Genomic DNA, 255,607 nt, shown 5'->3' on the forward strand with positions numbered 1-255,607 from the left:
TTTCGTCTGACTTGGATCTTTGGAAATAAGTTTTGAAATGGGGCATCCTCACTCTTCTTTTCCAATTATATACTTAGAGTGCCTTGTAAATTAGGCCCAATTTAGTCTTCAGATCAGCGTGAGGGAAAAAAAAACAAAGCTTTCAAATTATGGAAGGAACATGGGCAAATATGGGTAACATGTTGGTGTGGGGTTTTATTATTCGGTCAATTTAGACTTCCATAGGATACAAAGGAAAAGTTTATATTAAACATGACCCAACAATGAGGTTCAAAAATCATTCCCTCAGTTTATATATAAATGAACTGGAAAAATAAAGAAAAAAAAGCATATTTTTAAATTTATGTTTCAAGTAAATGCTCTTCACAAAAGGATCATGAGTTTCGTTCATTCAGCAAATTTGGATGCACTCTATGTTCTAGGCTTTATGCTAAGCACCTAGGATACAGCTGTGAACAAGCTGGACATGGGACCTGCTCTCAAGCAGCTTATATTCTAATGGGGCTGACAGACCAGAAACTAGTAAACAAACAGGTATATATGTAAAGTTCTAAGAAAGACTAGCAAACAAGGGACTGAGAGAGAATGACAGGGGCACTCACATGAGTTAGGGTGGGAGTCCTGTCTCTTTTCCTTAAACTGAGACCTAAAGGATGAAAAGACTCAAGCCATCCTAAGAATTAAGGGAAGAGAATTTATACTCCTACGAATAGTAGTTATTCTTATGAATTTAATTGTCTTTCGCTACCTTAAGCCTTGAAAAAAAACCACTCTGGTACATTTGAACTGAATGTAATTACATCAAATTGGAAAAACTATTGAATTCAGAACAGAAACTAAGTCTTATCCACCACGAAACACTGTATGTCCAACACCTGGCTTTCATCATCATGTCTCGCTGTTTACACAAAAATGCCTTAGTAGTTAAGAACAGTATTTCCGTAGGAAAAAATTAAAAATAATTTTACCTACCACTCCAATTCTATCTGTTTGGAAGATAGCACCCCAATCTTAAAGAACCAGTAGGAACAGTTGTCTGAATTTCTATATATCAACAAAAAAATATTCCAAGCAGGTACCCAGAGATAGATACCTTTTTGTTTAAATTACAGCTTCCCAACAGCAAGAAAAAAAATCAATTCAAAATAGGTAACAGATCTGCTTGAGGTGTTTATTCCTTCCAAGTAGCAGGGTAGGGCTTAGGGCACCCACAACCCCTAGGCATGGATAACCATACCCTTTTCTGTGATAACATGTGCTATAAAAATACCATCACATGGGAAGCATTGGCATAAAGGTCCAGCCAGAAATACGAATGATCTCCCTCACAGAAGATACTTTAAAAGGACCCTACCTTACTCTCAAGCTTCCTTGATAAACCCAATCAGTCAGCTTGACCTGGACAAGTCGAAAATTCAGAGAGGGAGAGGGAAGGTTGCAGCCTGGAGGAACTTTCTTAGAATTTTGGAGCCTTTGTAACTGTAAGAGCCCCAAGTTAGGGGAAAGATAGTTAGGGGCACCTAGTAAATATTGTCTCACTTCATCATTATTTCGGGAGAGAGGAGTTCCAAAGTACAAATTAAGTTAAGTGGTAGCAGAGTTGAGAGGAAAAGGAGAATAAAGAGGCCCCAGGATTTAGGTAAGGAGAAAACGGAGAATGCATATGGGAACTTGGCCCAAATTGGAGAAATGACTCTGGGAACTTAAAAATGAGCTACCCAGGTAAGCATCTCCCCAGTCAGAAAAATCAGTCCTGTTATTTAGACTGCTCTTGGATTGAGACATCTGAAGAAGGAATTGAAGTCACATAACGAAGAGGTAAAAGGGTTTTTAGAATTATCCTAATAAAAGAAGATATACAATGGCTCAGAATAAGTAAAATAATCTGCATGAACAATTAAGTCTTGATTTATTCACACTAATGAATGTAGATACACTTAACGAAAAAAGGTAATAAGAAAATTGGCTGTATTTGATTTTCAAATGTTTCAATTTTTTTTACATGAATTTTTATTCCTCAAATGTATTTCACTGAACTGATAAAGTGAAGTGCTCCAGGAATATGCTCAATATTTAGTGAAACAATATAGTCATGACATTAAAAATTATCTTAATGCACAAAAAAATAGGATGCATTTCAGATAATTGAGATTACTTTCATACAAGCATTTCTTTAATACTTATTGTTTTATAATTAATAGACTAACTCTACTGTCAAATTTGCTGATACTTTCAGCCCCTGTGCTGCCATTTATTTTTAGAATACATTGGGAAGGCATAGACCAAGCCTGTCTGCTCGTAATTGGGCTCAGAGCAAAACCCCTCAGGTCATATCTTTCAAAATATTTCCACTCACTGTCTCCATGGCATATGATGAGTCATTTTGAGTTGTAGCTTCCACAGATGTCAAGACTATAAGGAGAAGAGCATACATCTCTCTATATAATCATTATTTCAGGCAAGAACAAATCACCTTTCCCAATTATCCATAAAAGACTTTATTTTCAATACTCCAGAAGATTTCATTCAAAGTAGACAATAATAGCCTATCTGGGGCATTTCCATCTCTTCTTACAGTATCAAACATAGAATGAATTAAGGAGGAGCTAAATCAATTATATTTGGGAGTTTAATGTTATAGGGAAGTATTGCTTTTTTAAAAAAATTAGTCTCTATGTGAAATTCTCTGCTATCTTAACTCCCTGTGAAAAATGCACAGGTTTGGAGTTCCCAGTTCTTCCACCTACAGCATGATACTGGACAGGTCACTTCTGTATTTCATTTGCCTTCCTGAAAAACAGCTGGCCTATCTAAAAGGCTATTAGAAATAATAAGATGTTTAATTATTTATTTAGCATTTATCATGCACAGCCACTGTGCTAAGTGATTATTTTATATTACATTCTTTATGATTGTCCCAATTTTAACAGGTAAAATGTGTCAAACACATGGGATGTTATAAATTACTAAACGAGGATAAGATTTGTACCTAATAATCTAATAAGGAGAAAAATATATACTTTAAGACTAGAAATGGTCCAAAGTACTGGAGAGTGCAGTCTACCCTTGGTAAATTTTCTGGCCATAATTTAGAGATCAAATGATTTTTTTCCCATTTAGCATGTTCTCTGACCTTGTGCATGATGTGCAGTTACTCTGCCTTTAGTAAAAGAATATAACAACTGTTCTTTAACTACTTCACAATGTATAGAGGATGATAATATACCAATTTCTCTATAAATTGTTCCCTAATTTCTCTATGAATGGGCGTGGTAGGCAGAATAATTTCACCCTCACACAGATGACCACCTCCCAATCCTCAGAACCTGTGAATATGATAGGTTACATGGCAAAGTGGAATTAAGGTTCCAGATGGAATTAAGGTGGTTAACCAGGTGACCTTAAAATACAGATATTAACCTGGACTATCTGAATGAGCCCAGTATAATCACAAATATCCTTAAATGGGGAAGAGTGAGCCTGAAGAGTCATAATCAGAGAGATAGCATCTTGAGAAAGACTCAACCAGCCATTGCTGGCTTTGAAGATGGAGCAGGTCATGAGCCAAGGAGTGTGGGTGGCCTCTAGAATACGGAAAAGACAAGGAAGCAGATTCTCCCCTAGAGCCTCCAGAATGAACACAGCCCTACTAACACCTTAACTGTAGCCAAGGGAGGCTCATTTGGGACATCTGACATCCAAAACTGTAAGATAGTAAATTTGTGTTTTAAGCCATTAAGTTTGTAATAATTTGTTAAAACAGCAATAGGAAACTAATACAATGTTTTTCTTCCATTTAACATTTATGGTGAATGAGGAAATGTGCACTAAAATATTGATGTTATTAAATATATTACAAACTACTGTCCTAATATATATTAAACTAACCTAACAATTACATTTATTATACATTTTCTTTAAAAGAAAAATAATAGCATAATATTATAGTGCAGTTCTGTAGACACTATGATTTTAGCCTTCCAGCCTCCAGATTTGTGAGAGAATAAAGTTCTGTTGTGTTAAGCCACCAGGTTTGTGGTAATTTATTACAGCAACCATAGGAACTAATACAGATGCCAAGATAATGGAGAAAGGATTGTTTTGGAACAGCTAAATATCCATGTTTTTAAAAATGAACTTTGAGGGCTGGCCCCGTGGCTTGGTGGTTAAGTGCGCGTGCTCCGCTACTGGTGGCCCGGGTTTGGATCCCGGGCGCGCACCAACGCATCGCTTCTCTGGCCATGCTGAGGCCACGTCCCACATGCAGCGGCTAGAAGGATGTGCAGCTATGACATACAACTATCTACTGGGGCTTTGGGGGAAAAAAATAAATAAAATTATAAAAAATTATTTAAAAAAATGAACTTTGACCTTTTCCTCATATATGCACAAAAGTTAACTTGAAATAGATTGTAGACCTAAATGTAAAAAGTAAAACTATAAAACTTCTGCAAAAAAACAAATAGGAGAAAATCTTCATGACCTCAAGATAAGCAAATATTTCTTAGAGATGACACAAATAACAAGAAGCATAAAAGAAAAACTGATAAATGGGATTTCATTAAAATTAAAAACTCTGCTCTTCAAAGATATTGTTAAAAAATGAAGAGCAAAGCCATAGTCTGAGAGACAACATATGAACTTATAAAACATGAAAACAAAGAACTTGTATCCAGATTATAAAGAACTCTTTACGACTGAATAATAAGGCAAACAACTCTATTAACAAAAATGGACAAAAGATTTAAAGACACTTGAAATGATGATATATGAGTGGCCAATAAATACGTGAAAAGTTGCTCTCCATCATTAATCATCATGGAAAAGCAAATTAAAGCCACACTGAGAAACCACTACCTACCCACTAACATGGCTAAAATTAAAAACAGTGACATCATCAAGTTTTGGGGAGTATGTAGAACAACTGGAATACTCATACATTGCTAGTGGGAATGTAAAATGATACAACCAATCTGGAAAACAACTAGTGATCATTATAAAGTTAAACATACACTTATATGACCCAGCAAATGCACTCTTGGGTATTTACCCTTTACTCAAAAGAAATGAAAATGTATTGCCCACACAAAGACTTGTACGTGAGTATTCATAGCACGTTTGATAAAAATAGTGTAAAGTTGGAAACAACCCAAATATTCAACACAGGTGAATGGATAAATATATTTTTATACATTCATACAACAGAATACCGCTCAGAAAAAAAGGACTGAGCCATTTATATATGCCACAAAATGGATGAATCTCAAAAGCATTAGGCTGCATAAAAGGCGTCAGAAACAAAAGAGTACATACTGTTGATTCCATTTATATAAAAATCTATATAAGCCAAAATGAATTTATATTGTTAGAGTGACAGAAAGTAGATCTATGGTTGACTGGGGATGGGGATGTGAGGCGGGTGACTACAAAGGAGCACAAGAGAACTTTTGGGGACGATGAAAATGTCCTATATTTTTATTGTGGTCATGGTTACATGGTTGTATACATTCGTAAAAACTCATCGTACTATACACAATTTAACTATTAATTAAAATACTTTCTAAGGAAAAAAGTGTTGTAATTTTTATTGGTATTCTATTGAATATCCAGATCAATGTGAGCTGTCCAGTTCATGAATCTGATATATATCTTCCCTTACTTAGAGCTTCTTTAGGTTCTTCCAATAATATTTTAGGCTTTTCTGTGTAGAGGTCTATATGTATTTCCTGGAAATATACTATCATACATGATATCTTTTTTATTTCACATTCTAATTACTTGTTTCTGTTTATATAAATACAGTTGATATGTTTGATATCAATCTTGTGTCCATCAACCTCCCTAAATTCACTTACTAACTCTAGTAATTTATCTGTAATTTATTTTGGACCCTTTATATGTACACAATTAGGTCATCTAATACAATTTTCAAGTCTTCCTTTCCAGTACTTAAAGTTTTTATTTTTTTTTTCTTGTCTTTTACTGCTTAAAAGGAACTCCAGTACAAAACTGAATAGAAGTGAGATAGTAGGCACTCTCATGTCTGTTGCTGATCTCAAATGAAAAAAGTTCCAACATCTAACCATCACGTATGAGGTCTTCTGGAAATTTCTTGTAGAGCCCCTTAGCAGATTAAGGCAATTTCTTCCTATTCTCAGATCATGAATCAATAAGATTGTATAAGATGGTGAATTTTCTTAAATGCTTTTCTGCATTTATGGAGGTAAATTTTTTCCCTCTATTTCATAAGTCAGCAAACTTTTTCTATGAAGGACTAGTTAGTAAATATGTTAGGTTTTGCAAGCCATCTAGGCTCTGTTGCAATTATGCAACTCTGTCATTTTAGCAGGAAAGTAGTGATAGACAATACAGAAAAGAATGGGCAAAGCTGTGTTCCAATAAAACTTTATTTACAAAAACAAGCATAACAGTGGGCCAGATTGGGTCCCAGGACAGTAGTTTGACAACTCCTGCTTTATTCTGTGAATGCGGTGAATTGCATTGATTGCTTCTGAGAACAAACGCAACTTGGTTGTGATGTGCATGTGATTTTTTTTTTGAACATTGTTTCTCTTTATTAATATTTTGCTTAGGATTTTTGCATACATGTTCATGAGTGAAATTGGCCTGTAATTTTCCTTTCTTATAGTATCCTCAGGTTTTGTTATTAAGGTTATGCTGCTTCATAAAACAAGTATGGAAGCAATCTCTCTTTTTCTATTTTCATGATGAGTTTATGTAAGATTGGCGTTCTTTCTTTCTTAAATGTTTCATAGGATTCACAAGTGATGATAACACTTGTTGATGTTGCTAGGCCAAGCGTTTTCTTTGTGGCAACGTTTTATTTATGGATTTAATTTCTGTAACAGATTTGGGACCATTGAGACATTTCTCTTTTTTCTTGTGTCAGTTTTATTATGTTTGTCCAAGAATTTGCCCATTTAATCTAAATTTTCCAATTTGTTGGTATGAAATTACCCATAACTTTTTAATGTCATTATGATCTGTAACAAGGTCTTCTTTTTATTCCTAATATTGTCTTCTTTTTTTCTTGATTACTCTTGCCTATGATTTATCAATTTTATTTGCCTTTTTTTGTGTGTGTGTGAGAAAGATCAGCCCTGAGCTAACATCTGCCAGTCCTCCTCTTTTTGCTGAGGAAGACTGGCCCTGGGCTAACATCTGGGCCCATCTTCCTCCACTTTATATGGTACACCGCCCCAGCATGGCTTAACAAGCGGTGCGTGGGTGCGTGCCCAGGATCCCAACCCCAGGTCCCCGCAGCGGAGCGTGCACACTTAACCACTACGCCACCCGGCGGGCCCTTTATTTGCCTTCTCAATGATTCAACTCTCAGCTTTCCTTACATTCTCTACTGTATATTTCCTATTTCATTGATTTCTACCCTTTATTATTTCCTTCCTTCCACTTTCCTTGGGTTTAATAAGCTGTTTTTTAATGTAACATCTTGACATTGATGCTTAGGTAATTAATTTTTAGCCTTTCTCCTTTTCTAATGTCTTCATTTAATGCTATAATTTCCGCCTTAGGCACTGCTTTGGCTGCATCATGCATGTTTTAATACATTATATTTTTGTTATGATTCAGTTCAAAATATTTTCTAATTTCCACTGTGAATTCTTTTTGACCCATGTTATTTAGAAATACATTTCTTAATTTTCAAATACATGAATGTTTTCTAATTATCTTGTTGTTACTGATTTCTGCTTTAATTCTCTGGGGTTAAAGAATATATTCTGTATGCTTTTAATCCTTTGAAATTTGTAAAACTAGCTTCATGGCCTACTATATTGTCAATTTTTGTAAATGTTCCATGTTTGCTCAAAATGTATGTGTAGTCTACAGTTGTTTGGTATAGTGTTTATAATATATGTAGTTACACATTTTCATATGATTCTCTTAGTGGTTTCCCCAGAAATTACAATATGCATTCTGGATCGATTCAAGTCTAATATAAATTAGAAATTTTACTGCTTTCTGCAACAATGAAGGGAAGTTAAAACACTTTAACTTCATTTCCCCTGCTACCCAAATTATATATTATTTCTCATGTATTTTAATACTATACATATATATAAACTCATAAGGGATTATGATTGTTTTATTCAGTTAATATTTATTTGAATTTTTTTTTTTTATTTTTTTTAAAGATTTTATTTATTTTATCTTTTCCCCCCAAAGCCCCAGTGGACAGTTGTGTGTCGTAGCTGCACATCCTTCTAGTTGCTGCACGTGGGACTCGGCCTCAGGATGAACGGAGAAGTGGTGCCTTGATGCGCACCCGGGATCCGAACCCGGGCCGCCAGCATCGCAGCGCGCGCACTTAACCACCAAGCCACAGGGCCGGCCCATATTTATTTGAATTTATGTATGTATTTACCCCTGATGCTCTTTATTTATTCCTATATGTCCAAAATTCCATCTGTGATCATTTTCTTCTGTCTGAAAAACATTCTTTAATATTTTCTTTAGTAAGTGTCTGCTGGTAATTAATCCTTTCTGTTTTTGTTTGTGTGAAAAATACTTTAGTTTTGCCTTCAATTTTGAAGGATATTTTTCAATAGATATATATCAGCTTTGCATTTATTTTATCGTATTGAGGGTAGCCACTCCATATGTCAGTAAGAAGTCAGCTGACAGTCTCATTATTCTTCTTTTTGGTAATATGCCTATCTTTTTTCTTTAGGTAGCTTTAAGATTTTCTCAATGTCCTTGTTTTACAGCAGGTTTATTGTGGTTTTTCTTTTTTTTTTTTTTTTTTTTTTTTTAAAGATTTTATTTATTTATTTTCCCCCCAAAGCCCCAGTAGATAGTTGTATGTCATAGCTGCACATCCTTCCAGTTGCTGTATGTGGGACGCGGCCCCAGCATGGCCGGAGAAGCGGTGGGCGCCGGGGATCCGAACCCGGGCTGCCAGCAGCGGAGCGCGTGCACTTAACCGCTAAGCCATGGGGCCGGCCCTATTGTGGTTTTTCTAAGTGTGATTTTCTTTTATTTATCCTGCTTGTTTTTAATAGTTTTTCCTGAGTTGACTGCTTAATTCTTTTGTCAGTTTTGAAAATTTCTAAACAAAATATCTTTATATCTTGTTTCTGCCATATTTTCCTATCTTCTATTGTTCTGATACTCCAAATATAATACATTAGGTTTTTTGACATATCCAATATTTTTTAAATTCCTTTTCAGTATTCTCTATCCTTTTATCTCTCTCTGCTTTGATATGGAGACTATACACAATTTTCTTTTAAAAAACTATCTTTTAGTTCCCCCACTTCTCTCTTCAATTAGGTCTAACCTGATTTTAAATCCATTTATTGAGCTCTTAATCTCAATTAATGTAGTTTTTATTTCTACAGTTTCCAATAGGAACTTTATTGATAGTTCTAGTCTCTGCTGACAATCTGGATCTTGTCTTTAATCCCTTGACTATAATTATCTTGTTTGTTTTAAAAATCAGCATCTGATACTTCATTATCTGCATCTTATATTAGCCTGTTGTCTGTTGTTTCTCTTGTAATTTGGTCACACCATTTCTTTTGTGTGCGTGGTTATTTTTGATTGAGCACAGGATATTACATATGAGAAACTGCAACAATTATTTGGTTCTGCATGATATTATCCTCCTCTACAGAGAATTTATTTTTGCTTCTGGAAGGCAACTAATCATCTAGGGGCACCAGCAATGCTTTATCCCAGTGCTTCCAAATTTTTGGCCTTAGGAACACTTTACCCTCCTAAAAATTACTGAAGACCTCAAAGAGCTTTTGTTTATGTGCGTTGTATCTATCAATATTTATCATATTAGAAATTAAGAGTAAAACACTTTACTTAATGCATTTTAAAAATAAACTCATTACATACTGACACATTTCATATATTTCTATTTAAAAACCTACATTTTCCAAAATTTAAAAAAATTAGTAAGAATGAGATTGTAAATCTCTTTAATGTCTCACTTAATAGAATACAGCTGGATTTCCATATCTGCTTCTACATTCAAACTGCTACAATATGTTATTTTGGTTGAAATACTGGGGGGAAAAACCTTACAAGATTTGTATTGGAAAATGGAGGAGTATTTTTATAGCCTTTTTAGATCACTTCAGATCAATCATTTAGTGATTTCAATCATTGGATATTCTCTGTTACTAGACCAATACTCAAACGGTGGTAGTTTCTTAACGTTAGTTGAAAATCATATCAATGAACATTTAGTACTGCTACATTAAAATCCATTGTCTATGTAGCAATTTGAATCTCTTTTATTTATGCATGATTGTGTATCATGCTTTAGTCACTGGAAAATGCTGGTTCACTGAGTTATGCATATCTTCCAAAAAATCACATTTTAATATCACCACCAATCTCATCAGTAAAATCTTTAATTATGGAGCTTTCAAGATCATGGTAAGGATACAAGTCTTCCAAAATTCTAATTTTTCCTTAAAAGCTCGAATTTTATCTTTGGAAACACATACTGTCTGTTGTTTTTCTTGAAGTGACAGGCTCATTTTGTTCATTTTCAAGAAATGTCTGCCCAAATATCTAACTCTGAATAACCACAGTGTGTCAGTCATTCTTTCAAGTATAAATCATGTTCCATGAGAAAGGGGCTGGTTCAGCCAGCAACTCAAAGATTTACAAAAGTGCTTTTTCTCAAGCTATCTTACTTTGAAGGCAGCCAAAGTACCTTATGTGTACTTTCCATTTTGTCATTCTGAATATTAAAAAGATAAGTACTCAAGAGTCAAGATTTAATAAAACTAATAATTTACTGCTTATTCAATGACATTCTAAAATGAAACTGGCATTTGTTTTCATGGGTGCTTAGTGGTAAGGAACACAATGTGTACTAGTACAGTTTGGTGCTACTGCCTTGATTCATGCTCAGGCTCCAGCAGTTGTACCCATTTCTTTGGCACTGTCAATGTAAATATCTATACAGTGAAAGGGCAAATACTGTTTTAATATTATCACTATAGTTTTGACATGTGAATCCATTGAAATGTTTTTGGGTACCTCCAAAGATCTGTGGACCACAGTTTGAGAAACACTGCTTTATTCCAATCATGGATTGAGGTGATTCAATACTTGGCGTTAGTCCCTGTGAGAACAGGTCTATTTTTGGTTCACTCTTACTTCTGGGTTGTGGCCCACTGGGTCCCAAACAAAAGCCTAGATGTCTACTGTGACCCATGTACCTTGATAGGCTTTGAACTCCAATTTTTCTCTATCAGTGGTCTGCTTCACTTCTCATCTAGGCATTGGAAATAGGCAAATACCTCAAAGGGAAAATGCTAGGCTTACCCCTACAAGTTTTCCTCCTCTTCTGTATCACGGCACCACAAATCCTCTTCCCTGTTGGCTATTTGGAGTCAGCATATATAGATATATTTTTAAATATTTTATCCAGTATTTCTAGTTGTTCTCAATAGGAGATTTGGCTCAACCATCAAGACTGTCATTGCTGGGAGCCCCTAGGCATTAAACTGTTTCTTGATGTTGTTTTTATTAAGTATAAAGACAAACTATGCTTGCTGTAAAAATTTTTAAATAATATAAAAAAAATTAAATAATATAGATGTAAAGTTTAAAACAGTAACTTTTCTCTCCTTACCATGTCTCCCTATTCTCTTTCCAATCTCTGGCCTCCTGCAAAGAGAATCACTTTTGTCAACTTGGTGTATGTCCTTTCACTCTACTTTCTCTACAGATTTAGAAACATATATTTGTACATATATACATTTAAAAATATATAAATGGGTTCATGCTACATTTTTACTCTTCTTAATTTCTCTTACAGACTAATCAACTTTTTAGTTAACTCAATGATTGATAACAACAGTTACCACTTTTCAAGTGCTTATCTGTGTCAAACACTGCCCTATGTGCACTAATACTTTATTTCATTTGCCCTTCACAATAACCTTGTGAAGTAGTTATTATTATTCTCATTTTACAGGTCAGGAAACTGGGGTTTAGTGAAGTGAAATATACCTACCCAAAGCCACACTGTTAAGTTATAGTGAATCTTGAATGTGTTAATTAATCCTTGTCAACATTTTAATGCTATCATATTTCTGAAGTATATGCTATAATACATCATAACACTTTTAAAGTGCTTTTCAATCAAAGCTATACACATATTTTCTACCACTGTCAATTTCCTGGTTCTGACACTGTACTATAGTTATATAAGATGTAACACATCGGGTAAACTCTGTGAAGGATATGGGGACCACTGTACTATCATTGTAACTTCCTGTGAATCTATAATTATTTTAAAATAAAAAGTTACATACTGAATGCTTCCATTTATATAAACATTTTTAAATGACAAAATTATAGAGATGGAGAACAGGTTAGTGGTCTCTGGGGGTTGGGAGGGGAGGAGAGATGGGTATGACTATAAGTGAGCAGCACCAGGGATCTTTGTGGTCATGGAACAGTTCTGTATCTTGATTGTAGGAGTGGGTATACTAATCTATACATGATAACTTGCACAGAACTAGACACATGTACCCAAATGAGTACATGTAAAACTGGTAAAATCTGAACAAGCTCTGTGGATTGTACCAATGTCATTTTCCTAGTTTTGCTACTGTACTATAGCTATGTAAGACATTACCATTGAGGGAAACTGGGTGAAGGGTACAGGGGACCTCTCTGCACTATTTTTGAAATTTCCTGTGATGTATAATTATTTCAAAAGAGAAAGGAAAAAATGATGATTATTTAACAAGAACAATAAAACACTTCTTAAATAACAGCTTCTTGCAAATGTTGGTTTATCATAACATTGTAAAATTTCAGAAACTTGGAAAGTTAGAGAGAGTTGTTTGGGTTAGGAATTACTGTTTTTCTCAATAGAACCAAACTTTTCAAGAGTTTCTAATATTAAAGAAAAAAGATGACAGCTAAACACAAATTGCTTTTAGCAGTCAACTAAAATTTGGAATTAAGTATTTGGAATTGAGGGTATTGAGTTTTCCTATTTGTGGGTAATTATTCTTTTTTCTTTTTTTAGTTAAGGTTTTTTCATCAGGCTCAAGATCCTCCTCAATGGAAAACAACATATATTAAAAAATACATGGAAGATAGTAATAGTTTAAACTTAGCTGGGTAGTGCTACCCCCTAGGCACCATTTTAAGTTATTTATGCCTATAAACACATTTAAACCTCAGAACAACACTTTCCTACAGATTTTTTTTTTTTTAAGATTTTATTTTATTTATTATCCCCCCCAAAGCCCCAGTAGATAGTTGTATGTCATAGCTGCACATCCTTCTAGTTGCTGTATGTGGGACTCGGCCTCAGGATGGACGGAGAAGTAGTGCCTCGGTGCGCACCCGGGATCCGAACCCGGGCCACCAGCATCAGAGCGCACGCACTTAACTACCAAGCCACGGGGCCGGCCCCCTACCGATTTTTAAATAGTCCCACTTTACTGATGAGGACAAAGAGACAAGAGTTGTTTCACAGGTATTAATGTTGTACCAGGTTATATAAACTTTCTACTATAGTTAAATTTGCAGATTTCTTTCTTTCTTTCTTTTGCTGAGGAAGATTGGCCTGAGCTAACATCTGTTGCCAATCTTCCTCTTTTTGCTTGAGGAAGATGGTCCCTGAGCTAACACCTGTGCCAGTATGCGTCTACTTTGTATGTGGGACACTGCCACAGGATGGCTTGATGAGCAGGTATAGGTCTGCGGGGGATCTGAACCATGGGTGAACCCATGAACCCCTGCCACCCAAGCAGAGCGGGAAACTTAACCACTACACTACCTGGCCCGCACCTCCAGATTTCTTTTAAGCTGCATACTTTGGGCTTTTAAAAAATTTCTTTGATTAAAATAGTTTTATCTTAATCCCTCCCATTAGCATTAGCTTGATGGACTTTGCTCTATTTAATGGACTATTTGCTCATTTGCTCTCTTTTGGTCACAAGGCAGAAACTGGAAGAAATAACACTATTTTCAAAATTATACATTCTTTTCATGAGTTAAAATGACATGAGAGAGAGAGAGAGAATTCACATATTGAATCCAAAAGGAAGAGATGGAAATTTCACTTACCACTGGTTCTCTAACAGGTTTGTGAAAACAAAAATATCTGACCGTTTTAGTGCTCACTGTTAAGCCCTAATCTTTAATATAATTTTTATAACTGGAGTGATCTGACCCGACCCCTGCGGCAACACCGTGGTGGGAAAATTAGCACACATGCGCCAGGCACTAAAGGTAGCAGAAGAACTCATATGCACAGCCTGGCACAGGCGGGCGGGCGACGCAAGGACTTCCGAGCTGGGCAGCGTCTGGAGACGCGTGCGCTAGCACTTCCGGGCGGCATCTCGAGGAACGTGCGCAAACACTTCCGGGGAGCATGTGGTGCCAGGAGGAGCACTTCCGGGGAGCACGTGGTGGCAGAAGGGACGCCTCAGACGGCATCCGCTGCGGCAGCGTTGGACACACAGCGGGAATTGCCGTAGCCTTGCGCCATGGCGTCTCGGTATGACCGGGCAATCACTGTGTTCTCCCCAGACGGACACCTTTTTCAAGTGGAATATGCCCAGGAAGCGGTGAAGAAAGGATCCACGGCGGTGAGCGAGCCACTTCTTGACCACCGCCCCCTGCTCGGTGTCAGGCCTTCCTTACCCCGCCACCCCAGCCCAGTGGGGCAGCTCAGTGTAGGGGGCTCTGTGTAGGGGGACAGGAAACGAGAGTCTCCCACTTGTGAAAATCGCTTCGTTACATTTATTGCAGGAGATGCTGTTTCTGACATTTGGGCTGGAAGTGGCGGAATAAAAATTGGTGGATTTCATAGGGTTCTGTTGTGCAACTGCCTTTGCTTATCGATAGCGACAGATGCAGATCTAGTGTGTGTGGGTGTGTGTGTTGTAACCTTGACTCTAGAAGAGATACTAATGCTGTGTTTGACAATAAGGAAAGAATAGATTTCTTTTAGCCTGTAACAGTTGACCTGAATGCACACAGCCCACTTCCTCAGGAATTCACAAACGCGTAGAAAAGTAACAGTTCCTTCATGTGGGGAGCTGTTTTTTAATAATAATTACAATAAAATTAAAAATTGACCATGACTGCCTCTGAAATATGAACTAAATCAATGTAAAATTAAATCGCTGTGGAGGAAACGGTTAAAAACGCTAATCCACTTAAACGCTTTCACCTGTTAAAAATAATTGTCCTAAAATTTGCACACGAATATTTGGCGGCCTTTTAGAGGCTCTAAACCCTAAGAATCTCCAGTCTTTTGCCACTTTTTTTGGTTTGTTTTTAAAATAATACTGGAATTCCTTGAGAGATTATACTCTACTTTAAATTTACATACCCACATTTCTGAAAAACTTTTAAATACTCAGGGTAGCAGTAATACTCCTGTCAAGTTTTAATTATATTTAATAATCTTAGTGATTTATAAGAAGTAAAAAGGACAAAAGTGCCCTGGTGACCAAAGATCTATTACCCCAGATCTTCCAAGTCCTAGACTGTGAATTCAGAAGGATCTGACTTTTTTTCATCTCTCAAATTTCATGAGCATGTTTGTTGTGTATTTTGGAAATTGAGGCACTAGCTATGAGAAAACACAGTGCATTTCTGAGTCTAGCAGTGTCTGTTTTTTCTCTCACTTTCCATACCAACTTAGTTATGGAAGGATATAATTCACTTTTATTATAAATCTATCAAACGTAAAGTGGTAAAAAAAAAAATAACACTAGAAAGAATCTTATCATTTTTAAAGTATTTTTCTATTTAATTGGGCCCACTAGTTTTGCTTCTGTTTTATAAGTAATTTTTTTAGAATTGTAAATTTAGAAAAAGCCTGATGTAGCTTAAACCAAAAGGGTACCATTTTGATAAAAACAAAAAGTTATATAATCCCCAGCATGGCATGAAGCATATGGTTCGACAATAATGCCCCAGTTTTAGAGCCTGAAATAAAGGGAGTAATGGGAGAAGACTGGGGTGTAATAAGAAACCACATTGGCTCATTTAAAATGTTTTAAGAATGCTATAGAACTGATTGATAGTTCCTTTGTAATGAGCTGTAAAAGGGTAAGGATATAAAAATACCTATAGTGGGCATTTTTAAAGATACATTGGAAGGATGAGACAGTTTTGTCTTAGGATTATGAAATTATAATTTGCATCTTTGTATGGAGTTCTTCACTGTGTTTCCTTGAGAGTGCTTGACCTTATACATGGGGTCAAGTTTATAATGGCACTTGTTTATTAAAATATGTCATCAAATATTCTGTCCATAAACAACAGTTGATATGATGAGTTATAAATAAGCCAAGGTTGACCGGTTTTGACCAGTATGTAGATGCGATATTATTTAGTAAAACAAAAAGTTTTATGGGCCGCAATTAGAGGCCTTGGGTACTGCTTCTTTCTTGATGATTATTTTACAGCATGAAGAGAGGCAAAAGGCCTGTTTTCTTTTTGCTTTAGTTTCCTTTTATATAAATTAAAAATATGTTTGAATAACATTTTGGAGAGGCAATACTTTTCTTCTTAGGAAAAAAAAATGAATCCATAATATTCTCATGAAAAAGATAAGATTTATTATCAATCCTCATTCTGTCCTTTCCCTGACCCCAAACTGTTATTAGCTCCATACTTCCCACTTTATCAAATCTCAGCTCCACAATCTGGCCATCAAAGTCTTCCATAATCCACATCCACCCTCTTTAATTAAGGGGACAGCTTCATGATTTTACTAATATATGCTTCTGCGCTTGTAGGTGGGGAGAGGAGAAATCGCCTTTCTGTCACTCTCCATCTTAACTTACCTCTAAGAATCTCTTCACATTTCTCTTCCTTCGTGAAGCCTTCTCTTATCCACTCCAGTTATCATGCATCTTCTTCTGAATTTATAATCTGTACCACAGAGCTGTATATAGTATTTAGTGTTTGGTCTCATATTCTCTTTAATTTCAGTTATATTTAATAGTCTTCTCACACCAACTGGATAGTAAGATCTTTGAGAATCTAGATGGTGTAATTCCTTTTGTATTTCTGGTACACAATATTCCGTAGAGGGGCTAGGAAGGAAGTAAACTAACATTTAATACTAATTTTTTACCAAGTATTTTGTGTACATTATCTAACATTAAGGACAGTATTTAATCCCCATTTTATATATGTGGAAACTATGATTCAGCAGCTTGCTGAAGGTACCCAGATAGAAAGTGATGAGCCTATATTCACACTTAAGTTTTTCTAGTTCCAAAGCCTCTGCTCTTTGCACTGTACTATGCAATTTACTCAATAAATATTTGTATATTAATTATCTATCATTATCATGAATGCTGAAGCCAGATATGTATCATGTGAGACAATTAAGTTTTCTAAGCTTCTGTTTCTTTAATAATAAAATAAGCATCAAAATAGCGCCTGCTTCATAGGGTTGATGTACGAGTTGAATCAGGTAACAATACTTGTTAAGCATCTTGCACAATGTCTGGTTCACAGCAAGTACTTAATAAATGGTAGCTATTAATATTTACTATCCCTTTGTTTTCTCTTTTTCCTTCAATTTTGTCTATGGTTCTTCCAGCACATTTATTTATTATCTTAAGTCATTTTTGTTGAACACTTACAAATGCCAAATGTGCTGTTGGGCCCTAGGGTTTCACAATGAACAAGGCAGACTCAGTCCCTGTCCTCAGAGAGCTTACTATATAGCAGGAACATCAGATGATTAAGTAAATAGTCCTAACAAGGCCTAACTGAGTATTATAATGGAGAGAGTATGGGACGTTATGGGAACTCTAGGTCTTAGGGAGGTCCCCCTGAGGAAGTAACATTTAGGTAGATACCTGAAAGACAAAGGGTAGCCAAGTGAAAAAGTGGAAGGGGAAAGAGGGAAGAGTATTTTAGACAAAGGAAATAATATGTGGGAAGACCAAGCAGCAAAAAACAACTATGTTCTATCAACTGGAAGGCATTCAAGGATAGCTGAAGCAATGGAAAAATGGGAAGAGATGAAGCTAGAAGCAGGGGACTGATCACGATTGCCTTTAAGGGAATAAAAGGTCTTGAAGAGTTTTGATGTGGCAGTTGTCATTCTCCAGATTTTTGCTCTTCTGTCCTTCTAGTAACAGACTGCATTTGTCCAACCACAGAGGTACTCACATGACCTGGGTAGAATTATTTGTAGTTTCTATCCTCCTGGCCACAGTGATGAACATGTGACTCAAATCTAGCCAATATAAGTCCATCCTTAGGGCTTTTCTAACTAGAGATAGTGGCAGCTTTTTTTCTCTGGAAGAACTGTTGGGATGTAAGTCCAAGGTTGCCCATGGCCGTCTTATTTTGTACAGAGAAAGCCTCTCAGCATTAAGATTAAATATTATGGTCCAGGCCGGCCCCATGGCTTAGCAGTTAAGTGCTCGCGCTCCGATGCTGGCAGCCAGGGTTCAGATCCCGGGCACGCACCGACGCACTGCTTCTCCGGCCATGCTGAGGCCGCATCCCACGTACAGCAACTAGAAGGATGTGCAGCTATGACATACAACTATCTACTGGGGCTTTGGGGGAAATAAATAAATAAATAAATAATGTAAAAAAAAAAAGGTTTAAAAAAAATATATATTATAGTCCCTAGATCCTTTTATCCCAAGTCCAGCTCTGTGCTGTCCTGGTTTGCTTACTGAGAAATGGCGCCTACTAATACAAGTTTTAAGTAGAGGAGTGCGACATTTGGATTTTCCTTTTTTTTTTCCTCTTCGTTTTTTTTTTCCTCAGACTGCAGTGTGGTTAGTGGATTCAATGAAGTCAAGACTGGAAGTGAGGAGACCACATGGGAGTCTATGGAAGTAGTCCAATGAAAGATGATAGTTTTTGCTAGGGTTGGGGCAGAAATTGAAATAAGGCAGATTCCAGAGAAACTTTAGCAATATAGTTGGTACAATTTGATGATTATTTGGATGGTATTGGGGGGCAGGGGATGGAGAGAAGGAGATACTGAAGTAGGAGGGCAGGGGATGGAGAGAAGGAGATACTGAAGTAGGAGAAGTCAAAGATGGTGCCTCCGTTTCTGGATTTAGCTCTTAGTAAATGGCACTGCCATTTTCTTAGGCAATAGGAAATACTAAGTTTGAGGGGAAGATAACTGCGATTTGGACTTGCTGAGATTGAGGTGCTTATAGGAACTATAGTAGGCAGCCTCTAAAATGGCCTCCAATGATCCCTACCTTCTGGTGTTTGTGCCCTTGTGTAATCCTCTCCCCTAGGGTGTGGGCTGAACCTAGTGATTCGCTTCTAAGGAATGGGTGGCAAAAGTGATGGGATGTCACTTCAGAGATTAGGTTACAAAGAGATGGTGTCTTCCATCTTGTTCATCCTCACTCACTCTCTTGCCTGCTGACTCTGGTGGAACCCAGCTGCCATGTTGTGAGTTGCCTTGTGTGGCAGAGAACTGAGGGAAGCTTCTGTTCAGAACCAAGTATGGCACTGGGGTCCTTAGTCCAAGAATCCATGAGGAACTGAATCTTGCTAACAACCATGTGAGTGAGCCCGGAAATGGATTCTCCCCCATAAGCCTTTAGATGAATGCAGCCCTAGGGGACAACTTGATTGCAGCCTTGTGAGAAACCCTGAGCCTAAGGACTTGGCTAAATTGTGTCCGATTCCTGATCCACAGAGACTGAGAGGCAGCTGAATACACATGTTTGGAACTCAGGAGATTGATCTGGGGTGGAGATAGTAATTTTGAAGTGTATCCTTTCTCTCCCCTGCCTAAAACCTATGTTGAAGGTCGAGTAAATGAGTATTCTTGAGTATTCTTCTTCACTTGAGAAGACGAAATATGGTTTATAGACTAGTAGACTATGTAGAGGATAAGCCTACAACCGTGTGGGACTTTAATGACCTGTGTATAGTTTACCTTGGCTAAACTGTGGGAGGAGTGGGGGTAGAAACCATGTTCTTGTGAGCTGAGGGATGATGACAATATTTGGCTTTGAAGGAGTTGAGAGAAAGAAGATTGAAGTGAAATGATCTTGAAGATTTTGTTTAAGAGAGACTTTAGCATATATTTAAATTGTTAGTGAGAAAAGCACAGTAGAGAAAGTTGAGGTTTATTTGTTTTTAGGTTTCTTTGATTTATTTTTAACTTTTTATTATGAAATATTTTAAACACACAAAGATATAAAGGGAATAGTATAATAAATCTCCATTTGCCTGTTACCCAGCTCCAACAGTTATCATTTTACCAGTCTGTTTTATCTTTCCACAACTTTTCCCTCTTTCCAATGGAGTAATTTTAATTGAAATTTTTATTGAGATAATTGTAGATTCACATGCAGTAAGAAATAATACATAGGGATTCCTTGTATACTTTGCCCATTTTCTGCCAGTGGTAACATTTTGCAAAGCTATAGTGTAGTATCACAACCAGGATATTGATGTTGATACAAACCACCTAATTTATTTAATTTCTCCAGTTTTACTTGTACTCATATATATTAAGTTCTATCAAATTTTATTGCCTGTGTACATTTGAGTATTCACAGTCAAGATACTGAACAGTTCTAACTCCACAAGGATCCCTCATGTTCTGTTATATAACCACACCCATCTCCTTACCCTCCCTCAGACACTTTCCTATCCATAGCCCTCATCCCCAGCAGTACTCATCTGTCCTCCATTTCTAAAATTTTGTCATTTCAAAATATTATATAAATGGTATCATACTTTTGGGATTTGCTTTTTTCCCTTGAGATTCATCCAAGTTGTTGCATGTATCAACATTTTATTGTTGAGTAGTATTCCATGGTATGGATGTACCATAGTGTTTAACTATTTACCTGTTGAACATTTAGGTTGTTTCCAGTTTGGAGCTATGATGAATAGAGATGTTTTGAATATTTGTAGCAGGTTTTTGTGTAAATATTAGTTTTTATTTCTCTAGTATAAATCTCCAAAGTGTGCAGTTACTGAGTTGTATGGTAATTGCATGTTTAGTTTTAAAAGAAACTGCCAAATTGTTTCCCAGAGTGGCTGTGCCATTTTACATTCCCACCAATGATGTGATCAGTGATCCAGTTTCTACACGTCCTTGCCAGCATTTGGTGTTACTGTTTTTCATTTTAGCCATTCTGATAAGTGAGTAGCGATATCTCATTGTGGTTTTAATTAAATTAGCTGTTAATGGCTAATGATGTTGAACATGTTTTCATGTGCTTATGTGCCATCTGTCTGTCGTCTTCAGTGAAATGTCTCGGATGTAGTTTATCCATTTTCTAATTGGATTGGTTTTTTTGCTGTTGAGTTTTGATAGTTGTTCATATATTCTAGATTCTAGTCCTTTGTCAGATATGTGGTTTGCAAATATTTTCTCTCAGTTTGTAGTTTGTCTTTTCATCCTCTTCACATGGACTTTCACAGAGCAAAAGTTGTAATTTTGATGAGGTCTATTTTAACAATTTTTCCTCTTATGGTCATGCTTTTTGGTGCCAAGTCTAAGAACTCTGCCTAGATTCCAAAACTTTTCTCCTGTTTTTTCCCAAAACGTTTATAGTTTTACATTTTATATTTGTCTGTGATCCATTTTGAGTTAATTTTTGTATATGGTGTGAGGGTTAGGTTGAAATTCATTTTTCAATGGAGTATTTTAAAATAAATCCCAGATATCATATTTCACCTGTGAATATTTCAGTACAGTAGTCCCCTTATCCGTGGTTTCACTTTCCGCAGTTTCAGTTACCTGCAATCAACTTCGGTCTGAAAATATTAAATGGAAAATTCCAGAAATAAACAATGCATACGTTTTAAGTTGCTAGCTGTCCTGAGTAGCATGAGGAAATCTTGTGCTGTCCTGTGCCGTCCTGCTCCGTCCTACCCAGTCCTGCCCAGCACATGAATCATCCCTTTGTCTAGTGATCCACACTGTATATGCTGACCGCCTATCAGTCATTTAGTAGCGTCTCAGTTATCAGATTGACTGTTGCGGTGTCACAGTGCTTTGTTCCAGTAACCTTTATTTTACTTAATATTGGCCCCAAAGGTGAAGAGCAGTGATGCTGGCAATTCAGATATGCCAAAGAGAAGCCATAAAATGCTTCCTTGAAGTGAAAAGGTAAAAGTTCTCAACTTAATTAGGAAGGAAAGAAAATCATGCTGAGGTTGCTAACAGCTATGGTAACTTTTATTATAGTATATCGTTATAATTGTTCTTTTTTATTATTATTGTTGTTAATCTCTTACTGTGCCTAATTTATAAATTAAACTTTATCATAGGTATGTATATATGGGAAAAAACATAGTATATATAGAGTTTGCTACTATCTGCAGTTTCAGGCATCCACTGGGGCTCTTGGAATGTATCCCCTGTGGATAAGGGGGGACTACTGTAAGCATCTCTAAAAAATAAGGATGTTTGTTAAAACCATTATCACTCCCAATGAAATTTTTAAAAAACTCTTTAATATTTTGTAACAGTCTACATTCTAATTTTCTTTATTGCTCACAAAATATCTTTTTATTGTTTTGTTTGAGTTTGAATCTAAACTCAAGTTTTTTTTTTTTTTGCATGCCTTGGACTTCTTGAAAGGACCGTTGGGTAGAGTGTCCCACTTTCTAGATTTGTTTGATTGTTTCCATGCCCTCATAGAATTTACTATTGGGAGAGATAACTATAATTAATACATAAGTAATTGTACATGTGTTGATCGCAAGAATAGAACAGAGAATGTTTAGAGAATGAATGTTTAGAGAATGAATAACAGAACAGGACTCCTTGAGGTGAAATTTGAGACCTAAATAAGAGGAGAAGCATTCCAGGTAGAGAGAGTATCATGTGTGAATGCTTAGAGGAGGGAAGCAGAATTGTGTTTGAGAAAGTATTCAAAGAAGATAGTGTGGTTGGTGCTTAGTAAACAACAATGACATACTATTAGAGAAGTAGGCAGGGGCCAGATCATGCCCAGCTTTAAAGGTAAGACTAAGAAGTTTGAAAATATTTTCTAAGTGCAGTGGAATGCTGTGGAAGGATATTCAACTGGAGAGTAATCTGATCCTATTCATGTTTTTAAATGCTCACCCTGGCTGCTTTGTGGAGACTAGATGGGAGTGGGGTAGGGGAAAAGGGGATGTGGAGAGGTGGGGAGCAAGAGTAGAAACTGGAAAACTTATTAGGCTATGCAGTAGTACACAGTCCAGGCAAGAAATGATGGTTGCTTGTATTAGAGTGGTGCTAGGAAAAAATGGATGGCTTTTGCAGGTAAAATGGACAGAAACTTGGTAATTGCTTAGAAATAGATGGTGTGGGAGAGCGAGCAATAAAGTATGACAACCAGGTTTTTGGCTTGAACAGTTAAGTGGATGGTAATTCATTTTCTGAAATAATCCTGGCTGCTGGTTTGTGATACTTTTAACAAGTTATAAAATAGTCTACACAAATAGTCTTCTTCCTGCTTTTCTAGTGTTGCTTTTAAATTAGGTGTGGATGTTAATTTTTATCAAATGTCTTTGTAGCTTTTATCATTTACTTTTTATTTTTACTATTTAATTGTTTTAGTTAGGACTATTTCAGTTGTAAGTATCAGAAATCCAAATCAACCTAATTTTAACAAAAAAGTGTATCTATTGAATCAAGGACCTAAAAGGAGCAGGGATAAACCTTGCTTCTATGCTTAACTGTATGGCTTCTAGGGTCTTAAATGATGTCAGCAGAACTGGTGTGTGTCTCTTGTCTCTCTTTCTGCCTCATCGCCCCTCTCCATCTCTTGCTTCCTCTCCATATTACTTTCACTCTCAGACAAGACCTCCCTAAGTGGTAGCTCCTAAACAGCCCCAGGCTCCAGGCTCCCAACTCTAGGTACAGCAGAAAGAATTATCCTGTCTTCCAAACATTTCCAGTAAAACTTTGTGGAATTACTGTTTGGCTAGGCTAGGTCATGTTACAGCCCCACTAAAGACTCATTATTTCTCCAAGAACAATTGAAGTGCTGTTGTTACCTGAAGGGCAAAAATAACAGATCTCCACTATCCACTGTAACATTTATATTAAAAGATTTATTTATTTATTTTTTTGCAGGGAAAGATTCACCCTGAGTTAAAATCTGTTGCCAATCTTCCTCTTTTTTTTTCCCTCCCCAAAGCCCCAATGTGTGGTTGTATATCTAGTCATAAGTCGTTCTAATTCTGTGTGAGCTGCCGCCACAGCATGTCAACTGACAGACGGGTGGTGTGGTTCCAGAACAAGGAAACAAACCCGGGCCGCCAAAGCGGTGAACACTGAACTTGAACTACTAGGCATCAGGGCTGGCTCTAAAAGATTTACTTTTGTTGATGTTCCTAAAATTCCTGAAATGAACCATATTTGTTTATGGTGTATTATTATTTTTCTGTACTCTAGATTCTATTTGTGGATATCTTGTTTTGAACTTTTGGCATCAGCTTTCCTAAGTGAAAATCATTGGTACTTTTCTTTATTTAGAAAGTGTTATATTTGCCAGATTTTAACATTGTTACATAGCTTTCCTAAATAGAGTTAGGAACATTTCCATTTTGATCTGTACCACAGAATAATTTAAATAGCATAGGAATTACCCATAACAGAAGATTAGAAAGAATTCATCCATGAACCTTCTAGGCCTGACACCTGTTTTTGAGGGATAGTTCTTTTCTGAAATTATCCCATGTTTGTTAGTGAGACTGAGTTTTCTATCTTCTCTTGAGTCAGTACAAGCAGTTTTTTGTTTTTCTGGTCTTCATTCTTTTCAGTGAGGTTTTCAAATTTATTAACTTAGGGTTATAATTTTTAGATTCCTACTTTTTTACACTCATATATATATTTTATTCTTTCTCCTTGGCTAGATTAAATGACATATCTTTTAATTATTTCTTAAAAAAACTATCTTTTGGTATTATTTATCAATTTAGTTGTTTTCTCCCTAATCATTAATTTCTGCTTTTTCCTTATTTCTCCCCTTAAGCTTAGCGTAAATATTTTTTTCCTTTTTGAACTTCTTAATTTTTTGAATTTATAAAGTGAGATTATGAATTTTCTTCTGAGCATAATTTTGTCCACATCCAAAAGACATTGACATTAGGATTTTCATTGTAAATATTTTCTAGATAGTGTGTTGGCAGTTTTAATTTCTTTATTAAGTCAAAAATAATTTAGGTGAGAGTTATAAAAATTATTGTGTTGTCTTGCAATCAATTAATTTGATTTATTTCAATTTGGGGAAAATATTAAGATTTTCTTTGAATCCTAATATATGTTAAATTGTTATAATGTCCCATGGCTTGATAAGAATGCATATTCCCTATAGGATATAAAGTTCAACATGTGTCTATTAAATGAGGGTAGGGGACCGGTCTGGTGGTGTAGCAGTTAAATTTACGCGCTCCACTTTGGTGCCCTAGGGTTCACCGGTTCAGATCCCGGGTGTGGACCTATGCACCATTTATCAAAGCCATGCTGTAGTGGAATCCCATATAAAGTAGAGGAAGATGGGCACGGATGTTAGCCCAGGGCCAATCTTCCTTAGCAGAAGAGAGGAGGATTGGCAACAGATGTTAGCTCAGGGCTAATCTTCCCCCCAAAAAATGAGGATGGGATATGGAAGGAGGGTTGCTGATTTTAGATAGGATGGTTAAGGAAGGCCTATCAGATAAACTGACAGACTTGAATGAAAGGAGGGATCAACAAGAGTAAAAGCCTTGATAAATTGTTTTATTTAATTGAAAGATGTAATCTCAGGTCTAGTTCTATATTTAACATGTTGTGTATTTTTACTTCAATAATACTAACTCAGAGCACACATTTTTGCGTAGTTACATTGTATAAAACAGTACTGATATCATCACACTTGGCCACAAGGCAATCATAAACAAATATCTATATCAAAATATGTAGATTACCATTGTAATACAGAATTAAAATTCTCATAGATTACTCTTGAACCCCTGAGAATATGGCCACGTTTCCCCAGAAGTCCCTGTTTGAGAATGACTACCCTTGTACATTATTCTTTAGACTTTTTCCCACTTCCTTCCCAAGGGAAGAGATAGAGGGAGGAGCAATAGTGATTCTTCTTGTATTCGTGTTTGAATTGAGGCTTTGGTTTATCAGTGTTCTAAGGTGAGGGCATCTGGTCTTTCTCTTGGCTGCTTATGGCCACCAATCCTTATCCATCCAAATTGTGAGATACATGGGAAAGCTTTCAGAATTGTATCTACTTAACTTTCTATACTACTTCTACTACCACCAGTACTGGTACTGCCTGTTCTAATAAGGAATCCCATGGATTCCCAGCATCTTCTTTCATTTTGGTTAAAATTGTTCTATATTTAGATAGCACTTCTTTCAGTGTATTGTCTGAGATCAGGACACTCATGTAGTTTCAGCATTGGTGGTATATTCTTCCAGTTTCCATCTATTTGTCTTCTTTGCTTTGAGTTTGGGGAATGGACTTCCAGTAAGCCTGTACCTATGCATCTGTTTTCTAGAAGGCTACTTTTCTCATTTTTTGAATGTTTAAGGAAAAGCCTTTTCTTATAAGTCATGTGTTAGAATAATTTGATTTTAATGTTAAAACTGACAGTTAATTATGTTTTTTTAATGACTTGACAGGTTGGAATTCGAGGTGCTAATATAGTTGTGCTTGGGGTCGAGAAAAAGTCTGTTGCCAAGCTTCAAGATGAAAGAACTGTGAGGAAAATTTGTGCCCTTGATGACCATGTCTGCATGGCTTTTGCAGGTACTTATGGACCTACAGTAATGATACAGAGTACCTTAGTGTAGTAGGGTAACACAGTTGGTCCCACTACAGCTGTTGTGCTATATTTATACGTGTGGAGTTATACTCCATTTCTTATTAAATACAGTATTTCTTATCTTTTCTGGAAAATCACAACTCTGTAAACCAGGATTTCTGATAATGATCTTTAATAAAACATAAATGTTAAAAGATATATATTATATTACCTTAGTTATAACTTCAGTTAGCTGTTTCTTTTTAAACTTTTTACTTTGAAATAATTATAGATACTCAAGAAGTTCCAAAAAAACACAAGGAAGTCCCCTTTACCCAGTTTCCCCCAATGGTAACATCTTCAAAAACCAGTAAACTGACATAGGTACAAGCCACAGAGCTTATTCAGATCTCACCAGTTTTACATGCACTTATTTGCATGTGTAAGTGTGTAGTTTTATTAGACTTACCACGTGTAGATTCATGTAACTGTCTTTACAGTCAAGATACACAACTCTTCCATCACCACAAGGCTACCTCATGCTATTCCTCCTTCTTGTCTCTAACCTGTGGCAACCACTAATCTATTCTCCATTTCTATAATTTGTCATTTTGAGAATGTTATATGAGTAGAATCATATGGTATATAACTTTTTCATATTGGCTTTTCTTGTTCAGTGTAATTCCCTTGCAGTTCAGCCAAGTTGTTGGATATATCAATAGTCTGTGCTTTTTATTGCTGAATAGTATTCCACGGTATGGGATATACCATACTTTTTTATAACTCACCCATTGAAGGACATTTGGATTAATTCCAGATTTTGCCTATTACAAATAAAGCTGGTATGAACATTTATTTACAGGTTTTTGTGTGAACATATGTTTTTATTTTTCTGGGATAAATGCTCAAGAGTACAATTGCTGGGTCATATGGTAATGTATGCTTAGTTTTATAAAAAACTGCCAAATTGTTTTTCAGAGTGGCTGTACTGTTTTACATTCCCATTAGCAATGTATGAATGATTCATTTTCTCTGCATCCTAAGTAACATTTGGCATTGTTACTATTTTTTATTTTAAACAGTTGTATAGGTGTGCAGTGATAGCTCATTATGGGTTTAATTTGCATTGCCTTATGGCTGATGATGTTGAACATATTTTCATGTGTTTATTTGTCTCTGTATAGCAAACAAAACATGTTTCTTGTCTTTTTTTCTTTGCTCATTTTCTAATTGTGTTTTCTCAAAAACAGAATTTTATATTGAAGTTTAAAAACCTTATTGAGCAAAAAATAGCCTTTCTTACTGTCTTAGAAAAGGAATCATCTTGCCACAAAACAAGTCTTAATAAATTTTAAAAGACTAAAATTATTCAAAGTATCTTTTCTGATCAGAATGAAATAAAACTAGAAATCAACAGCAGAAGGAAAACTGAAAAATCCACAAATATGTGGAAATTAAATAATACTCCTAAAAACCCATGAGTCAAAGAAGAAATCACAAGAGAAATAGAAAATATCTTGAGACAAATGAAAATGGAAACACAACATACAAAACTTATGGGATGCAGCAAAAGCAGTGCTAAGAGGAAAATTTATAACTGTAAACACTTTATTTATTTATTTATTTATTTATTTATTGTGAGGAAGATCAGCCCTGTTGCTAACCTCTGCCAATACTCTTCTTTCTTTGTGGAGGAAGACTGGCCCTGGGCTAACATTCATGCCCATCTTCCTCCACTTTATATGGCACGCTGCCACAGCATGGCTTGCCGAGCAGTGCGTTGGTGTGCGCCCGGGATCCAAACCAGTGAACCCTGGGCTGCCTCAGTGGAGCGCGCGCACTTAACTGCTTGCGCCACTGGGCCGGCCCCCAAGTAAACACTTATATTTAAAAAGAAGAAAGATTTCAATTCAACAACCTAACTTTACATCTTAAAAACTACAAAAAGGGGCCAGCCCGGTGGCGTAGCAGTTAAGTTTGCGTGCTCTACTTCTGTGGCCCGGGGTTCACAGGTTCCGCTCCCAGGCACAGACCAATGCACCGCTTGTCATATAAAGTAGAGGAAGATGGGCACGGATGTTAGGCCAGGGCCAGTCTTTCTCAGCAAAAAGAGAAGGATTGGCAATGGATGTTAGCTCAGGGCTAATCTTCCTCACACACACACAAAAAAAACTAGAAAAAGAAGAACAAATTAAACCAAAAGCTGTCAGAAGGAAGGAAATAATAAAAATTAGAGCAGAGATAAAGTATAGAATATAATATAGAGAATAGAAAAACAATAGAGAAAAATCAGTGAACCCAAGAGTTGGTTCTTTGAAAAGATCAACAAAATTGACAAACCTTTATCTAGACGGACTAAGAATATAAGACGACTCAACTAAAATCAGAAAGGAAGAAGGGGACATTCCTAACAATTTTACAGAAATAAAAAGGATTACAAGAGAGCATTATGGACAATTACATGCCAACAAGTGAGATAACCAAGAAAAAATGGACAAGTTCCTTAAAACATACAAATTACCTAAAGTTACTCAAGAAGAAATAGAAAATCTCAACAAATGTATAATAAGTAAAGAGTGAATCAGTAACCAAAAACCTGCCAATAAAGAAAAATCCAGCACCAGATGTTTTCCCTGGTGAATTCTGCCAAACATTTAAAGAAGAATTAACACCAATCCTCAAACTCTTTTAAAAAATTGAAGAGGGAAGAACACTTCCAAACTCATTCTGTGAGGCCACGATTACCCTGATACCAAAACCCAACAAAGACAGTGTAAGAAAACTACAGACCAATATCCCTTATAAATATTGATATAAAATTCCTCAACAAAATACTAGCAAACCAACTTCAGTAATTCAGAAGTAAACTGGACTACCTCAAAATTCACAACTGTAATGCATCCAAGGATAGAGTCAACAGAGTGAAAAGGCAATCCATGGAATGGGAGACAATATTTGCAAAATCATACATCTGATAAGGGATTAATAGCCAAAATATATAAAGAACACTTAGAACACAACAAAAAAGCAAACAACCCAATTCAAAAATGAGATAAGAACTTAAATAGATATTTCTCCAAAGAAGATATACAAATGGCCAATAAGCACATGACAAAATGTTCAACATCACTAATCATTAGGGAAATGCAAATCAAAACCACAATGAAATATCACTTCACACCCATTAGGATGGCTATTGTCAAACAAACAAACAGAAAATAGCAAGTGTTGGCAAGAATGTGGAGAAATTTGAACCCTTAGGCACTGTTGGTGAGAATGTAAAATGGTACAGTTACTATTGAAAAAAATATGGTAGTTTCTCAAAAAAATTAAACATAGGGGGCCAGCCAAGTGAAGTAGTGGTTAAGTTCATGCGCTCTGCTTCCACAGCCCAGGGTTCATGGGTTTGGACCCTAGGTATGGACCTACAAACCACTCGTCAAGCTGTGCTGTGGTGGCATCCCATCTATAAACTAGAGGAAGATTGGCACAGATCTTACCTCGGGGGCAGTCTTCCTCACACACACACAAAAATTAAACATAAAATTACCAAATGATCCAGCAATTCCACTTCTGGGTATACACCCAGAAGAATTGAAAGCTGGGGCTCAAACAGATATTTGTACCTCCATCCATAGCAGCATTATTCACAATAGCCAAAAGGTGGAAACAACCCAAGTGTCTGTCAATGGATGAACAGAGAAACAAAATGTGGTGTATACATATAATAGAATATAATTCAGCCTTAAAAAGGAAAGAAATTCTGACACATGCTAGAACATGGATGAAGTTTGAAGACATCATGCTAAGTGAAATAAGCAGTCACAATAGGACAATTACTGTATGAGTCCACTTATATGAGATACCTAGAGTAGTCAAATTCATAGAGACAGAAAGTAGAATGGTGGTTGCCAGGGGCTGGGGGAGGGGGAATGGGAAGTTATTGTTTAATTGGTTTACAGTTTCAGTTTGAGAAGATAAAAAAGTACTAGAGATGGATGGTGATGATTGCCGAACAGTGTAAATGTACTTAATTTCACTGAACTGTACACTTAAAAATGGTTAAAATGGTAAATTTTATGTTATGTATATTTTACGACAATAAAAGTTTTTTTAAAAAGGAATCATCTTAATGTACATGATATGGAATGCTTTAACTTATGGTACACATGCCTTTCTAACTTTAATATAAAAACAATTTTAATATGTATATAACTTTTTAGCAGAGTAAAATAAGCATTTACTAATAATCTCCCTCACATGTTAATTGGTTTTGTAATTGGAAAATCCTAAATGTCTGTTATGGGGGAATTGGTATAATGAATCATGGTATATCCATGCAGTTGCTTAAAAGTATAGGCTCTGGAATCATACCAACTGGGTTCTAAGCCAGGCTCCATTGTCTACTACACCTGTGACTGTGAGCAAGGTACTTACCTGCTCCTTGCCTCAGTTTAATCATCTGTAACATGAGGTTAATGACAGAATCTACCTTATTGATTTGTTACAAGAATTAAGTAGTTAATAGATGAGAATTATGTAGAACAATATCTGGCAATGTGAGTGTTTAACAAATATTACTATTACTATTACCACTACTGTTACTACTACTACCATATTATCATTCTTATTACTATTTAGTGGCAGTTAAAAAAGGAGATGTGAGATCTGTATGTATTAACATGGGAAAGTATCCAAAATATATATTAAAAATAGGTTACAGAAGAATATGTGTAATATAGTTCTATTTATGAATTGTGGAATTATATGGTAGCTTTCATTCCCCCGTTGGAATATTTTACAACAAGCATGTATAAGAAAAAAATACAGTTCCATTTTGAAAAAAATCACATTCTTTTGTCAATGTTGTTGTATTGTGTTTTAATGTTTAGAAAAGAACTGTTAAGAAAAAAAATCAAAGAATTTGAAGAATTATTTCATGTAGCATGTGGAATTCCATTTAATAGTACAAATTTTATAATGGGATACTATCTTCAAGGTAAAGTTGTGTTATAAATTTAAAAGCACTAGACTGAGGACTCATTTCTTCTATAAATAGCTTATTTATAATCAAAATGAAATTGCAATTTTCAATGCTATCTTTAAATAGAATTTATTCTCTTTTTCCTAGCCATTTAGTATTAGTATAATTGCTACTTCTTATGTTAAAAACAGACACATACACATAACTATGTTATTCATGGTTTGGCAAATTTACCACTAATTTTTTTTCCTTGAGTCAATTATATTACTACTTTCTAAGTATGATACCTTGATGTTTCTATAGTTTTGGATCATATTTACATTATAAATATAAATACTTAGAAATCTCCTTTCTGATCATATTTTCTAATTGAGTGCAGCTTTTAATCCACAGGATAGGCTAAGTCAACCTCTTCCCATTTCTTTCTCTCCGATAACATTTGTAAAGAGAAGAGAATCAGTTTCTCTTCCTTTAACTATCTGATTATAATTTGCACCCTACCCAGGAGTGTTAGGGTGATTCTTAACAGCGGCATATTCTAACAGCTTCTTCATTGTTGACTACTATTAACTATCTTCAGGGACTGACATTCTTCCAGGTTTCTAGAAACATGACTTGAAAAGTTTCAGAAGGGGAACAAGAGTTTGTGACTGCAAAAGATTGATGGTTATGTGAGAAATGGCTGTTTCAGAGATTTTGTGAATGAATTTTGGGGGCAGTGTATTAAAAGAGTGGGGAGGGCCGGCCCTGTGGCTTGGTGGTTAAGTGCGCGCGCTGCGATGCTGGTGGCCCAGGTTCGGATCCCGGGTGCGCATCGAGGCACCACTTCTCCGTTCATCCTGAGGCCGAGTCCCGCATACAGCAACTAGAAGGATGTGCAGCTACGACATACAACTATCCACTGGGGCTTTGGGGGGAAAAATAAAATAAATAAAATCTTAAAAAAAAAAAAAAAAAAAGAGTGGGGAAAGAAACAAAATGACCTGGGAAAGGTCAAATGCCAAAGAAGTCTTTAATAAAAATGATTGTAGCCATTGCATCTGTTTAAGCTTTTGATTGGTTTATTTTTTTTAAATAGAAACACATTCTGTTTCCTTACAGAAGTGTTGAAAATTAATTACATGATGTTTTGGTATGGCAAAAGCAAAGAAGTGTTTTCTTTTTCTGTTTTAACTTTCTTGATTTTCGAACTCTTAATCTTAGACAAAAATCTGAGAAATATGTCACAATTATATTGAATGCAGTTTGAATTCAATAGATAGGTGTTTGATAATGAAGTAATTACTCATTGTTTTTATAAGAAGAAATCCAGCTTACTTCATGGTTTAGGTAAGAAGTATATTGGTCTCAGGATCAGGATAGACATCAACCTTTGAACAGTCTGCCATTGATATCTTCCAAAAAAAGTTTTAAAAAATATGAGTACATAAATTTTTAAAAAAATTTTAATTGGGGCTGGCCCAGTGGCGTAGTGGTTAAGTGCACGAGCTCCGCTGCTGGTGGCCCGGGTTCGGATCCTGAGCACACACCAATGCACCGCTTGTCAGGCCATGCTGTGGAGCGTCCCTTATAAAGTGGAGGAAGATGGGCATGGATGTTAGTCCAGGGCCAGTCTTCCTCAGCATGAAAAGAGGAAAACTGGCATGGATGTTAGCTCAGGGCTGATCTTCCTCACAATAAAAAAAAAAAAAATTTAATAAAACCTAATAACCAGCCCAACTATGGTGAATTAAATCATTTTGATCTTTGGGAAATAGTTTACTTAACATTAGTGTTTAATCATTATTCTTTAAAGCCATTTTCTTTAAAAAGTAAATAAGAATACATCAAATTAAGTCTTGAAGGAAATAAATCAGAATGTCGGACAAGTGATAACTCTATTTTACAAGTTCTTTATAATGGATATATATCGAGAAAAACAAAGGACATTATAAGAAAGATTTTATGGTGACTAAAACCTTTTTGACAAGGAAAAGAGTCATTCTTTTTTGTAAAGTATCGACTGCTTTTACAGGACTGACTGCTGACGCTAGAGTAGTAATAAACAGAGCCCGTGTGGAGTGCCAGAGTCATAAGCTTACAGTTGAGGACCCAGTCACCGTAGAATATATAACTCGCTTCATAGCAACCTTAAAGCAGGTAAGCCAGTATTCCAACAGATTTCTTCAGGTTTTCTCCGTTTCCATCATTATGGGTCCTATCATGAAAATACTAGAATCACTCCAATCATTTAGTCTATTAAATATACTAAATTCCTTATTCTTTCTCACACTTACTTCATACACTGTTACTCCAGTGGAGTGGATTGATTTGATCACTAGTAGTCTCAATCAGTATCAATTCTGGGAATTACATTAAAATTTAAAAGAACAATAAATCTAATCTTTTAAGGGAATTTCTACACTTCTGGAGATATAGTAATGAGAACCATTTTTTAAAGTTTACCAAAGAAGGGCCGGCCCCGTGGCTTAGCGGTTAAGTGCGTGCGCTCCGCTGCTGGCAGCCCTGGTTCGGATCCTGGGCATGCACCTATGCACCGCTTCTCCGGCCATGCTGAGGCCGCGTCCCACATACAGCAACTAAAAGGATGTGCAGCTATGACATACAACTATCTACTGGGACTTTGGGGGGAAAATAAATAAAATTAAAAAAAAATAAAGTTTACCAAAGAAATACCCATAAGTCTGAATCCATGCGTAGATACATGGTTTGATATTAAGTATAATCTTGATGTATATAAGTATTTTTTCACTTATTATCATTTTATGTGTCCTTTATATATTTCAACATAGTCCTTATATTCAGCATTCTTTCTAGCTATACAATAATAGTGTTTCTAGTTGCTATCTGGTAATTATTTAGGTTGTTTCCAGTTTCTTTCATTTTCTCTTTCTCTCTCTCTCTGTTTGCTACTTTAATAACATTACTCTATCTTTGTCACAGCCTATATTTTTCTTTTTTGACTTATATTGTTAAATTAATTTCCAGTATGGGATTACTAGATTAGAGATTGTAATTGGTTTTTAAGACTCTTGTTATACGTAGCTAAATTGCTTTCTAAAAAGATTGAACCAATTTTTATTGTGCAACCAGCAATGCATAAATGTATCCCTGAAGGATCATCAGCATTGGGTTTTTCATTTTTCTTTTATTTTGCAAATAAGTATAACATAGTACTGTAGTAGTTGTTTTCATTTGTATTTTATAATTAGTAGAGGTTGATTTTTTTCTACATGTTGGTCTGCTGTTTTCAGTTCTTCTAGCATCAACTGTCTTTCCTTTTGACAGGCACTTTAGTGGTTAAGAATGTGCCTCTAGGAGCCAGAATTTGGGGGTTTGAATCTTGGCTTTTCTACTTCCTAGTTAGTGCCTTGGGCAAACAATATTTAGCCTCTTTTACCTCAATTTTCTTATTTACAAAATGAGCATTACAATAATACCTACTTTGTTGAGTTGCATTATGGATTAAATGATTTAATACATTTAAAGCATTTAGAACACTTTCTGGCATGGATTTTACCATTTGTCCATGTAGAGATTTTTTAACGGACTACACATTCTAGGTCTTAAAGTTTTAAATTACATACTTATAAAAAATTTCCCTATTTTGTTTTTCTTTTTAATTTAATGCATGTTTCAGGAAAGTCCAACATTTTTATATTGTTTTACTTTTCTTTTTTATTTTCTTTGATTTTCCCAGTAGTTAAAAAGGTATCCACCAAAAAACAAGGTACACAAGATTCTGTATACAAGGTTCCCAATTGTGGCTTTTAGGTTTTCTTCTAGAAATATAAAAGCTCTGAATAGAACATTTATAGAAATATACATTGTAAATCTGTAACAGTGGAGTTGCCACTGGGGAGGAACCTGGGTTCTTGGACAAAAGAGAGATATCCTTTATGTACACCTTTTGTACTTATAAATTATTTTAACCTTGTGCATGTATTACTTTTTTCATTTAAAAAAAATGGCTGATTAAGCAATAAAGTAAAAGGGTCTCTCCTCTAAGGTATATTTACAAAGCATCTACTTCATACCTCAATGTTGAACTAGGAACATTAGAAAATACAAAGGAATTAAGACATAAACCCTATTCTTTAAAAATGTATTTATGTTTATAACCCAACTATTTGCATTCAAATTTTGAGGTGGCTTATAAAGATATACATATAATAAAATTCAAAAATAAAAGTAGATATGATACATAGACAAGTCCAAGAAGAAAGCTAGTATAAAGCTGTTTCAGCCACAAAGTTACATACAGTTCCTAAAGCTGTCTACAAATGTAGTCTTGAGCTTTCTGTCAGAACTGCCTCTTTGTACAACTTCTAGAGCATCAGTCTCAGAATTAGTGTGAATTCCACTCTCTGGAGCACAAATCCAAGAAGTTCCTGGCACAACAGTAAAAAGAAATATAATTGGTTTCCAGTGTCCCGTTGTTTGTGAGGAAAAAGCATGCTTTTTCTTCAAGAGAAACAAAGGTTTCCTTGTCTTGGGACTGAAAGAAATGTCTTAGTTGGGTTTTATGTAGAGATAACTTAGTATATAGTGAACAGAATATACTTGACAATAATAGTATCAAGTAAGAATACTTGATAATAATAGTAACAATTACAGTGTCTCTCAAAGTAAACCAAGGACGTGCTTCCAAAGCGCAGCTCACTGAAATCAGCTTTACTGGGAACCAAAATGGTGTGACATACACAGTTCTCTGCTATATTAAAAAGAGTACAATCTAGTTATGTTACCAAAGTGTTCATGAAACAACAGGAAAACAATTTTAAGACCATATGTAAGCAAACTTATGATTTTATTTTACAGACTAGGTACATTAATTTCTTAAAAATTTCATCATGGATTGGAGTTAGTCCAGAAAAAGTCAGGAAGAGGATCTTAAAGATATAAAAATAAGAATTGACAAAGAAGATCATTTTGGCAGGGATACTTTATTTACTATTAGAATTTGCTATTTGGTAAGTAATAGTGTTATCCTTTGTATGGTCTCATACAGAAAGTAGTTATGAAAACATTTTATTTTTCAGAAATACACTCAGAGCAATGGACGAAGACCTTTTGGTATTTCTGCCTTAATTGTAGGTTTTGATGATGATGGTATTCCAAGATTATATCAGACTGATCCCTCTGGTACTTACCATGCTTGGAAGGTGAGTCATGAATATGTTAATATATTTTAGAAGTTGATTAAATGTATTCACTGTAAATGCTTTATCGCTTTCAGGGACATGACAAAAAAAATTATATTGCATACCAAATTTGATAGTGATACAAACTTCATGTAACCATTTAGCTAGTCAGAAACAATGATGGTTTTTGATGGGTAAAGAAACACTTTGGTTTATTAATCACAGGATCTTTTCCTTACTTTTGAGAAGATGTGACAAACTTAAGTGTATACAGTCAGAGAAATATCCAGTTCCTATTCATCATTCATTCTTCCAAATTAGTATTGCATCATATAGATGCTTGCTTTGAGTAGAAATAGTCTTTCTGCTTTTAGTAAAGAATTAAGTGAGCATTTAAACTCCATACTGAAATATTTAATGCATCCTCCATTCTAGAAGAGTCAGAGCACCCCAAAGTATGAATCAGTTATACCTATATACCTCTGTGTCAGTATGCTGCAATTGTCTTCACATAATTCCTGGAATATAGTTTGTTTTCTGGGTAAATTGTTATTCTTGTTGTAGACCCAACTACTATATTTGTTTAATGGTGCACTCAAATCTAATACAGAAGTCTAGGGTCTCAGGAAACCAGTGGCAGTTTCTAGAAGTGAATTTTTGTATATTCTCATAAATAAGACTAGACCAAAGAATATAAATGATTTTGACTTCATTAAAAGATTAAATATATAGGCTTTAAACAATTTCATGAAGAGTTTATTTTACTATTAAGATGCAAATGAATTAATGGGAAAATATTGCCTTGGTCTTTATGCTTTTATTATCTATAAGATTTGATTTGAGCTAAACATAAGATACTGTTTTATAAACCAATTAACCAGGCCAGTAAAACAATGGATTATATTCTTGCCACAAAAATCTGAATACTTGTGTTAGCTGCACATGTTCTTTTAAGCTACCCGGACAATCTAATTGGTAATCAGAAGCTATGAATTTACCTGCTGCAAATACCATTCCTTTTTTTTTGTCAGTTAGAAATCTTTTACATGTACTAGGTTTCTTTTTTTTTTTTTTTTTCAGGCTAATATAAAAGATTTTTTTTTTTAATTTTTTGTTTATTGCAGTAACACTGGTTTATAACATTGTAAAAATTTCAGGTGTACATCATTGTACTTCTATTTCTGCATAGATTACGTACTACTAGGTTTCTTATGCCTTCCCAAATCTATGCCCTAAACAAAACAAGTTATTACACACAATCTTTCTCTAAATATTTTGAAGTCTGCCATCTTCTGTTTGCATTTATCATTACCTTACCCTTCATTTCAATATAGCACAACAATTTCCAAGTTTATATAATTTTCCATTTTAATTTGGTTGTTCCCTGGGGTCATACAGAAAAGCATTTTTATTTTATTTCAAAGTCAGTTTGGAAAATATTGGAATTTTTAAATTGTTGGGGATTTCATTGATCATCTAAGTCTGAAACTGCTCTGCTATGGTGTCCTAAGGCAGTTTTAAAAAAAATCATCTATAACAAAAAACATTTGAAAACATTTTTATTTTACATATTTGGTAAGTGATACTTTTTTTTTTTTTTAAGTTCACACCACTACTTAAGAGCAAAACTAGAATTAGAACTCAGGGTCTTCTGCTTATTAGTCCAAAATTCTTTCCACTACATCATGTTACCTCCCTTAGGCCAATAATTCTGTATGCATGTTATATAAATTCTGATGTAACGCCTTAAAAGGTAGAATAAAATCATCTGGTTTTATTTCTATTTGGTAGGGACTATAGCGCTTTAGCCACGAGATCAAGTTTTTTTGTTTGTTGTTGTTTGTTTCTGTGTTTTGTTTTTAAAATTTTATTTTATTTATTTTTTTCCCCCCAAAGCCCCAGTAGATAGTTGCATGTCATAGCTGTACATCCTTCTAGTTGCTGTATGTGGGACGCGGCCTCAGCATGGCCGGAGAAGCGGTGCGTCGGTGCGCGCCCGGGATCCGAACCCGGGCCGCCAGCAGCGGAGCGCGTGCACTTAACCGCTAAGCCATGGGGCGGGCCCTGTGTTTTGTTTTTTACTCTTACCTACTATACCAAGTATCCTGATAAAATGGTACAGTGGGCTGTTGAGGACACAGTTGTGGTACCATGTGTTGACAACACTTTGCAGTGCTAAGTTGTAGTCTTACAAGGTGCAGGTAGAGGACATGTGAAATAGAGAGTAGAAAAAGGAAGTTATACACTGTGGCCACGTGACCGGTTGCAGAAATGAGAATAGAAATAGCTGATATCAGCACTTTGGTTTGTTGGGGTTCTTTATTTGGCATGTGACACAAACTTCTTTTTTTGGAAGATTCTGGGCCATCAGTGATCCTGCCTTAATGGGTTATAGAGCCTTCCATTAACTATTTTAACTTTACATAGGAATACTAAGAGAGATCTCCTTATAATCCCGTGAGTTCTAGATATCTCTTTCCTGGTCTCATTGTATAATAGTAACTATTTCCCTTGATAAGCAGAATAAATCATACCATCCTTACAATAAACCCTTCTTTGCCTATTGGTTCAGTGGCATGAGGAGTCCAAAATGGCCAAGTGGCAGTCTCAGCTTCTAGTTCAGTGGAATTATTGTTATATCCCCTGGTAGAGCATTGCCTCTCCCTCTCACCTCCACTTGGGAACTAGGACTCTTAAACTAAGAACCCAGTGGTGACAGGAAGCAAAAATTTTACAAGTGCACCATTAGGGGTGTTAATGAGACATCTATCCCTTGCTTCCTAGATTTGTGACCATGGGAGAAATTAGTTAATAGTTCCTGTTTCAGGGCACATACAGGATCTCGTAGAACAGAAACATAGCCCCATAAGATGTCATCCAGCTGGTGCTATAACAGAGTCTTCAGTAAGCTATTCCTTACTTCTATCAGGCTAGCTACTTCAGGGTGATAGAGAACATGATAACACCAGTGAATCCCATGGGCATAAGCCTGTTCTCTCAGTTCCTCACAATCAGTTCCTTGGTCAGCAGCAATATTTTGTAGGATACCATGATGGTGAAGAAAGCATTCAGCAAGTCCACAGATGGTGGGGCTGACAGAAGCATTTGGTACAGGGAAGCTCACATCTAGAGTAAGTTTCTCTTCCAGTGAGGGCAAACTGCTGCCCCTTCCGTGACAGAAGAGGCCAACAAAATCAGACAGCCTGGCAGGCTGCATGTAGTTCTAGCAGTATCTAGGTCAGTTATGGTGAGGGAAACCCATTTTGAAGTATTTTTTTTTTCTTCTTTACACATTTTCATATTGCATAAAATATTTTTTACTTGGAGTAGCAGGTTCTGGGGTTTGGCAGATTACATTAAATTACCTTAACTAAAAATTCTCCTGCTGTAAACACCTAGGATGCTAAAATGATCATTAACATTTTTTTTATAATGCATAGCTGAACTCACAAGAAAGACAGAAAATCCTAAGGGGCCAAAAATGAAGAAGGACTTGAGTAGCAGAGCAGTAAGTATATGAGTTGATGATATCTCTGCACTTGGGGATATTATAGTGCAGGATTCCCAAAGATAATTCATCATCAAAAGTTACAAAATAAAATACAAAAACAGTCCCTCCTTTAACAAATATTCAGTCTATAAATATTGAATTCCAGTTACATGTCAAATACTGTTCTAAGTCTGAGGATAGAGAGGTGAACTCAACAGACAAATATATGATATATAAGTGCCATGAAAAAAAAAAAGGAAACATGTTTAGGGAGATAGACAGTGACTGGTAGGTAAGGTGGTCAGGGAAAGCACCTTTGAAAAGATGACATTTGAAGAGAGGCCTGAAGAAAGTGAAGGAGCAAGTCAGGTAGTTATTTCTATGGTATTCCAAACAGGAACCAATAAAGACAAAATCCCAAGGCAGCAGCATGTTCCATATGTATGAGAAATATCAAGGAGGCTATTATAGCTAGAGCTGTAGCTCTATGTGGGAGCATATGACTATGCTACAGCAAATCAGCAAGAAAGATACTGGTAAGGGGTGAAGTAACAGAGGTAGGAGGGGGCTAGATCTTGTAGGGGCTGAAGGCCATGGATAGGACTTGAGATATTAAAGTGATGGATAAAGCCATTTGAGATTTTTGCATATTAGAGTAACATGATCTGATTTGTCTTTTAAAAGTCTCTCTGGCTGTTGTATTGAGACTAGATTGTAGGGTAGGGTAGGGTAGATGCAGGCAGACAAGTTAGGAGGCTGTGTCCAAGAATAATTCAGGCAAGAACTGATTTAGATCGGGGCATTGGACCAGTGAAAGGTGGGGAAAGATCCAGCGTAGTCTGTGAAGGAGAAGACCCCAGAGGGAAGTGTTCTGGATCCCCAAACAAAAGAGTATTCCAAGAAGAGATGATCAGCTGAGTCAGTGCCACTGATGGGTCAAGTAAGAAGACTGTGAAATGATTAGATTTGGCAATGTGCAGGCCATTGGTGACCTTCACAAGAACAGCTTAGATGGATTGATGGTGATGAAAGCCAGATTGGAGTGGATTCAAAAGAAATAGGGAGGAAAGATAAAGAATCATCAAGGGATGCTAAAACTATCAGGTAAAAGATGGCTGAGGAAGAGGATGCTCACATGGTCCCACACATTATTTATTAATCACAAAGGGGAAAATGTACCTTTTCAGTGGAAAGATCTGGTGGACACCACGGTAACCATCAACTTATCATCACTTATAATGGGGTAAGTTGACATTATTTGCCTCCTGCTGTGATGTAATGGGAAAGAAATAACATCACCTTTGTAGTATTCTTGCCATTGTATTTAATCTGAGCAAGAGGGAACAATCATATAAATCCAGATTGTGGAACATTATACAAGACATTTCAAAAATATTCAGGTTATTGAAAGACAAAAAAGGCAGGGTGACTTTTTCTAGTTTAAAGACTAAAGAGACAAATGCAATCCATGGTCTTTGATTAGACCATGGATGGGGGAAAAACAGTCACAAAGGACATTTTGGGGACAACTGGAGATACTAAATATGGAGTGTATATTAGATAATAGTATTCTATCAGTTTGAAATTTCTTGGGGGTGATAATTACAGTATTATATAAGAGAACATACTTGTTTTAAGAGGATAGATGCTGAAGTATTTAGGGATGAATTGTTACGATATCTGCAACTTCAACATAAAAAAGTGTATATGTGTGTAAATAAGTGAGGTAAAACAAGTACCTCGAAATGTTAACAATTCATGAATCTAGATAAAGAGTATGTAGTTAGTTGTTCATTGTACTCTATCAACTTTTCATAGTTTTGAAAATTTTCAAAATAGAAAATTGAAGAAAACGGAGTAGTAAGGAAGGAAGTAAAGATAGTTCCTTTAAGAAGTTTAGCTATAAAGGGGAGCAGAGATATGGAACAGTAGCTAGAGGAGAATATGGCTTCAAGGGAGGGTTTTTTTTGTTTTTTAAGATTGGCCATACTATAGGATTCATTCATTCAGCAACAATATTAAGCTCTTACTATGTGCTAGGCATGCGTCTAGACACTGGGGATAGCAGTGACTAAACAAAATCTCTACCCTCAGAGAACTTAACAGTCTAGAGGTGACAGACAAGTAAATAGATAGTATGTTAGATGGTAATAGGTGCTACTCGAGGAGTGGGTCAGGAACAGCATCACCTGAGAGCTTATCAGAAAGACAGAATATCAGGTCCTCCCTCCAGGCCTCCTCGATTAGAATCTGTTTGAACAAGATCTCCATATAATTTTTATATTAAATACATTAAAATTTGAGAAGTACTTCTCTGGAGGAATATGAAGTCAGGTAAGGGGGATGGGGAGGGTGAAAGGGAGGAGGTGCGGTTTTATAGAGGGTAGTCAGGGAAGAAGAGTATTTGAGCAGAGACTGAAAGAAGTGATGGGAGCAAAGTATGAACATATCTGGGGGAGAGCGTTCTAGACAGACGGAACTAACTGCACATGCAGATACTCTGAAGTGCGGCTTCTTGGTGTGTTTTAGGGGTAGCAAGGGATGGAAGGAGCGGAGTGAGTGAGGGGGGCGATGGTAGGACATGAGGTTAGACAGGAGTCTATCGAGCAGAGAGAGGGAGTCGTAGAGGGCCGTGTGTGTGTGTGTGTGTGTGTGTGTCTTGGCGTGAGAGAAAGAGGGGGGGAGAGAGGGGGGGAGAGGGAGGAGGGGGAGAGAGAGGGGGAGAGAAAGGGGGAGAGAGAGGGGGAGAGATCAGCCCTGAGCTAACATCCATGCCAATCCTCCTCTTTTTGCTGAGGAACACCGGCCCTAGGCTAACATCTATTGCCAATCCTCCTCCTTTTTTTTTTTCCTTTTTCTCCCCAAAGCCCCAGTAGATAGTTGTATGTCATAGTTGTACACCCTTCTAGTTGCTGTATGTGGGACGCTACCTCAGCATGGCCGGAGAAGCAGTGTGCCGGTAGCGGAGCGCGCACACTTAACCGCTAAGCCACGCTAAGCCACGGGGCCGGCCCCAGAAGGCCTTTCTTATTCTCCATTGTAAGATTGTGAATTTTACTCTGAGCAAGACAGGAAGTCATTGGAAATGTTTTAGCAAAACAGAGACATGAAATGACTTTTTAAGAAGTCCTTCTGGCTGCTATGAGAAAATGTATGGAGGGGGCAAGGACGGATGGAGGGGGCAAGGACGGATGCAGGGAGACCAATAAAGAATATAATAAAAATCTAGTTGATTTGTGCCAGCTGGTAGTGCTGGAAGTGATGAGAAGTGGTTGGATTTTTATTTTATTTTTCCAGATGAGAAACAGTGTGAGGCTTTGCTGATAGATGTAGGGTATGAAAAAGAGGAGTAAGAATGACTGAAATGTTTTGTAATTTTTATAAATTTATGAAAAGAATACAGTGGAGAAAGAAAACTTGATGACCTAGAGGAAAGTGGAAATATTTATAAGAGAAAAGACCTTAAATAGTTGTAAGTGCATGGAACCCGGTGTGAAAATGCTACAAGCATGGACAGTTTTTTTTTTTTTTTTGTGAGGAGGACCAGCCCTGAGCTAACATCCAATGCCAATCCTCCTCTTTTTTGCTGAGGAAGACTGGCCCTGGGCTAACATCCGTGCCCATCTTCCTCTACTTTATATGGGACACCACCACAGCATGGCCTGACAAGCGGTGCGTTGGTGCGCGCCCGGGATCCGAACCAGCGAACCCCGGGCCGCCGCAGCGGAGCGCGCGCACCCAACTGCTTGCGCCACCAGGCCGGCCCCAAGCACGGACAGTTTTATGTTTAAAGGAAATAATTGTTTTTAATGGAACATTTCAAACACATACATAAGAATATAAAATAATATAAATATATGCATGTATTCACCAAGTGTAAGTAGATGTTAACGTTTTATCATATTTGCTTCAGATCACTTTTTTAAGTGAAATATTTTGGACTTCTGAAAATAATATTTAAAACACCTATGTAAACATCAGCCAGGTTGAATGTAATTGAAGCTTCCTGTGAATTCTTCTAATCTCATTCCCCTCCTACAACATCTCCTCCCACCTCCTCCAGGAAACCACTGTCCTAAATTTGATGTTTATCTTTTCAGTGCATAACTTGATACTTCTACCGCGCGTGAAAGTATCTATAAGTAATGGGGACTGTTTTGCATACTTTAAAATTTCATATAATTGGTATTATGTATATGATTCTACAACTTGCAATTTTCTTTGTTTAGTTTGACATTAAGTAGAGATAAATGCAATGATGAAACAAAGCTGCTGGATAATGCCCTAGAGCACAACAGGGAGCTGCTTTGGATTGTGTGTAGAGGGAACGTTTCTCTGAGGAAGTGATGTTTAAGCTGAGACTGAATGAAAAGAAGCTAGCCAAGTGGCTATGTTGGGATGAGGTTCTTCCTAGATGACTTTGTTGACCTGCCAGATTTGAAACCCATCATTTTAATTTAAAAAACTGCAATGTTGGAAGCTTTCAGGGATGTCTGTGTGGAATCCATCCTGTGTAGTAGTTTCGTGTCCTTATAAGTGTACAGGATGTAGCTAAATAGGATATATAGTATAAAGCAGCAAATCTCAAAATATAGTCTTCAGACTCCTGGTCCATGAAGTAAAAACTATTTTCATAATAATATTAAGACAATACTTGGCTTTTTAACTGTGTGGACATTTGTACAGATGGTGTAAAAGCAATGATGGATAAAACCACTGGTGCCCTAGCACCCAACTGTATTAGTACTCATTGTATTCTTTACCATCATGCATTTGCAGTAAATTAATAAATAAATTCAACTGCCACATAAGTTGTCTTTGATGAAACAGTACAAATGATTATTATTATTATTATTTTTTGATGAGGAAGATTGGCCCTGAGCTAACATCTGTTGCCAATCTTCCTCTTTTTGTGTGAGGAAGATTGGCCCTGAGCTAACATCTGTGCCAGTCTTCCTTTATTTTGTATGTGGGACCCCACCCCAGCATGGCTTGATGAGTGGTGTGTAGGTCCACACCTGGGATCCAAAACCATGAACCCCGGGCTGCCACCGAAGCAGAGTGTCCACTAAGCACCACCATGCCATGGGGCTGGCTCTTTTTTTTTTTTTCTGGTGAGGAAGATTAGCCTTCAGCTAACATCCATTGCCAATCCTCCTCGTCTCGGTGAGGAAGATTAGCCCTGAGCTAACATCTGTGCCCATCTTCCTCTGTTTTATGTGGGACACCTGCCACTCATGGCTTGATAAGCAGTGCATAGGTCCACGCCCGGGATCTGAACCTGTGAACCCCGGGCCACCAAAGCGGAGTGCATGAACTTAACCACTATACCACTGGGCTGGCCGGAAACAATACAAATTATTAATTTTATTAAATCTTGACTTTTTTCTCATCACGCACACAAAAAATTTGTAACTATGTGTGGTATGGAAGTTAACTAGACTTATTGTGGTGATCGTTTTGCAATATATACAAATATTAAATCATTATTTTGTACACCTGAAAGTAATATAATGTTATATATCAATTATATCTCAATTAAAAAATTATAAAAAATCTCAACTCTTGAGTATGCATCTTTTCAGATTCTGTATGATCAAATGGAAGTATGCTTAAAGCACATCTACTGCAGGTAACGTTGTTTTGAGGAAAAACAGTTATGTGATCGTTTGAGTTGTAAGCTGAAATAGGCTATTTTTTATGGAACTTCATTTTTACTTGACAGAACAACAGACAGAATAACTATGGTTGTTCAGACTTGGAAATCTGGCAGGAAATCTAAAGAATGAGTGATCCAAGCCTTTTACTTTAAGGAAACAATTGATAGTATTTGTTGCCAATGATAAAATTCAAGCTGTCAAGCAAAAATTAAAATTTTGGAAAACATATTTGCCACAGTGAGCTTGACAGTTTCTCAGTACTTAAAGACTTCTTGGATGAGGTTGGTGGTGAAATTAATGAGCATAATTATTTGATATTTTAGAAATAAAATAGGTCAACATTTGGAAGATCTGTATTAATTCAGTTAATGTAGTTAATTCATTAGTTAATGAATTTATTAATGTATGAATTAATGTAATTAATTCATTAATTCAGTTAAGTAGTGTTTTCCAGATGATCAAAGCATGATATTACAAAACTAACACCGTTAATGCTTTTGGGGGCATGTTCTGCTATTGTCAATAATGCTTCAAAACAGGAACAAAGTTAATATGTTGTGTACTTCAGGGCAATGTTTCTCAAAGTGTATTTCTTTTGATGTTAATAGATATAAACAAGCTTTGTAAGTAATTTTGGGTGATGTTTGTCTAAAGAAATTTAATAAGTTTTGCTGTGTTCTGGATCTTCTAAAAAGCATTGTAAATCTCCTAGAAGCAGTTAAAGGAGTCGTCCCCAAGATTACTTGAATTTAGAACGGTTTTATCATAGATCCTCTCTCCATTCTGGTATTCTTTGGAAAATACTGCCATAGAGAAATAGAATCTTAGGACTGAAAAGACGTTTAAAGGCTGTTTAACGATCATTTTTAGGAAGCGTATTATGAAGTGCTTTTGGGATCAGCATTTGTTGAAGGGAAGGGAACAGGATTAGGCAGAGGGAGAAGGTGGACTGCAGTGCAGTCTCAATAAAGGCCTCATCAACCCCCTGGGAAGCTCTGGATCTGGGGTGGCTCTTCAGACTTGTTCCAACTTGGGTTGAGGGGATTGGGCACTAACAGCTCTTCATCAGTAAGTCATTGGATATAGGCCACCCCTAGAAGAGTGCGTGACCTTTGCTGAGGCAGCTCTTGTTAACCAAGGCATCTCTCAAGCAAGTTAAGAGCCTGGGCTATCTGCCATTGGCACTCCATTGGCACACACTATAGGAATAAGGCTTTCATTTCTGAAGGGGGTGGGGCAGTGTGCCACAGGATGCATGCAGAGGTGTATCTGTGAGGTCTTGTTTTTGGCTCCTAACAACAGAGATGTGATGATTCTTAATACATAAGGATTTGCTTTTCTCACATAATGAGAAGTTTGAAGGTAGGCCCTTGCTGGCGTTTGTCTCTTTTATTATCTTAGTCTCGTCCCATGCTCTCAAGGTGGCTACTAGACATCCAACCAACATGTCTGCATTCCAGGCAGCAGAGATTCCTAGAAGTTCCACCCAGTTACTTCCACTTGTATATTCCTATTGGTAATGGAAGCTAGGAAATGAAACTTTTTCAGCAGGCACATTGCCCCGAGTTCTGTTGCAAAGGAAGAATGGATATTGGGGTTGGCAGCTCATATTCTTTGCCACAGAAAATCATCATTAATCTGGATAGGCAGGCAGGAAAAACATTGCAAAACCATCAGAGTCTGTTGAAGTGGCTGGGGTTGGTGATGGGGTTGGAGGGAGGGTGGGAATATGAGTGTGGCAAGAAGCAGGTAGATTTTAGGAAACCAATCAAGTAGATAAGAGTTAAAGAATTTTGACCTCGGCAATTGGAGGTACTGGGCAGGAAAGTCAGGGGTGACCTTTAAGGGCAAAGTGAGGGGGCTGGCCTGGTAGCAGAGCGGTTGAGTGCACGCTGCGCTTCGGCGGCCTGGGGTTTGCAGATTCAGATCCCAGGCGCGGACGATGGCACTGTTTGTCAAGCCATGCTGTGGTGAAGTCCCATATAAAGTAGAGGAAGATGGGCACGGATGTTAGCCCAGGGCCGGTCTTCCACGGCAGAAAGAGGAAGATTGACGACGGATGTTAGCTCAGGGCTAATCTTCCTAACAAAAAAAAAAAAAAGAGCTCAGTGAAATTTCTAGATAAACTACTACCTTATGTACTTGCTCTATGGGCAGCAACCAGTTAGTTACCCCCAAAAAACTAGTAGCTAATAAACTGCAAAGTCATACCAAGCTCAAGGCTTTACCTTTGATCTTAGTGAAATTTCAAGGCCACAAAATCTAATTTAAAATTTCATAGCTATTTATTTTAATCCTCTGAAATATAGAGACATAGAAAAAGTTCTGTGAAGTAGCAGAACAATATACTCTCATGTAGTACAAAAGGTGTGTTTTCATGCTCCCTTCCTAAAAATCTCCTTTGAGATCTCTTTCCTATGATCATATTACTAACCAGTTAGAACTGAGACATTCCCCATTTAATGCCAGGATCCTTCAGTAAAAGAATGGGCCCTTCTGCTGGTTCTTTCCACTCTCCAGAGCCATCATAGCAAAGGGGCATGTGGCAGCATAGTGTATAGAGGTCAAAGCTTAGACTGTCGATGCAGTCTATTTGTCAATATCTAGAGCTATGTTTGGTTGTTACAGCTGGGGTAGGCGGTGCTACTGGCATGTAGTAGATAGAGGTTGCTTAAACATCCTAAAATGCACAGGACAGCCCCCCACAGCAAAGAAATATCCAGCCCCAAAGGTCAATAGTGCTGAGAAAAAAGCTTGTTTTAACCTTTCCAGCCCTTCATTTCTTCACCCATAAATTGGAGTTAGTATTAGTACCTGTTTGTTTTTGTGATGATTACATGAGATAATCCATGTAAAATGCTTAACATAGTGCCTAGCACATAAGTGCTCTGTTAATGTAAATTACTATTAACATCATCATTATCATCACTAGTACTAGTTTGGATATTTAGACTGAATTAAAAGAACATGCCATATACTACCTGTAGCCATGCAGCCAGGGAAATCCATTTGCCTCTTTCCTTCGAAAATTTCTAAAGAGCAAAGGAAAATGGGGAATGGAACAGAAGAAGCCCTTCTTGCTTATAGTAAAAGAAGATAATGAATCAATAATTAGTATACTTTATTCTAAGTTCTATACTTTATTCTAAGTTCTAAGAAAATTATGTGCAATCCTATTCATGTAGACAGCTTTCTTCTTCAATGTGGATGTCTTTTTTCTTGTCTTTTCTTTCTTCCTTTTGCACCATATTGCAAAGTTACACGTCCTTTCCTTTCCACATCTTTTGGAGTTTCAACTCTTTCAGTCTCTTCTGGCTATCAAGGACTTGGGAGCCATTAAAGTAAAAGAAAGCATTGGCCAGGACAAAGCATTGGTATATCTGAAAATAAGTTTATTCATATTGAATTCATACTGAAAATAAAATTATTCATATAGTAACCAAATGAGCTGCTGAAATGTTTGCTAAGTTTTCAAACCTACAATTTTCATTTAGTAATTGTGGTAAGAAATACTGGAGTAAACTCTAAGTCTCTAAACTTCACTTAGTAACCATAAATTCATTCATATCACAGTGATCTTAATAATCTTCTATTTTTCAAGGCAAATGCAATAGGCCGAAGTGCTAAAACTGTCCGAGAATTTCTAGAAAAGAATTACACAGAAGATGCTATAGCAAACGACAATGAAGCTATCAAATTAGCAATAAGAGCTTTGCTAGAAGTAAGTGATCTAATAAAGCATATTCAGAAAGGCATGGGTTTTTTTTAATTCAATTGCTTATTAAAACACAATTTCCTGAAGTAATTCTAGTATTGCACTTATTCTACATTAGGTTGTCCAGTCTGGTGGAAAAAACATTGAACTTGCTATAATAAGAAGAAATCAACCTTTGAAGGTAAGTCATTAAGCAAAGAGGAAAAAATATCTGTAGTATAAAGTATTTTGACAAAAGTTAAAATGTTGTTGACACCCGTGAATCTTCATTATAAGCCTGAAACATCTGTTAGCTTCCATTGACACTACAATTTCCATTTTGTTTCTGTAGGCTAATAGTCACTAATTTGTATGTGCTTATTGCAAGTAGTTACCTATCCTTAACCCTTTGTGAAGACTTAGAGGCACTGAGATCTATATTTGGGCCTATCCCATTTAGTAGTTCTGTGTGCTTATAAGTAGAAACCCCTATTGAGTCAGGCCTATATGGGGTCAGTATAGCTATTCCCTATGGAGATTCATTCCTGGCACCATATAGAGACCCATCGTTTTAGATCTTCTGAAATCAGGATATGCTTCCAGCCAGTGTCATTCAACTATTTATACAATTGTTGGCCCTCCAGGCTTCTAACATAATGTTATCTTTCATTGTGTTAAAGCATCACCAATTCTTGATTGCCTACTGGCTTTTATCTCTTTTCTCTTCTTTTCACTTAAAAGTGCCTTGAGCCTCTGTCAGACTTAAATTTTAATACCTAGCGTGATAACTTTTCCATATGTCTTTGTGGCAAGTCTAGCATTATTATTTGTATACCTTTTGTCAGCTGTTATGGGTTAAAACTGCTGGACCACAAAATAAATTGTTCAGAACAAAGTGATAAATTGTTCAGATATTGTGATAGAGGACTCATGGGCTAAAGAGCACTTGAAATGCGGTTCACTATTGTTCATTAGGTAGAACTTTACATGTTAGTTTGTCAACTAGCTCTCTTTAGCCGAGAGTGTACAAAAGCACTTAAAGCATGGGAAACTATGTGAAAAAGGTGCTAAAAAGGATATGTTACATATACCTTTTGTTTTAAGCAAAATATTTCAAGGGGAAATAGTGTTAAAATCAGTGCTATGTGGAGCAGTGGGGTTTTTTGTTTTGGGGGGTTTTATTGTTGTTGTCATTGTTTTGACATCACATCCCCACCTTTTATTAGTTAATCAATGGATGGGGACACAGGATAGGGCAGCAGCAGAGTTTCAGTGAATAAGAGAAATGGGGACAGGGTAATAGGGTCCACCCTGGCATGGCCCCACATAAATAACCAGAGTGCTGAGCACAAAGTGTGGAGATGGGAACTGGGCCACACTGTCACCCGTTGTAAAGGGCAGGGGGACAGATGTGCCAACACCACAAGGACAGAGAACCACTGAGGCCAGAGTCACCTCTCCAGCCCCATCACATACAGACATACATATACACACCTGGAGAGACACACACACAGTTATACATATATTTTTATTTATGAGTGGTAGGATGGTATGTCTACAGACAGCAAAGTTATGCTCTCCTTCCACATAATATTTCAGGATAGGCTGTAGAAAAATAGTGCATGTGCTTTGGAATTGGATAGACATGGTTTAAGTTCAGAGTTGGCTAGACCTGGGTTTAAGTACCATCAGATCCATTTGTTTCACAGTATGACCTTGAGCAAGTTGCTCCCATCTTTTAAATAAAAGAAAACTGATTTAGATAAAATAAAAACTGTTTTTGCTTTGTACTTTGTGAGAGAATTATAAACAAAGCAGTGTAAATCATCTTTTCCCTACCTCTTTGGCTAGTCTATGAGCTGATAAAATAGTCAAACCCTATAAGAGTGGGGTAGGGGTAGGGAGAGTTCAGTAATGAGTTATTTGCTCATGAATAGAATAAGCCTTGCATTAAAATGTTTTCAGAGTTATATGCATATATAGGATATATAATGCAATATCACATTTTGCCCTGCTTTCTTTTATAGCACAATGATAGTGGAAATGTCATAGAGTTCTGGTTTTGTCCATCACTGTTACAAGTTGTGTTGCTTTTGAACCTTTTGAAATATTTCATTATATATTTGAAGTTATATAAAATATAAAGTTATAAATAGAAAATGTTAATTTATAAAATATAATTGGGTTCCTTCATACCATAAATATTTAGAAATTATTGGTATAATTGAAATTTGCTTTTTAAATTTTTTCTCTTTTCAGATGTTTAGTGCCAAAGAAATTGAATTACAAGTAACTGAAATAGAAAAGGAAAAGGAAGAAGCAGAGAAGAAAAAATCAAAGAAGATTGCCTAATTCTTAGGATGAGCGCTAGGAGTTTTTAATGTTTTGTTGTACTCCTTGGAATTATTTAGTGAAGTTTTAAAGGAAATAAGTTGATTTGTGGCATTACATTTAGTTGTTATGTGCTGTTTTGAGAATGCCACATTTGTGGCTGTCTTTAGTCTACTACATGGACAAATATACATTAGTAGGAAGATTTTCTTTGAAAAGAGATTTCAGTAATTGTTGAAAGCAGTCAATTCCACATAAGCCTGAGACTGTACTTTATGACTTGTTGTCCAGTATATTACTTTTCTTCATATATGCAAATTTAATTAAGAAAAAAATTTTAATTAAAAAATTAGTAATTTGATGACATTTGAGTATTGACCGTCAGGTAAAAAGATAGCTATTCCAAAATAAACTGAATATAATATTGAGTTCCTTTTTAGATGCATGATAAAAATATCCTTGCATTGGTGAATTGCCAAAATTTTGTCAGCTTTCTTCATTTTTAAGTATTTTGTCATATTTATTTTGCCTTTGTCATTTCATAAGTTGTAGTATATCATTTTGTTCATGGAACAAATTTTAAAAGCCTAATCCAAATAGGCAATTAAAATAAAGTGTGGTAGGAGCTTATAAGGACATCTGAATATATGAAAATAAGGAGAGAAATGAATACATTTAATTCATAGTTTCAATTTTAATTTTATCTTAAGTATGTCCAGTGTGTTAGGTTTGTTACATGTTCCAATCAGATATCTAAGTGCTTACTATGTGCTTGCATTGTGCTAGACTTATTGGGAATAATAAAAGAAATATAAAAAGTTAATCCAAATAGCCCACAGAAAGAATGTGTTTAATGCCTGTAATGAGGTTATATTTTTGAAAACAAAGGATATTAATAGGCATAAACACAAAAGCCTATATACCTTATTATTTTAGAGCTTTGCCTTTTTTTTTAATATTCTTTTTGAAAACAGGGAGGAGAGGTTGAGTTTTTGCAGAGGAATAAAAAGCTCAGGGGACATGGATCAGTTTGGGCAAGCGCTCATAAGATCTAAGCCGTTGGTGGTTGTAGTGCTCTGAAGAAAGGGCAAAGGAAAGAGCAGAGTCAGAATTTTAAGAGATATAAAGTCCTTACGAGGCCACCTCACTGGTATTCATCTTGGGCCAAATTCCTGTGGCCTCCTGCTGCTGCACTTAGGTTCCTCAGACAGAAAGACTACAGGGCATTTTCTAGGGCGGAATGTATGATCTGTATTCCACTCTGACTTATGTCGTGACTGCCTTTCTAGTTTTCATTGGAACCATGGAATTTTGTGGCTCCCTATACCTTTTTTCTTTAAAACTTAGAATCAAAGCCAAATAACCTGTTTTCTGTCACCTCCTGGCCCTGCTTAGCTTTCCAGAAGGAAAGGTGCTTCCCAAGTGGAAGGCTTACTAAACAAAATTTTAGCACTTGGGGAAAAAACTCCCACACCCTTGATAATCCATAATCAGCTCCTACTGAAGATATCTCCCTCAACATGCATGCACACACACACAACACACAGGAGGGACAGGATATTCGCATTATCCTACTGCACTGCAATGAACCCATTGTGAATCCTTGATACTCTGGATACATGGCTTAGCATCTTGCATATACCTGTTTCTTGGCACTTATTATACTATATTGAAATTATATGTTTGATCTACTTTTTGAACAAATATTGAGTCCTTCAAGTGGCAGACACTGTTAGATGCCAGGGATATAGTGGTAAAGAGTAGCTTAGTTTTTTGTCCTCATTACTGTGTAGTGAGAAGGCAGATATTAAACCCAAATAATTATTATATATAATAGGGATTAGTGCTCTGTGTCTATCTTCCCTACTAAACTAGAAGCTCTTCAGGAGGCAGGGCTGGGACCCATGCTTTTTTCGTCTTTGTTTCCACAGCTTCCCTATCATTAAGACTTAATACATGTTTGTCGACTTGCACATTGTTGCACATATCAGATATTAGGAGGAAGGGGGAGATGAATCATCTAGTCTAATCTCTCAGTGTAGAAATCAACTTCCTAATCTCTTTGGCCCTTGTTGAACATTATAGTAATGGGAAGTCACCACATTGTCAATGAATATATATTGCATGCAGGGCATGCAATATATATTCAGACCCTGGTTAAATAAAAATGGGGGGACTTCCAGAAAGAGAGGAATGTGTTGTTATGCAACATAGTATGGCCCTGGGAAATCTTCTGAAGGTGTAGTGATTTGAAGTGGCATTCAGCTACTCCTCATCCCTCACTGAACATTCTCCTTGTGCCAGGTACCAGAAATGAACCTGATAGGGTCCTTGTCTTGAAGAGATCATAGTACCAAATAACTGAGTCTATTCTTGCAAGTTATATGAATAATGGAAAGTATATTTCACGTATAATCTGTGAATTTAATATGGAACTTGTTTCTGGAGTAACATTTAAATCTTCCCTAGTAAATGCAGCACACAACACCAGATCTTTTATTTTTTTTTTTATAATTTTTTAAAAAATTTTATTTATTTTTTCCCCCGAAGCCCCAGTAGATAGCTGTATGTCACAGTTTCACATCCTTCTAGGTGCTGCATGTGGGACGCGGCCCCAGCATGGCCGGAGAAGCGGTACGTCGGTGCGCGCCCGGGACCCGAACCCGGGCCGCCAGCAGCGGAGCGCACGCACCCAACCGCTAAGCCACGGGGCCGGCCCAACACCAGATCTTTTAAAAAGGAAATGAGGGGCCAGCCCCGGCCACCTAACTTAATGGTTAAGTTCGGCACGCTCTACTTTGGTGGCCCGGGTTCAGTTCCTGGGCATGGACCTACACCACTCGTCTATCAGTGGCCATGCTGTGGCAGCAGCTCACATACAAAATAGAGGAAGATTGGCAACAGATGTTAGGGCCAATCTTCCTCAGCAAAAAAATAAAAAGGAAATGGGACCTATTTTTTGTGTTACTAAACAAAAGAAGGGGGTTGGTTATACCTCCCTGTCTCCCAATTTCTATCTCTGATACAAGGACAGGACATTCTACACCCCTGGATGGATTTGGCAATAAATAGATATAATGTTAATGACTCTCTTCTGAACATACCTCAGCTGTGTGGATCCCATGTTTCCTATCTGGGGGGAATAGGGACACGTCATCCAAATGATATGGTTGTAATTCCACTCCTTACTTTTATTAAACAGGTACCATATAGTGCTTACTACATGCCAGACAGTTTTGAGTTCTTTACAAACATTAACTCACTTAGTTCTCGTAACAACTCTCATGAGACACGTTATATAGTTTATGCCCAAGGTGCAGATGCTTATGGTGCTTTGCCTCCACAGCTGTCCATCAAAATCTCCCACATCGCCCTCAGAAGGCTGTTTCCTGAGAGGTGAGAGCTTTTCTATCTCATTGGCTTTATTCCTCCTGTAACCAGCATGAGGGTCTGATTATTTTTGGCTCAACTGCTTTCTTTTACTTTGGAAGGTATTATTTTGGCCAGGTTTCGCTGATCTACACAAAGCAATTTTTTTATTTAATGTGACGTTTTAGCCAAAACATACTCAAACATTATTGCTATTTAAAATGTCATTTTTACATCTTTTATTGAGAAAATTCCCTCAAATGCAAGCACTTTGTGCTTTTTCTCTCTTGTATCCTCAAGGTGAGATAATCACAAACATTTGGTTTTAGGAATCAGTTAAATAACTTTTCTCCCATCATGGGGTTTTGGTTAACAAGATAGTCTGAAAAAAAATCTCTCACTACAGGCATAGAAATGCTGGATAAAACCTAACGAACACCCTTTTAAATGCATAGCTGAGCTCACAGGAAGTAAGGGAAATCCCCAGAGGCGAAAAACAAAAAGGGATTTGAAAATCAGAGAAGGCATTTGAGCAGATGCTGGTGCTGCCTTGGAGGAGGTTGTATTGGCACAGGGAAGAAGCAAACTAAGAATGAGACAGAGAACCTAGAAATACACCCAGCTTTCCTGGAACACTTGGTTTATGGCAGCTAGCATTGCAGTATCAGTCAGTGGGTAAAGAATAAGCTCTTCAATAAATGGTGATAGGACAACTGGTTATCCATTTGGAAAGAAAGAAAACTGGACCTCTACTTCACACTATTAAAAAAAAATTCCAGATGAATTAAAGACCTAAACATAAAAGATAAAACGTTTAGAAGACTGTACAGGAAAATAGCTTTAAGACTTTGGGGGTAAGGATAGATTTCCTAAACAAGATACAAAAAGTGCTAACACTTCAGGAAAAGATTGATAATTCAACTACCTGAAAATATAAGCTTCCCTACGTCAAAAGATACCATAAAAAAAGTGAAAAGATGGGCCACAAATGGGAGAAGACATTTGTAACACATATCACTGATAAAAGGCATGTGTCTGGAATTTATGATTTTTATTCAAAGCAATAGAAAATAACAATGCAACAGAAAAATGGGTGGAACATTTAAACAAGCAGTTCACAGAAGAGGAAACCTGACTGCTTTTCTCTTTATGAAGAACTTCTGAAATGATGTTCTACCAGATTAATCCAGGAAATGCATAGTATAACTATGAGACACTATTTTACAACCATCAGATTGGCAAAAATTAAAAATGACTTTGTATAAAACGTTGGTGAGCATTTGGAGCCAAAAGAACTCATCTACTGGTGTTAGAACTGTAGACTAGGACAACTGCTTTTGGCAGCAAGTTAGTGAGATCTAGTAAAGTCAAATAGGCAGCAATTCCACTCCGAGGTATATAGCCTACAGAACCTCTAGCATACGTGCATAAAAATAATCACGTACAAAGGCATTGCTTGTGATAGCAAAAAAAAAAAAAAGTAACCTAATATTTATCAACAGAAGAATGAATGAATCAATTATGATTTATTCATACAGTAGCATACCATAGTAGGTAAAAAGAAGGCACTACAGCTACCTGATGTATCAACATGGATATGTCTCAAAAACATCATATTGAGCAAAAACAAAAGCCAGTCGTGAGGGCGTATACACAATGTGGTGTTTATAGAAAGCTTAAAGATCTACAAAGCTAAATATAGTATTTAAAAGATAAAATGAGGTAAAACTGAAGAAAAGCAAGGGAACGGTTGTTGCAAAATTCAGGAGAGTGAGTACTTCTGTCAGGAGCTGGGAAGAGGAATGCACAACTGGTAATGTAAAGCTGGGTGGTGAGCGTGTGCATGTTCACTTCATTATTCTCTACACTGTACAGGTAAGTTATCTGCACTTATTTATTATGTGTTTCACAATGGGCTTTGGGTTTTTCTTATTGATTTATAAGTGCTTTTAATATATTTGAGAAATTACTCTTTGCTTATGTATTAAGGCAATGTTAGCTACTATAATAGATGAATCCACACAGTAGTTTATTTCTCAATAATAAAACCCATTGCTGATAGAGATCGTTCCTCCAAGCAAAAATCTAGGAACCAAGACTCCTCCCATTTTATGGCTCTGCTGTGACCGGGAACCAGGCAAGGAAAGGGTTACTGAGAATGTGATCAATAACTAACACGGTCTGTCAAATGTTTTCCAGAGAAGGAGAAAACTAAATGTGCTATTTTTCAGAGGCTGATGTCCCCGTTTTTGCCGATGTTGCCATCCTACAGTGACATTTACACAGATGCAGCAAGACCCCTACAGTTTACTCCAGCTCTAAGTGTCCAAAAGTTACCATGGACCTGTTATGTAATGACATGTTCCTTGATCTCATAACGGCATGTTACATTGAGCCTGTTATGTAATGGTGCCTTGACCTCGTTACATAATGACATGTTGCTTGAACTTGTTATGAAATGGGCTGCACATGCACCCTGACTGGGCCCAATTGTTACACAGTTGTAACATATCCTCTGCACTCTGGCCTATAAAGTTTCCACTGGCACTAGGCTCAGGGGGACATTGCTTTGGAAGCTATCCCCAGTGTTCTCCAGTGCTTGTGCAAGCAATAATCCTTTTTCTTCTCCCACTTCAGCCTTGGTTGTGCTTTTTGGCTCTGCACTCACCAAGAGACAAACCCCTTGAGTTTGGTTACACTGCCATCTTCAACATGACGTTTTCAAATACTCTCAAGATTTCTGTGTCTATCTGGGTTAAGCTACCAAATGGGGAAAGAATTTGGAGGATCAACTATGATAAAAACACTCAGTAAACTAAAAATAGAAGGGAACTTGCTCAACATGATAAAGGACATTTTTGAAGAACCCAAAGCTAACATCATACTCAATGGTGAAAGCCTGAAAGCTTTCCCTCTAAGATCAGGAACAGACAAGGATGCCCACTTTCACCACTTCTATTCACCATAGTACTGGGAGTTCTAGGCAGAACAAGTAGTCAAGAAAAAGAAGTAAAAGGCATTCAAATTGGAAAGGAAGAAGTAAAATTATCTCTGTACACAGATGATATTTATTAGTTCTAATGATTTTTTTATGGAATCTTTAGAAAAGTTGCAGGATAAAAGATCAACACACAAAAATTGGTTGCATTTTATACACTAACAATGAACAATCCAAAAAGAAAATTAAGAAATTCTATTTACAGTAGCATCAAAAAGAATAAAATACTTAGGAATAAACTTAACCAAGGAGGCAAAAGACTTCTACACTGAAAACTACAAAATGTTGCTGAAAGAAATTAAAGAAGACACAAAAAAATTGACAGATATCCTGTGTTCATAGATTGGAAGACTTAATATTGTTAAGATGTCAATACTACCCCTAGCTATTTACAGATTCAATGCAATCCTTATCAAAATCCCAATGATGTTTTTTCAGAAATAGAAGAAAATCCATCCTCATCTGAAAATTAAAGTGCTAATTGTGGGTTCCTATTTCTCTGTGAAACAAAGTTAACTCACATTATCTAAACTAATGCTTCTCATACTTGAATGTATTCAAACCTCTGACGCTCTTGTTAAAATGCAGGTTCTGATTCAATAGGTCTGGGGTGGAGCCCAAGAATATCTTCTGTCAAGCTCCCAGGTGATGGATGCCTAGGAGGCACTGGCAGCACCTGGGAATTTGTTAGACCTTATTAGCTAAGTATCTGCATGTAGCCCCCTACTGTGGCCTATGTGATCTCCCTCCCCCGCCCCCATACACACACCTCTTTTGCTTCATCTCCTGCCATTCCTGCCATTCTGCCCTCCCTCATTCAGCTAAAGGCACACTGGCCTTCCTGCTGCTCCTCATATACACTAAGCAGGCTCCTGCCACAGGGCCTTGGCACTAACTGTGTCCTCTGCCCGCATCACTCTATCCCCATCTTATATGGGCATGGCTTGCTCTGTACTCCTTCCACTTGCTACACAAATGTCACCTTCTCAGAGAGGCTCTCTCTGAGCACCATATATAAAATAGAACTCCCACCCCCCAACACCTAACACCTGAAATGTGTGTTTGTATGTGTTTACTGACTGCCTCCTGCCATTAGAATTCTAAGTTCCATGTCTGTTTTATTCATTGGTATATGACCAGTGCCTAGAACAGTGCCGAGCATATAGTAGATACTTAATAAATACCTGGTGAATGAATAGTAGAGAGGCATTCATTTAAATGCTAAAAATCCAAAATCAGATGCCAGTTGTTTCCATGCGTCTTACTTAAAAGATACATGAAATTACTGGCTAAGATGAGATTTTTTTTTTTTGTGAGGAAGATCAGCCCTGTGCTAACATCCACCAATCCTCCTCTTTTTTTGCTGAGGAAGACTGGCCCTGGGCTAACATCCGTGCCCATGTTCCTCCACTTTATATGGGATGCCACCACAGCATGGCTTGCCAAGCGGTGCGTCAGTGTGCACCCGGGATCCAAACTGGCGAACCCTGGGCCGCCGCAGCGCAGCATGCACACTTAACTGCTTGCGCCACCGGGCCGGCTCCCGAGATATTTTTTTACTTATCTTATTCTAGCATAATGTTATATTTATTGATAATGGATAAAATAATAGGATAGAGGTTTTGAAAAGTTTTCCAAATTATATGTTTCTTTGGTGAATTAAAATTCTTTGAAATGCATACACTATGTGAGTGATCACGCATATGAGGCTGGCAAGGCTACACTAGGAACTCAGGGACAATTCAAGGCCACCTTTTTTCAGGCATGATACTTGTATTTTGCTAATAGTGTCATGCTTTCTCTATGCCCATTTCAGCTGAGATCTTTTGGTTAAAAGAAACAAAGATTCACTCAAGTAAGGATACAAGGAAATAAGGGCTCTCATGAGGAAATAGAAAATTGGGAACAATATCATCATTTTGCTTCCTAGGAACTGGCAGTGCTAGAGATGTCAACATCAAGAGCTTTTGGATCTTAACTCTAATGTTGCAGTAACAAGATCAGTTCTTTTCCACACATCTGTTCTGTTCTTCTCTCTTTACTGTCTAACTTTCTCAGCATCATCTCATTGCTTATACTAATTCATCATTTCTTTTCCCTTGTAACTCTAGCTTATACACGTGCATTATGGCCTCTCTAGCCTCTCTTTCAATTATAATAGCTTAACTCCACCTTCCATACTTAACTTCCCTTCTCTTTCCAAGGTTCCCAATTTCAATTCTGCAAAGAGTAAATGTGTTTGGACCAGCTGATATTTTTGCATCAGGCCAGTGCAAGGTCACTGTGGCCAGTCAAAGGATTGGCTGCCATTGGGCCAGCTTCCTGTTGCTTGTCCATCAGCGGTGGCCAGCAGCTTAGGGTCAAGTGGTTCCCCTAGGGGGTGCCCTTTGTGTCAGTAGAGCAGTTTTCTTGCAAGGGGCTGTGGACAGGGCAGGCATCATGACTGACTTGGGTAGCACACACATGCTTCCTCTCACAGAAACAACTTTTTTCCTCCTCCTTTTCATTGATTGAGCTGACTCTGGAAATTTCTTATGACTCACCACAGGCAGTTCTCTCCACAAAGACTTCCCTCAGACTTGATTAGAGGTCTGACATTCGTGTTTCCAGAGCTCTTTATTGTGACCTGTCTCATCCTGTCTAGTAATTGTTTCATACTTGTACTAGAGTGTGAGCATCTCTGGCTAAGAACTGTAACCTTATAGTTTGGGGCTTCAATTTATGATTATTAAATAAAAGCTTTAAAAAGGTTTTAACTTTATTGAAGTAGTAGGCAAAGTCTATATATTATTCAATCTCTGAAAAAGAAGACGGAATGATGGGGGTGCTTCTTTTTGACAGAAAAGGTATGCAGATTATTGGTTAGCAGTTCTCTCCTTAAAAACTGGTTCTGGTGGGAAATGCATGATATTGGGCAAAGGAACAACCTCAGCACAGTTTTCCAAAACTTATCCCACACGTGCTTCCTTTGTGCCAAGTTAATGGGTGTCACCTGATCAGACGGTTCCTGGTGGGGGGACTCGGTTAAACATTGGCTTCAATGAAATAAAGCAGTCTTCTTTACTGTGGTGGTTATCCAAATGTGTCTGTCTACTGCTGGGTATCTGAGACCATTTCACGAGGTACATGGGGGTCTTAATTATTTTCATATACTTCTAAAATGTTTGCTTTTTTCACTGTGTGGACATTTCTGCTGATGGTGCAAAAGCAGTGATGGGAAACCTGCTTAAGTTTTAGGACAAATGAGGACAGTGACACCAAACTACATTAGTTATTGTATTCTTTATGGCCATGCACTCACTTTTCTGTCTGTTGTTTTGTTTAAAGGCAGTTTCACTCAACAATGTTCTTGATGAAACAGTAAAAATTACTTGTCTTTTAAATATTCTGTATAATAAAGTGGGAAGTTCACATAAAGCACTTCTGCTACTTACCAAAGTAAGAAGATTGACTTGAAGACAAGCACTTGTGTGACTGTTTCAATTGCCAGCTGAACTAACCACTTTACTCATGGATTAATGGACCATCATTTCTTTCAAGTAAGAAACTATGTTTTCCAGACAAACTATGTCCTTTTGGACTTAGGTATTTGGCAACCCAAAAATGAAAATAGTAAACCTATGACTTCAAAGAAAACAACTGACAGTATTTATTGCCAATGACACAGTTCAACTTATTTTCTTTTCTTTTTTTTTTTTTTTTTTGGCTGAGGAAGATTTGCCCTGAGCTAACATCTGCTGCCAATCTTCTTCTTTTTGTATGTGAGCCAACACCACAGCATGGCCACTGACAGATGAGTGGTGTAGCTCCCCGCCCAAGAACCAAACCCGGCCCACTGAAGCGGAGTGCATTGAACTTAACTACTAGGCTACCAAAGCTCAACTTTCAAGCAAAAATTAGAATTTTGGAAGACTTGTATACACTACTGTGAGACTGACAGCTTCCCAATACACAAAGCTGATGAGATTGGTGGTGTTACTGAGAAATATGATTTTCGATATTGTATAATGAAATATGTCAACAATTGGAAGATCTGAATAACTCAGTGAACCAATGTTTTCCAAAGACATGCACAAAATCATGCATGGGTAAAACATCCATTCAATGTAACCAATGAATTCCAATGTAACAATGTATGAAAAGTTAATTGATATGATTTCAATTTCCACATTGCAACTAACCTTTAAGAAACTACGACTTGGGCTGGCCCCGTGGCTTAGCGGTTGAGTGCACGTGCTCCGTTACTGGTGGCCTGGGTTTGGATCCTGGGCACGCACCGACGCACCGCTTCTCCGGCCATGCTGAGGCCGTGTCCCACATACAGCAACTAGAAGGATGTGCAACTGTGACATACAACTATCTACTGGGGCTTTGGGGGAAAAAAAGGAGGAGGATTGGCAATAGATGTTAGCTCAGAGCTGGTCTTCCTCAGCAAAAAAAGAGGAGGATTAGCACGGATGTTAGCCCAGGGCTGATCTTCCTCAAAAAAAAAAAAAAAAAAACAAACTATGACTTGTTGAGCCAGACCTGATGGCCTAGTGGTTAAAGTTCAGCACGCTCTGCTTCAGTGGCCTGGGTTCAGTTCCCCAGGCATGGACCAACACCACTTGCCTGTCAGTGGCCATGCTGTGGTGGCAGCTCACATAGAACTAGAAGGATTTAGAACTAGAGTATACAACTATGTACTGGGGCTTTGGAGAGGGGAAAAAAAAAGAGAGAGGAAGATCGGCAACAGATGTCAGCTCAGGGCGAATCTTTCCCAGCAAAAAAAAAAAAAAGAAAGAAACTACGACTTGTCAAGTTTTGATGTAGCATCAAAGAAGAATATCCACAACAATCTGAAAAGGCTATTAAAATACTCTTCCCTTTTCCAACTACCTATCTGTGTGAGGCCAGATTTTCTTCATATACTTAAAACAAAATAACATATTGCAACAGAACGAATGCAGGAGCAGATATAAAATCCAGCTGTCTTCTATTAAATAGGAAATTAAAAATATTTGCAAAAATTTAAAACAATGCTATACTTTATGTTTTTTTAAAAACTGTAGTTATTTTTAATTTACAGTACTTATGAAATGTTATAAAATTTTTACAGTAATATGTGTGCTAGTTTTCAATTTCTTGTCTCTCAGCTACAAATCCACCCTTCTTTGCCCTCTTTGGTGACAATGGAGCTGGACCCTGAAAACATTTCTCCTTCGCCAGCTGGTGAAACACTAAACTTGATCAATAGAGGGCAATAAAGTGATATTGCAGAGCTATAGCAGCAGACAGATACTTGGCTTATGGATTCTGGTACTCCAGTATTATTATTATTCAGTGCAGATCAACTCCAGTTACACCCCCAGGCCATGCTTTCCCCACCTTCAGTGGCTTTATAGATCAAATGGCCCATTCCCTCTGGCAAGTTTCTTTATCACCGTCAGGCTGGGTGCTCCAGGCTCTGCTTGAGGAGGTCTGAACCTCAGCCGCACAGAATGTCCCTCTCCTAATCCCTGGTTCTTCTATTGTCTGCTCTCCCTCTAGCCAGAGCGAGTAGATGCTTTTTTTTTGCCCCTGCTACTTCTGGACACCTGAGAGTCCTCTTCTACCTCTTTTAGCAGTTAACCACCTTCTACTATCTAACAATTCTTTCTGTTAAATTTTCCCTCTTCAAATAACTAGTGTGCTATCTGTCCCCTGACTGGACTGTAGCTAATATAACATGTAATGAGGCTTTTACTGTTACTTTTAAATGGACTCATAATTTATAATGTTCTCATTTTAAATTTCTAACATGGTAAATATTGATAGATATAATCCACATAAACAAAAAATTTTGGGGGTCCTCAATAAGTTTTAAGAGTGTAAAAGTTTCCTGAGATGAAAAAGTTTGAGAATAGCTGCTTTACTGAAAGTCTTCTCAGTTTTCGATATACTAATACACATTGCAAATATGAATTTAAACCCAGATCTAACATATATAGATTTTATTTATTTATTTATTTCCCCCCCAAAGCCCCAGTAGATTGTTGTATGTCATAGCTGCACATCCTTCTAGTTGCTGTATGTGGGACACGGCCTCAGCATGGCCGGAGAAGCGGTGTGTCAGTGCGCGCCCGGGATCCGAACCCGGGCCGCCAGCAGCGGAGCGCGCGCACTTAACCGCTAAGCCACGGGGCCGGCCCCAGATCTAACATATATAAAGGACACAGCGAGGGTGACAATTTTTAAGTCATAAAAACGAAACCTTTTTTTCTCGTTCAGAAGTTCCTTAAAAAATAAAAAAATTAAAAAAAAGAAGAGGAGAGCACACCTTATCAGCTAACCATGTAATTAAGATGAAATGCATTAGCGGAATTACTTGGCAGTAAAGAGAAGATATAATGGAAAACTTGTTGAAATTTAGAGAATAAAGAAGATTCTCTGGGAGGAATACCTGGAAACAAACAGAGAGGTGACGGTAGGTGGGAAGTTTTGGCCCAGTTTTGCCTGGGACCTTGACCTCCTTCTTTCCTACCAAAAAATCTTATGATACTGTGTCAGAAACTGCAGGTTAAACAGTAAAATAACACAGATCCTTCTGAAAGGGACTTAGAGTGTACTGGGGAGACAGAGAAGTAAGGGATCTACCAGGAGGAAAACAGAAACACAATGGAGGGTATCTGTTGGGGAAGAGGTCAAAGAAGACTTCCTTGGGGAAAGCTCTTCCCTCACATCTTTGCCTGGCAAGAAGAGCATGGCATCATAAGGAGGTTAGCATGGGACAAGGGAGGTCGCCAGAAGTGATGCCAAGTAGGGGTCACATTATGACAGGACTTCTATTCTAAGTTTGGGTTTTACTCTTGAGGCATTGGGGGAGAGAAGGGGTATGTGGTGAGGGGAGCCATGGAAAGTGTTTAACCATGGAAGAAACCTCAAATATTTGTTTTAGAGAGGCAAGCATCAAACACTTAAACCACCTGAGAAAATATGATAGCAAGTATAAGACTAAAAAGCATATATTGTTATCATTCAACATTTTCCTGGAGATTATATCTAATCAATGCAATAATACTACAAAAACACATGATCTACAAACTCATTAATTTGGTGAACAAATATTTATTAAATACCTACTATGGGCCAGGCACTGTTCCGGGATAAAGGGATATGGCAATGAACAGGAACAAAAGATCCCTGTCTTCATAAAGCACCATTCTAGAAGAGAGAAAATTGAAATCTTATTTATTTATTTATTTTTTTTTTGTGAGGAGGACCAGCCCTGGGCTAACATCCAATGCCAATCCTCCCCTTTTTTCTTGAGGAAGAGTGGCCCTGAGCTAACATCCGTGCCCATCTTCCTCTACTTCATGTGGGACGCCGCCACAGCATGGCTTACCAAGTGGTGCTTCAGTGCGTGCCCGGGATCCGAACCTGCGAACCCCGGGCCTCCGAAGTGGAGCGCGTGCACTTAACCGCTTGCGCCACCAGGCCGGCCCCAAAATTGAAATCTTACTAACCTCTCAGAATTTCACCTAGTGAAACACTTTGATCTTGATTTCCTGACTTAACTTCTTTTGATTTTTTTTCACCTTGGCTTCCTGACTTAACCCTTTTTGATTGTTTTTACCTACCTTTCAAGCTTTTCCTACTTCTCTAATTCCCTTTATTGGCTTCTTTTTCTATGCTACCACTAAAGGCTGAGTTTTGATAGGGGTTCTTCTCTCTTTATAAATAAATAAATAAATAAATAAATAAATAAATAAATAAATAAATAAATAAATAAACAAACTGTGTCAGGAAGTACAAGTAGAAAGGTAATATAAAACCTAGACCAAGTTTCACTTTCAAGTTCCGTTTATCTTTCTTGAACTTGAACTCTTGATCTTTCTCATCAGAGCTGCTTCATCTCCAATCTTTCCCATCACTGTGAATGAAATCACCATCTAGCCAATTTCTTTCTTTCTTTCTTTTTTTGTGAGGAAGATCAGCCCTGAGCTAACATCTGTTGCCAATCCTCCTCTTTTTTGCTGAGGAAGATTGGCCCTGGGCTAACATCCGTGCCCATCTTCCTCTACTTTATATGGGACGCTGCCACAGCATAGCTTGACAAGCGGTGTGCCGGTCCGTGCCCGGGATCCTAACCTGCAAACCCCGGGCTGCTGAAGTGGAGGGCATGTGCTTAACCACTACGCCAACAGGCCAGCCCCTAGCCAATTTCTCAAACTAGAAATGTGAGAATCATCCTTAACACATTTCACGCCCTCAGCTACTTTATTCAATCTATCACTAAGATCCATAGATTTTTACCTCCAAAATATATTTTAAATCTGTCCACGACTACCACCCTATTTCTTTTATTTATTTATTTTGTTTATTGCAGTAACATTGGTTTATAACATTGTATAAATTTCAGGTGTACATCATTATACTTCTATTTCTGCATGGATTACATCATGTTCTCATGTTCACCACCCAAAAACTAATTACAATCCATCACCACACACATGTGCCTAATTATCCCTTTCGCCCTCCTCCCTCCCCACTTCCTCTCTGGTAACCACCAATCCAATCTCTGTCTCTATGTGTTTGTTTGTTGTTGTTATTATCTACTACCTAATGAGTGAGATCATATGGTATTTGACCTTCTCCCTCTGACTTATTTCACTTTGCATAATACCTTCAATGTCCATCCACGTTGTCACAAATGGCTGGATTTCATAGTTTCTTATGGCTGAGTAATATTCCATTGTGTATATATACCACATCTTCTTTACCCATTTGTCCCTTGATGGGCACTTAGGTTGCTTCCAAGTCTTGGCTATCGTGAATAACCCTGCAATGAACACAGGGGTGCATGTATCTTACCACCCTATTTCTATATCCACTGCCTCCACTCTATTTCAAGCCACCCTCATCTCTCACCTGGCCTGCTGTAAGAACTATCTAACTAGTTTCTTTGTTGCCTCTTTTGCCCTCCCCAAGTCCATTCTCCACATAATAACTAGAATGATCTTTTAAGAATGTAAGTTACTCAGAAAACGATGGGGATACATCAAAAGAATATAGGAGACAACTTAAAGGAGATCCTACTGTCCAAATATGAGACAACTGAGAATAAAAATAAATCATGATAATAGCTGATCATAACTTATTGAGTAAAAAAGAGTGCATGGATCCATATTGATACACATATAAGAGAAATGGGAAAACTACTTCTTCTAGTAGAATGTCAAACAATAATGTAAAAGAAATGATAATGTAGGAAAAAAATCACCATTATTAGCCATCATAGTAATAATTGATTCAGCCAAGAGTCATTAATGGATGCGAAAATTAATAGGTCAAAGCTTGATGAAGAACAGGATATTTACATAGTCTCAAACACTAGTCTCCCACACACTGCTTATTAATTACAGAGAGGAAAAACAGCAACCTTACAGTGAGAAACTTGGCAGGTTGCATCATAAACAAGTGATCAAATTCAATGTAAACAATAAGAACACAAACTTACCTCACGTGTCTCCTAATGTGATACAGAGGACATTGCATCACTCATGCAGTATCCCTATCAAAAAGCTTAACCTGAATCTAATCACAAGGAAACACCAGACAAACCCAAACTGAGGACATTCTACAAAATAAATGGCCTGTTCTCTTAAAAAATGGCAATATCTTGGGCTAGCCCTGGTGGCCTGGTGGTTAAGTTCAGCATGCTCTGCTTTGGCAGCCCGGGTTCAGTTCCCGGGCACAGACCTACACCACTCGTCAGTGGCCATGCTGTGGCAGCTGCCCACATACAAAATAGAGGAAGATTGGCAACAGATGTTAGCTCAGGGCAAATCTTCCTCAGCAAAAAAGAGGAAGATTAGCAACAGATGTTAGCTCAGGGTGACTCAGCCAAAAAAAAAAAAAAAAAAAAAAGGCATTACTTGAAAAACAAAGAAAGGCAGAGGAACCCATCTAGATTAAACGAGACTAAAGAGATATAAAACTATATGCAATGAATGGTTCTGGATTGGATCCTGGACTAAGAAAAAATCTGCTGTAAAGGACATTATTGGGACAATTGGCAAAAACTGAAAAAGATCTATTGATTTAAGATATGTTGACTAAATAATTGTATCAATGTTAAATTTCCTGATTTTGTTAATTGTACTGTGGTTACCTAAGATCATGTCCTTGTTTGTTGGAAATATACATGCAGTATTTGGATAAGGGGCATATCTGCAACTCACTTGCAAGTAGCTCAGGGAAAAAAGTGTATATACAGTCAATTTTCATTATCTATGGTAGTTACGTTCTACCAAGTTGCCAGGACACTGAATTAGCAAATGCTCAACCATCGCTCCTAGGGGAAATACAGGGTTAGGTTCCTATAGGCCTCTAATTATAACATTTTTTTCTGTCCATCAATACATAAGCTTGTTTTATGTGTGTCTCTGAAGACACCTTATTTAATATATATTGTTGATTCATTAACATTGAACTCACAACCAACAGCACAGTAACTCGTGCCTCAACAAAGCTTATCTAACACATACATTTTCTCCCTAAGGCATGTCACAGCTTTCTTGCACTTAGGAACACTAGACAGCACTTCAGCACTATGTCTGGGGGCCATTTTAAATAGCAAAATCATCAAGAAAAAGCACAAAAATATGAAAAATGTGCCACTAAATAGAATGCAAAAGGGACACGTCTAGTATGAGAGCTAAATCAAGAGAGCAGAGCACCACCTTGTTCCACTTCAGCTGGAAATGTACACGTTTGGTGACTCAAATTTTTCACTGCTCTGCACACATCTGCAAAAGACCTCAAAAGCACCGTAAGTATTGATTTTGGGGGTACAGATACATTTTAGCAAGTAGATGAATTTGCAAATATGGAATCTGCAAATAATGAGGACTGAATGTGTATATATTATATATGTATACATATACACACATACACAGAAAGAGAGAGCAAATGATAAAAGAAACAAATCAAAATGTTAAAATTGGTGAATCTGGATGAAGGGGAAATGGGAGCTGCAAGTACTATTTCCTGAAACTCTTCTCTAAGTTTGAAATCATTTCCAAATAAAATTTGAAAAATGTAAATAAATTCATTTCTTTCTCTGCTTAAAATATTCCAGTTGATTTCATTTGCAGAACACACAAGACTCTGAAGGAGGTCAGGCTCTTCTCTGCCTCTCCAACATCATTCTGGCCACTTTTCCTCTAGTTTCCTCTGTACCAGTCTCATGGGCATTCTTTTAATTCCTAGAGCTCCCTACCTAAAGTAGATCCTGTCCATTTTCCTCTTTCAAAGCACCTTGTGCTTTTCTCTCGCAGCACTTATAATTTGTAATTATACATGCAAACAATTATGTGTTCCTGTTTAATAAATATTATGCATAAAATGATAATTATGAGGACATTTTAGAAATATGAAATTATAAAAATGACCTGATTTAAATATTTAGGCATGGAAAATTATTTAGGTAAAGTTCTAAATTACTTACAGAATCATACAGACACTTCACCTAGTAGCAAGCATATAATGGACAAGGATTAACAAGTCATACACAAAAATGAGAATTCAGCCAGAATGATGGAATTATAAATAGTTAAAAATAGAAATTGTTTTCTTTTTAGGTTCCTTTTAGTAAGAAAGAAAAATAATCCTAAAACAAGAAATGATGATAATAATTACAATGTTAACATTCAAAGGAACATTTAAAAGAAAAATCTCTCTGATTCCAGACTAGAGAATAGAATAAAGGAGGAGCAAAGTTGGAGGCATGGAGGGAGACCAGTTAGCATAACTTAAGTGAGCACACTTTGGTCTGAACTAAAAGAGTGACAGTAGGAATGAGAGAAGTCGATGGATTCCAGAGATATTATAGATACGATGCCACAATTGACAGGACTTAATGACTGAAACAAGGGTGTAAAAGCAGGAAAATTCAAAGTCAATTCCTAATTTTACATCTTAGGCAACAGCAAGGAGGTCGATCAGCTCACTGCAATAGGGATCATTGGAGAAAAAGCTGGTTTGAAGATGTGATAATTACTTTTGAACCTGTGGGTCATCCAGATGGAGACAGTAGGCAGCTGTCTATATAGGTCTGGAGGCCAGGAGAGAAATCTGGGCCAAAGATAGTTGGATATGGAAGTCATAAAGATATAGATAGAAATTAAGCCATGAAAGTGAATATCACCCAAGGAAAGTATAGACAGAGAACAGAAAGCTAAAATATTAACCTTCTATTACATTACGGAGAATTGTACTAGACACTGGGGATACACAAATACGACAAAATTCTTGCCCCTAGGTGTCAGTTTAGAGGGTAGGAATGGGACAGGAGTAAGAGAAGCACTTTGTCAAGTACCTGATAAGTATTAGGTACTCTCTTCTGGTCCTGAGATGAACATAACACAGTCTCAGCTGTCAGAAAATTCACAGTTTAATGGGAGAGAATAGGCAAGAAAAACAACTCGAATACTACAATATAAGTAAAACGGCAAGGTGCTATGGGAGAAAAAAGAGAGACACCGAATTCATCCAGTGTAGGTTATTGCCCTTTGAAGGCCAAATAGGAATTGGCCAGATAGAGCATGACTTTCAGATGGGGAAGGTCTTTGAAGGGAGGTGAAACGATGTATGAAGTTGAGAGAGAGTTTGGGATGTTTGGGAAATTCCCGTAGTTATCTATGGTGCCAATGGAAGGTCCCTATGGGAACATGGCAGAGTGAGATTCCTTGGGCAACCTACGAGGTGCTAGATCATAATGGAACTTGTATGCCATGCTAGCTATTTGAGATTTTATCCTGTGGGTAACGGGAAGACATTAAAAAGTTGTAAATGAGAGAGTTACATAAGTAGATTTGCATTTTACAAAGACATCTAGAAAGAGTGAGGGACATGGATTGGAGGGAGGGAGAATGATTAGAAGAGAATTTTCACAAGTTCTCACCATCACAAATAACCACCTACCAGCATCTGTGGCCAAGAACTCCACCGTCCCTTCTGTTGCCATAGATGAATGGTCTATTGCTCTTATCAAAGCTCAATCCCTCCACTTGGTGCACTGGATTCCATCTCTTTTTGTCTACAAGGACATGGCTCCCAAGTCTCTCCTCTTCTTTCCTCTATCAATTTCCCTCCCTTCTGGATCATCGCCATCAGCATACAAGCATGCTATTATCATAAAGAAAATCTCTTTCTTGACCTTATCCCCTCCCACTACTGCCCCATTTTTCTGCCAAAACTTCACATAGTCTTTAAACCCTTTCCTCCCATTCTTTCCTGAATATACTCTGATCAGGCTTTCATTTCCACATTTCACAGAGACTTCTCTTGTCAAGCATACCAAATGACCTCCACGTTGTGTCGATGGACACTTGCCAGTCCTCATTTTACTTGATCTATCAGCTGCATTTGACACAGTTGATCACTCGCTTCATCTGCAACTTGGCCATTTGTTAGCTTTCAGGACTCCACACTTTCCTGACTTTCCTCTTATCAATGGAAATTCATTCTCCATCTCTTTTTGCTGAATGCTCCTTATCCACCTGACCTTTAACACTAGAGTACTGGGACTCTGGCCTCTTCTATTCTCCTTTATACTCCCTCCTTGATCACACTGAGTTCAATGGTACTAAAAATACCATCTGTATGCTCATGAATATATTTATATTCAGCCTGGACCTCTCCTTGAAGTCTGGGTTTGAATATCCAGTTGCCTATTCCATACTCTATTTGGATATATAATAAGCATTTCAAATTAAAATATCCCAAATTGAGCACCTGATTTCCCAACCCCCACTGTAGTCATCCCTATTCCAATTAACAGTAAGTCATACTTCCAGTTTGCTCTGGCCAGAAACCTTTGAGTCATCCTTAACTCCTCTCTCAAACCTCACACTCAATCCATCAGGAAAACCTGTTGGATCCACTATAAAAATATTCCCAGAATTTGACCACTTTTACCACTTCTACCGATATCACTTTAGTCTAAGCCACTATCATCTCTCACCTGGATTTTCCAGTAGCTTCCTTAAGTAGTCTCTCTACAATTATCCTTGTATTATTATTCTTGTATATTATCCCACAATTATCCTATCCAATTAGCCCTATTCACACAGCAGCCATAGTGAAGTTTTAAATAAACTAGTCTGATAATGTCACTTTGCTGCTCAAAATATCCCAATGTCTCTCCATTTCACTCAGGTTAAAAGCCAAAATCCTTACACAGGCTTACAAGGCCCAAGAGGACTTTGCTGCCTTCCCTTTCTTTCTTCCACACACCAACAGTACTTCCTATGCTCTTGTTTTATTTCCTTTTGCATGACATGATCACCATCTAATACACCGTATCATTTACTTTTTCATTGTGTCTCTTTCCATTGGAATGTATGCTTCATGGAGACAGAGATTTTTGTCTTTTCTTTTTTTCACTGATATATTCTTTAATGCCAAGCATACAGTAGGCATTCCATAAACATTTATTATGTGAATGAAAGACTGAAGGGAGGTGGGGAGGAGAGGCTTCTAAGAATATATAATTCAAGAAAATGGAAACTAAAATGGACAATGCAAGTAAAAAGTTCTGATTGCAAAATCTTCTAGAAAAATTGGGGCTGGCCCAGTGGCATAGTGGTTAAGCTTGCACACGCTACTTTGGCAGCCCAGGGTTCGTAGATTCGGATCCCGGGTGTGGACCTGTGCATAGCTTATCAAGCCATGCTATGGCTGGCGTCCCATATATAAAGTAGGGGAAGATGGGCATGGATGTTAGCCCAGGGCCAATGTTCCTCAGCAAAAAGAGGAGGATTGGCAACAGATGTTAGCTGAGGGCTAATCTTCCTCACCAAAAAAGAAAAGAAAAGAAAAGATTATTTCTGAGATTATAGCTTCTTAAGCAGTCATTACTTTTTCTACACTTCATATGAAACGAAAGGAAGTGAGCACTCACACTTTTACACAATGGCCCATCTTCCCAGGTTTAGGTAGTGTTTGTAATAAGCTTCTGCTTAGCATAGCCTGAGCGTGCTAATATACATGCCCAGCTTTATGAAGTTCAGTGAAGTTTCTTGGATGCTATGGGGAGGAGACCAGCGAGTACTGAGCTGTACTTACAGATTTCAACTGTCACTAAGAATACATATTTTAAGAAAATGCTTGTGTTAATTTTTGATTATGCAAATACTATTCATTCATTATTAAAACAATTAGAAAATTCAGAGAAATAAAAAGAAAATGATCACTAAGAATGTCTCCAAACAGAAATGTCCTTTGTGGGCCGGCCCTGTGGCTTGGAGGTTAACTGCACGCGCTCCACTGCTGGTGGCCCGGGTTCGGACCCCGGGCGCGCGCCGACGCACCGCTTCTCCGGCCATGCTGGGGCCGCGTCCCACATGCAGCAACTAGAAGGATGTGCGGCTGTGACATGCAACTATCTGCTGGGGCTTTGGGGGAAATAAATAAATAAACTCAAAATTAAAAAAAAAAAGAAATGTCCTTTGTTAAGTTTGGTGTATAATCTAGATGTTCTTCTGAGCATATGTCTATCTGCTTATTGTTTAAAAAAATTTTTTTTTAATATACGAAAAATGGGATCATACTTTACATACTTTATAACCTCCTTTCTTCATTTAACAATATGCCATGGCCATTTTTCCATAAATGTACCTCTACAAGTGCAAATTTTAATGGCTGATTAGTATTTCATACTGTGAATGGATCTCTTATGTTAGGATAGTTTGGTTATATCCACTTTTTCTAGGAGCATTCCTTTTAAATACCAAAAATTTTAAAAAGTGTCTCAGATTTCATTAAACCTTTAACGAAGGCATCAAAAACTGAAGTCACTAATGAAGCGAAAAACTTTTTAAGAGTTTAAGCTGCATTCCTTTAAGAGGAAAGGAATGACAGAGTGGGATTGGAGGGGTGTGTTCTGATGCAGGAAGTGTTTCAATGTTCTGATGCAAAAGCACAGATACGGGACCAGGTTCAAGGTATAGAACTTGAAGGCATTGGTTTCTGGCTCACTTTGAAGCTGAGGCCATAACTATCTTAGCTAAATAGTTACATCTCCTCAAGCAGATTTTTTAGCTGATCTCATTTCACAGATAAACAAGGCCTTCTGTTTAAATTCTATAGCGTAATAAACTTTTATTCACTTTCTTAAGAGACCATAGGCACTTAGAAAATCAAAAGGACAATAAGAATAATTGACATTGTCCACCCAACAACTGTATCCTTAGCTATTGGTTTTGCTCAAGGTAAACTGTATCCATGTGTGTGTAAAATAGGGAAACAGAAATTTTGTATTTGTTCACAGTTTTGTTTCATTACCTGAATTGATGAGCAGAATGTTTGGACAATTAATGACTTAGTCCCTCATTTAGAAGATGCTATGGTCTGTATGTCTGTGTCTCCCCAAAATTCATATGTTGAAAATCTAACTCCCAAAGGTGATGGTATTAGCAGGTGGGGTCTTTGGGAGATGCTTAAATCACGAGGGTGGAACTCTCATGAATGAGATTAGTACCTTATAAAAGAGGATCTAGAGAGATCCTCTGTCCCTTCCGGCCATGTGAGAAGTCTGCAATCTGGAAGAGTTCTCAGGGGACCATGCTGGCACCCTGATCCCAGACTTTCAACTTCTAAAACTGTGAGCAATACATTTCTACTGTTTTTAAGTCACCCAGTCTGTGGTATTTTGTTACAGCAGTCTGAACCGACCAAGACAAGGTAAATGACTAAGTATTTTTCAACATCTTTAATTTAAAAAATATTTTAACAGATAAACATAATAAAATCAAGGTATAATCTTTCCCCTGCAATTTGTCTTTTCTCACATAAATAGAGAGATAAAATACACTTTGCATCCCTATGTATCCTGTTTTATTATGTTTTTATAGGAAGGAAATGTAGTAAACATAATTACTACTCAACTCCAAATTCAGGATACTAGTTACCTGTGCTGGGTAAGCAGCAGTATATTCTTTGCAACTAGAAAATTAAAGCTCTCATAGTGAGACAAATTATAAACCAAACACAAACAATTATGAGAAAAATGTTCCAAGTTACCTTAAAGAGAAAGTATACTTCCTCAGCCAAGCCTCTTTGTAACTTGATTGAGGATATTTACATACCTAAACAAAGTATGTGAGTTGGGGGTGGGGCCTAATGGAAATTTAGAAAGGGAGAGTTCTCAAAGCAAACTTTGAGCCTTCCTTCCACAAGTATTTACTGAACTATACTATACCGAGAGGGAAAAACCAGGGGTAAACAATTGCCCAGCCAGTAAAGAGCAGATCTCAGACTCAAATCCACTAGACCAGTTTTGCTTCACTGAAAATGGTGCACGGCTCCATTTAATTCATTCACTTAGCCAATATTCATTAAACACCTCTTATGTGCAAGGCATTTTGCCAGGGGCTGTGTGGGATATATGATGAATCAGACATTTGTGGAGTAGTACAAAGAGATGTACTTTGGCATCAGACAGACCGGTTTAAATCCCAGCTTCTTGGATAAATGACTCTTTTAATGGCACTTTTTAAGTCAGTAAAACGAGGTGGTTGTTTAAAAAAAAAAGAAACAAGGAAATGTATTTCTTACTGACCAGCACACAAGAGGTGCTCCATAAATTGAGTTTTCTTCTCCCCAACTCCACTTTGAGTTTTCTAGAAGTGATCAGGTAAGTCTTCATGGAATGGGGACAGTTGCGACTGATTTGGGTCACGAGATGGGTTCTTGATTTGGACTGGGTGAGATGTGGGAAATGGCAAACGTAGTGAAATGTGAGGACTGAGTAGGTCCTCTCCATTGGAGCTTACAGGGAGGGAGAAAACTAGAAGCTGTAAACATCAGGTTGCCTGCCTACTTGCAAAATCTCCTTCAGTACAGTGTCAGTTCCTACAAACATAATTTGATGACAATAGCCTGAAATCAAGGCATCTTCTCTGACTAGATCTCTAAGGGGCAAGTTTTTCCATATTGGACTGTATTTATTGATTCATTCAACAAACACTTTTCACTTATTCAAAGAATATCCAGAATTGTACTTAAGATCTAAGTGCTAGTATCTGAGGATGTAAGAATCAAAAGACACTGTCCCAATTTTCAAGGAGATAAACAATTTAAATATGTTTAGAGGTGACAGAGACATATATAGCAGCACCGGAAGAAAAAGATTTTCTCTTGGGGGAGACCAACTCTAAAATTATATGAAAACAGCAACATTTTACAAACTATAAAATTATACATTTTTAAACATTTAAAAGAAAGAAATGGACATTAAAAAAATTTTTCAATATGTCAACTGTAATGCTCATTTTAGCGACGCTTTAGAGCAAAGCCCGCAGAAAAACACTGAGGAAGCGTAACTGAGTTCTTACTGAATTACGGTTCTCCGAAATCAGTCTTCCACATTTTTTCATTAAAAAGTAGAAGCCTGTGGAAAGCACAGTCCTGGCTTTTCAAGAAACACCCACCTGGGGATCCGAAGGAGAGGAACGCGGATGCCGCAGTTTTCCAAGTGCGGTTTGCCCCTCCCACGTGGTACATTTTTGGCAACTCGCCCCTCCTTCCTCGCGATTCTAAGGATAATTCTAACGCCCTCTGGAGTCGTCCCTAGTGACGTCACGAGCACGATTCTAGTCTGTGGCCAATCACACGGCCGGATTCCGGGGGAAGCCCGGGGCGGCAGCGGCAGCCTGTGCGCGTGCGCGAGGTCTCCGCGTGGCTATATAAACATGGCTGGCGTGGCCGCGCGGTGGGGCCGTGGCGAGCGCGCGTAGGGGGCTTTGAGGTGCTCTGGGTTTGTAGTTTTGAAATTTCTGGCGGGGGAACCGCGGCGCAGAGTTTTGCTGGGAGGTGGGAGCCGAAGTGACGCTCTTCCGGCAGCCGCGCAGCTGGGCTCTGCTGCAGCGGGACCCGAGGCTGAGGCGCCGGGCTGAGCCGGCGCACGTGTGAGCGCCGCTGAGGAAGCGGCGAGCGGCCGGGCAGGTGTTGCTGCCGCCGGGGCCGCGCGGACGCGAGGAAGGTCCAGGACGCGTGGGTCCCTCTGCCCAGCCCGCGCCCGTCACTGACTTGTGTGTCGCGGCCCCTGCACCTCTCCCTAGCGATGCTGTGGGGCCGGAACTGCACTGGAATCGGCTGCTGCTTGTCAAGCCTCCCCTCGCCTCTGCTCCCGGAAAGGCAGCGCCGCAGCTGCCGCTGATCCACCTGGGGGATGCCCGCGGGCCTCACCGAACCTGCCGGCGCCGCTCCCTCCGCGGGTGTGAGCGCCTCCGGGACCGTGACCATGGCCCCCGCCGCGGCTCTGCCCGTCCGGGTGGAGAGCGCTCCGGTGGCCTTGGGCGCCGTGACTAAGGCTCCCGTCAGTGTCTGCGTGGAGTCGACGGCGTCCCAGCCCCTACGGTCCCCCGTGGGGACGCTGGTGACCAAAGTGGCTCCTGTCACTTCTCTTCCTAAAGTCAGCAGCGGCCCTCGGCTGCCTGCTCCTCAGATAGTCGCGGTGAAAGCCCCCAACACCACAACCATCCAGTTGCCTGCTAATTTGCAGCTTCCTCCAGGTATGTCGATCACCTTTTCCAGATTATCCGGCGGTGACTCCGGAAACGTCACAGCCCCAGATTGCGCCTTCTTGCTGGTAGCTCTAAAAAACTGAGCCGAGAACCTTTCATAACGTTGACTTTGCAGGGCGGCGATTTGACTTTACAATTAATATAGCCTGTTTGAGTCCGTACTGCATAGTTTTTCTTTCCGTGTTTAACGAAAGAATCTTTTCATCTAAGTGACACAGGAGAAGCTGGAGCTTCTCCCATTGAGGAGGGCCTTTGAGGCACTGGCTCCTAGATGGGGGAAGAGAAGATAGCTCAAGTTTATTTTCATGTAGAGAAAGGACCGGTTTATATATCCACCAGCTTCGATTACGATGTAAGAAAAAGTGTATTTAAAAGGTTCTTGTGCGTTAAGACTGAAAGAGAAATTTAAGTTTAAGCAAGCCAAAATAAGTTTACTCCTTTCTAGTACCAGAAATGAATAATGCTGCTTCCTGCACAATCTTTAGATGTGTGATGATCGTGACTTTTAGTTAGAAGAATCCCTCTCACTGGGAGCGAGTGGCAGAGTTGAGAAATAGATCAGAGCCATGCGATTGTCATATTTGAAGCGAGTGTAATGCTACGGTTAATGAATCTGACTACTTTTTTTCCTAGGGTTTCCTCTGTTGGGCTGTTTTTCATGATTTAAGCAAGGGTTTTGCTTTCTGATCATTTACCTATTGTAAATATACTGAATGATATTTGAGTGTTCTACCTTCTTTCCTCAACTAGAAGTCTCTTGGAATTTCAGGGGGGGAAAAAACACTTTTCGCGTTCCTCTTTGGAGTGAGCTCTACTCATAATGTTATTGTCTTCCGTTTATTTTGCCTTAGCAGTAATTGGAAGTCTGTCCTGCAAAGACAGTAAAGAGTGGAACCGTTTGATTCAAAAGATTTCAGTATCCCCTAGCAAGGTGATAGGGGCTCTTTTGTAGCTGATGTGTTATTTGGTCATGAACATTGTGAAGAAGATTATGTTCTTCAAGTGAAATTCTGTTTCAGTTTTGTATGGTCCACAAGATCCATACACTTAAGGCTGTGTACACCACTGGATACATTTTCTGCCAGTTCTAAATTGTCATCCTGCATATACTCGTAACTCTTATAGTTATGAATGTGTTTGAATGAAATTACCCCTAATTTGTTAAAAACTAAATTCCTGTCTAGTCAATGAAGTTTGCTTAGAAGCAGTCAAACAAGTATTAAGATAGAAGAACTTTCAAGAGTGAAAACTTGCTGGTAAGTGGGAACTGATCACTTGTTGAGGCCGTGCTCTGCTAGGCACTTTCTATACATTGTGTATATTCTTTCTTTTTGTTGGTCATAACAGGTAGGTAGCAAATAAGGAAAGAGGTCTCTTTCTCCAATGCCAGACAACTCATAGGTGTCGGAGGGAATTTGCATCCAGGTCTGTTTAAATTAACTCTTTCCAAACACTGTGCTTACCACTTGGTGTGTGTGTACAGTATGCCTCATTGAGTATCAGTGCTAAAAAGTAATTTATAGAATTTTAGAGCCTAACCTTTTTATACACAAGGAAACCAAAACTGAAACTTGCCAGAGCTAAATGCAAACCAGGACCACAGCCTAAGTATGCATTACACTAAAACATTGTATGCTCTTGACTATGAAGAAACTCTCACAAAGAGAGGAGATTGCTTTTAGGAATTGTTAGTTACAGAGGAGGTGGAGAGGTGCTTTGAAGAGCAGCTTTTGGGAAATTCTGCTGATGTGTGGCAGAAAAGCATACTAACATTTGTGCTCTCGTTGGTGCACAATAATATAGCCAATAGTTGAAGAATGAATTGGAAACACTGATTAAAATAACATTTTAAAAGGGTTGAGTCTTGTACCATTTCTTTTATAAAGTACTGAGGATTAGCACTTGATTGCTGAAGGATGCTTAAATTTTATAGAAGTCAGCTCTTATTTTCCAAGGTAAGGAATACTTTAAGTATTTGATTTCTCTTTACGTCACAATTTCCTCTATGAACAGAACTGGTTTTAAAAAATATAAATATGCACCACAGGTTTTTCTAGGGAGCAGGAGCTGGAAATAAAGAAGAGGGAGGGGCATTGTGAAGAAATAAAGAAACTATAGCGAAGCTCTGAAAATTTTTCTTTTGTCAAATGTTTTTGGTAATCTCTTCAGTCGTCTTATTTGTGAACCTGTGGGATTTTAGGCCAGACTGTGGCTCTTTCTGTTTTTGTTGTTCTTTGTCTCTCCTATTACTTGTTTGAGAGCAATGAGCAAGGACTTGATGACTTCTTTTATGTCATTAACTGTGGTAAATTCTGCTTGACAGTCACACTGTACAGAAATGTGTGAGGGTTACTTGTGAAATGGCTGAGGTCCTTTTTCATCAACTCCTTCATGCTGAGACATGGCATAGAATTTGCATCTTCTTTCTCAAATTCTGGAACCAGTTCCTGGATAAAGCAGTTATTCTTGTTTCCACCTTGACTTTTTTCTTTCTTCTTCCTCTTCTTTTTTTTTTTTTTTTTTTGGTGAGGAAGATTAGCCCTGAGCTAACATCTGTTGCCAATCCTCCTCTTTTTGCTGAGGAAGATCGGCCCTGGGCTAACGTCCGTGCCCATCTTCCTCTACTTTATACGGGATGCCTGCCACAACTTGGCTTGATAAGCAGTGTGTAGGTGCACGCCCGGAATCTGAACCCGCGAACCCCAGGCCGCCGAAGTGGAGCATGCAAACTTAACCACTACGCCACCGGGCCAACCCCCTCCACCCTGGCTTTATCAAAGGGATATTACATTATCATCAGCATCCACATTTGTCACAGTGCTGCTGGACTTTATGAAGTGAGAGGCTCTTCTCTTCAGTGCTCACCATATGTGCCATCAGCTGTTTAGATTTCAAAGGCTATGGAGTCAGCTTAATCCCATAGTGTCAATGGCATTATTCCACCTATGGATAGTCATCCCTCAGTAGAAAGTGCTGGCACTCTTTTCGTGCTGCTCTTCTTCAAGGCTAGATTGGGTTCTCCTATTTTGTGTTCTTACTTGCACTCTGTACTTTTACCACCTTAGTACTTTCACACTTTATTATTGTTTCCTTTTTTGGTTATGAGTTCCACAAAGGTAGGGACTCTCTGTCACTGATTTTATTCTCCCCAGGGCCTAGTAAGTTGCATGGCACATAGAAGGCACTTAAGTTGTTTTTTTCTTTTTTAAATTAATTTTTTTATTGATGTCATAATAGTTTATAACATCGTGTGATTCCAGTTGTACATTATTATTTGTCAGTCACCATATAAATGCATCCCCACACCCCTTGTGCCCACACTCCCCTTTGCCCTGGTAACCACCAAGCTGTTCTCTCTATGTGTTAGTTTATATTCCACCTATGAATGAAGTCATACAGTGTTTATCTTTCTCTGTCTAGCTTATTTCACTTAACATAATACCCTCCAAGTCCATCCATGTTGTTGCAAATGGGACAGTTTTGTCTTTTTTTTATGGCTAAGTAGTATTCCATGGTATATATATATCACATCTTGTTTATCCATTCATCAGTCGAGGGACACTTCGGTTGCTTCCATGTCTTGGCTATAGTGAATAATGCTGTGATGAACATAGGGGTGCATAAGCCTCTTTGGATTGTTGATTTCAGGTTCGTTGGGTAGATATCCAGTAGTGGGATAGCTGGATCATAAGGTATTTCTATTTTTAATTTCTTGAGGAATCTCCATACTGTTTTCCATAGAGGCTGCACCAGTTTGCATTCCCACCAGCAGTGGATTAGGGTTCTCATTTTTCCACAGCCTCTCCAGCATTTGTTGCTTTTTGTCTTGGTGATTATACCCATTCTAACGAGTATAAGATGATATCTTAGTGTGGTTTTGATTTGCATTTCCCTGATGACTAGTGATGTTGAACATCTTTTCATGTGCCTATTGGCCATCTGTATATCTTAATTGGAGAAGTGTCTGTTCATTTCCTCTGCCCATTTTTTGATTGAGTTGTTTGTTTTTTTGTTATTCAGTGGTGTGAGTTCTTTATATATTATGGAGATTAATCCCTTGTCTGATATATGGTTTGCAAATATTTTTTCCCAGCTGGTGGGTTCCCTATTCATTTTGATCCTGGTTTCATTTGCCTTGTAGACTCTCTTTAATCTGATGAAGTCCCACTTGTTTATTTTTTCTTTTGTTTCCCTTGTCTGAGTACACATGGAATTCAAAAAAATCCCTTTATGGCTGATGATGAGTAGTGTACTACCTATATTTTCCTCCACGTCTCACCTTCAGGTCTTTGATCCATTTTGAGTTAATTTTTGTGTATGGTGAAAGAAGATGGTCTACTTTCATTCTTTTGCATGTGGCTGTCCAGTTTTCCCAGCACCATTTATTGAAGAGACTTTCCTTTCTCCATTCTAGGGTCTTAGCTCCTTTGCCAAAGATTAGCTGCGGCACTTAAGTTTTTGAATGCAAGCATGAGTATATGTGGAGAGTATAGGGGGCAATCTGCTGCAGCCCTGAAGGGATTCCAGGGGCCATCACACATATCAGTTTGTATTATTTTTATTTTCTTTGCTTATTCTGCTTACAAAACTGTTATATGTTAAAAAAGAATTAGTGAAATGTAATTCACTTTACCAGAGTATTATGATTAACAATTTGTTGTATCGTTTTCCTGTTAGTACCCATAAATCTTTCTCATTTTTTAAATTTCTTAGTAGTCCATTGTATTGATGTACCATCATTTTTGAACCATTTTCCTATCTATAGACATTGATAATGTTTGCACTACATTCTGCTATTACAAATGATGCTGTAATAAACATCTTGGTATATATATTTTTGTGTGGTTTTGTAAACATGTTTTTATAGGACAAATTGCCAGAAGTAGAATTGTTGGTTCAAATACATATTGCCAAATTTTACGCTCAAAAGATTGTTTAAATGAACAATCAACAAAGTTGAAACTTAATTTTAAAAAGCTACCCATGAAATCTAAGATGTCATTTTCCAGACTTACCTGTAATTAATGGAAGAGAAGATGAGCCTTATAACTGAGCGGAGAGAGGTAGACTTAGAATATAGAGAAATGTGGGCTGGATGATAATATTATATAGATTTGTTACTTACTGAATAACTATGCCTAAGAGGGCTGTTGTTAGCTTGAAGTTAAATAAGTATATGATATATAGTAGCTAAGAAAGCTTGGTTCAGAGCCACAGAGTAAGGACTAGGTGGTGTGCTAATCAAGTTTGTAGATAACAAGAGCCTTGAAGGGGGTTAGTCTTTGGGAGAAAGTAGGGGAGTGATGTAAGGCATGTAGTAATGTAAGGCAGAACATTGGCCTTGGGATCAACAGACCTGAGTTTGAATCCCAGCTCTGCCTCTTAATAGCTTTGTGATCTTGGACAAGTTTATTAACCTCATCTTCAACTTAAGTTTTCTTATGTCTAAAATGTGGATCATAACTTCTTCATAGAAGTATCATAAGGATTAAATAAAATAAGCATGCAGGCCTGCATGTCACAGAACTCTAGGGAACACCATTGTGTGGAATACACTGTTGTACAGCAGGAATGTCCTGAATATTTAAGGTACTTATACAGATAGCAACTGCCCTAGGTACTCTGTGGTTGCTATTTATCTAATATATATTGGCATCCACAAAATTCTCAATAGTTTAAAAGGATGGATTTTTAAATAACCTCAATGCCTACCCACCCCCATTAGTTTTAATTAGACAAATGGTGTATGTTGTAGAATATCTGGAAAACAGAAAAATTACCCCCAAATATTTTGAGTATTTTTTAATCTCTTTTTATTTTTTACTTTATTTTTTTTCTTTTTGGGGGTCTCTAAGCAGAGCTCACCCTTTCTTTCTTTTTTTTTTTTTTAATTTATTTTATTTTGTTTTTTTTGTGAGGAAGATCAGCCCTGAGCTAACATCCATGCCAATCCTCCTCTTTTTTGCTGAGGAAGACAGGCCCTGGGCTAACATCTGTGCCCATCTTCCTCCACTTTATATGGGACGCGGCCACAGCATGGCCTGACATGTGGTGCCTCCATGCGCGCCCAGGATCCGAACCCCGGCCGCCAGCAGCGGAGCGCGTGCACTTAACCGCTATGCCACGCGGCCAGCCCACTAATCTCTTTTCTAATGTTAACTTTATTGAGCTATAATTTTTGTTATTTAAAATAAAAAGGAACCCATTTACAGTGAATTTTGAGAAATTTGACAAAGATGTGGCCACCACTGCAATCAAAATATAGAACAGTTCACTCCCCAAAGCTTTTGGTCTCTTTGGGAAAAAATGTATACATACCTCCTATTTTTACATAATTGGGATTCTGTGATATATTTTTATAGCCTGCTTTTCCCTTACTATTATATAGTGACCATTTTGTATGTTATGAACTCAAAAGTTTCATTTTAATGGCTATATAATCCATTATTTAATCATTCCTCTTTCCATTAGGTTGCGTATGCTTTTTATTTAAAAAATTACTTAAAAGTAAACCTAATATTTTTGTATTTAGATTGTGATGTGCATCTTGATTATTTTCATGGGACACATAACAAGAATTGGAATTTCTGGATCAAGGAATATGAGTGTTTTCAAGTTATTGATATAATTTTTTATTTACTTATACATTTCAAATTAAATAGATTTCCAGAATTTCCTTATATTACTCTAGGCTTCCTTAGATTACCCTAGGCTTAATTTTTTTCCAACAATCTTATTATTTTTGTAAACTAACACATGCATATATAAAAACAACAACAAAAGAAGGAGGTAAAAATCATCTGAAATCTTATGGTCCTATTTTAAAAGATGAAACTTAATTGAGGTAAAGAAGCTCTGTTTTGACAAAACTACGTAAATGGAGGAAAGGGTAGATGTACCATAACTAATAGCAGAATCTGGGATAAAAACTTATTGATTTAATTTTTTTTGATTTACTCAGAATTATGGGATTGAGGGGAAGAGGGAAATTTAAGTGATTTTAAACTCAGTAGGGGAAACTACAATACTTGAAGAATTAAAAGAGTTGGGCCCATGGTGCCTGGTGAAGAAAACCACTTAGAATATGTCAGTTGCCTTTAAGTTTTTAAAGGACTGGCCTGTGGAAATGAAAGTAGGCTTATTTTGTATGGTTGCACAAGGAACCCCTGCATCTGTGAGTATTAATGGGAAGAACATTTTGGTTCCACATTAAGGAAGAACTTTGTACCTCTGGTCTGCTTGTGAAGGAGTGCCACTTGTACTCTCCACCGTCCTAACCCTGGACTTACTTGAGTAGAGACTAGAAGATCACCAGTCAGGCATTTATGTATAGCTATTAAATTGTAATAGATGAATTCTAAAGTCTTTCTGGCTCTGAGATTTGTATGGGTCTTGTCAACTTAAAAAGCAAATTTGCCTGTTATTTTACCCTAAAACCAAATTTCTTAAGGAATAGCCAAAAGAATTGCAGTTGAAGATGTGCATGCTATGGCAAACCATAGGCAAATCCAGAGAATAAAGGAGGGGAGCTTGCTTGTATAGAGAAAAAGGGGGAGTAGAGAGGAGCTATTCTAAAGGAACATCCACTGGGAGAAATGAACAGTTGGGGGAGGCAAGAGCTTCTCATTGGCTGAGCTGCGGCATTTCTCATTGGCTGGGCTGTTGCTCGGTGGGGAGAGAAATCTTCCTTCTGTAGTAAACTAGTTGTACCTCCTGGTGGAAATGCAAGCTTACAGTTTTGTACTGTTTGGAGTAATTGATGGTGTATGCTAGGGCTTGAGAGCTTGTGCTACAGGCTTTCCTGACTCCAAATTCCTTGAGGTTTCTCTTATTCATTTCACAGCCTGCTATCCTTTCAGGGAAAGTATTTACCAATGCTAGGAATATGGAGAAATCAGAGCCTCCATCCAGATCAGCTTGCCACCAAGACAAAGTAGGAGAGACATCTTGGGGGAAAAAGCAGTTCACTGGGCAGAAAAGTAGAGTATGTTAAGTTATGTACCGATAGAGAGTGGACACTGGATCACTTTACACTTTAATATCTTAATATTTTTACAGGAAAGCTACTCTGAAACCTAATGCATGATTACTTTCTTTTGACATGTAAGTAGAATAAATAGGCAAAGCTGGCTGTTGTTTTATGATTGGGAAAAGTGAATCTCAGATATTTATCAGGATTGGATTCAAAAAGACTTGGTAACTGGTCTTCAGAAAAAAGACTAATGTTCAGTTTCCGTTATATGTTTATAAGTGCATTTTACAGATTGTTGCCCAGTGGAATTGGGCCTTAAAGATAGATAAATACTTCAGCCAGAAGAGGATCCAGCGTTCAGATGAGCTAGTTTTTCTATTCTCAGTATTGTCTATCTGCAACTATTGTAATTTTACCTTCTAGTGATGTTTTGAGTACTTAGTTGAAGAAAAGTTTGGATTGTTGACCTTTTGGCATTAATAACAACTATTACTGTACAAAAGTCCTCTCAAATGTATTGTCTTATTTGATCCCTTTAACAATTCTGCAGGGTAGGTATTAAGTCTCTCAATTCATGAACATGGGATGTTTTTCCATTTATTTCAATCTTTACTATCTTTCAACAATATTTTGTAGTTTTCCACAGTATTAGTTTCATACTCACTTTAATTTATTCCTAAAGTATGTTATTCTTTTTGATGCTATTGTAAATGGAATTATTAATTTCATTTACAGTTATTCATTGCAAGTGTGTAAAAATACAGTTGACTTTTGTATATTGATCTTGTATCTTGCTGCCTAGCTGAACTCATTTACTAGTTTTAATAGCTTTTTTTGTTAATTTGTTAAGATTTCTATATACAAGATCATATTATCGGTGACTAGATAGTTTTACTTCTTTCTTCCTGATCTGGATGCCTTTTATTTCGTTTTCTTCCTTAATTGCCCTGGCTAGAAGTCTCAGTACAATGTTGAATTGAAGTGATGGCTGTAAGCATTTTTGTCTCATTTTTCATCTCAGATATCTGTGTATTGTTCCTGATCTTAGGGGGAAACCATTTAGTCTTCCACCATTAAGTATGATATTAGCTGTGGGTCTTTTGTAGATCCCCTTTATCAGGTTGTAGAAATTTCCTTTTATTCCTGTTTTGTTGAGTATTTTTATGGAATAAAGGGTGTCAGAGGTTGTCAAATGCTTTTTCTGCTTCTGTTGACATGATCTTGTGATTTTTGTCCTTTATTCTATTGATGGGGTGTTTTATACTAATTAATGTATGGATGTTAAACCAACCTTGCATACTGAGATAAATATCACTTTGTTATGGAGTATAATGCTTTTTATCTGATGCTGAATTCAGTTTGCTAGTACCTTGTTGAGAATTTTTGCATCTATATTCGTGTGGTATGTTGATTTCTAGTTTTCTTGTGATATCTTTGTCTCGTTTTTTGTCTCATTTTGGTATCAGGGTAATATTGACCTTACAGAATGAGTTGAGACGTGTTCCCTCCTCCTCTATGTTTTGAAAGTTTGTGAAGGATTAGCATTAATTTTTTCCTTAGATGTGTGGTAGAATTCACCAGTAAAGCCATCTGGACCTGGGCTTTTCTTGTGCATACTTTTTTGATTACCAGTTCAATCTCTTTATTTGTTAGTTGTCTATTCAGCTTGCCTATGTTTTTAAGTCAGTTTCAGTAGTTTGTGTGTTTCTAGGAATTTGTCCATTTCATGTAAGTATTGGTTTACAATTGTTCATAGTATTCCCTTATAATCATTCTTCTTTCTGTAAGATTAGTAGTATTGTCTCCTTTTTCATTCCTGATTTTAGTAATGTTGAACCTTCTCCCCTTATTTGTTAGTCAGTCCAGGTAAAGGTTTGTCAGTTTTGTTGATCTTTTCAAAGAATCAACTTTTGTTTTGATTTTTCTCAATTGTTTTTCTCTATTCTGTTTATCTTTGCTCAGACCTTTTAAATGTCCTTTCTTCTGCTTGCTTTATTTTGCTCTTTTTTCCCCAGTGTTTTAAGATGGAAGGTTAAGTTAGTGAATCTTCCTTCTTTTTAAATACAGGCATTTACAACTGTAAATTTCCCTCCAAACACTGCTTCGGCTGTATCCCATAAATCTAGGTATGTTGTGTCTTCATTTTCACTCATCTCAAAAGTATTTTCCAATTTTCCTTGAGATTTCTTCATTGACCAAGTGGCTATTTAGGAGTGTGTTGTTTAATTTCTACGTATTTGTGAGTTCCCCCGATTTCTTTTTGTTACTGTTTTCAAATTTCATTCCATTATAATTAGAGACCATACATTGTATGATTTCAATCCTTTTAATTTTGCTGAGACTTGTTTTATGTCTTACTATATGGTCTATCCTGAGAGTGTTCCATGCACATTTAAGAAGAATGCTATTGTTGTTGGGTGGAGTATTCTATAGATATGTTTTAGGTCTGGTTGGTTTATAGTATTGTTCAAGTATTTGATTTCCTTGTTGATCTTCTCTCTAGTTGTCTATCCTTTATTGAAAGTGGGGTATTGAATTCTCCCAAGTATTATTGTTGAATTGTTTATTTTTCCCTTCATTTATGTCAGCTTTTGCTTCATATATTTTGGTCTCTCTTGTTTGGTGCATGTATGTTTATAATTGTTACATCTTCCTGATCCACTGGCTGTTTTATCAATTATAAAATGCCCCTCTTTATCTCCAGTAACATTTTTTTGTTTTGGTCTATTTAGTTGGATACTAGCATGGCCATTCCAGCTTTCCTGTGGTTACTGTTGCATGCTGTATTTTTCCTGTCCTTTTACTTTCAACTTTTTTGTATCTTTGAGTCTAAAGTTTGTCTCCTGTAGGCAGCATATAGTTGGATTTTGTTTTCTTAATCGGTCTGACACTTTTTGCATTTCAATTGGATTATTTAATCCATTCACTTTTAATGTTACTGATATAGTTGGATTTAGGTTGCTATTTTCTTTTGTTTCTATATATTTTCTCTCTTTTTTGTTCCTTTCTTTCTTCTTCCCTGCTTTTCTTTGCATTAAGTGAATATTTTTTAGTGTAATATTTTAATTCCTTTATAAGTTTATATATATATGTGTGTGTGTTTTTAGTAGTTGCTCTAGGGCTTACAATATACGTCTTATTAGAATCTACTTCACATTTATGTTAACTAATTTCAATGAGATATAGAAACATTTTTCCTGTTTAGCTCATGTCCCTCTTTATTTTTATGCTGTTATTACTCTACATATTGCTTCTAAATATGTTACAAGCCCAACAATACCTTGTTATAATTATTACTTTATGTAATTTTATGTCTTTTAAAGAGGGTGGCAGAAGAAAAGAGAGCAAGGATATATTTGTAGCATTCGTGTTATTACCTTCTTATTTACTATTTCTGGTTTCCCTTGTTTGTTCCCATGGATTTGAGTTACCACCTGAAGTCATTTCCTTAATGCAATACTACTTTGCTCCCACCCACTTCCCTTTGTTTCATTATGCACAAATCAATTACATTTCTATATGTTATAGGTCCTACAATACAATTATATACATATTCTATACAATTGTTTTTTAAACAAATTAAGAGAAGAGAGCAGAAGTAGTATGCATTTATGGTATCAAATTACATAATTACCTTTACCAATGCCCTTTGTTTTTTCATGTGAGTTCAAATTACTGTCTGGAGTTACTTGTTTTCAGCCTGAAGAACTTAGTATTTCCTGCATAGTGTGTCTGCTAGCAACCAATCTTCTCAGTTTTTGTCTAGGTATATCTTCATTTTGCCTTCAGTTTTAAAAGATATTTTTGGTGGGTATCTGATTGTTGGTTGACAGTTTTCTTCCAGCAGGTGAAATATGTCATACCACTGCCTTCTGGCCTCCATTGTTTCTAATGAGAAGTCAGCTGTTACTCCTGTTGGGGCGAGTCCTTTGTACATAATGAGTCATTTTTCTCTTGCTGCTGTTAAGATTTTCTCTATGATATGTTTGGTGTGGATCTCTTTGCATTTATCCTACTTAGATTTTGCTGAGCTATTTGGGCATCTAGATTGTTTTTCATCAAATTTGGGAAATTTTCAGCCATTATTTCTTTGAATATTTTTTCTGCTCGTTTATATCTCTCTCTCCTCTCTTTTTGGTATTTTGCCTATGTTGGTGTGTTTATCAGTGTCCCACGTTTGTCTGAGGCTCTCTTCATTTTTCTTCATTCTTTTTTCTGTTTGTTCTTTGGATTGCATAATCTCTATTGATCTATCTTAAAGTTCTAATCTTTCTTTTTTCTGTTCCAGTCCAGGCCCTCGAGTGAATTTTTTATTTCAGTTATCATACTTTTTAACTACTGAATTTCTCTTTTTATCATATCTATCTCTCTAGTGATACTCTCTATTCGATGAGATCATCATACTTTCCTTTACTGCTTTGAGCATGGTTTCCTGTAGTCTTTTGAACATATTTAAAATGATTACTTTAAAGTCTTTGTTAAATCTGACAGCTAGTCCCTTGCAGAGGTGGTTTCTGTTGCCTGCCTTTTTTCCTGTGTGTCACACCTGTTTCTTTGCATGTCTGGTTGTTTGTTCAAAACTAATATATTTTTAGCAATTCTAGATACTGGTCCCTACTCCCTTGAGTGTGTTATTGTTGTTTGCTTGTTTATTTTATTATTATTTTCTTTTTGGTGAGGAACATCAGCCCTGAGCTAACATCTGTTGCCAATCCTCCTTTTTGCTGAGGAAGATTGGCCTGGGGCTAACCTCCATGTCCATCCTCCTCTACTTTATATGTGGGACGCCTGCCACAGCATGGCTTGATAAGCAGTGCGTAGGTCCACACCTGGGATCCAAACCTGTGAACCCTGGGCCGCCGAAGTAGAGCACGTGAACTTAACCACTATGCCGCCAGGCCAGCCCAGCCCAGCCCAGCCCCTGCTTGTTTATTTTTTTAATGTCTGGCAGGGTTATTTTAGTGAAGCCTATTTTCCCTGCAGTAGAAGCCTCTGATGTTGCTCCTTACAGGGCACAGTCTTGGGCATGAGCACAGCCACCCTGGGATGACAGTGGTTTTAGTAGGGCACTCTTTGGCTGTCTCTTTCTCTGATTACTTTGTTAAGCTGTATGCTTCTGCTGGTATCACACCCAGCTCTTTCATAGGCTCCACTCATTGCCAGCCAATTACCCCATTGTTTTCAACAATGCCTTAGGGCATAACTTTCTCCATAGTCTAATCCAATGAAATTTGGACTCCTTTACGGGGTAATTTTTGAGGTCATTGTGTGAGGTTTGTTCTGATCCCAGGAGGGCCCTTCTTAGTTGTCTCTTTGTCTGGTTCTCACTGGTAAACTAGAGCTAGGCCTATGGCTTAGCTTATATCTGTCATGAAGCTACCAGCTTTCTTCTAATTGTTCCATTGTGTTTGAGAGTGCTCTTAGCTGTGAGCTTCTCCAGACTCTGTTTGAAATAAAGTCAGTTTCTCTAGGGAGATATTTGGAGCAGGGACCAGCATTGTCACATGCTTCTCTCTGAGTGATAACCCTGCTTTAGGAGCAGGGTACTGGGCATGGATGGTAGCCTCTGGTCTTCTCTGCTTACCTCTCCCAGCATGGAACCTCCACCCCATGAAAGAACTGGGGTGAGAGTGATTTTGGGCCAGGTATTCTCATTCTGTCATCCCTGAGGTAGAGTCTTCCCATTTATGAGTGGGGATGGGTGAAAGAAGGCTGGAACCTGTTGGACACACTTGTCACAGATTTGTCCTCTGCAGTATGTAGCTTGGGGTGGGAGAGATGAGAAATGCTGGTGGCCTGCTCCTCCCAGGATGATACCATAGCCTTCAGGTGGGAGCTTGGGAGAGGGAGAGGCCCTGCATTGGCCACACTGCCTGGAGTGGAGTTTCTGTCATTCTGAGCCAAGGGAGAGGAAGGGAGTGGATCGTGGTTCAGATGCCACAGATTCTTGCTGTTCTTACTGAGTTTAGTAGATCATCTTTAATAATTACGTAGTCATTTTCTGTATGCCTTAGGGCAATTTCCAAAGACTTTAAATGGTTGTTTTTAAAAATAATTTTTACCAGTTCTGCTTGTTGGCTGGGAAATGGGTTTGTTGAGCTCTTCATACTGCCATTCTGGAAGTGGAACTCCAGCTATGAATATTCTTGTTTGTGCCTCCTACTGACATGGACAAGCATGTCTTTAGATAGAAATACTGGGTTAGAGGGTATGCAAATAGAAATCAGTTTGGCGTATTCATATAAAGTTGAACAAAGCAGTTGTACCAAATTATACTATCACCATCAAAATGTTAAGAGTTCCTGTTGCTACATGTCTCTCTAACAATATTGTCATCGGACTTCTTAATCTTTGCCTGTCTAGGTAGATAGAAAGTGATAGCTCACTGTGGCCTTTATTTACCTTTACCTGTCATTGGCATCTGTGTTTCTTTTGTGCATTTTGGGTATTTGTCCTTTGAATATATGTGAACTAAAATTATCTTCTGTTTTGTGGTTTGTCTTTTTACCTGGTCATTTCTTTTGCTCAACGAAAGTTCTTTTAATGAGGTTGAATGTATCAAATACTACTTAAGAAATTCTTCCCTATCCCAGTTCAGAAAGATAATTTTCTGCATTGTCTAAGACTTGAAAAGCTTTTGCTTTTTATGCTTGTATACTTAATGGTTTTAGTTTATGGTGTGAAATTTTTCATCTTTTCCATATAGATAACTTGTTTGCCCAGCCATATTTATTGAATAGTCTCTCATTTCCTCACTGATCTGCAGTGGCTCTTAGGAAAATTTTTTTTTTTTTTTAAAGATTTTATTTATTTATTTTTTTCACCCCAAAGCCCCAGTAGATAGTTGTATGTCATAGCTGCACATCCTTCTAGTTGCTGCATGTGGGACACGGCCTCAGCATGGCCGGAGAAGCGGTGCATCGGTGCGCGCCCGGGATCCGAACCCGGGCCGCCAGCAGTGGAGCGCGCGCACTTAACCCCTAAGCCACGGGGCCGGCCCTCTTAGGAAAATTTAATATGACATATCTGCATGAGTCTATTTTGGGGTTCTCTATTCTCTTCTATTCTATTCTATTGGTAAGCTTGTACAGTCTTGTGCCCTTACCATTATACTATCTTACTTATTGTAGCTTTATGAATAGTTTGATGTCATGAAAAGTGTTTTGCCTTCTTTAGAAGTATCGTGGCCATATGCTTAGACTTTAAGTATTTTAAATAGCTTTGAATGAAAACATTTTTCCCGTGTTATATATGATAATTAGTAGACATGGAATTTGGTATGTACTAATCACTTATTCAGAGCATTTTACAGTGTTGAAAGAAATGGGAGAAGAAAATATATGATGATTATGCTACGCTTATTAGCTAAGGTCACTTTTTTTTTCTTTTAACTATAGGAACAGTTTTGATCAAAAGTAACAGTGGTCAGTTGATGTTGGTATCTCCCCAGCAAGCTGTAACAAGAGCCGAGACCACAAGTAACATAACTTCAAGGCCACCTGTACCAGCGAATACTCAGACAGTCAAAATCTGTACCATGCCGGTAATATACCTTCAAGTTTTTTTTCATCTTTCTTAGTTTTCCAGCTATTATCTTCATATAAATGTGTATATTTTCCAGTAAAAATAATTGGACAGATGATTCTGCTCAACTTTTTGAATCACGCTACTTTCTTTTTGAATATGTTAATTTAATCAAGATGTTTGGTTTTGTCATTTGGTAATTGCTGAAATAATAAAAATTCAGTCTTCATACTCAAAGGTTTTGTAGTCCTCAAGGGAATGTTCAAAGGGCTGTTGGCATCTCCAAATGGAAAGGAAACCATTCTGCTTCGATTTTAATTTGTGTAAAATATTAAGACTACCGTTTATAGTATTTATTTTTATTCATATCTTACAGGAATTACCTTTAAGAAATTCAGAAATCTGTAATATTTCATTAATTTGGCATTATTAGAATATGATTTATTTTATATACATGATAATCTTTTTAGGTAAGTGAAGCTTATCTTCTATGCCAGAGTTAAAAAAATATTTTTATGGGCATCTTTCTTTGGTTAAACAGAAAATGCTGGGCCTGCCCAGTGGCTTAGTGGTTAAGTGCGTGTGCTCCGCTACTGGTGGCCCGGGTTTGGATCCCGGGCGCGCATCAACGCACCGCTTCTCCGGCCATGCTGAGGCCTCGTCCCACATACAGCAACTAGAAGGATGTGCAACTATGACATACAACTATCTACTGGGGCTTTGGGGAGAAAATGGGGGCAAAAAAAGGAGGAGGACTGGCAATAGATGTTAGCTCAGGGCCGGTCTTCCTCAGCAAAAAGAGGAGGATTAGCACGGATGTTAGCTCAGGGCTGATCTCCCTCACAAAAGAAAAAAAAATAAAATAAATAAAAATATTAAAAAAAAACAAAAACAAAAACAGAAAATGCTGATGATTTTCTTGAGTCAGGCTCATCCTAATGAAAGATTGCATTGTATTCTGTGGTAATACCATCTCTGCCAGAACTCCCCCTTTCCCTTCTGTTTCGTGCTCTCCTAATTTGATTCTAGGTTCTCAAGCAGTCATTCTCTCTAATACTGTATCTGTCAATGATAGCTCCTCCTTCCCTGTCTAGTTTGCTTTAACTGCTATGGGTTGAGAAGATAGGTTAGCAGATTTTTGTTTATAATTAGATATTAAATAAGAATCTGTATGTTTTCTGTATAAGCCAAAAAGTAAAGTTCAAGATTTTAATGCTGAAATATTGTGATATTTATTTTTTAAGTCAGTTGCCTCCTTAGGAATATGAAATGATGTCAACTGGCCAATTGACCAGTTAAGTTCATAGTAGTAGAGAATGTATATAAAATCCATAAGATTATAAAGCCAGTTATAGCAAAGAAGTTTGCTATAGTAAAGTGTTTTAATGTTTGCCATAGTACTGATTGATTTTAAATTACTAACATTGATGACTCTGTATTATCTTCCCCCACCCCAGAATTCCAGTTCACAGTTAATCAAGAAAGTGGCAGTGGCACCTGTTAAAAAAGTGGCACAAATAGCAACTACTGTGGTAACCACTGTTCCGAAGCCTTCCTCAGTACAAGTAAGTTGTGACTGACTTGTGGCCATGTGTGCACTGGTTTTATTCTCTCATCTGTCTATTATTTAGCTATTTCCTGCCAAATGTATAAGTTGCTGACTGTGACACTGAAGAGAGCAATTCAGTGATATATGATGACACTTATCAAACTGGGAACTGTTGGAGGTATGGGAAACAGATAAACATGGTGTATATTCTTGGGATATCAGTTTTACTTACATGTATTAAATTAATACAAATAGCCAGGTGTTGCAATGTCTAGAAGCAGGGGCTGGGACAGAATTTTGGTGTATGGGACATTTATTAGGGTTCAATACCTGTAGAAGGGAAGGAGAGTAAGTAAGAGTTAGCACTAGATGTAGGCCCAATAAAGCCTCAGCTGACCTGGTGGAGAACTTTAGAACAAATATGGTCTGTCAGAGTTGTCCCACTGTGTGCCAACATGGTCAATTGGGCCTTAATTCCCCCTCTGTGATCAGGCATTGGATGTGGACTCTCCGGGGAGAGCTGTGCTCTTGGGCAAGGTAATTCTCTGCGGCTGAGAAAACCCTGAAGGAACTGACAACTGAAGCCTATCTAAGAGTATTGCCAACAGTTAGGACAACACAGATCTCTCCTTGTATTGGTATATCACAGTCTCCTCCTTGTATCATTGGGATCTACTTCCTCATACGTGTTGGAGGCCAGCTGTTCTGAGATTCCGGTGGGTTTCCTCCTTGGGGAAACAGAAGAAGAGGTTAGTAGGATGAACTACAGTCTCCACTGCTGCAGCTGATACTCATCATCTTCCTCCTTCACGATCCATTCTAGATTCTTCTCACCCTCAACTACCAACTCTCCTGGTCTTGGTAGCTTAACTGGCATTATGACCAGACCTTCATCCCTGAGGGATCTGAGGTCCTAATCACCATGCCCTTTTGAGGCAAGAGTTGCTATACTTGTCCATTTATCATCACAGTTGGGCGAGGAAATACCAAGAGACACTTAAGTGGATCACCTGGATTCATCATATATACTCCTCTTGGCCTGTATTTTGTTATAGCAGCCTACCTTTCCAGATGTCAAGTCAATTACCTCTGTCTTGGTAATGACTCTTCTCTTTCCTGCTGGTCCCTGGACACAAGGAACTTGAAGTACCCAGGAGGCAGCCATAGCGTCTAGTTCATAGGGACTCTTGCTATGTCCTTTGGTGAAAGTGTGCCCCCTGTAGGCAGAAGCAGGAAGCACAGAGTCTGCCAGTAGGTCTTTGGGAGTCACGGTAAGTGGATTCATTTATCCCTTTACTCCTTGATTCCTTTATTCTTTGTATATTTGTCCTATTAGGGACATAGTACCATATAGAATTTTTTGCTTCAGTGAGTACACTGAGTCTTATAAAATGGGGGATGGAATTCCATCTTCATAGAGTATTGCTTCTGAGTTTGCACTTCCCTTGTGGCTTCTGCAGGCTGTTCTAATACTTTCTGGGCTGGCATCTTCTGGGTCATGCTGTATATGATACAGTCAGTGGACCTGATGGTCATGGGACCACTGTCACACTTCCTTTGCTGTAGAGAGGGTGCATCTTCTTAGAGCATGTTATGTGAAATCCCATTCTGGTAGATCAAACCTTCTCTGGTGTTTGAAAACTTATTTAACCACAATGCTCCTATTCTTTTCCTCTAACAGTGATAATGAGCGGTGAATATGATTTTAATAATAGAGTTTTTTTTTTTTTTAATTAATGGCTACCATTTATTGAGCACTTAATGTGCTTGATACTTTTTAGGGACTTTATATCTATCCTCTCATTTTCATTCTTGTGACTATAAGGAAGTATTATCTCCATTTTATATGTGTGAAAGTCAGTTTTGAAAGGTCAAGACTTGCATGATTTCTGGTATGTGTGGCAAAGGGGGATTTTGATCCAAGATTTCTGTCTGACTCTGGAAACTCTGTTCTTAATGACCTCTGTACTGATTATCTCAAACTCTAGTTGTTTTTTTTCCCCCTTAGGATAAATTCTAAGGAGATTATTGGGGCAAAGGGTAGGAATTTAGGGCTACTGATATCTACTGTTGTATTGTAAGAAATATTCCTTAAAATGGGGTTTTTTGATGATCAGTGAGATGTGGACACAGAATAATACCACAGAGAGGTGTATGAAAGTGAAAGATTTATTATACTCACCTATCCTAGAAGAGGGAAGTGTGGCACGCTATGCAGGGGGCCATATGGGAGAAGCACCCAGGGCATGGGCTCAATCACACAGATGGGGAGCTGAGAGAGAGAGTGATACCCTGGGGGCAAGTGCCTTTATTGGGGGTAAGTGTGGAATACACAAGCAGAAGGCGTGAGTGGATTTCATTGGTGTATTTGAATGTCACTAGGTCGTAGTCAGGGGAGGGCAGGAAGGAGAATTTATGGCAGGGACCAACCTTATCACACTGGTGCTGATGGTCACCTGGGCGGGGTGCTCACAGCCTGTTTGTGGGATGTTGAGGCATCAGGAAAACCTGAAGTTTTAAGAATTTACAATACGATTATATTATTTTATGAAAGGGTTTTAATCATTTTAGCAGTACTTTGAGTCTATCAATTTTTTCATTGTATCTATTTCTTAAAGATTTAGTACATACAGTTATTCTAAAATGGTATACTGGGTTGCTTAGTTCTTTTCCTTGGATTATTTTTCCATATAAATGACTACCATTGATATTTCCATGTGGATTGTTTATAACTTTTCCTCATTTAGATCAATGCACATTTTAAGCTGGTTTGCTCCCCAGTGATTGGCTAAGGCGGTAGAAATTATCAAACAATCATGTTAATAATATCTGTCCATTTTAAGGGGTAGAGCATCCTCAGTTTTAGGCATTTCTTGGAAATAAGGAGCTAGAACTTGGAAATGAGAGAAGATAGAATTCTTTGTATTTGACTATAAAGGCAAATGTTTGTGTTAAGAAATTTTGAAAGTACAACATGGTCTCTTCTAGTAAACATAACAGGAACTAGTTTGAAATCTTTGTTCAGTTTTATGTTATATTTGATGATGAAGGTATAGCTTGGCCCATTGTTAAGGTTGGAATCTAATGGGCAGTTGATTGGATGTAGAATTAGTGTTTCTAATTAAATATGAACAAACCCAAAGTGATTGCCCTTTGAGACAGGTATAGAACGTGACCCTCCAGGCCCGGTGGCATAGTGGTTAAGTTCGCATGCTCTGCTTGGGGCGGCCTGGGGTTCTCAGGTTTGGCTCCCAGGGGCAGATCTACGCACCACTTATCAAGCCATGCTGTGGCAGGCGTCCCACATATAAAGTAGAGGGAGATGGGCACAGATGTTAGCCGAGGGCCAATCTTCCTCAGCAAAAAGAGGAGGACTGGCAACAGATGTTAGCTCAGGGCTAATCTTCCTCACAAAAAGGAAAAAAAAGAAAAAGAAAACGACCCTCCTTGAAATACAGTTTAATTTGCTAAATATGCATACAACTCATTTTACTGGCTCTATGTATAACTGATTTTCACAGATACATTTCACACACACCCCAGCTCTTTCTATTCTGTCCCCCAGACATGCCTAATCAGTGCCATTGCAGCCTTGCAAAGCATGGAAGTACCACTGGCTAGTCTAGAATATTGAATCTAAGGCAGAGTTGTGATTGAGTTTAAGACGGTCCATCCATTACTACAGTGGGATTACGTAGATAAAGACGGGGTTATGTACCTCTCCATGCCTTTTAAGAGGTGGAATTGTCATGGAAGGTGCATGTATCTGCGAAGGTACAGATAGTAGATATATTAGAGTTTTGAAGGACAGATTTTGTACTAGAGACAGAATAAAATATTGACAAGGAAAGTAGAAATGTCATAAATGCTCCCTCTACTCCCAAAAATAGGATACTTTTCCTGAGCTCACATTTCACTGGGCCTTATTTTTTGCTTCATAAGAGAGAGAGACAATACTTCCCTGAGGAACTCTTTCTGTGAGTCCTGAAAGGTAATCAAAACCACCAGCCAAAGTTCCAGGTTACAGATTCTTAATATAGTACTACAAAGAGTTAATGGCTGAGTATAAAATAGACTCACTGAATAAAGAGTATTTGTTTACTGTACATAAGCCTAAAAAAGTTTATTAGAAAATCTCCAAAAGGATTCAGAGGAAACTGCACAGTAGTTGTCCTTGGAGAGCAGGACTAAGTGTAGGAATGGGAGGAGACTTCATTTCATTATTGCCTTTAAGACCTGTTTATATTTAATAAAATTGTAGTCATTTAGGTGCAATTTTTTATTTTACCTTTTTTGCTTAACATTTCATTATTAGTTCTAGTCTTCATCATTGATCAGTGTTTTTCATTTCATTCCCATTTTTACCTTCAAAACTTTCTTGTTTAACATAGTCCAGTCTTTCTAAAGTGGGAAATTTTGGTGCACGTTCAAATTCACCTGTCTTGACTGTTACAGAAGGAAATTTTCTTGAAGATGATAGCAACCTGAACTTTTTGTGTTGTAATGCCTATAGACACAAGCATTTAAATTAAAATGATGGCGCAATGTTCGGTTTTCTGCGTGAGTTGTAAATACTGTTCTCTCCCTCACTCCCAAATTTTACTCATGTCCTGTAACTTTGTGTTTGTCTTTAAAATAAGATTGGATAAAGACTGTTGCTTTATCTCAATATGGTTGTCTAAATTACTACCCACTTGTGATTTCTTGTATTAAACTTTTTATCCTGAAGGTGGTGCTATAATCACACCTTGTTTCAGTAGAGGGAGGAAGAAACAAACAAGATTCTTTTCAGCATGAAAATAAGATAACCGCATTTTGTAAAATTCATTATGCTTATTATAGTAGTCTACATAAAAGCAGTTTATCTGAATATAAGATAATCAGTAGATCTCTTTGCTTTGTACTTAAGAAAAAGCAGAAAATTACAGAATGGGAAATTATGTTTTCATATAAAGACTTGTTTTTTCAAATCCTTTTTGGAGAAGTGTTAATAATATTTTTTGAACATTCTGTGCTCGGCACTGTTTTTCACAAACAACCCTAGGTTAGTAGGTATCATTGCTATCCTTGTTTTTTACACACAGGAATCAGAGGGTTAGCAGGATTTAGTAACTTCCCTGAAGTCAACACTCAGTAGGTGTCAATGAAAAGTAGATGGGTAGGTGAGAATGAAATCCAGATCTGCTTGAGTCCAGAGCTCTTACAACTGTGTTACATTGCCTTAGACTAGAGGAGCATAACATAAAAACAAAGATGTCAGGAGCCATTTGTAGTCTGATAAGTGTTAGGTGAGGCACCAACTATGATATATATCATAGTAATACATATTTAAATGTATACTACTTTTAATTTCAGTCTGTGGCTGCACCAACCAACGTTGTCACAGTTACCCCTGTAAAGCCGTTGAATACTGTAACTACCCTGAAGCCTTCAAGTTTGGGAGCATCACCCGCCCCCTCAAAGGAGCCCAATCTTAAAGCAGAGAACTCAGCAGCTGCTCAGACTGATCTTTCTCCGGTAAGCTCTCACACCTTATATAAATACAGCTCTTTACAAATTTCTTGAATTCTGTTTTCTAGCTAACACTTGTGTTTGTTTTATTTCTGTATTTAGACGATGCTAGAAAATGTGAAGAAATGTAAGAACTTCCTTGCAATGTTAATAAAACTGGCATGTAGTGGATCACAGTCCCCAGAAATGGGGCAGAATGTGAAGAAGCTGGTGGAACAACTTTTGGTAAGTTAGTACTGTAACTTGCAAGTTCTGTAAGAATCTATAGAACATGTTTTAAGTGGGAAATAAATATTTTAAAATAATGTTTATTTTAAACCAATTTTTAAATAAAGTTTGCTTTTACTTCTGGAAGCTTTGTAATTATTATAAATCTTAGACAAGAAAATCTATTATGTATTATTTTCTGTATGCCAGTCCTGCTTCCCTTAGCTCAAAATGGGCCTTGGAGAGAATGTTGACTATTTGGTCAAATAAAAAGTTGTTATTAGAATTGCCAGTGACAGAAAGCCAGGCTGTCAACAAATAATGAAATTCAGTTCTCTATGTCCAAACAACAAACTTTGGGACCTGTGGAAGTAAGTTAACCTTCTTAGGTCTTAGTTTCCTTCTCTCTAAGACGAGAAGAGTGAAAGTGATGATCTTTGAGGTTTACCTAAGGGCCAAGATGCTGTGTCTTTTAGCTACCAAATTATACATCCTTGGTTTCTTATATCCTCTATCAGGTAAAATGCTTATGTACCTTAAAGTGGATGAAGGTGGAGATTAGCAAATATTGCATATTATATGCTTAAGAAATATGATGAGGATTTAACATGTAATTTTGGATTTTTGTAACTACCTAAATCTACAGATTTTTCTGACCATATAATTAGAATTTTGGGGTATTTTTCATATAAAAATGGTCACTTTTTCCCAACAGGAAATGAGTATATTTCAAATATTGTACAGGAAAACAAGCATAGTTTATAAATATTAAAATACCTTCTTTACTACTGTTTTTTATGCTACCTATAATTTGTTAGAAATAGGGCATATTTGAAATGGTTAGTTTTCCATTCAGGAAAACTATTTTAGATATTTAAAATTATAAGTCATATAAATAACTTTTGAGTTTCTCTTTTAAAGTAAACATTGAGCTTTTGATCTTCCATTTTTAAAGTATATTGGTTTTGAAAGGGGATCTTGTGGCTTGTTTCTCTTAGATGGAATACTCTATAGAGGCATGATGGAAAGAAACGTGTATCCAATAAAACTTTTTTAAATGGGTTGTATTTTATTTTATTTTAATTAATTTATTTATTTTTGTGAGGAAGATCAGCCCTGAGTTAACACCCATGCCAATCCTCCTCTTTTTTTTTGCTGAGGAAGACTGGCCCTGGGCTAAAATCTGTGCCCATCTTCCTCCACTTTATATGGGATGCCACCACAGTATGGCCTGACAAGCAGTGCATCGGTGTGCGCCAGGGATCTGAACCCAGGCTGCCAGCAGTGGAGTATGTGCACTTAACTGCTACGCCACGGGGCCGGCCCCCCAGTAAAACATTTAAAAATTTCTAAGTACAGAGAATTTGTGTGAATTTTGTGGACAGCTAGGAGCAGTCAAGAATTAATGAAATATTCTTTCTAGCTTAAGCTCTGTTTAGCTTAATAGCTATTAGCTAATAGCTAATTAACAGCAAATAGTAATTCTTAAACATTTTGGTCTTAGGATACCTTTGTATTGTTAAAAATTGAGGACTCCCAAAGAAATTTTGTTTTTGTGGAGTTGGGATTAAAATTGACATTTAAAATAAAAATTTTATTTATTAATTTATTTAAAAATAACAATAAAGCCTTTACATGTTGATATAAATAATATTTATGGTAGTCCCCCCTTATCTGAGGGGGATATGTTCTAAGACTCCTAGTGGATGCCTGAAACTGCGGATACTATTGAACCGTATATGTACTGTTTTTTCCTATACATAGATATTTGAGGTACAACAACAAAACTAGCATGAATTTTTTTTTCCTTCTACATTATTTTACAGACAGAAGATTTCATTCTTACCGTCAATCTTGGCAACCTCAGCATACAATTTTTTTCTTTCCTTATTAAGTTGAAAACTTACACCTTTTCACTCAATGGAAGCACTTTACGGCTTCTCTTTGGCATATCCTAATTGCCAGCATCACTGCTCTTGCGCTTTAGGACCATTATTAAATAAAATAAGGGTTACTTGAACACAAGCACTGTGATACTGTGACAGTCTATCTGATAACCCAGTCAACTACTAAGTGACTAATGGGGCGGATAGCGTACGCAGCGTGAATATGCTGGACAAAGGGATGATTCACGTCCCAAGTGGGACAGAGCAGGATGGTGTGAGATTTCATCATGGCTACCCAGAGCAGCATGCAATTTAAAACTTGTGAATTGTTTATTTCTGGAATTTTCCCTTTAATATTTTGGGACCACGGTTGATTGTGGGTAGCTGAAACCACAGAAAGCGAAACTGTGGATAAAGGGGGGACTACTGTAAATGATGAAAACTGTAGTTTCCAAAACAAAAAAATTGAGTGAGAAGAGTGGCATTGCTTTACGTTTTTGCAAATCCCTTTAACATCTGACTTAATAAAAGACAGCTAGATTCTCATATCTGCTTCTGCATTTAATCTGTTTTGTGATGTGTTATTTTGGTCGAAGTATTTGGAGAATATCTGCCCTCATGCAGAGAGGTAAATCCAAAAGTGAGTATTTTAGAGAGCTTGTCTCCAGATCATTGTGGATTTTCTTTAGAGTTCACTGGTTTATCTTGCACTCTGAATGGATCTTTTACCCATATATGATTTTGGTAACAGCATGTATTTGGTCATTTGGAAAATACTGGTTCACTGAGTGGTACAGATCTTCCAAATGTTGACGAATTTGTTATTTAAGATATCAGGGGCCGGCCCCGGGGCTTAGCGGTTAACTGCGTGTGCTCTGCTACTGGCGGCCCGGGTTCGGATCCCAGGCGCTCACCGACGCACGGCTTGTCCGGCCACGCTGAGGCAGCATCCCACATACAGCCACTAGAAGGATGTGCAACTATGACATACAACTATCTACTGGAGCTTTGGGGAGAAAAAGGGAAAAAAAGGAGGAGGATTGGCAATAGATGTTAGCTCAGGGCCGGTCTTCCTCAGCAAAAAGAGGAGGATTGGCATTGATGTTAGCTCAGGGCTCATCTTTCTCACATACACAAAAAAAAGATATCAAAAAAGCATACTTGTAGTCTCATCTACAGTGTCATCAAAAAATTCTTTAATTACTGGTAAGCTATCAAGCTCAGGATTGTGGTTACAAATTTTCTAATTTTAGTTTGAGAGCTCTAATTTTTATCATTACCAACAAATACCGTCAGTTGTTTTCCTTACAGAGACAGGCTTGGATTTTTGTTTTTTTGTTTTTTTTAGAGAAAATGTCTATCAAATACTCAAGTCTGAATAACCACAGTTGGTTTGATATTCTTTTCAATAAATGAAAAAAAGCAGCTAGATCAGCTAGCAACTCAATCACAAGGTGCTTTTCCTTGAGCCTCTTACTTTGGCCTGCAGCAGAAATGCTCTATGTGTGGTTCCCATTTTGTTACACATAATATTAAAAAGATGTCTACTGAAGGGTTGAGATTTAGTGAAACTAATTTTTACTGCTTCATTGAGGGCATTCTGATGTGAAACTGACTCTCTTTTTTGTCTTTTACCACAAGTGCACGGCGATGTAGAGTGTGATGACAACGATTTCAATTTGTTGCCACTGCCTTTCTTGCCAGCAGTTTGACCCACTGCTGCTTCAGTGCAAATCTCAGCACAGCGAAAAGGGCCAAAAAAATTAGTATTAATGTGAAAATAATTTAGACCTCATAAACTCCTGAAATGCTTAAGAGTGTAAGGATGTATGGAAGAGTTCCTGAGTCGTTTGGAACAATAGTATATCTGTTATTATGGCCTTGCAATAGCGTTCCAAAAATATAGTCTTACTTCGGTTAAGGTAATTTGAAAATTGGAAAAGCAAAACAAAAAAAACCCCAAGGCCCCCAAACCAAATAACCTCCTATTCCCTATCTTAAGAAGTTTAGGACTCCTGTGTCTTCACTTCCTTTTTTTTTTTTTTTATGAGGAAGATCAGCCCTGAGCTAACATCCATGCTAATCCTCCTCTTTTTGCTGAGAAAGACCAGCTCTGAGCTAACATCTATTGCCAATCCTCCTCTTTTTTCCCCCAAAACCCCAGTAGATAGTTGTATGTAATAGTTGCACATCCTTCTAGTTGCTGTATGTGGGATGCGGCCTCAGCATGGCGGGAGAAGCGGTGCGTCGGTGCGCACCTGGGATCCGAACCCGGGCCGCCAGTAGCGGAGTGCGTGCACTTAACCGCTAAGCCACGGGGCTGGCCTGTCTTCACTTCTTAATTAACAGACAGTACTACACCATCTATAGCCTTTTTCAGCCAGCCAGCTGTTCTCTCACTTTACTTACTGGGATGTTAAAAAAAATCATCCTTTCATTGTATTCTGTATGAACAAACATCTGTATTGTTTGTTTATTCATTTCACAAGTGACGTGAAAAAAAATGCGCCTGTTTAATGATGGACTTTATCACTGTTCAAAGCTTGCTATGTCTACAATCATGAATTATGCACGTTTCCTCTTTTAAAATATTTGTAGACCTAAAAGTGTTCTTCTTTCTCGCATTCCTCAGGATGCAAAAATTGAAGCAGAAGAATTTACTAGACAACTGTATGTTGAACTCAAGTCTTCACCTCAACCTCACCTAGTTCCTTTTCTTAAGGTAGGAGTTGTTACTTTGAAGAAATTGTTTGGATTAGATTACTTTAAAATAATTTAAAACTTGAATATTTCAATATGACAGCGATTTAATGTGAAGATACTAACGATGTAGGAGAAACCTCTCAGTGCTTTTGTAATCTATAAAGCACATTCATAGTCCATATCTTTTGGATTGGAACATGTTGGGAAAACAGAAGTAACATCTCATTCATGAACATGACTTGATTATATTATTTAATGCTTGTATTCTCAAAGATTCTTGACTTTTTTTTAAAAAAATAGGACCTTCTGCTTTGTCCTGATGACTCATGTTCTCTTAGAAATAGTAAACCACAAAGTGCCAAAGTTAGTAGGAAAGCTGTTATTTTTAAAAATTAATTTATGTTGTTAGGCATACTCTTCTATAGGATTTATTGAATTAAATAGAATTTTGGTGGAGAACAATAACTGATAACAAGTGCTTGGTTTGGCAGACTGAAAAAATGTATTCCTTTTAGATAATGAGAATCTGAAAAGGAATCAAATTGAAATTTATAATGTCATTAAAAACCTGGGTCTATAGTGAACTGAAGGCTCATCCCATAAATGTTGAAATAATGAGATGAGGAGTTGGCCTTTAAAAAAATTTAGCTTTGGGCTGGCCCCGTGGCTTAGTGGTTGGGTGCGCGCGCTCCGCTGCTGGCGGCCCGGGTTCCGATCCCGCGCACCGACGCACTGCTTCTCCGGCCATGGTGAGGCCACGTCCCACATGCAGCAGCTAGAGGGATGTGCAGCTATGACATACAGCTATCTACTGGGGCTTTGGGGGGAAAAATAAATAAATAAATAAAAATTATAAAAAAAAAAAAAATTTAGCTTAGTTGTCTAGGGGAGATGAAGGAGGCTTTGTAGTGGAAGACTCCCTTTGGTTGCCTCATGGAAGAAGAGTGGGAAGGGAGATGAGGCACCACATTTTCAGAACGATGTTAAAATAGTGGAAACTATCCCTAGGAGGGTGACCACGTTGATTAGGAGGGTGCTAATGACGTAATATGAAGTGTGGCTAAAGAAACTGAGAATGTTTGCACTTAATTTTCATATTAGTCTTTTGAGAATAGATGCTAGATAGTGTAGTATTTTCCATTTTGGTGATGAGAAAACCATTTAAATTGACTAACTTTTGATCAAACTCACAGGTCCAGAATTTAGCCTGTCTTTCTTTACTTGCTAGGTAATACTGCCTTTAAGTTGCCAAATATTGCTATGAAGTATATTTGCACTTTGTATCTGTTTTCTAAAGACCTGTTGAGCCTTATGCTTTTTTCTTGAGAGTTTTTTTTTTTCTCATCCTTAAGAGCATTTGGGGGTTGGATGTTGCATAGAGATGAGAGATTCAGCATTTAAGCTTAATTCTGGCTAGGTGATCAAGAGATAATTTACACATACATTTTTTTATCGTTGTCTCTTTAAGTCTGATTAACATTTCTTTCTAATTGTGTTTTTCTCAGGACCCCCTCATCTTAGATTTCTAGCTTAAATTTAATTAATCAAATCACTTCATTCATGTATTTCCAAAGCAGCTTGTTTTCTACCATTTTTAAAGTTTGGAAAAAGATTATGAGAGACTTTCTGCTTCTTATTTTCCTTTGTTTCTATTTATATGTATACTTGGAAAGCTCTTCAGATAAGAATTTTCTTAAATTTTTTTAAATAAAAAAAAGTAAAGGAAGTAACTAAAAGGAAAGGAAGAGGAGCAATAGTTCTCATTTGCTTCTTAAAAAAGGCAGTCTGACAGAATTTAAGTGTGAAAACAAGAAAATTTTCCAAAACAGCTTATGAACTCGCCAAAAAATAACCTATTATCTACTTTTCCAATTTTTTTTCGTACTCAAAAACAAAAACAACAAAAACCCCAGGGATGAAAAGGCAGAACCTTCTACTTTTTAGTTTGAACTGTCTTTATTCTTTCAGCAGGATACAAAGATAGATACCAACGTAAAAATCCAGTCAGAAAATATTCTAGCTCAGTGAAGGAAGTTGACCTTGTTTGTATTAGTTTTATTTTGCTGTAAAGACTATTTCTATTCAGAGTGTGCAAGTTATTTAACAAAAACTTTTTTTTTTAGATTCTGCTGTCATATAAACAACCTTAAAGATACTGAAGTTATTAGTGATCAATTATGGGATTTAGATGAATACAAACAAGTATGATACAGTGTTTTATTTTACCAAATTGATACTGAAGTATACAAAATAAGTTTAATACTGAGACATAATAATTTTGTATTGAAAAATAAAGCACTTTTGGACTTTAAATTGATTGTATCCTGAGTATTGACGGGATATATGTAAGTGGTATCAGATTTCCTCAACTGCAACACTTGATATACTTTTGACTTATTGTATGCTGTAAAGATGTGAAATACAAAGTAGTTCAGTTTTACTAGTAGCTAATTTGTTTAGTTATCAGTGTTTTTTTCCTCTCCTGTTTCTAGAAAAGTGTGATTGCCTTACGACAACTCATGCCTAACTCCCAGAGCTTTATCCAGCAGTGTGTTCAGCAGACTTCTAGCGAGATAGTCATTGCTACTTGTACCACAACAGTAACAACTTCTCCTGTGGTGACAACCACAGTTTCCTCAATCCAGTCTGAAAAACCTGTGGTTGTTTCTGGAGCAACACCACCCAAAACTGTGTCAGTGCAAACTCTGAATCCACTTGCTGTTCCGGGGGGAGCCAAAACTGGAGTTGTGACTCTTCATTCTGTGGGTCCAGCTGCTGGACCAGGAGGAACAACAGCTGGAACCGTTTTGCTTCAGACTCCAAAACCGCTTGTGACATCTATACAAAACACAGTTACAGCAGTCTCCCTTCAGCCTGAAAAGCCAGTTGTTTCGGGGGGGGCAGTAACACTGGCCCTTCCCTCAGTAACTTTTGGAGAAACTTCAGCAGCAGCTATTTGTCTTCCGTCCGTGAAACCTGTTGTTACTTCTGCTGGGACCACATCTGACAAGCCTGTCATTGGCGCTCCAGTCCAAATCAAACTTGCACAGCCGGGCCCCATCCTTTCACAGCCAGCTGGTCTTCCACAGGCAGTGAAAGTCAAACAACTAGTAAGTAACGCTTCCTTTCTTCCTCAGTTTCTTATTTTGAAAATTTCAAATATTGAGAAAACTGGCTGTGTACCTTTGACCGAGTTTGACCAGTTGTTACTGTTTTAACCGCATTTGCTTTGTCTCTCCGTCTCTCTGTTCACATACGCAAACACACACACACAATTTATTCCTGAACCGTTTCCGAGTTGGTTGCAGAAATCGTGATACTGCATGCCTAAGTACTATGTATCTTTTAAGGAAAAGTTTTTTTTTTTTTTAACATCCTTTTACCACAGCATACTTATCGCTCGTGGGAAGTTAATATTGGTAGAGTATTTCCCCAGTTGTCCCAACAATGTCCTTTATAGCTATTCTTTTTCTGATGTTGTTTCTAATAAAGAACTGCATATTACATTTACTTGTCATTTCTCTTTAGGCTCCTTTAATCTAGAACAGTTCCCCAGCCTTTTGTGGTTGCTCGTTATGGTGTAATATTTTAAGTGCCCAGGCTAGTTGTTTTGTAGGATGGCCTTTATTTTGTTTTGTCTGATTGTTTCCTCAAGATTAGATTTAGATTAAATATTTTTGGCAGGTTTGTTACATAGGTGATATTATGGTAACATTTCTTTTAAAAAATGTGCTGAGGGGAGAGGGAGACAGTGAAGAGAGTAGATGAGTAAGAAGTTTTTTTTTTCCTAAACTCGGTACGTTGGGAGGTTCTTGGGTGAAAGAAATCTTAGCTGTTTCTCTATCTGTTTAAAACGTTCTACTTTATTCAAGACAAGTTTTATTAGAAGACTATGAAAGTATTGTTAACCTGTGGGAGATAGTACATTGTGAATTAATTAAAAATCATATTTTTTTAGTAAATTTCTCCCCTACCAGCTGTTCTTTTGATTTTTGGTGATTGCACTTATTCTCTTTTGTAAAGTCTTCATGTTAAAGGCTGTGTTTTGAATCTTTTTGTTTTAGTTTACTCTGCTTCTTCGAGTAGTAAAATCTAAGTAAACTTACTAGCCTTGTTTGATCAGAAAAGAGGTTAATATCTGTGGTTGATTGTCTTTGAGGCAGAGGGCAGCTTTGGGCATAGAATGAAAGGGGCAGGATCAGTTTGGACAGCAGTCAACTCTTGGGTAGTTAGGAAGTAATAGTTATTTCCTGGGTGCTAATCTTTTTTCATCCCCTCCTACTCTGGATCTGATTTTCAAATGGGAAAATGTACCTGCCTTGCACAGTTTCTCTTTGGTGTCTGAATTTAATCTCCAAGATGAAATTTTTTTAGAAGCAGTGATTCTTTTTTTTTTTTTTTTGTGAGGAAGATCAGCCCTGAGCTAACATCCATGCTAATCCTCCTCTTTTTGCTGAGAAAGACCGGCTTTGCGCTAACATCTGTTGCCAATCCTCCTCCTTTTTTTCCCCCAAAGCCCCAGTAGATAGTTGTATGCCATAGTTGTACAGCCTTCTAGTTGCTGTATGTGGGACGCGGCCTCAGCATGGCCAGAGAAGCGGTGCGTCAGTGCACGCCCGGATCCGAACCCGGGCCTCCAGCAGCGGAGCATGCGCTAACCGCTAAGCCATGGGGCCGGCCCCAGAAGCAGTAATTCTTAAACATTGGTCTGAGCAGCCAGGTTTGGGAACCACTGGAACACAGTAATTGCCCCAAGGAAAGTCTTCTTTTTGGTAGCACTGAACAGAATTGAAATCCTCTTTACGAGTCATAGCTGATTCTTGAATCAGTGCTAATCTTTATTGAACATCTATAGCGTATCGGTCCCTGAAGTGAAATAATACTCTATAGCTGCATAGAATTTTAAAAGCGTGTCATGTATACACTATGGATTTTAAAGTAATTTTGTGATGAAGAAAAGGCAAGGAGAAAACTAAGAATCTGGAACTTTTAAGTGACCCATCCACTGGCACTCAACAAGTAATGGGTCTCAGACTAGAACCCAGTATCTTTCCCATTAGGTTATGGTGCTCATGGCAGGAACTTCTAGGTTTGTGTAGTGTCCTGAAATAGAAAACTGTCTGGTAATAATATCTTGACAGCATTTACATTTTGTAGGTTTGACATGTTATACATTAAAAACAATTTCAGTCAAGAAAAAATGTAACAGAAAATGCAGTGGTAAATTTTAGGAATTTTTAAACTTCCTACTTTGATTCTTAAAAGAATGTGGAATAATTTAATTTTCCTTGTGAATTCTACTTGCTTGTTTGGCCTTTGTTTCAATTTTAGTCAACAGATTTGACGTCAGTATTCACACCTTTTTATTTAAAATGGCAAAAACCAGAGCAGCTAGACACTGAAGATGCATTTTAATCTGTTTTACAACAGATTTTTACCTGGAGCACAAAACAACATAAGCCGTTCTTTATGGTAATGCCACAGAGAGGATTGAACTAAGACACTCTTTCAAATCAACTAATTTAGAAAATTGATATTACTCAAGTTCGAATTAGTATTACTCAAGTAATTGAAGAATATCGTCGGTGAGTCCATTATAATCCATACTCCAGTTTAATCCTAGGTCTAAGTGAGAAGGAAAACACTCAGGGTGCTAGTAATCTAAGAAACCCAAGAAAGTATTCAACACAGCTTCTAAGAAATATGGCGAATAATCATTTAAAATATGAGAATTGCCACACTGGATCAACTCTATGGTCCATGCAACTCAAGATGCAGTCTTGATATGAAGAATACAAATATGACTATCTTATTCAATGTTAGGTTTAAAATTTGTGTAATTTATTTCCTTTAATAATTGATCATGTATTTAAAAATTCCCTCTTAATATTTTATCTGTTTCTATCTTATGCAAGTTTTTCTGGAGAATTGTATAGGTGTTCTGCTTTCTGGATAAGGTGTTTTAAATGTCACACTTCGAACTTAAAAGAATCCTCTCAATCTACCATTGCAGGGTTTAGGTTTTGTACAATTATTTTATGAAATTCATACATTTTTATTCCAGCTTAAAGAGACCCACCCCCATTTTTTTTAGAATTTAGATTTATCACTACGTGTTATCTTTTCTATCTCATTGATTATTGTATGTTATCCTCTGGGGATCTGCTAAAGCTCTCATCAAGTAAGTTAACTAGAATTGTTCACAGTTTCTTTAGGCTTCAATTTTTCATTTTGTACCAGTAATTCAGTGCTTTGTATATTTTGATCCTCAGATGCTTGAATTGTTGAAATATGTACCTAATCAATAGTTCTCACGATTTTATCTAAGAATCTAGTTCTTATAAATGATTAATCTTCTTGGTTATCTATCAATTCTGGCATAGTAGTTGTTATACGATATTATACACTCCAGCTAAATGTTGAGCTTAACCTTTTTACCTTTGTTTAGAAGTTAATGAAATAGAGTGGATAAGTTGGATTATAATCTACTGATGATGAATAGATAATAAGTAGAAGCTTTCAGGAATTTCGATATTTAAAAGTTTTCCTTAGCATGTTTGTGAAAAAACTGTTTTATTCATAATTGAGCAAAAGCTAAATTTAATTTAAATTAAAGATTATCATTTTAATTAAATTTAAACTCAATTACCAAAAGCCAATTTAATATAGAACAGCTAAATTTTAATTTGTCTGATCATTTTTAAAATTAAATTTTTATAAATTTTAATAACTAATTTTACCCCATAAAAATTAAACAGTAAGCCACTCAAAGCCACGACATGTGTGAATAAAATTCATGAATGAGAAAGTTAATTCAGTATTCCTGGTATCTGTTTTTGGAAAAAAGGCTGACAATTTCAGAAAGTTAACTTAGTCATCTTTTATTTATATATTACTTGAATATCTTTAAGGATAATTTATACTTGGAGATAGGCCAGGAAGTTTTAGTATTATCATAGATATTTTTCTTATTTCAAATATATATTTCCCCCAGTGACTCTATTGCTTGCATTTCTTCCTTAACAGAATTGTAGACATTTGATAAATAAGTGGCCAAGTATGTTCAACAACCATTCACCAAATATTACTGTTTTATGGATATAAGAGAAAAACAAATAGGTATTAGTGCATTATTACTGTGGTAAGTTTCATTATATTGAAGTAAAACTGATCTCCTAAAATAAATTGACCCAGAATATTAGAAAAAATTTTTGTTGTGGTTGCATCATATTTTTTTCTTGTACCTAATTACTTTGAAGTAGGGGAACCATTAAAGAATTTTCAACAAATACATTTTTGTATGAAATACTGTGTGAGACATAACTCTGCTGATTGTCTCTGATCTCAGTTCTCCTTGGAGAAGGAGAAATATTTTCCAGGTATAAATTTTAGTCTCTTGAGTATGCTGGTGGCCAGCATTTTCATTAGAGAAGTTGAAATAAAAAATGAGTGGGGAAAAAAAACAAGGATTATTAGTTGTTTTATTGACTCAGGTAGTTCACTCTGAGTTTCCTATTGGACTGACCTACCAGGATCCAGATTTTACCAGTTTGTCTTTTTTTTTTTTGGTGAGGAAGATTGGCCCTGAGCTAACATCTGTGCCCATGTACCTCTATTTTGTATGTGGGATGCTGCCACAGCATGGCTTGATGAGTGGTGTGTAGGTCTGCGCTCCGGATCCAGACCCGCGAACCCTGGGCCACTGAAGCGGAGCATGAGACCCCAATCACTGTGCCACCAGGCTGGCCCCACAGTTTGTCTTTTTTTCCTTCCTATTTTTGCATTTTGTTAAGAGTGAGAACAGAGGTCGAATTTAGTTGTTGATTGTAATCCCATTTAAATAGAACTAATGAAAGGTTTGGTGAAGAAAGAGGTTAAATCCAAGTAAGGCCTACCCTTTACCATATGTAATTAGGAGTTGCATAGAAAATTCTTCATGGGCTATGATTTATATAATAATAGGCTTATTATATAGGTTGGTAAACACTAGTTCATTTAAATTTACTTGAGGAATTTTTTTTTATTTTAGTTTGGTAAGAGTGCATTAGAATTTATGGAAAATGAACTAGTTAGAGACAATATTTATGTATGTTGTATACGTATATGTTGTCTTATTTTTGCATTGTTCAAGAAAATGTTTTATTATGAAAATTTTCAAACATAGCAAAGTTGAAGTTTATAGTGGACACCCATATACCAACCACCTAGATTCTGCCATTTACAATTATCATACTTGATTTATTGTGTATTTGTCCAGCCATCAGTCATCTTAATTTTTCCATGCATTTCTAAGATTTCTTCCTAGATAATTAAACATGCATATCATTAACTACAGTTCAATATTTGTTTACTCTTTTTTTTCTTTTTAGCTAAAATTTACTTACAGTGACATGCACAAATGGATGTTTTGACAGTTAGTGCATACCTCTGTGTACCTCAAACCCCCATCAAGATATAGAATATTGCCATCACCTTGAAATTCCCTCCCTTCCCAGTCAGTCCCCACCCCTATTCCCCCAGAAGCAATGACTCTTCTGATAATTTTCTCCCACAAATTAGTTTTGCTTGTTCTAGAACTTCATATAAATCAAATCATGCAATAAGCACATTTAAATTTTTTTAACAGAAATTGGTAGGTTCTTGATTTGAGGCAGCATTTACTGATTCCTATAAAAGCTGGTAATATAATTAAGAATCATTTGAGCAATTTTTAAAAGTGTTTACAAGGCTCTTTAAATTAAAGAAATGGGGGCCGGCCAGGTGGTGCAGGCGGTTCAGTGCGCGCGCTCCACTGCAGCGGCCCGGGGTTCGCCGGTTTGGATCCTGGACGCACACCGACGCACTGCTTGGCAAGCCATGCTGTGGCGGCGTCCCATATAAAGTGGAGGATGGGCACAGATGTTAGCCCAGGGCCAGTCTTCCTCAGCAAAAAAAAAGGAGGATTGGCAGATGTTAGCACAGGACTGATCTTCCTCACAAAAAATAAATAAATAAGTAAGTAAATTAAAGAAACGGCATATTCTGAGGTTTACCAAGATTGATTTTTAATCTAGGGCAAATAAATTTCAGCTCCATTGTAGGATTTTATTGGAGCTCTGTTATTAAGAAAGATTCTGAGGCTGGATGTGGGTTTATAGTGGCATTTAGTGGTATATGACACTGTCCCAGAAGATGAGGAATTAGTGGCTCAAGAACCACACATTGGCTGTTCCTGAGAAATAGTTGGCAACTAACGTGTATTTCCTGACTTTTATACTACAGTATTTGTTTAGTTGGGGCCCTCTGTTTTCTAGAACTCAACCCTAGTGAGTGCATGCCAGTAATTTCATATTGGACATTATATACAAATTAGAGGAGATATTACCCTTGATTCCAGTAACTTTGTGTGCATATACTACGTGAGTTATTTAGAGATAAGTATTTGATTGCTGTGTATTTATGAATAGGGAAGAGGGTGGGAGGTTGAAATACAGAGAAAGCAAAGTGTGAGGGGTGTTCTTATCTACTTGTTTAATCCATACTTGTGTTCTTCTTGCTTTCTTTCCTTATGGAATTTAAGAACCGTTCCTTGCCAGGTATTCCAGATCATAGTTAATGTAAAATCAAAATTAATGTAAAAAAAAACTGTCACCTAAAGTATATTGTGTAGCTCTAGACCTGTAGTTTCTCTAAACTATTAGAATGTTAATTTATGTTAACATGCAAAGAAAACATTAGAACTTGACATGTCGAGACAAAAAGCTAAGGTATCTACCGTTTACCGTTCTTCCTCTCTAATGGTCTTTTGGAGGGAAAGTGAATAAAGGACTTAAGTTTTAAAAAATATAATAGCTCTTTCTTTTGTTTGCCAAGTAGGAGCAAATATCTCTTCTTTGGGCCAATTTCCATCTCTTTAAAGATAATTTCAGTCTCCAAAAGGTGCCTAATACTGTGGTTTTAAATGGTATTTTCTTTCTAAGAACACTAATGAATTCTCTTACAGTTTCTCATTATATTTTATTTTGTTCGGCAAGTGTGCAGGAGTATGCTGCACGTATGCTGCCCCATGTGTTAGAGTCATTAAGATGAGGAATGATAGGAATCCAGGATTGTGAAATCCCAGCTCAAAACTGTGATATATGTAAATATCACATATCATATATATATATACACACACACACACACTTACTTTTTTTTTTTTAACTGGCACATTTGCCCCCAACAACCTGCATGAATTTGACCCTGGTTGGGCTGCAAGTGGGGCTGTGCACACTCCCAGGCCCAGGACCCCTCGGGTGGGCACTGCGGCTCACCTTCCCCAACTTGTTCCATGCCAGGGCCACACACCAGTGCCGGTGTCTGTGTGGGCCGGGTCTCCCACATGCCCCCCACTCTCCCTCTCCTGCCCCCACCCCTCCTGGCAGGTCCCTAGGTGGTGTGGAGTGCCCCCACCTCCCCACCCCAGGAATAGTCTTGTTCCCATCAAAAATGGTATGAAGACTAACTCATAAACAAATTTCTAATAATATTTTATGACTATCTTTCATAATTAAAATACTGAAAAGAAATACCTCATAAAGAATATCAGGAAAGAAAATGTGAACAATAGGGAGAAAAGCTAGAGTTGTCAGGAGTCTTTCTGTTGAGATTCAGTCTGAATGTATAAATGGGACTCTGACTGTGTGGTACTTTGTAGAATTTAAATCTAATCCCTAGGACTACAGTACATAAGTATGATTTCAAATTATTGAATTACATTGTTGTTTTCAATGTAATTTCAATGTTTTCGAGAGTCTATTCTTACAGAATGATGGCAATTGAATTATTCCCACTTGTATTTCTTCTCTAGGGGCATTAATTCCTGTAGGATTAGTTACTGGGACACTTTCAGTTTCTTGTGAGTTACTTTTGTTTAGTAATACACACTAGATTTTAAATTTTATTTATGAAAAATTAGAGTATGGAATAAATTGTTACCCCCAAATTCTGTTCAGAAGTCTATCTCCTGGCTCGTTTAAATTAGCCATATATGAGTTTAAGGACTTATAAATAGTTCACTGTCAATAGCTGGCTCAAATACAGGGTGTCTGTTTTTCTTCTTTGAAGTGAAAAAATGAAGCTCTGCTATTCTGTTTTTTCTTCTTCTTTGAAGCTAAAAATAAGGCCCTGCTATTAATTTCTCTTCCTTTATCCCCAGGGCTCACCCTCTGGATTTCTTCAACTGTTATCTTGGAGAATGTCTTTAGCGCTGTCATTTTCCAGATACTGTTAAAAAACAGCCCAATAACAGTTCCTATCTTTTAGAGAGATATTTTGAAATATTTATGGATAAAAAGTGATGTCTGGAATTAGCTTTAAAATAATTGAGGATGGTGGAGAAGTGGGTAGGGATATAGATGAAACAAGATTGGCCAAGAATTAATCATTGTTGAAGCTGGGTAATAATGGTATAGGTGGTTTCGTTTTATTGTTCCCTCTATTTTTGTACATGTTTGAAATTTTCCATGATAAGTTAAAAAATGAAAATAGGATCCATATGGAGATTTAAATTGGGCAGTATGTAATGCAAATTTGAATTCCACTCTAAAAAAACAAATATATTGTGTGAGATAATCAGTTTTTTGCTTTTGAATAAGAAGATAATTTTGCTCTATACAAATTTAAATTTTAAGTAGGCTTCATTATTATGCTAAGAGAAGGGTGTATTTACAGTTAGGTGAGCACAATCCTTTAGTTCTGTTTGATATGACTGAAAGCTTGTTCTTTCCTAAAGCAGTTTTAGTTGAATGACTATATTGACAGTTCTCATCCTTTCAGGTAGTCCAGCAGCCTTCAGGAGGCATTGCAAAACAAGTGACCACACTTTCCCATTCCTCAGCATTGACCATTCAGAAATCTGGACAGAAGAAGATGCCTGTGAGCACTGCAATACCTACCAGTCAGTTTCCTCCAGGTAGACTCTGGCCCATTCCCTCTCCATCACACTGGGTTGGAACTTGTCAGGGTTTTGTACTCTCTTTTTTTTATTATTATTATTTTTTTTATTGGTTTATAACATTGTAAAAATTTCTGGTGTACATCATTATACTTCTATTTCTGCATAGATTACCTCATGTTCACCACCAAAATACTAATTACAACCCATCATGTACTCTCTTTTTTATTGTTATATTAAGCAAAGAGAGATTTGATCTTTTAAGTTGGGACCTATGAGAGAGGACTGAAACATAACTGTTACGTTCTTTGTACATACATAGCTACTTTTTAGGACTATATATTGTTTTAGAATAAAAGAAGCAACTACTCTTGGTATTTTGTAATTAGATAAAACAATCTACTAGTAAATAAGTACTTATTTAACTTATAAAATTTGCTGTAGGGGCCGGCCCCGTGGCTTAGCGGTTAAGTGCGTGTGCTCCGCTTCTGGTGGCCCGGGTTCGGATCCTGGGCGCGCACCGACGCACTGCTTGTCCGGCCATGCTGAGGTGGTATCCCACATACAGCAACTAGAAGGATGTGCAACTATGACATACAACTATCTACTGGGGCTTTGGGGAGTAAAAGGGAAAGAAAAGGAGGAGGATTGGCAATAGATATTAGCTCAGGGCGGGTCTTCCTCAGCAAAAAAAGAGGAGGATTGGCATGAATGTTAGCTCAGGGCTGATCTTCCTCACCAAAAAAAAAAAATTTGCTATAGTCTTATTTCTTTTTAAAATGTACTTCTTTCTCTAAGTTTGGAAATCAGTCTTATGCATAAAAGCTAGATGTCTTATGTATTTTTAAAATCTACCAGTATAAATGATATATTTTATTATTATTTATTCTTTTTTGAGGAGGATTCGCCCTGCGCTGTCTGTTGCCAATCTTCCTCTTTTTTTCTTTTTTCTCCCCAAAGCCCCAGTACATAGTTGTATATGATAGTTGTAGAGTTGTAGCTTCTCTATGTGTGATGCTGCCTCAGCATGGCTTGATGAGTGGTGAGTAGGTCTGTGCCCAGGATCCGAACTGCTGAAGCAGAGCTCGCGAACTTAACCACTACACGCTGGGCCAGCCCCGATATATTATTAACATATGTTTCTGGCACCTTTTCTGCGTAATATTTTTATAATGCTGGCAATTCTATAGACAATCTGAAGACCATATAAAAAAGAAATGGAGAGGTCTTGATTTTATAAGATAATTTCTTATGTAGGGAATAAATTCATTGTCATGTTTGAATTTAAACATAGTTCTAGGGCAGCTTGAAATTTTCTTAATTGCTCTACATATATTAAAAGCTTTTGCCTGAATTTTTCCTAATGAGGCTGGATTGCTTTTTTTAATCCACTTTTTTCTTTCTTCTTTTGTTTTTATAGCTTCCATTCTAAAGCAAATTACCCTGCCAGGAAATAAAATTCTGTCACTTCAAGCATCTCCTGTTCAGAATAATAAGATAAAAGAGAATGGAACAACATCCTTCAGGTAAAGAAAATAAATAGTTAAAACGTGGTCTGGTTTATTTTTTAAAAATAATTTAAAATTTTTTCTCTTTTAAAAACAGAAGAGATGACAGAATAATACTTATATAAAATAAATATATTGATGCCTTTTAAAAATGCTAACAGTACTTTATTGAGTATAATTTATAAACAGTAAAGTGTGCAGATCTTAAGTGTACAGTTCAATGAATTTTGACAAACATATGTACCTGTATAATCATAATCCGCTCAAGATGCTGAACATATCCATCACCTTTATGCTCCTTTCAAATCAGTCACCCCCAACCCTTGCCTCTGGCAGCCACTCTTCTTATGTCCGTCATCAGATCATTTTTGTCTATTCTTGAACTTCATGTAAATGGAAAGTTACACTATCTCTTCTTTTACTTCTGACTTTTTCACTCAGAATATTTTTGAGATTCATATTATACATCATCTTGAATATTAGAAGACTGTTCTTTTGTATTCGTGAGAAGTATTCATTGTATAAATGTAAATTTGTTTATCCTTTTTCCTCTTGATGGACATTGGATTGTTTCTGGTTTTTGATGGTTACAGTCACGTGCCGCATAACGATGTTTCCGTCAACGATGGACCACATGTACGACAGTAGTCCCATAAGATTAGTACCAAATAGCCTAGGTGTATAGTAGGCTAAACCATCTAGGTTTGTAGTAAGTACACTCTATGATGCTCGCTAGACAAAATTGCCTACCAATGCATTTCTTAGAACATATCCCTGTCTTTAAGCAATGCATGACTGTATGTATAAAGCTGCTATAAACATTTATGTACAGATTTTTATGTGAACATAGATTATCATTTCACTGTAGTAAATATATATGAGTATGATTGCTTGGTCATTAGGTAAGCATGTGTTTAACCACTTAAGAAACTGCCAACCTCTTTACTAAAGAGACTGTACCATTTTGCATTTCCACCAGCAATGATAAGAGTTCTCGTTGCTCACCAACTATATCAGAACTTGGTATTGTTAGTTCTTTTGATTTTTACCATTTTAATAAGTGTGTAGTGGTTATTATTATGGTTTTAATTTGTATTTTCCTGGTGACTAAAGATGTTGAGCATCTCTTCTTGTGCTTATTTTCTGTCTTCTTTGGTGAAGTGTATATTCAAATCTTTTGCCCATTTTTTCTTATTGAGTTGTATGTTTTCTTATAGTTCAGTTTTTAGAATTCGTTGTATGTTCAAGATCCAAGTGCTTTGCCACATAGGTGATTGGGAAATATTTTCTTTGTGGTGTGTTTTATCATTCTCATACCAGTGTCTTTCACGGGGCAAAAGTTTTTAATTTTGCTGAAGTCCAGTTCATTAATTTTTTCTCTTGTAGATTATACTTTTCATGTTTTATCTAAGAAATGTTTGTGTAACCCAAGGTTACAAAGATTTTCTCCTATGCTTTGTTTTAGAAATTTTACAGTTTTAGCTTTGTCCTTTGATATTCTTTAATTTCCACCTATTGCCTATATAAAAATGTGTGGATATTCTACTTTCTTCTTTTCCTCCCTTCTTGCATTTTTAGTTGGCATTATTTCTTTGTCACAACATGTAAACATTTGTACTTTAGTCTTCCTTCCTCACCTTCAGCTACATTTTAGTTGTAGGTCTACTTTTATATTAAAATGGTCACCCTAAGTCCTTTTTCTGAGGTTTTCTCAGTCATCTCTTGGTTAGATGATGTTCATCCACTTAAGAAGGGCTTATAGGTATAGAATTCCCTAAGTTCTTGTATGTTAAAAACTTTTTTTTCAAGGTCCTTGATACTTGCAAGACAGCTTGCCTGGATATGAAATTAACACGTTTTGTATTGCATTTTTAAAAAATACTGCTTCATTATTGCCTTGATTTTTATGTTGTTTTTAATTTATTTGATCTTTTTATCTGAAGGCCTTGAGAATTTATTTCTTTGTCTTTGAAATCTAATAGTTTTACACTAGGATATGTTGTGAAACATTGATCATTCTGGCTTAATTTTCCTAGGTTCCCAATTGGCACTTTTAATATGTAGATTCTGGTCTTTTGAAATTTCTGGAAAGTTTTCTTGGATTGTAGTTTTAAATATTAGCTCTAGTCCATCGTTTTGTGTTTTTTTTCTTCAGGGACTGCAATAGTATGGATTTTATTCCTTTTACTTCTTTTTCTTTTCCATTATTTTGTCTCTGATCCTTTTTTATTTCTTTATCTCATTTTCATTCCCTTGGTTGTTGTTCCACCTTTTTTCAATGCCTCTTAATAGGGTTTTGTTTTGCATCTATTTGCCTTTGAAAACCTGTTTGATTCCCTTTGTCTGCAGCACTCTAAATTTTCCCTTTCACCAAAATGTACCTCTCTCTCTCTTTTTTGCCTCCCCACACCCAGAAGCTTACTCATTTTGAAGTCTGCCAGGTTTAATTGAATGTAGCCCATGCTTTGATCTACCAGGACACCTTTTTAGTATTTTCAGATTTGGGATGTAATTAGTCTTCCTGCCAATAGTGTATATCATATTTATGCCTGCTGCTAGTTCTCTTGTCTCTCTTCTGCAGTTTTTCCCAGTCTGCTTTTGCCACAAGCCTTGAGTCAGATGGGGGTGGGGGGTGAGTTGAGCAGGGGACAGGGAGTAGGTCGGTGGGGAAGTGGTCGCCAGAGGACAAGAGAGTGTGCATCGGGACTTGTTGTTTTCCGTTTATATTTATCTTATTTTGAAGTTTGGATAGTCTTTGTCTTTGAGTTTTGCCAAGGCTGTGGTTTTTGTTGTTCTGTATTGTTTTGAGAGGAAATGTTGGAAGATGGTGATCTAGGCCGTCTTCATCATTGTCTTCCGATGCGGTGAGTTTTGACAAAAGGCTAAATCCACATACCAAGGACCTCAATCAAGATATATAGAATAGGGGCCGGCCCCGTGGCCTAGCGGTTAAGTACACCTGCTCTGCTGCTGGCGGCCCGAGTTTGGATCCTGGGCGCGCACCAATGCACCGCTTGTCGGGTCATGCTGTGGCCGTGTCCCACATAAAGTGGAGGAAGATGGGCACAGGTGTTAGCCCAGGGCCAGTCTTCCTCAGCAAAAAGAGGAGGATTGGCATACATGTTAGCTCAGGGCTGATCTTCCTCACTCACTAACTAACTAACTAATCAATCAATCAATCAAACTCCAAAGCAAGCAATGCAAAAATGTCTTGTTGAAAAAAAAAAAAAGATACATAGAATGTTTTCAGCATCCCACAATCTTCCTTTGTGCTCCTTCCCAGCCAGTCCCCTCATTACACCCCAGGCAACCACTGATTGGCTTCCTATCATTGTAGTTTGGATTTGTCTTTCCTAGGGTTATAAACCAACAGAATTATATAATTTGTATTCCTGTGTCTAGTGTCCTTTGCTCAGCATAATGTCTTTGATATACATCCAATATTGTTCCATGTATTAGTCATTTGTCCCTTTTTATTTCTGAGTATTATTCCACTGTATGGATATACCATATTTGTTTGCACTGGATTGTTTATCTCTTTATCTGTTGTTTGACATTTGGGTCATTTCCAGTTTTGGGCTATTGTGAATAAAGCTGCTAGGAAACATGTGTCCAAGTCTTTGTATGGGCTCATTTTCCCTTTACTTACGTGAATATGTGAGAGTGGAATTGCTGAATCATATAGTGTGGATACATTTAACTTTATAAGAAACTGTCAAACTGTTTTCCTATGTGGTTATACCATTTACATTCCCACCAACAAAGTGTGAGAATTTGTTCCAGCTGTTCCACATCCTTGTCAACAATTAATACTGCAATTTTTTTTTAAGTTTTAACTATTCTAGTTGGTATATAGCTATATTTCATTTTGGTTTTAATGTGCATTTCCCTTGTAGCTAATGATGCTGAGTATATTTTCATGTCCTATTGGCCATTTGTGTAACTCCTTTTGTGAAATGTCTGTTCAAATATTTTGCCCGTTTTTAAGTTGAGTATTTTTGTCATGTACTTTTTCTGCATCTATTGAAGATGATCATTCATTTTTCTTATTATTCATATTATTCAATGTATTGTGAATTACATTGATTTAAAAAAAAAAGTTTGAAGGTTAAGTCAATCTTGTACTCCTGGAGTATTATCCTTTTTATATATTGCTGTATTTGATTTGATTAATATTTTGTTAAAAGGTTTTGTGTTTATGTTCATGGGGGATTTTGGTCTATAGTTTTCTGTTCTTATGGTGTCTTTGCCAGCTTTTGGTATCTGTGGTTATGCTGGCTCAAAAAATGAGTTGTAAAGTATTTCCCCCTCCTGTGTTTTAAATCTTTGTGTAGAAATTATATTATTTCTTCCATAAGAAAGTAGGTCTTTTGTTTTCTTTTGGTGAAAGTTTTGATAAGAAAGTTGGTTTCGTTTATAAATATATGGGATATTTAGATTTTGTATTTCATCTTAATGTCAGTTTCAGAAAATTGTATTTTTTTAAGGTTTTTGTACATTTCATCTTTTAAATTTGTTGAAATTGTTAATTTGTTGGAATTGTTCCTCATACTTCCTTTTCTTTCTTTTTTTTTTTTTAATAATTTTATTTATTTATTTTTTCCCCCAAAGCCCCAGTAGATAGTTGTATGTCATAGCTGCACATCCTTCTAGTCGCTGTATGTGGGACGCGGCCTCAGCATGGCCGGAGAAGAGGTACGTCGGTGCGCGCCCGGGATCCGAACCCAGGCCGCCAGCAGTGGAGCACGCGCACTTAACTGCTAAGCCACGGGGCAGGCCCATCCTTTTCTTTTTAATGTCTGTAGATTCTTTAGTGGTAATGTAGTATACTGTAATTTTTTCAAGAATTTTGTGTATTTTATCTTTTTTTTTTTTTTTTTTGAGGAAGATTGGCCCTGAGCTAACATCTGCCAACCCTCCTCTTTTTGCTGAGGAAGACTGGCCCTGGGCTAACATCCATGCCCATCTTCCTCCACTTTATATGGGACGCCTGCCACAGCATAGCCTGACAAGCAGTGCATTGGTGCATGCGCGGGATCCAAACCTGCGAACCCCGGGCCGCCACAGCAGAGCGGGCGCACTTAACCGCTTGCGCTACCAGGCCGGCCCCTGTGTATTTTATCTTAGTTGTTGACTTTTTGGGGAAGAAAGTTGTTCATTTTATTCCCTTATCCTTTTAATATCTATAAGATTTGTAGTGATGTTCTTTCTTTCCATTGATAGGGTTTTTTCAATTTTCTTAATGGTTTTAAAGAATGAACATTTGATTTTGTTATTTTTATCTGTTGTTCATCTTTTGTCTACTTTATTAAAAAAATATTCCTTCTCCTTACTTTGGGTTTAAGTTGCTTCTCTTTTTCTAGCCCCTGAAGGTGGAAATTTAGATCATTACCTTTTAATCTTCTTTCTAATATAGGCGTTTAAAATTATAAATTTCTCCCTAGGTACTGATTTATCTTCCAACTAATTTTAGTGTTTTGTTTTCATTTTCATTCATATCAAAATATTTTCTTCTTTCTCTTCTATTTAATAGTGCAAATATTTGGGGCTTTTCTAGATATTTTATGCATTTATTTTCTAATATAATTTGTTGCGATCAGAGAACATACTCCATATAATTTTAATGTTATTAAATTTATTGAGATTCTTCATTGTGGTCAACCTTGATGAATATCTCATATGCACTTGGAAAAATGTGTTATTCAGTTTTGGACAGTAGTTTTTTGTAAATGTCAGTCTGATGAAGGTAGCCAGTAGTGTTCACATCTATTTCCTGGCTTTTTTTTTTTTTTTTTTTTTTTTGACTATTCCCATCAATTACTGAGTGTGGGTATTAAATTTCCAACTTTGATTGTAGATATTCTTATTTTTTTCCTTTAGTTCCTGTCAGTTTTTACATTATTTATTTGATGTTCTGTTATTAGATGTATACGTATTTATAATTGTTATGTTTTTCTGATGAATTGGCCCTTTTATCACAATTAAATGTCCTTCTTTATTTGAAAATATTTCTAATATTGCTGTGTATTTTGTCTGCTGAGTATAAACACTTAGCTTTGTTATTATTGTTTACGTATTCTTTTTCCTTCCTTTTTCTTTCAACCTACATGTGTCTTTGTATTTAAAGAGTGTGTTTTATACATAGCATAGAGCTGGATTGTGCTTTTTTTTTTGATCAAATCTAACAATGATTCCTTTTTAACTGGTGTATTTAGACCTTTACATTTAATTTAATTATTGATATTGTAATATTTAGGTTAATATTTTGCTATTTTATTCATCTCTTCTTTGTTTCCTGTCTTTTGGGATAAGTGATTATTATTTTATATTCCATTTTAATTCCTCTCTTGGCTTTTTATCTATATCTCTGCATTTTTTTTTGTTTGGTAGATTTACAAGGATTATAATATGCATTTTTAGACTGTCACTCTCTATTTTGAGTTAATATGGTACTACTTCACGTAAAATAGGGGAACTTTGCAACAACATAGGTCCCTTTACCCCACTGTCTTCTTCTGTGCTATATATTTTTATTTTCATATATAGTACATCAGCATACGTTATAAACTCTATAGTATTATGATTTTAGCTTTGAACAGTCTTTTTTCTTAAAACAGGCTTTTTCTTTAAAACATTCCAAGTGCTCTTCATTTTCTTGTGTAGAGTCCAGTTTTCATGTGGTGTTTTTTTCCTGTCAGCTGAAGATCTTCTTACAGTATTTCTTGGTCTACAGTTCTGCTGGTGACAACTCTTCTGTTTTCCTTTCCCTGAAAACTGTTTTTGTTTACCTTCACTTTAGGTGGGTAGTTTGTTTTTTTTTTTAATTTAAAATTATAGGCTGGCATCTTTTTTACTTATTTACTGTGAAGAGTTAAAGGTGTTATTCCATTGTTTGCTGATCTCCATTGTTTCTGATGGGAAGTCAGTTTTAATTCGTATCATTGTTCCCGTGTATGTACTGTGTAGGTTTTTTTCTCACTGCTTTTAAGATTTTCTCCGTGGATTTTAGCAGTTTGACTCTGCTTCAGTTTGACTCTGGTTGTAGTTTTCTTTGTGTTTCTTATACGTGAGCTTTACGGAGCTTTTTGAATCTGTAACTTGGAGTTTTTTCTAACTATGGAAAATGTTCTGTCCTTATTTCGTTAGAATTTTTTTGTCCTGTTATCTCTGCTGACCTTTTTTGATTGCAATTATATGTGCATTAGACCTTACTTGATATTTTCCTACATATCAACAAGGCTTTGTTTATTTTTCTTTGATCTTTATGTTCTGTTAAGTCTGTCAGCATATTTGTATGCTTCCTTAAAATCTTTGCCTATTAATTGCAACATCTGGCTCATTTCAAGATTAGTTTCTGCTGATGTTTTTCTTGACCCCAGATCACATTTTCTATTTTTCATATGTCTTGTAAATTTTTGTTGTGTTCAGAACATTCATTGACTTCCTGTTTTTCACGTCTAGTAATTATTGACTCTGGATTCAGTTATGTTCTTCTGAAAACTTGATTTTTTAATTTAGTAGACTTGATTGTAGCTTAACCTGACTGCTCTTGAATTCCAAACTTATTCTTCTCTAGGCTGAGTAGCAACTGAAATATTCACTCAGTACTTTTCTCTTCCTCTTGCTATTTTTGTTAGGCATCCTGGAGTGTTCCCTTGGGCATATGTAGTTCTTCCACCAATCAATGAATAGATCAGATTTATGTGCAGATTTGAGGGCTACTCCTCTATGGATCCTTACATCCTGGTATATCTTTAATTGTCCAAGTGGTCTGTCAACACAAAAATCTGTCCTGTGACACCTGACACCAGGAATGTGACTACACAGACTGGGGAGTGCTCTCAGGTCAAAAGATATAAACTCACAAATTTTATCCATTGTTGTTCCCATCTTTTTTTTTTTTTTCCTTTTTTATTTATTTATTTTTTTGTGTGAAGATCGGCCCTGAGCTAACGTCTGCCAGTCCTCCTCTTTTTTTGCTGAGGAAGATTGGCCCTGAGCTAACATCTGTGCCCATCTTCCTCTACTTTATATCGGATGCCGCCACAGCATGGCTTGACAAGCGGTGCGTCAGTGTGCGCCCGGGCTCCGAATCGGCAAACCCCGGGCTGCCGCAGCGGAGCGCGCGCGCTTAACCGCTTGCACCAGCGGGCTTGCCCCTGTTGTTCCCATCTTTTAAGGGTCACTTCCCTCCAGTTTCTGCCTGCTTTTGTTCAGTTCTTTAAATGGTTGCCTAAAAGTTGTATGTTGATTTTGTAATTGTTATTAATCAAGCTACTCTGCTGTTACCAGAAACGACAACCTCCATTTCTTTTTTAATAGATTATTATTCTCTGGTGGAATTATCTTTTCTTCTGTGTTCCTGAACAATTAATCCTAGTTTTGATTTTTTTTTTTTTGCTGAGAAAGATTCACCCTGTGCTAACATCTGTTGCCAATCTTCCTCTTTTTTTGCTTGAGGAAGATTAGCCCTGAGGTAACATCTGTGCCAGTCTTTCTCTATTTTGTATGGGGGTCGCCCCCACAGCATGGCTGGTGAGTGATGTAGGTCCGCACCCGAGATCCAAACCTAGGCTGCCAAACCAGAGCATGTGGAACTTGAAGCACTCGGCCACGGGGCTGGCCCCCAATCATAGTTACTTTAAAGTCCTTGCCTAATATTCCCAATATCCAGGTTATCCATAAGTCTGTTTCTGTTATCTGGCTTTTTAGTCCTATTTCTTGGTGTGTACTTAGTAATTTTGAGTCAAAGTCACATAAAAATAAAAAATAATTCTAGGAGTTTTGGATTAATTACCTCCAGAAAGAGAATTTGTCCAATTTTCTGGTTGGCAGCAGAGGAGCAGATTGCCTTAATCTAATCAGTAACTGAGCTGAAAAAAAGCTAGGTTGTAATCTTTCCAAGACTCCCATGTCTCTTTGGTTCTCTTCACTTCCAGGGTGTAGTCCCTCAGGAATTTCAACTAAGACTTAGGGTGCTTTTCTTTGCTGGATTCTGAGCCTCAATTTTTATTTCTGGTGTACTTCAAGGGTATTTAAAACTCAGTTTGCTATTTTTGTTGTTGTAAACTGGCATGATTCTTTTTCTCCCCCAATTTTAAAAATTGTTGTAAAATACACATAACATAAAATTTGCCATCTTAACCATTTTTAAGTGTATAGTTCAGTAGTATTAAATACGTTTATAATGTTGTGCTACCACCACCATCCATCTCCAGAACTCTTTTCATCTTGTAAAATGACACTTTATACCTATTAAACAATAACTTCCCATTTCTCACTTCTCCCTTTCCCCTGGCAACCACTATTCTACTTTCTGTCTGTACGATTTTGATTACTCTAAGTGTATCACGTAAGTGGAGTTATACAGTATTTGTCTTTTTGTGACTGGCTTATTTCACTTAGAACAATGTCCTGTTGAGGCATATGTCAGAATTTCCTTCCTTTTAAAGACTGAATTATATTCCATTGTATGTATGTGTCACATCTTGCTTATTCATCTGTCGATGGACACTTGGGTTGCTTCCACATTTTAGCTATTGTGAATAATGCTGCTACAAACATGGGCCTGCAAATATCTCTTCAAGTCTGTTTTCACTTCTTTTCAGTATATACCCGGAAGTGGAATTGCTGGATCTTATGGTAATTCTATTTTTAATTTTTTAAGGAACTGCCATACTGTTTTCCACAGCAGCTTTACCGTTTTACATTCCCATCAGCATGCACAAGCGTTCAATTTTCTTCACATCCTTGCCAACACTTGTTATTTTCTGTTTTGTTTTGTTTTATAATAGCCATCCTAATTTAAGGTCTAAAGTAGTATTTTGTGGTGATTTTGATTTGCTTTTCCCTGATGACAAATAATGTCGAGCATTTTTTCATGTTCTTATTGGCCATTTGTAAATCTTTGGAGAATTGTCTATTCAAGTATTTTGACCATTTTTTAAATCAAGTTGGTTTTTTGTTGAGTTTTAGGAGTTCTTTATATGTTCTGTATATTAATCCCTTATCAAATGTATGATTTGCAAATATTTTCTTCTGTGGATTGCCTTTTTTACTCTGTTGATAGTGTCTTTTGATGCACAAAATTTTAAAATTTTTGTGAAGTCCAATTTGTCTAATTTTCTTTTGTTGCTTATGCCTTTGGTGTCATAGTCAAGAAATTATTGCCAAATCCAATGTCATAAAGCTTTTGCCTTATGTTTTTTTCTAATATTTTTATAGTTTTAGATCTTACTTTTAGGTCTTTGGTCCATTTTGAGTTAATTTTTGTATACAGACTTAGGTAAGGGTCCAACATTATTCATTTGAATGTGGATATCCAGTTTTGCTAGCACTATTTGTTGAAAATACTCTTCTTTCCCAATGAAAGGTCTTGGCACCCTTGTAAAAATCATTTGACCATATATGTGAGTGTTTATTTCTGGGTTCTCTACTCTCTTCCATTTGTCTATGTGTCTGTCTTTATGTTAGTGCCACACTGTTTTGATTACTGTGGCTTTGTAGTAAGTTTTGAAATCAGGAAATATGAGTCCTCCAGCTTTGTTCTTTTTCAAGATTATTTTGGCTATTTGGGGTCCCTTGAGATTGCATACGAATTTTAGGATGAGTTTTTCTATTTCTGCAAAAAAGCTTCGTTGTGCTTTTGGTAGAGATTGCATTGAATCTGTAGGTCGCTTTGGGTAATATTGACATCTCAGTAATATTAAGCGTTCTACTCCATGAATATGGGATGTATTTCTATTTATTTATGTCTTCTTTAATTTCTTTCAGCAATGTTTTGTTGTCTTCGTTGTACAAGTCTTTTGCCTCCTTGGTTAAGTTTACTGCTAAGTATTTTATTTTATTTTTTTTGGTGTGGAGATCAGCCCTGTGCTAACATCTGCCAGTCCTCCTCTTTTTTTGCTGAGGAAGACTCGCCCTGAGCTACCATCCATACCCATCTTCCTCCACTTTATATGGGACGCTGCCACAGCATGGCTTGCCAAGCAGTGCGTTGGTGTGTGCCCGGGATCCGAACTGGTGAACTCTGGGCTGCCGCAGCGAAGCGTGAGCACTTAACCGCTTGCACCAGTGGGCCAGCCCCCGTATTTTATTCTTTTTGATGCTGTTAGAAATGGAATTGGTTTTTTTTTTAATTTCCTTTACAGATTGTTCATGTTAATGTATAGAAATGTAGCTGATTTTTGTGTGGTGACTTTGTACCCTGCTAATTTGCTCGATGCATTTTTTTTAAATGTTTTATTTATTTATTTTTTTATTGATGTTTTAATAGTTTATAACATTGTGAAATTTTGGGTTGTACATTTTTGTTTGTCCATCACCATGTATATGTCTCCCTTCACCCCTTGTGCCCACCCCCCACCCCCATTGCCCCTGGTAACCACAATACAGTTTTCTCTGTCCATGTGTTGGTTTATATTCCACATATGAGTGAGATCATACAGTGTTTGTCTTTCTTTTTCTGGCTTATTTCACTTAACATAATACCCTCCGGGCCCATCCATGTTGTTACCAATGGGACAATTTTGTCTTTTTTTATGGCTGAGTAGTATTCTGCTCAATGCATTTTTAATACTAGCTTTTTTGTGGAATTTTAGGGTTTTTTAACACATGGCATCATATCATCTCTGAATAGAGATAATATTACTTCTCTCTTTCCAATTTGGATGCCTTTCATTTCTTTTTCTTGCCTAATTGCTCTGGCTGGAACTTCCAGTACTATGTTGAATAGTTCAAGTGGCAAAAGTGGGCATTTTTGTCTTGTTCTTGATCTTAGAGGAAAAGCTTTCAGTCTTGCATCATTGAGTATGGCATTTGCTGTGGGTTTTTCATATATTGCTTTACTGTTTTGAGGTAATTTCCTTCTATTCCTAGTTTTTTGAGTGTTTCTATCTATGAAAGGGTGTTGAATTTTGCAGAATTCTTTCTCTACATCAGTTGAGATGGTCAGTGGTTATTTTCCTTCATTGTGTTAATGGTGTTATTACATTGATCAATTTTTGTATGTTGATCCATCTTTGCACTCCAGGAATAAATCTCATTTGGTCATGGTGTGTAATCCTTATGCTGCTGAATTCAGTTGGTCAGCATTTTGTTGAGGAATGTTCATAGTTTTCTTATAGTATCTTTGTCTGGCTTGGGTATCATGGTAATGCTGGCCTCATAGAACTAGTTAGGAATTGTCCTTTCCTCTTCAATATTTTGGAAAAGTTTTAGAAGATTTGGTATTAGTTTTAGAAGATTTGGTATTAATTCTCCTTTAAATGTTTGGTATAACTCACAGTGAAGCCATCAGGTTCAGGGCTTTTCTTTGTTGGGAGATTTTTGATTACTGATTCAATCTCCTCAGTAATTATTGGACTATTCATATTTTCAATTTGTTCATGTTTAGTTTTGGTAGGCTTTGTGTATCTAGGAATTTGTCCATTTCATCTAGGCTATCCAGTTTTTTGGTGTGTAATTGTTCATAGTACTCTCTAATAATTCTTTTCATTTCTGTAGAATCAGTGGTAATGCCTCCACTTTCATTTCTGGTTTTAGTAATTTGAGTCTTCTTTCTCTTATTCCTAGTCCATCTAGCTAAAAGTTTGTCAAATTTTTTTTATCTTTTCAAAGAACCAACTTTTGGTTTCATTAATTTTCTCTATCATTTTTCTGTTCTCTCTTTTATTTCTGCTCTAATCTTTTTTTTTTTTTAAGGAAGATTGACCCTGATCTGTTGCCAATCTTCCTCCTCTTTTACTTTTTCCTGCCCTAAGCCCCAGTAGATAGTTGTATGTCATAGTTGTACATCCTTCTAGTTGCTCTATGTGGGACGCCGCCTCAGCATAGGCTTGATGAGCGGTGAGTAGGTGTGTGCCCAGGATCTGACCTGGCAGTCCCTGGGCCACTGAAGCGGAGCACGTGAACTTAACCGTTGCACCACCACACCGGGTGCTGCTCTAATCTTTATTATTTCCTTCCTGTTGCTAGCTTTGGATTTAGTTTGTTCTTATTTTTTCTAGTTCCTTAAGTTGTGAGGTTAGTTTGTTGCTATGAGATCTTTCTTGTTTTTTTAATGTAGTCATTTATAGCTCTAAATTTCCCCCTTAGCACTGCTTTTTTTGCATCTCATAAGTTGTGGTATGTTGTGTTTTGTTTTCATTCATCTAAGTATTTTCTAATTTCCCTTGTGATCTCTTCTTTCATCCATTGATTATTTAAGAGAGTGTTGTTTAGTTGCCACAAATTTGTTAATTTGACAGTTTTACTTCTGTTGTTGATTTCTAACTTCATCTCATTGTGGTCAGAGAAGATACTTTGTATGTTATCTTTTTTATTTATCTATTTGTGAGGAAGATCAGCCCTGTGCTAACATCTGCCAATCCTCCTTTTTTTTTTTTTTTTGCTGAAGAAAAGTGGCCCTGTGCTAACATCTGTACCCATCTTCCTCCACTTTATATGGGACACCATATAAAGCGCCACAGCATGGCGCTTGGCAAGCCAAGCGGTGCATTGGTGCGCGCCCGGGATCCGAACCGGCAAACTCCGGGCCGCCGCAGTGGAGCGCGCGCACTTAACTGCTTGCGCCACCGGGCCGGCCCCAAGTATGTTATCTTTTTAAATCTATTGAGACTTCATTTGTGGCCTAACATATGGTCTATCCTGGAAAACGTCCCATGTGCACTTGAGAAGACATGTATGCTCTTGTTTGGGTAGCATGTTATATATAGGTTGTTAGATTTAGTTGGTTTATTGTGTTTTGCTTTTGTTTTTATAGATGACATTAATGTCTTCATTCAAGAGTGAAAAACTTGCCACTCTAGCCTGCCTTTATTTGTGATACTAATGGATTAGCCAACACTGATTAATTTTTCTCAACAGGTTGCTAATCCATTCATTGAATATTCATTCAGTGTCTGCTTTGTCCTAGTCATGGGGTTTGCGATATATATAATGGTTATCATTCTGGTGTTACTTCATCTTGTCCATCAGGAATGTTATGAGGCATTTCTTAATTATTCTTTAGAAATCAAGATATCTTGAGTCCTAGGTATTCCTTTGACCTCTGCTTGGGTCTTTTCTGGGCTATTCCTTTAGTTAGTTTATCTTTCTTTTTATCTCTATTTTATCTTATCAGTTAATTTATTTATTTCCAATAGTATACTGCTCGATTTACTATAACTTCAAAATAAATTTTATATCTGTTAAGGCATGTCCCCTACCCACCTCTCCTTCTCCTTTAATTCTTCTCCTTTCTCCCCTCTCATACCCCCCTCTCCTGCTCTTCTTGATTTCCTTGGCTGTTCTTGGGATTTTGCTGTTCCATATAAGATTAAGCATCAGTTTAAATTCCACCAAAGATCTCTTCTAGAACTTGAATTTGCATGACCTTGAGTCCCTAGGTCCATTGTCCTTCAGCTGATTTCTTTATATAATTTTGAGCCTTCTATCTATGAACATGATTTATCTCCATTTGTGCATGTCTTTTTTAACATCTTTTGATAAAATGATGTCATTTTTTTCTATAAAGGTTTATATAGTTTGTTGCATTTATCTATTGGTTTTATTTCTAGGCACCTTTTTATTGCTATTATAAGTAATATTTTTGATAATTTCTTTTTCTATTCCTAGTTTATAGAAATACAGGTGGCTTCTTTTTTAATCATATGCCAACTGCCTTGTTAGTTCTTATTTCTGATAATTTTTAGCATATTTTAGGTTATTTATGTATACAATGATGTCAAGAGTGAGATTAGAATTATGGGTTGAGTTTTTTTTTTGGCTTTCAGCACTTTAAAAATGTCATTCTATTGTTTGTATGTGTTCACTTTCAAAGATAAAACATATAAGGAAAAGTCACCCTGAGTTTAAACTACAGGGAAACAGCAACACATTTGGAACTGCAGTGACTTTAAACATTAGATGATCAAATATTCAATATTAAAAACTGTTATAAAATGGTTAAAAATAAAAGGTGAAATCACAAAATGAGCAGGTAACAATTATCTATTAAAAAATGAATACCAAGATTTGAAAATAACCAAATAGGACATTTAGAAGTGAAAAATGTAATTGTTGGATTTAAAACCTCATTGGGTGGGTAAATCAGAGTAAACCTGAGGGCCTAAATTGACTTTGCTGTACTGAGAGGATTTGTGACTGTTTCTTGTAGGAACCAGGGATGACTATTGACTTGGGACTACTTTAGACCCTCTATTCTAGGGAACTTGACTTAACCCAGCAGGCGCAGATACAATTTCTCTACTTTAACAGAGGCTCAAGAACTAGTGCTGGCCACAGGCATTTGCCCCTGAGGCAATTCTGCCTTTAAAGTGTGTGCTCATTGCTTATTTTTACTGACACCTTTTTTGACAACTTCTGTGCACCCAGCAGTGGAATGAAAATGTGTTATGCTGGTCTAGTTATAATTCTATGTAATTTCTCCTCAGTAAATCTAGTCTACTTACTGCCTGAAGCAAAAATGTCACCATTAGTATTTTCTTTGGGAAATTTCTAGCTTATTACTTTTGCCCATTTATCTGTTGAGTGCTTATTGCATTCTAAACATCTTTCCCTATCCTGAGTTCATAATGGTGTGCTCCTGTATTTTCTCCTAAGATACCAGTACACATACAGATCACATATGCACATATACCTTTACATTTTCAATAATCCTTGATTTTATCTTTGTAAATGTCTGAAGTAGAAATTAACTTTTTCCCATTTAGATTGCTCATCTCAACGGTAGTTACTGAAGAATTCATCATCCTTACCTTTTTGATGTAAAATGCCACCTTTGTCCTATAATAAATTCTGATTTATACAAGGGTACATTTCTAGAATTTCATTTTAGTGCTATGTTTTTGTTTTATTTCTATGTTAATATTTTTGCATTTTCAATTATTATACCTTCATTATTTGTTTTTATATCTGATAGGGTAAATTCTCTCTTTATTCCTTTTTTATCAAAGGTGTCTTGACTTGTTCTTTTTCTTTCGCACGTGAATTTTAGAATCGGCAGGGCAGTTCTACGAAAATTTTTTATTGAGATTATGTGATGAGGTTAATTTGGGGGAGAATTGGATTTTTTATGATGTGAACCTTCTTGAACCATAGTTATATTTTTTAGAATTCAGTTAGGTTGTAGATAACAGAAAAACTAAAAAACGGTGGCATAGCAACATAGATTATTTCTCATATTCAGGGAATCTGGAATTAGACAGACCATTGCAGGTATAACGTTCCATGGTGTTAGGACCCCAGGCCCCTTGTTCTCTTTCTTTCTGTTCTTCAAACTCTCTAGTCATGTTCCCACTGTACAGTTTTTAGCTGTGATATTCTCTAGACTTTCTGTCTGCCGCTTTTCATATGGCTTGGTCCTTCTTAGTTCAGTTTAAAAGTTGTCTCCTTAAAGAGCCTTTGCTTGGCCAACCAATGTCAAGTAGCTTCTTCAGTCATGTCCACTGTCTTGGGGCACTTATCTAAAATTGTCCTATTCATTTGTTTTTTTACCTTTCCTTGTTTTTCCCACTCCTGTTTAAATCTCTCTGAGAGTTTATAATAACTTTTATTTACTGTTACATATGTAATGTTTAGAACAATGCCTGATTCATATTAAGCATTCAAATATTTGTTGAAATAGTGAATTTTGAAAAAGAGAACGGGAGTATCTATAATCTTAGCTATTTTTTAAGATATCTTTTATTTTTTGCACTGATATGCTTTTAATTTTTGTATAATACTTTCTAGTAATTGAGGCATATGTAGTTTTATGCATATCTTTTTATCGTGATGTCTTTTTAAATTTGTTTGCTTTCTTGTATACTTAATATCAATATCACTTCAGTTATTGTTAAAATGAAGCTTAAAATAGACTCTAGATGTTGACTTTTTTGTTGAGGTAATAGTATATGGCATTAGATCTTGTCTTAACTGGATGAGATTTAATAACATAGAGTAATAGCTGCCTACTTCTTCAAAACTACCTTTTTAACTGGAAAAAAATTTTTTTGTTTGTGACCTTTTTCTGTTAAGAAAGTCATATTTTCTATTCTGCTTGTCAATATACCTGGGATGAATAAAGGAAGCGATATAGTGCTTAAACACCAGAGGGTGCCAGAGATTCGTGTTTTATTTTTCATATTCAGAATCAGAAATGACACTACAGTACCTCTACATGTTTGTATAGTTTGCCCTATTTAAACTGACTGGCTATTTTGATGATAATAAGGAATTATTGTCAATTTTTTGAATGTGTGATAATGCTTTATGGTTAAGATGGGTTCTTTTTTAGAGTCTTTATATTTTAGAAAGAAATAAAATATGGATGAATAATGCATATATATATTACTTCTGTTAGTGAAGGTATTTTAACAGCTAGGAGTTTAGTGTGATTTTTAAAAATTTTCTTTAAAAGACACTTTTAGAAAATAATATAGGACGAGGTTACATGCTATTTGCCTAGAGTATTACTCCACCAAATTTAATGTCCATTTTTTCATATTGCAGGAATCAGATTCTTTAGTGTACATTAAACATGTGTTCTACCTTGCTAAATATGTGATTCATTGTTTTATCATGTATTTAAGTCTTTTTGTCCTTATATGTACAAGTATATCAATAATATGTATTCATTATATAATATATGACATAATATTTGTGGTTAATCTTTCTGAGCAGGGACTTAGGAAAAAAAATAGTCTCTGGCGATAAAAAAAAAAATGCTCACCTTGGGAAGATCGAGTTAGAGAAGCATCCATGTGAGCTGTGCCCAGATTAGCTCTAAATCTAGGGTTAGAATTCAATAAAAAAGTCTTCTTGGAAGTTGCCTTCTGCTAGATCTTGTAAGAAATTAGGTTCTTAAACATTCCTCACAGGGAAATTACATGAATGAAGACTTGGAGATGAGATTGTGAAGTCTTTCAAAGTTTTCAGTCAGATTTGTCATAGTAAAAGTGCTGTTTAGGAAAAATTATGTTTGTACTTACATGCCAAATGAACTGGGAAGGAGAGACATTAGAGGTAGATAAGGCCATGAAGCAAAGGTTGAAGTTACCTGGGCGGGAGATAGAACATATTTTATTTATATGTCATGAGTGTCCTCCAGAAGGACCAAAGCCACGAGACAGTGATGATGCTATGGTATGGTTTATAATAAAACTTTCTGAACAAGATTAATCATTCAATTGAGAATAATCATCATTATCATGTTATTTGCCCTTTTCAGTATATTATTTGTATTGATGTTTCAAAAGCCACGATGGTAAAACGGCTGGCACCTTAGCATTGATCAAAGCAGGGCACTTGTGATAGGTACAGTTTTCACCTCTATTTTGTAGGTAAGGGGAATTGATGAATGGAGATGGGAAGAAACTTATTTACGGTCATCTTTTTAATAATTGTCAGAAGAGGGATTGAAACTTTGGTCTCTTTAGCTCAAGAATTGGTACTCTTAATTTTTATAGCTCAATATTTTTCCAAATGTGATCCACAGACTGTTTGCATCACAGTCAACTAGGTGGGTTTCTTAAAAAAACTCCAGGTCTCCATCATAGACCCACTGAATGAGAATTGTAGGTACTGTGTGGGTGTGTGTTTGATTGTGAGACCTGCATTTAAAATATACTCCTAGGTGGTTCCTAAAATCATTCAAGTTTGAGAAATACTGCAATATGCTATGCTACATTTGAGTTAATAAGTATAAAGGCAAAGGGAATTTCCCATGAGAAAGATAACTTCAAAAAAGGCATAGCAGGAGGAATAAACTGGGTGTTGTGGTGTAAGTTTGCATACTGGCTGCGGTAAAGTAGAGAGGTTGTGCCTGAGAGTGATGACAAAGAATATTGAAGGCAACTTCTTTTACCAGGGATTAGTAGTCTAAGAGAAGAACTTGATCTTAACATAAAATTATTTGTTTATATTTTTAAAACAAATTATTTATTTGGACTAGGTAATACATACATTTTGCATATAATTCAAAAGGTACAAAAGGATATACTGTGGGAAAATAAGGTTCTGCCTTACTTCTTTTTCCCTCTGGTACCCAGGTTCCTAGCCTAGAGCTAACCACTGTTAGCAGTTTCTTGTGTATCTTTCTAGATATAATCTTTTCAACATACATAGTAGTATACAATACATAATGTTTTACATTTTGGTTTTTACAGCTTAGTAGTAATAAATCTTGGAGATTATTTTATATTAGTACATATTTGTTGTAATTTGTTATTTTTAACAAAGTTACATAATGATGGACATTTAGGTTGTTGCCAGTGTTTTGTACTAGGAAAACAAAGCTGCAGTGACTGTCATTTCACATAATTTCCAGGAACAGCAGTTTATTCGTTTTAAATTGTCGGATAATATCAAATGACTCTCCGTGGAGGTTCTATTAACAAACTACACTCTGAGCAGCAAAGCTTAAGATAGCAAATTTCTACAGGTTCTGGTGAACTATAAAAAAATTTTGCCAATCTAACAGGTGAAAAATTATATCTTATATTTCTTTTATGAGTAGAGTAGAACATCTTGTATTGGATTTATTTTAAATTTTCTGTTAGCTGAAGATTCATATGCTTTGTCCATTTTTCCATTGGATCATTGGTCTTTTGCTTAGTTATTTTTAGGAGCTCTTTATATATTAAGGTAATTCCTTTTTCCATGATATGAATTACTTCCTTCAGTCCTCAGTCTAGGATGTAGGGACTGTTGATGTTGTCCTTGTTTTACTGAAGACGCAGGTCTAGAGAGGTTAATTAATTTGTTTTATTTCACATAGATAATAAGTAGCAGACTTGAGGTTCTGTGGTAGGCAGTTTGACTCAGAGGCCTCGTCGTTTTTACCTACTGTTCTTCTACTTCCTGGTACATTGTAAGAGAGAAACAGCACGCCGATCTGAGCACATAGCAATTCCTCAACTATTTAAGTACCATTTGTGTACTTCTCTACTAGGAATGATAGGTGATAAAGATGATTAATATGATCAATAAAATTAGTGTAGGTAGAGTTTAAGGCAAATATATTGATTATTAGAATAGAAGACAGAGTAAGACCTACCATAGCAGAGACAAAATGTGCTCTTAGAGTTCGAAATTTGTAGCGATTAGACAGATGCTTAAAAAGTATAAAAACAAACCAGCATTTCTAAAGTAGGCATTTGAAGTAGGCCTATATATATAAGGCTTTGACAGCTGAAGGATAAAAAGCAAGAGGTGTTGAAGACTAGAACAAGAAGGGAATAGCCTGAGCAAAAGCCAGAATCAGTAGGCACCACTTGATAGCGAGTAATGGGAGGGAAGTGTGCTAAGGCAAGGACCTTACCTGGAAGGCCTTGAATATCAGGTTGAGTTCATGGGAACAGGAAAGGTTCTTGAACAGGAAAGTAATGTGATTCACTTTACTTTAGAAGAACTAGTCTGGTGCTATTCTAGATCTTAAGAGGTTGGAAGAGATTTAAGAAGGCAGGCACGAGCAGTGGTTAGCTTTATCAAAAGCTCAGGAATTAGATTAGTTTCAGAAGCCAGAATGCAAGGCATTAATGATAATTGGGTAATACTTCTTTAACTTTTGCACAATACCCTATTACACCCTGCGGAATCTTGAGTTGGAAGGCTTTTTCTACTGAGGCACTATTAAATTTCCTTTTTGTATATCTTTTAAAACAAAACAAAACAGACTATCTTTCACAATGCCGTCAACAAAAGGCACTGTATTAATTAGACCAGAAGACTTGAAGGCATGGTTCAGAGACTCTCACTTTCTTCTCCCTTTAAAATTAAAACCAAATCAGAATCACAAATATGTCTCAACGTCAAAGGCTTTATTACTGCCCTGACCTATCTTAGCATTCTTGATAATGCTGCTGTAACATTGTGTTGTCTTTACTTTCAGTCTAACTCCTTTCTTAGAGGAAGTTTTAAATGGCTTGGGTGCTGTTTATTGTGGCACCTCTTCCTCTTCCCTCAGTAGGATCTTCCTCTACTCCTGCGGCCCTCTGTAACCATAGCAACTGGCAGCTGTTCTAGAGGGAGGTGTATTCAGCTTGGGGCCATACTGGGCAGGGAAGGCAGGCAAAAACAAATTTTATTGGACTGTTAGTTCCCTGCTTATTTCAGAGAAAGACTGCAAGAAGATTCTAAAAAACAATGGACTGATTTGATGAATTCCATTCAATTCTAGTACTATGCTAGGTCCTGGTAGTACGTAGTCCTGGTACTGGTCTCTCCAGCCTGTGTGTGAGATCTCAACAGGGGCTATGCAGAACTCACCTATGGAAGCAAGCTGCAGTTTACAGGGCCTGTGTACCTGGCACACATCTGAGATTGTAAACATTCAGTGTTGTGTGCATGTGTGTAAAGGCTGTGTTTTGTATACCTTAAAAAATTCTGATTTTCTTTTTAAGGGAAGGATGAGGTTATAGGTTATAGGTCTTTATCATGTTTTGTATCTCCAGTTTTCTTTCTCTCAATGTTTATTTACTTATTACTTTATTAAATATCACTAATCATTTTGATTGGGTAATGCATGTACATAGTACAACATTCAAAAGGTAGAAAGGAGTATAAAATGGTATAAAATAAGTCGTCTTCCTATCCCTGCTTCCCTGTTTCCCACTCCAAAGGAGAATTTGTCATGTATCTTTCCAGAGATATGTTATGCCCATATAAGTCTGTGTGTGAGTGTGTATTTTTTTTTCAAGGTGCAGCCTATTCTGTACCTTTTTTTTTTTTTTCCCGCTTCACAGTGCACCTTGGCAATTGTTCTGTATCAAGTCAAAGAAAACTGCCTCGTTCTTGTAAGTGGCTAAGAGGGACCTTAGAAAGCACCTAATCTAAGTTATTCACTTTTCAGAGGGGGAAAAATTTGAGTCCTAAAGATGTTAAGAAACTGGTTGGGATTCCGTTTTGGAGTGAACTGACTTTTCATTGATGTGTTCTTGGCTTATTTTAAAAATAGATTTTGTTTTTTAGAACAGTTTTAGGTTCACAGAAAAATTGATTGGAAGGTATAGAGAATTCCCCTACTCCCACACATGCGTAGCCTCCCCCACTCTCAACATCCCCCACCAGTGTGGTCCATTTGTTACAGTTGATGAACCTGCACTGACACATCATTATCACCTAAAATCCATAGTTTATGTTAAGGTTCACTCTTGGTGTGGTACATTTCATGGGTTTTTACAAATGTATAATGACATGTATCCATCATTATAGTGTCATATAGAATAGTTTCACTGCCCTGAAAATCCTCTGTGTTCTGCCTATTCATTCCTCCCTCCCCGCTAACCCTGGCAACCAGTGGTCTTTTTACTGTCTCCAGAGTTTTGCCTTTTCCAGAAAGTCCAGAATAGTTGGAATCATCAGTATATAGCTTTTTGAGATTGGCTTACTTCACTTCATAATATGCATTTAAGCTTCCTCCATGTCTTTTCATGGTGTGATATCTCATTTCTTTTTAGCACTCAATAATATTCCATTGTCTGGATATACCACCATTTATTTATCCACTCACGTACCGAAGGACATCTTGGTTGTTTCCAAGTTTTGGCAATTATGAGTAAAGCTGCTATAAACATCCGTGTACAGGTTTTTGTGTAGATGTAAATTTTCAACTCCTTTAGGTAAATACCAAGGAGTATGATTACTGGATCGTATGGTGAAAGTATGTTTAGTTTTGTAAGAAACCACCAAACTGTCTTTCAAAGGGGCTGTATCATTTTGTGTTCCCACCCGCAGCGAACGAGAGTTCCTTTTGCTCCTCATTCTCATCACCCTTTGGTGTTGTCAGTGTTCAGGATTTTGGCCATTCTAATAAGTGTGTAGTGGTATCTCATTGTTGTTTTAATTTGCGTTTCCCTGATGAGATAGGATGTGAGGCATCTTTTCACATTCTTATTTGCCATCATTTATCTTCTTTGGTGAGGTGTCTTTTAGGTCTTTAGCTCATTTTTTAATCAGTTTGTTTTATTATTGTTGAGTTTTAAGAGTTTTTTGTATATTTTGGATAACAAAGTATCATTTATCACATCTTTTGCAAATATTTTCTCCCAGTCTGTGGCTTGTTTTTTCATTCTCTTGATAGTTGTTTATTTATTTATTTATTTTTGCTTAAGGGAGATTCGCCCTGAGCAAACATCTGTTGCAAATCTTCCTCTTTTTTGTATGTGGGCCGCTGACACAGCGTGGCCACTGACCAGCAGGGTAGGTCCACCGAGGTGGAGGGCACGAACTTAACCATTAAACTGCCGGGGCTGGCCCACGAAGTTGGTTTTTTAAAAACCATTTTTACTCAGACCTTTAAAAATATTTTTTTTTCACTCAGATCTTGCTCCATCTTGAAGTTTATGGTTTCCACCATTCTTACACTTTAGATGTTTAAATGTTTAGAATGTTTTTGGAAATTTTATTTACATAGGTGGCAAAATGATTCATAGAACCATTCTCAGCATCCCATACCTCTAACAATACCTCTGTGACATTTGATAAGGTGGAGTCCAACCATTTTTGTATAGTTTCTTTATATTGCATGTTTAATTTGGTGGTTTGAGATACTAATTTTTAAATTTTTAAAATTTTAATTTTTAAATTTTTCCCCATTTCAGAGAGATACCTTTTAAAGTTAGTCCTTTAAATATACTGTTCAGATAGAAAGACCATTGTTCTTTCTCTTCACTTTCAGCTTCTGTGTCTAGCACTTTACTTTCTTTCATTTAGTTTGAATCTCTTACGTATGTTTGAATATGGGCTCTTTTCTATTCACCCCTAATGTACTGCTTTTTAGAGTTGAACACCAGAGGCCTTCATTTCTTGAGTGCTTGACAATTATAATTTATTTCTGTTTTCTGTACACAAATGCATTACCACAGGGAGGTTCGTAATTTAAATCTATTGACGTGAGACATGATATACCACTTGGCCTATACAATAAAGAGAAACAACATCTTTTTTATATAATCATGTTTGTGAAATTATGTTGCGCATTGGTATGTGAGTTATTATTAGTAATGTGATTGTTATTACATATGATGATAAGGATACTGTGAGGGAATTTTAGTATTTCTTTTCTCTCTTTCTTTTCTCCCCTTAAACATATATGCTCATCTTAGTGCTGTAGCTATATAGCAATTCTATTAGATAAAAACAACTATTTAATTTTGCAAGTGGCAATGCAGGGAACTCAAACATATTTTGTGTTTTATATGTATGTCTTTTTACATGTATGTGTATATAATTTTATATTTTATATATGGACCCTTTGCAGCCATTTGCTCAAGGATGTGGTTTAATTAATTCAATTGGTATAAATGGAGCACACCAAAAGTCTGAAGCAGAAAAACAAAACTAGTTTTAATCATTTGGTTTCAGACCAGCTAATCAAGAAAGCTTCTCAAGGGCATATGTGGGTACAGACCTTTCAGGACCTGGGGATGTCTCCTACTTCTCAGTGAAACAGTGGAGTGCACTGGGGAAATCTGAGGGGCTCTTAATCATCTTGGATGAAAACAAAGAAATCTGTTTTTATTTCTTTGTCTTTCATTGCAGGGGATTTGTGGATAACTTAGTATAACTTCCAAATCCCTCTTGGTGTATCTCATTTACTAAACTGAGAGGGAGAGATGGGCGCTAGAAAACAAAGTTGCTTCTGATTCATCTTTCTGATAGTGATTAGACACCAATTAATTTTAAAGGCTTACAGGGAAAGATAGCCATTCTTCAATTCTTCTCTTGCTTGGATGAATTGAGTAAAATAATGTCTTTAGTTATAAGGAGAGATTTATAATTCTTCGATCTCTTAAATTACTCATACACGTACACCATCACCACAAAGCTATCTTTTTTTTTGTATTAGAGATGAAGATGACATCAATGATGTGACTTCCATGGCAGGGGTGAACCTCAATGAAGAAAATGCCTGCATCATAGCAACAAACTCTGAATTGGTTGGCACACTCATTCAATCATGTAAAGATGAACCATTTCTTTTCATTGGAGCTCTACAAAAGAGAATTTTAGACATTGGTAAGTACAGACTTGTGATTATTGACCTGATAGGACTGTCTGTTCCAGGGAAAATGTTATCAAAAGAGATAGCCTGGGTTGGTTTTCCAGAGCTCTGAGGCTCAAGTAAGGCTCTGTAAATAATCAAGATTTCATGGGTGTTATAGAAAGAAGTATTTTATTTTAAAACCTATTAACTTAAATCATATAACCCATGGTTTCTGGTTTAGATAATTGAAGTTAATATTCGTATTTCTTAATGGGAGAATAGGTGTGTATGTTTTTATATGAATATATACATGTGATATACTGTTTCTTTATCCTGTTCCTTCCTTGGTAGGCATTTAGGCATGTAGGTGTACAAATGCACACTTATGTTAAACAAGTTTGTGTTTATGAAATATAGAAACCGCGAAGGAGAGTAAGTCCCTTTTTCCTTATCTCAACCCTGAAATTCAAACCCAACCTTGCCTTAAAAGAACTAAATTAGAATATTAAGGGTCTTTCTAGGTCCAGGAGTAGTTCTTAGGTGACTGCGGTATATGAAAGAAAATGGAAGACAGCATACCAGTTTTATTCTGGAGCCAAACAGCTTTTTTGTTGTTTTTTAATACCAAACTCACATTAATGTGAAAAACTGCTATCTTCCCAAATTAACTGAAAAAAGAGATAGGTTGTAGAGATATTGTCTCATGTGGTTATCTCATTTTTTGTGTCCTGGTCCTGAGACTTATTGGAGACCGGTTCTTCTCCTTCACTCATGTCAAATTTGAGGGGCCAGTATAGTGACCTTTGAGTATACTTGAGTAAGAACCTTTACATTTTATATTGAAGGCCTAACACAAAAACGTGAGGGTTTCTGAATTTTGATATGCCCATGGTATATTTAAAGACTACAAAGTGCATTGCTATTACATATTTTAAGTCTACTTCATAGTGACTCAGTAAAGAAATGTGAGTTCCTACTATATGCTATACAAATGACCACTTTTGTATCTCTAATTTAAGTTGGGTATATATTATTATTCTTTTATCACGAAAAACTAGAATTTACAAGTAGTCCTAAAAGGATAGGAATTCAGAAGAGCTGATTGTAAAATGTTTGTTTGCTGTTTGCTTGTGTTTTGTTTGACCCCACCCCCCACCCCCTTTCTTCCCTTCCTCTCTCTCTCTTTCGTTTTCTTCTTTGTGTATGTATTTTGTACTGTACAGGAGGCAGTTCCTTAATTTTGGAACAAGCCTAATAAGCACTATACCTTACTGTGATGGCTTGGGAAATTTACTCGTGTTTTAACTCCTTTAGCCATATAATTATCTAGAGCTTTGGTAGATAATAAATGAGAAGTAGATACTTAGTTTTATCAATTCCCTGTCCCCCTTCCAAATTTTATTTCTAGCTTGATTTAAACCTTGATTATATGATAGGAAAATTTTTAGTATTAGAAGAGCATTTTTGATTATTTAGAACAAAGATTGGCAATTTTTTTCCTGCAAAGGGCCAGATAGTAAATATTTGCCACTTTGTGGGCCATATGGTCTGTGTAGCAACTGCTCAACTCTGCTATGTTACAAAAGCAGCCATATACAATATGTAAACAAATACACATGACTGTATTCCCATCAAACTTTATTTACAAAAAGGGACCAGATTTAGTTTGCCAGCCTCTGCTCTCAAGGAGAATTCTGGGGACAACTATTTGTATTTTCATTTCTTAATGATGAAACACAAACTGGTCATTTAATATGATGGGAACTGAATTATCTAAGCTTTTTTTAAAAAAAATAAAACTGTAGAGTGAATGGAATTATGTATTTCTAGGAATGTTTTCCATTTATAGTAAAATTCTATCTTTACAGAACAGATCAGAAAAGACCATTCCTTTATAGCAGATATTATAAATTTACCCAAAGAATTTTTTGGAAGATTTGCCTACTTGTATATGTTAGGAAGTAAACATGCCAGTATTCTTTCTTTTTTGCTAATTACCTAAATTAAATTACACAGTCATTCTGTAAAAATCAGGTAAGTTTGCAGACACCAACTGTATCTCTGTAATCAGTTATGTTGATTTTGTTAGAGTGTTTTATTTAAAGTGAGAATTTAACTATGTAACTTTGCCGTGTTTTATGATCAGTTTAGTGAAGATATTAGAACATTTGATTCTTCATTAAGCCCTGTAATTGTTTGCAAATCCCAGAACTTGTTTATTTCTAATATTTTTTAAAATATGGATTTTTCTTTTACGTAAGGTAAATTATCTATTTTATAAATACGTATGAAATTATTTTCAGTTTCCCCCAAAACACTAAATATCTTTAAATGCTCATTTTCTTTAATTTAAGCATGAACTGGCATACTACCTACCCTGTGTTTAGTTGTGATTTTAATCAATGGATTGTTTTGAAATTGTACTGTTCCTTCTGTAGAAAGCCCCCACTGTTTGTTTATGCTGATGGTTTTAATTAAGTAGATTTGACTTTGTAGTGTTTTTTCCCTGCTTGAATCTTAAATTGGTGATGAGTTCGGTTTTGCTACAAAGTAATGAACTACATTTTGAAGGTTTAGTATAGGAGAAGCTGGATAATTTTTTGTCTTCTTGCTGTCTAGTTTGCTGTAGCCTGCATTTTGAATTAAAGTTTTAACATTATGCAATAATGTCAAAGAATGTGTTTAAGATTTGTTGGCTTTTAATTAAAGCTTATTATTTTGCTATACTCATTCACATTTTGAAGAGTATATGAGTATGTTTCAAATAGAGTGCAAAAATCAAAGAATAATATTTTAAAAATTTCTGTGTATATGCATATGTTACAAACAAACACAATAGCACTATTAAAAGCTCATTTAGATTAGACTACCTAATTGCCTATATCTTTAGATTTAGTTTCTGTTGATACAGGTGGTTTCACTGACCTGGAGAATTACTATTTAAATACTGATAGGGTTGATTTATAAATGAGCTTCTGCCTTTGGGTGTGTGGTCCAAATTGTTTTCCTGAAACTTTCTTCCTAGTTAGCAGAAGGAAGAATAGAATTTTGCTTTATTTATGGAAAGAGAGAGGGTGAAAGAAAAGTTATTCAAATAGATGGGTGAAATGATGAGGCTTTGAACCCATTTCAATTTGTAAATTACCAAGTCAATTTATCAGAACATGAGTTAGTGCAAAATAAGCGTGATTGGTAATGGACAAAAGGAGTATAGGTGTGTCTTGTAGACAAGGCATTAACAGAGACTCACAATCTGAATTCATTGAAATAAATGTCATAAATTGTTAAAAGTGTCAAACAGGGCAAAATGTAATTTTCTATTTTTTTAATTACTAAAATTAACAGAATACAGCACTAATTTCTGCAGTTATCATTTTCCTCCCTGAACACTAGACTTGATTTGTGTTCTTATTAACTTTGTCCTATAAATGACCTTGCAAGGAGAATGATTCTAGAGGCTAAGTGAAACAATGTCTATATTTTCTGAGGCTTCAGGCTAGGTTTTATTAATGTAATGTCTAAGATCTTTGAAGTTGTGACTTTACCAGGAAAATCATAATCTCCAAACCTTTATTCATAATGGGTATGACTTCCAGGGGGAACAGAATACCTGCTGTGCTAATTATTTCAATTATCAGCCACTACTAAAACACGTAATGGATTTTCTCTGCTTCCACAGGTAAAAAGCATGACATTACGGAACTTAACTCTGATGCTGTGAACTTGATCTCCCATGCAACACAGGAGCGATTACGAGGCCTTCTAGAAAAACTGACTACAATTGCTCAGCATCGAATGACAACTTACAAGGTAAAGGTAATCATTTAAAGACGTACAAACTCTTCTCTCTCCTCTTTGTCATGTTAAAGGTGGCTTTTTTGGCATAGATTCATATTCTAAGTACATTTTTAAAGGAAATGATTGAGACTTTAATTTCATATGGGTAGAAAGTCAAAGTCTCATTCTTAATTTCCTTATTTAGATACGCTTACATGACAAATAAAATTAAAAGAGTTTAAGATGGTATCCAAAGCTTCTGTGTCAGTGTAGATTGAAATATGCATCTGTTCTGCCTGAGGCTTCTCCTTCTAAAGCTTTTGATTGGGAAGGGGAGGGTATGTTGGAATATTGGAATATTGGCTAGTTGTGTTCTCTTCCGTGATCTGTACCCTGCTAGCATTTCTGTTCCTTTTAATAAATTAAATGATTGCATTGAGTGCTAATACTGATGCCACTCATTATCACCATTGGCTGCTTTTATAAGAAACTAAATGCAAGCAACAATGTCCTGTTTTGTCCCTAGTGGTATGAACGAAATCACTTGCCATCATCAAGATGAAAACACCTAATTTATTTGAATTATGGTTTTGGTGGAGAGCAAATTTATTGGGTAGTGAGAGATGAAAAAGAAAAAAAAACATTTTCCCCCTATATCAAGAAATGTTGATAGCTAGATTTTGTACAAGATGGTATGTGGATAATCTTGGGAGGTTTTTAGTTTGCAAGAATGGTCCTTGTGATGATGTCCTAGCCAAAGGTTAAAAGGAATCCAGGCAAATACCAGCTACCACAACACCGGTAAGTTCCCTGGAGGAATCATTCTATTTTCTCTCCTTTCTGCTTCATTTAGAACTTTGGAAGAACTGTTTTTAGTTGCTGAGGTCCTCATTTGCATAAAGATTTGTGAGAATTTGCTGGACCATCTTAAAAATAAGGGATCAACCAGTGAAAAAGCTGTGGGGAAAAAAGCAATAGCAGTATTTCTTTTTGTGTGTTTCTAAAATTTATCCATTTCTTCTGGGGTTGACATATGATTGCTCATGGTATTCTCTTATAATCCTTTTTATTTCTGTAATGATCCTGCTTTCATTTCTGATTTTAGTTCCTGAAGCTATAAGGTAGGTTAATGGTTTGAGATCTTCCTTTTTTAATGTAGGGATTAACGGCTATAAATTTTCTTCTGGGCACTGCTTTCACTGCATTCTGTAAGTTTTGGTCAATTGTGTTTTTGTTTTCATTCATCTCTAAGTATTTTCTGATTTCCCTTGAGATTTCTTTGATCCGTTGGGTGTTTGAGAGAATATTGTTTGCTTTCCACATAATTGTGAATTTTCCAGTTTTCCATCTATTGTTGATTTCTAGCTTCATTCCATTGTGGTCAGAGAAGATTCTTAGTATGATTCAGTTATTTTAAATTTATTGAGACTTATTTTGTGGCCTAATGTGCTCTATCTTGAAGAATGTTAATGTTCCATGTGCACTTGGGAAGAATGTGTATTCTGCTGCTGTTGGATGGAGTATTCATACATGTCTGTTAGATCTAGTTGGCTTATAGTGTTAAGTCCTCTATTTTCTTATCGATCTTCTGTCTAGGTATTCTGTGCATCATTGAAAGTGTGATATTGAAGACTTCAACTATTATCGTAGAACTGTCTGTTTCTCTTTTTAGTTCTGTCAGTGTTTGCTTCATATATTTGGAGGCTCTGTTGTCTATCTTCTTGTTATATCTTCTTGATGAATTGACACTTTTGTCAATATATAATGTCCTTATTTATCTCTTTTAACAATTTTTTATTAAAGTCTATCTTGCCTGATATTAGCGTAGCCACCCCTGCTTTCTTTGGTTATTATTTGCGTGGAATATCTTTTTCCATCCTTTCACCTTCAACCTGTTTATGTGCTTTCATCTAAAGTGAATCTCTCATAAACAGCATATAGTTGGATCGTGTTTTTTATCCATTCTGCCAGTCCCTACCTTTTGATTGAGGAGTTTAATCCATTTACATTTAAAGTAATTACGGATAAGGAAGAACTTATTTCTGCTATTTTACTATTTTTCTGTATGCCTGATAGCTGTTTTTTGTCTCTCATTTTCTCTGTTACTGCCATCTATTTTTGTTTAAATGATTTTTTTGTTGTGTATTGTTTTGATTCCCTCCTCATTTCCTTTTGTGTATATTTTTTAGGTATTTTCTTAGTGGTTACCTTGGAGATTACAGTTAACATCCTAAATTTGTAATAATCTAGTTTGAATTGATCACAGCTTACCTTCAATTTTGGGATGTGGAGGAGTTAGTCTTCCTTTTTGGCTTTTTACGGTAACTTTTTAAAGAGTCTTATAATTTTTCAAACCTGGATTTCCCCCCATTGCCACCTCAGTCACCTTTTGTTTCAGAGATACATGAGTTCACTTTCATTTACAATGGGCGGTTTCTATATAAAACGTGACATGTACAATTTAGTATGGAATAGAATTTTCCCAAGTAATATTTACGATTCTGAGTGCCATCTAAAGCTCTACTGTGTACAGCTTTCAGATAGAGTTCTTCTGTTGTGTATCAATAGCATATGTTCCGAGGATTTAGTTGCCTTAGGCACAATGGATAGTATCTACTCCACCTGGAACCTTAGTAACTTAGCTTAAAGCTAACACCTCCTTAACCTTCTGTCTTGTACACTGCCTGTCCTCCTTGATTTCCCCCTGCCCACCTTTCCCCACACTCATTCCTTAAAACTGTCTGAATTTACATATATAGAAAGGCAGCTACATTATCATCCTTCTTTAAACAGAAATAGTAATCATTTAATTATATTTGGACCTACTTCAAAATTATACTTATTTTGTAGACATTGATTGTCGTAATCTTTGTGTCACAGATTTAGCCTTGTCCTTATATTTCATTTCATACCCATAGGATTTATTTTTATCTGGACAGCGTAGGAAATTTTACTCCACGAATTGCACAAAAGGGAGCTACTTTTATTAAAAGCGAAAATCCCACGATCTCTTTCCATTTGACATCCATCTACTTTTGATAATCTTTCACCTGGTTAGATATAATTCTCTAATTAGTCATAGTCCATAAACTGAGATTTAAGTAAAGAAGTACAGAGTGACACATGTGGTACAAAGCTTTTGATCTTGCTGCCAGGTGTTTTCCCACTGAAGATAATATTATAGTCTTCTGCACGCCGGTGGCTGTGGAGAAGCTTCAGTGTTCGCCAGTTGAAAGGGGCTGTAGTGCTTTCTTTAGATGGGATTCATTTGGTCTGAGTCCTTATATTTTTATTGCTAAACCACCTTACTCTGTGGTGCATGAAGACTTCAGTTCATCCAGCTGGGTAGACAGGAAGGAACGTGATAAGATTGAGGTTACTGTTGTTTAAATAAGTTTGGGGACTCAGTAGGAACAGGGGAGGCACTCATTTGTTTAGTATCTGGAGGAGTAAAGGAAGGATGAGTTAAGCCAGAGGCATTTGTATGCAAGTTGAGAGAGAGAGAAGGAATCTTAGCATGGGAGTGAGATTAGGTTAGAATTTAGAAAGTCTGAGCCCCTTTTTAATTTAGTGTTTGTTGTCCTTTTTAAATTAAATCCTGTCAGTAAACTATCTCCAGAGTATCTGAACACAAAAATGGTAAAGATGAAATATTTAAGAAACCACTGGTTATTATGTTTATACCTCTATGGTTGGCCTATAACGTATTCCATATTCTATCTTGTATTATTTAACTTGGAAAGCATTTGACAATTCTTTTTGTATTAAACATAAAGTAAAATAAGTAGCACTAATATATCCTTGTTCGTTATACCATGTAATACTCTTTGATCTAGTTAAATACCAACAATAAAAATTTAATTTAAAAAGAATCTTGAGCATATGAAATCTCTCAGTCTCAGTTAATTGAATCAGTCATAAGCATGGGATAAAACAAAGATGGGAGTGGTGGTGTACCCATGATGTCCAAGCCAGGCACTGACTTTTGGACTAAATGTTTAAAAACATTCAGTTTTCCTATTATACAGTCTCCCTCAATCTCCCTCTTGTAGCTTGAATATCTGAATTACTGAGATGAGTAGATGGCTGGATGTCTTAAATATTGATTGGGAAGATTTCACCCCCACCCCCACCCCAAGCATACACACACTCATGTATATGTTAGAGAGGAGAGATCAGGTGGTCATATCAGATGAAGAAAATTACAAAATATTTAGATTGGAAAGCACTGTTTTATACTCTAGAATATCAGAATAAGTGGAACAAAGTAAATTTTATCATTTTATGGAACAATTAAGACAAATGATTATACTTCTCTGTTATGGCTCTCATTTATAAATTGTTTATTTCTTTGACTGCAGTTTCTGCCCAAGTTCATAGCTTAAGGAAATCCTCAAAACAGGGTTTAGGATTTTAATGTTTGCCATTTTATCTTATGTTGTATTTTGATAGAAGTTGTATTCACTTGTCAAGGTTAGACCAATCCAACAATAGAAACAAGGATGATAACTTTCATCTTTGGTATATTTTTCAGTGAGGTGATTGTTTCTTGTTTTTTGTCTTTCACAGGCCTAAGATTTAATCAATCATGTTAAGGTCTGCTGAGATGTTCAATCATTTAACTAAAAGATTTAGATTATAGGTAAATGGTACCCTCTCTTGCTTTCTATTTCCTGTTGTTAGGATCTGCTTGGCTTAATTCCTTTCTTTTCCCCCTCTGAATAAGGCTTAGTAGGGAAGCTCTTTGAAATTTAAATGCTTAATCACCTCTCAAATTTTAAGGATGATTAAAGTTCTTTTTTGTTGTTGTTAAGTCTGTTTAAACCTCCTGAAAACTTAGCTCCGTATGTATGTTGGTGTTACTGTCTTTAGCTGATTTATAACAATACCTAATGTAGAATGTGTTGCCTAGGATCATCATAAGACTTTCTTTTTTTTTTCCTAGGCAAGTGAAAATTACATCCTGTCTAGTGATACCAGGTCACAGCTCAAATTTCTTGAAAAGCTGGATCAATTAGAGAAGCAGAGAAAGGATTTAGAAGAAAGAGAAATGTTACTTAAGGCAGCCAAGGTAAGGTCCTGTGTGATTTATGAGTGAACATGGCCTGGCAAGGAGATCAGAATTGGCTTTATCATTGGTTGACTGTCTCAGATTTATTAGGCCTTTAGATTTCTCTGAAGAGTTTCTTAAAATGAAATTACTGATAAAATTTCTCACAGCTGGGATGGGGTGGTACAGTGGCTTTCAGTTAATCTAGTTTTATGAGATGTAATCTTTTGTCTCATTCTCAGTTCCTGTGTGCCTAGCATCATACCTACCACCCCACCCCTCCCACTTCTACCCGCCCCCCCAAGTAAAAATGGTTTGTAAAATTTTCAAGGTCTTCTTAGGGATATGATTTGATATGTTCCAAGTTGAAGTTGAGAGAGGAAGATTTGGAAAGTGGACAGGAAGGTTATGGGTAAAATTAGGAGTAATTAGGACTATATGGAACTAAATATAGGATAGGCAAAAATGATTCAGAGAGAGCGTAAAAGAGAGAACAGGTGAGCCTGTTATTTATTTATTTCCTTTCTCCCTTATTTAAACATTTTCCTGAGTTATTAGTGCCAGATGGAGTGAAAGTTAATTCCACTACAGTTTGCATTTTGTTGCTCCACATTTCTTTGTAGACCTAGGGCCTCTTCTGAGGAGTCTTAAAGGTTGGGCACTGGTTTTATTTTTTTGTTTTAAACTTAGTTTTAATTTCTAGTGTTCTTGGAAGCCTCCCCTTTACAGTATTTGTTCCAAATCATATACGAATCACTTTTTTAAAAACTAATTTATTTTGCAATTGTCACACTTACAGAAAAGTTGCCAGAACTATACAAAGAACCCTCATCTCCTTTTGTCAGATTCCCCCATTTTTAACATTTTACTGCATGTGCTGCATCTCTATCCTTTCTACACACACACACACCCCCACCCACCCATTATCATTAGTCTCTTCCATTCTCCTTCCTTCCTTTCCTCCCTCCCTCCCTCCCTCCCTAGAGGTTTTCTGTATATTCACAAAGTTGTGCACCTATCATCTCTAGTTAGTCTTTTTCTGAACCTTTTGAAAGCAAGCTTCAGTTTCCTAAACATTTTAGTGCATATTTGCAAAAACAAGGACATTCTCCTGTATAACCTCCAAGTCAGGACTTGAACAATATAACGCTAATATATAATCCACAGACTCCATTTAAATTTCACCGCCTGTCTCAGCTCTGTTTCTTTTCCTTTCTTCGTCCATTTTCCCATTCAGGAATATGTGTTTCATTCAGTTGTCATCTCTTTTCAGACTCCTTCAGTCAGACTTTCTCAGTCTTTCTTTTTCTTTCATGTCTTTGACAGGTTTCAAGAGTATAGGCCTTACCTTCTGTAGGGTGACTCTCAACCTGGGTTCATCTGCTGTTTCCTCATGACTTGACTTAGGTCATGCATTCTTGTCTGGAATACATAGAAAAGATGCTACATTCTTCTCAACTGATCATATCAAAATGCTACCTTAATCACCTGGTCTTGTGGGTGCCTATCAATTCTCTCCATTTTAAATTTGCCATTTTCCCCTTTGTAATCAATTAGTTTTTCACAGGAAAGTATTCCAAGATTATACCAATATCTCATTCCTCGTTAAACCTCCACATATCAGCTTTAGCATCCATTGATGATGACCGCCTGAATCAGCCACCTCTATGATGGTTGCCAAATGGTGATTCTTTATTCTCATCCTCTCTTCTACATTTATTAGCACTCTACGATATGGAAGAGCTTTCCTTTCTCTCTTATTCATTCATTCATTTATTCATGCATTTATTTATATCAGTATGGGCTCATGGATTTCTATTTGATTCAACAGGTTGTAATCCATTCCTATCATTATTTATTTTGATGCCCCAATTGCTCCTGAGTGGGAGACCCCTCCAACTAGCACTCTGTCCTTTAGTCATATCTGCATCATTCACTGAGCATGTCCTTACTTTCTGGCACGACATATTCCAGGCCGAGCTTTTACTCTTCCTTCCCCAGCCCTGGAATCAGCCATTTCTCCAAGGAACCCTGCATCATTTTAGTTGAGGATGATATCCAGAAACCAAGATTAGAGCATATAGTGTGCTCATCGCTAATGGGGCGTCAGTACATGTAGGCACTCTCAAAAGGACAGATCTAAGAAATATATGTATGGTGTGTATATATTATAAAACCATGAGTTTGTATGAACACCTCCAACTCCAGTCAATATCTTAGGGTTCTTTCTAGCCTTACCCTTTCCATGTCTATAACTACTTTCTCCACAGTCAGAAACTTGGCTTTCATTATCCTCGATATATTTACTTATGTCCTCAATTTACTTATTTGATCAATGTAACTAATCTCCCAAACAGCCATGCTGGCGGACTCCTCTGTCTGCTACTACTATTACCCCTGCTCTCATTTCATTGCCCATGTAATTGGCTGCCATGCGTGCTGGCCCTTGCCTTGCTGAGTCCCCCCAACCCCACATCACCCTGCATTGGCCACTGGTCTACACCTTCAGGTTTCCCAGGCCCCCACAGAGATGTGGTGCACCACAACCTTTGTCACTCTGCAGCTTCCCGTTTTCCCAGTCTCGGTCCCCATGCTGACCCTTCCTGTACTGGGAAGGGCAACTGGCACAGGAAGATGCTCTTCATGAGTCCTCGAGTATTATAAGCAAGCACACAGCCAATGTAATGAGGTGTTTTATTGGTATTTAATTTCCAATTACTATGCTATTAACAAGGTCATAAAATATTAGAAACTTGTTTAGTTATTACTGGATATAATATGTTATACTTGCTCTCACTCTCTTTTGGCTTTTCCTCCTTTACCAAACTTCTAAATATTGGAGTGTCCCGTGTTTCAGTCCTAGGTCTTTTTCTCTGTCTGCATTCCCTCTTAAATTTATATTTCCAACTCAGTTTACATTCTGGAACTCTGGACTCATATAGCTAACTGCCTACTTGAAGTCTCCAGTCCATTGGCCAATAGGCATCTCAAATTTAATATGTCCAAAAGAACTCCTGATTTTCCTCTCCCCTCAAAATACATTTTTCTCTTACAGGTTTTCCTGACTCAGTAAATGACACCATTATTTGCCCAGATGTTCAAGCCAAAAAACCTAGGAGTCATCTTTAACTCCTTTTCTCTCCTCACATCCGGTTCACTTCCTATTCTACTTCCAAAATGTATCCACCTTCTTCTTTTCATCACCATTGTCACCATTCTAGTCTAAGTCATCCTTCACTCGGACTTTTATAATGTCTTCTAACTGATCTCCTTTCTATCATCCAGTTTTCATACTATTTTCAGAATAATTTTTCATAACAGGTTATGTATGTCTCTGTTGCTTAAAAGCCTTCAGTGGCTTCCCCTTGTACTTAAAATAAAACCCAAATTTTAGAAGGCCTTCCCTGATCTGGCATCCACCTCCCTCTCTGGGCTCGCCTCGTCTCGCTTCCTTCTTCACTCGCTCTGCTCCACTCACACTGACCTTTCTTTGAACATGCCGAGCTTGTATCCTAGACTACGAGTTAGGCATCTAAAACTGAACGCTGAGTTCCCGTCCCGTAAATCTGCTCCAGTCTTTACCCTCCCAAGGTTAGAATTATCATTCTACCAGTTGCTTAGGCCAGACTTGATTGCTCTCTTTAATTCATACCCTGTATCCAATCCATTCATAAATCTGGTTAGCTCTACCTCCAAAATATATTTTGAACCTAATCATTGATCATCTCTGCTATGGCGCTAGTCCAAGCTGCCCTCATCTTTTTCACAGCCTTGTATTCACAACAGTTTTTTTTTTTTTTTTTGTGAGGAAGATCAGCCCTGAGCTAACATCCGTGCTAATCCTCCTCTTTTTGCTGAGGTAAACTGGCTCTGAGCTAACATCTATTGCCAATCCTCCTCCTTTTCTTTGCCCCAAAGCCCCAGTAGATAGTTGTATGTCATAGTTGCACATCCTTCTAGTTGCTGTATGTGGGACACGGCCTCAGCATGGCTGGAGAAGCGGTGCGTCGGTGCGTGCCCGGGATCCGAACCTGGGCCGCCAGTAGCGGAGTGCGCGCATTTAACTGCTAAGCCACGGGGCCGGCCCCACGACAGTTTTTAAAACAGCCTCCTGATTTCTCTGTGTGCCTGTGCCTCTAGGGTCTCTACATAGCAGCCAGAGTGATCTTTTGAAGGTGTCATATCAGTGTCATCTCACTCCTGTTCTCCAAACCCTCCTTCTATAACTAGAATTAAACCCCATCTCCTTATCATGGCCTACGAGGCAACACCTGATCTCCAATTTATCTCCTTCAACTTGTCTCTATGCTCCAACCACGCGGGCCTTCTTTCTTTCCTCAAGTATGCCAACTTTGTTCTCAGTTTAGGGCTTTGGTAATTACTGTGCCTTCTGCTTGGAGTGTTCTTCCCCTAGATCTTTGCCTGGCTACTGCCTTCTTGTCATTCAGATCTCTACTCAAATGTCACTCCTCACAGATATGTCCCCTCCCATTCTAGCTAGAGAAGTACCCTCCGCCTTCCTTTCTATCACATTATTCTATTTTATTTTCTTTATAGCACTTAATCACGATCAGTAATTATTTGTTTTTACTTTTTCTCCGTTATAAATGTTTTACGTATCATAAGTGTGTTTAATTTTTATAAAATTGTTTTATTATTTTTCTCAAAGTGTAAGTTACTTGAAAGCAGGGACTTTGTCTTGTTATTTCATTTATATATCTCCAAGGCATAGAACACTGGCACACAGAGTACAATTTGTACTGTGGATAATCAATAAATATTGGTTGACTGACAAAGACATGATACTCAAATGTGCCCATTTTATACTGTGGCAAAAAATTATATACGTACGTATGTACATACATATACACATTTTTATATAAATGCATATATACACATACTCATTCTCTCCTAATTTATAAGTGGAATAACAAAGGAGTTTGTCTTAGTTTGGGCTGCAGTGGAGTTGTTTTAGTAGATTGGGGATAAAATGAAGAAAAAAATTACTAGCTTTGGGTAGAATTTTATGTAAGTATTTAATTAAAGTGTTTAAAATTAGAAGACACTTAATTCTAAGCAGTTTCTTTCTTGTATTTTTCTTTAACAAAAGTACTGATAAATCAGTAAACGTAGCCAATAAACTTACTACATAGGAAAATACTTTTAGCTTTTATTTGCTAGCTACCTTTAGTTAGCTGATGTTGCATTTTATAGAATATTCAGATTTATAAGGAGTTAAATAACTTTGTTAGAATGAGAAAAAGGACACACCTATCCTACACATATTTTTCAGTGGACAAATGTTCATGGTGTCAGAAATAAAGTTTCTTACTCTGTGTTCCATTACAGCATTACATATGGAAGATAGCTCTCTTCTTATAGCAGTTCTGTGAGATGGTTCATTTTTGGAATGTTAACTGAATCAGTATGGAAAACAACATTCAGGAAACATTTACAGGATATTTACTTGTGCACAGCATTCTGTAAGGTGTTATAGAGGACCCAAAGATGCAAGGATATTCTAATGAAAACATTGGGATGTATTTCCTACTTAATTTTTTTAAATTACGTTTTTGAAGGGGGAGAGGTTTGGTTGAAGATTAGTCAGCTTCTTGATTTGAAGAGTCCTTGAAATACCATATGTTTTTCCAAAATGGCTTCACCTGAAGATTAGCCAATACTGATTGTTTTCATTCATTTGAGCCAATAATTATCCTCCTTTTCTTTTCCTTCATCTGTACCATCCATTTTTTAGTTTTTAGTGTTCCAGCAAGAACAACGTCATACCTCAACTGGACCTGACTGACATTGTTAGCATCATTTTCGGTATAAGCTTCCTTCGGGCTAGAACTGCAGCAGCCGGCCCAGATGATGAAAGGGAGGGGGAGTAAGGGAGTGTGCACTAGACTGGATTGAGGCATTTTCCCCTGGAGCTAAGGTTTTCAATCACAAGAGAAAATTGTCGTTTATTAAATATTTAACGGCAACTGTGGTGTTTAGATGCTAGTAATTTCTATTAAAATTTTCTTTTCCTTTGATAGAGTCGTTCCAATAAAGAAGATCCAGAACAGCTGAGATTAAAGCAGAAAGCCAAAGAGGTAGGACTTTCAAGTTACCATGCTTGTCTTTGTGTTTGAGGGAAGGTTGGCAGCTCTCTCCTGGCAATTAGGTCAGGGTTTATTTTGCTGTTGCATACCATTTGCAGAAGCCTTGGGGAAGGACAGGAACTGCTGAAGGCAAGGGCAGTGCTTCAAATGAGGTCAAAGAGTTATGTGCTCTCTTTTTAAAATTTATTTTCAAGGTTTAGGCCTGTCTAGAAATGGCTCTTTGTAATCTACAGCAGCGTACTTGGAGGAATATAATATGGGATTAAAAAAAAAGGGAAACTTCTGAGATTTAGCATCTGGGACTGTACAATAGGCTACATTTTTCCAGGGTAATTGTTCGTTTTGTAAATCTGATACTGCTTATAATTCTTTGGCTGGGAGGCGGTACTGGGATTTAGTTTTAAATGGAAAACGCCTCTGGCTTTTAATTTTCTGGGCCCAGCAGTTTTCTGTTCTGGAATGGAGCCCTTGTTTCACACAGTTCATGTTTAGCTGCAGGGGTTTTAGTTTATGGCTTAGACTGGTTAAGCTTTTACTCCCAGAGGCCTCTGCATAGCAACTGTAGAAATCAACAAATAAGTTCATTTATGTCTGCAGCCTCCTCTCAGTAGCTGACTTTTTACATTTCCCAATATCCATTTCCTGACTTTTCTAGCCCCAGAGAAAAAAGCTCCACTAATTGGAGCTTATTTTAATTGAGCCTTAATATTGGATCTCACTGGAGTTGCCCCCAGAGCTGCTGAGAACAGAAGGAAATGAAAGTACCTAAGGTTGAGGATGTGGTGTGTATATGGGTGTGTGTGTGAAATTTTTCACTTGACCTACAGATTCTTTTCCCTGCTGAATAAATCATCAAGCCTGTTCACATTTCTGATTAAGGATCTGACAGCAGACGATAATAAAGACAATTGAGGTGTGAGACATGTGATATGGAGCTGAAGAAATTGGTTTCTATAGTTACTTGACTGATTTCATGCAATTTTTAAGGATCTTTGTGCTAAATAAGAGTGATTTCCTGAGCAACCTTTTTCCTTAACTGTGCCTCCTGAACTATGAAATTTGTTGTTGCTTAACATTGCTGCGTTCGGCTCCTAGGTGCCAGCAGCAGCAGGTTATTTATGAGTGTTTTAAAGGCCCTTATTGTTTGGAGTAATTCAGGAGCTGAGGCAAAACAAATGGAAATCTAGTAAGATTCTTACAATCAGTGTGGTGTGTTTTCACTAAAATAGAGAAGGAAAATACACAAGGTCTGGATGGAGGGGTTTCTGGATTGGGATGAGAAGAACTGGAAAAGAAGAGCCTGAAAAAGGATTGAAACCAGAAACATTTTATCTCAACAGCAAAAAATTTCTCATACTCTTTTCTTTCCAGTGGAAAATTTATCCAAAAATATTATCTAAAAAAATTAATTTGAGAACGGTACCTATAATCCTCTTTAAAGAAAGCCTGGCTTAATGATAGATTATTTGGGGATGGGCAGGCTATTGTTGTTGTGAGTCATGGTTATCCCTCGTTGTTTTAATTAAGGACTAATTAGATGCTTATCTTACTTCTAATTCTCCCCACTTTTTGGAAAATATATATCAGGAAGCTTACCCTTTTATCCTTAAAGGTCTTATCCTGTCTATTCCTCCTTCATAAACCTTCATATTCATCTGGATTGTAGATTAATTTTTCCTTCAGGTTTGTATGGGATGGTTTTGCTTATTTGGTTGGTTTTTCTTTTAATATTGTGTTAAGTATTCTCTGAGGGATGAATAGGTGGACAGGGTTTTTCAAAGAAAATTGTAAGTGTGCAAAAAAATACCCTCTTTTAATCAGAGCAGGTGGTAGCAAACCTGTTTGGGTTTTTTCCACTCTTTCTGCACCTCCATTTATTTCTTTTTCCTAGCGAGATTAAAGGGACTATATAATTTCTTTCCAAAATACTTTGAAGGTTTTCTGGTTGCTTCCTATCCTAAATCCTCTTTGATTAAAAAAAAAAAAAAATCAAATACATTGGCCTCGTTCCAAGAACAGAGCCACTCTGTATTAGTTGCAAATGTTTGATGAAAATAAAATATTGTTGTTATTGTCATCCCCTTGCCCCCTAGAGCTCTTAATAACTTTAATATTCTAAGGGTCTCTGATTTACAGTCAGACACACAGGGATACCATATTTTGTTTGGTTGCAAATATCATTGACCCTATCTTAATATAGAGTTGAATTGTTCTCTTGTATAGTAAATTGTAAGGTTATCAGTTGGGATATGCTAATTGTTGTCACACCGGTGTAACCTATAAAGCTCTGGTTTGTGATTTTGTTTGGTATTTGGCTGTTTGGGAAGTTTTCTTTGTTCAGTTGTGAAAATTAGCACAGATTCCTTACAGTTCCTCAGTTTAGAACTGCTTTGCTTTCATTTTCCGGGTAACTACCTACCTACCAAGCTGGTCCTAGGAAGTAGATAAATGACAATATCTTATGAATGCGGAACTCTGAAGAACTGTTGAGAGAAGTTGTAGGCTTTATTGATCCTAGGAAATGTTTCAGCAATGATGTTTGTCATATAAATATTAAGTCACAACTTGGATCCCCTCCATACATGATCTTTTAACCCATGGTTGCTTTCAGCTGTTAAGGACTAGAGTTTTGATCTTGATCATTTCTCCAGTGGGTTTTCTTCTCTTTAACAGTTTTAGAGTCTTTTTTTGTGTGTGTGAGGAAGATTGGCCCTGAGTTAACATCTGTGCCAATCTTCCTCTATTTTGTATATGGGACGCTGCTATAGCATGGCTTGATGAGTGGTGTGTAGATCTGTGCCCAGCATCTGAACCCACGAATGTGGGCTGCTGAAGCAGAGCACTTGAACTTAACCACTACACCACCAGGCTGGCCCCAGAATCATTACTTCTTTGCATTCTGGATGTAAAGACAAACTGTGTTAAATTGGGCAGGTTTTTTATAAAGATGTCTAATTTCTTTTCATCCTTCTTGTTGACTTCTTCCAATTTTGTCATTCTCATTTGGCACTTACAAAAAAAAATAGGCTGCCTTTGGGTTTGCCTCCAGCCTAGTCTCAGTCCATTGAACTAGCTCCTGCTGCATACTGTTCTTATTGACCTGACAGGTTATCTATCTATTTGAAAAACCTTATTGTTGTCTGACTAAAATGTCTGTGGATATTTCTGTAATTCAGACATTTTAGTTTCAACTTTGAGGTTGTCTTTATCCCTTTTTGCCTGGAAAAAAAAAACATTTAATAAGTGTTTTCTCTCTCTATTGTAACTTTATATTTTAAATATTAACACTTAAATTCTGATATTTGTTTGGATTTTCCTAGATACTTTTCCTAAAATGTAAGTACTGACATTCTTCCATTTCACCATCTATTTGTGAAGGGTTTTAAATAGATTACTGATTGCCAAATTCTAACTTCAGACAAGTGGCCGCGTCTTTGTTTAATGCAGCTGCAGACTTGTCTGAAATGTGTGCTGTGTGCCCTAGATTACCATCTAGACTTAAGTGTTTTCCTTTCTTACCATGTCATCCAGAATTCTGCAGAGCAAGCCATCTGACCTTGGAGTTCAAACATTCTGATTCCTTAAACGTTTGTTATATATATTGTGACCCTTATTTCCTTTTGAATATCTTCTTTCTCCTTTGGGAGATGTGAGTTCAGTGCATCTGTGCAGAGTGAGACAAAGAATTCATTTACTTTCTTTTTAACAATTCCTAGCATTCCCACTTTCATTTGTTATCAGACAATAGAAGAAAGAAAAAGGAATGCAAGACGTACCTGCTGGCACATTAACTTCACGGAGCAACCTGTAGAAATTGAGTAAAAGAATAAGTATTAAATGATTAAAATGCATAAAAGATTAGAAAACTTGTACCCTGTAAGTATTTAGGATTTTTGTTTATAGAAAACATAGGATATAAAAACTATAAATAGTACAATTCTCCATAAAGCATTGTTGTATAAGAAATAAAATGCAGAATCATAAGTCTCATTACTGATTAGAAGATATATTATTTAGGTACGAGAAAGGCAAGGGGTGTTTTTTAAATGAAATTTTAAAAGATACAGAGTAAGTGAAATGTGGTAGTTAAGGTTAACTATTAAATTATAGCAATTTGTATTTAAACTTTATGCTAGTTTTGTATGAGCCAAAACTCATGGAACACTGAACAGGGCAAAATGAAATCTGTCATTAAAAGTACATTTATTTATTTATTTATTTATTTATTTTGTGAGGAAGATCAGCCCTGAGCTCACATCCATGCTAATCCTCCTCTTTTTTTTTTTCTGAGGAGGACCGGCTCTGAGCTAACATCTGTTGCCAATCCTCCTCCTTTTTTTTTCCCCAAAGCCCCAGTAGATAGTTGTATGTCATAGTTGCACATCCTTCTAGTTGCTGTATGTGGGACACGGCCTCAGCATGGCCGGAGAAGCAGTGCGTTGGTGCGCACCTGGGATCCGAACCTGGGCGGCCAGTAGCGGAGCGTGTGCACTTAACTGCTAAGCCACGGGGCCGGCCCCTAAAAGTACATTCAGATGATCAAATTAATACAGTATAGAGAAGACGTTCTTAAAATGACGTTGTAAAGAGCTTGTGTACATAGCAGAGAAACAGAGATGTAAATGTTTCAAAGCATTGATAGTCTAGGACAGTGATTCTCCAACTTTGGCATGCCTGAGAATTATCTGGAGGGCTTGTTAAAATACAGATTGCTGGGCCGGCCCGGTGGCTTAGCGGTTAAGTGCGTGCGCTCCGCTGCTGGCGGCCCAGGTTCAGATCCCGGGCGCACACCGACGCACCACTTCTCCGGCCATGCTGAGGCCACGTCCCACATACAGCAACTAGAAGAATGTGCACCTATGACATACAACTATCTCCTGGGGCTTTAGGGGAAAAAATAAATAAACAAAAATAAAAATATTAAAAAAAAAATACAGATTGCTGGGCCCTAACCTCAGAGTTTATGATATAGGAGGTCTGTGTAAGCCCTGAGAATTTGCATTTCCAACAAATTTCCAGGTGATTCTGCTATTGGTGCTGCTGGAGATCACACTTAGAACCATTGGTCTACGAGGAGAAAGAAGGGAGTCTTTAAAATCCATCACTTGTCTTTTCCCATTGACTAAATGGTCATAGAAGGTTCAACAAAATACTATGATTTGGGAATCTGAGAGTTGGCATCTTGAACTGGGGTAGTTCAGTTACCATTTAATTACCATTCAGTAGGATCTCTCTTGGAACCAGAAAAGCTACACTAGTTTTTTTTTTAGGATATTTTCACAGGAGACCTTTATTGGTTGTATCTCTTGATTGGTGTACCTCACATAAAAAGGACAATATTTTATTTAGAGCTTCATCAGAAGGTTACTTGCATCCTTAATTTTGAAGTACAGGGTATGTGTGTCTTGAGAGACATACTACGCTTTTGGCAGAAGAGGTGCATATTATAAAAGAAATAACATTGAACTAGAAATGAGGAGTCTTGGATTCTAGATTCAGCCGTTCGGCCATTATTTAGATCTCACTTTGGAGAAGTTACTTTACCTCTTTGAATTTACCCCAGTTTCCTTGTATTTAAAATGAATGTAACAAGACATGCTCTGCTTATGTTACACAGCTGTCGTTATTTAGGGAAAGATGAGGTATAAGGAAAAACCAGTAGCTTAAAGGCATTAGCTATAGAAACATTTAAGGTAAATGCCATCAAGCCCTTAAACATCAGCTTGACATTGACCATGGATATGTTAGCTGTTTTTCCTTCCGGATGACTGGAAAGAAGGTTGAGAAGAAAAAAGAAGGTAAGGGTGAGAACTGGGGAAAATGTTCTGTAATCTAATATGAATACAGCGCATTATATTTGTTTTAAACAATACATAAATTAAGTACTATGTTTAAGTGTAAGGGAGAAAGTATCTAATTGAGATTATGTGGAATATGCTATTTTACTGAAAGGTAGGGATGGATTAGAAGGGCTGACTAGCAAGACATTAAAGTGTACATTTCAAATTTCAAGTATCTCAGGTGTTCTGGACAGTGTCCTGATATCATAAGAACTAGCCTTAGTACTAGGAGAAAAAAATAATTAGACGCTGTACTGTTTGATTTGGTGGAATGCCTGCCTAATAATTGTCTTTAAGGGTTTGAAAAGGATCCTGTGTTTCTATTGTGGTATCCTTGAATTTTAGGTGAAGTAGGGGTGGTGATGTTTTTGTAACTCGCTTTTTTGGTTCCTTTGGTTTAACATTCATCTGTTTATAGGATTTGGTGTGGTGTTTGCTTGTTTTGTAGTATAATATTTTAGTATTTAACCTGCTTTTCTCAGTAAATTGCAGTAATTCAGAAGTGATTATAAGCATTGTTGAGAATTTTAGAGTTTGGTTAATTAATTTTTCCAAATCTAAAATTTTAAGTTTTTACTGTGTAAAAGATGTCTATTGTTTGGTGGTAGGGTTTTATTGTTATCTCTATGTACACTTAACTTGAATTGTGAAATCTAGACAGGGCATTATTCTTAATTCTTTCTATGCTAAATTTAAAACCTGATAGTGTACTTTATTTCTCTTATTTCTTTAGATTCTTTCAAACATTCCTATTTGGTGGCATTAGCTATTTTCATTGCTACTAATGTATTTATTGTTGGACAGCGCATGTAAGCTTTGGGGGAGACATTAACTTACCTCTCAACTCTTTCCTTTGCCTTATACCTTATTATCATTTTCCAAAAGTTTGTAGCAAAATCAGACTGAAGATGACACCACTTCATTTTTTTGGATCATTTGCTGTGAAGGACAGCTCTGCTGTCATCTTTTTGTACTTTCAGTGCCTGCATTTTTTTTCCTATACCTTGCCTTCCTTAAGCATGAAAACACCCACATTTTTGGATTTCTCATACTGTCAGTGTCATAATTATCTAGATAATTTAGTCCTTCCTGTTAAATATGTCCCTGTATCTGTCAAGGGAGTTGGCTGTATGACACTTGGCTTATTCATTCTTCATCTGGCACCTCTGATTCTGCCTAAGCTTTTGGTTTTATGTTTTCATTAATTTTTATTTTTTTCATAACTTTTCTTGAAATTTATGTGCCCAGCATCAAGAAGTACCTCTGTTAAACTTTACCTTTGAGAGCTTGTGTGATCTTTAAGGTAATGTATTAATGTGTTCTGGATCTTGATTACCATAGTTGTACTTAAAAATGAACAGAGACAACTACTAAACACCAGGGATAAAATAATCTTCAGTTACTGTTGTTCTATTGTTCTCTAAGGCACTGACTTGAATTTTAGGGGACCTCTACTTGATATCGGAGAGACTATGATAAGGGAAATGAAGGCTTCTGCCTTTTCTCATTGCCCATAAGGGAAGGAATGAAGATACTCTTAAAAGAGAACCTGCCAAGCGTGGTGGGTCTTTTTGGACCAAAGTGTGTGTTGCTGGTGTAGGTGATCATAAGTTGTATGAAACAAAGGCTAGTAGGAATATAACATAACAGAAACCTTTTGTCCGAATTCTGGTTAAACTCTAGCTTTTAAGAGTTCCAGTAGGCCCGGCCCCGTGGCTTAGCGGTTAAGTGCGCGCGCTCCACTGCTGGCGGCCCGGGTTCGGATCCCGGGCACGCACCGCTTCTCCGGCCATGCTGAGGCCGTGTCCCACATACAGCAACTAGAAGGATGTGCAGCTATGACATACAACTATCTACTGGGGCTTTGGGGGAAAAAAATAAATAAAAATCTTAAAAAAAAAAAAAAAAAAAAGGAGTTCCAGTAAGATAGAGTAAAAACACTCCACACTGTCTCTCCCACTGAATACAGCTATAAAGCCTCACAGCTATTTGAAAGCTTTTACAAGTAAATAGTAGGCAAATTGGAGAAGAAGATGCGAATTCAAAATACCACTGAACCAGCAGTGAGATTACCATCCCTCTCCCACTCTTGTAACCCCATTCTTCTTGCTGCTTGACCCTAGACATAGACACAGGCACAGAAATATGTGGCAAAATAGAGCAACTAAAACCCCAGCTTTCTGGCCGGATGACCAAAAAGAGGAGCCCCAGGGAACCAGAAATCACGGGAAAGATTGCAGAAAGGGAAGAGCTCAGGAAAGCAACCCTATATTATTGTTTTAAACTCCTAGGCCCACTGTTGAGCTACACATTTGTCACATGTGAATCTGATTCTAATCAGCATGCCTAAGACTTTAAGAATTGAACTAGCAGACCACCACCAGGTCCCAGACTGACCACTGAGTGGCACATGTTTGGAACGGATCCAAATAGCACTACAAAGACTTTCAAAACTGAACTGACATTGGAGCCACAGCCCACAAAGGTGATATTGGAACTTGTAGCCTAAACCTAACTGACGTGTTTTGCATACTAAAACAAAAATAACATTTGCCAAAGGATTTAAAGAAGACCCAGAGTCTTAAAACACAGTGTTCAAAATATTCAGGATACTATCCAAAATTACTTGCATGAAGAACCAGGAACATCTCAACTTGCATGGGAAGAAACAATCAACAGATGCCAACCCCAAGATGACACAAATATTAAAATTATCTGACAGACACTTTCAAGTAACTACTATAAAAATGCTCCAAGACAGCTAATCTTCAACAAAGGAGTTAAGAACATACAAGGGAGAAAGGAAAGTCTCTTCAATAAATAGTGCTTGGAAAACTGGACAGCCACATGCAAAAGAATAAAAGTAGACCATCTGCTTTTGCCATTCACAAAAATTAACTCAGAATGGATCAAAGGCCTGAAGGTGAGACCTGAAACTATAAAACTCCTAGAAGAAAATATAGGCAATACACTATTTGACATTGGTCATAAAGGAGTCTTTTCAGATACCATGTCTACTTGGAAAAGGGGAACTAAAGAAAAAATAAACAAGTGGGACTTCATCAGATTAAAGAGCTTCTACAAGGCAAATGAAACCAGGATCAAAATGAGTAGACAGTCCACCAGCTGGGAGAAAATATTTGCAAATCATATATCCAACAAGGGGTTAATCCCTGTAATATATAAAGAACTCATACAACTCAACAACAAAAAAAAACCCGATCAAAAAATGGGCAGAGAAAGCGAACAGACACTTCTCCAAAGAAGATATACAGATGGCCAATAGGCATATGAAAAGATGTTCAACATCACTAATCATCAGGGAAATGCCAATCAAAACTACACTAAGATATCACCTTACACCCATTAGAATGGCTATAATCACCAAGACAAAAAACAACAAATGTTGAAGGGGTTGTGGAGAAATGGGAACCCTCATTCACTGCTGGTGGGAATGCAAACTGGTGCAGCCTCTATGGAAAACAGTATAGAAAAATTATTTTAATTAAATCAAAATTTTAAAATTAGAATTTAATTTTAAAAAGTTAAATTAAAAATAAATTTAAAAAAGTATGAGCCAGCTATTCCACTACTGAGAATCTACCCAACAAACCTGAAATCAACAATCCAAAGAGGCGTATGCACCCCTATATTCATTGCAGCATCATTCACTATAGCCAAGAAGTAGAAGCAAGCCAAGTGTCACTTGACTGATTTGGATCAAGAAGATGTGGTATATATATACAATGGAATACTACTCAGCCATAAAAAAGACAGAACAACATGCAACAACATGGATGGACCTGGAGGGTATTATGTTAAGCGAAGTAAGCCAGAGAGAGAAAGATAAGCACCACATGATTTAACTCATATGTGGAATATAAACCAACACACGGACAGAGAGAACTGTATGGTGGTTACCAGGGGCAAGGGGTTTGGAGGGTGGGCACAAGGAGTGAAGGGAGGCCTTTATATGGTGAGTGACAAACAATAATGTAAAACAAACATTTCACAATGTTATAAAGTATTAAGACATCAATTAAAAAAAAAATGCTCAAAGAAGCAATTGCAGACACTCTTGAAATGATTGGAAAAGTAGAAAGTCCCAGCAAAGAAGTAGAAGATATAAAGAAAAAGTTCTAAAATTTCCATTTTGGAACTGAAAATGACAATAACCAAAATAAAACACTTGCTAGATGGGCTGGATAGTAGAAAAGAGATGACAGAGGAAAAACTCAATGAACTTGAAGATGGGTAAACAGACTTCATCTGATCTGAACACCAGAGAGGAAAATAGATAAAAAAGAAACAAAAATGAAAAACAAAGCCTCAGAGAGCTGTGGGACAATGACCAAATATTTGGCATTCATGTTATTGAAGTCTCAGAAGAGAAAGAATGAGATGCTAAAAATATATTTGAAAAAATAATGGCTGAAAACCCTCCCAAATTTAGAGCAAGACATAAACCTCAAGATTCCAGAAGCTCAGTGAACCCCCAAACAAGATAACCATAAAGAAACTCAGGCTTGGTTATATCATAATCTCAGAAAACTAAAGATACAGGAAAAAAATCTTGAATCTAGCCTGAGAAAAAGGACACTTTCCATTAGGGGCACAACAATTCAAATGATTGTAGATTTACCATCAGGAACCATGGAGACCAGAAGAAAGTAGCAAAATATTTTTAAAGTGCTAGAAGAACTGTCAACCAACCCAGGATTCTGTATCCACTGAAAATATTCTATAGGAAGGAAGGTGAAATAAAGACATTCTCAGATGAAGGAACAAGAATAGAATCTGTTGCCAGAGACCTACTCTAAAAGAATTGCTTGAGGAAGTTCTTCAGAATGAAGTGAAATGATACCAAAGGGAGACTTTAAACATCAGAAATGAAGAACAGAAATGGTATAATAGACTGTTCTTCTGCTTTTGAGTTTTTAATATATGTTTAATTGAAAGCAAAAATTATAACATTGTCAGAGACTTTCAGTGTATGTATATGTAATACACAAAATAACTTATGAAGTATGGAAAGTAAAAGGATATACATGGGTAAGGTCTATATTCCACTTGAAGTGGTAAAATATTGATTCTAAATAGACTGAGAAGTTAAGTGTGTATACTCTAATCTCTAGACCCACCACTAAAATTAAAAAAAAAAAAACTATATAAAGAGATAGAATAAAATACAGTAGATAAATTAAAATGAAATATTAAAAATGTTTAAATAACCCTAAAGAAGTAGGAAAGAGGAAACAGAGAAATGAAAAGCAGAGGGAACAGACAGAAAACAAATAAATGGTAGACCTAAATCCAAATTTAACTAAGTCATTATATTAAGTATAAATGGTCTGAATATACCAATTAATAGATAGAGATTGTCAGAGTGGATTTAAAACTATGACAACTGTATTTGTCTACAAGAAACTTCAAATGTAATCATATAAGTAGGTTAAAGTAAAAGGATGGGAAAAAATGCTCATGTTAGAAAAGAAGAAAGGTCTCAAATCAATAATCTAAGCTTTTACTTTAAGAAACTGGAAAAAGGAAAGTGGTATATACCCAAAGCAAGCAAAAGAGGGAAATAATAAAGATAAAAAGCATAAATCAATGACTGAAAACAGAGGGGAGAAAACAGAGAAAATCCGTAAAACTGAAAGCTGGTTCTTTGAGCAACAAAATTGATAAATCTCTGGTAAGACTGACAAAGAAAAAATAAGAATATGTAAATCACCAGTATCAGGAAAGAAAGATGGGAAATTTCTACAGACCCTGCAGGTGTCAAAAGGATAAGAAAGGAATACAATGAACAACTCTATGCAACTAGTTTGACGACTTAGGTGAAATGACCAATTTCTTCAAAAGCACAAACTATCAAAACTTAGCCAAGATGAAGTAGATAACCTCAATAGTTCTGTAATTATTAAATAAATTGAATTTATAGTTAAAATCTTTCGATAAAGAAATCGCTAGGTGCAGATCATTTTGCTTAGTAAATTCTCCCAAACATTTACAGAAGATTTAACACCACTTCTAGACAGTCTCTTCCAGAAAATAGAAGCTCTTCCAATTCGTCTTGTGAGGCTGCATTACCCTGATACTAAAGCCAGAAAAACATTACAAAACAAAACTATAGACCAATATCCCTCATGAACATAGAAGTAAACATCTTTAACAAAATATTAGCAAATCAAATCTAACAATATGTAAAAATAATAATGTATCATGACCAAGTGGGGTTTACCCCAGGAATGCAAATCTGGTTTAATATTTAAAAATCAGTCAATATAATCACCATGTTAACAGTCTAAGAAAGAAAAACCATGTGATCACATCAGTTGATTCAGAAATACATTTGACAGATTTCAACATGCATTAATAATAAAAATCTCAGGAATCTAGGAATAGAGGGACTTCCTCAATCTTATCAAGGGCAGCTATTAAAACCCTACCACTAGTATCATTCTTAATGCTTTCTTTCAAAGATGAGAAAAAAGGCAAGGGTATCTGCTTTCATCACTATTATTTAACTTTACATTGTTAGTACAATAAGGCAAGAAAAAGAAATAAAAGGCATATAGATTGGTGAGGGAGAAATTAAATAGCATGTCCTTTTGTTCTCTTAACTGTCTTTTACAGAGCAAAAGTTTTTAATTTTTATGAAGTCCAATTTGTCTTTTTTTTTTTTTTTCCTTCTGGACCTGCTTTGGGTGTCATATCTAAGAACTCTTTGCTGGACCTCAAGTCACAAAGATTTTCTCTAATGCTTTTTGCTGGAAGCTTATAGTTTACATTTTGAGTTAATTTTGTATAAGGTGTGAAGTTTAAGGTCAAGATTCATTTTTTTGCATGTGGATGTCCAGTTGCTTCAACATTTGTTGAAAAGACTATGCTTTCTCAACTGAATTGTTTTGCACCCTGGTCAAAAATCAGTTGGCCATGTTTACATGGATCTGTTTCTCCATTCTCTATTTTGTCTTATTAATCTATGTCTATCCCTTTGTCAATACTGTATAATTTTGATTACTATAGCCTTATATAAGTAATTCTGAAAATTGCATGATGTAACTCTTCCAATTTTGTTCTTTTTTTCAAAATTGATTTAGCTCTTCTAGTCCTTTGCCTTTCCATATAAATTTTAGAATCAACTTATGCATATCTACAAAAAGTTTTATTGAAATTGTGTTAAATCTATAGATCAATTTCAAAAGAATTGAAATCTTTACTATGTTGAGTCTTGCAATCCATGAACACAGTATGCTGCCCATTTATCTATGTTTTCTTTTATTTCTTTCATCTGCATTTTGTGGTTTACAGCATATAAATACCTGTACATGTTAGATTTATACCTAAGTATTTCATTTTGCAGAGAGCTATTATAAGTGGCATTTTTTTAAAATTTAGGTTTCCAATTGTACCTTAATGGTATTTAGAAATATCATTATTATGTGTGTTGACCTTGCATCTGGCAACATTGCTCAACTCCTTTATTAGTCCTAGGAGGATTTTGGTTTTTGTTTTTTTGTAGGTAACTTGAGGTTTTATGTGTAGATAATCATGTTATTTGCAATCCTGTTTCCACCAGCAAGCCTCTAACTCAATGGCTGACTGTTTTTACCCAACTGAGCTTGCATATCATCTTCACCCACTGTGTTAGCCAAATCTGCATTAATGCCCAGAATGTCCTCCTGTCCTGGTTAAAAGTACCTGGTTTTTCTGTATTGTGCTGACCAAGATACATTGTTTTTGAGAAAGTTTGTTGTAAATACAGGGCCAACCAAAACTATGGTCAGTTTCAATTTTTGTTCGAGTTTTGCAAAATTTTCTAAAACTTGTGTGTGAGATTTCAGAAAACCAAAGTATTATTGCAGAGTGGGAGAAAAGGTTTTGCTATATGTAGGTAGGAGAATTTGATGACAGAGGTCAATTTAAAAACTTTTTATTTGGTGCAACTATCTTGCACATGCCATTTCTCTATAGAGAAAGACTTTAAAATATAGCTTGTTGTTTGATTTCTGCTGGGGTAGATTAACTAAAATTGTATTTTGTCACCTAGAAATTCCAGATTATGACACATCAGACTCTAAAACTATGTATTTTATTTAAAAGGCCAGCATCAACAAAAGAGAGTTTACAACTCCTGAAAATAGTTTTCTAGCAGTTTATATGTAAATAAACTCACAATTTAAAAGAAGAATTTCTCCCTGTAGTTTGTGGAGCAAATGGAAAATGGCTATTAGTTCATTTTCTTTAGTTAAGTGTTTTCTGCTTTACTAAAGACTCTGTTACCTATGGCTTATTCTGTCTTTCCTCTAATATTAAAATCATCTGAAGTGATCTTTACTTTGTATCTCCTTGAGACTGCCTATTTCACCACAAGCTGTTTCCTGTTTTCATCCTGCTCTTTTCTTTAATATGTTAAAAATTTGGTTAGTGCTCTTTAAATGAATATTCTCAGTATATATATAGGGTTCCTCAATAGATTACTTTCAGTTGACTATCTTGGAGTCTGATCTTGTTTGAATATTTGTCTAGCAACCGGTGCCAGGTTCTTTCCTCCTTTCCCTCTATAGTAATAAGACTTTGGGATTTGAACATTCTTCCTCTTCTGGAAAAGCTTAAGGACCTGTATAGTGATATTTTATTTTGATGTCCTCACCTTGTTTTTTTAAAGAATGCCATTAGACACTTACCTGCCTTGGTGAAATGATACTGTGTTTCATGCATTTATTCCAATTTTAATGTCTTATTTATCTGCCTTTTAATAGGGCATCTTTCATGAGTACCCCTGTATACTTTAGTACCCACATCCTAAAAAATTGTACCTTGTAGATTTGGGCATTCTGGTTTAAGTATGATGAAAACTGTACAATAAAACAATACTAACTCACTTTCAATTTTGGGCATGAAGGTAAATATAGACTAACTCTGTGAGAAAATTTGATATATTGAAAAGGTTTTTAATGAAAACACTTGACTCTGAGTTCTGTTTCTACCACTTATTATTTGTGTGACCTGTATGAAGTTTTCCTAACCTCTTAGAGCCTCACTGTCTCCCTTATTAAAAAAAAAGGGATGAAGTATATGTGTAATTTTCATATGTTATTATAGCAATTAATATATACCTTTCAGTGTGGTTGTGAGAATTAAATGAGTTAATTTTTAAGGAAGAGCTCTGTAAATCATATAGCATAGAACTGTTTCCTATGATATACAAAAACTGCCTTTATTTTAAATAATTTTCTTTTAACCTGAAAAGATTGACTATAGTTTGGCAGATTTCTCTCCAATTTACTGTTCAGTTTATTCTTCAGGCATTTCTTCCCTGTGCTTGAACTAAGGAGAGATTAAGCTCCAGCTGCCTTTCTTTTCTTCTTCTGTTCCATACTTCTCCCTTACCTAAATGCTGCCTCATCTGTTTCGAGATTCAAGACTAAAGAGTTTGTTGGAGTAAAGGAATCAGGAAATGATGTGCCCTTGGCTGTTAGGGGAATCTAATATTTATTTTACACCGTAATTTATTTGGTGAAGAATACAGAAATAGGCTTAGTGATCAGTTTCTTTCCCCCTCTGAGCATGACTGTGTGTAAAAATTGATTTTTTTTTTTTATTATTCCATCTTCTAGTTACAACAGTTGGAGCTCGCACAGATACAGCACAGAGATGCTAATCTCACAGCTCTTGCAGCTATTGGACCAAGGAAGAAGAGACCACTAGAATCTGGGTCTGGAAGTGAGGTATTGAAGTAATGTTTGTTATTTTATTTTTCATGGCAAGAAAGCAAGCCAAAAGGAAGCAAAGACATGCAGATATTTTACCCTACCTTGCACACTATTGCTGCCAAATGTTTGTTAAAACTCTACTTTGCCTATTTTATAAAATCTTAATTTTTGCCTGGTTTTTAAGAAGTATTTCACCTTGAACTTTACTCCTACCTCTTACTTATTTTATGCTGCTTCTTCCTGTCCCCTATCTTTAGTCCTACTGAATCTCACTATCTCCATTTTTTATTTCTGTGCATTCTTTCTACTGGTTTTATGTAATCTTCTCCCCTCTGTGTGTCTGAATCCTGTTAAGATTTATTAAGATCAAATCTGCCTCTTTATGTCTTCCCTAAACCCCGACTATTCGTTCCCACACTGACTTCTCTCCTTTTCTGCACACGTGTTTGTATGGCATTAATTGTTCTGTTTCTTGTATGCATATTTTTCTTTTGTGAAATTATAAACTTTTTGAGCAAGACTATAATCCTATTCCTTTGTATTCCCAAAGAACTGGGCATGTATATACTCAATAAATATTGTTAATTGTTTGATTAACACCTAGGAAAGATCTTACCTACATCTTTAGTGTAATTATTTGATATAATGTTAGACTTGGATCGATGATCAGGGCTGAGACAGAGGTAGGGTAAGAGCCCCGAGATACAGACAGTCTAGTTCTTTGAAGAGTAACTCCTTAGTTCAAATGCAGAGTTTTTTCTACTACAGGGGAGAGCTTTCAATTTGGAAGGTTGCATAGAATGGTGAAGTTTTAAAAAAATGTAAAATTCAGAAGATTAAGCTTAGTACCTTTAGTGTTCATAGATTACCATTTTTGTTGATAATAAATCAATAATAATAAATTTGGAGAAATTAGCTTTAGACCCTCATTCTTTAGTATTTTTTTTCTGTTTAAAACAAAGAAAAATTGTCTATTATCCTTAAGGTCTATTTGTACAATTTATATATGAAACTGGCCTCTTATCAATTTACATTTGATATTCTCAGAAGTCTCGGTGAAGTTGAATAGCATCAGCTACTGTCTCCTCATGTTACCCTGGCAAAAAGCAACAAATACCAATTATCATTGTGAACCAGATGTTTATACCATCAGCCTGTTGACTTTAAGGAGGGAAATAGTTAAAATTGACTGCTTGGGAGTACTTGGATTTGTTCTTAATTTACTGCTGTGGTTGGTAGCTATATATAAGAATATATATATATATATGAAATTAGTTTTTAAATTAACATACACTGTACAGATACTTATACAGTAAATTAGAACCTAGTTTAAGATTTAGAGTGTTTGCATGTGTGTATTGTGTATATGCATTATGTATGTATAGTGCTTAAGTGATGTATTTGGGGTCCTTTGGAATGTGAAGACATTAAAAACTTCTTGCATTAATTTTAGATCCTTGGATTAAAAAGGATCTTTTTCCCTATTAGCTATATTTTCAAATAGTTCATGTAACTTATTAATGATCCAACAACATTCATAACAATATTTCTTATTATTCTTGTTGAATATAAAGATAGATTTTATATTAACCTCATAACATCTAACAAGTCACATCATTATACATAAAAGCAATTTTTGGAGCTATGAAAGTACAAATTTTGGAATGACAGCATGCAGTTTTACTTTCAGTGCTTTTTTACAAATACAAATAAATGAGGCCTCCTGAGAACATTTAATTATTCAGTTGGCTTGAAAATGCTGATATTTCTTTTAAAACGAACTGGTTACAGTACCAGATCAGCTATATGGTGCGTGTAGTATTGACGTGCCTAGTATGTGTTGCTTAAAATAGTGTTCATTTGCTAACCAAAATGAAGAAATTATCATGTGGATAATGTATACTCTTGCTCTCTAAAAGCAGGGTAGAGTGCTGCCCTGTAAAATGCTAACTCTTGGGGATAAGAGGACAAAGGGCTTTTTTGAAACTGCTTAGCAATAAGTTAGAAAATTTGATTGAAATCAGAATTGCTTTCAGACAAATGTATATTTTTCCACAGTTGAATTCTAGTTCGGAGATGAATGTCAGATATTGATAACAATTTTACTCTCTCTCCCCACAATTAAGGATGCATTCCTAAAATGCATTTCTTCTTTATTGTACTTTTTTATCTGTGCACCTTGAAAATAAGGCATTTCATTTTGGGGATTCTTGTAAATATTTATTTTTAAACCAAGCATTCTTTAAATATTGTTAATCAGGCACATATTTTTTGGATAGAACCTATAAAATTATTCTGCAGAACCATAAATCTATAGTCTTAACCATTTACATTGATGATCTTACTATAAGATTAATAATAGAAATCATCACATTGCAGTATTTTATGATCAGATTTATTGGATGTAGAGGAAAGAAGATGAGAAAGACCATTTCAGAATAACATATTACGTTCCATTGTCAGGTATGTTTCATGCTGTAGCTTACAGAAAAGTGATTGCTGGGAAAGTTCTATTAATTTTTACATGTGTTTAGAGATGAATGTTTGAAAAATCCTGTATTACAAATAGTGTTCTATGGCAGTTTGCTGTAGATATTGTTAGAACTTTTTGTATAAAACTTAAGGTCTTGTTAGTATCTATTTTAATATTGTAGCAACTTACCTTTCCCTTTAGGTCCAATTTGATATTTAAAGCAATAAAGTAGTTTGTTTTTTGGGGGGACAGAGTGGAGAGAGGGAGGGTGGTTTTCAGAAGATTAATAAAAAAAAATAAGCAATTAAAAAAATCAAGATAAAGAAATAAATGGAGGGGCCAGCCCGGTGGCGTAGCGGTTAAGTTCGTGTGCTCTGCTTTGGCGGGCCGGGGTTCGCAGGTTTGGATCCCAGGCCCGGACCAACGCACCACTTGTCAAGCCATGCTGTGGCAGCCTCCCATATAATGTGGAGGAAGATGGGCACAGATGCTGGCCCAGGGCCAATCTTCCTCTGCAAAAAGAAGAGGATCAGCAATGCACGTTAGCTAAGGGCTATTTTTCCTCACCAAAAAAAAAAAAAAGGAAAGAAAAAGAAATAGTGAGGCTATAAAGGAATCAGAAAAGTTTAAAGAATCTTCATATGTTTTCTTTGTTATTATTTGGCCCCACATCTGGGTGCCTTAAAACACAAAGTGGTTCCACTCTGCTAGATGCCTGGTCCTCTGAAGGGCAAAGCATGTCATTAGGGCCCAACCTGTTTTAGATTAAAGATATCTCTGGGTTCGAAAATTCACCCATGTTTATTTTTTTGGCACCAAGGATACAAATTTAAAAATTACGTATTAAATAAAGCTCTTTTTAGAAAATAAACTGGACTTGTTTGAAGAAAAATCAAAAGTTATCTATGAATCAGTTCTGAGGCAGTGTAAAAGTAATAAAATGCATTGTGTTTTGAAAAAAAAACTTTTCTTGAGCTTTGTTACATAATAGGTATGTGACAGCATTTGAGATAGCTAAGAAGAAATAATTTGCATTAATTTGGCAAATATGTATTGAATGCCTACTATTTTGAAAAATTTAATTTTATTCTTATGAAAAAGAAAAATATTTGTAGTCATTTTAATCACCAGAAATCACCTGGGCATTCCACTAATTTGTGTATATCTGAGAAAAAGTTCACCAAACTCATAGTGGCACAAACATCCTCTCCTTGTTCCTTATGATTTAATATTATACCTTCAGTGTCTTAGGATGTTAAAGGTACTCAATAAAAGAATTGTTTAATGGAGTCCCAGAACTACCTCTGGGTTTTTGAAGAAATCTGTGGGGTAGGTAGCCATTTTTTCCCCTCCATGCTAATCCTTACAACAGTATTCCCTCTCTCCCTTCCATTATTTCTGTGCTTTGGTGGTGTGCCCCATCTGGGAAGTGAAAGTCAGATAGTTAAGTGCCGGGTAGTGATGCACCAGTTTTTTAAAACAAGCACAGAAGCACTCAGCAGCAGCTTCCATAGCCAAAAATGAAGTCTGGGGAAGGTGGGTTGTCCAGGAAAGACAGTGATGGTACTGGAGAGTGTTCTATCCAAGAACAGATGTAACTCTGTTGGCTTTGTGTGTGTCTGTATTAGTTAAGAGGAAAAATCAGGAGGCAGAGTAAGATGTAGTCCATTGCTTTGTCTTCTTCAGAGAAGATGTTATTAGGGATTTCTGGACCTAATTATTTTCCCATTTTTCCCTTTCCAAGAATCATTTCAGCATGGAGTAGGATAGGGCTTCCAAAGCACTAGACCTGTGGTGGTCTTCTCAAACACAGAGTGCCCCACACATTTCTTTGTTCCTGTCAGAAAATATTATTTTGTTTTTATTTCTTGACTTTTCTTCTCTATTCCCACTCACCTTTATGTAAGGGTGGTTATATAGAATTGTTAAAATAAGAGCTCTTTGGAGTTTAATATTTAGATTAGATTTCAGGGATAACTTTCTGACAGTGTTTAAACTAGCATGAATTTACCTAGGTATGTAATCTCTAAGATCTTTTCCAGTGCCAGCATTCTGTAAGTCTTTAAGTTTCTCTGAAACGAAGAGGACTCGCCCTACAAGAGTATTATAAGAAGGTAGATTGCTCATTCAACAAGTGATTATTGATTTGGGGGAGAAGGGAGAGGTCTCCTATGTCTGCCATGCTTTTAAGAATAAAGCAAGGGGAGTAGAGTAGATAGCTTTTTGTTTGGGAGAGAGGGGTGTTTGTTAACTCTACTCATGTTGAACATGTCTAAATGGTATAGAAGAGTATTACAAATAGCTCTTAAGTTTCTTGGGTATCTTTTCTGAAAATTTCCATGCATGTATAAGATTAACTCATATGAACTTGCCATTTTTATAGGTGAAAAACTATTGAGTATTGGCAAGTTCATATAGTTCAACCTAATATGATCATATATGTGTGCATATATATAATGCATATATGATAGTAATAGTTTGCCTTTATCAAGCACTTAGAATGTATTATCTTCATTAGTCCTCACAACTACTCAGTAAACTCATACTGTGATTTTTCCTAAATGAAAAAATTGAGGTGTGGGGAGGGTTAGTTACTTTTCCAGAGTTCCACAGTTAGTAAGTGGAGGAGCCCAGATAACATATCCAGAGAATTTGATGTTATCTGTGCTCTTAACTACTGTAGTGGGATCATCCTAAAAGTACTGTTCTGCAACTTGTAGAGCAATGTGTCTTGGATATTTTCCCGTACTGGTACATACTTTTGTGCCACAGTTCACTCACCCACTGATAGACATTCAGACTATTTTCATTTGTTTATTATAACATCCTGTATTTAGTGAGCATCCTATATTTTCATGTACTCATTTATTTTGCAGGATTGATTTCTAGAAGTGAGTATGCACATCTTTTTTAATTTTTTTTTTTTAATTTTTATTTATTTATTTATTTTTTCCCCCAAAGCCCCAGTAGATAGTTGTATGTCATAGCTGCACATCCTTCTAGTTGCTGTATGTGGGACGCGGCCTCAGCATGGCTGGAGAAGCGGTGCGTCGGTGCGCGCCCGGGATCCGAACCCGGGCTGCCAGCAGCGGAGCGCGCGCACCTAACTGCTAAGCCATGGTGCCGGCCCTGCACATCTTAAATTTTAATATATATTTCCATAATGCTTTCCAAAAACATTTTGCCAGTTTCCACCAGTGTGTGAATGCCTATTTCCCCATTCCCTTGTTAGCAACAAATTGATCCCTTGTGATCAATCATATAAAAATGTTTCATTCATGGCAATTTTTCATTTACTGTATCTCTGCCATTCCTATGTGTCCTCTTCAAAGGTTGAAGATGTGTTTCTATATGGAAACATGGTTTAGAAGTGTTGAACAACCTCTAAAATACCCTAGGGAAATAGGGTTTTTAAAAATTTATTTAAGTATTAAAATTATTTATGGACAATTTTTTTTCATAACTTAGAAATGTGTGTATTTTGAAGTAGATAACCAAGTTGAATTCTTTTGGGTATTTGAGTGCTCTTATGTAGATGTCATTTTGTTTACCATATTCACTAGTTTTCATCATTTGAAGATATGGATAGATTATATTGAAATATTAAGAGTGAAATGATTTGGGAAAACTCAAAAGTTTAACATCTGTTAGGGGACAAACAGAATTTCTCAAAGGTGTTCGTCTCTTTCTGTTTGCTGTTGTGGATGATTCTTCATTCCTAAAATGTACATAAGTAATTTGGCATGGGCTGGTTGATCATAGTATCCCTACAACTGAAATAGGTGGGAAACCTATTAAGTCTTCCCTGATTTGTATAAACAGAAGGGCTCTAGACCTGGGGAACAGAAGTATGACTTGGATGACCCCAATAAAGAGTATACAGCCCCTCAACCAGTCACCAAACTTAAGCCAGTTTGCAGACCCTTTGATGTTTGAATGAAGGGAAAGCTGGGTCCTCTTGAGGAAAGACCCTGCCATACTGCCAAAAGTTCGTGCTGTGAATCTCCTTCTAGCCTTTCTCCAAAAGAACTGTAGCCATTTACTAGAGTGACTGGACATTGGGGAAGGGGAAATAGACTTTTTAGGGATTGATGAACACTGACTCTAAACCTAATGAATTCTAGGAGACCCAAAACACCACTGTTTCCATCAGTCTCAATGGAGTTTTGGCTTAGTCCATCTCACAGTGGGCTCAATATGGTTATTTCCATATTCCTGAAATGCATAATTGGAATAAACATACTCAACAACTAACAGAGATCCTACATTGGTTCACTGACCTGTAGAAATGAAAGTCAAGTGGAAGCCACTAGAATGTCGTCTGCCTACCAAAACAGTAAACTCTTTCCTGGAAGGATTACAGAGCCACCATTAAGGATTTCAAAGATGCAGAACATAAGATGCAGAATTGATGGTTCCTACCATCCCTTCAACTCACCTATTTGGCATTGAAGAAGACAGATGGATCTTGGAGAATGGGTTATCATAAACTTAATCAGATGGTGGCTTTAATTGCAGTCGTTCTAGATGTGGTTTTGTTGGTGGAGCAAATCAACGCAACCCCTGGTATTTGGTATGCAAATATTGATCTGGCATATGCTTTTTTCCCTCTATACTTATTAGTAAAGACCGTCAGAATTAGTTTGCTTTCAACTGGCAGGGTCAGCAATACAACTTTACTAACCTGTCTCGGAGCTATATCAAGCCTTATGTCATAAGCTAGTCTGCAAGGACCTGGATAGCCTCTCCCTTCCACAGGACATTTTGCTCATCCATTATATTGATACCTTGCTGATTGGATCTGGTGAGCTAGAAGTAACAACTCCTGTAGACATTTTGGTAAGGTATATGCATACCAGAGGGTGAGGATAAATCCCGTAAAAATCCAGGAGCCTGTCATCTTGGTGAACTTGCTAGTAGTCCGGTGGTTTGGAGCATGTTGAGAGATCCTTACCAAGGTAAAAGACAACTTGCTGTATCTGACTTTTCCTGTAACAAAGAAAGGAGCACATTTGGATTTTAGAGGCAACATGTATCTCATTTGATCTGAAATGGGGACTGTCTCCCTTTCCACAAGCCTTGCTCTGCTCTGTTGCCCTAATTAGGAGCTCCAAAGCCTTCCCTTTGCTCTGTCCTTTAGTGTCTGGAGTCTGTTCTCTCTGTTTTCTCTATTTTATTTCCAGTGGGTTCTTCACTGTCAACTCTTCCCAGGACCTTTTCCTTTCCCTGTCACTTACACCTTTTGATGCCTCAGACTTGTGATTTCTTTAAGCATTCCTCCCCTGCCTCTGTAATGTAAATTTTTATGTTTAAAATTTTTATTTTCATCAAAATAAATGTTAGTATAGAAAACATAGTGAAGGAAATTAAAAGTTATCCACATCCTGTCACATTTTTACAAACTTCGTAGTCTAGTAATATTTTTGGTAACCTACTTTTTTACTTAATGATATAATACGTACATCTTATCCATGTCATTATATGTTCTACACATTTCATTGGCGTACTATAATTTATCCATCTCTCTTATTGGACATGTTTTAGTTTCCAACATAATGTTGTGTGAGCCTATTTATAATTAAATCTTTGACCATGGGTTTTTTTTTATTTCAGAAATAGAATTGCAAAGTCAGATGAGATATTTATTATTAAAGTTCTTTTAAAATATTTACTGCCAGTTGCTGTCCCCTAAAGTTGAACTAGTTTACATTTCCTACTAGCAGTATATGAAAGTGTCTTTTTTTTTTTTTTTAATTTTTTGTTTATTGCAGTAACATTGGTTTATAACATTGTATAAATTTCAGGTGTAAGAAAGTGTCTTTTTATTAGCATCTCATAAACACCAGATATTTTGATTTAAAAAAGTTAATACCATTTATTTCTCAGTCTTTTGAATTGTTACTCTCCTTTCTATTCTCTATTTACGAGTCATAATACACTTTGAGATGGCATTTGTATTCACTTATTCCTTCATTCATTCACCCAATTGTGCTAAGTACAGTGGTGAGAACAGAACTAGGTCTATGTCTTTTCCTCAAGTATTTTTATTGTTATCTTCCTCTGCTCCATTAAGTATTTGGTCACTGTTCCTCCAAGAGCAAATAGTGTTTTAATGGTGTTTTATATATAATATTTGAGGCTTTATGTGGTATTTTTTTCTTCAAAGCACTTTAATTATAGTTAGCATAATGATGAGCTTATGCTAAGAGAGTTTTTTTTTTTTAAGTTATCACACTTTAAGATGATTCCTGTAACTTATCAGGCTCCTGGAGAGCAGTTTTTGAAAGTGTGTCTATATGCATGCTGCTTCTGTAATTTACACTAGTATTACTCTCCTTAGGTTTCTTAAATTGTAGTGTTCTCACATGACCAGTTACACTGTTACGCTTATTCTCTAATGTGCTAGTAGCTGTTTGTTTCAGCCTCTTATGCATCTATTTGGTTCATACTTTAGTGACTATGAAAAGCATGAATTGCCTGTGTTATAAAGAATTGCCTGTAATAAATATCAGTTAGGTCTTAGAGGGTTTGCCAAAGTGATAGATGAGTGCTGATGAACAACAAACTAATGTTTATGGGAAAAGTGCTCCATTGCTAAGTATACCTTTCACAGTTTAAATGACAGTTAATTTCTTTGTGAAATTTTCCTAAAATGTTCCGATTGTCAGTGTTACCAGTGAAAACCCAAGTTTACATGGAAAAGAATGTATCTGCCTTAGATATTGCAACAGTACCTTTTAGAGTATGTTGTTGGATTTCTATTTATGCATTTTTCCCAAGAATTCCATAGAATATTGAAAAGAAGAGTAAATGTAAGTTGCTTTTGAAATGTTTATTTGAACTTGTTTTTCATCACTTCAAAAATAAACTCCGTAGCCATTAGCAGTCACTTCCCCTAGTGCCTGGCAACCAATAATTGGCCTTCTGTCCCTGTGAATTTGCCTATTCTGAGTGTTCATATAAATGGAATTGTATAGTACGTAGCCTTTTGTGTCTAATGTCTTTGACTTAGCATAATGTTTTCAAGGTCCATCCGTGTTGTAGCATGTATCAGTACTTCATTCCTATTTATGGTTGAATAATATTCCATTGTATGGATATAACACATTTTGTTTATCCATTCATCAGCTGATGGCTATTTGATTGTTTATATACTTGGCTATTATAAATAATGCTGCTATGAACATTCATATACAAGTTTTTGTATGGACATATATTTTCATTTCTCTTGGATGTATCCCTAGGAGTGTAATTGCTGGGTCGTATGGAAACTCTATGTTTGACTTTTTGAGGAACTGCCACACTGCTTTCCATAGCAGTCGCACCATTTTACATTGTTACCCACAACGCACGAGCGTTCCAATTTCTCCACATCCTTGTCAACATTTGTTTTTGTCTGTTTTTTTTTTTATAGTCATCCTAGTGGGTGTGAAGAGGTATCTCATTGTGATTTTGTTTTGCATTTCCCTAATGACTTATGATGTTGAACATCTTTTCATGTGCTTATTGGTCATTTGTATATCTACTTTGTAGAAATGAAGTCCTATCAATCTATATTTTTTTCTTTGGTTGCTTGTGTTTTGGGTGCCATATCTAAGAAATCATTGCCTAATCCAGTTGTCACAAACATTTGTACCTGTGTTTTCTTCTAAGAATTTTATAGTTTTAGCTCTTACGTTTACATCTTTGATCCTTTTTGAGTTCGTTTTTGTGTATGGTGTGAGGTAGGGGATCCAAATTCATTCTTTTACATGTAGATATCCAGTTGTCCTGGCACAATTTTTCTTTTCTTTTCTTTTTTTTTGGTGAGGACGATCAGCCCTGAGCCTAACATCTGATACCAATCCTCCTCTTTTTGTTGAGGAAGATTGGCCGTGAGCTAACATCCGTGCCCATGTTCCTCTACTTTATGTGGGACGCCACCACAGCATGGCTTGACAAGCAGTGCGTCGGTGTGTGCCCGGGATCCAAACCAGCGAACCCCGGGTCGCTGCAGTGGAGCACGCGCACTTAACTGCTTGCGCCACCTGGTCGGCCCCGCCCTGGCACAATTTTTTGAAAAGACTGTTCTTTCCCCATGGAATGGTCTTAACACTCATCGAAAATAAATTAATCGTAGATGTATGGATTTATTTCTGGGCTCTCAATTCTGTCTGTTGATCTGTATGTCTATGTCTTATGCCAGTGCCACAATGTCTTGATTACTATAGTTTTGCAGTAAGTTTTGAAGTCAGAAAGTGTGATTCCTCCAATTTGATTCTTCATTTTCAATTGTTTTGGCTATTCTGGGTCCCCTACATATTTTCATACGTATTTTAGGATCAGCTCGTCCATGTCGGCAAAAAAAAGCCAGCTGGGATTTTGATAAGGATTTATTGAATCTATAGATCAATTTGCGTAGTATTGCCATCTCAACAATATTAAGTATTCCAATCCATGAACATGTGATGTCTTTCCATCAGTCTTTTTAAAGTTCTTGCAACGTTTTGTAGTTTTCAGTGCACAAGTGTTGCACTTCATTTTGTTAAATTTATTCCTAAGTATTTTATTCTCTTTGATATTATTATAAATGGCATTGATTTCTTAATTTCATTTTTGGATTCCTCATTGCTAGCAGATACAAATAGAGCTGATTTTTGTATATTGATCTTGTATCCTGCAACCTTGCTGAACTCGTTTATTAGCTCTAATAGTTTTTGTGAATTCCTTAGAATTTTATATATATAAAATAATATAATCTGCAAATAGTGGTAGTTTTACTTTGTCCTTTTACTTCTGGATTCCTTGTCATTTCATTTTCTTGCCTAATTGCCCTGGCTAGAACCTTCAGTACAAGTTGAATAGAAGTGGTAAAAGAAAACATCCTTTTTTGTTCCTAATTTTAGAGGGAAAGATTTCAGTTTTTCACCATTAAGTATGATGTTAGCTGTGGGTTTTCATGGATGCTCTTTATAAGGTTGAGGAAATTCTGTTCTGTTCCTAGCTTGTGAAGTGTTTTTTATCATGAAAGGATGTCGATTTTGTCTAATGCTTTTTCTGCCTCTGTTGAGATGATCTTATGTTTTTTTCCTTTCTTAATAAAGTGTATTACCCTGATTTTCATATGTTGAACCAACTGTGCACTCCTGGGATAAATCCCACTTGGTCATTGGTATATGGTTCTTTTTATATGGTGCTAGATTCTATTTACTAGTATTTTCTTGAGGATTTTTGCATCTGTATTCATAAAGGATATTGGTCTGTAGTTTTCTTGTGATATCTTTGGTTTTGGTAGCAGGGTAATACTGGTATCATAGAATGGATTAGGAAGTGTTCCCTCTTTTTCTATTTTTTGGAAGAGTTTGTGAAGTATTTGGTGTTAATTCTTCTTTAAATGTTTGGTAGACTTTACTAATGAAGCTGTCCAGTCCTGAGCTTTTCTTTGGGAAGACTTTTTTGATTACTAATTCAGTCTCTTGTTACAGGAACATGTGCCATTTAATTCGTCTTTTGCTTCTTAGTGCCAGGCATGTATGCGGCCTTATATCCTTTTCCATTCTTGAGTCTTGTCTTCAGTGTCCATTCTTAAATTTGCACATATGAGTAAAGTGCTAGTAGCCTAACAAACCTTTCTTACCATTAAATGATTATTTTATGTTCTGACTGCAACATGAAAGGCAAGTTTGAATATTGAAACCATAAAGCAAATTAGGTAATATCTGCTTAATTTAGCTTAGAATGTGTTCTGCCACAGGGAACACTTTGGGAATATCCTGATTTTTCCTAAGCCCACGATGCTCTCAGAAATGGGCCGTTCACAGGGTTCTGATCATAGTAAATCATCTTCTGGATTTATCACTCCACTCAATAGTTTGATTTCTTTCTTTTTTTTTTTAATAGTTTGATTTCTAGTGTTATTTCTTGTGTTATAGTTTGTTGCTGTTGACATTGTTTTCGGTGGTTGTATTTGGTTTCCCTGATTAGAGATTTCAGCAAAATCAGTTGTTCTTCATTATCCCAAGTCAATCTTATATATAGCACAAAAAAGTACTTTTTTCTTTTGAAGACTAAATAAGTAATCATTAGTTAAATGATCAGTTTGGAATTAAAATCGTACAGTAGATTAAGTCTATTTACGGGATAATTTTTCATGCTTACAAATACTTTTGGCCATTAGCTTATAGACTAGTGATTCTCAGCTGGGGGCAGTACCTACTTCTGTGGTGTGTTTGCAAATGTGTGGAGTGTTGTTGTTTTGACACAGTGACTCAAGGGTTGAGGCTATGCTACTGGCATTTGGTGGCTGAGAGCCAGTGATACTAAACATTGTGCACTGTGAGGGGCAGATTCCCCTGATCAAGCTTACTCAGAATTCTAATAACACCTCCACTGAGAAACACTGATACATAAATTTCTCAAGCATTTCAATATACTTATAATTTTGAGTCGAACATATTCTAGGGTCTTACAATATCTTCCAAGTAACTTTTTTATTTACAAACAACTTTCCACATAATGTTGGAATAAACATTTCTTTGTCTGCAATTCTCTGTACCTGTCATAATCTTTGTGGATGTAGAGTTCTAACATCACAGTGCTTCTCAAACTTTTATACCAAAGCACACCAGACAGTAGAGAAGAGTAACCATGTTCCTTTGGGGGATGTCTTGAGTAAGAGATAATTTTTAATTAAAAATTCAAACAAACTTTGCTTTTGGTTTTTAGATTGAAGTATAATTTATATACAATAAAATGTGCTGGTTTTAATTATAACCACTATCCCAAATTAAAATATAAAACATTTCTGTGGCCCCAGAAAGTTCTGTCATGCCTGCAACCCCCTCCGCAACTACTGATATAATTTCTATTACCATAGTTAGTCTTGCCTGTTTTAGAACTTTGTATAATTGGGAATCGTACGATAATGTACTCTTTTGTTTCTGAATTGTTTCACTCATTTATGTTTTTGAGATTTATTCACATTGTGCATATCAGTAATACATTCCTTTTCAGTGCTGAATGGTATTCCATTCTATAGATACTCCATAATTTGTTTATCCATTGGACACTTGGGTTCTTTCCAATTTGGGGCTAGTATGGATAAAGCTGCTGTGAACATCCTTGTAAAAGTCATTTTGTGGACATATGTTTTCATTTCTCTTAGGTAAATATTTAGCAGTGCAACCGTTGAATCATAGGATAAATGTATGTTTAACTTTATAAGGGACTCTAAACTGTTTTTCTTTTTCTTTTTTTTTTCTGAGGAAGATTGGCCCTGAGCTAACATCTGTTGCCAATCTTCCTCTTTTTTCTTTTTTCTCCCCAAAACCCCAGTACGTAGTTGTATATCCTAGTTGTAGGTCCTTCTAATTCTTCTCTGTGGGATGCCACCTCAGCATGGCTTGATGAGCAGTGAGTAGGTCTGCGCCCAGGATCCGAATTGGCGAACTCGGGGCCACTGAAGCAGAACACGCAAACTTAACTGCTATGCCACCTGGCCGGCCCCTCTAAACTGTTTTTCAAATGGTTGTACCATTATCACACTCCCTTTAGCTGTGTACTTTTATTTTCATAATGCTGTCTTTTGGAAGAAGAGAAGGTTTTAACTTTGACGAAGTCCAGTTTATCATTTATAGATAGTGCTTTCTGTATCCTAGGTTTTGTGTACCCTGTAGTTATGAAGATTTTTTTCCTAGAAGCCTTATAGTTTTAGCTTTTACATTTTAAGTGTTTGATCTATCTTGATTTAATTTTTGTGTTTGGTGTGAGGTAGGGGTTGAGGTTAATTTTTTCATATACAAATACCCTGTTACTCCATCTCATTTATTGAAAAGACTTTGCCCATTGAATTACCTTATCATGACTTGTGTTGAAAATCAGTTAACTGTATATATGGACATATATATTCATACTCTATTTTGTTGATCTGTTTTTCTATATTTATGCCAATACCACAGTCTGTTGATTTACTGTAATGATTTTGAAATCAGATAGTGGGAGTCCTCCAACTTGGTCCCTTTTCAAGATTGTTTTTGACTATTCTGGGTCCTTTGCATTTTCATATGAATTTTAGAATCATCATTCTTACAAAAATGTGTAGATATTTTTGTTAGTATGGCATTGAATCTATAGATCAATTTGCTGAGAATCGATGCCTTAACAATATTGAGGCAGTATGAGCTTTGTATATCTCTCCATTTACTCTTATCATCTTTAATTTCTCTCTCTACAGTGTTTTAGTTTTCCATTTAGAAGTCTTTCACAACTTCCATTACATTTATACATAGGTATTATTTTTAATGCTATTGAAATGATCTTTTTAAAATTATACTTTCTACTTGTTTGTTGCTAGTTCAACAATCTTACATCCTCCAACCTGCTAAATTTACTGAATTGTTCTAGTAGTTTTTTTGTAAATTCCTTAAGATTTGCTAAACAATCGTGTTTTCTACAAATGAAAATAGAGTACTTCTTTCTTTCCAATCTTTATGCTTTTTATATCTTTTTTCTTGCCTTAGAGCACTGGCTAACATCCCAGTACTGTGTTGAATAGAAGTGGAGAGAGTGGACCTCCTTGCCTTGTTGCTCCTCTTAGGGGGAGAAAGCATTCAGTATTTCACCCTTAAGTATAATGTTGGCTCTAGGTTTTTCATAGAGGAACTTGTTCTCTTAGTTGACTGAGAGCTTTTATGATGGCAGGTGTTGAATTTTGTCAAGGCTTGTCTGAATTTATTTATCTGGTTATCATATGAGTTTTCTCCTTTATTCTCTTAATTTGGTAATTTATATTGAATTTTAAATTTTAACCAATCTTTTAATCCTGGGATAAATCCCACTTGGTCATAATATAAAATTGATTATACCTGTTTTCTATTCATTTATTTTGTGTAGTATTTTTGCATCTATGTTCCTAAAGATGTTGGTCTGTAATTTTATTTTGTTGTAATGTCCTTGTTTTGATTTGAGCTGTGCCAGTGTTCCCTCTTCCTTTTTTTTTTTTGAAAATGTTTGTGTAAGATAGGTCTTATTTCCTCTTTAAATGTTTGGTAGAATTTACCAATGAAGCCAGCTGAGCCTGGAGTTCTCTATGTGGAGAAAACTCAATCCTCTTTCTTTTGTGTTAGTTTTTGAAAGTTGTATTTCTCAAAGAATTTTTGCACTCATCTAGGTTGTTGAAGTCATTCACATAAAATTATTTGTGGTAACTCGTTGTTATCTTTTTTGTGTGCGTGAGGAAGATTAGCCTTGAGCTAACATCCATTGCCAATCCTCCTCTTTTTGCTGTGGAATATCAACCCTGGGCTAACATCCATACCATCTCCCTCTACTTTATATGGGACGCTGCCACAGCATGGCTTGACAAGCAGTGCATCGGTCCGTGCCTATGATCCAAACTTGCGAACCCCGGGCCTCCGAAGCAGAGTGCACGAACTTAACTGTTACGCCACAGGACCGGCCCCCTTGTTGTTAGCTTTTTATTGTCTGTAGTGATATTAGCCTTTCTTTCGTTCCTGATAGTGATAATTTGTGTTTTCTCTCTCTTTTCCTGATCAGTCTAGGTAAGCGTTTATAAGTTTTATTAATGTTTTCCAAAAATTAATTTATGGCTTTAATTTTTTCAAAATTTTTTGTCCTTTTCCTATTTCATTGATTTCTACTCCTATTATTTACTTTCTTCTACTTATATTGAGTTTAATATTTTCTTTTTCCAGCTTCTTAAAGTGAAGCTTAGGTATACCTTTTTTTTCTAAAATAAGCATTTACAAGTATAAATTTTTGTTAGCTTTTCAGCTTTAGCCTCACTCCCACAAGCTTTGATGTGTTGGATATATTGTGTTTTTATTATAATTAAGTTCAAAAATATTTCCTAATTTCCCTTTTGGTATCTTTTTTGACCCAGACTATTTAGAAATGTGTTGTTTAATTCCAGATATTTAGTGTTTTCGTTATGGTCAGTGAACATATTCTATGATTTCAATCCTTTTAAATTTATTGAGACCTGTCCTAGCACGTGGTTTATCTTGAATATTCGCTCTGCGCTTGAGAAGGGTGTGTGTTCTGCAGTGTTGAGTGTAGTGTCTATAAGTCTTGTATATCTTTACTAATTTTTTTGGCTACTTGTTCCTTCTGTTACTAAGGGAAGTGTGTAAGTTGTTTTCTTTTCTTTTCTTTTCTTTTATAATTATGGTCGTGCATTTGTCTATTTCTACTTGTCAATTTTTGCTTCTTTTATTTGATGATCTGTTATTAGGTGCAAACACATTATGTCTTTCTGATGAATTTTCCCCTTCTGTCATTGTGAAATGATTCTCATTTCTAGTAATGTTACTTTTTTTTTTTTTTTTGGTGAGGAGATCAGCCCTGTGCTAACATCTGCCAATCCTCCTCTTTTTTTGCTGAGGAAGATTGGCCCTGGGCTAACATCCGTGGCCATCTTCCTCCACTTTATATGGGACGCCACCACAGCGTGGCTTGCCAAGTGGTGCATTGGTGTGCACCCGGGATCCGAACCGACGAACCCTGGTGCTGCACAGGAGCATGTGCACTTAACTGCTTGCGCCGCGAGGCCGGCCCCAGCACGGCGACAGTCGCCTCCCCCTAATATTACTTGTCTTAAAGTCTACTTTGTTTGATATTATTATCGCCACACTAGCTTTCTGATGCTTAGTATTTGCATGGTTTCTCTTTTCTCTATCCTTTTACTTCCAGATTATCTGTGTCTTTATTTAAAGCTGGTCTCTTATGAATAGCATACAATTGAGTTTTGGATTTGTATCCAGGCTGAAAATTTATTTGGACTGTTTAGTCATTTACATTTAATATAATTATAACTGTGATTGGATTTGAGTCTACCCTATTGCTATTTATTTTCTACTTATCCCCCCTATTCTTTTTGTTTCTCCTTTCCTGTCATCTTTGGAGTTAATCAAGTAGTATTTTAGTATGTTGTTCTGTATCCTCTGTTGGCTTTTTAACTATCCTGCTTTTATTTTTTTTAATGGTTGCTGTATATATCTATTTAAAGGTATAATATGTATTCTTAACTGACTACACTCAACCTTGAATTAATACCATTTTACATATAATGTAAAAACCTTTTAACTGTATAACTCCATTACACAAATCCCTCCCATCCTTTGTGCTATTGTTGTCACCTATTTTATTTCTACGTGTGTTTTAACCTCCGTAGTACGTTATTGCTTGGTCTATATCTTTTAAAGAATTTATGAAAATAAAAATAATTCTTTTATATTTACTATTTCTAATACTCTTTCACTTTTCCTGTAAATTCATATTTCTTTCTAGTATCATTTTCCATCACTCTGTATGGAATTCACCAACTCGAGAATTACCAGAATTTTAAATAAAACTGCTATTGCTACATTTAAATATATTGGTAAATCTACCTTTAGTTGTGAGGCACAGCAACCCTTTCTGATATTGTAACTTTTTTTTAATGTTTTTTTTATTTTTATCTTTTTTATAATTTCTTTATTGTTTTATAAGAGACTGAGGACTTTGTTTTTCTTTGTGAAGAAGATTAGCTAGCCCTGAGCTAACATCTGTTGCCAATCCTCCTCTTTTTGCTGAGGAAGATTGGCCCTGGGCTAACATCCGTGCCCATCTTTCTCTACTTTATATGGGATGCCCCCACAGCATGGCTTGACAAGCGGTGCATTGGTCCGCACCTGGGATCCGAACCTGCGAACCCCAAGGTGCCGAAGCGGAGGGCACAAACTTAACTGCTGTGCACCAGGCCGACCCCATAACTTTTTTTTAACGTTTACAATCCTGCAAGGATAGAATCAATGCTGGTTCTGAAAGAAAAAAAGTTAACTGGCAGTCCTTTGAAGAAATCTTCATAAAATAATAGATAAAGCTTATCTCTGGACATGGTTTACTTGAGTTTTTGGAGGACTTTGTAAGTATCTTAATTAAAGGTTAAAGAAAATAATTATAGTATAAAGAGGAAAGTCCTGACATGGGCTTTTCATCTTGCAATCAATATGCTCTTCCGAGTTGACTGTTTATTTGGTTATTTGCTCTTCTTGTGTGTTGCATTATTTGGTGGGCTGAAGCACTTTCTCACTGTTTGGAGAGAGTGGCAGAAAATAGCCTTTTGAGCAAATCCCATCTGGTGGCAGCCTGGTGGGGATGAGCAGGTGAGATAAGTTGTTAAAGGGCTGAGTAATGCTTAGGAACAAGCCATCAAAGGGCTTGACCTTTATATTTTTCTCCCAAATTTCTTTGGCTTAAAGCTAGGAATGACAGCAGGGTCTTGATTTAAAAGGTCCAAAGCCCATAATATGGCTCATTTTCATTGTTTGTTCGTTAATATAAGTGATATTATTGGATGACACTAGGCACATGATCATACTACAGATGTTGGTCGGATACCAGCTAAGTGCCAAACACTATATAAAATATTCGCAGGTACGAAATCCTTCCCTTGTAGCGAGTGAGAAAGTTAAAGAGGTACTTGCATTGCACTGAGTACTTATGATGAAAGAGTAAAGTAGGGAGTACTACTGAAGTACACAGGAGTTGCACCTAGTCTAGACCTGGGTAAGTTTGTGTTTGTAGCATTGGGGAAACATGCTACCTGAGTTGCGTCTTTTTTTTTTTTTAAAGATTTTATTTATTCATTTTTTTCCCCCCAAAGCCCCAGTAGATAGTTGTATGTCATAGGTTCGCCTCCTTCCAGTTGCTATACGTGGGACTCGGCCTCGGGTTGGACGGAGAAGTGGTGCCTTGGGGCGTGCCCGGGATCCGAACCCGGGCCGCCAGCATCAGAGCGCGCGCACTTAACCGCTAAGCCACGGAGCCGGCCCCTGAGTTGCGTCTTGAAGAACTTGGTCAAGTGATGTGATACAAAGATAGGACAGAGAGATTAGAGAAGGAATTCCAGGAGGAGAGAATTAACTGGAGCGAAGAAGAAAAAAATATTCTGTGGCATGACCAATCATTTGGGGCAGGAAGAAAGGAATGAGAGATGAGACTGGGGAGAGGCTTTGGTATACTCATAGATGACTGTATGTGCCATGCTTGGACACTTGGCCTTGGTCCAGCAGGAGATCTTTAGCCATTGGAGCATTTTAAGCAGGAAAACAGAATTATCAGATTATTTGTTATTTTAGAAAGATCATTCTCACTGCAGTGTGAGCAATGCTAATACTGGAAATAGAGAGGTTTCTTAGAAGGTTGTTGAAGTAATCCAGGCAGAAGATAATGGAAGTTAAAGTGTAGAGAGAAGTAAATGATTTGGAAACTATTAAGGAGGTAGAACTGATAAGAAATGACAGATGGAATGTAGAGGAAGAAAAGGTTGAAGATGACACCCAGTTTTCTATCTTGGGCATTGGAGGTGGATGGTATTACCACTCCTTTAAATAAGAGAAGAGGAGAAAGAGAAGAAATAATGATTTGTAACATTCAAAATTAGGATACTTTCAGTTGGAGACTTCATTAGGAAATTGAACAAGAAGGTCTGGAATTTAAGAAAGTGTTCTTTTGGAGATAAAGATGGAGGATTGTCTTTAGCACAGGACAGCCAGTATTACCTTTATAGCTCTCATAATTACACAACTAGATTAGAACTCAAAGCCCATGATTACATGTCACATCAGTCTGTTTAGACATCTGACTTCTGTAAAAGACTGTTGAAACACATATACTTAGAAGTGACAAAATTCTAAGACAGAAGTTAACTTGCAGGGTTGTCAATATTCTCAAATAACTCAAAAGGAGTAAAATGAGGATGGTAAAAGTGAGAGATCTATTGCTTCAAAAGTTCTGCTTGTTGACCAGCAGAGGGCAGTCAATCTTGAAGCTCAGTGTTTTCTGCTCTGTGTTGCCCTTCAGGCTCAGAAGCTCAGGTCTTTCGAATGTAGATTTTCAGTGTTCCTGTTACACAAGGCCAGACATCCAGGGTACTTTTATTTGTCCTTCTAAGACTTTAGAAAATGTTCGATTTTTGTTCTGGAGCAAGGTCTTCATTGCATCCCCTGTTCCCCATGACTAGTCCTTATGTCCTTGAGGTTTAAGACTTGAGTCATCCCTTACAAGCTGCCATGGTAACATGGGGTTAGATTTTGAGAAATTAAAATTCTGAGAAATGTAATGAATCTTTGTCTCTCTCTATTAAAAATGTCCAATCTTTGTTTCTAGTTAACTATAAAGTTTCAGGGACACATTCGTGGTTTTTTAGTCTTATGATTCAGAGAATAGAATGGAAGAAGTTAACGTTGATAAGTGTGGTTGGTTCTGTAAAGCAGCGAGCTCCTCCACTGTTTGATTGGAGGAGCCTATGAAAAACTTTCTGTCCCAGGATATATCCTTCATCCACCTGCTACATGTCTGAGTTGCCAATTTGTTTACTTTTTAGCTTTGAGCTTTCAAAGCTCCACTAAAATTCAAAAATTTTACTGGAGGGACAACGTAAGCGTGGCAGGACAAATTATTTCTTTAAGTTAGCTAGAACTTAATAGGACATGGGCAGGAATGTTTAATTAGTTTTAACTAGGGGATGGAGGGAAACATCTGGAATTAGGATTACACTGTTTCCTATTTATAAACCTTCAATGCCTCCCGCCTAATGAATTAATTTATTATAAGAAGGGCCAACATTTATAGAGTGTGTACTGAGTACCAGGCATTGTTCTCATTTAATCCTCAAGCCAACCGTATGAGATAATTACTCTTACTATCCCTATTTTGCAGATTAGGAGACTGAGGGCACAGAGAAGTTAAGTAATTTGTCTGAGGTTGCTTCTGGAGGAGACAAACAGGTGTTCACCACTGTTCCGTTTTCCTGTATATCTTATGCTACCTAGCACAATTCTTGTCCATTGGAGGTGCCAGTAACCCAGATAACTTTTTTTATTTTATTGAGATCATAATAGTTTATAACATTGTGAAATTTCAGTTGTGCATTATTATTTGTTAATCACCATGTAAATGTGCCTCTTTACCCCTTATGCCAACCCCCAATCCCCTTCCCCTCTGGTAACCACTAATTAGATTTTTTTGACCATGTGTTAGTTCCACATAACATTTGAATTGAATCAGCACATGGACTAGCATGAAACTAAGTTGCCTTGAATGGCGGCTCTTGGAAACAGGCCCACATGAAGTCACTGAGAACCTCAGCAGGATTCTTGAAGCCCCTGGGCTCATAAAGATGTTATTTCTGCATCTCAGTATAGCAGTGATATAATTTAAGGAAGCGGGGAAAAAGAAGTAGAGAAGCTTTTGAAGGTTTTACTTCACAGCACTCGCTCTATTAAGTTGAGGGAAAAAAAATTTGGATAACTGGTTATTTTTAATTACTTAGTGTCATTCTTAAAGCGGTGTTATTTCTCTGAAATTGGTAGCTGCCGATTTTTTTCTCATTAGAAAATTTTTTTCTTATTAGAGCAGAAGAGTTCCTCAAAAGTTTTGTTATGAAAATAAGAAACTTTGTTTAGTGATATAATCAAACAAATTGATGAAGGCTAACTTAATTGACCTGGCAGTGTTAGAGTATGTTAACATTTAGGTTTGATTACACTTCCGAGGACATCTGTTGTAAGTGAATTATTTCTTGATAAGTGAATTATTTCTTTCATCTTCGTTGAACTTTATCTTCTATTTTACTCTCTTTTCATCCAGGTGAAGAATCCAGATTAGGGAATATCCTTATGCAGAAAGATGACTAGGAAAACCCTGTATTTCAGAAATAAATAGTAAATTGTCACAAGAGTCTTTTTTTTCTTCTTGCAAATTCTGGTCTCTTAACTACATTTGTGTACTTAGGCATTCACAGTGCAATATGATCAGAAATCCGTCCTAGGCAACTTTGGAGAGAACGGTGGGGTGGAAGAAAATTAAAATCGATGGTGAAAAGGCAGGTTTGAGTTTTTATGGCTTTAAGTTATCCGTGCACGTTCCACCCTCTTTAGCTTGCATAATTGAGAGGTAGCTGATTTCTGACCAGGCCATTGTGAAACTGACAAGTCAGACTGTGAACATTCCCAAATCATAAGCATAGGAATTGAAACGCTATATGTTTGTATCCAGGTTCAAGAAAGACTGACTTTTTAAGTCGGTCACTATTTGGGGGAAGAGGATGCTATCACCTTCTTAAAGTTGTGAATTATGAAAGACATTTCTGTTGGGTTACTGAATGTCCCTTGGGGTTTGTTTCATTTATAAGATTGCCTCAGGCCTTCTGCTGCATCCTGTTGCAATGACCTCCTTTTCAACCCTGTGCTGGCAGCTGTAATATGGCTCTTTCTCCTGGATCCTTCAGGCTTGCCACATGACAAACATGAACTGTGACCCTTTTGTTCCTTACCCAGATGATTCAGTTTCCTTAAATTTTTTCTATTTAACAGTTTTGCCTTATTTTGTTCCCTCTTTTTCCCTCTTTGTTCCCCTTTTTATTTCCTACCTAGACAAGGGTTTTTTGGTAGTAATTTAATTTCTTTATTGAAGTATAACATTGGTGCAGAAAAAGACACAAATCATAAGCTCACTGAATTTTCACAGCACGAACACACCCACCTAGACAGACAGTAGTGTTTAGTTCAAGAAAGAGAACATCACGAGAACCCCAGAAAAGCTCTCTTCGCCCCTTCTAGTCACTTCTCCTCCCCCAAAGGAAATCATTATCCTGACTTCTATAGCTTTGAACATTATAGAAATGGAATCAAATGTATGTATTCCTTTGAGTATGGATCCTTTCATTTAACGTTTTTGTGATATTCATCCATATTACTCAGTTTGTTATTGCTGTGTAGTATTCCATTTGTGTGAATGTTCCACAATTTATTCTACTCTTTTTTTTTTTTTTGGTGAGGAAGATTAGCCCTGAGCAAACATCCGTTGCCAATCCTCCTCTTTTTGCTGAGGAAGACTGGCCCTGGGCTAACATCCCCACCCGTCTTGCTATACTTTATATGGAACACTGCCACAGCATGGCTTGACAAGTGGTGCGTCAGTCCGCGCCCAGGCTCTGAATCTGTGAACCCCGGGCCACCAAAGCAGAGCATGCGAACTTAACCACTATGCCACCGGGCCGGCCCCTATCTATTCTACTCTTAACGGGCATTTGGATTGTTTCTAGTTTGGGGCTATTATGAATCTAGTGCTAAACATTCTCATACATGTCTTTTGATGAACATATGACATATTTCTGGGTAGATACATAGAAGTGGAATTGCCAAGACATAGTGTAACCATCTAGCTATCTAATTTAAAAATTCATATAAAACACTAAATGACTGGGGCCGGCCTGGTGGCGTAGTGGTTAAGTTCACCTTCTCTGCTTCAGCGGCCTGGGGTTCACGGGTTTGGATCCCGGGCGCAGACCTACGTACTGCTTATGCTGTGGCAGGCGTCCCACATATAAAGTAGAGGAAGATGGGCATGGATGTTAGCCCAGGGCCAGTCTTCCTCAGCAAAAAGAGGAGGATTGGCAACAGATGTTAGCTCAGGGCTAATCTTCCTCACATATACACACACAAAAAAAACACTAAATGATTTTAGGCAAACTCTCGGTAGAAAACATTTGTAAACATATGTAGATTCAGCTTTAGCATAATATAGCTGATTTTTGGCTAAGAAAAATGCCTCTATTTAAATGTATTATAGTTTTAAACAGATAACTCCTATGTACAACAAAATTGCCCCTCATTGCCCATGACACATTTTATTAACTTTCTTCCTAATGTGTACTTTTTATCCAGTTTTCTGAAGCTGAGTTGTTGAGCCTATTCTGCAAAAATCTTACAGAAATATTTTGATGGTAATAATTTACAATAGTTAAGATTACTTCTGAGTTACACCACCTCTGTGTGGTGATGCTGGCACGGAAGATTGATGTGTAGTGCTTGACTGCCAAGCTTAGCCGAAGTGACAGGCTGACGCTTATATTTGTACAAATTGCCGTCGTTACCAAGAACCCTGCAGAAGTGGTGAGCTACTGGCTCTATACTGTAGGTGGGCTCCAGGGTAAGTAGCCAGGCAATTGTGCAGCCAAAAGTAATCCTTTTGTCCTTTTTTAAAATTTGGACTTTCCAAAATTTATTCCATGGTTACCTTCGAATAAATTTAACCTAATGAGTATAGAAACATGATTGTGATCTCATATCCCCCCAAAACTGAATAGTATCTCTTGAAATTTTATTTGACCATCAGATAAAGTGCCCCCCAGTCATTCTGTGAATATGCATGGAATTAAGTTGACTTGTTTTGACCTCAGTATTTTGGAGACCTTAAGAAGCATTTCCCTCCTCCCCATCAACAAAACAAAACAAAAACAAAAATGTAGAGGGAGTAATTAAAATTTGATGGTTATAAAAGGAAAGTAATGGAACCCAATGATTTGCTTTCTATGTTAGGTAAATTTCTTTTCTTGTGTAAGTCTTTTGGGGGGAGAAGGGAGAATTGCCAATCCTATCGAGATGTTTTTGAAACAAGGTATGGTAAAAAAGAATGAAAGTATGAAGGATTTCATTTTTACAAAATTACCCCCTGTCTGAGACATCTGTATTTTTTGTTTCTTCTTCCAATCTTTTTTTCTTTTTAAATAGTGGTGTGTAGATATACTGATATTTACAAAACTGTCTTAATACAGGAGCATTGGGTTCCATTCATTTTTGAATGACATTTAGAACTTATATTGGTTGTTCTGTTTTAAACCAGTACATTCAATTCAGAAAATATTGCTGATAATCTACATTGTTCTGTGTACTCTGTTAAGCCATAGAAGATATAGAAATAATAATCCCTGTCCTCAGAAAGCTTATGATCTAGTGGATATGTGGTGGTGGTGGTGGTAGTAGCATACACAAATTACCATAATACGACATAAAGTAATTGCCACAGTAAGAATTCCTTGCACGAGAGGGAGGGCAAGTAGACCTGTTTGACATGGGTCTTCAAAGACGAGTAGATTGGTTTGGAATGCCTTTTGCTGATTTTTGCTTATTGGCTAGAGTTTAGATGTTTTGTAAGGGAACAATGGCAAGTAAAGCTGAAGGGAGGCTAGGTGATGAGTTTGTGCCTGATTGGGTGGATAATATAGCACAGTGACTAAGAGCACTCACTTTAGATCAATTAGACATTGAGTCTCAGCTCATTTTTGTTGTGTGACCTTAATAGGTTGCTTAACCTATCAAAGCTTGGTTTCCTCATTTGATAAATTGAGACAGCACCCCTATAACTTGCTATATAATGCTGTGTGAAAGAGAAGAGATAATGTGCAGAAGAAAGAAATAATGTGTGGAAGGTGCTTAACACAGCTCTCAAAATATAACAAGTGCTCAAGTAGCTACTCTGGACAATAAGAAGCAATGAAGATTTTTGAACCATGGAGTGGTGAGATCTGAACCATGTAAGGCTTTTACTTTTATTTTTATAATTGACATAAAAAAGACTGCATGCATTTAAAGTGTACACTCTGACATAATATACATACACCTATGAAATCATCACCACAATCCAAATAATGACCACATCCATCAATCCCGAAAGTTTTGTCTAAGACAATTAAAGAGAGAAGTCTGGCCTGTAATGCGCAACAAAGAGTAGAGTGAGGTAGGGTCTGGAAGTGGAGAAATCAGTTAAGAGGCTATGGCCGTGGTGCAGGTGAGAGAGAAAGAATGGATGAGGTCATGAACTAGGTGTGGCGGCAGTTGGCCCTCCCCAAGAGACTAGACTGCTGGGAGACAGAGTTAGGCCTGCATCATTATAGTCATGTGCCGCATAATGACGTTTCAGTCAGCAACGGACCGCATATACGACGGTGGTCCCACAAGATTAGTACCATGTAGCCTCGGTGTGTACTAGGCTATACCATCTAGGTTTATGTAGGTACCCTAAGGGAGGAAGAAATTTCTCTTTACCCTTCTAGGTTCTTCTGACTGGTCTAAGAATTAAATTGACCTGAGACAGATTAACAGGAGACAAACAAAAGTTTAATAACATGTATACCTAGGTGGAACCCAGGAAAACTGAGTAACTCACCAAAATGGCTGAAACCCTCACCTCAAATACCATCCTCAGCTAAAGACAAAAGAAGGTGTTGGGAGTAGGGAGAGTCAGGGACTTCAAGGGGAAGGAAGACAATTCACAGGTAGGAGAAAAGGAGCAAACATTTGGAACACAACTGTTTGGCCACACAGAAACAGAAGAACACAGAGGGGAGCCCAGCAAACAGGCTTTTCTAGGTTCCTCCCTGTCTACCACCTAGTTCATGTTATGCTAAGGTGATAGCTCCCTTCCTAAGACAGGTTTTTTAATCTGAATTCTTTTAGGCAGTTAAGGAGGAGGTAACAAGAAAAACTTTCAAGTCTTTTGTTTCTTAAAAATAATTAGCCTAAAATAATCCTCATGTTAAAGAGGTGGCAAATTTTGTTCCTCTTCAGTACACTCTATGATGTTCATACAACCACAACATCGCCTATGACGCAATTCTCAGAACAAGTCCTTGTTGTTACACGATGCATGACTGTATATTCTCTCCAGCACCTAACGCAGTGGCCAGAGGTTGGGGGCTCGTACATGCTGAATTGGCAGGTTTTCCCTTTATGAAAGATCGCTTATTTTAACTTGTTTCCTCCTTTATTCTGTTTAGGGCTTAAGAGACAACCTTCTTGTTTCTGGGACATCCAGCCTGACAGCCACCAAACAGTTGCTTCGTCCAAGAATCACAAGGATCTGCCTTAGAGACTTGATATTCTGCATGGAACAGGAAAGAGAGATGAAGTACTCTCGAGCTCTGTACCTTGCCCTTCTGAAGTGACCACTCCACTCTCCATCCAGATCCTTGCTATTTACTGCCAAAGAAGACATAAAGAGCATTGTTGCACTGTCTTGAAATTTCAGTTTCTGGAAAATAATCACCAATAGGGAAGACCATTGTTTACAGTTATAAACTTTTATTAAATCTTACTTATACATCCCATGGGGTTCTTAATGACTAGAATTCAGCTTTGTCTTCTGAAACTTGGTTGTGAAATACAGTTGACACAGAGGTAGGCATTGCCTACCTGTGCATTTAATTACGGCCAGTTAAGGCCCTATTTGTTACTACCTGCTTCATTTGCCAAACTGTGAACAGGTGAGGTGTCTTCCCCTAATACAGCCTGCACTGAGATGCAGGGGAAAGAAAGGAAGGGTCACTACTTACCAAGGAAACTATATTTCATCCAATGCTAAACCAGTCTCAAAGTGTTAGGTTTTCTGGGCTGGAATCAGAAGTTGCTTAGCTCATTATGACAGTTGCCTTCTGTAGTTGAAGCTAACAAGCCACAGAGGAGGGCCTGTGGTGACTTTGGTCGGCTGAGTCCCAGTGTTGTCAAATCTGAGACAAACGGGGATAGTTCGTGCTTGAGGTCACTATTCTCTGGTTCATATGACCATATATATGCTGCTTCTGATACCAAGAGAGGGGACTTCCTTGTCAGGGAAACCTTCAAATTGAAGCTGCTGATATACCTCATTGAAAAATGGAAGAGGAAGAAAGTATTGAAGGAAGGCTGGGGCATTGCATTCAAACTGATGAGGGGAAAGTGAAAATGAAATCACAAAACAGGAAATGTGCTGCATCTGCCTAAGGGGGGCAGTGGTGGAATTGGAGCTCCACAGCCACTGGTACATGTTTTGTTGAGAGGAAAAAGATCACAGCCCAACCAAAAAGGAAAATGGCTCAAACATTTCCAAATTACATTATTTCAAAAGGAAGAAGTTATTTTTTGTTTTGCGTATTGTTTTAAAAATCAAGGATAGTTTTGTAATATCTTTTAGTTACCCTAAGTTTTAAGCATCTTGTTGCATTTAAAAAATCCTAGTTGATGATTAGAAATTTTTAACTGTAGGATTCCGTTTTGGATTCTGTTCTCAAAAGGTAATGTCAGCATCTCACTCTTGGAGATCTTGGCTCTAAATGTATTATGAGAAGCAGGTTATATATTCCTCTGAGGAGGAAGCTGATGTTTTGCAAAGCAAACTCTCTTTTTTTTTTTTAATTCCACCTTTGTGGCACATAGCTGGTGAAAAATAATAGCTGTAGTTAGACTCAACATTCAGAAGGAATGAGTAAATCCTCCAAGAAGGTTTAATAAAAGAAAATGGGAAAGCTGTGCTTCTTAGAAAAAGAATTCAGGGGGGAAAAAACACCTCACCATGTTACTCTTCATCCTGTTCTTCCCATTGGGACTGTTATGGCCATATTCTGTACTGTAGTAAGTTTTAAATTGGCCACATTTTTTGTTTCAGCAAGTTATTATGTAAAATGCTATAAATTATGTATATGTTAAGAGTACTTTAAGACGAGATCTATACCTAAAGTTGTTTTTGTATATTTAAATGCTTAGCTTTATTTTTTTGTAAAGTGCAGCATACTCCCATATTTGTGTATAATCTTACTGATCAGATGTTTAAAATTATTTCAAATACTTCATTAAAATAATTATTTTATTAGAAGAATAACTTTGCTCAGTCACTGACTTTGAAAACCGGTATCTTTAGTCAGCCCCTGAAGCAGGGGGCTGGGCAGTGGATCATATGTCCTGGGCGGTGGATCTTTCTTGGCTCTGATTGTTACTACTTTGCAGTGTCAGCATTTGGGTTCCAGAACCTTACTTCAGATCCAAGTTAATATATCACTTTCTTTGAAATCATTATAAATTTACATGCTATTTGACTTACAAAGAACGCTTAGCATATTTATTACAAACACTTTTCTTGGCCATCAAGGTTTTCTTACTAAGGTATTCTTTTTCAAAATTTATTTTTAATATATATTTTTAAGCTTTGTGTTGTGAAGTATATCTTACACACAAAAGAACAAATACAGTGTATCCAATGTTTTCTTCTGCTCAGTTTGCAAAATGGTGGCCTTGCAGTAGATTTGATCTATAAATGCATTCTCTGTGACTCACACAGTGCTGCCGATGTTTTAACTCACAAAAATCTGTATTTCCACTTCTTTCAAAATATTAGAAGATCTGGAATCACTAGGTATACTCTTTTGTGTGACAGTCCACTGGAGCCAACCAGCGGCTGTCCACTTTAGATTTGGGGGCGAAAGTTTACCTTCCCTGTCTGATCCCTTTAAGCACTGAAGTTTGTGACCCTCTGCCTTCAATATTTGTCTTGGATGATGAACAGTAAAAGGGGAAAATACCAGAATTCTCCATCTGTTTACTTATTTTTTTTAGGAACTTTATTGAGGCATATTTTACACATAAAATTCACCCATTTCATCCATTTGCTTTTAATATGACTGATTGACCTTTTAAACTGTTTCCTCCTTAATAGCTTTAAGATTTTTCTCCTCTTCTTAAAAAGAAACAAAGTTTAACATTCTTTTAAAGCTTGTATTTCTTAAAACCTGCATTTGAGATAAATTTTGTTTCATTAGAATTTTGGCAAAAGTTTATTTAGAATTAAGACCATTTATATTAGTTCTATGTCATGGTTGAAGAAAAGAACACAAACAATATTAGGACATATTCTTTAGAAAAGTATGGAACCAAGATCTCAGGCTGATTAAGTTGGACTTTATGCCTAGTTGTACAGTGAACCAACTAAGTGTTTATAAAACTTTGATCTCAATAAGACTCAGTGATTCTGCAGGAAATACAAGTATAATGTGTCATGTATTTATACATGACCTGGTAGCCAATCTGTATTTTGTCATTTTTAGCATTATTATCTTTTCAGACACTTTTATATGCCTCGCTGCACTGATAGGACTTTTTTTTGTTCGCGTAGGCATAATTTACATCTGATATAAATATCTTTTCTCTGACTTTTTAACCACCTCTTAGTATTTTCATATGCATTTCAGTTGTGTTGCGTTGGTGCATTTGCTTTTTCACTGAAGTTGTTTCACCAGTTGGAAATTGGTCCTCAGTAGAATGTAGCATATTGTATTTTTCTTGTGGGAAACATTGAGAGACTGCTGTGCAAACAAGAAACCTGAAGTGTTCGCCACCATATTCTTGAACATTGAATGATTAGGTGAGAGGAACAGATATATAACACAATAGGTTTAGAATTTGTGTAGGCCTTGCACATAGAATATTTGTGGGAAGAAAATACTCCCAAGGAACTCATTTTAAGACCTTTGACTTTGTTGGTAAACCATGATGAGAGCAATTTTAATGACAATTCTTCTCCTTAGTATTGCCAGGTTGACGGCTTCCTAAGTTTTCTTATTGTAGGCTGTATTGAGGCAGTATTGCCCTGGCTGTGCATTTCAGTCCTGCCTCTTACAAGTTGTGTGACCTTGGACAAGTTATTTAACTTCTCTGTGCCTTTGTTTGCTCATCTGTAAATAATAGTACTTACCAGTGAGGTAATTGTGAGAATTTAATGAATTTTCTTATGTAAAGCCCTTAGAACAGTATATCCCATATAGTAAACACTGTATATGTCAGTAATGGTGATGGTTATGGTTGTACCCATTCTGAATGGCATAGCTCTATCTACTGCCCACCTCCACCGCCGTATTGTATTGATGAAAGTCACTGGTTGAATGCATGAACCTAGTGTCTTATTTAAATATAATAATCTTAAGATCATAGAAAATTCTTATGTATTGCACTGGGGATTGGAGGATGGGAGGCTAGAAGGAGAAAGGTATGATACTATAGTGGAGCCATTAAACAGTAATTCTGTGTCATAGCTTTGCCTAATTCATTTCTTATAGGGTTGGAAGCAATAACGAAGCCATGCCATCATTTCTAAATTTTTAATTGAAAATATTATAGGTAGATATGGTGAGCATTCAAACCATATAAAAGAGTATACCAAAGTAATTCTTACTCCCAGACCTCCCTAGGTCCCATGCTCCCCTCTCTAGATTCACCCACTCTTACCAGTTTCATATATTCTTTCCAGACATAGTCTATATACATATAAGCACATAGTTGTGTATTCCCTTTTTATTTGCATATGGCAGCATGCCAATCTATCTGTTGCCTTTTTCACAATCTCATATTCTTAATTCAATTTATACTATGTTGCAGGCCAGGAGTCCTAGTAGAATCTTGCTGTAATCTTTGGGACAATAATGAATTTTTCCTTGAGGGATTTAATTACAAGTTTTCTTACTATTTTGTCAATTTTACTATTTCGCTAGAAGAATACGGTCACATCTAAATGTGTCAACAGCGTTCCTCTACCAGAGAGGCATCGTGAAAAGCAACAAGGGGAGTGGAGGTTTTCCTGGGGTGGGTGGGGAGGGGGTGGAGAGGAAAAGGCATTTAAGAGGAGAGGTGAGTGTTCAGTAGTAATTATAAAGTCTCACTGACAGCACCCTCCCACCATGAGCGCTAGTACTGGAAACCACCCTGAATTTAGGATCACTCCTAAGCTATCATTCAAGCTATTTTCTGTAAGATTTATATTCTTCATTAAAAAGTAATGAATAGATCAGAATAGGGATGACCTAAATTTGAGGTTCTTGGGAGTGATCCCTGATAGGATACCAGATGCCCAAAATACTCAGTTGGTAAACTTATAAAAATTTTCCGTTATGTGAGGCACTATGGGGAACAAAGATGTATAAGACTCAGTCCATGTCCTGGAGGGGCTCTCTAGTCAGAGAGATGGAATATGTACATAGATAATAATGCAAAGTAACATATATTCCTTTGCAAGGAGTGGTGTAAATAGTAGGTTCTCATAGGTGTCTTTGGGACAAAGATAGTACTTTCCAATGGAACAATCGTGTTTAATCTCTCACAGAAGAAATAAAATTTGAGGGGCCGGCCCCACGGCGTAATGGTTAAGTGCGCATGCTCTGCTGCTGGCAGCCTGGGTTCGGATCCCGGGTGCGCACTGACGCACCGCTTGTCAGGCCATGCTGTGGTGGCGTCCCATATAAAGTGAGGAAGATGGGCACGGATGTTAGCCCAGGGCCAGTCTTCTCAGCAAAAAGAGGAGGATTGGCATGGATGTTTGCTCAGGGCTGATCTTCCTCACAAAAAAAAAAAGAAAAGAAATGAAATTTGATCCGAGCAATGAAAAGAATGGATAAGATCTTTTAAATCGTGTATTCTAAGGCCTTCTAAGGGAAAAGGTTGAAAAGCAAAAAAGGATAAAGTACTTTTAGGGAAGTAAATGTCTAATTTGGCTGATTATGAAAGTCATGTAGGGGAGAAATGGAAGATAATTTTGGAAATGTAAGATGGGGGCACTTTATATATGTACACTGTCCAAAATTTCAATTTGTTGTACTTAGGGGTGAAATGAAAGTACCCTTTTTTTGTCTCGTCATTACTTACACTAGCCCTCTACACGATAAGGTGATGTGGAAGAAGAATTACAATAATTGTATGTAAACTGTTTAGCAGATTCAAAGCTGGTTTAGAAATGTTACCCATGAGGTTTAGGTTATAGGACTAATAACTTTTCCTGTTTGTAATTTAAATGGAGGCTTCGCCTGAAGATGAGGGGATGGTTGGATTTGCTGGTTGGCTTCTTGAAATCTTATGTCTTAGGCTTCCGTTTCCCTAAATAGAAGTGTGAAGTTGTTGTGCTGGGTGGTCTCCAAGGAACCTTTAAACTTTCAGATGGTGATATGAATATCTCACTGGATGTTTCTTAGCAATGTTAATTCCTATAAAAGTAGACAGTGGTTGCCTCTAATGCTGAGGAAAGCAAGACAATTGAATAAATGGTGCATTGTATCTTTTCCATGCCTTCTGCTATTATCAAAAAGTGTAATTTGTGTGTAGTGCTGGGCCAGACCCCAATCAAAGAATAATACAAGCCTCATTATTGATCTATATTGATCTGTACTAGTTTCCTAGGGCTGCCATAACAAATTGCCACAAACTGGGCAGCTTCAAGAACAGAAAAGTATTCTCTCAGACTTCTGGAGGCCAGAATTCCGAAATCAAAGTATCAGTAGGGCTAACACTCCATAGGCTGTAGGGGTGAACCTTCCTTGCCTTTCCAGCTTCTGGTGGCTTTTGACGTTCCTTGGCTGTGGCAGTGGAACTCCAAAGTCTGCTTCCATCTTCACATGGTCTTCTCTGTGTCTTCTGTGTCCTCTCCTCTTCTTATAAGGACGCCACACATTATTAGGTTTAGAGCCCACTCTAATCCAGTATAATCGCATCTTGGCCCTTAACTAACATATGCAAAGACCCTATTTCCAAATAAGATCACATTCTCAGGTTCCAGGTGGACATGAATTTGTGGGGGCACTATTCAACCCACTGCAGGAGAATACTGTATATGATTATATATTCCTGATACTTTATTTTGTATCTCTGACTTCAATAATGGTGAAAAACTTAATGGTTGTTAAAAATGTGAAGGGGTTGATTTTGTGTCTTCTTACACTGGAAACTTAGAATCTTGAGGTCTAACAAGATGCCTGTCCTTACCTTCTCCCCACCTCTTCCACTTCAGGCAAGGCTCAGAAATTCCTAGTAGGTGGCTCTGTTCTCAGAAATGCATCTTTGATGTGGTTAAGACTGTGCCATCTTGGTGTTTACAGTAGTATATTCAAGTAAATCTGTCTTCAGAAGCCTTTTGAGATTTTGAATGCTATGTACATGTTGACCATTCTTAAGGAAATTCTCCAAACTATGAGCAAATCATAAATTTATTTCATGTGGAAGTGCTGATTGTAACAGGTATCAAGTATTAGAACATTTTTTATAAAAATGAAGCCAGGTCCTCTCTTCAAGAACTTCAAGAGACTATAGTCCTCCTGAAATGAGAATGTGCCAATATGTGGAAAATGTCAGTGACTGTTCCTCTCACAGTCAGCTTCCAAAGTACCAACTGGGGACCCAGTCCCATTAAATCAATCAATTCAATAGATTTGACACTGGCAGGCTTGCTTTTGAGGTGAGAATCTGTATTATTGGAGAATAAAAGGAAGGAGCAAAGCCTAGAATTACTGGGGAAAGATGCATCACCGAGGAGACTTGGAAATTGGAGAAACATCAAGAATAGCTTTATTGACCTAATCACAGATGCCATTATCAGGTATCACCCTCTGGAACTGGAAGTTGATAGCAAGTTCTAAATCTAGGGTCACTACAGGCAGCTCAGGTTTTTATAAGATTTCTTCTGCAATAGAATATTAAAAAGATCCTAACTTTTTTGAGAGTGTGTATTTTGTGTACTATATCTTAAAAAAGTCATCCTCGAGGAGTGACATCAGGTTCGTGGTGGAATGAATTGTTCCCTTTGTCTCTCCCCTCTAAGTTACAACCAAATAGACATCTATTAACCAACAGAGGATTCCCTGCACAACACAACATGACGCCTGAGAGATCCATGCAGCTATACATCTGAAGGTGGGTGGACTAGACCCCCAGGATGCAGTGGAACTAGGGGAGTGGACCTCTCTGCCTCCCCAGGGGCAGCAATCCAGGTTCCGGATCCTCACACAGTGGCCAGCACAGCTATGAGTGGAGGCAGGGGCAGCCTGGCCAGCAGGTGAACACTTTTGGAATGGTAGCCTGCCCACAAGATTGCCCACCTACCAAAGTGGTCCCACCCATGCAAACACTCCCCACTGAATGGCAGCAGCTTACCCCACCCTGAGTGCAGCAGCTCAGCCCGACTGCCCACCGAGTGCAGTGCCTGGCCTGTGCAAGGTGTCCTGCCTGCCTAGCACAGCAGCTTGGCAGGATCTGCCTGCTGAGTGCAGTGGCCCCACCCACGTGAGCATGACCCACCCCAACAAGCACCGAGACCCAACCATGACCTGCCCACTGAGCACAGTGGCCCTGCCTGCGTGTGCATGACCTGCTGAGCAGCTGCAGCCATCCCGTGCAAACATAGAGCAGCCTAACTGGCACAACTACCAGCAGATGGGGCAGGAACAGAAAACATAGCCCCCGCCCCTCCCTCCAGCAGTGGCAAGTGGAATCTGCGATGTGATACTACCACAAATGTGCCATCAGAGGATCACATCATCAAACATCATGAAGAACTACACTAACACTGCAGAAAAGAAGAAAAATGACATGTCTCCAGAAACCAAACCTGAAGTCACAGAAGATTACAAGCTAAATGACAGAGAATTCAAAATAGCTGTCATAAACTCAGCGAGTTACAAGAAAACACAGAAAGACAGTTCAGTGAGCTCAGGAATAAAATTAATGAACCGAAGGAATACTTCACCAAAGAGAGTGAAGCCCTTTAAAAAAAAACTATACAGAAATTCTAGATTTGAAGAACACAATTAATGAGATAAAAATAACGTAGAAAGCATAAAAAATAGAGCAAATCTTATGGAGAAAAGAATTAGTGAATTAGAAGATAGAAATCTAGAAATGCTTCAGATAGAGGAGGAGAGAGAACTGAGATTTAAAAAAAAAGAACAAATTCTTTGAGAAATTTATGACTCAATTAGGAAAAGTAACATAAGGATTATAGGTATCCGAGAGGGAGAAGAGAGAGAGAAAGGAGCAGAGAGCTTGTTCAAAGAAATAATAGCTGAGAACTTCCCAAACCTGGGGAAGGAACTGGGCTTACAAGTACATAAAGCCAATAGAACTCCTAATTACATCAATGCAAAAAGACCTTCTCCAAGGCATATAAGATTAAAACCGTCAAAAGTCAATGACAAAGAAAAAACATTAAGGGCAGCAGGGCAGAAGAAAATAACCTACAAAGGAACCTCTATCAGACTTTAAGTGGATTTCGCTGCAGAAACCTTACAGGATAGGAGAGAATGGAATGATATATTCAAAGTACTGAAAGATTAAAGCTTTCAGCCAAGAATACTCTATCCAGCAAAACTATCCTTCAGATACAATGGAGAAATCAAAGCTTTCCCAGGTAAACAAAAGCTGAGGGATTTCATCACCGTTATGTTGAAAGGAGACCTCCCATCTGAAACTAAAAAGCAAAGGTTTATAAAACCTTGAGCAAGGAGATAAATATACAGATAGAATCAGAAAATTGCAACTCTATATCAGAATAGGTTAGTAAACAATTATAACAAAAGACAAAAGGAAGGAAAGCATCAAAAATAACTATAAACATTTCAATTTAGTCATGAATTCACAACACAGAAAAGAACAATTTGTGACAACAACAACTCAGAAGGGGAAGAGTAAAGTGATGGAACCTGCTTAGGCTAATGGAGATAAGAGTCTATCAGAAAATGTACTGTCTCATCTATGAGGTCTTTTATACAAATGTCGTGGTAACCACTAAATAAAAAATGAGAGCAGAGCCACAAATCATAAGTAAAGAGAAAACTGAGAAACCATCACAGAAAACCACCAAACTGAAACAGAGGTCAGAAATACAAGGGAAAATAAACAATGAAAATATAGAACAACCAGAAAATAAGAGGTAAAATAGCAGTAGTAAGCCATCATATATCAATAATCACTCTAAATGTAAATGGATTGAATTCTCCAATCAAAAGACACAGAGTGGCTTGATGGATTAAAAAACAAGACCCCACAATATGCTTCCTCCAGGAAACACGTCAGCTCTCAAGACAAACATAGGATCAGAGTGAAGGGATGGAAGATGATACTCCAGCAAATGGCAAGCAAAAGAAAGCAGGTGTAGCCATACATCAGACAAAGCAGACTTCAAGGTAAAAAAGAAAATGAGAGACAAAGAGGAGAAATATATAATGACAAAAGGGACATTCCACCAAGAAGACATAGCACTTATTAATATATATGCACCTAACACAAGAACACCAAAGTATATAAACCAACTATTAACAGACCTAGAGGGAGAAATTGATAGGAACACAATAATAGTAGGGGACCTCAGCACCCCACTTACATCAATGGATAGATAATCCAGACAGAAAGTCAACAAGGAAACAGTGGTCTTAAATGAAACACTAGGCCAAAAGAACTTAACAGATATATAGAGAACATTCCATCCAAAAACAACAGAATACACATTCTTCTCAAATGCACATGAAATGCTCTCAAAGATAGACAATACATTGGCAAATAAGGCAAGCCTCAATAAATTTAAGAAGATTAAAATCATATCAAGCATCTTTTCTGACCACAATGCTATGAAACTAGAAATCAACTACAAGAAAAAAGCTGGGAAAGTCACAAATATGTGGAGACTAAGCAGTATGCTACTGAACAACCATTGGATCAATGAGGAAATCAAAGGAGAAATCAAAAAATACCTGGAGACAAATGAAAATGAAAACACAACCTACCAACTCGTATGGGATGCAGCAAAAGCGGTACTAAGACAGAAATTTATAGTGATATAGGCCTACTTCAATAAACAAGAAAAATCTCAAATAAGTTATCTTAAACTACACCTAACAGAAGTAGAAAAAGAAAAACAAACAAAGCCCAAAGTCAGCAGAAGGAGGGAAATAATAAAAATTAGAGCAGAAATAAATGAAATAGAGACTAAAAAAAATAGAAAGGATCAATGAAACTAAGAGCTGGTTCTTTGAGAAGATAAACAAAATTGACAAACCCTTAGCCACACTCACTAAGAAAAAAAGGAGAGAAGGCTCAAATAATTAAATTAGAAATTAAAAAGGATAAATTACAATAGATACCACAGAAATACAAAGGATTATAAGAGAATACTATCAAAAACTATATGCCAACAAATTGGATAACCTAGAAGAAATGGATAAATTCTTAGAATCATACAGCCTCCCAAGACTGAACCAAGAAGAAATAGAGAATGTGAACAGACCAATTACAAGTAAAGAGATTGAAACAGTAATCAAAAACCTCCCAAAAAACAAAATTCCAGGACCAGATGGCTTCTCTGAAGAATTCTACCAAACGTTCAAAGAAGATTGAATACCTGTCCTTCTCAAACTATTCCAAAAAATTGAAGAAGATGGGATGCTTCCTAACTCATTCTACAAGGCCAAAATTACCCTGATCCCACAACCAGACAAGGACAACACAAAAAAGGAAAATTACAGGCCAATATTGCCGATGAACATAGATGCAAAGATCCTCAACAAAATATTAGCAAACCAAATACGTCAATAAATTAAAAGGATCATACACCATGATCAAGTGGGATTTATACCAAGGATGCAGGGATGGTTCAACATCCACGAATCAATCAATGTGATACACCACGTTAACAAAATGAGGAATAAAAATCACATGATCATCTCGATAGATGCAGAGAAAGCATTTGACAAGATCAAACATCCATTTATGATAAAAAACACTCAATAAAATGGGTATAGAATAAAGGCCATATATGACAACCCCACAGCCAACATCATGCTTAATGGTGAAAAACTAAAAGCCGTCTGTCTGAGAACAGGAACAAGACAAAGGTGCCCACTCCTGCCACTCCTATTCAACATAGTACTGGAGGTTTCAGCCAGAGCAATTAGTCAAGAAAAAGAAATAAAATGTATCCAAATTGGAAAGGAAGAAATAAAACTCTCACTGTTTGCAGGTAACATGATTCTATATGTAGAAAACCCTAAAGAATCCACCAGAAACCTATTAGAAATAATGAACAACTACAGCAAAGTTGCAGGGTACAAGATTAACATACAAAAATCAGTTGCATTTCTGTACACTAACAATAAACTAGCAGAGAACTCAAGAAGATAATCCCACTTACAATCACAACAAAAAGAATAAAATATCTAGGAATAAATTTAACCAAGCAAATGAAAGAACTATACACTGAAAACTATAAGGCATTATTGAAAGAAATCGAAGGAGACATAAAGAAATGGAAAGATATTCCATGCTCATCGATTGGAAGAATAAACATAGTTTAAATGTGCATATTACTTAAAGCAATGTACAGATTCAATGCAATCCCAATCAGAATCATCACATTCTTCACAGAAGTAAAACAAAGAATCCTAAGAAAAGAATCCTAAAATTTATATGGAACAATAAAAGACCCTGAATAGCCAAAGCAATCCTGAGAAAAAAGAACAAAGCTGGAGACATCACAATCCATGACTTCAAAATATACTATGAAGCTATAGTAATCAAAAACAGCGTGGTACTGGCACAAAAACAGACACACAGATCAACGGAACAGAATTGAAAGCCCAGAAATAAAACCACACATCTATGGACAGCTCATCTTCGACAAAGGAGCCAAGAACATACAGTGGAGAAAGGAAAGTCTCTCCAATAAATGGTTTTGGGAAAACTGGGCAGCCACGTGCAAAAGAATGAAAGTAGACCAGTATCTTACACCACACACAACATATAACTCAAAATGCATTAAAGACTTGCATGTAAGACCTGGAACCATAACACTCTTAGAAGAAAATATAGGTAGTACACTCTTTGACGTTGGTCTTGGCAGCATCTTTTTGAATACCATGTCTGCTCAGGCAAGGGAAACAAAAGAAAAAATAAACAAGTGAGACTACATCAAACTAAAAAGCTTCCGAAAGGCAAAGGGAACCGTGAACAAAACAAAAAGACAGCTCACCAACTGAGAGAAAATATTTGCAAATCATATATCAGAGGAGGGGTTAATTCCCAAAATATATAAAGAACTCATACAACTTAAAACAAAAAAAGCAAACAACCCAAGCAAAAAAGAGGCAGAGGATCTGAACAGACATTTTTCCAAAGAAGATATACAGATGGCCAACAGGCACATGAAAAGATGTTCAACATCACTAAGTATTAGGGAAATGCAAATCAAAACTACAATGAGATATCACCTCACACCCATCAGAATGGCCATAATTAATAAGAAAAAAGAACAAATGTTGTAGAGGACATGGAGATAAGGGAACCCTCACACACTGGTGGGACTGCAAACTGGTACAGCCACTATGGAAACAGTATGGAGATTTCTCAAAAGATTAAAAATAGAAATACCGTACGATCCAGCTATCCCACTACTGGATGTTTATCCAAAGAACATTAAATTAACAATTTGAAGAGATTTGTGCATCCCTATGTTCATTGCAGCACAGTAGCCGTGGTATGGAAGCAACCCAAGTGCCCATCAATGGATGAATGGATAAAGAAGATGTGGTATATATACACAATGAAATACTACTCAGCCATAAGAAAGACAAAATCGGGGTGGCCCCGTGGCTTAGCGGTTAAGTGCGCGCGCTGCGCTGCTGGCGGCCCGGGTTTGGATCCCAGGCGCGCACCGACGCACTGCTTCTCCGGCCATGCTGAGGCCGCGTCCCACATACAGCAACTAGAAGGATGTGCAACTATGACATACAACTATCTACTGGGGCTTTGGGGGGAAAAATAAATAAATAAATAGAAAAGAAAGACAAAGTCATCCCATTTGCGACAACATGGATGGAGCTTTAAGGTATTATGTTAAGCAAAATAAGCCAGATATAAAAAGACAAACACCATATGATTTCACTCATATGTGGAAGATAAACAAACACATGGATAAAGAGAACAGATTAGTGGTTACCAGAGGGGAAGGGGGTCGGGGGGTGGGTGAAAGGGGTAGAGGGTACGTATGTATGGTGATGGATAAAAACTAGTCTATTGGTGGTGAGCACGATGCAGTCCATACAGAAACTGATCTATAATAATATACACCTGAAATTACACAATGTTATAAAACAATATGACCTCAATAAAATAAATAATAATTTTAAAAAGCCATCCTCTGTCTACTTCTTACGGACTTATTGAGTAACTAGGCAAACAGTTGGCAGGGGCTTGTGGAAAAGGATCTTGGAAGAAGTCTGCATATACTCTAGGGAGAACCCTGCAGAAAAGTCTATCGAATGCAGTCTGTAAAGGTCAGAAAACAGCAGGCTTTGCCTAAAATATTAACATAGGAACCATCATCTGCCAGATTCTCAAACTTGTTTTCATGACACAGTGTCTTCACTTATCTAAAGGGAGAGCTCCAATCTCAGATTCCCAAGACTAAGTTTTAATCCATCTTTTTGATAGATGCAGAGGTAGGCAGGGGGATAAGGAGAGAAAGCTATCAAATCAAGCCAAATGATAGGACATTGCTTCCTCTATCTGGTTAAGTCTGTTTCAGGATTACTGAGTGACATCAATTGCTAAGGTGCAGGCGAGGTTACACAGATGAGTGTCTGTAGAACAAGATGATGATGTAGTCTAGTCTACCACATTTAAGTATAAGTCCACCTAGAATCAAGCCACTTATTTGCAGCTCAAGGTTCTTGATATTTCTGAGGCTATCTAAAGGTTATCTAGTCCAACCTCCTACCTCATAAGGGAATCGCCTTCAGTATCCCTGAAACATAGGTCCTCTACTTGTGTAGTTCCAGTGGTGGGGACCTTACTATCTTATCATAGGATCCATAATTGAACCATCCTATTATTTCTATGTTCTGTCTTGGTTTGATTTGCCTTCCTATAATTTAACATTTGGGGCCCACTTTTGTTTTCCAAAGTTAATAATAACAGTAGCAATTTGTTGAGCACTAACTATGTATTGGATACTGGGCCAAACTAAGCATTCTACCTACTCTAGCTAAATCCATCCTCACAGCAGCAGCCTTATGAGACAGAGTGGCAGAGCCCCATTTCCTCCTGAGCACACAGCTAGACCACATTTCCAAGTCTCCCTGTAGTTAAATGTGGCCTTGTTCCTGAGGTCTGACGATGACATGTAGGCAGAAGTGATGTGTGACGTAATTCACATCTGGCTCATGACAACCTGCTGTGCATGATCTTGTGTGCTCTTCTCTCCATGGAGACCTCAGAAGGCTCATGATGAAGATGGCAGAGCCACGAGATGGAAGGAGCCTTAGGTCACTGAATTATGTCTTGGAGCAAAACTGCCTGCTAATCAAGGACACTCATTTTGGACTACACACAGGTGAGAAATAAACATCTAATGTATAAACCATTAACACTATATATATATATTATATAATATAGCTGAATTTACTACAAATAGCTACTGCTATTATTATTTCTATTTTACTGATAAGGACACTGGTGTGTCAAGAGATTAAGCAATTTAGTGGAAGTCACAGAGAAAGTAGAGGAGTTGGGATTTGAACCTAGTTCTGTCTGACCCCAGAGCCTGTACTTAATCCCTCCACTAAGGTGGGGGTTTGTTCTGTCGTGTTTTTGTTTATTTTTCAGTGCTTCAGAGCTAATCTCTGTCTCACGTGATAGCACTTTAATTGTCTAAAGAAAGCTATCCTTTTCCTTTCCTACACTTCTGCAGGCTGAAGGGGCCCAGTTCCTTCAATTCTCACAATGTCAATTCTAAATTTCTCAGAATTGTAATTGTTCTCTTGGTTGTATTCTACTATGCTAAAGACCACATTAAAACGTGGTTCCCTATGCTAAATGCAACAGCAGATGGGGCTTGGGGTGTAGGGAGGATGATGGGCTCATTTATTACATGGGTCAGAATTCCATACTGCTGTCCTCAGATTGTGGTAGAGTGAACTTGTTAACTCATCACCCCAGGGCTTTTTCACTCCTGCTGTTCAGAGAGTAGCCAGCGGATCAGCAGCATCGTGCTCACCTAGGAACTTGTTAGAAACGGAGGATCTCAAGCCCACCCAGACCTACTGAATCAGAACCTGCATTTTAGCAAGACGCCTGGGTGATTCCTCTGCTAACTAAAGTTTGAGAAGCCCTTCTCTAACTGATCAACTGCCTTTATCAACCTAGAGAGAAAATATTACTATATTCTGCTCTGCTTCATGTTGATTTTAGCCTGTTATTTTATTTTATTTATTTATTTTTTTTGTGAGGAAGATTAGCCCTGAGCTAACATCCATGCCATACCTCCTCTTTTTTTGCTGAGGAAGACCGGCCCTGGGCTAACATCTGTGCCAGTCTTCCTCCATTTTATATGGGATGCCACCACAGCATGGCCTGACAAGTGGTGGCTTGGTGGGTGGCTGGGATCCGAACTCGGGCTGCCAGCAGTGGAGCGCACGCACTTAACCAATACGCCACGGGGCAGCCCCCTAGCCTGTTATTTTAGCCAGTCATGATCCTTTAAATTTTGACTCTGTCACTTATTGAGGACATTTGAGTTCAAGTGACTAGATCAACTATGCAATTCATTGTCCCTCTCAGCCTTGTGTCACCCACAAATTTCATAAGCATGCCTTCTGTGTTAATTCAACTTGTCCATAAATATGTTGAACAGGAGTGGGCCAACCATAAAGTGTGTTGCTGCCCTCCAACATCAGTCTGTTAGTTAGAGCTGATACCACTCTACAGCTAATTGTGACTCTGTCTAACTGATAGTACTACTGTAGAGTTCACGAAGTTCTCATGAGCAACTCTGGAGAACTTGCTCAGTTGTATGTGCTACCTAGTGTGTGGTTAACCAGCCTAGCAGCCGTCTCAAAGAAGAGCATGGCAGTAGTTTGGAAGATCCCCATCTATTATGGGCTAAATTGTGTCCCCCTCAAAATTCGTATGTTGATGTCCTAACTCCCAGTACCTCAGAATGTGACTGTATTTAGAAATAGAGTCTTTAAAGAGATAGTTAAGTTAAAATGAGGTCATTAGGGTGGCCCTAATCCAATACAACTGGTGTTCTTATAAGAAGAGATTAGCTACAGAGGACACAGCAAGAAAGCAGCCATCTGCAAGCCAAGGAGAGAGTCCTCAGAAGAACCCAACCCTGCCAACACCTTGTTCTTGGATTTCTAGGCTCTAGAATCATGAGAAAATAAATTTCTGTTGTGTAAGCCCCCTAGTTTGTGGAATTTTGTAATGGCAGCCCTAACAAACTACTACACCATCCTCTCCCCTCTTCTGCAGTTGGTTTTTGGTAAAATTGATCATCTGGCTCTGGCAAGATAATCTGAAGTGTTGCCTTACTGTCTGTGTGAGAAACTTGGGCATAATTGATACTACATTTAAATGCCTCGGAGGTGTTTGCTACAGTGGAGTCCTGGGTGAAGTAAAGGATTGCCTCAAAGGAAAGAATCACATCTAGGTCACAAAGGGCTGAGGAACGTTCAAGGGGTCCACATTCATGAGATTGAATCAAAGCTTACAGGGGAAGTTGGAATACAACACCTCTGAGCCAGGCTCCTGGGAGATTGGAAAAGTCATTCACCATACAGCACAAACTCGGGCAGCCTTGTCATCTTGTGCCCTCCCTGTCAGAATCCTTTTCTCTCAACTCGAGTGCTTCAGACAGTCACAGTGCCTCGGCAGCTCTGGCGCTGCTTCTCCTGCTAACTTTTCTGCCACTGCTTTTGTCCTCTATTTAGTGCCTCCTCCTTGCACAATTTTGCATCTGGGCACAATCCAGTGTGTCACACTCCCATCTCCTAAGAGAGAGGAAGTGGTTGGTATTAAATGCTCTTTCTTTTGGATATTCATATCTATTGGATAGTGATTTTGTGCTAAGCTATCTCATAGGCAGCTGGCCACGCTGTGGATGGCTGCTCTGGAGTCAAGTGCTAGTCCCTGGTGCCGACAGCTATGACCAGTGTGGCAATGTCACAGGTATAAAGCAAGACAGATCTCGTGCAAGGAAGTACCCTTGGCAGTGTTGTTTAGAGGGAGGCTTTAGCATAGTGGGCATGCTACACTCCTACTCAAAGTGCGGTCCCTGGACCAGCAGCCTGGGCATCACCAGGAGCTTGTTAGATGCAGAACTTTGGCCCCACCACACAGCTGCTCAATCAGAATCTGTATTTTAACTAGATGCCAGGTGATTTGTACATGCGTTATAACTTTTGAGAAACACTGCTCTACCAACCCCCTCATTGACTTTTAGTAAATCTGATCTTTTCTGTATATTAGGTTTGCTTAAAACTGCGTACCTCTGTGGGTCAGATCAGATCCAGGCTTAGGAGTTTTAAAGCTGTACTGACCCTTAGCCATACAGTCAGGTTTCAGAATGAGAAGTTGAAGCCCAGAGAGATTAGGTAGTTTGCCTGAGGGCAGAGCATTAGAATGCTTTTAATTATGCACAATTTTCTAGGAACACTGGTAATATAAAATATTTTTTCTGACACAACCTGGCAATACTAAGTCTGTTTCTGAGACAGATAAATCTAAGAACTGGGCCTAAACGCATTAAAGCAATGGACTAATTAGCTAGCTACGTACATTAACTGCATTCAAAGGGGTTAGTGCAGTGGAGGGTTGGAGAGAAGTTAGAAGGATTATCTGCCAAAGAGAAACATCACCATCCTTCCACTTAGAGGGGCCAGCACTTGGCAGTTCACTCTATCTGGTCATCCTCTCTTAGGAGAGATTACTCAAGTCTGTCCCATTTCTAAGTAAATTCTCCTACATCCTTTATATTTTAAATTTCCATTTTGATTCACATCGGAATGCTTTTGACCCACACAAGTTTTTAATCTAAACAGATACCATGATAATAAAAGTGATTGTAGTACTAGCACTGACAGCAAGAATACTAACTGCAGCATGTTAGGTCTACCATATGAACGAGCTATGTATGTTACATTGACAGTATGATTCTAAAAAAATGTGCCATTACAATCTGGAGGAGTTTCCCTGATGAATTTTCCATTTGATTCATAAATTGATTTTATATTTTAAAATGTTTTTCTTAGGTTTTGTAGTGGTCATTCTTCATTCAATACTTAGCTGAATATCCACTCTACAGAGCTTTTGAGGTGGTGGAATTATACACATGAATACTCAAAGGAATTTTAGAGAGTCTGGAACAGGCGCCTCATTTTACAGGTGAGGAAGATAATGTCCATAAATGGTCGATGGCAGAGTGACGTCAGCATCATGGCGGAGTGAGCTTCCCCCATTGAACTCTCCCCCTCTAAGACACAACAAAAAGGACATTCATATTCCAACAGAAGCTATTCACACCACACAGGGCACGTCTGAGGCACCCAGGCAGCCATACACCCGACGACAGAGGTTCTGAAATCTCCAGAGGAAGTGGAAGGAGGTAAGAGGAGCTCCTTTTCTCCCCCAAGGACTGCGACCCAGAGACTGAGACCACACAACTCTCAGAGGAGAGGGGGCTCACTGCGTGAAAACCAGTGCTCTCCAAGACCCCTCACAGCCCGAGGGGATCCCCCTATGGAGGGAGAGGAACTGTTGCTAGGGTAGTTTCAACAAGCTAGACCCTCAGGAAAGCAGAGAGTGACAGCCAGGCGTGAAACCTCTGAGACGGGGGAGGCGAAAGTAATCGCCCCTCCCCGACCCGGCCTCCCTGACTGGTGCTTCAGCACAGCAGGGCTTCAACTCAGCCCCGTCCCCAGAGGCAGCGGCCCCCAGGCGCCCGGGCCCGACCAGCAGGGGCAGCATGACCACCCCACCCCCACAGGCAGTGGCCCCTAGGTGCCCGGGCCTAACCAGCACCGAGGTGAACCTGTGCCCCTGCACCAGAGACAGCGGCAGCTCAGGCCCCACCGTGCCACAGCCCCAGCTCCTCTGGCTGGACCAAGCCACGGCCCCAGCTTCCCTGTGCCACAGCCCCAGCTCCTTCAGCTGGACCATGCCCCACCCCCAGCTCCTTCAGCTTGGCCACTCCACCCCTACCCCTGGCTCCGGCAGCTTTGGCTTGGCCTGTGCTCAGGCTCCAGCTGACTTGGCGCCAGCAGCTTCGGCCCACCACACTCCAGTTGCAGCTTCTTTGGCCCAGTAGCGCTCCAGCTCCTCCTTCTTTGCCCCAGCACACTCCAATTCCAGCTTCTTTGGCCCAGCGGCACTGCAGCTCTTCCTTCTTCGCCCCAGCGCACTCCAATTCCAGCTTCCTTGGCCCAGCTGCGCTCCAGCTCCTCCTTCTTTGGCTCAGCACACTCCAGTTCCAGATTCTTTGGCCCAGTGCACTCCAGTTCCAGCTTCTTTGGCCCAGCGCACACCAGTTCCAGCTTCTTTGGCCCAGCGGTGCTCCAGCTCTTCCTTCTTCAGCCCAGCACACTCCAATTCCAGCTTCTTCTGCCCAGTGGACTCCAGCCCCTGCTTCTTTGGCCCAGTGGCACTTCACCTGCAGCTGCTTCAACCCACCCGCACCGGAGCCCCAGCTGCTTCAGCCTAGCTGCGCTCCAGTCTCAGCTGTTCCCACGCTTCCCCCAGCAGCCTCCACTCAGCCACGCCTCAGGTCAGCCAGGGGCTAATGAGAGTGCCCGCGGATTGAGGCGGGCCAGAATACACAGCCCTTGACCCCCACCCAGCGGCAGCAAGAGGAAACTGTGACCATATATTTTCACTATGAGGAAAAGTAAGCCAACACTGACAGGCAACATGCAAAAATATATTAAATCTCCATAAATGGTCGATGGCAAAGCAGAAACTTGAGCCCAGGGGGACAGAGGTTTGAATCAGGCAACAGGCCAATCGGGTGTCCCCCGTGGTCGTGAGCTGCCTGAGAGCCTGACAACTGGGCATTTGCTCGGACCACCTGGCAAAACATTTACCGCTGTTCCCCAGCAACAGGTTTGAGCTCTTCCTTCCAGGTGCACAGGTTTCTTGTTCGTAAGTCGGACACACTTCAGTTCACTCTACCGTTTCCCTCAATGCGTGGTACTGCTGCTCTTGTCCATGGATCTCTTTAGCTTGCTGGTTTTGCCGTGCATCCAACAGACATATATTTGGTGCCTGCTGTGTACCAGGCACTGCATCTCATACAGTGGGATTCCAAGAGGAAGAAGACACACGTCCTGCCTTTAGGAGCTCCCTGTGTGGTAGACGAGACATATGGAAAGCAGGTGATTGGAACACAACATGGCAAGCATGAAGGATGAACCAAGTGCTATGGGAGGTTTTTTGTTATTTGCTTCAATTTCTATTTCTTTCACTTTCTGCTTTTTCTTTCAGTTTCTTTTTCTTTCTTTTTTTTTTTTTTTGTGAGGAAGATCAGCCCTGAGCTAACATCCACGCCAATCCTCCTCTTTTTGCTGAGGAAGACCGGCTCTGAGCTAACATCTATTGCCAATCCTCCTTTTTTTTTTTTTCCCCTAAAGCCCCAGTAGATAGTTGTACGTCATAGTTGCACATCCTTCTAGTTGCTGTATGTGGGATGCAGCCTCAGCATGGCCGGAGAAGCAGTGCGTCAGTGTGCGCCCAGGATCCGAACCCCAGGCTGCCAGTAGCGGAGTACATGCACTTAACCACTAAGCCACGGGGCCGGCCCCTCAGTTTCTTCTTCTTCTTGAAAAATAAAAAATATCAACTAGCTTAAAGATAGTAATACCTTGTTTTATTTTATCACATGTCCATTGTACCCCAAGCACCCTGAGATGAACTACACTGGAGAGACAAACCTGTCACCAAATAACTGCATGAGGTGTGCTAAGTGCTGTGACAGAGGGGGTGCAAGGTCCCATGGGGTACACAGGAGGAGGGCCTGCTCTGGAAGAGACAGGGACAAGGGAAGTTTTACACAGAGACTTGAAGAATAAATGTGAGTTCTCTAGGCTGAGGAAAAAGGTTGTCCAGGCAAAAGGCAAAGGTGCCATGACATGTCTTTATTTGGGGAATTATTAGTTTACTAAGGCTGGAGCATGTCAGGTGCTTTCATAAGCCAGGCTAAGCAGTACAGAGGTTAACCAGACTGTCTTGCTAGAACTCTCTGATGGTTGCACAGGGCATGTATCCCAAACTCCCTTGATTCTGGAGCCTTTTAAGTTATAATATGTTGATGGTACACACACAGGCACTCATGAGAGGTAAGGCCTGCCTGCATTTAGGTGCAAGAGGTCCTCAGCTTTCACATACTCTCGACTTTTGCCCACCATTCACATGCACACACCAGCCCACCTCCATCCATTGACTTTGGTCTTTCGTATGTGGCAGGACTAATGATAAGGCATCTCAAGGTGGCCCTGCATGCCTGCCAGGCATGATCACCGAGAGAAGGGCCAGTGGGTGGGTCACTGCCCAGATGCCTGAGTCAGCGTTTGAAGGAGGTCCCCCTGAGCCCCTACCTTGTAGGACCCTGGGACCCCTTTCTGGGCGCTCCTCCACCCCTTCCCAACCCTCTCCTTCTCCTTGGTGGGATTGGAGGGAGTAGGTTAGGGTAGGGACACAGCTCCAGGTTGTCTACAGATGGCCTCACGTGTGGGGTTGGTCCACTGAGGCCCCACTTGACTTGTGTTGTGGTAACGAGCAAAAGAAGTGCCCTTTGCTGCGACCTCATTTCAGGAAAAACCTTGGCTGTATAGAAGTGTGAAGGTTGAGGGAGGGCTTGTGGGCCTTAGCAGGACTGGGGGGTTCAGCACCAGCAGGGGCCCCCTCCCCAGGCACTGGGCACCTGGGAGCTTCTTAGCTGCCTGCCAGGTAGCCTGAGCCTGGGGGAAGAAGTGCCTACAGATGCCGTAATTAGGGATTTTATCGTCTTTTTTTTAGCTCCTCTGGAATGGAAATTCTGGAAGTCAGCAGGAGCCAAACCAGCTGGGCAGGCCTGTCGGTGGTTCTCCTGACTGTTGGTGGCAACACAGGCCACCTTTGAGTCACAAGCATGTTCCTCTGGGCTCTTCCTGAGGGCTAGGTGGGTCCTCTGAGTGCAGAACCCTTTTAAATCACCTCCTGGAGGTTCACTTGTGCCAGCAGGTTTGCTTGTGCCCTTTAAACCGTGAACTCTGGTTAAGCATCTTCAGATGTGTTCTGTAATGAAAAGACTCCCAGGCTTTCCAGGTACAGCCCATGGGTCCCTGGGCCTGTCAGAGCCGTTCCTCCCAGCATGCAGTTCCACTGGAGGGCCGGCTGCGGCTCCTCCTGCTGTCCCCCTCCTCCCATGGGTTGGTGGTCGTGTGGTATCCCAGCCATTCCTTCGCCACAGGATTGGATGTTGTCTCTCAAACTGGAAAACTGAGGAGAGAAGCTTGGTGTTTTCCCCTCTCGTCACCTATTGTCCTTGGCAGGGAAAGCTCTGGCTCCACAATCAAGATGGATGACCTGTTTCACTTCCAGACCCTTCTGCCTCTAACTGGAGACCCGTGTCTTCCACTCCGGCACCAACTAAAGGCCTGTTAACCAACAACTGGCTCCCTAATCGTTTTGCTGGAGGAACTACTTGATTGCCTAGTGGCCTCGTCTGTCCATTGTAGGAAGGGGTTGGAGAGCAGAAATCCCTTTCAGATACCCCTGTTGGCTCCTGATTGTGCCCTGAGGGGGTTATGTGGGGCTGGGTGGGCATTTATGGGTGTGAGGGAGATCAGTATCTCCCCCAAGACCCGCGCAGCCCCACTGGTGTGGCTGTCACCGTCCAGGCTGGAAGGGAAACCCTGAGTTCCTGCAGATCCAGGGGACGTTACTGGGAGACTGGTGCTGGGTGGAGGCCTCGCCTGGCTCACAGACCACATGTCAGAGGCCACATCTTCACACAGCTCAGAAATGTGGGACTGGAAGTCAGGAGAATAAAGATGTTTGTTCTGCACCTCAGTGTGGGACAAGAGGCTGGCAATGTCCCGGGGTACACTTCTAGGAAGGGCTCCAAGGAGAGCATACACTTAAAGGACAGAGGGAAGGTCACTGTGGCCCTGTGGTCAGTGCCATATCTTCCTACTCAAAAATCTGGATTGGTGGTTTGACATCGAGGACTCGCAGCTGCTGTCTCCATAGTGCAAGAGCCTGAGGATCCCCACAGGGTCTGCGTCCAGGTCAAGTTCATGCTGCATTTCCTGAGTGCCAGTGTTTCTCAGGACTCGCCCACCTGGTTGGTGGAGGGGCCCCAGGGAGGAGAGCAGAAAGGGTTATGGTGGGAAAGAGTAAGGCTAGGGACAGCAGGCATTTCTGCTTCCCAAGCCCTCAGTGACCGGGCAGCCTGTGCTCCTGGGCACCTTGCTATCCTCTCCTGCCTCTGTACAAGCAGAAAGATGCCTGCCTTGCGAAATCTTTGGATGAGTCAATATGCAAATGCCCAGGGCTGAGGCTAGGGCATGTGAGTTGCTTGGTAAACTGAAAGGTAAGTGAACAAACTTCCTACCAAATCTGACACCGAGTAGATATTTCCTTCCAACCCCGGACAACCTTTGCTTCAAGAGTTGCAGCTTTAGGGAAGTTTGATGGAAAAGAACTGTGAAATCTTCCCCGGCAGGAAGCATGGCGTTTGGAAATGTGTCTTAAAAGACCCTTCATTGAGTGTGCACAGGGAAGAACAGAACGTGAGGGCTTGTGGCCTCTGCACTGCCCCTCTATGAGCTCACTTGTGTCCACTGCCAAACCTTTTCAGGGTCTAAATAAACAAGATCGAATGCAATATATAAAACAGAACCACGGGAGTAGCTTTTCATCCTGGATTTAACAATTTCAGACTTTCTTCTGATGTTTTTTCCGAGGAAGGGAGGGGGAGGATCTTAACTCAATAAGAAAACAGACCTCAGCGTCTGCTGTAGAGCAGAGTCCTCTAGTACTGGACCTGGGGCCTCTGAGCTCTGCGAGTTTATTGTAAACATCGGTATCGCCAAAACCCACAACCCAGTGCTGTTACTGGGAAGTGGGTGGATGGGTGAATATTTTTTTGTTGTTTAATTCAGCAAATAACATGGCTTCTCTCTGTATCTTTACTTCTCACGGACTCCGAATTTGCCCAACTGGTCAATCTCTTTTACAGGTAAAGAGGTGCCCATTTTATGAAAGGAAAAGCCTCTTGAAATGCAGATGGTACGCTTCCTGCTTGCTAGTCCTCACAGATTCCTTGTTGCAACTGAAGCGGGCGTGTTGCTTTGATAGTCGTATGAAATAACCTTAACTTTGCCTGGGGATATTTATAACAAAACATGCAGAATTATTGCACCATAAAGTCTGCTTCACTGATTCTTGCTGATTAAAAACTTTTTTTAAGACTAATGTAATAAAAAACAAAAATATCCAACAGCTGGAGGTCTGAGGACAACCCAACTGGAGCTGCGGCAGCTCCCCCTGTGCCCTTTGATTTAAGCCCAGGAGAAGCTGGGCCAGTTCCGCGGAGTCCTTCCCAGAGGCGCTTCATGCACCACCTACCTTCCCGCCCCAAGCTGAGGCGAAGAATGAATGGCCTGGGAGGGACCGGCTTGTCTTTCTGCCACGCTGAAGGCCAGTGCCAAGTTTTGCTTCAGGAAAAACAAATGCAGAGCAATCCCTGGTATTAGGCGAGGCCCACGTATCCACCCTGTCCCCTGGCAGACAGGCTGAACAGGATGGAGGCATTTTTAATTGATGCTAGAACTGTGCAAGGGTAAGAAGTTGGCAGGAGCTGACAACCCTTTATTCCTCCTTCCAAGGTGCCCATTTACCAGGCACATCCTCAAGGGCACTGTGAAATCAGGCCCAGTGGGGTTTTTTCCCTTGGCTGTTGGCCAGAATCAAACTGGTTTCATCAGGCCCTAAGTGTAGATGCAATGTGCATTAATTAGTGCGTTCTGCGTTAATCCTCATTTTCTTTGAGAGATTTGAGGAGCTTTCTCTAACCTCTCCCATTTGGTGCCTCATCTTTGGGGCCCTAACCAGCACCACCACCACCCTTGTCTCTTCTCTCGCTTTCCCTGGTCTTTCTTCAGCTTCTCCCCTGGCCACACACACGTTCACACATACATAATCCTTAATCCTTCAGAGTCAGAGATGTCCCAGAACCTAGCTCAGGTGGAAAAACTGCTTTTGAAAGAAAGAAAAAAAAAAAAAAAAGCATTTTCAGGGTCCAATTTTAATTTTTCCCCTATATGGATAAGCCATTGTTCCACCAATTTATTAAAGACTTCATCCTTCCCCACTATCAGTAATGCTGCCAATTTCATATATATATATTTTGAACTCTTTGAGGCTCTCTATTCTACTGGTCATTTACCTGTCTCGGGTACTGCCCTGTTTCATGTACTGTGGCTTAGAGTAAATATTGATACCTCCTGATGTAGGTTTTGCTCCCTCCTCCCAGTTCTTCTTCAAGAGTATCTTGGCTACTATACTATTCTTGTCCCTTTGCACTTCCATATAAATTTTGGAATCAGTTTGTCAAGTTCCACAAAAATTCTGTGGGTATTTTGACTGGAATTGAACTACATCTGTAGATGAATTTGGGAAAAATTGGTATCTTTATTGATTAAAAATTTTGATACTACTCTAAATTGAATTTTTAAAACAAATTTTCTAGCATTTGATGTTGATAAATGAAAATGCAGTTAATCTTTGTATGTTGATTTTATATCCAGCACCTTACTAAAATCCCGTCAATACTAATAATCTTTCTGTAGATTTTTGAGGGTTGTTTTTGAAGACAATTGCATTGTCTACAAATAACAACAGCTTTGTTTTTTCCTTTGCAATCTTTACACTTTTTCTTTCTCTCCTCTATTGGCTTGAATCCCCAGTACAAAATGGATTAGAAGTAATAAGAGTGGAGATATTCGTCTTGTACCTGATATTAAAGGGAACACATATGATGTTTCACCATTAACAATGATGTCTGTAGAATGATGTTTAGGCCGAAGAAGTTCCTGTTGTCAACCTACAAAAACAGAAGCCAGTTTAAAAGTCCAAGTGTTTATTTGGGATCAAAGAATTGCAAAATTCAGCCAGCCCTGATGGCCTAGTGGTTAAAGTTTGGCACACTCCACTTCGGCGGCCCAGGTTCGGTTCCTGGGCATGGAACCACACCACTTGTCTGTCAGTAGCTATGCTGTGGTGACAGCTGACGTAGAACTAGAAGGACTTACAACTAGAATATACACCTATGTACTGGGGCTTTGGGGAGGAAAAAAAAAGAATTGCAATTCCAGGAGCACAGATTCAGGTAGAAACCCAAATAGTGTCCTACTAGGGAGTAAAAGTCAGGGGCTTTTAAAGGCAAAGAAGGGAGGTTGCATTACAAAGAATTTTCATTGGAGTTGGAGGCAGAGAGCTAGTTTTGGCTAAACATTGATTGACTGTTGATTCTATCTTCAGAAAGTCCACAATCATCAGTCTTTGTGATCAGGATGTCCGTTCTCCTGCTGACTTCTCAAACAATTGCTTGTAAAACAATTGCTGTTTTGGCCCTGTCCAAAGGTTTGACCCAGTCCAACATTCAAGATAGTAAAGCAGTTTCTCTGGAAAGGCAGCTTTGACTTTGTTTTAAAATGGCTCCACTAAAGTCAATTTAGATACTACATATCCTTAGGTTAAGAGTTTTTCGATTGTTTTGTTTTTTTAAATCATGAGTGGATATAGTATTTTAACAGCTACTTTTTTCTGCTTTAATTAAGAGGATAACACAACTTTTCTACTTTAATCTGTTAATGGAGTAAATTACATTAATTGATTTTCTAATGTTTATGACCAACTAGGTCGTAATGATTTAACACAATGCTGGAGTTTGTCAGCGTTCTGGTTATCTCTTGCTGCATAACAAACTACCCTCAAAACTTAGTTGATTAAAACAATATCCATTTTATTTCATTTATAATTTTGCAGATCAGGAATTTGGGCAGGACTCAGCTCAGGGTTTTTCTGCTTCATATGGACTCGCCGAGGTCACTTGGTCAAATTAAGCTGGCAGATGGGCTGGTCTGGCAGGTCCAGGACAGCCTCCTCATTCGTATGTCTGGCACCTTGATAGAAATGACTGAAAAATAGAATCACCTAGGGGCTGTCAATTGCAGTGTCTTCATGTTGCCCCTCCACCTCGCATTCTCAGAGTGGTCTTACCTTTTACACGGGCTCTGAACTCAGGGCTCCTAGAGAGAGTGTTCTAAAAGACTAAGGCGGAAGCTACAAGCTGCTGCTTCTCACTAGCTTAGCAAGTCATGCATTGGCACTTCTACCACATTCTATTGATGTAGCACCTTTCTGGAGCCAACCTGGATTCAAGAGGGAAGGAATTAGACTCTACCTCTCAGTGGGAGGAGTGGCAAAAAATGTGCAGTCTAAATCTTTAATCTGCCGTAGTCAGTTTGTAGTTTATGATTTTTACATATATATTTCCTAAGTGAGATTACAATGTTCCTTTCTGTCAAATGTCCTTATCTGGCTTTGATACCAAAGTTACGCTAGCCTCATTAAAATGAGATGGTGAATCTTACCTACTTTTCTCTATTTTAAAATAATTTAGACTAGTTTCGTTACTTGAATGTTGGTAGAACTTACTGGTAAAATTATCTGAGCTTGATGTTTCCTTTGTAGAAAGATTTTAAGCTAATGTTTCAATTTATTTAATGGTTATAGGACTGTTGGAGTTTTCTATTTTTTCTTGAGTTAGTTATGGAAAGTTATATTTATCTAGTAATTTATCCATTTCATCTACATTTTCAAACTTATTGGCAAAAAGTTGTTTATAATAACCTCTTAAATCTTTGTAATATCTGCAGCACCTGTAAGTATGTCTCATTTTCCATTTCTGATATTGTTGTTTGTGTCTTCTCTTTCTTGATCAATCTTGCCTGAAATTTATCAATTTTATTAGTTTTGTTAAAGAAATAATTTTTGGCTGTGTTGATTCTATTTTATTTTTGACCTCTATTTCATTAATTTCTATTTTTTAAATCTCTCTTTGGGTTTATTCTGTTCTTTTTCTATCTTCTTAGGTTGTATGCTTAGCTCATTAATTCTGTTATAAGTTGTATGTTTTAGCTTCTTTGAGCCATTGGTTATAAGCATATTTTAAAATTTCCAATCATTAGGAAATTATCTTTTTGTTGTTGATTTCTCATTTAACTGCATTGTAGTCAGAAGATGTGGTCTATATGATACTGATACTTTAAAATATGTTGAGACTTTTTTTGGCTCACTGTGTTGTCACTGAAAATAATTTATATTCTATAGTTGTTGGGTACAATTTTCTGTAAATATGTATTAGGTCAATCTTATGGTGCTGCTAAATCTTCTATATTCATACAGTGTTTTTTTTTTTAATCTTCTTGATATTTCAATTACTGGGCCAGGTATAATACATTCTTCCACCATAAGAGTGGATTTATTTATTTACCTTTTAGTGGTGTATATTTTTGCTTTATATATTTAGGGGCTATATTATTAAGTGTTACACAAGTTTAAAATTGCTATATTTTTCCAGCGAACTAAAACTTTAATCATTGTATAGTGATCCTCTCTATTTCTAGTAGTGCTTCTTGTCTTGGAGTCTATTTTGTCTGCTGTTAATTTAGGTACACCAGCTTCTTTGATTAGCATTTGCCTAGACTATCATTTTCAGTACTTTTTACTTTCGACATTTTATGTCCTGTGTTTTAAGTGTGTTACCTATAAATAGCATACAGATTTTTTTTTAACTGAAACCTTGTCAATTTGTATTGACTGTGATTATTGATATATTTCCCATTTTATTAAAAGCTTTCTATTTATCTTACTTTCTCTGTTTTTCTCTTCTTTCTTTTTTTAATATTTATTTTCTTATTTTAACTTTTCATTACAGAAAATTTTAGACACATGCAAAAGTGGAGAAATCACCTTTCCACTTCACCAAAGATCAATAAATTTTATCTATCCTCTATATCCTCCCCACTACCCAAAACTGGATCGTTTTTAAGCAAAACCAAGCCAGCATATAATTTCATTCATAAATTCTTCATGTATCTATAATATTTAGGAGGTCTTTTATAAAACAAAGCCACATTACCATGATTACTTCTTAAAAAATAGTAATTCTTTTTTTTTTTTTCCTTTTTTGAGGAAGACCAGCCCTCAGCGAACATCTGACACCAATCCTCCTCTTTTTTTTGCTGAGGAAGACTGGCCCTGGGCTAACATCCGTGCCCATCTTCCTCTACTTTATATAGGATGCCGCCACAGCATGGCTTGACAAGCAGTGCTTCGGTACACGCCCGGGATCTGAACTAGTGAACCCCGGGCCGCTGCAGCAGAGTGTGCGCACTTAACCACTTGCGCCACCGGGCTGGCCCCCAATAGTAATTCTTTAATATCATTAAATATGCAGTTAATGTTCAAATTTTCCTAGTTGTCTCACACACAAATTTTTTTTTTTTTACTGTTGGTTTGTTCAAATAGGATCCAATAAGTTCCACCCACTCATGTCTGTCTTCTTCTAGAGGAAACATTTTTCCCTTACTAGCTTAGAAATTATACACTTTATTTCTATTTTTTCCTATTATTCTAGAAATTCTAACTTATCAAAGTCTGAAGTTAATCAGTACTTTTTTTCCTCTTTCTGAACATTATATGACCTTTGGGACACGTTAACTCCTGCCAACTGTCAACCTCAAAAATAAAATAGCCAGTTATTTTACCATCAAAATGAGTTTATTCAGGAATAGCAGAGAATTGCAGTTTGGGACGAACAAGCTATGGCGAACTACAGGCAAGTCCAGAGAGCAAAGGAGAGGGGCTTGCTTTTATAGAGGAAAGGAGAAAGTCAGGAGGGGCTGTTTTGAACAAAAGTTCATTGGAGGAGAGTGAGAGTTCAGGGTGGTAACAGTTTCTCATTTGCTGAGTTGTGTCAGTTTCTTATTGGCTAGGACTGTTGCTAGGCAATGAGATAATCTTCCTTCCTCCTGTTGGAGTAGTAAAGTAAGCTTCTTCCTGCCCAAGAATGTGAAGTAAGCTGCAATGGAAAGTACCTGCATGAGAGCTCCCTCTTCAGAGCTTCCCAACTCCATTTTATTTTATTTTATTTCTTCTTTTTGGTGAGGAAGATCGGCTCTGAGCTAACATCCACACCAATCCTCCTCTTTTTGCTGAGGAAGATTGGCCCTGAGCTAACAGCAGTGCTGATCTTCCTCCACTTTATGTGGGACGCCGCCACAGCATGGCCTGACAAGCGGTGCGTCGGTGCACACCCGGGATCTGAACCTGGGCTGCCAGCAGCGGAGCACATGCACTTAACTACTACACCACAGGGCTGGCCCAAGACATTTTCATATCAAGAAAAACTCAGTGACTTTCCCCCAAAAGACCGAGAAAGGAAATTCTAAAGGTTATGCTTCAGGCTAAAGGAAAGTGATTTCATATGGAAGATCTGAGATGCAATAAAGAAAGATGAGCAAAAAAGTGGTAAATATGTGGGTAAATCTAAACAAGTGTTAATTGTACAAGATAATAATATTGTCTTATAGGGTTAAAAATTAGAACCAAAATATAAGACACCAATAGCATATACTCTGAGATTAGAGGAAGGGTTTGTTGTACGAAAATTAATAAACAGAAACCTCATTTAAAATGGAATTGGGGGGCCAGCTTGGTGGCATAGTGGTTAAGTTTGTGCACTCCACTTCGGCACCCTAGGGTTCGCAGGATCGAATCCTGGGCATGGACCAATGCACCGCTCATCAAGCCATGCCGTGGCAGTGTCCCATGTACAAAAAAAAAAAAAGAAAATGTCTTTATTTTATTCTCATTCTGGAAACATTTTTCAATGGGTATACATTATTAGGTGAATGACTATTTTCTCTCAGTATGTTAGATATATCATTCCACTGTCTCCTGGCTTCCTGAGTTGCTGTTGAGAAGTCAGCTATAAGTCTAACTAGTTTAAATATTGTTCCTTTAGGTAATCTGTCTTTTCTCTTTTGCTGCTAAGATCCTCCTCCCACCTTTTTTTGTGTTAAAAAATAGTTTTTTAAAAAAATAGTGTTATTTTTACATGCTGTTATGGTGTTAGAAGTTTCATTGTGATGTATCTGGGTGTGGGTGATGATGATGATGATTTTAACTTTTATTTATCCTGGTTGGAATTTTTTAGGCTTCTTGAATCTATGAATTGGTATCCTCTATCAGTTCTAGAAATTTTTCCTCTCTTGAAATACAATATTCCTAATTCTTTTCCTTCTCTTTATGGAATGCCAATTAGACATATATTAAACTTTCTCATGCTCTCTTTCATTTCTTTTAAATATTCTTCTATATTTTCTATTTCTTTGACTTTCTGTGATATAGTCTACCTAATTTCTTCAGAACTATCTTCTAGTTCACTAATTCTCTCTTCAATTGTGTCCAATCTGTTGTTAAACTCAACTACTGAGTTTCACATTTTAATTATCATTTTTATTTTTTGAAGTTTTATTTGGTTCTTTTTCAAATATGGTCACGTATAGTCTCTTGCTCTTTATTCATATTTTAAATTTCTTATTTTGTCTTTTAAAACATATTAAACATTTATTTAATATTCTTTATCTGATAATTCCATGAGTCTGATTCTTCTGTCTGTTTTTTTTTTCCTCCTTCTTGTACTCACTCATGCTTTGTTTCCTTATGTATTTTGTGATTCTTGACTGTGAGCTCACATCTGTGGGAATTATTTGAGGCTTGGTTGATGAGTTGCTCTTGGGAAGATCTGTATTTGCCTCTTCCAAGCATATGGGGGCACCTCCAGTCATAGACATCTTTAAACTAAATATTCAACTTGAAATTTTCCCTTCCTCCGCAGTTCAAGATTCAAGGAGGCAAATTCCTTGCACCCCCTTTGAAGAGGGAGTAGGCAGATCTGTTTCTCAGTTCACTCTTACATGGAAGGTATAACCCAGGGGGGTTCTAACTTTATGCAGGGGGCTCTTCTGTTCAACTCCCTACCTTGACTGGGCCCTGTTTCCTTCACACAACAAGATTGTGAAAGTCAAAATTCAAGTTCACTGTTCCAGTGAATGTCATTAAGGTGTAAGCTGGCTTTAGAATTCTGCTTTTCTCTTTGATTTTTTACTTTCACTTAGTTTTCAGTCTCTTACCATTTTTCTGGCCATTTTTTCTGGACTTTTTGTGTATATATCAACATCGTTGATTGTTTTCCATAGCAGGATGGGCTATCATGCTTTCAGAAGTAAAAGTCCTTCCAATGGTTACTACTCCAGTTCTGATTCCCAGAGTGCTCATTTTTACTAGACAAAGTTTTGGGAGTTTCTAACTTCAATAGAGCAAGCCCACCTGGCTGCTTTGCAGTCCCTTTCTCCATCTCTTTCAGATTCAACTTTTCTTCTTGACCTTGACCCCTGACCTTCTGCTTTCAGATGCTCCTCTGCTTGCCTACATTACAAAGTATAGTGAGACCATCAGGTATGAGTTCTCTTGTACTCTGTCCTCTCTGCTTTACAATTACTTCTTTATCCTATTTATCCTTCCTACTTAGTCTTCCCTTAAGTCCCATTTGAGAATTGTCCCTCCTTTCCAAAGCCAACTCCTCTATCCTTGCTATGAATACCATTTTTGCAGCTGGAATTCCTCCTTTCCCACACCCTTCCTGTGCATCTTTTGCCATTCATGTTGTGGCTAATCTTCCAAGGCTGAGTATAGTTCTTTCTCTTCTGTGATGCCTTTTGTGATGTCCCTTCCCCCTTCATTTCAAATTTCCTCTCTGAACTCCAATAGCACTTTACTGTTAACAGGAACACAGGGCTTACACTGCCATGCAATACTAGTATTTGCATAAGTGTCATCTCTCCTACTAAATCATGGACTTCTTAGAGAATGCACTGTTTTTTGTTTTATCCTTACTATTTGTTACTGTACTGAGCACAATACTTTGCATATAGTGGCACATTAAATGCTATTGAATTAACAAATGAATCTTTTCTTGCCTTCTCTAGAAATCATCTTTTTCTATGATCTCTTTTCCTTACTCAATCTCCATCTTCACTAGATCCCGCCCTTCTATGGTCAGACACACTTGATTATTTGACATTGAAGGGAAAGAAAAATATCTTTACTTGGTCCTGCTGTTCCCCTTTTTTTTTTTGTGAGGAAGATCAGCCCTGAGCTAACATCCATAGCCAATCCTCCTCTTTTTGCTGAGGAAGATTGGCCCTGAGCTAACATCCATGCCCATCTTCCTCTACTTTATATGGGATGCCGCCACACCATGACTTGACAAGCGGTGTGTCGGTGCGCACCTGGGATCTGAACCCGCAAACGCTGGGCCGCTGAAGTGGAGTGTGGGCACCTAACCACTTCACCACCTGGCCAGGCCCCCTGCTGTTCCCTTTTTTATCTTTTCCCTTCTAAATATCTTTACCATATGGTCTGTGACTTCTGTCTTCTTTTTTTGCTCTGAGTCTTTCTTTAACCATCTGTAATCTAACCTCCACCCTCACCACTCTGTTGAGATTACATTCTTAAAAGTGAAAGCTTTCTTTCTATTACCACCATGTCCTCTCCTCAGTTTATTGTACACGATCCTGAGCACTCCTGCTGAGGAAGTGTCCTCTGCCCCGGGTGTCCCTGCAGTGCCCAGTTCCCCCGCTGCCCTCTGCCTGTTCTTCTTTCACACCTACCCCTCCACTCGAGCCTGTTCTCAGCTCACAGCTTTCCTCTCTGTGCTGAGGTATCCCTGCCTTCATGACTTAAGCTATTATTAATGTGGCTGCTCTTCACATCTTGATTCTCTGTCCCTAATCTCTTCTAAATCTAAAATCTTGCATCCCTAAATTCCTCCCAGACATTTTCATTTAGTGTCTCTATGCTTCAAATGGCTCTTCTTCCTAAATTTATTTTTGCATTCATCTCTTCCATTGCCTCTTGGGTCATTTAGGCTCAAAAACCTCAGTTTAGTTTTGTCCTTCCACTTTCTTATTCCGCTCTCCCTTGCCTCCTATCAAGTTGTTTCTGCCTCTGCACTATTTCTTTCCCTTTCAGGTGCCTTTACTCTAGATTAAGACCCCATCCCCTAGATTAGTGCCAGGCTCCCTGCTGATCCCTCTGCTATCAATCTCTTTCCTTTCTCAGCCATCTTGCACATCATTGCCTTGTATTCCAAAAATTCCCGCAGGATGTGATGGAGGTCTATGGAAAAAGAGTATGGATTTTATAATCAGACAAATCAGGATTAGGATCCCAACTCCCCTATTTACTGGCCAGGTAGTGTTGGTTTCCTCAATTTCTGTGAAGGTAATATCACTCATTGCATAAGATTTTAGTGAGTATTAAGTGAGATGATATAATAATGTTACCTTTCCATATTTTAAAAAAATTTCTAATAGATGAATAAACAGTTTCAGAGAATTAGGTAATTTTCCCAAGGTCATAGTCTATAAAGCAAAGCACAGTCTGTAAAGAGATTTTTCACACATCTCACAGGACAAGGTGAATATAAGCTTTTAATTGGTCAACATTAATTAATGAGTCCATATTCCTAATGTCCAGAAACAAATTCTAGATTCACCTGGTTCTTCAGGATCTAAGAGAACACACTGACTGTGACAGGGCTGGAGCAGGTCCAGGTCGATAGCAGAGGTTGTGACCAGGGATGGAAAACAAGGCTGTGTGCTGTTAGCGTGGAGGCCAGCAAGTGTAGATGCTAGAAAGTGGACATGGTGAAGTGAGAGAAGATCATGTCCAGAGGACCTCTGCCCAGCATGACTGTTACTGGAAAATGAGAAAGGATGTGGAGCTCATTGTGTATTTTTATGATATTGAGTGAATTTAATCCTTTTCTGCCTAGGGCATTTCACTCTTCATAGGGGTCTTGGGAATTTGGCCAATTGTGAGAATGTCTGTGGTGATATTAAAATTCATTTTATGAGGTTGGCAGTCATTACTTTCAAACCATAAATTTCATCTTTTAAAACAATGAGAATGACTGCTTTGAAAAGTTCTATTTGCTGATGGAAAGTACAGTCCTAGAAAACCCCAAAACAAAACTTGGGATCCCCACTTCTGCCTCAGTCCTGAATGTGGACTGGGGTCAGGTGTCCAGTGACAGGTAAGGGCCTGGAGCCGCCCATACGGGAGGATCTCTGATTGTGTTGGAGCAACGAAAACACCCAGGAGCATACATAAGATTGTAGAAAGAAGGAAGAGAAAAAGGAAGGGGAATATGCCTCAAGCCATGACAACCCACCCTTTGCTTGGCTACTTGGGGTCATGCATCTAGCTTATTCAACATGGTGGCAGTGCAGCCTCGAATTACTTGCCCTCTCCTTGTGTCTGGGAGCTGTGTCTTCTCCCTTTGCTTCACGCCCCTAGATCAATGGCTTGAGGGAGCCATTCACTCAGAACTCTTCAAATAAAAACATTTTGTGGTGGATTTTGTTTGGGAAATGCTGCGTGTTATTTTCCCCTTCTGGAGATTCACAGTGAGCAGCAGCAGTTGTGATTAAGACTCTGCTTTTTAGCTAATAGCCTTCACAGCCAAGGTGATAGTTCTTGGGTTGTTCCCAGGGCCCAAGTCATGCCCTATAAGAATGGGGCTTAATTAAGGAGTTACAGAAACCCTTATACCTTCGAGATTTCCGCTGTTTCCATTATTTTTTGGCGGCAGCTCACCATTGAGCCCGTCAGAGCACACTGTGGAGGGGAGAGCAGGGTGTTACCTTCTAGCCTGCTCAGGACCTAGAGGTCTCCGTCACTCATTTCTAAAAACCCTTGCAATAATTTTCTTCCGCATTCATTCCTCTCTCTGATAGAAGGGGAAAAATCCACTTTTATGTGCTGATGGACATTCTGTTGCTAGTTTAAACACATGAAGTATGGTTTAGGGATGTGAAAACTTGAAGTAGTTTTTTTGGGAGCAGCTAAAACAGCTCTCTAACAACTAGCTAACAGCTAGCATTGTTATGGCAACTAAAGACATTTGCTGGGGTGCAGTGGACATGGGGCAGCGGGGAAGGGTGGATAAGCTCAGGAGACTTACCGGAAATCCCATCCATGGCCATTACCAGAGGCCAAAGGCCACAGATAAAATCCAGGGCAGTGGCTTCACAGGGGAAGACAGTAATTTTATGAAAAATCAGCTTTTCACTCACACCATTTCTTTCTTTTTTTTTTTTTTTGTGAGGAAGATCAGCCCTGAGCTAACATCCATGCTAATCTTCTTGTTTTTACTGAGGAAGACTGGCTCTGCACTAACATCTATTGCCAATCCTCCTCATTCCCCCCCACCCCAAAGCCCCAGTAGATAGTTGTATGTCATAGTTGCACATCCTTCTAGTTGCTGTATGGGGACACGACCTCAGCATGGCCGGAGAAGTGGTGCGTTGGTGCGCGCCCGGGATCCGAACCCGGGCTGCCAGTAGCGGAGCGTGTGCTTATCTGCTAAGCCACGGGGCCGGCCCACACTCACACCATTTCTAACCACTTGACTCTGGTTAGAGTCTGAACCCTCCAGATTGAGGATATTTACTTTAGGGAACTGGGCAGAAATCATAAGGTTAGCCAACATTTATCACAGTCTCCTTGTATGCTAGACACGGGGTTAAAAATGCTTCCTGTCCATCTTCCCATTTCATAGTTGTGTCACTGCTCTGACTCGTGGCAACAGTGTTATTATCTCTGTTTTATACATGAGGAAAGTTAGGCTGAGTGGGGCTAAGTTACGTCCTCTGTGAAGGTAGGTAGGAAGCCCAGGCTCCCACTCCCTCCATGTTTTTGTTCAGGGTACAGTTTGGAGTCTTCTGTGGAAACTTTCTCACATTCCACACAGAAATTTAAGCACTAGAGAAATAAGAGCCTAAGTCATCGCATCTACGTTCGAAAGGTTGCCTCCTCCCACGCTGCCCACTTGGAGGACGCCCGGCTCTCTTCTCAGCGTGCGGAGAACAAGCAGAACCTTCCCTCCAGGAGAAGGGGAGACTCTGTCAGGGCCGTGGCCCTCCTGTGGGACGCAGAGTCTGATCCTGAATCCTGATGGATTCTGCAGATCCCACAGGGCCGTGCGCAGCTGGACGAGCCGAGGACTCAGGGGCAAAGGGGAGGTGTGAGTGCTCCCAAAAGGAGGGTCCTCACCTACCCTTTTAAAATGCAATTTCTGGGCTGGCCCCGTGGCTTAGCGGTTAAGTGCGTGCACTCTGCTGCTGGCGGCCCAGGTTCTGATCCCCGGTGCACGCCAACGCACCGCTTCTCCGGCCATGCTGAGGCCATGTCCCACATACAGCAACTAGAAGGAAGTGCAGCTATGACATACAACTATCTACTGGGGCTTTGGGGAAAAAAATAAATAAATAAATAAAATTATAAAATGCAATCTCTGTTTTTCTCTCCAACTCTACCTTCTCCTAGGAATGTAGTGAGAGAAATTCTTAGGGAGTTTCCAGATGAATTTGGCTGGCTTAGCTGTAAAATATGTAGAAGGAGAGTTTCTCTGCTGTTGCCAGAACTTAAACCTTAGTTGCTGCTGTGCTGTTTCTCAAGGCAGCACTGACTCCTGACCCTAGAAGTGACTTGCATGCCGGCCGCAGGGGAAACCCTGGATGATTTACTCGATCTGCGGGAGTGGGCCTTACTTTACTATCTGGAGAAGAGAGAGTCTGGAAAAGCTGTCTCTGAAATAAGTTTATATTAGTTGAATAATTTGTGTATTTAATGGTATGTAACTTTTTTTTTTTTTGTGAGGAAGATCAGCCCTGAGCTAACATCTGCCAATCCTCCTCTTTTTGCTGAGGAAGACTGGCCCTGGGCTAGCATCCATGCCCATCTTCCTCCACTTTATATAGGAGGCCGCCACAGCATGGCCTGACAAGTGGTGCGTCGGTGCGCGCCCGGGATCTGAACTGGCGAACCCCGGGCCGCCGCAGCAGAGCGCACGCAATTAACCACTTGTGCCACCTGGCCGGCCCCATGGTATGTAACATTTAAAAAAAAAGCACTGTCAGGCTGGCCCTGTGGCTTGGCGGTTAAGTGCAGCACGCTCCGCTGCTGGCGGCCCGAGTTCGGATCCCAGGCGCGCACCGACGCACCGCTTCTCCGGCCCTGCTGAGGCCCCGTCCCACATACAGCAACTAGAAGGATGTGCAGCTATGACATACAACTATCCACTGGGGCTTTGGGGAAAAAAAATAAAATAAATAAAAATTAAAAAAAATAAATAAAAGAAAGCACTGTCAATATCCCATAAAATTTGAAGACAAAGTAAAATAGCAATAATATGACAATACAAGGACAAAGCCTTTCCTGGCTGAGACTGGAAATTACTATCTACTGGATTTGTTCCCCAAACCACACCCAGGATCTGTTTCCCAGGTGTGTGGCCTGGGCGGTCACACAGGGCCCCGTTCAGGACCTGCACTTGGTTTAATGCTCTCCTGCTGCTGTCTTGAAATTCTGAGCAGTCTTTGAACAGGGGGCCCCACATTCTCATTTTGCACTGGGCCCCGTGAACTATGTAGCCAGGCCTGCCCCACTGGTTCTCCCTCCCTGCAGAAGGAAGTCTGGGCCTGTAAATCTCTCTGGGCCCAGCCCTGGCGCCCCCTCCCACCTCTCCCAACTGGTCTCTCTGCGGCAGTGGGGCTCAGGGCTGCTCTTCCCATACGCAGCTCCTTGGCATTGCCCACGCAGGTTCTTGCCGCTGGCTTTGCTCATGCTGACCCTGGCCTGGGAGGCCTCCCCTTTTCCTCCACCCTCCTTGAGCACCCCTGTGCAATCTCCCGCCACACCCGCCGTGTTACACCCACATTCTCCGTGTCTATCCCCCACCACCCAGTGAGCCCCTCCAGGCGGGCACTACAGCCCAGCCATGCCCACCCCATGGCTGTGCCTGGCACGTGGCAGGAGTCGGCCAGTGTCTGAACGACTAGGAAGATTCGTTCTGTGGGGAGCACTCTGTGGAAACACCACAGAGGGGCTTGTTTACCTTCCAGATAAGATGGAAGCTCTTTCTATACTCCCAAATATCCCTTTTTCTTTTTCTTTTTTTGTGATGAGGAAGATTAGCCCTGAGCTAACATCTCTTGCCACTCCTCCTCTTTTTGCTGAGGAAGATTGGCCCTGGGCCTATATCCGTGCCCATCTTCCTCCACTTTATATATGGGACGCCTGCCACAGCATGGCTTGATAAGTGGTGCATAGGTCTGCGCCAGGGATCCGACCCTCGAACCCTGGGCTGCCAAAGCGGAGCACATGAACTTAACAGCTACGCCACCAGGCCGGCCCCCCAAAATATCCCTTTTTCAAACCAAACTCATTTCCTAGCTAAAATCTATTGTCAAATACTAGGCTCTCACCTCTTGGGGGGGGTGTGTGTGTGTGTTTATCAAGGCTACCAATAGATTTAAAACACTTTGTTTAGACCTACCTTCTTTCATTTCTCTTGGTGTTATTCATATAGTGGAGCTTAAGTTTTTGTTACAAAGAGCCTGTTTCTAGTTTCTTATTTCTGCATGTGCAGACTTTTGCATGGAGGGTTCATTATTCGACTAACTTACCCCCCCTAGGTGGGGGTGGTTGGCTCAGTCTAAGGAACTTTGGGCTGTAGGTATCACGTGCTCTTCAATTGTCCCAGTCTCAGGGCCAACTTCTCCACTAGGTCCAGCACACCCAGGGCCTAGGGCCCACGAAAATGTTTTAATATCTTTTAAAATCAGAAGAATGAATATAATAATAGATATAAAATATATAGCATACAAATCCAGTCTGGATTACATTTATCTTCGTGCCAATGCAGTCATAAAAGATAATTTTTAATATTTTTTACAAAGGAAGGGGCCCACCAAGGCAAAAGTGCCTTGGGACCCCAAAAGGCACAATGCAGCCCTGCGTGTTTGGCATTACCTATGTTATCAGACACCTCACAGCGTCTATCCTCAGGTTCTATCAGCAGCAAGAAGGTAAGCCAGACACTTTTGAAGGTTTGGTAAGAAGGGGTGGGAAAAGTGCTCCAAGCCCCCCCTGCCCCCCAGGGCAGCAGCCCTAAGAGAACACTGCATTATGATCATGGCTTTAGGATGGAGGGCGGTATGACTGCCTATCCCGTCAAGGGCGCTGAGGTAACTCAGCGCTGAGGCCGAGGCTGGGCACTACTTCCTCTGGGTAAGCGCCCTCCTGGTGAGGCATGGGGCAGGGCACACACTGTCTGCTCTCCATCCATGGGATGAATGCTCTCTGGTGTCCTGGGGACCCAGGCAGCCCCCAGGAGTCTTTGCTGGAGTGGATGCCTATCACAAAAGCTTAGTTTGTATATTTACTTTCTCAGGAAAATTCCTTCTAACTCCTGGGTTTGTGAAGGAGTGAGAAGCCTGTGATGAACAGAAAAGCTTCTCCATGCCTCATGGGTAAATTCATTACCTCCACTGTATCCTAGGGCAGCAGGAGCCTTGGGACAGATGCCCATGGGGTAAGTCACGAAGCTCCCCTGTGGTCAAGTGCACAGAGCTTACACTGCAGTGGGCTTAGGGGGGCACCCTCGTGTCACTGCAGGGGCCCTGGACAAACACCTAGGTGATCTGGATCAAGGTGCCAGCTCCCGTACTTCGAGCTATGGGTAGGCCAGTGCTCTTTACAGAGCTGACAGTATGCCAGGTTCTGGGGAAAGACTTCATGCACTTCCCATTTTAACCTCACCACAATCCTCCTAGGGAGGTGCTATTGCACCCATTTTACAGATGAGGAAACTGAGATATAGAGCAGATGTGGAGAGAGGAGATGAATTGTTCAATGGAGGACCCTCAAGATGCCCAGCAACAGGGTCTCTGAGACCGAGGTGGGAGGGGCTGTGCCTGGTCTTGGCTTGCTCGCTATCTCCAGCTCCTGGGCACTGACATTCCCATCACCTCCTTGAACAGCCCATGTCTATCCTCAGCCTTCCTAGTACCCGGGCATGATTGGTCCCTCACCATTCAAGACTCCTTTCATGCCCAATAGAAATAGCTCTCCTCCCCTGGAGCACAAGCATGGCACACCATGCTGAGAATGCAGCACCCAGGCAGCAGCTGGCCCTTCTCTCCGTGAGTCCCAGCCTGCCCCAACGACAGTTGCTTGTGTCCATTAGCATAGCTGGGGTCAAGCAATGTTCCCAAGGTCACACAGCTAGCAAGGGGCAGAGCCAGGACTTAAACCAGGCTGAGTGATTCTAGAATCTGCATGCTAAGCCACTGTGTTCTACTTACATGCTGTGTCTTCATCAAAAACAGCCTAAATAATCCTTGCCCTGGCTTTCTCATCAGGTTTCTGGGAAGGTCAAATGAGATAATATATGCAAAAGCACTTTATAAGTTAAAAGTGCTATGTCTCCTGGTTTAATACACATCCCCCTCCAACCCACTCACCCCTCTTCGTCTTCAGATTCCTTAATCAACAGTTGGTTTTGTTGTCTTGACTTGAGACAGTAATGATTTCTGCAAAGGAAAGTTATTGATATGTGCAAGGTCAAATCCCATTAGGTGGTTGCATTTCAGCATGGTACAGTGATAGGAAGATAGAAGGTTGACATCAGGATATCTGATTTCTCGTCTTTGCAATGTCATTGTCCTTATTTTCCACCTTTAAATATGGGCACCATCCTTGCATTATTGAGCATTCTACTATAACCAGATTCTGTGCTAGGCACTGGGGACACAGGAAAAAAGTCTCAATTGTTGCCTCCAAGAAGTTCAGCCTAGTCTTTCTGGCAATGCTTGGAGTAGTGTGGTAGACCATACTGTTGTTTGAAATTATTTGCTGCCCTTCTTGTGAGAGGATTATTTTTCTCTCCTTCGTTGACATTGGCTTGGGCGTATAACTTACACTGGCCAATGAAATGTGAGTGAAAGTGGCATACGCCATTTCTGAGCCATTGCGTGTCTCTACCAGTTCTCTTGTTCTTTTTTCTCTGCCATGAGACCAGCTTTCCCCAGAGAGGGGCTGCACCTTCAGCCTTGGTACTGGAATGAAAGAAAAGCTGCAGTTGACCCCTGGAAGATGTGAAACGTGAGCAGAAGTAAACCTGTTGTTGTGGTGGTTGGTAAGACTCAGATTTTGGGGGACATTTGTTACACAGCTTAACCTAGCAAAAGCTGAATGATACAAAAGGAAAAAAAGTGGGCTTTATTTTCCTGTTCCCTTATTTGCAGCAGTTTGGTGATAAGAACAGTAATCCTCACGTCTAAATTAATAGATTTCATGTGGCCTAAAAACTTATTTCATTCGTTTCTTGCCTTTAGAGCCTTGGGGTCTAGGCAGCCAGGGGTCTAGGTAACCAGGACAGGCCAAATCCACAGAAGTTCACTGCCCACTTGCCTATGGCCTTGGTGGCCCTTAGGTCCCTGGCTTCAATGTTTCTTTGCCACTATTTCTGGTGAGTGGTTGGTTCTTTGTCTCAAAATTGCTCTAAGCTGCTTCCCTGCCCACACTTGTAAGGCAGGATTCTGGGGTTATTTGTCATTCATATTGGGTGAGGACTTTACACTGGATAGAAACTCTGTTAGACAAACCTGCACTGGGTGGAGAGGATGCTCCTGCCTGTCTACTTTTTCCTGTGAGTCACCTATCAGAGTCCTCCTCTGAGGGCCTCCCCTGAGACCCTTCTCTGTCTCATCTGTCTCGTCTTCCTATTTGTTTTCTTTACTCATGGTTACTTTTTTTCTTTCCCATTTAATGAAACTGAAGGGGCAGAGTCAGTTCCTTCAGAGTGTAAAACCTGGAAGACAAACAAACCTTCCTCGTGCTAGTATTGAGTGCCTCTTACAGCCTCACCTCCATGTATGATTATTCTAACCAAGGCCTGCCCTGCTTCCTCCCTCCTTCCCTCCCTCCTTCCCTCCCTCCTTCCTTCCTTCCTCCCTCCCTCCCTTCCCTGCCTCCCTCCTTCCTTCCTTCCTCCCTCCTTCCCTCCCTCCCTCCCTTCCTTCCTTGCCACCTTCATCTTTTCTTTCATTTCTTTCTTCCAGCAAATATTTATTGAGCCCCTATGATATTCTAAGGCGCTACACTGGGTCCTGGAGAGGCTACAGTGAATAAAATGATCAAGAAGCTTCTCCCAGGGCTGGGCCGGTGGTATAGTGGTTAACTTCATGTGCTCCGCTTCGGTGGCCCGAGGTTCACAGGTTCAGATCCTGGGCGTGGGACCTATGCACCGCTCATCAAGCCATGCTGTGGTGATGTCCCATATACAAAATAGAGGAAAGTGGGCACAGATGTTAGCTCAGGGCTACTCTTCCTCAGCAGAAAAAAAGAAGCTTCTCCCAAGAGCTGAGGGAATAGCACTGGGTAAGAGGGCAGGGAGGATGACCCCAAACTTTTTATATAGAAATCTGAAGTACTGGTGTAATCTTATTTTTTCAGTCGTTCCAAATGTAGATCTCTGGGTGGAGATGAGATAAGATGGAAAGATGAGGAGATGAAGGAGGTAATAGAAGGTTTCTCTGTAGGTTTATCAGGCTGGGCCCTGGTGTCTTCTCAAGGTTGAAGGTAGAATGGGGATAAAAGATCATTAAGTCCAGTACTTCCAGAATTTCCACAGAGTGGCCCTAGGGGCAGAGCAGTGAATCACTATCCCTGAAGGAGACTTGGACTTAGCATGAAGCTGCCAGACACAAAGCAAATTTCTTTGAAGTATCTTTTGTGATTTAAAAATTAATGTAATTTTTGTCTGCTTTTCATAACATAGCTGTTTGTTTTAATATAAAAATTATCCTCCTAAGACCACATATTATATGATTCCATTTATATGAAATACCCAGAACAGGCAAATCTATAGAGACAGACAGTAGATTAGTGGTTGCCTAGGGCTGCAGGGGCTGGGGGACATGGGCGGTGATAGCTAAAGGCTGCAGGGTTTCTTTTTGGGGTGATGAAAATGATCTCAAATTGCTTATGTGATGGTTTCACAATCTATGAATATATTAAAAACCATTGAATTGTATGCTTTAAATGGGTGCATTGTATGGGATGTGAATTGTATCTCATAAAGCTATTTTAAAAACCCCCAAAACTTAACCCTCCCAATCTTGAAGTAAAATTGGCATTCCAGGAAGATGAGTAACCTGTAGCTTTTCACCACTGAGTAAGCTGGGGTTAAATGCACCCACTTGAGATGCGAGATTCTGGTCTAACCCCATCTGAGGAAGTGATGTGACTTGCTGCAATATTGTGATTTATAAGAAATATATTTGGTCATTCAGATGACCGAAATATATTTACCAGATATATTTTATCTTCATCCACAGTTTCTAGCTCACAGCTCCCCAAGCCCTTGGAATTTCCTGAGGGATAAGAATAATGGGAGCATCTGTTGTTAAAATATTTGGGTCTCTTGGGGGCCGGCCCCGTGGAGTAGTGGTTAAGTGCGCACGCTCTGCTGCTGGAGGCCCAGGTTCAGATCCCGGGTGCCCACCAATGCACCGCTTGTCAGGCCATGCTGTGGCAGCGTCCCATATAAAGTGGAGGAAGATGGGCATGGATGTTAGCCCAGGGCCAGTCTTCCTCAGCAAAAAGAGGAGGATTGGCATGGATGTTAGCTCAGGGCTGATCTTCCTCACAAAAAAACAAACAAACAAAACAAAACAAAACAAAAAATATTTGGGTCTCTTGTCCTCAGTTCCTGAAAATGCTTCAGGGCCACAAAGGTGAAATGGGTGTCTTGTTTCTGTTCATGAAGGTGACTTTTGGACCCCTCCCAAGGGGGGCTGGTTGCCAGCAGAACCAGCCGTGTGATCAGAGGATTGGAACTTTCAGTCTCACTCCCTGATTTCCGGGGAGGGAAGGGGGGGTTCGAGGTTGAATCAGTTACCAATGGCAATGACTTAGTCAAGCATGACTACGTAATGAAGCTTCCATAAAAACCCTAAAGGAAGCTCGTCGGCCTTTTTTTTCCCAGAGAGTTTCCACATGCCACTGTGCCAGACCCCAAGCTCCATGAGGACAGAAGCTCCTTTGTTCGAGACTTCGTCCTATGTATCTCTTCATCTGGCTGTTGATTCATATCCTTTAATATCCTTGGTAATGAATCGGTCATCTAGTGAGTAAATGGGTTTTCTTGAGTTCTGTGAGCTGTTCTATCAAATTAATTGAACCTGAGGAGGGGGTTGTGGGAACCTCTGATTTACAGCCAACAGGTCAGAAGTATAGGTAACAACCTGGACGTGCGACTGGCTTCCTGAGTTAGAGGGCGGTCTTGAGGGACTGAGCCCTTCACCTGTGGAATTTGATTCTATCTCCAGGTAGATAGTGGCAGAACTGAGTTGAATTCTCAGACACACTGCTGGTGTCTGAGAACTGTTTGTTGGTGTGGGGAAGCCTCCACGCACACACACATTGCAATTGGGTCCAGGAGCCCTTTAGACTTGCCCCAGGCCACCCAGAGTAGAGAGCAGAGCCAGGTTTCCTGAGTCCCAATCCAGGGCGACCAGTCAGCCTCCAAAAGTACTTTGCACTGGACTTGCATTTGCCTTGTTTCACTTTCCTAAGTCATTGACTTACCAAGTCAGTTCACCCACACGTTACCTGGTCCATGTCAGAACCTTTTGGTTTTCTCTAGATTTCCACATCCTAGATGTTCCCAAAACAAGTGGCTAAGCCTGTGGATCCCTCACCCCTACCTTCCACAAGGGCTAGGTGGGAGTGGCAGGAGGAGGAGGGGCCCCACCCATCCTTGCCTTAGGCCCTACTGAGCCAAAGGCCAACTCTGCTTTCGAGAAGCTGTGGGAGTAAGAGCCACTAACTGTTTAATCATGGAAGAATCAATGGTACCTGGATGGAATCTCAGCCAGGACACTTTCATCCTAACCTGCCCAGCATTGGGCAAGCCATGAAACTGAACTGCTGGGATTAAATGTGAGAAGGGATCATGTAGTGACCTGCAGCACGCCTCCCCGCCGACCCCCCTCACCTTCTCCAGATGACCTCATGCCTGGGATCCATGGGTATGTCCAGAGCATGGCCCCTCCCTGCCAAGCTGGACCTTTTCAATGAGGGGTGGGCTCAGATCGGATCTCTGGTAACCTTGAGGCCTCCTTTCTGTTTGGTTCTATATGGTTCTTGCATCCATTCTTTCATGACACCTTTACAAAGGTCCTGAGAGGTGGGCAAGGCAGACATTATTTACCTTCACTTTTCAGATGTGGAAACTAAGACATAAGAATGCAAGTTATTTGCTCAAGGTTTTTAGCCAACAAATGAAGGAGCTGGGTGTGCTCCACACTTCTCGACCAGGCTGTTTCCACCAGGTCTGGAGCTCAGGTCAGCAGCAGTCATGGAGAATAGTGTGAAAGGTTGCCCATAGCCTCGAAGGACGGTGTGAGCATTAATCGGTGTGAGCATTAATCAGCGTCCGTTGCATTTGAAGACCACCTCCAGGATAACTTCATTGTAAATCCATGCCCAGGGCTGAAATTGGATTGATAGCTGTGAGAGAGAGCAGTCCTAAGTGTACTCAGAAGTATTTCCTAATGACTAACTCTCGCTCGCCTCCTCCCTTTTTTGAATGCGAGAGGTTAGGAAAGGAGTAGGCAGACATGACAGTGTGAGTTATTTCACTAAGGTGTTTAACCACCACTTGCCCAGCAGATGAGCAACTGGTCCTGGAGATTACTCTAACAGAGACCTATGTCTTACAGAGCCCAGTGAAGGAAACCTGGGAAGTTTGGGGTCTGGAATGCTGGGGCCAGGCCATCACACTTTCTCTGTCAGGTGAGATCCCTGCCCTCCTGATTGGAATTCAGAGGTCTTGCTATCTTTTAATTAGATTCATACAATTAGAAATTATATGATTCTCCAGTCCAGAATTTTTAAAGCACTTTTTTTTGTGTGTGTGTGTGTGAGGAAGATTGGCCTGGAGCTATCATCTGTTGCCAATCCTCCTCTTTTTGCCGAGGAAGATTGGCCCTGGGCTAACATCCGTGCCCATCTTCCTCTGCTTTATATGTGAGACGCCTGCCACAGCATGGCTTGACAAGTGGTGCGTAGGTCCACGCCTGGGATCCAAACCCGTGAACCCTGGGCCACCGAAGCGGAGCGCGCGAACTTCACCACCATGCCACCAGGCCGGGCCCCAGAATTTTTAAAGCGCTTTGTTTTTTTCTGGTGAGGAAGATCAGCCCTGAGCTAACATCTGTTGCTAATCCTCCTCTTTTTGCTGAGGAAGACTGGCCCTGAGCTAACATCTGGCCCTGGGCTAACATGCCCATCTTCCTCTACTTCATATGTGGGACACCTGCCACAGCATGGTTGATAAGTGGTGCATACGTCTGCACCCGAGATCCAAACCTGCGAACCCTGGGCTGCTGTAGCAGAGTGTGCAAACATAACTACCATGCCACCGGGCCAGCCCCTTAAAGCACTTTCTAAAATCTGCAGAATCCACTTTTTTTCAAAATAAATAAAAATTCATAAATCTGAGAAAAGCAGAACTGGAAAAAAAGAGGCATCTTGGAGGGTGAGCTACCTAGATCCCCATCTGCTGATAGTTCTGGCAGCCCTTCAAAATTCTAGAATTCCTCTGAAAACTACTGATTTAATCTCTTGTTTCACATATGGAGAAACTAAATGTAGTAGTAGTAATCATGGTTATATTTTATTGCAGTCTACTATGTACTCGTCTTTTTTTGTGTGTGTGTGAGGAAGATGAGCCCTGAGCTAACATCCGTGCCATCCTCCTCTTTTTTTGCTGAGGAAGACTGGCCCTGGGCTAACATCTGTGCTCATCTTCCTCCACTTTATAGGGGATGCCACCACAGCATGGCCGGACAAGCGGTCCGTCGGTGTGCGCCCAGGATCCAAACCTGGGCTGCCAGCAGCGGAGCGCGCACGCTTAACCGCTATGCCACGGGGCCGGCCCCTGTACTCGTCTTTTTATTCTCCCAATGGCCCCACAAGACAGGTGGTATCTTCTAGAATTATCAGAAGAAGAACTTGAGACTCAGGAAGGTTAAGCAACTTGCTTGAAGTCACCCAGCGAATGCACGGAGGACAAGGGACTTATATCCAGGACCATCTGGCTGCAAAGACAACACTGGGCCAAGTCCTTGAAAACACAGATTTCCTGCTTGACCCAGACTCTGTAGGAAAACACCATGATGGAAACTCAATGTAGATTTGTTTTCCTACCCCTGAAAGGACCACCTTTTATGATACCTACTTTGAACAGTGGAAGGGCCCTAATTGGTGATCTTAGATGGGGTATGTGGCTTTTGGTGTCCTAGAGGAGGTGTTAGCAGTTTGTCCATGACTGAGAAGAAAGTCAAGCCAAGTCCTCAAAGTCACCCTGAAGCTGGGGCAGCAAGAATGAAGTGCCTCCATCCCTGACACAGAATCTGATTGTCGGAGCTGGCCCCGTGGCTTAGCAGTTAAGTGCGTGCGCTCCGCTGCTGGCGGCCCGGGTTCGGATCCGGGCGTGCACCAACGCACCACTTGTCTGGCCATGCTGAGGCGGTGTCCCACATACAGCAACTAGAAGGATGTGCAACTATGACATGCAACTATCTACTGGGGCTTTGGGGGAAAACAAGGAGGAGGATTGGCAATAGATGTTAGCTCAGGGCTGGTCTTCCTCAGCAAAAAGAGGAGGATTGGCATGGATGTTGGCTCAGGGCTGATCTTCCTCACAAAAAAATAAAAAAAATTAAAAAAATAATCTCATTGTCACTTAGACTGACTTCTACCTAGCAGTCGGCATTTGAGCAGGGACCTTGGCATTATAAAAGTGTAAGAACTTTGGAAGCATCTGATCCAACATCCTCATCTTACAGTTGAAAAAACTGGGGGGATAGAGTGACAAAGAACGAGGAGGAGGAGGAGGACATGTTCCAGGGAAGCCAGAGCCCCCAGCAGCATGGCAGTTGTGGGCTAAGAGGGCTTGCATTTGGGGAGAGAGCCAATAACAGCAGCCACAGCTCATTCATCCAGCTACTACTGAATGAGATCATATCATGTGCCGGGCACTGTTCTGGGGTGTGGAATGCATGCATGAACAACACCCCAACACCCCTGTCCTCAGGGAGCTCACAGCCTAGTGGGTGAGCCACACAATACAAAGTCATCATAACAGTAGTCTTCAAAGTTTGTTAACCACGCAACCCGGGAGGACAAAGGTTTTGATAATGTTCCTCCAAGGTAAGTCTATTTATTTGTAAATTATATACGTGTGCATCTATACTATTCTATATTATGTACATTTAAATCTACCCCCAAATAGAAAAATTTAAAGAATGAATTAAAATATATAAGTTCTAATATTTTTTCCTCTCCCAAGTTGGATTGTTTTAGGAATAGACTTGGAGGGGGCTGGCCTGGTGGCGCAAGCAGTTAAGTGCGTGTGCTCCGCTGCGGCAGCCCAGGGTTCGCCGGTTCGGATCCCAGGCACGCACCGATGCACCGCTTGGCAAGCCATGCTGTGGCGGCGTCCCCTATAAAGTGGAGGAAGATGGGCACGGATGTTAGCCCAGGGCCAATGTTCCTCGGCAAAAAAAGAGGAGGATTGGCAGATGTTAGCACAGGGCTGATCTCCTCACCAAAAAAAAAAGGAATAGACCTAGAGTGCTCATTTTGGAGAATTCTGGATCATCCACCCTACACGCGGGGAAATTTAGGAACCCTGAGGTCTGATATTCAGTTTTAGGTTGTTTTTTATTATGCGTTGCATCCCTCTCTTATAATATCACTACTTCGTTCAACATTTTTGTGTGTGTGTGTGTGAGGAAGATTAGCCCTGAGATAACATCTGTTGCCAGTCCTCCTCTCTTTGCTGAAGAAGACCGGCCCTGGGCTAACATCCACGCCCATCTTCCTCTACTTTCTATGGGACACCGCCACAGTATGGCTTGATAAGCAATGCATCGGTATGTGCCTGGGATCTGAACCCAAGAACCCCCGGGCAGTCGAAGCGGAGCACGCCACTTAACCGCTACACCGCTGGGCCGGCCCCCCAACATTTTTTTTTAATTGTGGCAAAATATACATAAAATTTTACCACCTTAGCCATTGTTAAGTGTATAGTCCAGTGACATTAAGTACATTCACGTTGTGGTGCAACCATCACTGCCATCCGTCTCTAGAACTTTTTCATCTCCCCAAACTGACTCCGTACCCATTAAACGGTAACTCCCCATTCCCCCAGGCCCTGGTAACCACCATTCTACTTTCTGCCTCTATGAATTTGACTACTCAAGGCCAATAATTATTTTTAAACTCCTATGATGACTCAGGTGGTGGTTTGGCATGTGGAATTCAGTGGTGAGCAAGGCAAATGAAGTTTCTGCCCTCCAACCTCCAGTAAAGTCTGCTTTAACTAACTTTAACTAACCTAATCTGGTACTGCTTTAGGTTAGTGTCTTTGGAGAGGCAAGGAGGTGGGCTCTATCCAAGTGTGGTGGACAGGGCTGGTGGGGTAAGAAGGGATGGGAGAGTTGAGGGTGGAATTGGGTGAGATGTGACAGGTGACTACTGGGTAAAAGAGAAATACCTTCCCAAGGAATTCCTTAAAAATTTGGGGGAGAGGTGGGACTTCCAGCGTGAAGTAGGTTGAGGCTGTATTTATTTTAATTGAATGCTGTAGGAAAAGGTGATCACAAAAGGCTGGTGGACGTGGGAACATGAGGGTGTCATTGTTACCAGTAACCTTCAAATGACTCAGGCTTCCGGGCTTGGGAGGATTGGATTTCAGGCCAAGTGGAGAGATTGTGAGAGGGATGGAGGCTGCTCCTCCCAGGGTAAAGCCTGCCCACATCTGACTGGATTCCACGCTCTGCCCTTCTGCCTGCCTTCACCTTAGCATAAAATTATACATTTCCAATTTCAGGGCTGGTCAAAAATCAATACAAAGGTGGAGAGAACAGATCATTTTTCTTATGGAATAACCGCTTTCATTAATTTTTCATTAGTGCTGCCTTTGTTTTGCTCTCCATCACTGGCAGAGCTGTAGCCTGCATTCAGTGAGTGTGCGCATTTCTGGGATTCAGGAGATATTGGTTGAAAAAGCCAGCAAGTTACTGCCCAGGACTACTGCGTGTGGAACCGGTTTAGGTACCTGTTTTAAGATCATCGTGTTGGTTAAAATATGCTTAAAAACATCGTGTTTCCACTCACCGAAACTGAGTCCTCACTCTATTGTGGAAATTCTATTTGAAGAATAAGCACATGTTGAGCTTCTGTAGTATTTACTTTCAGGGGTGTCTATAAGTCTGTCTCTTCGTGGGCACTTTTGGCATTGATTGATAAGATGGCTCCATTTGGCTGGTGCACTTGGCTATGGGTTGCTAGGTGTGTGCCTTTGGGGCCCTGGGCTCTTAGATGGGGAGGAGGAGAAGGGCCGTTTCCCTTTGCACATGCACTTCCTTGTGCTTTTTATGCTTATTTTATCCTTAAACTCTCCTCAGTTCCCTAACCTCAGCCTGCCCCGTCCTCTCAGAAGCTTAAACATCTCTAGGAGGCCTTCACAACTCTGCATCTTAGCAGAATTGCTTGAACCACCGCCGGTAAACCTTATCCCCCTCTCTTAATGCTCTTAATACTATAGTGTGTTGTCTATTCAAGTCGGTCTCCTCTAACCAACCTTGCGTTATCTGAGAACAGGGGCAGTGGCTTTATATTGATTTTCAGCACCTAACAGCATCTGCCCAATGGTGAGTGCTTAATGAATGTTTATTAAATGAAGAAAACAACTGTAAGTCATTCCTTGCTTTGTGTAAGCAACAGTAAGAGGTCTCATTAGCAATGGGGGGTGAGGCAGGGCCATGCGTTTAAGGAGGGCCTGCCACTACCCCAATTGACTTCTCCTACGGATGTAAAAGATCGGAGTGCTAATCCCAGCTCTGTGGCTAATTAGCTATGTAACCATGAATACGTCACTAACACTGGGTCCTTATCCATAAAGGGGGATTCTTTCCCAACCCCAAGAACCTCTGCCCTTGGAAAAGAATTCTCCCATGTGCTCACTTCTCTAGCTGAATGACACACGAGCCTTCTGATGCTAACTCCCTCAGCTGGCCACTGCCCAGGCCATCACCCAAGGCCACTGGGCTGACTCTCCCTCCTTCCCAGGACTTAGAGGCTTGTCTGGAGCTAAGCCTGCATCTCTGGTTGTTAACCCAGCCCCTCAGGCTGTTCCTTGCATCAATTATCTCTGGACCCTTTCCTGATTTCTAAAATGTGTTAAGAGATGACTACATTCAGGACCACCACCCTCATAGAAAATATTTTCATTACTCCAGAGAGTTCCCTCAAGCCCCTTTCTTGCCACTTTCCCCCCATCCCCTCGTCTCCACCCTACAGGTAGCCACTATTCTGACTTCTATCACTGGAAACTAGTTTTGCCAGTTCTTTCTCTTAAGGGCTCCCCAGTTGTCCAGGAGCCTGAGGTAGAAACTTTGAAATCATTCTTGATTTTCTCTCCTTCACCACCCACATCTAATTGCTCATCAAGTTCTGTTGTTTCCACCTTGGAAATATCTCATGAATTCATCCTCTCTTCTACCTCCCAATTGCTTTCATTTATCATAGCTCCATGAGACAGCTGGAATAATCTTCTGATTTATCTCTTCAGTCTCTGTCTGCTCCACTTCCTTCTCCATTCTGCCAAAAAAATAGTATTTCTTAAAAACAAATCTGATTACATCACTCTTCTGCTTAAAAATGTCACTAATTCCTTGTTGCCTATGGCTGGTTCCCACATGGGCGCCCTGGCTCCAGGGCCACCTGGAGGTAGACACCTGGGGCCCCACTCTAGGGATTCTGAGTCAGTAGGTGGGGCCTGGATATCTGCATTAAAAAGAGCTCCCTTCCTAACCTCCCCAGGCAGGTCTCAAAGCTCTCCTCCTCAGGGAACTTGCTATTCTTGGTATACTGGCATCATGCTTGTTCAAGCCTCTGCTTTGCATGTGCTGTGGTCTCTACCTAGAACACCTTTTGCTTCCCACTCCCCTTCTTTTGTCTTCCTGCAAGATTCTGCTCGTGCCCCCAGCTCTCTGAAGCCTTCTCTGGCTTCCCTAGGATGAATTAGTTATTCCCTCCTCTGTGTTCCCAGGGCAGTCTGAACATACCCCTGTCAGGGCATCTATTAACTCTGCTGATATATTACACGGCCACCTGCCTCCCCTTGCTGGGAGCGTCTCCCTCACAGCAGGACGCCGTCTCCTCCTGCATCCTCGGTGTCCAGCACAGTTACAGGCTTGCCGGCCCCACTCAGTGCTTGGCCAACAACTGAATAAACGAAGCTCCCTTCTTCCTTCTTTTTTCTTATTTCCAGCACTGCTTGTCAGACGGTGCCATCAGCAGTGCTAACAGTTAACAGAAACTGAGTGCAGTTTTGTGAGTGTTCTTTAGTTAGGATCTCCAGTTTCTCCGAGTTAGTTTTGGTAAATTTTTTTGCACTTATCTCTTTTATTTCTGTAGAAGAAAATTAAGGAGAGGTTGAGGAGGGGCAGCAGGAAAAAGAATTCCCAGCCTCCCGCGTGAGCCTCCTCAACTCTGACGCCTACCCAGGCTGTTTGATTTGGGTGTAATGAAAGACCCCCTGAATTCACTGTAAAGAATGTCCAAGCTGAAAAGCCCCACTAAGGTAGCTTTCCTGCTTCCTGGGAAGTAACATCCATT

The 255,607-nt window shown here is 38.2% G+C and overlaps 2 protein-coding genes and 1 long non-coding RNA gene across 5 annotated transcripts; 2 read left to right on the forward strand and 1 right to left on the reverse strand.

Annotated features, from left to right (window-relative positions):
* The first annotated feature begins 14,453 nt into the window (after nt 1-14,453).
* On the forward strand, nt 14,454-52,964 carry PSMA8 (proteasome 20S subunit alpha 8). The gene is made up of 7 exons (XM_004420983.3): nt 14,454-14,621; nt 26,633-26,759; nt 33,753-33,877; nt 36,781-36,903; nt 49,634-49,753; nt 49,866-49,928; nt 51,986-52,964. The coding sequence occupies exons 1-7, from the start codon at nt 14,520-14,522 to the stop codon at nt 52,076-52,078; spliced, it is 753 nt and encodes a 250-aa protein (XP_004421040.1). The 5' UTR covers nt 14,454-14,519; the 3' UTR covers nt 52,079-52,964.
* Nucleotides 45,712-67,505, reverse strand: LOC147915273 (uncharacterized). Its single transcript, XR_015554286.1, has 3 exons — nt 67,069-67,505; nt 65,526-65,606; nt 45,712-48,114 (listed from the first exon to the last, which is right to left on the reverse strand). It is a non-coding gene; the product is annotated as an uncharacterized LOC147915273 (long non-coding RNA).
* Nucleotides 67,506-77,145: 9,640 nt separating this feature from the next.
* TAF4B (TATA-box binding protein associated factor 4b) lies at nt 77,146-201,607 on the forward strand. Of its 3 annotated transcripts, none has more exons than XM_004420981.3 (15): nt 77,146-77,962; nt 93,344-93,489; nt 94,928-95,035; nt 100,375-100,536; nt 100,633-100,755; nt 105,256-105,345; nt 107,819-108,436; nt 117,123-117,258; nt 118,661-118,766; nt 143,578-143,747; nt 147,395-147,525; nt 152,438-152,563; nt 158,584-158,640; nt 174,116-174,226; nt 201,283-201,607. In XM_004420981.3, the coding sequence occupies exons 1-15, from the start codon at nt 77,620-77,622 to the stop codon at nt 201,448-201,450; spliced, it is 2,595 nt and encodes an 864-aa protein (XP_004421038.1). In that variant the 5' UTR covers nt 77,146-77,619; the 3' UTR covers nt 201,451-201,607. The 3 variants fall into 3 exon arrangements, with proteins under 3 accessions (XP_004421038.1, XP_087295216.1, XP_087295217.1); XM_087439090.1 differs by lacking the exon at nt 201,283-201,607 and adding an exon at nt 176,591-176,955; XM_087439091.1 differs by lacking the exon at nt 152,438-152,563.
* The last annotated feature ends 54,000 nt before the right edge of the window (nt 201,608-255,607 follow it).

Source organism: Ceratotherium simum, chromosome 14 (genome assembly GCF_057802395.1).
Source record: "Ceratotherium simum simum isolate JZ-2026a chromosome 14, ASM5780239v1, whole genome shotgun sequence".
NCBI classification, from domain to species: Eukaryota; Metazoa; Chordata; class Mammalia; order Perissodactyla; family Rhinocerotidae; genus Ceratotherium; species Ceratotherium simum.

What these genes read in the sequence shown, in the direction of transcription:
- TAF4B (XM_004420981.3), top strand. Translation starts at nt 77,620, where the DNA reads ATGCCCGCGGGCCTCACCGAACCTGCCGGCGCCGCTCCCTCCGCGGGT. An exon ending in AGCTGGTGGAACAACTTTTG is followed by an intron (nt 100,756 to 105,255) that starts GTAAGTTAGTAC and finishes CGCATTCCTCAG; the next exon opens with GATGCAAAAATTGAAGCAGA. An exon ending in AATGGAACAACATCCTTCAG is followed by an intron (nt 118,767 to 143,577) that starts GTAAAGAAAATA and finishes TTTTTGTATTAG; the next exon opens with AGATGAAGATGACATCAATG.
- PSMA8 (XM_004420983.3), top strand. Translation starts at nt 14,520, where the DNA reads ATGGCGTCTCGGTATGACCGGGCAATCACTGTGTTCTCCCCAGACGGA. An exon ending in TGTCTGCATGGCTTTTGCAG is followed by an intron (nt 26,760 to 33,752) that starts GTACTTATGGAC and finishes CTGCTTTTACAG; the next exon opens with GACTGACTGCTGACGCTAGA. An exon ending in GTACTTACCATGCTTGGAAG is followed by an intron (nt 36,904 to 49,633) that starts GTGAGTCATGAA and finishes CTATTTTTCAAG; the next exon opens with GCAAATGCAATAGGCCGAAG.